The sequence below is a fragment of the Brassica rapa genome, chromosome A03 (assembly GCF_000309985.2).
Source record: "Brassica rapa cultivar Chiifu-401-42 chromosome A03, CAAS_Brap_v3.01, whole genome shotgun sequence".
Classification (NCBI taxonomy): domain Eukaryota; kingdom Viridiplantae; phylum Streptophyta; class Magnoliopsida; order Brassicales; family Brassicaceae; genus Brassica; species Brassica rapa.
Window position 1 is genome coordinate 7,300,297 of NC_024797.2, and position 212,069 is coordinate 7,512,365.

The 212,069-nt window shown below is 33.5% G+C and overlaps 36 protein-coding genes, 1 long non-coding RNA gene, 5 other non-coding genes and 1 pseudogene across 52 annotated transcripts; 20 read left to right on the plus strand and 23 right to left on the minus strand.

Moving 5' to 3' along the window:
- The first annotated feature begins 4,382 nt into the window (after positions 1-4,382).
- Positions 4,383-4,489, plus strand: LOC117133112. The gene has a single exon (XR_004456953.1). It is a non-coding gene; the product is annotated as a small nucleolar RNA R71 (small nucleolar RNA).
- A 7,728-nt stretch (positions 4,490-12,217) lies between these two features.
- Positions 12,218-15,310, minus strand: LOC103857281 (internal alternative NAD(P)H-ubiquinone oxidoreductase A2, mitochondrial). The gene is made up of 8 exons (XM_009134455.3): positions 14,703-15,310; positions 14,074-14,287; positions 13,835-13,995; positions 13,679-13,744; positions 13,112-13,275; positions 12,900-13,014; positions 12,640-12,819; positions 12,218-12,572 (listed from the first exon to the last, which is right to left on the minus strand). Exons 1-8 carry the CDS (start codon positions 15,162-15,164, stop codon positions 12,420-12,422), a joined length of 1,515 nt encoding a protein of 504 aa, XP_009132703.1. The 5' UTR covers positions 15,165-15,310; the 3' UTR covers positions 12,218-12,419.
- Positions 15,311-15,557: 247 nt separating this feature from the next.
- On the plus strand, positions 15,558-19,749 carry LOC117132931. Its single transcript, XR_004456691.1, has 2 exons — positions 15,558-17,911; positions 17,986-19,749. It is a non-coding gene; the product is annotated as an uncharacterized LOC117132931 (long non-coding RNA).
- A 414-nt stretch (positions 19,750-20,163) lies between these two features.
- On the minus strand, positions 20,164-21,328 carry LOC103857282 (PHD finger-like domain-containing protein 5A). 2 transcript variants are annotated; one of them, XM_033288509.1, is made up of 2 exons: positions 20,816-21,073; positions 20,164-20,742 (listed from the first exon to the last, which is right to left on the minus strand). In XM_033288509.1, the coding sequence occupies exon 2, from the start codon at positions 20,721-20,723 to the stop codon at positions 20,391-20,393; it is 333 nt and encodes a 110-aa protein (XP_033144400.1). In that variant the 5' UTR covers positions 20,724-20,742; positions 20,816-21,073; the 3' UTR covers positions 20,164-20,390. The 2 variants fall into 2 exon arrangements, with proteins under 2 accessions (XP_033144400.1, XP_009132705.1); XM_009134457.3 differs by lacking the exon at positions 20,816-21,073 and adding an exon at positions 21,128-21,328 and having other exon boundaries at positions 20,199-20,742.
- A 240-nt stretch (positions 21,329-21,568) lies between these two features.
- Positions 21,569-27,790, plus strand: LOC103857283 (dehydration-responsive element-binding protein 1B). The gene has a single exon (XM_033288507.1). It carries the CDS (start codon positions 26,964-26,966, stop codon positions 27,606-27,608), a length of 645 nt encoding a protein of 214 aa, XP_033144398.1. The 5' UTR covers positions 21,569-26,963; the 3' UTR covers positions 27,609-27,790.
- Positions 27,791-37,647: 9,857 nt separating this feature from the next.
- Positions 37,648-43,167, plus strand: LOC103857284 (MADS-box protein FLOWERING LOCUS C). 2 transcript variants are annotated; one of them, XM_018657003.2, is made up of 7 exons: positions 37,648-38,242; positions 40,681-40,738; positions 41,183-41,244; positions 41,330-41,426; positions 41,508-41,549; positions 41,799-41,840; positions 42,804-43,167. In XM_018657003.2, exons 1-7 carry the CDS (start codon positions 38,058-38,060, stop codon positions 42,906-42,908), a joined length of 591 nt encoding a protein of 196 aa, XP_018512519.1. In that variant the 5' UTR covers positions 37,648-38,057; the 3' UTR covers positions 42,909-43,167. The 2 variants fall into 2 exon arrangements, with proteins under 2 accessions (XP_018512519.1, XP_033144399.1); XM_033288508.1 differs by lacking the exon at positions 42,804-43,167 and adding an exon at positions 42,472-42,688.
- A 3,314-nt stretch (positions 43,168-46,481) lies between these two features.
- Positions 46,482-48,129, plus strand: LOC103857285 (probable protein phosphatase 2C 25). Its single transcript, XM_009134460.3, has 2 exons — positions 46,482-47,531; positions 47,613-48,129. Exons 1-2 carry the CDS (start codon positions 46,746-46,748, stop codon positions 47,952-47,954), a joined length of 1,128 nt encoding a protein of 375 aa, XP_009132708.1. The 5' UTR covers positions 46,482-46,745; the 3' UTR covers positions 47,955-48,129.
- Positions 48,130-55,451: 7,322 nt separating this feature from the next.
- On the plus strand, positions 55,452-58,822 carry LOC103857679 (mitogen-activated protein kinase kinase kinase 18). The gene has a single exon (XM_033286321.1). It carries the CDS (start codon positions 57,326-57,328, stop codon positions 58,820-58,822), a length of 1,497 nt encoding a protein of 498 aa, XP_033142212.1. The 5' UTR covers positions 55,452-57,325.
- Positions 58,823-59,399: 577 nt separating this feature from the next.
- On the plus strand, positions 59,400-62,245 carry LOC103857287 (protein transport protein SEC13 homolog B). Of its 3 annotated transcripts, none has more exons than XM_018658068.2 (2): positions 59,400-60,489; positions 61,096-62,245. In XM_018658068.2, the coding sequence occupies exon 2, from the start codon at positions 61,115-61,117 to the stop codon at positions 62,018-62,020; it is 906 nt and encodes a 301-aa protein (XP_018513584.1). In that variant the 5' UTR covers positions 59,400-60,489; positions 61,096-61,114; the 3' UTR covers positions 62,021-62,245. The 3 variants fall into 3 exon arrangements, with proteins under 3 accessions (XP_018513584.1, XP_018513582.1, XP_018513583.1); XM_018658066.2 differs by having other exon boundaries at positions 59,409-60,489; positions 61,093-62,245; XM_018658067.2 differs by having other exon boundaries at positions 59,412-60,489; positions 61,090-62,245.
- Positions 62,246-62,999: 754 nt separating this feature from the next.
- On the plus strand, positions 63,000-65,084 carry LOC103857289 (ran-binding protein 1 homolog b). The gene is made up of 4 exons (XM_009134461.1): positions 63,000-63,303; positions 63,385-63,536; positions 63,616-63,741; positions 64,544-65,084. The coding sequence occupies exons 1-4, from the start codon at positions 63,143-63,145 to the stop codon at positions 64,768-64,770; spliced, it is 666 nt and encodes a 221-aa protein (XP_009132709.1). The 5' UTR covers positions 63,000-63,142; the 3' UTR covers positions 64,771-65,084.
- Positions 65,085-69,299: 4,215 nt separating this feature from the next.
- LOC103857290 (potassium transporter 1) lies at positions 69,300-77,913 on the plus strand. Its single transcript, XM_009134463.3, has 9 exons — positions 69,300-73,943; positions 74,513-74,756; positions 74,839-75,084; positions 75,161-75,211; positions 75,298-75,558; positions 76,155-76,207; positions 76,282-76,396; positions 76,472-76,726; positions 76,891-77,913. Exons 1-9 carry the CDS (start codon positions 73,677-73,679, stop codon positions 77,754-77,756), a joined length of 2,358 nt encoding a protein of 785 aa, XP_009132711.2. The 5' UTR covers positions 69,300-73,676; the 3' UTR covers positions 77,757-77,913.
- Positions 77,914-83,271: 5,358 nt separating this feature from the next.
- On the plus strand, positions 83,272-84,315 carry LOC103857292 (F-box/kelch-repeat protein At4g38940). The gene has a single exon (XM_009134464.2). It carries the CDS (start codon positions 83,272-83,274, stop codon positions 84,313-84,315), a length of 1,044 nt encoding a protein of 347 aa, XP_009132712.2.
- A 654-nt stretch (positions 84,316-84,969) lies between these two features.
- On the plus strand, positions 84,970-86,019 carry LOC103857293 (F-box/kelch-repeat protein At4g38940). The gene has a single exon (XM_009134465.2). It carries the CDS (start codon positions 84,970-84,972, stop codon positions 86,017-86,019), a length of 1,050 nt encoding a protein of 349 aa, XP_009132713.2.
- A 112-nt stretch (positions 86,020-86,131) lies between these two features.
- On the minus strand, positions 86,132-90,831 carry LOC103857680 (ubiquitin-activating enzyme E1 1). The gene is made up of 7 exons (XM_009134904.3): positions 90,814-90,831; positions 90,410-90,715; positions 90,109-90,326; positions 88,913-89,707; positions 87,669-88,537; positions 87,048-87,480; positions 86,132-86,937 (listed from the first exon to the last, which is right to left on the minus strand). The coding sequence occupies exons 2-7, from the start codon at positions 90,552-90,554 to the stop codon at positions 86,341-86,343; spliced, it is 3,057 nt and encodes a 1,018-aa protein (XP_009133152.2). The 5' UTR covers positions 90,555-90,715; positions 90,814-90,831; the 3' UTR covers positions 86,132-86,340.
- A 202-nt stretch (positions 90,832-91,033) lies between these two features.
- On the plus strand, positions 91,034-103,158 carry LOC103857294 (LOB domain-containing protein 12). Its single transcript, XM_009134466.3, has 2 exons — positions 91,034-95,104; positions 100,356-103,158. Exons 1-2 carry the CDS (start codon positions 94,760-94,762, stop codon positions 100,758-100,760), a joined length of 750 nt encoding a protein of 249 aa, XP_009132714.1. The 5' UTR covers positions 91,034-94,759; the 3' UTR covers positions 100,761-103,158.
- Positions 103,159-103,633: 475 nt separating this feature from the next.
- LOC103857295 (UDP-glycosyltransferase 87A2) lies at positions 103,634-105,919 on the plus strand. The gene is made up of 2 exons (XM_009134467.3): positions 103,634-104,387; positions 104,512-105,919. The coding sequence occupies exons 1-2, from the start codon at positions 103,892-103,894 to the stop codon at positions 105,060-105,062; spliced, it is 1,047 nt and encodes a 348-aa protein (XP_009132715.2). The 5' UTR covers positions 103,634-103,891; the 3' UTR covers positions 105,063-105,919.
- A 159-nt stretch (positions 105,920-106,078) lies between these two features.
- On the minus strand, positions 106,079-106,841 carry LOC103857296 (putative defensin-like protein 271). The gene is made up of 2 exons (XM_018657066.2): positions 106,462-106,841; positions 106,079-106,336 (listed from the first exon to the last, which is right to left on the minus strand). Exons 1-2 carry the CDS (start codon positions 106,532-106,534, stop codon positions 106,182-106,184), a joined length of 228 nt encoding a protein of 75 aa, XP_018512582.1. The 5' UTR covers positions 106,535-106,841; the 3' UTR covers positions 106,079-106,181.
- Positions 106,842-109,391: 2,550 nt separating this feature from the next.
- On the plus strand, positions 109,392-111,734 carry LOC103857297 (mitogen-activated protein kinase kinase kinase ANP1). The gene has a single exon (XM_009134469.3). The coding sequence runs from the start codon at positions 109,953-109,955 to the stop codon at positions 110,943-110,945; it is 993 nt and encodes a 330-aa protein (XP_009132717.2). The 5' UTR covers positions 109,392-109,952; the 3' UTR covers positions 110,946-111,734.
- Positions 111,735-113,411: 1,677 nt separating this feature from the next.
- LOC103857298 (putative defensin-like protein 271) lies at positions 113,412-114,542 on the minus strand. The gene is made up of 2 exons (XM_018657570.2): positions 113,740-114,542; positions 113,412-113,643 (listed from the first exon to the last, which is right to left on the minus strand). Exons 1-2 carry the CDS (start codon positions 113,813-113,815, stop codon positions 113,489-113,491), a joined length of 231 nt encoding a protein of 76 aa, XP_018513086.1. The 5' UTR covers positions 113,816-114,542; the 3' UTR covers positions 113,412-113,488.
- Positions 114,543-114,935: 393 nt separating this feature from the next.
- On the minus strand, positions 114,936-118,163 carry LOC103857681 (malonyl CoA-acyl carrier protein transacylase). The gene is made up of 6 exons (XM_033286679.1): positions 116,797-118,163; positions 116,554-116,691; positions 116,381-116,461; positions 116,122-116,298; positions 115,955-116,041; positions 114,936-115,855 (listed from the first exon to the last, which is right to left on the minus strand). Exons 3-6 carry the CDS (start codon positions 116,384-116,386, stop codon positions 115,793-115,795), a joined length of 333 nt encoding a protein of 110 aa, XP_033142570.1. The 5' UTR covers positions 116,387-116,461; positions 116,554-116,691; positions 116,797-118,163; the 3' UTR covers positions 114,936-115,792.
- A 46-nt stretch (positions 118,164-118,209) lies between these two features.
- LOC103857299 lies at positions 118,210-122,087 on the plus strand. The gene has a single exon (XM_033286678.1). It carries the CDS (start codon positions 120,056-120,058, stop codon positions 120,584-120,586), a length of 531 nt encoding a protein of 176 aa, XP_033142569.1. The 5' UTR covers positions 118,210-120,055; the 3' UTR covers positions 120,587-122,087.
- LOC103857300 (cation/H(+) symporter 13) lies at positions 121,994-125,765 on the minus strand. The gene is made up of 4 exons (XM_009134471.2): positions 125,304-125,765; positions 124,202-125,206; positions 123,469-123,864; positions 121,994-122,978 (listed from the first exon to the last, which is right to left on the minus strand). The coding sequence occupies exons 1-4, from the start codon at positions 125,559-125,561 to the stop codon at positions 122,145-122,147; spliced, it is 2,493 nt and encodes an 830-aa protein (XP_009132719.1). The 5' UTR covers positions 125,562-125,765; the 3' UTR covers positions 121,994-122,144.
- A 241-nt stretch (positions 125,766-126,006) lies between these two features.
- Positions 126,007-129,021, minus strand: LOC103857301 (probable WRKY transcription factor 25). Its single transcript, XM_009134472.3, has 5 exons — positions 127,609-129,021; positions 127,281-127,397; positions 126,694-127,202; positions 126,453-126,614; positions 126,007-126,374 (listed from the first exon to the last, which is right to left on the minus strand). The coding sequence occupies exons 1-5, from the start codon at positions 127,816-127,818 to the stop codon at positions 126,236-126,238; spliced, it is 1,137 nt and encodes a 378-aa protein (XP_009132720.2). The 5' UTR covers positions 127,819-129,021; the 3' UTR covers positions 126,007-126,235.
- A 275-nt stretch (positions 129,022-129,296) lies between these two features.
- Positions 129,297-130,572, minus strand: LOC103857302 (protein LURP-one-related 7). Its single transcript, XM_009134473.3, has 3 exons — positions 130,190-130,572; positions 129,891-130,097; positions 129,297-129,656 (listed from the first exon to the last, which is right to left on the minus strand). Exons 1-3 carry the CDS (start codon positions 130,412-130,414, stop codon positions 129,525-129,527), a joined length of 564 nt encoding a protein of 187 aa, XP_009132721.1. The 5' UTR covers positions 130,415-130,572; the 3' UTR covers positions 129,297-129,524.
- Positions 130,573-130,818: 246 nt separating this feature from the next.
- Positions 130,819-142,212, plus strand: LOC103857303 (protein NUCLEAR FUSION DEFECTIVE 4). Of its 5 annotated transcripts, none has more exons than XM_033286672.1 (6): positions 130,819-136,146; positions 136,433-139,992; positions 140,153-140,511; positions 140,583-140,690; positions 140,780-141,832; positions 141,922-142,212. In XM_033286672.1, exons 1-2 carry the CDS (start codon positions 135,035-135,037, stop codon positions 136,863-136,865), a joined length of 1,545 nt encoding a protein of 514 aa, XP_033142563.1. In that variant the 5' UTR covers positions 130,819-135,034; the 3' UTR covers positions 136,866-139,992; positions 140,153-140,511; positions 140,583-140,690; positions 140,780-141,832; positions 141,922-142,212. The 5 variants fall into 5 exon arrangements, with proteins under 5 accessions (XP_033142563.1, XP_033142564.1, XP_033142565.1 ...); XM_033286673.1 differs by having other exon boundaries at positions 141,928-142,212; XM_033286674.1 differs by having other exon boundaries at positions 140,786-141,832.
- A 2,292-nt stretch (positions 142,213-144,504) lies between these two features.
- LOC103857306 (putative tRNA pseudouridine synthase) lies at positions 144,505-146,571 on the minus strand. The gene is made up of 5 exons (XM_009134475.3): positions 146,257-146,571; positions 146,024-146,136; positions 145,799-145,947; positions 145,584-145,728; positions 144,505-145,503 (listed from the first exon to the last, which is right to left on the minus strand). The coding sequence occupies exons 1-5, from the start codon at positions 146,498-146,500 to the stop codon at positions 144,637-144,639; spliced, it is 1,518 nt and encodes a 505-aa protein (XP_009132723.1). The 5' UTR covers positions 146,501-146,571; the 3' UTR covers positions 144,505-144,636.
- Positions 146,572-147,809: 1,238 nt separating this feature from the next.
- On the minus strand, positions 147,810-148,772 carry LOC103857307 (F-box/kelch-repeat protein At4g38940-like). Its single transcript, XM_018657310.1, has one exon. It carries the CDS (start codon positions 148,770-148,772, stop codon positions 147,810-147,812), a length of 963 nt encoding a protein of 320 aa, XP_018512826.1.
- A 1,716-nt stretch (positions 148,773-150,488) lies between these two features.
- On the minus strand, positions 150,489-152,759 carry LOC103857308 (F-box/kelch-repeat protein At4g38940-like). The gene is made up of 2 exons (XM_009134476.3): positions 152,522-152,759; positions 150,489-152,402 (listed from the first exon to the last, which is right to left on the minus strand). The coding sequence occupies exon 2, from the start codon at positions 151,680-151,682 to the stop codon at positions 150,639-150,641; it is 1,044 nt and encodes a 347-aa protein (XP_009132724.1). The 5' UTR covers positions 151,683-152,402; positions 152,522-152,759; the 3' UTR covers positions 150,489-150,638.
- Positions 152,739-153,600, minus strand: LOC103857309 (biogenesis of lysosome-related organelles complex 1 subunit 1). The gene is made up of 2 exons (XM_009134477.3): positions 153,098-153,600; positions 152,739-153,022 (listed from the first exon to the last, which is right to left on the minus strand). The coding sequence occupies exons 1-2, from the start codon at positions 153,458-153,460 to the stop codon at positions 152,930-152,932; spliced, it is 456 nt and encodes a 151-aa protein (XP_009132725.1). The 5' UTR covers positions 153,461-153,600; the 3' UTR covers positions 152,739-152,929.
- An 82-nt stretch (positions 153,601-153,682) lies between these two features.
- LOC103857310 (structure-specific endonuclease subunit slx1) lies at positions 153,683-155,614 on the minus strand. The gene is made up of 4 exons (XM_009134478.3): positions 155,097-155,614; positions 154,749-154,887; positions 154,518-154,651; positions 153,683-154,424 (listed from the first exon to the last, which is right to left on the minus strand). The coding sequence occupies exons 1-4, from the start codon at positions 155,261-155,263 to the stop codon at positions 153,776-153,778; spliced, it is 1,089 nt and encodes a 362-aa protein (XP_009132726.1). The 5' UTR covers positions 155,264-155,614; the 3' UTR covers positions 153,683-153,775.
- A 2,678-nt stretch (positions 155,615-158,292) lies between these two features.
- Positions 158,293-161,379, minus strand: LOC103857311 (CBL-interacting serine/threonine-protein kinase 11). The gene has a single exon (XM_009134479.3). It carries the CDS (start codon positions 160,039-160,041, stop codon positions 158,584-158,586), a length of 1,458 nt encoding a protein of 485 aa, XP_009132727.2. The 5' UTR covers positions 160,042-161,379; the 3' UTR covers positions 158,293-158,583.
- Positions 161,380-168,011: 6,632 nt separating this feature from the next.
- Positions 168,012-169,515, minus strand: LOC103857313 (EPIDERMAL PATTERNING FACTOR-like protein 6). Its single transcript, XM_009134480.3, has 3 exons — positions 169,368-169,515; positions 169,165-169,211; positions 168,012-168,260 (listed from the first exon to the last, which is right to left on the minus strand). The coding sequence occupies exons 1-3, from the start codon at positions 169,513-169,515 to the stop codon at positions 168,012-168,014; spliced, it is 444 nt and encodes a 147-aa protein (XP_009132728.1).
- Positions 169,516-174,553: 5,038 nt separating this feature from the next.
- LOC108871151 lies at positions 174,554-175,855 on the plus strand (annotated as a pseudogene).
- A 247-nt stretch (positions 175,856-176,102) lies between these two features.
- On the plus strand, positions 176,103-179,650 carry LOC103857314 (transcription repressor OFP2). Its single transcript, XM_033288372.1, has one exon. It carries the CDS (start codon positions 177,982-177,984, stop codon positions 178,906-178,908), a length of 927 nt encoding a protein of 308 aa, XP_033144263.1. The 5' UTR covers positions 176,103-177,981; the 3' UTR covers positions 178,909-179,650.
- Positions 179,651-186,437: 6,787 nt separating this feature from the next.
- LOC103857315 (endochitinase At2g43590) lies at positions 186,438-188,181 on the plus strand. The gene is made up of 2 exons (XM_009134482.2): positions 186,438-187,176; positions 187,541-188,181. Exons 1-2 carry the CDS (start codon positions 186,783-186,785, stop codon positions 187,942-187,944), a joined length of 798 nt encoding a protein of 265 aa, XP_009132730.2. The 5' UTR covers positions 186,438-186,782; the 3' UTR covers positions 187,945-188,181.
- A 4,604-nt stretch (positions 188,182-192,785) lies between these two features.
- LOC103857318 (MYB-like transcription factor ETC2) lies at positions 192,786-198,225 on the minus strand. The gene is made up of 3 exons (XM_009134484.3): positions 195,420-198,225; positions 195,165-195,252; positions 192,786-193,886 (listed from the first exon to the last, which is right to left on the minus strand). Exons 1-3 carry the CDS (start codon positions 195,490-195,492, stop codon positions 193,790-193,792), a joined length of 258 nt encoding a protein of 85 aa, XP_009132732.1. The 5' UTR covers positions 195,493-198,225; the 3' UTR covers positions 192,786-193,789.
- LOC103857319 (thylakoidal processing peptidase 1, chloroplastic-like) lies at positions 197,614-199,361 on the plus strand. The gene is given in 8 exon segments (XM_009134487.3): positions 197,614-197,627; positions 198,007-198,028; positions 198,288-198,356; positions 198,447-198,515; positions 198,719-198,805; positions 198,891-198,958; positions 199,027-199,062; positions 199,064-199,361. Coding segments are annotated over 8 exon segments (456 nt in total). The 3' UTR covers positions 199,155-199,361.
- LOC103857320 (mitogen-activated protein kinase kinase kinase ANP1-like) lies at positions 198,881-203,383 on the minus strand. The gene has a single exon (XM_033286824.1). The coding sequence runs from the start codon at positions 201,245-201,247 to the stop codon at positions 200,252-200,254; it is 996 nt and encodes a 331-aa protein (XP_033142715.1). The 5' UTR covers positions 201,248-203,383; the 3' UTR covers positions 198,881-200,251.
- Positions 199,441-199,525, minus strand: LOC117133250. The gene has a single exon (XR_004457073.1). It is a non-coding gene; the product is annotated as a small nucleolar RNA snoR114 (small nucleolar RNA).
- TRNAG-GCC lies at positions 199,530-199,600 on the minus strand. Its single transcript has one exon. It is a non-coding gene; the product is annotated as a tRNA-Gly (tRNA).
- LOC117133249 lies at positions 202,471-202,558 on the minus strand. Its single transcript, XR_004457072.1, has one exon. It is a non-coding gene; the product is annotated as a small nucleolar RNA snoR114 (small nucleolar RNA).
- A 55-nt stretch (positions 203,384-203,438) lies between the features above and the next one.
- TRNAG-GCC lies at positions 203,439-203,509 on the minus strand. Its single transcript has one exon. It is a non-coding gene; the product is annotated as a tRNA-Gly (tRNA).
- Positions 203,510-203,680: 171 nt separating this feature from the next.
- On the minus strand, positions 203,681-207,941 carry LOC103857321 (B3 domain-containing transcription repressor VAL1). 3 transcript variants are annotated; one of them, XM_033286823.1, is made up of 12 exons: positions 207,431-207,888; positions 207,154-207,235; positions 206,965-207,066; positions 206,353-206,882; positions 206,173-206,269; positions 205,921-206,095; positions 205,749-205,825; positions 205,262-205,391; positions 205,017-205,222; positions 204,884-204,933; positions 204,633-204,811; positions 203,681-204,548 (listed from the first exon to the last, which is right to left on the minus strand). In XM_033286823.1, exons 1-12 carry the CDS (start codon positions 207,556-207,558, stop codon positions 203,992-203,994), a joined length of 2,313 nt encoding a protein of 770 aa, XP_033142714.1. In that variant the 5' UTR covers positions 207,559-207,888; the 3' UTR covers positions 203,681-203,991. The 3 variants fall into 3 exon arrangements, with proteins under 3 accessions (XP_033142714.1, XP_033142713.1, XP_009132737.2); XM_033286822.1 differs by having other exon boundaries at positions 203,685-204,548; positions 205,017-205,391; positions 207,431-207,667; positions 207,745-207,941; XM_009134489.3 differs by having other exon boundaries at positions 203,685-204,548; positions 205,017-205,391; positions 207,431-207,886.
- Between the last annotated feature and the right edge of the window lie 4,128 nt (positions 207,942-212,069).

A 212,069-nucleotide genomic window follows, 5' to 3' on the forward strand; every position in this document is an offset into this window, starting at 1 on the left:
AACAAGTCTATTAGCTATCTTAGCACCTTTAACAACAAATGTCTTTGGCAAAGTATACTAAAAGCCTAGGAGAGTTGTCTCGGGCATTTCATCGAACACCTTTCGGGTGAGAAATGCCTAAGGATCAACAACTGAGTGGCCAACTCAGAAGATGCATTATGATTACTCTACTAGCAAGAAATATGAATGATCTACACTAAAACATCCTAGCTCTAACCTAATCACCCTTAATCTCCCTAACCCATGAATTCCAAAGGTGATTACTCACTAATCTCCATGATTCCTCTTAAACCCATATTGGATTTCAGATTAATCATGTAGAGAAATAGATAAGAAATCAACAATAACACAAGAACATAACAATCAAAATCCAAGAGATGAACTTCTCAAGAGAGTTCTTGTGTATTTCTCAATAGATCAAAAGATCAAAGATAATCTGCCACTTGTGGCTACAAAAGATGTTTAAAACATAGGTTTTTCCAAGTGCAAAACGTCCAAAATAAATTGCAAAAAGGTCCTTAAGAAATCATCATTTTCGGCAGCAAAATAACGCGGAGCGACTTGCAGGTGTCGCTCCGGGAAGTCGCTCCAGGGCCGATTTTTGGTGTCTCCGGGCGAGAGGTCGCGAGCGACTTTGGTGTGTCGCTCCAACGGGTCGCTCTGGATCGGGAGCGACCTTGGTAGGTCGCTCTGAGAGGTCGCTCCAGGCTTCGCTTCGTGTCGTCTCTCCATAAAGACGCGAGCGACCTCGGGGTGTCGCTTTGGGAGGTCGCTCCGAGAGGGGTGTGAGATGCGAGCGACTTCGTGGTGTCGCTCCGGGAGGTCGCTCTGGGCTCGTGGGACACAGCGACTTCGTGATGTCGCTCCGGGAGGTCGCTCCCATGCTCGGTTCGTCCAATGGTCACCTTTTCACCTCTTTTGAGCTCCAAATAACCTCATGTGGTACTCCAGTACCTAATAGAGACTCATGTATGCAAAATGCAACCTAAACATGTCTGAATCCTAATCTATATGATGAAAATGCTCATGGATGAATGGATAAAACAATGCAAATATGCAAGATATCAACTCCCCCAAACTTGTTCTTTTACTTGTCCACAAGTGAACTTTCTAGAACTCATAGGGAGAGAGGTTGAAGGAGGGAGCACATAGCCAAAAGAAACACAACTAGCACACTCTCTTATTACACTCTAGCTTCTCTAGGCCTATCTTAACTCTTTTTGTTCTTACACTCATCATCAAGCATCCACACATTCAAATCAACCAACTCTCACATTCATTAAGCACAAAACATCAGGTGAATTCTTGCAAATGGTCAGTTGGTCCAAGTCATTTGGTTGGGTAAGGGAAGGCTTTTATTCAAGTGATTCAAGAGGTTCAAAACATATGATCTTTAAGGTGGTTTACTCTCAAAACAAGTAGCCTTGACATTGCACATAATATATCTAAGAAAGGGACCAACTCATGCATACAATGCTCAATCTCCATTGTTCTACCCTTTTCTCAAACATACAAATCACACAATCATTTCCCAATGTCAAACCCAACTCACATCTCTCACCAAAAGATCCTAAGAACTTTAACTCCTTCTCTTTGAAATCTACAAGGGATTTTTTCACAACCTCAAAACATTTCTTAGCTCCTAACAACTTTGCTAGCCCCCTTTTCTTTCTTTTTCTCTTTTTTTTTTTTCCTTTTTTTTTTTTCGTTTTTCTTTTTCTCTTTTCTTTTTTTTTTAGGCTGGGGGCCAAGACTTTTCAAAACTTGAGCTAGAGGCTTCTATACTGGTCCCAATAAAACAATTCACTTAAGCACAAAGAGTCTATTCTTTTCCTTTTTCATTTCTCCCAAATCATAATCACAACACTCACCCCCACCTATAGCTAGACAATAGAGTGTCCAATCTAGCAAGAATGAAGATCAAGCATTGTCGTTCCCGATACTCTCAACATTATGCACATGTAAGACTTTCCAAAAAAGGCCTCACTCATCAAACAATGAAAGCTTAAAAGGAAGAAAAGATTTTGGGAGTGGTCTACCACTAGAGTTTGTCAAAAAAGATTGGTATAAAAGATGTGACAACTCAAGTGTGTATAGCCATGACTCAGTACACAAGGGACCATGAGCAAGAAGCATTAAGTTCGTTCAGTTCAAATAAGGTTGTAGTTGGCTTCAAAGACTGAGTTTCAGCAATCAACAAGTTTCAGGAAGAGTTTTCAGGGCTCGAAACATACAAGTCTTTTTGAGAGGTGCAAAAGCTACTCAGGTGCAACGTAGTGTTCTTTACAAGGCATTCAAAATCATTGCTCCCAATGCAAGTGAATGCAACCTATATGCTCTAGACTCTCCCAAAAATGCAAATGATGCAAACTAAATGATTGGTTTTTTTTTTATGCAAATAGGTATGCAATGCATGACTCAATGAAACAACATCAAAGCAAACATGATCAAATACTTGGTACCTTCCCCAAACTTGAGTTACACAGTCTCTGTGTCGTCAAGTAGAGAGAGATACCGAAAAGAAGACTAATATGCAAAAATGAAATGGTATATACAAGGGGGTGTGGTGGGTTACCTTCTATGGGGAATGAGTAGAGGGAGATGCTCCCTCCTCGTCGTCCTCAGGTGGTAACTCTTCAAGGTGCTCATCAGCAGGAGTGTCAATCTCTTCAATGTAGAAGGCTTGCCCGAACACAGTTGGTTTCCTCATTTTCCTCTTGATGTCAAAGTGGAGGATGTTCTCTTTACCCAAATGGAGATCAATCGTGCCCTCCTTCACATTAACAATAGCTCCTGCTGTAGCTAAGAATGGCCTTCCTAGAATCAATGGATCTTGAGCCTCCTCACCCATCTCAAGCACCACAAAATCTGTAGGTATCTCATACCTTCCAATCTTCACAGGGAGGTCCTCTAAGATGCCCACAGGGTACTTCACTGAACGATCAGCTAACACCAGAGAGAGTCTACACTTCTTGTACTGAGTGAATCCAAGCTTCTTTGCAACAGACAAAGGCATCAAGCTGACACTAGCTCCCAAATCGCAGAGACTTTTCTCAAATACCATAGGTCCAAGAGCACAAGGTAGTGTGAAGCTTCCTGGATCCTCTAATTTCTCTGGAACATCAAGCCTCTGGATGATGGCATTGCACTCATGGGTAAGAATCATCATGCCTTCCATCTCCTTCTTCTTTGCAGCTACAACATCTTTCAGGAAATTGTTGTATTGAGGAATCAACATGAAAGCATCGATGATGGGCATTGCAACCTGAGCTTCACTCATTTGCTTCTCAAACAGAGCTTTGTATTTCTCTAGCAGCTGCTTCTTGAATCTACCAGGGAATGGAAGTTTGGGTTCATAGGGAGGAGGAACAAAAGAACTTTCACTTGCTGGAGTAACAACTTCACCATCCTTTACTGTCTTCTTCTCTTCTCCAACCTTTCCTTTACCTTTGGCTTCCACTATCTTCTCCAAGATCTCGTCATTGATCTTCTCATCAACAATCACCACTTCATCATCTATGTTGATGGCAACTCCCTCACCTAATTTCTCAGCATCCTTGGTGAGGGTTCTATGAGGTAACTGCTTACCACTCCTAAGGGTGATAGCTTTGGCCTCCTTGGGATTTTGGTCAGACTTTCCAGGTAGAGATCCTTGCTGGCGATTCTGGTGAGTGTTCATGGAAGCAAATTGATTCTCTAAATTCCTGACTGTAGAAGCAAGGTGTGAGAATTTGTTGTTGAGCTCATTGTAGCTCCCATCAATCTTGGAATGAAGGTTCTTCAACTCATAACCAACTTGCTTCTCACTTCTAGTCTGAGACTCCAAGATTTGTTTCAGTAAGGTATCAGTGCTGCTCTCTTGAGGAGCAGAGGAACCAGATGAGGGGTTTTGCTGAGGCTGATAGCTGCCTTGCTGGTTATTTCTAGGCGGATAACCACTCTGTTGGTTGTTGGGATAGGATTTCTGTTGGTAGTTGTTGTACTGAAAGTTGGGCTCCTTTTTGTACCAGCTACCATTGTTGTTAATGAAACACAACTCCTCTTGACCTTCCAAACCCTCAACCTCATTGACAGCAAGTGGATCTTCTTGCTTGGAGTTACCAACAAACTTCAGCTGCTCTTGGGTGGCTTTTTCAGCAATGAGTAGATCGATCTTGTCTTTCAAAGCTTTGATCTCTTTCCTCGTCTGCTTATCATCTGTTCTACTGCCTCTGTCGTGGTCTCCACTGTAGACTGCATCACTCTTTACCATGTTGTCAACCAACTCTTCTGCATCCTCCTCAGTTCTCCCCAAGAAGAACCCATTGCTAGCTGTATCCAGTCTGGCTCTGTACTTAGGAAGAGCACCACGGTAGAATGTGCTCAGCAAGCTCTCCTTAGAAAAGCCATGGTGTGGGCATTGAGCTTGGTAGCCCTTGAATCTCTCCCAGGCTTCACTGAAGCCTTCCAAGTTCTTCTGTTGAAAGCTGGAAATCTCGTTTCTCAGCTTAGCAGTTCTTGAAGTAGAGAAGAACTTCTCCAAGAATGCTTTCTTGCAGTCATCCCAAGTGGTGATGGAGTCGCTGGGTAGAGACTTCTCCCACTGACGTGCCTTATCCCCCAAAGAGAAAGGGAATAGCTTGAGCTTTAAGGCATCTTCGGACACACCATTGGTTTTTGACAACCCACAGTAGCTGTCGAACCTGTCCAAGTGATCAAATGGATCCTCTAGAGCCAAGCCATGATACTTGTTGTTCTCAATCACGTTGAGAAGTCCTGACTTGATCTCAAAGTTGTTGGCTGCCACAGCGGGTGCTCGGATTCCCAATCTATGACCATGAATGTTTGGACGGTCGTAAGTGCCAATGGGTCGAGCTGCTCGCTGTTGGTTAGGTGGACCATTGTTGTTAGCGCCATTGACGCCAGCATCTTCTTGATGAACGTCTCCCATGTCAGTGTTCAGTCTCTGCGATTGAGCCTGATGTTCTTCTTCTCTTCTATTTCTAGCACACTCTCTCTCTAAAGCTCTGATGTCTGCAGCTATTGGAACTAGGTTTGATGGACCCCTGCTCCTCAAGTTCATACACCTGTAGATTAAAGGGAGGTGAAGAAAGAGAATCAGTAACAAAAGAAAATAAAAATGACTTAGTCTCAAGCAAGTGACTAAATCTCAATGTTCAAATCTACTCAGAATTTGGCAACGGCGCCAATTTGATGTTAGGAGTTTTCAAGGCTCCTAAGACAAATGTTGTAGTATAGAAGATTGTCGAACCAGTTCTGAGGGATATCAAAGCACTGAGAATGCAAGTACTCACTTAATCTAAGTGCAACCAATGATTTAGATGGGTTTTAAACTACTACTAAACTAGAAAGCAATAACAGAATGATACTTTCTTGACTAAGGGAAAAGAGAACTCATGGGCATAGGGATTAGACCTTGGGTGATCAAGTATCGAACTAAGGATGGCAAATGATCAATCAAACTATCAACCTTAAGCCTAGACACAATTCTAAGCAAGCTCTATGTCTAGATGAATGCTCATTTGCTAACATATCTCAAACATCAAATGTCTTTGGTTGAATAATATGAAAGCAATCATTACTAACAAGTCTATTAGCTATCTTAGCACCTTTAACAACAAATGTCTTTGGCAAAGTATACTAAAAGCCTAGGAGAGTTGTCTCGGGCATTTCATCGAACACCTTTCGGGTGAGAAATGCCTAAGGATCAACAACTGAGTGGCCAACTCAGAAGATGCATTATGATTACTCTACTAGCAAGAAATATGAATGATCTACACTAAAACATCCTAGCTCTAACCTAATCACCCTTAATCTCCCTAACCCATGAATTCCAAAGGTGATTACTCACTAATCTCCATGATTCCTCTTAAACCCATATTGGATTTCAGATTAATCATGTAGAGAAATAGATAAGAAATCAACAATAACACAAGAACATAACAATCAAAATCCAAGAGATGAACTTCTCAAGAGAGTTCTTGTGTATTTCTCAATAGATCAAAAGATCAAAGATAATCTGCCACTTGTGGCTACAAAAGATGTTTAAAACATAGGTTTTTCCAAGTGCAAAACGTCCAAAATAAATTGCAAAAAGGTCCTTAAGAAATCATCATTTTCGGCAGCAAAATAACGCGGAGCGACTTGCAGGTGTCGCTCCGGGAAGTCGCTCCAGGGCCGATTTTTGGTGTCTCCGGGCGAGAGGTCGCGAGCGACTTTGGTGTGTCGCTCCAACGGGTCGCTCTGGATCGGGAGCGACCTTGGTAGGTCGCTCTGAGAGGTCGCTCCAGGCTTCGCTTCGTGTCGTCTCTCCATAAAGACGCGAGCGACCTCGGGGTGTCGCTTTGGGAGGTCGCTCCGAGAGGGGTGTGAGATGCGAGCGACTTCGTGGTGTCGCTCCGGGAGGTCGCTCTGGGCTCGTGGGACACAGCGACTTCGTGATGTCGCTCCGGGAGGTCGCTCCCATGCTCGGTTCGTCCAATGGTCACCTTTTCACCTCTTTTGAGCTCCAAATAACCTCATGTGGTACTCCAGTACCTAATAGAGACTCATGTATGCAAAATGCAACCTAAACATGTCTGAATCCTAATCTATATGATGAAAATGCTCATGGATGAATGGATAAAACAATACAAATATGCAAGATATCATTAAGCTATTCGTTACCATTTTTGCCCCGTTAGTTAACTATTTTGGGTTTTGAACTAATCATAAAAATCATTTAAAAGACACAATTGTTGATTCAGACGAACAAACCAATACAAGTGTTGAGGGAATGTAGTTGGTATAGAACACGTCGTAAGAATGATGTCTTTTCGTGTACCACATATACAACAGCTCGCTAAAACAAAGATTTATTGTACTGCATGAACCTTCCAACCACATATAGACTCATCACCACGACAAAAAAAAACCCTGGACTACACTAAAGTTGCGCAAGCCAGTCATGGACCGTAGAGTAGCTTGGTTCAGACCTTGTAGAGGATCATATGAATTCAAAAGAATGTTCGAATTCATAGCACCAGAATGTTCGAATTCATAGCACCAGAGACCATTGTTTCTAGCTAGGCCCATACAAACTGAGTTTTTTTCATTGTTTTGGAGGAGATTCGCGCGGAACCGAAGTTCCGAAACCCTATATTGTCAATTTGTCATAAGTGAATTGCTTCTATACTTCTCATAACAAAATCATTAACATGGATTAGTGGTCCACCAAAGGTGAAAGGCGTACATTAAAGCCCTTAATATTCGTCATAATATGTGTGCGTTGAATAAAAACGTGGCTAATCTATCAATACAAAGCACAGTTAAAGATACAACCATTAAGAAAAAGAACAGTTAAAGATCACGATCACTTCATGAATACATGTCTCTTCAGCATCACAAACCATTTATATGTATGGTTTATATCTAACAGAGTATATATTTTTCAAAGATACTATTATGGAAGAGTCCATATTAATTTTCTAAGGGGAAGTCATGGATTGATTTTCTTTCATATTTTAAATGGGTTGTAAACAATGGTCCATATCCTTATGATTATACAGGTTTAGTGAACCCGGATCTCTCTGTAGTCTACATACCATTAGACCAATCTCATGTGATTAATCAAGCCAATTTTTGAAGATAATTAGATGTAAATTAAACAATTCAAAGAGTTGTTCAGAAAAAAAGAGTGATGGCTTTGGACAAGAAAAAGAAAGATGGGATGTTGTACGTGCACGTGTAAACGACGAAACACGTTGTCTTCTATTCCTAAAGAAGCAATGGCTTTACTTTCTAACAAATCTCTAATTATCCAGTTAATTATTTGGCCCTAAACAATGACATCTCGTTCGAGGCTTTCTCCTTTTTTCGATTCATCAATATTTTCCCTAGGAAAAAGTTTTTGTTTCTGTCAACTTGTAAATGATCACGGTGAATATCTTACAACGACGCATATTCCCATTAGAGAGAACAGGTTTCGGTTTGGATCAACCAAATAAGTTTCAGATTTACTACATTGCTTCAATCAACCAAACGTTTCAGAGTTTATATTCTTTTATTACCTGTTAATTGTTTTCCTACTATGGTTATACAACAAATTGCCCCTTGTTTTATTGGCATTTCTTTCATGAGTTTTTTGTATTAAAAATATCATAAAAGTAAAAAATGAGAATTGTCTTTTTGCTGAGAAACTCTTTAGAGATATTGAGAAACCATAAATTCATTAGGCATTTTGTCACTGATACAAGACTATTTCAAACTTCTCTGTAGAAATCTACTGTTAATGTTCATAAACTCAGCTGTAGAATGATTATAAAAATTCTTTTATTTTAAAATATTAATAAACGAATGTCTAAATACTCAGCTGTAGAAATCCACTGATAATGATGCCTTTAGTAATGAGTTTGCTTCCCCGAATCAATAAGTTCACACTGACTCTTGCGCAAATGTCTACAAAAAAGTAGACAAAGGTTTCTTAGTTGGTTGGGGGAAAGATAAGCAAAGTTTAAATAATAGAGCTGAAAGGTAAAGTCATAGTCCTGTTTTTGCTGGCACATTTGGTCACTTTCATCTTTTTACATATATGCATTAAAAACATGAACTAGATGAATAAGAGGTAATTATTTTCTCAAATAGCATCATGAGTCTGGAGTCTTGAAATCGTTTTTTCTTACTTTCGCTGAGAGAAAACAGTTGATTTAAGGGCCTTGATTGAAATACATAGGCATTTTCATGCCATTTTCGTTCGTAAATAATTGACAAACCCCTTTGGTATCGGATCTAAACGATATATTCTCCCATTTATATATTTAAAGTTTTATAACGATGAGGCAAAAAGATATTTACGAAGACAATTATTTCTTCTGTTCCAAAAAAGTTCGTGTTTTAGAAAAAAATTGTCTAAAAATGTATTTTTTATATTTTCAATGTATTAATTAATGATAAATTATAAACTTTGAAAAATATAATTGTGTTTATTAAAATTCTATTGATTAAAAATTAGGAGAAATAGTTAGTTACAAAAATTAATCTATATTAGTAATCAAAATTTCATATTTTTTTTAATATGTATAAGAATTATAAAACATGCATCTTTTTTTTGAAACAGAGAAAATATTAGTTATGTACGTGATGAATGTGAGTCGTTTAGCAATCGGTAGAGAAGAAGTTTGATTTGGTAGACCTTCTTTCAGAGAAAAAAAATCTGATTTGGACATAAGAGAGACCAAATGAGTTTTAGACATTGTCACCGTAGCCGTCCTGAGATTTTATAGACCAATATTTCAATATTCATTTCTTTGTTTATTATTGTATTTTCTCACTTTATTCCCTATCTTGTCCTTTCGTTAACTGTACATGAGACCTTTTCTTAAAATAATATTACTTTGCATTATGTTTCCGTGTAAAACGATTTGGAAAAAAAACATCTTTTTATATAGTTTTAAGAATAACAAACTACAAAGACTTTTCAGAAATATTAAATACGACGACATTGTTTATTGAATTGCAAGCACACACATAGTAGTACATGAGCATGCGTGGCAACTGACATGAACATGTGAATATATAAGATCCAATATTTAACATTACCTTTTTTTTGGGCAACTAAATATTACCTTTATTTTCTGATGTTTTAGCCTTAGGGAATCTATCTACAAAACAAACCTAATATAAATCGTGTAAATTTACATAGTGTTGATCTAACATCTTTGGATACCCTAAGATTTTTTTGACAAAAGTTTTCAAATTAGATATGTTAATTTTTTTGGTATTAAAATAAAAAAATTTGTGGAAAAAAAAGAAAAAGCAACTAAAATAAATAAATCTACAATCCGGTTCAGAACCAGAAAGATTAAAATTAAAAATCAATTTATCTTTTTTTTTTATCAGCTATTCATATCACTAGACCATATATGGATTAGATGAGACGTTTTTCTAAAAAGTACATGCTCATGCTCTCAAAATCATCATGTAAACTCCGAAACACACCAATATCCAAAGCAAAAAACAGCCAGTCTATCGATCTCGTAGTCATATCCATTAAATCTGAGCAATCCATTTGAAACCAGACCAAAGGAACCCTCTTCTCTCATGCATGATACTATCATAATAGTCCTTTCATTTCAGCGTATAGAGCCGATAAACCTCTATTGGACATACGTAGTCCGAATGATTCAAAGCCCATTTGATCTTTAATACTATACCTTAAGCTACTAACATTGCTATTTTCAATCAATAAAGTATCTATTTGATAAATTGAAATTCAAAATATCTTAAGAGGTACTATCTCAACAAGCATGGTGGGATAGTCATCATGATCCTTATCCATTTTCTTTTTAGGTTAGCCTTTCTGCAAATAATATATACTAGATTTCCACCCGCACAACCGTGCGGGTATATATTTTCACATTTATATATATAGATATTTGTTTTACATAATTATTATATATTTTTAATGTTACTCACATATTTAAATGTCTATATAATTATGCCATGTATAATAATTTTATAGCTTTCATGCTGTAAATTAAAATCATCACATATATATGTTGCTTATTATATATTTGTCCTATTGAATTTGTATTTGATTACTAAACTAATTTTTTAATGCATGAAACAACATATATGAAAACAATTTTGTATTTAATTTATTATAATCATGATCCGTAATTCAAATCGCTAGATTTTTTTAGTAATTTTTAATGTTTATTAATTTTATATAATAAATTACTGTATATTAAAAAGTTTAAGATAAGAGAAATTTTTATACATGTATTATATAGTTTACTAATATTAACCCGTTCTACCAACATATTATATTTCTAACATAAATATTTTATATTTATGAAAATAAAATATGTTAACTTATCAATTTAAAATAATTTTATGATATTTTGTTCAATATAACGTTTTTATTTTAAAATGATAGATATTATTATAAAATTGATAAAATAGGATATAATTTTATTATTTTAGTAAAATTTCATTACTAATTACAAAATTAGTTGAAAATATTTATATTCAATTTATGACAATTAAGATTTTATTATAATCTTTTTCAAGAGATTTGTCAGAATTTTAATTTTTTTAAAAAAAATTAAAAGATATAAAAGGTATTATGATTAAAGTAGTTAAAAATATTATATATATTAGCATTAGTGATATACATTTAATAGAAAATTTAAATGATGGTCTAAATAAAAATATCACTCATCAAAAAATCATGATTTTTATTTTATTAGAAAACAAATTTGAAAAAATTAAAATAGAAATAAATATTTATTCCTAACAAAATTATTAAAAATTATTAGTAAATGTATTTTTAAAATTAATTAATTTCATTTTATTTAAATTTTCGTTTATAAACCAAACCTATATTCAATTTTAATTTCTAATTATATTTTATGATAATTTAAATTAAAACTAACTATTTTTCAAAAGTAGATTTAAAAGGATTCTAAGAAGATTTTAAAAAGATTTTGTTAGAACATTTTAAATATATTCATTTGTATTTCAAATTAAAAGAAAAAGATATTAAAAGATATAATAATAAACTTATGTAATATATGATATTTTCTAAGAATGGTCCAAACTAAAAAAAATCACACATGAAAATAAGTCAAGACTTCTGTTTTAATATATTAGATGTTTATGTTTTATCTAATATCATATCTATATGATATAAATCACATTAAAACTTGATAAACCAATTTGGTCAACTACTAATTGGTAAACATATTTTAAATAAATTAACTGCACATCAATATTAGTTAACATTACCATAAATATTTCACGCAAAATTTTACATTTTAAAATAATCATTATTTATCAATACATTTTTCCAATTTATTTGTTAGTGAGAGTTCTATTAACAAGGGTAAAAATTCTTACAAATATTATTATTATCAAAAATATTATAAATATTTTACATATAAACACTATCGAAGTTCTGAATAAAAATAAATATATAAAAATATGTCTTTTAAAATTATATGTCCTAAGCGGTCGCTTGGATGTCTTCCCTTGCAGACCAACTTGATTTTACATTAAAAATTAAAACAGCAACTATCCTACTTTGATGCAAAAAATTGTTTAAGATATCATATTAAAACTATAAATAATATTTTCTAATTCAATCAAAATAGAAACTTTAAATATAAACTCTTTAGGGCATCTGTCTAATCCATAACTGATAATTATTTTCCAGATACTTATTGTTTAACCCTGAAAAAAATATTTAACCCTGAATTATTCTTTTTTCTTCAAACGTAATCGCAACAACCAAAGATATTATTAGTAACAACAAAAAAAAAAAAAGAGGATAATTTAAAACCTTCTCAGTCTTCAGAAGGTTGTGTTATTGTAATTTTGTACAAAAAACGACGACGTGTAAAGTAAACCGAGGTCAAAACACACTGGTGGATTCGGACACATCAGATACGGCTAATGTCACGGCCAAAGACGAAAGTAGTGAACCAGTTAATAGCAACATAGAAGCGGTTTCTCCAGCTGATGACTCGAGTCAGATAAGCGGATCTCCATATGAACCAGCTCACGAAACCAGTCATTGATATCCCTTTTGCGTCCTGCCCAAGTAATCTCTCTCAACCCCACATTGTTTTACGAGGTGAATCATAGTCAAATATTTGTTACCTTGCTCTCGCGGAGGTCCACTAGGGCTTTGTATCTACCGATTGTTGCCATGCTTCCAAGGTGCTTATACACAAAAGGAACTCCAAGTGCTATCTCCTTTGCACTGTTGGCTCGTCCTCCATTGGCTTTCCCAATCTCATTTAGTAGATTCGCCAAGTATTTGCCTTCTCTCTCAGCTACCTTAATTGAGCAGTAACGTAGTATAACAAGGCATGAGAAGGTATAGACGATTATGAAGCTTATCTATCTAAAAAGTTTACCTGAGCAAGAGCAGGAAGGGTTGGTTTTCCAGTGGTCTCAAGATATCCACTGCAGTCACCAATGGCAAACACGTCTTGTACAGAAGGTACACGCATCCATTGGTCAATACCAATTCTATACAGGGACAAAAAGATAGAAACAGTCTTAGCCGATGTGGAATATTTTTCGCAAAAAAAAAAAGGGTCTAATGTAGTGATGTTGATGAGCTAACCTTCCACCAGGAGCTTTTGGAAGATCAAGAGAACTAACAAAAGGAGAAGGACCTACACCAGTGGACCATACTAAGAGTCCGTAGGGAACTTCTGTGCCATCGTCAAGGATTAGCTTCTGCGGCTTCACATCTTTCACAATCCCACGCACAAACCGCACTCCAGACTAATAATGTATATGAATGCAGCATAATAATGAGAACAGAAACATTTCATGTCTTATAAATTAACCACAAGAAATCGCTAGGCGGTATAATGTAGAAAACTAATGATTAAGTGAATTATTGATTTATTTTATATTTATATAAGATACTTAGTTTTTGGATTTAATTATATAATTATTTCGATGTATTATCAAAATTAGATAATACAAAACAAAAAAAATTAGACAAGTTGTGAATCTGTACTAACATGATTATTTAATTTAACAGATTTAAACTATTTTAAATCAATTTAAACCGATTAAGAATGGTTTATACTGGTTTGAATCGTATAATCGGATTTAAAAAAAAATGTTTTGACTACGATTTGCCGCCTAGATTGATTTTTAAAACCATTAATGAACTCACTTTGTTCAACTGCTTGATAGCATAGCGTCTGAGACGATCATCGAATGAAGAAAGTATATCCTTGGCCTGTAAATAATCACATAAAACAGAGACAATTGTGAAGTGATGAAACACACATAAGGAGGAACCTGAAGAAGCAGCTTCTTGAAAACAAACCTCTATCAAAGTAACATGAACATCGTCCTTCACATGAGCATACCGTTGACGAACATCTTTCATGATGAAGTCACTGAGTTCACCGCTGAACTCCACCCCAGTTGGTCCACCTCCAACCACAACGCAATGGAGCAGCCTCTGTTTCTCCTCTTTCGATATTCCTAATTTAAAACAAAGTGTTCTGTGCTAATAATTTTGATTCTTCATGAGAAATATAACATTATTTGTTTATCACTTACCAGGAGTATCAGAGAGCATGAGGTTTAGAAGAAGCTTCCTGCGAATCTCCTGAGCATGGTGAACCTCACGGAGAAAGATGGCGTTTTCTAGAACTCCCTGGATTCCAAAAGTGGAGGCCTCTGCGCCGCAAGCTACCACAAGCTTGTCGTAAGCTATCTTGAACTTCCATGGCTTCAACGTGTTCAAGCCATCAGTTAAAGTCTCACAGTGAACCTATCACCAGTGACAAACATTTAAGAAAGTGTGCAAAGAGATATCTTCATAAAAAATGCATGAGCTTTCGGGTTCGGGTTCGGTTAATAATATCTCGGATTCTAGTAAATTTTATAACATTGTCTGAGATCCGAACCTTTTCAGGTTTGATTAATAATACTTCGGATTCAGATATCATTACAAAATCAATCAAAATAACTTATAAGATTGAATATTTTTAAAGTATTTATTTATATAGGTGTTCCTAAAAAAAGAGTATTTATATAGGTCCAGTTTTTTTGGGTTTTCCTGTTAGGGATTTTTTTGGATATCCCAAATACAACCCTACAAAATCAATTTCGGTATGAATCGGTTCAATTCAGATTTTCCGGTTCAGTTACAAAAGCTGAGATTCAGATGATTCCCACAGTAATACCTCATGAGAATCAGCATCAAGGCGAGAGCAATTAGCGAGGAAGAAGAACGAGCCGGGCTCTCTCGAGATGGCAGGCTGGATACGAGAGATAGGCTCAGCGACGGACCTGAACTCGAGAGTGCCTACGCAAGTAGAAGCGAGGAGAGGAGTGAAGACCATGTGGTTCCTAGGGGAAACGCAAACGACGTCGTAGATGCTCGTATCGATCCCTTTCATCAAACGACAACCCGCCCAGCCCGACCCGAGAACCACCACTCTCGGTTTCTCTCCTTCTCTCGTCGGTGCCAAACCTTCGTAACGGCTCCGATCCAATCCATTGGGAGCCGGAGACTGGACCTGTTGGTGTTGATGAAGAGTGGTGCAGAAACGGGAGGAGAGAGGGGGTGATCCGGTGTTTCTGAATCCGATCAGGGCCGAGGAGGTTGTCGGCGAGATTCGTCTGAGGTTCTTGATCAAGAACATCTTTCTTCTTCTTAGTATTTGGTCAAAGTGATGGAATCTGATTTAGGAATTTTCCCTGAGCTTTGGAAGCATTTGAATATGTCTCTGTCTAGAAGATCTGTATCAGCTGAAGGAGAAGTTTCATCTTTCTTCTTTTCTTGCTTCCATTTTTAAAATAATAAAATACGATTCTTAACAGGCTTTGGGCCCATCTATCTTATAAAATTATCTGCGTTTAGAAAGAAGAGATAGCCCATTATCTTATTAGTTCATGTGATCTAATATGAAACGATCAATACTATTAAAACAGAAGGCCCTTTTTTGAGGTACCCTCCTATTTCAACAATATTTACAAGATACTGCCACTGGAATATTTTTAAGCTATGATTTTAATTAAATTCTGTATTTTTTGAATTCCTTTTTATTTTAACAGCAAAAATCCTTTTATTTAAAAAACAACACCTACGTTTAATTAATTATGTCTTCATATCAAAACATAATGTATCATCCTATCAAAACATAGTGTATTCATTACGATCAACAACTACGTTTAAAACAAACTTCAATTGCTACAACCAATGTTTTTAAACCCGACCCGGACACTGAACCGGACTGCTTACCGGTTTGCTGGGTCACTGGGTCGACCGCGGGTGAACCGCGGGTTAATAAATTAACTAATTTTATTATATAATAATATCTCAGGTATGTAAATAAAATTATAAAAACTAAAGTTTATTATTTTCTAAATTTTTTAAAACATAAAATAATAGTTTGGATATGTATATATTTTATGTTTAAAATTTAGAAAATACTTAACTTTAGTTTTTATATTTTTATTTTCATTTGACATACAAAATATCAAAAAAATAGTTTAGACTATTTAAAATTTTCTCGAATAAGATAAGAGCTATGACATCTAAAATAAATCAAAACATAAAATTTATAAATATTTAAATGTATAATGTGAATAATAAATTAAACTACAAATACAAAATAAACCAAAAGTAAAAAAATCATTGTAATAAATTATCAATAATAGAAATAAACTAACACCAAATAACATCAACTACTTTTGGTTCTCTCTACCATCGTTCACTTTATTTTCTTCAGGTGACATAGTGAAATCTTCATCAAAATCTAAAAATCACAAATATAAAATTGAAAAAAAAAAACATAACTTTTTTTTTGTCAATACCTAACATCTTAATTGAAAACTTAGAATATAAAACAAAATTAAAAACTATAAAAAGGAAATAAAAGTTATTTATTGGTTCGACCGATGGTTCAACCGGTACCGGATTCCGTGTTTTACCGGGTTTTTTGCGGTTTTTTGCGGGTTTCTAAATATTAGGTTTTTCACAAAATCCAAACCGAATTTTTTTGGGTTACCGGGTTTACCGGTTCAACCGCGGGTCCGGGTCGGGTTTCAAAACACTGGCTACAACACACTTATTTTTATTTCTTAAACAGTCTATGTACCAAATCTATCGACACCGAAGTGAATTCTGCAAGCTGCCAAATAAAAACAATACATTCTGTTAATATCAGTGTATCATCGACCATTTATCACGTCCAATCAATGTTTTGGTTACAAACACTTGCACAAAAAACATAAATGTTGCATTATTCAAAATCTATAAAAAATGGTCGTATTATATATTTTTAACCTAGCATTTTTATATGTATAGTATGAGATACAAACAAACCCATAAACCCCAAATACTTTTTTATATTTTAATTTATTAAAATAAGCAATGTCATGATACCAATCTTTTTTCAAATCAATCACCATAATATCTATACCATTAAATAAAAACGTAAATTTAAGCAAATAAACTAATCAGAACAATAAAATTTTATATAATAAATACACATAATTAGAATCCTAAACCGTAAACCACTCTGCAATATAGTCGACCATACTATTGGATTTATAAAGCTTTTTCAAATCAATAACCAAAAATACAAACCACTAAATCAAAAGCTAAAAATTTAGCAAATAAACTAGATTTTCGAAAGTTCCATACATAACCATATCCACTATACTAGATCATAAATACCAATCTTTTTTCAAATCAATAACCATAAATATCTATACCATTAAATAAAAAAACTAAAATTTAAGCAAATAAACTAAATTTTCGGAAGTTGCTTCATGTTTTCTTACTTGCAAAAAAAAAAAAAACATTATCTAATTATACGCGATTCTTACTTGCAAAAAAAAAAACTCACACGCAAAATATTCCAATTTCAAACTTAAAATATAAAACCACCAATCTGAAATATAGTTAAACTCTAATAAAATATATTCTGTTTCAAAAATATTTTGTTAATCAATAACGAAGTATATGCCAAGTAATATTCTTTATTCATCAAATACCAATTATTAACAATCCCTTAAACCTCCTACCGAAATATCCGCCATATCCTAACAAATTTACTGTCAAATAACGATATTTACTTAGCTTATTAACATAATATACCTTATTATCATTCAACTGAAATAGCATCCCTAAAAATAATCCGAATATTCTTTCAAAACCTATCTATTGTAGGCTATATATAACTACCGTTGTCAAACAATCATCGCCACACACAAATTTTCTTTTTTCTTTTCGAAACCGCAAAGAAACGCAAAGAACAAAGAAAATTCTGTTCCTTTCAAAACTGAAACCTAACAGAACTGATTGGTACATCCAATTGAAAGTAATCCACACCTGGGAGCAAATAAACTAGAAATTTGGTGAAACGTTTTCGTTGACAAGAAGGTAAACTGAAAAATGCATAGTCTACTCAATTATATTGTTTCAGTTACATCTTGATTTTTTTTTTCTGTGTATAGGTATGGATTTGGTTGGACTTGGTTGGACTTAGCCTCATAACTTTCATCATCAATCATACAACGTGTAGACTTTGACTGTAAAATTACGAAAAAACATTAGTTAAATTTGGATTTTACAAATATTAAATATATTATAGTTATTGTTTTTTTTTTGAAACACTATTATAGTTATTGTAAGCGTTGAAATTTTTATGCCATTGTATGAAAACTTATCTTTTCTCAGGTTTGTTGTTTTGTGATATTGGTTAGAGTCACATGAAGAAAGCTTTGCCTATACAAATGTCACTGCACAGCCTGCACATGAGTAAATATATTAAATTTTCAAACCAAAATGAGTAAGATCAAACAAAGATCATATACCACCATTTCAATATGAACGGAAATATATTATAACAATTTGTTTGGAAAGATGTGAGAAAAGTGGATGAAACAAATTCCAAAAATAGTTAAAAAAAACTTTAGATATTTATTTTTTAGTGTTTAACTACACTCGATTAACCAACTATATAACGAATAAGAGAAATATTTGAAAGTCTATTGACCTGAAGTGATTGATGTTTCTTGATCCTTTAACTCCGGTTCTTCGTTTTTTCTTGAGGGATACTTTTTCAGATCTTCTTCAGACATATACGAGACAAACAGAATTAACCGACTAATCAGATCATTCATTGGATTCGACATGCAAACCTTATCTGGAAAAAAATGATTTTTAGATCATAAGTAATGGTTTCGATGAGCCTATGATACATTAATCAAAGAAAAATAAGTTATTGGAGATATACCTTCAACCATCTGTGTTGATGGATCATGTTTCATCATGTTATCAAAGCATTTTGAGAGAGAGACGAACTCATTTTTCTGAGGAAGCTTATTCTGGAAAGGCAAAAAGACAGGTTGTTGTTCTGTCGGTTGGTAGTGATGAACCATGGGCCTGAGTGATATTGAAAAATATCAACATAAGTTATAAACCCAACTTACACTAACATTTTATTATCCTCATTTTGAGTTTCAGTTTGTAAAACCCAGTTGTATTCGATTAATTTTTAAACATAAAAATGGAACTTCTTTGTTTTGTATTAATCAGGCCCAAGGAGTTTTTAAACAATTTTAAAATAATTATCAGAATGGTCAATATATCTAGAATGTTTTTCCCTTATAATAAATTTAATTAAGAGCATTTTCAAATTGCAAAAGTATTGTTTTAAAATAAATACAATCATCTTTTGTGTATTAAAATTATACGTAATAAAGTGTAAGTTTTGTATACTTATCAACAATTATTTTAATTTGCATTTCATTTTCTTCCAACAGAAAAATACAAGTAGCAAAATTTTAACTTAGTTAGATTTTATTATAGACAAATTAATATTTCATTTATACATTTATCCTTAACAATTATTAAAAATCAGTTATTTATCAAATGCAAGACATATTTTAGAAACAAATTTAAACCTCGACATATAAATAGAGAACTTAGGGGTACTCTTTTTTTCCCCATATAGATCCGATCCAGCCGGACAGAACATCTCTTTGAAACGACTCAGATCCGCCTACCACTTGATCTTAGAAGATGGATGTCGCCAAAAAAAAATAGAGAACTGAATCGGTATACAAATATCCAAAACTAACCAAACCGAATTCAAGCCCAAATTCATAAATAATCAAAAAAAAATTATCACTCGAACCGAACAACTATAAACCGAAATCAAACTGAAAACTCAAAAAATAAAAATAGAAGCGAACCTAAAATTAATACAACAAGTATAAATATATAACTCAAAACAAACAAGCGGGTAAATAAATGGAAAAGCAAAAAATAATTTACGAAAATAATCCCGCGCTTTGAAAGCGCGGGTCAAAATCTAGTTTACATTTAAAACAGACCTAAGTTTATATAAGAAAAAATGATCAGTCAACCACTACTGCATCGGCTAATCAAGTAATCACAACAATTCCGCAAACACACTTGTTTGTTACACCGGTCGTTTAAATTATTTAGTAGCACTTACTCCTCTAAATCAGTCAGATTTGAGTTTCAAAATTGTTAAAATAATACTATACCCTTTTATTTATTTAAACTAACACCGTTTGGATAAATTAAAATTTACTATGTTTTAACATGATTGCATTTGAGCGGTACATTTAGTTTAGTGATTCTGTATTCAAAACATGACTAAAAGTCCAAGAACATGCCTACTTCTATTGTGGTGTGATGAAATCAAACACGATACACACTGCAAGAGATTATTTTGACACTAAGATAAGTCCAATAAAGACAACTCAAGTCTAGATTATCAAGAAAAAGAAAGCATAATGTATGGGTTTTTTATACCCAATACATATTAGTTTTATCATGCAACAGACATAGCATAAGAGATCCAGCAATCGGGCAAACCAATACATCTTCATCGTTTCTTGAATCCATACTTCTTACGTTCATAGAAGAGATCCGTCTTGGCACTCCCAAGGTTGACAATCTTGGGACAACCATCTCTGTCTTTCTCCTGCTGCGTACACTCTTTGCAGTAGTAAGCATCCGAGATCCCAACCCCTCCGCAAATAGTACACCGTCCTTGGAACGACCCGTAGTTGCATTCGTCGCAAATACGCACCAGAGTGCAGGGACGCACGTAAGAATCACACACCACGCATTTCCCGTCGCATTTCTCACACAGTCGTCCGATGGCAATGCCGGGTTGTTTCCGGCACATGATCAGATCAGGGTGATGCTTTGCCATGGCTACTGAAACAGTGAACCTGCAAAAATAAAATGGTCACTTCCCTATACATGTGGTGGGTCTCATCCATAAAGAGGTGCGTGTGTGCTTACTGTTCAGTAAAATCAAACTGAAACTTGGGAAACAAAGCATGTCTAGTAGTTAACTTCTCAGAGGAATATCGTCGAACACCTTATGTGCAGCAATTCAAGCCGGAACACTACTATTCCAGAGTTGCAAATTTTCGGAGATCTAATACTTAGTCTATAAAGCTATCAACTTTCTTGAAAAGAATCTAAGAGATATAGAGAGCTATCGCAAAGCACAAGCATCGCAGACCCTAAGAGTTCGTAGCAACGAAATCAACAAACAAAAAGGAAACGAAAACAAATCTAGAGGAATGGTATTCATCTAAAAGATCTTACGATTAACAGGAGGTCAAACTTGAGCCAGTAATGAGAATGTTGCGACGAGAAAGTTCCAGAGCGCCAAGGCTTTGTCACAAAGGTGTGGGATCAAATTCTTATGTGGCCGAAGTGGCTTATTAAAATTCTACAATACTTATATTTCTTATTATTTTTAAATGAGAAAGGTGATTCATTGTTTTTTTTTTTTGTCAACGAAAGGTGATACATTGTTAAATTTATTTTTGCTATCTATCACCAAACCAGTTAATTTCTGGATATTTTTTACATTAAATAAAAAAAAACTATTTTCATCTTCTTCATCTTATAATACTTTCAAAAACATGATTCACCAAAAAAATACAATTCAACGAAAATAAATTAACTCATAATCTTCTTCAATCAATAATTTTTTATTGGTTGTTATGACAAAAAGAATAATATAACTAGTACAACTAAAACGAATATAGCTATTACAATCGGTATAATTAAAACGTATTTAACTAGTATATTTTACAACTAATATGGTTATCTTTGATTTTTGTTTTCACCTTATGAATGATACCAGAAATAATAAAACATGTTGGTATAATCCTTTTCCTTTGAGTGTGTCAAAAAAATTTAATAGTTTGTTTTCTATAATCTTTTTATGTTTTAGTGTATAAGTTTAAAATTAATGTTAGTAAATATGATACATAATTAAAAATATAAATGACATATGATAAAATATTAAAAATATAAACTAGTTTTATGTTTAAATGAATGGTATATTGATTTTTGATAGTTTTAATGATTTTTATCAGTTTAATAACTTTGAGATCGAATCCGGCTACGTAACCGATTCATGGTCAAACCAATTATTAGTTCCAATCCTGCTATGCAACCGGTTCATGGTCAAACCCGGTTCAACCATCAGACCGGTCTGGTTTAAAAAACACTACTATTTTAGAAAAGAAAACGTTTTTATCTTTTTGATTCCGAAACTGAATAAGCTAGATGTAGAGTCAGAAAAAACTTACGGTAAAAAAAGATTCGAAATAATATAATATAAAAGATGGTGTATAAACCATTATAAGTTCGAAAAGAATGCACAAGATTCATGCTTGGTGGTTGGACTATGATAATAATACTCTGATGAGTTCAACTGAATAAACCCACATATAAACAATTTTTGTGAAATTTTATGAACACAATGAGAAGGAAAAACAGTCTAGAGGAGCTGAAAAATGTTTTGATGTTTTGCATTTTATTTCTTTAAAAATATCATAAATTGTAATAATATTTAGCATTATTTTGATTATAAATTTAAAATATAGTAAAATTTTGCTATAGTTAAGGGGCATCAGTTTTTTTATCTGCTTTAAACGCCGGAAGAGTCTGGACCCGACACCGTAAATTATGACAATGTTGCTTCATGTTATATAATTCTCACATGTACCATTCAAATCTTATATAATTATATCACTGCTTAATAAACCATTAATCTTATAATTATACCTATTCTTAAACTTACCATAATAAGATCTCAGTTACTCTCATGATAATGGTTGCATTCCCACCATTTCCCATGTTTTTATCATCCCTTGTTATTAATTTAATTAGAAGAAATTTTAGATACATGTTGATAAAGATATCTATACTAATAAAATCTTTGATATTCTACTTGGTTTTTGATTCAATTCTTCTAAATTTTGGATATTTAAAAAAAATAGATATGTATAAAATTTGACACAGTTTTGTATTTAGTTTACAGAAAGAAAAAAAGATTATTCAGTTTTTTTTTTTGGTTTGGTTAAGTTCTTGTTTCCATTATACTTAGGAATATAAACTACTTTCTGGATTTATAGTAAGAATATAAAATCTTGTAAGTTTGATCGATCGTCCGGCTTTAAATACTCACACCACGTGATTTAGGTTTAGACCACGATTTTTTTCATAGATATTATTTTGATGTGTTCAAAAAAAGAAAAAGAAAAAGATATTATTTTGATTTCAGATATTTTATCGATATATTTTGAGTTTGAGAGTGATGTTTTTTTTTTAGCAAATGAGAGTGATGTTTTTTTTTGCTTTTCTATCGGTCTAATCCTGTGGTCAATTATTATTCGCTCAATTATTCGCTCAATTCATCTTAGATTAACTTATATTATTATATTATACTACCTAGTACTTTAAGAACCATCTGACTGGATAAGAGAAACGCAATCGAATACTATGTTTTTATTTGAACAGAACTAATCATAACTGTATATTTTACAAATTGTTCTTTACCTACTCCAAATTACTATTGGACCAGTATCATGAGAAAAGAAAATAAGTGATTTTGTATTGTATATTGAAAAATAAATGAAAAGATCTAGGGCAAGTTCAAACGAAATATTTCATCTAGCTTTTTTTTTTCCATTGAAACGACATAAAAAGAAAGAGAAAGATAGAAATGTTTTGAAAGAAAACTCTCTTGTTTTCAATATACTATAAAATCATTCGTTTTCTACTCTGTGATGTGTGAATGATTTGATATTATATTACTGTATGTGTATGTTGTAGATACTAAGTTTAAATATAGTTTAATACTATAAACTAATTTTTTATAATTATTTTAATAAATTTCGTCCAAAAAACATTACATAGTTATATTATTTTTATAAAAATAGTTTATTTAAATAGTTTATTATCTTAATATATATATGCTTCTAGTTAAAATAATTTCTAGATCCACGATTGATAAATTTATATATTTGTAATGTATCAAGAAAAAACACATAGACAGGATATTCAATATCAATGAAAAATAAAATCATGGAGATTATTGACAAAAAAAAGGCATAGGGAGAGCATTAAAAATAGAAACAATTACATATAAGGTCACTTTACACTTATTAATAACACTCTAGGTCAGTTTCTACTACTCACACACTTTCTTTAACTCTTATCTCATATTTAGTTAGGTTTGCCAACTAAAAGAAAACCATATTATAATTGATGGGTCCCATTTCTCTTCTCTCTTGGTTTCTCTTTTTCTTTGTCGACTCTCTCCTCTTCTCATTTTATCAGATCCATGGTGGTTCACATTCTCTTCTCATTCTTCTCTTCTTCTTTATCATTAAAAAAACTGAACTGATTTTTTCTCCGTAAATCTATGCTTCGGGTCGTGCTCTCAGCCTTCACCATCGTCGGAATCAAACCTCGACGTCGTTGTCAGTAGGATCCGGCGAGAAGATATATCGGGCAACATCAGTGGAGGAATTTCATATTTTTTTCAACTTTCATCCTCTAGTTTCCTTCTTCTTTCAAAATATGTCTCAAACTTCCAATTTGATCACATTATTTCACAAATTTCCACAAACTTTTAATGTTTCAATCTAGCATTTATTGTATTTTGCAGAAATGGTCCGTCGGCTTTTGATTCTTTTTAGTATTGCACTGAAATATTAGATAGTGCAGATTAGTCCCCAATTTCATTCCCAAACGTTCAATTGTACATTCCCAAACTTTCAATTTTCTATGTACACATTGATGTACACGTGGATACTACGGTATCTAATATCTATGTACACATGAATAGATTTTTATGTATGTATGTTCTACAATTTTTAACCATAAGATAAATATGTAACATATACATATATGTAAATCAAAATATATATTGTTTTTGGACTCGTCATGCTTGTATATATTTTTAACCATCACATGAATAGTTTTTTATGCTATTATAAAGTTAAATGAAATTGAAAATGATCTAAATGAACTCAAACAAGATACTCAAATGAACTGGTGTACATATATAAATGCACTCAAATCAGATATCATACTTGTGCAATGTACAAACGAACCGGTGTACATGTAATTTTTTGTGAAACCGTTGTATACATGGACAACGAAATATATGTTTACATGTGGATTCTTGCACATGTGGATTCTTGCACATGTATTAGAAAACTTACATGGTCTCTATGTATTATTATACAAGTTAATTGATGTACGTATGAATCATTGTACATGTGGATAATAATAAATTGGTGTAAATGGTATATATAATACATATGAATCAAGATGGAGGTAATAGATTTGTCTAAAAAACCATTAAAATGCACTATACACACCTAAATAAAACCTAAAATAATCTAAATTAATTTAAAAAATATTTTAAATGTATCTAAATAAAACCTAAAATGTATTTACCAAATTTATTAAGTGTACAAACTAAGTGGTGTACATTTGCATCATTGTACACATGGACAATGAATATTTTGTGTACACCTAATCATGTACATATAAAAATACACGAAACACATACATATGTATGTACATATAAATATAGACAAAATATCATATGTATTGCACAAGTTATCACAATTTGTACAGTGTACAAATGGATCGGTGGTGTACGTATAATCTTATATGAATCATTGTACATGTGGACAGTAAAATATGTGTGTACACATTAATAATATTTTACCGTCTAAATATTAAAACTTGCAAATATATATCAGATGTACACCTTAAATTGTGTACATATGAATTATTATACATGAGATAAGGCCAATTTATGTACATAGCGTAATGTATACATATAGATATACAAATATATCATAATTCTGAAGTTCATAACAAAATTAAACATATATTTTTACGCAGTTTGTCAGTTCAATTCAAAACTTTCTCATTTTACTCTATTCAGTACAATATTAATATAAATTAATATTTTAAACAATAGTTAATTAAAATCGGACCCATTTAATTTGTGGCCAGAAAAAGGTATGAAAAAATAAAAAATGTATGAGAGGTATATTATAGGGGCTAGATTGCACAATTAGAAGTTTCAAGGCAATTAGAAAAGATGTATGTGCACATTTGGTTGTTTAGGCCCAGCTTGATAATAACCTAAAAATAAAGGATCAAACATGCAAAAACATGAGATTTGGCCATTGTTGCTCAAGCTTCATTAGCGACTGAATCTTCATTGTGCGACAGAATCGGTGGCCACCGTAGCGGAATTCGAGCATCACCGACCACGACAAGCTGTTGTCACCGCCAAAGGGAAGCTGTTCATGTTGATTTTACGGTGGAAGAGAGACGAACAACCACAACTTGGAAATCGAGCTTGCTTGATATTACCAGCGCTCATGGAAGAGGACCAAGAAACACATCGTAGATGAGCATAATTTTCAAAAACATAAAGTTGTGTTGTAAATGGTGATTGTGAAATGAAGGAGAGACAAAACAAAAGAGATAACAAAAAAGATAAAATATATTAAAAATATTATTTAGTTAGGAACCTTTTTTAGTTACATGTCTTTAGTAATTTATCGAATAAAATATTAAATTCTAGTTGGAAAAAGTGTCTGTGTAGTAACATGTGACCTACACTGTAATAAAAAACTCAAAAGTGACCTGGAGTGTTAAAAACTCTTAAAAATATCAAGGAAGAAAACAAAAAGAGAACACTAAAAATATCTTCTTTGCAGATTGTTTATGTCCATTATTTTCAAAATTAATAAATTTATATACTTAATAACGAATGAAGAGTCAAAACTCAAAAGTCATTTCTTGTGGGTCAGTAGAACACGTGTGAGATTCTTAGTGAATAAAAACAGCGCATACACTAACCGTGGGATGGCATAGCCGTGTCAAGTCACACACTCACACTTGTCACTCCAGGAACCAGAAACTCCATGTTTGTTCGCCTCTAGTTCCAGAGGCCAATATAAACACCAACTCTCACTCCCAACTTTTTATCGAACTACAAACTTTAGAATCCACCTGAGAGATAAAATAAACATTTATCAACCCATCAGAACTGAGATCTTTCTAGTTCCTTACTATCCTCAAGTAACTCAACCTTATCCGGTTAACAATGACCTCATTTTCTGCCTTCTCTGAAATGTTGGGCTCCGAGTACGAGTCTCCTACATTAAGCGGGGAGTATTGTCCGACGCTGGCCGCGAGCTGTCCGAAAAAACCTGCGGGTCGGAAGAAGTTTCGGGAGACGCGTCACCCAATTTACAGAGGAGTTCGTCTGAGAAACTCAGGCAAGTGGGTGTGTGAGGTGAGGGAGCCAAACAAGAAATCTAGGATTTGGCTCGGCACTTTCCTAACCGCCGAGATCGCAGCTCGTGCTCACGACGTCGCCGCCATAGCCCTCCGTGGCAAATCCGCCTGCCTCAATTTCGCCGACTCGGCTTGGCGGCTCCGTATCCCGGAGACAACATGCCCCAAGGATATCCAGAAGGCGGCTGCTGAAGCCGCGGTGGCTTTTCAGGCTGAGATAAATGATACGACGACGGATCATGGCTTGGACGTGGAGGAGACGATCGTGGAGGCTATTTTTACGGAGGAAAACAGCGATGGGTTTTATATGGACGAGGAGGAGTCCATGTTCGGGATGCCGACCTTGTTGGCTAGCATGGCCGAAGGGATGCTTTTGCCGCCACCGTCCGTACAATTCGAATATAACTATGACTTTGACGGAGATACCGACGTGTCCCTTTGGAGTTATTAATACAGAGATTTTTTATTTCCGGTTTTTGTATAATACAGTACTTTTTTTGGATTTTTGGATTCTTCCTTTTTATAGGACATCCTTTATTTTTTGTATATTTTGTTGGTGTTGTGACAGCGAGTGTATCTGTAACAATGTTGCGACTCGGTAAATGTGAAAAGTTTATAAATCTTTTGTGAATACCAAGTCATGAGTATTAGTGTATTACTTCTTGTTCGGAAACGCACTAGTCACTCAGCAGTAGATTCGGTGAGTTATCAAAAAATCAGAAATTAATCGGGATTAGTTTTTCAACTTTTTATATTTATATAAGGGTATTTGCGTAGCTAATACAAAAAAACTCTTTGGTCTAAGTGGTAACTGAGTGACTTACGTCCAATTGAACTTAGGCTCAAACTCTGAAAAAATTTCGTACAGCTTTTCGTAATTTTTCACAGTAAAAATGTAACTAAAGTACATTGAGTTTTAACAAAAAATCCAAACAAAAATGAAAATACTCCAGTAATATGGCCAATTATGTTGATTCACCACAGTGGTTGGCCGATTCATGTGTACTCGCCCCCTAGGCAGCCGAGTTAAATGAATTTTAGAGCAGGGGTATTATTGTATATAGAAACTATATGGAATGGAACACTTCAGTTGTTACTTCTTTTAGCAAAAATTACGGGGTATCTAATAAATAGAAAAATTTATGTGCATCATTATGAATAGCACAAATTATAGGGAAACCTCTTGGTAAAATAGTAAATATCAAAAGTTAAGTACAGTTAGAAAACAAAATAAAAATTCCGGGCTTTTTTGTGTGTGTGTGAATAGAACAACAAGTATAGGCGATAAGTTTCAAAACCTTTTGTAAATAGTGAAGGTATTAGGCAGTTCAATAATTGAAAATATTTCAAATTTAGATAGAAAATTAGTGGTGGACAACTAAACTGAATCCGAAAATCTAAATCAAACCCGACTCGATAGAAATAAATTTGAACCGATCCAAACCCAATATAAATACTGAATGGATCATGTTCTCTGGTATTTCAAGTTATGAATTTTACCAGATTCGACTATGAACCCGAATGGATATCCGAAAAAAAAACTTGAAAATTTCAAAATCCGAAAAAAAAATTTATACCAAACTCAATCTCAATCCTTAATATGTATCCAAAGTATACTATGATATTATCATATGCCTAAAATAATTATGTTTTACTTAAATAATTAATTAAAATACTTACTTTAATAACTATTTTTGGTATTTGGTCAATATTGATGTTTTTATGTCTTCACAACTGCACTTGACGCTCAATTATGAATATTTTTTGAAGTTTAAACAATGTTATTTTATATTAAACTTTGAATAATGTTTTTTATGTTTGTAGAGTTGTTAGTTGTTAATTTTAATTTGTTTATGTTTCATTATGTATAATTCTCGTTCTTACAAGGCCATGATTTGTCCTGATATGTATGAAATTTTCATGTATAGTTCAAAGGTGACTATTGTATGGTTAATATACGAGTTTCCCAAAATTATTTTGAAAGACAACAAATTTAGGTACAGAAATTTTTTTGGATGCTTCATAGGCTTCGAATGGTAACATTCGTCCCGCACCGCACTGCAGTCCACAGTAACAAAAATTTCTACATATACCATATATCTATACATTTTTATAATTGTCAGAACTGCACCGCAGTCAAACCGCTTGTCTCGCACCGCTCAATCCGCTGTCACCATTCGGAGCCATAAATAGCCAAAAAATTCTCTGAAGCTCTTTGGTAAATAATAGAAAATTTGGGTGCATTTTCAAATTGCAAAAGTTGCTATGCTTTGATATTTTTTCTCTTTTGGTAGCAAAAGATCCGTTGAACAAAAAAAAAAGAGTAGCAAAAGATCTCTGAGCACTTCCGTGAGTGGTAAACGTCTTGATGACAGCTAAAGACTACAGTCGATGCATGCTGCTGCTTATAAGTTATATCGATGGATTTCAAAAACGTGAACCAGATAAACAAAACGTGGGGTCACATCACATCAAATCCACAGCCCAAACCTTTTCTTTGAGGTAAAATTAAAACTCTAGACATCGTCATTAATCAACTACTTAAAGAGCACACCCAGCAGTGGTGTAAAAAACTTTGAATCTCTTAACCACAATAATTTTATTTTTTAAAGTATGAGAGATGACATAAAAGAAGAGAGACCAACATGTCATGTGTCGTTTCTTAGATAATCTATCTTATTAAAATAGACACATTCATTTGAATCTAATTTTTCGTCATACAATATATTATTTTTAATGTTATTAGTAATTAATAAAAACATTAAAACTTAAAAAAAAAAAACATTAGAACTTCGTTAAAGATAGCTATGGAAAATAACATCATACTAATAAATTTGTTTTCAAATAAGATACTAATTGATTTTGTGACCAAAAAAATTATATCTTACCTTTTTAATAACTTTTTATTAATATTGTTTTTTAATTATTTAGTAAATCAAATAATTGATTAAAACACTCAAATAATTCAAGAAAATTTTGAAAATAAGTACAACTATATTTTTTAAAAATAATAATTCTTTTATACATGAAATAAATTAAATCAATGAATTAATTTATTTATATTTTAATAAATAAAAATACATTCATTTAAATTTAAAAATATTTCATATTAAATTAAAATTTGTATATAAATAAAATATTAAAGTCAATAACTTGACATTAAAAAAGTTGTATAACTTAAAATATGTCAAAATATATATCATATAATTATCTAAATAATTTGGAGAGGTTTTATTAAAAAAATCATAACGAATAAGGTTGAGATAACTGAAAAACAAAATTAAGTAATATATATATATATATATATATATATATATATATAATTTCATATATATAAAATAAATACAAAATAATATTTTCAAATACAATAAAATAAATGTTAAAACATATTAATTTGTAAAATGAATTTTTTTTAAAAAAATATTTTTTAATACCAGGTCATAATCTAGTTTTTGATTAAGATTAAAACATATAAAAGGTTACTGTTAAATATCAATATAATAATAATGGTAGGAAACTTTTCTAGAGATATACTCTACCAATGATACCTTAATTCTATCTCCAATGACTCATTCTATTTTTTTTTCTTTAAGATAATTTTAAAATAGAATTGGACTATATTTCAATTATACTCTATGTAAGCATATAGAGTAATTAACAAAAAAAACTAATTACTATATTACTAGAGAAAACAGATTATTAAATTAAATACAACTAAAGATATATTATCTTACATGTATTATATTATATTTTTATTTAAAAATAATTTAGAATTTATATATAAATTTAGATAACTTTGCATTTGAAAAAAATATAAATATCTTTACAAAAATAATATACTTTTGAAAGTATAGTTCACTAAGAAAGATATTTACTATTTCATATTTTTAATTCAAACAAAATATATATTTCTATTATTATTACCTAAACCAAATCAAACAAACAAAAATAAAATTTATGTGAGTTTCGTGAATGTTCGAACAATTTTGATATTCTTTTAATCAAATATTTATTTTGTACCAAAAAATATATCTAATCACCATTATTCCGTACCGCTTATTTTATGAAAATTTTACTCATTGGGTGTAACGCCTAAATCTTGGTTGGATTACAGTATACTCATATTCCTTATTGTTTATATTACTAAAACTGTTTTATTATCACCATTGAGAACCTAAAGTTTTGGTACTGTTTCCTTTAATACAAACCAGGTAAACAAAACGTGGGTTCACATATCGGATCGAATCAATAACCAAACCTTTTCCTTGGAGTAATTTTACAATAACAAGTTAGCAGGAGAGTAAAACTTAATACATATCAACTGCTAACAGTATCTCCAAAAAGACTATCTATTTTGAAGTTTACAAGATTTTATATCGAAAGTTTAAATGTGTTTTTTTCCAAAATTAAAACTTTAAATTTAACTTTAAATTATTTGTATTTTATAATATGGTTCTTATATTTGTCAAAGTTAATTAAATATAGAAATATTTTATAAATAACTAACACATATATAAAAATATTACATCAATTTTAATTAAAAGATATTACACTAATATATAAAATTATAAATAAAATTACATTATTAAATATTAAAATACGAGCAAAATATCATATTATTTCATAAAATTATTTTCATAAGGCTCTCGTATATGATCAATTTCAAAGTAAGAAATGTTTCTCTTTATTTTAAAATGTAAATAAAAATATGAAACCTCAAATTTGAAATTTTGAGTAGTGAAACTTCAAATATAAAGTTTCATTTCTAAAAACTTCAAATTTCAAAATTTGAAGTTTATTTTTAGAAAGGAAAAACTCTATATAGTAGTTTTTGCTAAACGGTTGTTTCTTTTTGAAGAGCAAATTTGAAGTTTCTTTTTGAAGTTTGTTAAACTAAGTTTGAAACTTTTTTTAGAGCAAATTTGAAGTTATAAAGTTTTTTTGCGGATGTTCTAATCAAGAAAACAAAAGTAAATCAGACTAGTGAGAGAATTCTATTAGTCTGATAAAGCTTTATGTAACTCTTCGGACGAGTGTCAACACTGGCATTGGCATTATAAAAAAAAACTGTCATAAGAAGTTTCCAAAAGTCGAGTATAAAACCGAAACAACCGTTTTTAGCAAACCGCAAACTTAATAGAAACCCAAACGGTTATTCCAAAACAAGAAAGATGGTTGGTCTTAGTTTCAAAAAAAAAAAGATGGGTCTCTCATATAATTGAGCAGAGCTCGTGGCCCCATCAAAATATCGTAACACCGTGGCTTAACAGCGTAATAAAACGCCATCCCTAGCACTGGTCCCCGACGTGGTTCCACTGTCAGTTCCGTACAATATATGACATGTGTCACGTCACGTCACGTCATTTTCAAGTTTTACTTTCTTCTTAAGAAACGCATATTATTTGTGTAATTTTATTTGCATCACCAAACTTTCCCACCTCTATTTGTGCCGCCTTGTTTTTTCTCCGAAGAAAAAAACGTGAGAGAGATGAGAATGACTAGCAACGAGAGAGACGTTTTTTTGTTGTCAGCATATATATGTTAGGAAGATATTATTTTTGGTTTTGGTAGTGCAAATAAATAGTAATCTTGTGGGTTAGATTTCTTTAGATCTTAAAAATTTCCACACTCAACTCTAACTTGAAACATTGGTTCCTACATAACAGAAAGCAAAAGCTGAAATGCATAGAGGAAGTGAGGAAGTTGAGCAAACTGTGCGTAAGCGTTCTACATGGACGATTAAAAAAGGACATATGTATGCATCACGTAAAGCATACGCCCAGATGAGTCAGCGAATCAATAGAAAGTTTGCGAAGCTTTTAAACAAATTTGCTTAGCAAACTTATTCTGTAGTTAGTGTTGCATTCAATGTTTAATGTTACCGTTAGGCCCCAATTTTCTCAATACGCAGTTTATTAAGGAATAAATTTCCTCGCCATCTAACCACGCCGATTATCACCTTGTCGCCACGATGGGCCACCAAACATCAATTTTTGGTTGCTGCTTAAAACCTCATGTAAAAATATTTTCAACCAAAACAATTCATCACAACAAATGAACCAACTAGATAAAGAAACGAACACTCATGAACAACACTTTAAGAGTCATCTAAATAAAGATAATAGATAGACAAACCTAACGACAAGAGTTGGAAAATTGACTCAAAACCCGCAGGTTAAACCTGCCACTGAGCATGTTTGAATCAAACAATTTTAAATATTTGAAATGCGCGTGCATGTTGATTTATTTTATGCGAGGCAAGTGTAGGACGGCCGGATTTAAGTTATGATACTTGCCCATCAGTAAACTAAAAACTTTCAAAAATATATATTGAATTATAAATATTACTAAATTATTTTTATAAATATTGATATAACATGATAATCCCACGATTATTTCCTTTAGTTTAGCAAAAAAAAAAACATGATAATCCCACGAGTCATCCACAGAATTAAATAGTGCGGGTGCATGTAATATTATTTTCTCTGCAGGTGAAATGTCATTTGTTTAATCAAAAAATATTTCAAGCCGTACCGAGGCAAATTATACCCGATTTCCACTACGAAAAGTCCTTTAGTAACATACACACCCATACAAAAAAAAAATATCTTCCTTTCATCTTTACTCCTTCAAGTTGATTAAAACCCCATACGAAGACATTTCCTGTCTGTGTTAAAAGCAAAAAAAAAAAAACATTTCTTTCTTGTCTTCTCAACTTCTTTCAAGGACCTTGTTGTATCCATTGTTCTAGGGATTCTTCACATTTGCCCTTCAGGTAGGTTTATGCCGTGTCTATGCCTCATACCTGAACAAAATCCATAGATATTGGCACCAAAAACTATTAACTAAACTGAAATTAGACAATGTGTTGATCATAATCGCTAATAACAAAATTTGTTTAGCAAACCTAACATATCATAAGCCTTGGCTCTTCTCCAAAGACTTTTGCATGCCTTATTTACAGGATTATGAAAGCAAAATGCGCGCGTGGCGTCCCTTATAGCAACCAAAAGCTGTTGAAGGAAGGGGCTTTGAAAGGGCTTAGCAACCGAAATAATGGTGTGAAATTGGATAACTATATGGGCCTTTTTTTGTTGAGTCTAGAATGGGCGTTTATACAAGGACACTTAGCCCACGTAATACCCACGGGATACAAATACGGACGTACTCGCGTAACGGCGATTCAACTCGTTGATCGAGGAGATGCTGGTTCAGTGGTTTGTAAACATATATTCTCGAATAATCTTGGCGATAATGATTGTAACCGAGTATCTTTTTAAAGTGACTAACTTTAAAATATGAGATTGTTCATATGGCTAAGGAGATGAAGAGGGAGAAAAACAATACAATACTCTATTCTTTCTTTTAAAATAGAATAAAAGTAAAAATAAAGTAAAAATATTTCAACTCTACTCTAAATGAACAAACAAAAAATAAATTATTCTATTTATGAAATAAATTTTATTATAGAATGAGATTTAAAGTTGCGTTAAATTAATTTTTATTCTATTTTAACTTTTACTCCATTTAATAAAAAAACGGAGTGGAATTATACTCTGTCTAAACAAGCCAAGAAATAAAAATATCTCAAGATGAAGTGACGAATGATTATTCCTGTAATAGTACTTAATGCTGCAGGTGGCGAAGCAGTAAATGACAATGAATTGTAATGAGTAATGGACTAGATGCTGCTGTTTTCTTATTGGGCATTTATTTGTTTCCACTTTATCAGTAGCTTTAAAAAAAACAAGTGGAGATGGCAGAATCCGTGAATCGAATTGTTATATCATAAACTACAGGTATTATCTTATCAGACTCATATTATCTTGTCTAGCTGAAAGTTTAAGACTCATTCGTATATGGAAGGATTATTAAAAACTTAATATGTAAATTATAACAAGAGTTTGAGTTTCGAGAGGAGATGGAAGAACAAATGATTGAATTTTAAATCGAGGTTTATATGTGTCGATTATGTAGAAGTAAGAGTAGTGTACAATGAGCTAATTTCATTTGCATTTGTTAATATAAACATTTTCAATAACATTTATTTGATTAAACGTATGGAGAAAAATGGTTTTCTCCACAGCCAGCCAAAAAAGTATACTGAGAAAAAGTTTTAGGGGTACAACAATCACATACAGTCTTTTTACAAGTTTCTCATACTAAAATACAAAAATTAAAAAAAGTGGAGAAAGAGGAATAAAGAGGAATAAATAATTGTCCCTCAAACAAGAGACCCGATTTCGTTTTTGAAAAAAAATCTGTTACTTATCATCTATTTAATTGTTGACTAGTGTTGGTTTTTATCCTTTTTTATAAATTGATATTTATTTTCATGTATAGCGTTATATATTTTACATGTGTCACCGATAATTGTATAATGATTATTTGGATAACTAGTTTTTACAAATTAGAATTAAACTCAAATCCAATCAGATAATATGGTTATTTTTAGTTATTTGGTTATTTTTAAATTATTTTTAGTTTGAATAAAAAAATACTCAAATCGTAATATGATTATTTTTAGTACAAAATACTTGAACCGTAATATGAAATCACTTTTGGTTGTTTGGATATCTTAAAGTTTTTATACATCAGAACCGAATCCATCTGGACATTGGAGAACACGACTTGAAATACACCCAAAAATTTATAATACGTGATCAGGGCCTAATTTTGAACCCAAAAAACTTGATACGCGAAAGAAACGATATGTACCCAAACTGGCATCTGAACACCCATGATTAACTATTTCTTTAAGAAAATAAAAAAATTATTTGTTAACCTTTTTGAATTTTTGTCACAAATGAAATAATTTTATTCAAACATGTCAAATTATTATGGTTGACATGTAAACTAAATGTTATCAAAATATTATGATAAAGACAATTAATGAAATAGTTAAGAAAAGTGGAAATAAATGTAAAATATGTAATAAACACTTTAAATAAGTAAGTTTTGTTTCATAATGTATGATAAAATTTTCAAATTAATTAGAAAAGATAACAAAAGAAGTGTTAAAGTTAGTTTTTTAAAATGAAAACTGTAAAAAACCATTTAAAATAATCAAGTATTATTTTATACTTCGATTTTAATATAATAGATAGAGCATTTGCATTGTATACACAAACAATATTTCCTAATTAGTGATCTACCATTCGACACTATTACGAACTATGTTTAAAATCTAATGACGCTAATACTCCTATCCCCTACATGTATCATCCCACAACCATCATCTTTTTCATCACCTCTACACTCCTTCGAACCCACCGTCTCTCCATTCCTCTCCACTTCTTTTTTCTCCGCACTCGCCTCCGGATGGCACTCGCTTCCGGATCCTCTGCCTCCACCGTCGAGCGTCTCCACCAAGCGATCCGCCTCCTCGATGCCCAGCTCCGTCACGACGTTGTCTCTCGCCACCCCAAGCTCCTCTCCCAGCTTTCTTCCCTCTCCGACGTGGATATTTTTCTTTCCTCCTTCCGTTTAACCGTCTTCTCTCTTTACTCAGAAGTTGTATTTTTTTTAATGTTTTTTGGACGAAGCTTTTTTGAACTAGAATTGAAATTGCTTGCCAAGGATATAATTGTCATTTTAAGTGTTCAGTACCTACATCCAATTGTCTAGTTTTACTGTTTAGGATAGTTGACTAAATTCCTACTTTAAAGTAAATTAACTCTAAAAAATACATAAATTATTATTTTTCGCAGAAATTCAAGAGGGTTATTCTCTAGTTATCTAGATCTAACCATATATCACCTGAGTGTATCTGTTCAAAAGCATAACGTACATATAAGCTAGGGTTTGGTTGTTTAATGTGTTTAGAATAATTTTCTTGGATAGTAAATGTCAATTCCAATGGATAGAATACCAAAATATCAATGGAAAGATACGTAAAAAAATTGAGAAACTAATTTGCTTACTTGTCACAATATCACTGATTAAACTTTTTTTGTGTTTAAAAATTAATTACAAATATCAAATTCTATTGTTGTTATACTAGAAACGATTCTTAGCTAACTGACCAGTAATGATACTCTTAGTTTCTCAAGACAAAAAAATTAATAATATTAAAATAAAATCAGTTATAACATATTTGATAAATGTGAAATGAGCAAGAGTAGTAATGTCTACAATTCTTATATTTTTCTTAATTTTTTATTTATGGAAGGCTTTTCGAGAAATTATCAATATATGCTCTAAAATTGCGCCACATATTTTAGAATTATATGAGTTTTACTTAAAAACTAATATATCACCTATACAAAAAAAACATGAAAATTGATTTTGATTTTTATATATTTAAGTGCTGCAAATTACTATATGAGTGTGATTGGTAAATAAAGGAGGAAATGAAAAAGTAAAACTCAGTGAAAAATGTAAAAGATGAAAATATGAGAAGAAAAATCTATATAGAGTAAAATCATATACCTCTAGCATAATCAAGAGTAATATTTAGTGTCTCTTTTTCTCTTTGTGTACAGTACATAGAGTAAATAACAAAAATTTATGTTCCACTTGATTGGTAACATTTTAGCTCAACCTAGAGTAAATATTGATATAGAATAAACTTTTACTCTATTAATACCTTTCACTCACACCCTGTGTGTATGTATGGTAGAGTCGAGTAGTCAAACGCAACGCGTCCACAGGGAGTTCGTCCTGCGGTGCACGTGGCTGTCTTGTCGTTAAAACGCATCGTTTTAACTTTCATATTTTTATTTTTATTTCTCTCGTTTACCCCCGCCCAAAAAAACCCTACCCGAGGAAAAATAGGTAGAAACTAAAGAAAAAAAAAAGGAAGAAAAAGAAGAAAGAATAAAACGCTTAGTCTCTCCGGCGACTTTAACCGTACCTCAGAATCAAATTAGGGCACAGAGACCTCTCGGAGACAGAAGCTATGGGAAGAAAAAAACTAGAAATCAAGCGAATCGAGAAAAACAGTAGCAGACAAGTCACCTTCTGCAAACGACGCAACGGTCTCATCGAGAAAGCTCGTCAGCTTTCTGTTCTCTGCGAGGCATCTGTTGGGCTTCTCGTTGTCTCCGCCTCCGACAAGCTCTACAGCTTCTCCTCCGGGGATAGGTAGGACTTCTCCTCTCTCTCTTATTTTTTTGCCCTTTAAGCTTTCTTCTCTTTACTTTACTAATAAAATAATTAAAATAAAATAATTAAAAGACACTTAGATTTACCCGGCGAATCTCTTATGGATTTTTCGGTTTTGTTTGTTATTGTTTCCTCTATACATGATATAACCAAAATTGAGGAAGAACAATGTTGTGATGAGCTAAAGCTTCTTACTCGATCTCCCTCTCTCTTATTTTCTTCCTTTTTTTTCTATTTTTCTGCATGGATTTTATTTTATTTGTTAAAAATTTGCATGTCCGTCAAGATCTTCTCGATACGTTGTGATGAATACTTGGTGTTCTTTAGTAATGTTTCAAGCCATCTTTTAGTTCATTGGCTTTAGGGATTTTGCATCAGAAAATTAATTAATCTGTCTGCTTTTATAGTAACTACAATCATTGGTTCTCTCAGATCTGTATGCAATGCACTGCGAAGAGATCCCTAAAACTGATGTGGGGTTAATGCTGGATACTAGATCAAGAGTTTTGATTTGAATGTATGCGACATTGTGCAGCTATTGACTAAAAGATAATTTTAGATCTTCAAATTTTTTATCCTTTTTACCATGAATTATTACTTAAAGATTATCCGAATTTTAAGGTTTCTAACTGATTCTTGATTTTCACACACAGACACACACATATATATATATATAGTATTTTTTTATTTAAGAAAATTTAACCTCACAATTAGTTCTTAATTAACTCACATATGCTATATTATTTATGTGATGCAGTATCGACTTCGATACTTTAATCGGCAATCGTTGTGTGCATATTTGATACTTTGTGCAGCACGTAATGTGCATCAGTTGGTCTAACTTTAGACTAATTTTAATTCATTGTTCTCTTGGATTCCTATACATTGCAATGCACTTCCGGGAGATTTGTTATAAAAATAGTATGGAGTTGATGGTAAAATAGATCATTAACTTTTTTCAAATGTATGATAGATTGTGTATCTATGGACTAAGATTAATGTGGATATATGGTTTCAAGGAATTTCTATCCTACAAGTTTCTACTAGTTTCTACTTTTTAGTTTCCCATCCTCGCAGTGTGATATACATTTATATGCTACATATTAATGTGACTGGATATTCGTTCATCTTTCTTATTTTCATTGTCATTGTCTGCATTATATATCAACACTTTGTTCCTATTCTCTCTGAACTATATTAAATTAACGTTGTCGCTTTGGTATATGAAATCTTGGGTCTTTTGTCTTGGGAAGTGCAGCAACACACGCCATGTTTCTTTGGCTCCTCCTGGAAATCGACAAGCCCACAAAAAACATTCGTCTTCATAAAAAATACCAACCCCTTTAGTATCTCTCTAGATTCAGTATGAATCCTACATTGTCAAATTAATCGATGAAGTTTGTACTAACACCCGCTAGTATAACCAAGTCGTACTAGTGGTTTGGTGAAGATCATTGATCTCACTCGATGCATACTTTGCTAGGATTTGTTCGCCTTAGACTGAATGCTAGGTTCAGCCTTGGAGTAGTCAAACTCCTAGTTTTGCACATGAAAATGTGCAAAAGATTAACTTCACAATGGAACTCTGAACCTATTAATACAAACTGTAAACTGCGTTGGTAAATTTTTTCGAAATGCGTTAGACGTCTCTGTAACCTCATAAATAGAAAATGTAGTATTTGTTTCCCCTTATTTTGTATGTCTTCGTTTTATGGAATACTTTTCTATATGCACCAAGTGAGAATCAAAAGAAAGTTTCTTTCACTTGGGACACTTTATTTTACCTCTATGTAATATATATACACTCTCATTTAAGCCTCAGTCGTCGTTCCTGTTATAGTATCAAATTATTATAAAATGGAAACACAAACCTGAATGCAAAGAAACAGTTGTGGGTGTAGAGGCAAAACAAAGTGTATTTGACTTGAGTATAGGGTTCTTATGTACCTTGGTTAATTTTTATTTAAGTGACTCAAAAGCCAGCGTTGAAGATGAATTAATTGATAGATTAATGGATAACATGTACAGGTATTAATGTTATTATGACTTTTCTTTGTCAAAAGAATGCCATTTTCAGTCTATCAAGTATATAAATAAATACATGTAACCTAACACAACTATTGGAAAATTAAACTTGAAATACTTGGTAATTTTAGAGGGCTTTTTTATTATTATTGAGATTGCTTAGAAAGGATCAGAGCATGTTAAAAATAAGAAATGGAAATCCTTATGTGCTGCTGCTTAAACCTGATTACTACGGTTTTTTCTGAATTGTTAGCAAATTCTAGGGTGCGAAAATTAACCTTTTGTTTCATTTCTCTTTTAATGTTTTGATAGATTCCAGTGGTGTCTTCAAGGGTTAACAAGTAGTTTTGACTTTTGATCTCAGTTAACATTTTTATTTATCTTTTCTCCAGACTGGAGAAGATCCTTGATCGATATGGGAAAAAACATGCTGATGATCTCAATGCCCTGGTAATACAAACATTTTGAATATTTCCTCATGCAGTATTTAAGGATATAAGTAAGGCTTAGAGAGCTCCATATATACTGGTCAGAACCAACTCGCAGCGTCATGTTTCAACTTACTTTTTGTGGGCATGGCTCACGGGCATTTAAACTGCGTGTATCATTCCTATTTGAGAGCTGTAGTTGTCAAATATTGTTTTCAACATGGAAGAGGTTATCTATCGATGCTTCCTTTAGAGTAGTTTTTCGATAAACATATGTAAACACATGTTTTTTTTTTTTTTGAACTATAATGTAAACACATGTTGAGAACAAATTTCTTAAAACTTGAGTTTGTTATGAACTATTATTCGCCAAATGATCCTGTGTGAGGTTATTGGTCCACGTGCATATCAAATTTCTTAAATACACTGGTCTTTTACCGCCTCTTTTATCCTTCTCCGTGAACAGGATCTTCAGTCAAAATCTCTGAACTATAGTTCACACCATGAGCTACTAGAACTTGTGGAAAGATTAGTACTAACTGAGACTATTTTTGCTCTCCTCCTTTCATTACAAATATATTAGGGTTTCCTGTCAATCTGTGCATATATGCAGCAAGCTTGTGGAATCAATTGATGATGTAAGCGTGGATTCCCTCGTTGAGCTAGAAGATCACCTTGAGACTGCCCTCTCTGTAACTAGAGCTCGGAAGGTACATCGACTCTATAATGTGTTCTCTTTGTTTACTTTGTTTGTCGAAAACGATTGTGCACTTATATTTAATTTGTTGCAGGCAGAACTAATGTTAAAGCTTGTTGAAAGTCTCAAAGAAAAGGTTAGATTTGTGATTTTATAGCACTTATAGATATATTCTCGTGTTGAGAGCCTCAAAACACTTGTGTGTTGTATTAGTTTTTTTTTTTTTGGCACAATTGTTGTATTAGTTTCTCTAAGTGTGCTTTATGAGCTCGCAGGTCTACATCAAACTTCTTCACAATGCATCTTGTCTATTAGGGATGTTGCAAATGTTTTGGATACCAAAATCTGAAATTAATTGATGTACATGTTGTCCTTTTAAAAACAGGAGAATCTGCTGAAAGAAGAGAACCAGGTTTTGGCTAGTCAGGTAACGAAAAGCTACATTCTTTATAAATATGCAAAAGCTAATAAGCACTTCTTGCACATATACACACACTTACTTGCAGATATATACATATATAAGCACTTTTAATATAAAAAAACATCTCGAGATTAATAAGAGCATTTTGGTTTTTGATTAGATTTTGTTTATTCTGTTTTCGTGTGCCAATGTTTATTCTCTTTTTCTTTGGTCTGGTATTGGTTGAGGAAAATCTCGATTCGGTTCTAATATTGTGTATATATATATAAAAGAACGTTTATGAAAATAGTCTAAATTTTAAAGTAAAGTAATAATAAAATTATTTTAGATGAGCACAACAGTTTAAAACCTAACCCTGAACCCTAAAAGTAAATTCAAAACTATTTCATAAACCTTGATACTGTTACCCCAAAAATTAAGAAGTGGTATAGTTCTTTAAATATAAATGATTCAGTCTTTTTATACTTTGGGGTTTTGAGGTTTTCCCCAATTATATATCCAATGAAGCCTGGGTTTTGATAGATATATAATTTTGATATAGTAAAATCTCTTCCCTGTTGTTGGACATAATTGGGTTTTGGTAATTTGGTTTGAGATTTATGGAACCGATTGGGGTTTTTGTTGTTATATGGTTTAGGTTGGCTTGGGTAAGATTGGTAGGTTCAAGTATCTAGCCATAGCTTTCCTAGCTAGTTCAGCCAGGTTGATTATAAACTGGAAAAGCTAGATACCTGCTTTGGAGAAAGATGCATGTTCTTTAAACTTGAAAGTCAGAAACAAGACAAACTAAATTTTGAAATCCAGATTGCTATATATTTGATGGTTGGTAGGAAAAGAAAAACTAAATTTTGAAATCCAGATTGCTATATATATGATGGTTGGTAGGAAAAAAATATTCTCTTGTATTAATAAGTCATAGAAGGCAAAAAGAGAAGTGAATATGTTTTTGACCTATAATTATCTTTACAGATTGAGAAGAAAAATCTTGAGGGAGCCGAAGCTGATAATATAGAGATGTCATCTGGACAAATCTCCGACATCAATCTTCCTGTAACTCTCCCGCTGCTTAATTAACCACCTTTACTCGGCGGTTAATCAAAATAAGAAACATATAATCTAAAGATAACCTATGTAGGTTTTACTTTTCGCAGCTTAATTAACCACCTTTACTCGGCGGTTAATCGAAATTAAAAACATATAATTAACAAATAACCTATGTCAGTTTAACCCCCTGATAAAGATGCACGTTGTACATCTTAGTTCTCTCTCTGGCTGAGGGGCTGTGTAATAACTATGCTTAGATTAAATAAAAATATATATCTATTTAAGACAAGATCTTTGTACCTTCGTCGAGAGAGAACATTGAAAAAAAAAAGAAAAAAAAAGAAGATTGTAGCGAGTTAGTTTTTGTGTTCTTCGCTACTGGTAAGACTTTGAATTTGCTTCACGGGGAGGATGTCTACTGCCCAATTTGCAACGGAAACGTGGACCCCTCTGTATTTATTGTCTTCGAAGTTAATATGCATTTATCTAGTGTACGGGTCGTCATGGGTTTTCTATGGGCCTACGTCGGTCTCATTTGGCCCAATAGGTTTACTTCTTAACATTACTGTTCATGTGTCCGACCCACCCCTTGAAATAATCCACATTTACAAAAAGATATTCTTTTGTTGCAGGCTTCGTAAGTTGACATACGACTAGTCGCATGATCTTTTGACAATAATAATTAGTCGTTTTGATTAGGATTAATGATGTATTTATGTTTACCACCAAATTCCTCTGGAAAATATACTGTTATAACAAAAGGTGCTGGTGCTTTCTGCCCGTTCTCAAGTCCATGGATGTATCAACATTACGGAGTAGGCATTGAACTACAACATCTTCACATAATAACAAAGGGTAATGTATATTTAGAGATTGGTAATGTATATTTAGACATGCATGGGTAATGTATAAAGGGGACTGATGCTGGAAACGTTTCAGGAAATCATTTCATGAAACTAGAGTAATCATACCACGGTATTTAAGAATTTATAGAAATACAAAAACAACAATCACACGATGACGTAACGATAACATCCACCTGTAAGAACATCAGAAACAAATGCGACGCTTGCTACTATTGTAGATAGATGAAAGTTTTGTTCTCACAATTTAACAATGGGATGTAAGATTATTTTGTCCAAATAATTGTGGAAAACTAAAAAAAAGTGAATTCAATTTTTTTTTAAATAGCAGAATATGATTGTAATAAACTGACAAAAATCACATAATAGTGGATGATCTTAAAATATCAAACAAATTATAAGTCCTCTAAATAAAATTTATACCATTAAAATTAACAACTATAACATTATGCAATTTACTCAACTACAACGAGTTCGGCTCTCGATAGTCTTATGTCTTTTTTTTAAACACATTCTTATGTCTTCTTATATTTCTTCCGTTTTATAAAGTTACTTATAGAGAAAAATTTTGTATCAAGAAGATCTATTTTTTTACATTTTCAATGTATATTTTATTAACTAATTTTTTATGAAAAAAAGATAATCATAAAAAAATAGAAATTTAATGTGTTTTATTAAAATGTGTGAAAAATCTAAAATATACAACATTTTAAAACATATGGAGTATAAAAAAAGCTCACACAAAAATAATGGTTCACAATTATATAATTAACCCCTTAAACTAAAAATAAATGTCAATAAAAAAATTCATGCGTAAAACACAGATAACCCCTAGTACTATTAAAAAGACGTTCGAAGACAACTTCAAAGTGAACCAAGTGACCACAATAATTATGGAGTGGGAAGCTTCTTTGCTTGATTAATCATTTTATCTGGTCAACTATCTTAATGACCAAGTCTAATCGTAAAAGTAGGGTAAAATATATGACTCATTCTTCATAAACAGTATTTGAACACAACAGAAAATCATACCATTACTTATTAATGTAAATACTCAAACTAATGACGGTACAATTCGCAGCAAATAATGATGTTATACATATGATTGCTATTTATAAAAAACCCACTGAATCCCCATCACAAGTCTGTAATAGTAGTTGGAATTCCTGAACGAAAAAGAGAATATCTAAAAAAAATATTTTGAATAGAATCATAAATTTTATTCATACTTTTGCTTATTGAGATCCTTGATAATACATGATTCAAACTAAATAATGGATTAGTTTCAGTGTTAGAAAAAAACCACAGAAAATATGTATTGGGTACTCAAAATCAGTAGCTTGTTAAAGCATTGTTTTAAAAGTTGCTAGTAGAGAATAAGATAATTTGATCCTTATGGATGCCAATGTTTGATCTTCAGCAGTCAGCACATAAATCCATAAACAAATACCGTTTTATAAGGAAAAAGAAGTAGCCGTTATTATTGATGTCATTAGAAGACTTGTTAGTTTTAATTAGAAGACCTCGAGTGAATTGAGATAGATAATTTTACAAAGGTCATCAAATGAAAACCAAAGAAAGAAAGAAGGCTCTGAATTGAGATAGATAATTTTACAAAGGTCATCGTTGGGTCTCAAAAGTTTCAGATGTGCTCTGGATAGTTTTCGTCCGTTGTTGAACGGACTTCTTTGCTGACTCTTGGACCTGCGTTTCTTTCCATACGGTGATTTGAAGTTATTGTGTTAGATGCTCCTTTCCATCTTGGCTCCTCTCCTTTGCTTTGTCTACTTATCCACTCAACGGAGAGGATGTATTCTCTGAATCCTTGGTTGGCTTATAGATTGCTCGCTCTAGTCTTTTCTACATTGGAATTGGTACGGCGGTGGCGTTTTAGCGAGTCCGTGAGCAGAACAGGTTTAGCATCTTTGTTGTGAAGAAGTTGGTTGGTGTCACCTCTCCATTTCCAGATGGAGTCCTCGCTGCAGCTTATAATAAGAGTTCGTCCTGTCCTGGTTGGTTCGCTGATCTCTTAATTCCTCGGTGGCTTCTTCTTGAATGTTTGAAGTAATATAATGAGGTTGAGGTCTTGGTTCAATCAGAGGAAGTTGCGGTTTCGTAGGAGGTTTGGTCCCAGGTGTTTCGGTTCTTGGACCCATGTTTCGGGGTCGGTGTGTGTGGGGTGCTATTCGGCGTGGTTCTGGCTTTTCATCGTGGACAGGAGGTTCAGGTGTTTTTCGGTTCTGTTAAGTTCTTGCCGCTTGTCCGCTTGGTTGACTGTGGTCTCTTGTTAGACCTCTGGTTGTTTTAGACCTTGACTATGCTATCTATGGTTTTGATAAAGGATTGTAGGAAGATCTAGTTGTAAGAAGTTGTTTTTGTCTTAAGTTATGTTTCAGTGTAGTCTTTGATGCCTTTGTATGGCTTTTAGTATTCCTTCTGTGGACTGTTGTTTCTGGGGATATCAATGTCTTCCGCCGGCTCTGATTGTATTCCACCGAATGTTTAATATAAATCAATTGACGGAAAAAAAAAAAGAAGGCTCCTCTCAGTCCACACAACGGTCACTTGCTAAGAAGCTGCGACTGGGACCACCAAGAAACAAAAGAAAGTAATCCCATCAAAATACAACTCATAAGCTCTAACGGACCGACAACGTTCATAGAATCTGTTTTTATTATTAAAAACAAAAGAATAAATTGAAAAAACGTGAAGAGTCATCAACCAAACACTTCTTTAACACTGATACGTTAAACCACCACATGCCCAAATTCTTTGTTTATTTCCTTAACACTCTCTTCCTCTTTCCTTTTAGACGTGTTTTTGACTTACTTTTAAATGTCCATATTACCCTCACGGACTCCATTATTACCACTTTGAAAGTCTTCAACATTCATTACCTCTCTCTTTATATTAATAGAAACCTCTTTTTCTATCCTAAAACAAATATCTCAAAGGTCGAGAGAGAGAAAAACATCAATCTTCGAACTCAGAATTCTCTTACACGATGTCTTGTTCCGTCTGTAATTCTCCGGTTTTTTCTCCGTCGTCATCACTTTTCTGCAGCAAACCTTCTACCATCCTCTCTTCGCCGCAAGAAACCATCTCTCTCACTCTTTCTCATCTCAAACCTTCCTCTCCTTCCTCCGCCGCGGCTTCCCTCAACTCGCCGTTCCGCCTCCGTCTGCAGAAACCTCCGACCGGTTTCTCTCCGGCGTCGTGTACCGGCCAATCACCTCCCGGAGGGGTTCTGAAACGCAAACGCCCCACGAGGCTTGATATACCGATCGGTACCACCGGGTTCGTTGCTCCGGCGACGCCGAGGGAGGAAGGTAGAGAGGTGGAGAGGGAAGGCGATGGCTATTCTGTTTATTGCAAGAGAGGAAGGAGAGAAGCTATGGAGGATCGCTTCTCTGCCGTAACCAATCTCCAAGGAGATCGCAAACATGCCATCTTCGGAGTTTACGATGGTCACGGAGGAGCCAAAGCGGCTGAGTTTGCGGCCAAGAACTTAGACAAGAACGTTTTAGAAGCGGTTGCTGGTAAAAACGACGAGTCAGAGATCGCAGACGCGGTGAAACGCGGTTACTTGACCACAGACGCTGCGTTTCTCAACGAGAATGACGTTAAAGGCGGTTCCTGCTGCGTCACGGCTATGTTCAGCGACGGGAACCTCGTGGTTGCCAATGCCGGCGATTGTCGCGCCGTCATGAGTGTTGGAGGCGTCGCGGAGGCTCTTTCTTCCGACCACCGCCCGTCTAGGGACGATGAACGGACAAGAATTGAAACCACGGTGAGAATCTCGGTTTTTAATGTTTTATACAAATGGAAAGTATAGTTTCTAAAAGTAGATTCAATTTTTTTTTTTGTGCAGGGTGGATACGTTGATACGTTTCGAGGTGTATGGAGAGTTGAAGGATCTTTGGCTGTGTCAAGAGGGATCGGTGATGCTCATCTCAAGAAATGGGTTATAGCCGAACCAGAGACAAAGACGTTGAGAATCGAGCAGGACCATGAGTTCTTGATCTTGGCATCTGACGGTCTATGGGACAAAGTGAGTAACCAAGAAGCAGTAGACATTGCTCGTCCCTTCTGCCTAGGAACCGAGGAGAAGCCATTGTTGTTGGGCTGTAAGAAGCTTGTCGATCTTTCGGCTTCACGAGGCTCATTGGATGATATTAGTGTGATGCTGATCCCTTTGGACCAGTTCATATAAGAGAGATCCTTAGATATTTTAGATAGAAATCTGAAGGGCTTGCGTCCATTTACCTTTATTAATTTGACTTTGATATAGTTCATTTATTCATTCTTTCTAACTTGAAGAGGTACTTGTATGAAACGAGCATTTGGTCGAATTTAATCTAATTATTATCAGTTCCTTATTATTATTATTATTATCCTCCGAATTTGTCTATCTAACAATCCAAACACGGGGTGGATAGAAAGAATAGTTAGAGAAGAATGATAGCAACATATATGAAAGTTTGAACGAAAAACATGGAGTATGTGTGTTCTGACTTGTGGCTAAGTTTGCTGTGCATCGTATCTGAAAATTAGAACATGATTTATGGTGTAGACGTGTGTATTGGGGATGTCTTTAAGCTTAATTTGCTCTTTAGTTACCTTAGAATTTAGAAAGAATGAAGGGACCCAAGCTATTCGGGTTAACAACTTCTAACAATTTTCACCAGCATTGGGCCAAACAGGAAATCAATTATTTCCACACAGGTAGTTTAATTTTGATTATCAGTTGTATTTGTATCTCAAACTAGTTTCCATGTAAAGGTAATATGTGTTTTGATTTTGTCTAGTTGTTAGAATGTCGTTGAATCTGTTTATTCATTCGTGCTCTCTACTTTCAATCCTTTAGACATTGAAACTAATGAAACCACCTAAGAAATCAAATTCATTGTGATATAAGACTCGGTGGTAAGCCTTTGAAAATAGTGAAATGGAACACATAAGCTGGCTACTATGCTCTTTCTCGTGGTTGTTGGATGGACGAAAGACGGACACAAGATTTTTTGGACAAAACTTGTGGAATGAGATCTAACAAGTTGACTCTCATTTTTTTTTGGTTGGAGCGGTTGACGAGATTAGTGGTGGATCGAATGACACCACAAAAATGATGAAAGGATATTTGATACTGCACAAGATTTAACTCTAGGTGAATCTCACCCGAAGAACAAAGTCCCAAAACTCAAGAACAAGCCGACCTTAGGTTGAACTCTGTTATTTTATTGATGTAGTGTAAAAGTGTGTTGTACAAAGCTACGCAGAGCCTTATTATTACGCTCACAGAGGTATATTCAAGACAAAAAAACTCAAAACAACAAGACTTTTGCAAAGAAAAGAAAACAAAAAATTAACATTTGTGGGTTTAAGACCAAAAGGGGAAAAACAAGAAAAGAGGAAGAAAATTTACATAAACTATCTTGCGGCCTAAAACTATGGTGTGTCAGATGGGATGAATGATCGTTAGGAACTACTAGGATGGTCCATCTTCTTATCTGCATAAATCGTTTAAATTGAAAATACCTAGTTTAGATGTATCTTGATCCAGGTTGGTGCTTGGCTGTTTTGATGCGTTCTGGTTTATTTGGTGAGTAGTCCTTGGTGTAGTATCATCCTCAGAGTCTTCTTGGCTCGAGTCTTTAAGCTCTTCCACGTTCTTGATGATGAAAACATCTTCTTGGTCCATTTACTTCCTATTGGCTTCATGGTCGACCATGTGGTCATCCTGAAGCTTTGGTGTACGGTCTCATGACAAATAAGCACATTTACCTTAGTATGTTACTATGTTCTAGTTTGAGGTTTATGGAGGTTTAGTTGGGTAAAATTTTTGGTTAACTTTCCATTTGGGCCGACCAAGTCTTCATGTGGCCCGTCTTTTGGCATAATGGTCGTTGGTTCTTCTCTCGGCCAGATGGTTGATGCAAGTTCCTAGCCTACTATGCGAATAGCAGTTTGCATGGATAAATTGGAACCTTCCCTCACCCTATGGACTCTGGAACATGTCATGGGAGTCTTTTTGACCTAAGATATGTATCTGAGCAAAGGTTTAGGACGATGACATCACATAGAACACATATGCAAGCAATGTTGTTGAATGTTGACATGGATTTAACCCCTTAACTTTCGATGCATTTCATATCAACAAGAGTTAAAATAGATTAGAAATTATTGTGTGGAACGAACATACAAAAAAGGTTTATGTCAAATTTATCAATATGAAAGGTCTAGAGCCGGCCTAAGTATTTGAAGGCCGCGGAAGCAAACAAAATTAATGAATATTGGAGGTAAAAAAAGAGCTGAGGCCGCGGAAGCAAACAAAATTAATGGATATGGGAGGTAAAAAAAGAGCTGAGTCTCCTCAGCAATTTAAACACATTTACAAACCATCACAACTAGACTATAAAAATAATGCAATATTCAACGGCCTCTAAATATATATTTGAATTGAAAGCACAAGCAGACAAGCTCAAGCTTTCTTTGTTTGAACTTGGGATGGGCTCTGGTATATAGACCTTAATTATATTTTGACCAAGAACTCATTTCCAATATACCACTATTAGAGAATGTTTAGTTTCTCACGCTTCGACATGAGATCATCCACAAACGTTTGTTTTTATTACTTTAGAAGACAAAAAAACTTGTATGACTTGTAACAACCAAAAGCAAGATCCTCCACCGCCAAAACAAGTCTCTGTTTCTTGTAGTCTTTGATTGCTTTGTTAAGCCTCTAAATTAATTCGTCCACCGGTTGAATTAAAACCCTTGAACTGAGAACCGTTACTACTTTTGGTTGTGTCTTTTGTTGGTCCTTTTAGTCTAGTAGTAGTAGTTATCACATCGTCCACATTTTACGTATTCACATTAGACTTTCAACCATATCGATGATGTACACTTACGTTATTTTGAATCAGCACTGTGAGATTGTCATAAACATTTTCATAGATTGAAAACTCAACTTTATTTCAAAGTAAATTTAAAATTTGTGCGGTGTTAATGATTACCGACACGAAGAAGGTCGATAAAAGGATAAGGAGAACAAAATAAGAAGAGAAGGATTGTGTTTGTGAAAAGAGGAAGAAGACAATGGTCAAAGTGAGAACGAAAAAGCAACACGTGAAATATAAACTCATGTTTTTGTGTTGTAGGCGGAGAATACGTTGCTGTTTCTTTGTTTTCTCAATGGATTCCAAAACGACACGTTGTTAAGCTTTTCTCTTTTTATTGTTTGTTATTTTACTTTACCAAACAAAGTCTCCGCCAATTTAGCAGTTCAGTCCCACACACACATCATGTGTTCCACCAATTCAATGTAACTAAACTAAATGTTTGTTGATCATTTTGTTGTTCTCATCTCATTGTTGACAAGACGAATGACATTTGAAAAGAAAAAGTTGCTGAATTATACTTCTCAGCGAAACCATAACTTAATAATAAATAAGCATTTGAAAAACATCAATAATATTATATATATAAATCACATTCGCATGCACGATATCGAAGACAAAGTTCGTCGCCTACGGCTGGCCATTGGTTGGCATTTACTATTCTTTAGACGTTAGAAGCAGTGTCGTTGCCTGTGGTCCCTCAATTTTAGCATTGAATATATACTTTAGTGAATCAAATCATGAAGAAATACATTTTCTTTATAGTAGCCTGTTTTTGAAATTCGAATTATTTGATTCTAAGCATTAGTATAATAATGTCTTAATCTAAAATGCATTTGCCTAAAACTTTGTATCAAGAAAGATTTATTCACTTTTAGAATCACTAGGCTGCTTCCATTATTAATTTGAAGTAATGTGCAGTCTTCACTGATCTTTAACTGGACTTTTGACATTTGAAGTTACAGTAAAAAAACCTTACAACTATGCTTATATTTAAAAAAAAATCATCATATTAAACTTTGCATAAATACATAAAACTTTGCATTCAACTTTATTAAACTGCAATAGCAGATCACATAACATTGTGACGGTCCATACCTCCTCAGCTACGCTTATAATGCTTCCACCGTCCAGATTCCACAATTTTGTTATGAGTAAAATACCCATGATACTGCACCTCTTACTACCGATCGATAGGATCGTTATCCTTGTGATACGAGGATCAGTGTGCATGATCTTGAACCGATCCTATATAAAAAAGTCGAAGATGACGTTTTTAGAGGTTCCCCCGAGTTACAATAACATAAGCATGTTCTATTGTCGGCCACCTTAGTTTAGAGTTATTTCTGCTTCGTTTTTGTCTTCTTCTCCCACGACACTTATCAACATAAACAGCAACTTCTGTCTCTATTGTGTTTTGCTCTTTGCCATGCATCTTATAGTACCCAAAAATACTATTTATTTTATTTTAAGAAATTATTAAAGCAAATCAACATATTGTCTCTAAAACCACGCGACTTAATTTCAAATAGTTCCTGATTATCTTAACTTTATTTTCATACTTTTCTCTTTTCCGAGTAAATACATGACCTTATTACTTTTCTCTTTTCCGAGTATATTATACATATGTCTGAGTCGATTTCGATTAGAGAAGAACATTAAAGTGACATTAAAGTTAGTACCAGCGAATGGCATGTTGCACTTGCATTGTCTAATATGTTTTCCAAGTGGATTGCTCGATCTGTAACTTGGTAATATGGTATGGGTCCATTAAATCTCAAAATGATATCTTATTTTTGAACTCTAATCGAAAGGATAACCTACAAGTGGTGGACCGTTGATAACTTGATATAGTACTTCATGTTCACGGAAGGGCAGATCTCTCCCAGAAGCTAACAAACAAAATAAACTTATTTAACAACATACTCCATATATCTACCCTTATATATATGATAGTTGCGGCGGATTTTCTTTCAGAAAATGACGTTTTCTTAATATATAATAAATAGCATGATAGATGGCTAATCTATAGAAGCAGCAGAAGTATTTGAAGTTCTTATTTATTAACTTGCTTTTTTTTGCCAACTCATGAGTTTGCTAGTAACTGATAAGTATATTGAATAAATCCTTGATTATCTTTTTTCTTGGTCAACATTATTAAAATAGCATTTTTCATTTCATTTCCTCGAGGATCAAGTTGAGTAAATTTCTATGTTTTGTTTCCTAATGAAAGAACAAAAAAAAAGTTATTTAAAGTAGATGTGGTGGTAATTTTTATTTTTTTAAGTAGATGTGGTGGTGCAGGTGGTGGAGGCACGTCAATAGTACAATCTTCGAGCAGAAACATAGGTGAGTTCGGACAACTGGAGTCTTTGGTGCTCTGTTGGAGTACGTGGACCAACAGCTTCTTGACACGTTAGATTCACAAATTAGACCCACCAAAGATATAATTCTTTAGGTGCTTTAAAGTTTTTAAGTGATGAACCTCTCCTTCTCATGTCTCGGATCAAACTTCGTTGGACAACTAACTCTGTCGATACGCGTAATTGCGGTATACTGATACACTCTCGTCTACATTGATTGTTGACAGTGATTAAGCGCTAACCATTCACAAAATTGCGTAACTATTAACATATTTTACTACTCTAGTTAATTGTATATAAAGCGTATTGTGTCTTAACTTAAAATTATGATGACGAGATGTGTATTGGTATTACTTATTAGGCAATAGGGCTTGACAGACTACGGAACCATATCAAGCGAAGTCTATGTTTAGTTAATTCAGTTTGGGTTCGGTTTTAAGCTGGTATCCAGTGGGTAAATTTTTATATAAAATTGGTAATCAATTTGGTCAGGTTCGAAAAAGGGTGGTTTATTGAAAATTTTAAAGTTCTTTGAGTTTTTTTCTTTTCTTTTCTGATTGGTCTAAACTGGAGTTCGATATTGAGCCAAAATTATCAAAAATACTGAACTATATCGAAGTATTTACATGTAAGTTGTTGACACATGACAGTGACACAAAACAATCGTTTATAAATTACTAGGGTCGGTCCGGGCTACGCCCGGGATTTTTTGTTTAAATTTACGCCCGGGATTTTTTGTTTAAATTTAAATGTTAATTGTATATATAGTATGTTTATTTTATTTATAAATATTATAATCTATTATAAAAAATATAAGTAGCCAAACAATTATAAAATCAATTCAAATTATTCTTTGTTCAATTACGCATTTTAATATTTTTAATATTCATTTTTTTGTTATGAGAAATTATATATAACGTGATGAGTAGAATAAACAAAAATTATTATTATTTAGTTATGGTGTTTAATTGATTATGTCGAATAAGGTGATACTGTGTCGTTTAAGAGTGATAGAGATGTAAAGCGTTTGCTGATTTGATGTTATACCTATTAGAGTGTGTGTTGTTTCTGTGTTGACTCTTGTGAATGTGTGTTGTTTTAATGACTTTAACTAAACGTGTTTGTCATCTTACATAGGATCCACATAAAACCTAAATTTCTTTACACAAACATTTCTTTTCACGCCGTAAATTAATTCTCTCAACTAAACTCATCTCTTTCAAACGCCAAAGCAACCCTTTGACTCTCTGCAAATCAGAAACCGTAAACTCATCCCTATCAAATCTTGACTCTGCGTAGATCGAAAGCAAGTATTCTTTTTTTTTCTTTTGGCTTTTTGAACTTTTTTGCTGATAACCCGCTAGACCCGCTTGTTTGATGCGGAGCGGGTGTGGTTATCGAAATCCGGTCATGCGGGTCTTGCGGGTATAATTTTCAAGTGAAAAAATGAGTTTAACCTGCGGCGGGGCGGTTGAGCGGGGCGGATCCGACCCGCTTCCCAGGCATAATCATGGGTCTAGAGGAAGCAGCAGGATTGAACAGTTACCAACGACGTTAGGATGCGTCTCCGTTCTTCACTGCTGTCGTATTAGGGTTAGCAAAACTCAGACTTATCCGGTCAGTTACGCTTTCTTTATCATAGCCCAATAACATGTAAAATAACGAAGCCCAATAAGATGATGTTAATGAAACTCTGCGTTTCTTATCTCTGGACACGTGGCATCACTACAAACCTCGATTTTCTGACCTGGCGCTGACGTGGATGCACAGGAGTGAAGCAAACATATTTTTATATATATAGATAATTGATGTCATTCTGTAATTATAGGCTAAAAGTTCTACGTATATGATTGGCTTATTACGTGATATACTTTAGTATCACGATTCTAAGAATAGTGGTGAGTACTTGATTGGTAGATTCCCACAGAATATTCCATGTCTGATCGTGTATTAACTCGAGTTAACAAAAAAAGAAAGATGTAATGCATATCAACAAAAGTCAACGGAAACAAATGTCCGAAAATCAATCGACACGTTTAGTTAGTTTGCCGTTCCCATGATTCGTCGGAGAGATCTCATCACTTGTCGCCCCTAACCTAATGGCCTCAACAGGAGAAAAATTTCAAGAAAACAAATATATATATATATATATATATATATATACGGAAAATTCTCCTAAATATATTATTTTTAAGTTTTGATCACAAAAATAGACCAAAAGGAAGAAAATGATCAAAACAATTTTTTTTTATAGTTTTAGATTTTAAGGTTTCAAATTCGAACTTTTTTATAAATTAAAAAAAAAAAATTTGAACTTTTTTTTGATCTTTTTTTCAATTTTTCTTTTTGTAATTCAAAATACTTTATAACTATTTTCAAATTTTTAATATTTATTTTTTATTTTATAAAATTTTAAATCTCAATTCCAAATCTCCATCTCTTAACTTTAAACCCTAAGGTTTAGATTAGTTAACTCTAAGAGTATAAATGTATATTTACTTCTTTAATAAAATATTTTGTTCATTTTATTTTTTAGTGTTTATATTTGTGACAAAAACCTTTTTATTATTGTTATCCTAGAGTTTTTTTTTTCAAGTTATGGTTGAAGAAGGAAATGAGACAGCCTAAAAACAAGAGCCGTTGACTTATCCATTTTAATATTTTTGTAAGTTTGACATTTGTAAAGTAAACATGATACTTAGGGCTGAGAAAAAAATCCGAATCCGAAAAAGCGAACCAAATCCTATTCGAAAAAGTAGTATCGAATTCGAACTGAAATTGATTAAATATCTGAATGGGTTTAAAATTTTGGTATTTATATATCCGAACTGAAGTATTTCCGGTACCCGAATGTATCCATAATAGATTTATATATCTAAATATGTCAAAAAAATTCGGATTTAATGTATATTAAAAAACATCCAAAATATACAAGATATTTTGAAATTGTCCAAAATATTTGAAAATATTTACAAATATTCAAAAGTAAATGTCTAAAATAGTTAAAGTGTACTCAAAACACCAAAAATACTTAAAATATCTATTGATTTCTATACAAATTTTCAAATTAAACGAATTTATATGTGAAGTTTAGGTATTTTAACATATATTATTCAAATTTGCATGGAATATATTATTTTGTTCATAGATTTTGAAAAATCTAAAGTATATAATGAATTTAAAATTTTTTAAATAATTTAAATGGGTTATCCGAACTTGAACCGAACTCGTAAAGATCCAAACCGAACCCGAACTGAAATTTAGAAATACTCGAATGGGACTGAAATATTTGATCCTGAAAACCCAAAACCCAAATAGAACTGAACCGAACTCAAACGGATTCCCGAACGCCCATCCCTAATGATAAAACTCAAAATATCAAATTTAAAGGTACAAATTAATACTAGAAAATATTCAGACATAAACAAAATAATTTAAACACTTAACTGTACATCCCATTTATTCTAAAATATATGAAATTTCAATGCACAACAATTGAGGAAATTGCTTTTTATATAAAAATGTTATTAAAATTAAAATTAAAATTATTTAACTAATTATAAATAGATAATAAAATATCACTAATCTTACAGTTATTAATAAAATTAAAGGTTGCATATAAATATGAAAACATCTTACATATTCAACATATAAAATTCTATTAAACTTTATAAAAATGGAGCATTTATTTTGATATAATATTTAAAGTGAACTTAGTAATATTGGAACTCAAAATGAATTCAGATCTAAAATAAATAAAATCTACATAATCCGAAATAATACTAAATCAAAACAATATTTCCTTTGTTCTTAAGAAATAAATTATTTAAAATGAAGTTGTGTTTTACAAAGATATATGTTACCTTTTCTATATATGACACTCAAATAAAATAACAGTGTCCAAGAGGTAACGAATCAACGGACCTGATCAAACCGCAACTTGAATCTTATTATGGATAAGGATAATATGGAAAGTACTCGGTTTTCTTACAGAACATCCCAAGAACATCACCAAGTGTCGTACTGACTTCATCAAACCGTTCTCCCAATTATCCATTTGTCTAATATTATAATCAATAATTCGAGAGTTCACCACTGTTCTGAATTCCTAAGTGGGAAACTTTTTATTTTATTTTAAAATGGCTTAAAATGGCTTCACGATTTCAAATGTCAGAAAGACAAGTAGAAAAGAAACGTCCACGTCGGAAATTAATAAAACTCGCAACTTTATTTGTCCTTCACATTAGACACTTCCACACACGTATATATACCGTCGTGTGTACTTCATAATTTACACACCAAAGTTAGTTAGCAAACAAAAACACATGGAGAAACAGAGCATCACAAACACTTCTTCATCTCCTTGGATTCGAGGTTCTTGTATCGGAAGAGGATGTTTTGGAACGGTGAGCAAAGCCGTGAGCAAGATCGACGGTGGAGTTTTCGCCGTTAAGTCAGTAGATCTCGCCACGTGTCGTCCTTCTCAATCCGAGTCCCTCGAGAACGAAATCACAATCCTCCGCTCTCTGAAGTCTCACCCACACATCGTGAGGTTCCTCGGCGATGACGTGTCTAAAGAAGGAACGACGTCGTTCAGGAATCTCCATTTAGAATATTCACCGGAAGGTGACGTGTCAAACGGTGGAATCGTAGTTGACGAAACTCTCCTCCGCCGTTACGCATGGTGTCTCGTCTCCGCTCTCGGTCACGTTCACTCTAACGGAATCGTTCACTGCGACGTTAAATCGAAGAACGTTCTGGTCGTTAACGGCGGAAGCTCCGTTAAGCTGGCGGACTTCGGATCGGCGATGGAATTTAAAAAACCGACGGCTGGGATTGCGCCACGTGGAAGTCCGCTTTGGATGGCTCCGGAGGCGATCAGGGGAGAGTATCAAGGACCGGAGAGTGACGTGTGGTCTCTCGGTTGCACCGTCATCGAGATGCTCACCGGAAAGCCAGCGTGGGAAGACAACGGATTCGACTCGCTGAGTCGGATCGGGTATTCAAACGAGCTGCCGTTTATTCCGGCGGGAGTTTCGGAGCTCGGTCGCGATTTCTTGGACAAATGCTTGAGAAGAGATCGGAGTCAGAGATGGAGCTGCGGTCAGCTTCTGGAGCATCCGTTTCTGTGTCAAGATCATCACTCGTTTGTCACCGAGTCGTCTCCGCGTTGCGTGTTGGACTGGGTCAACTCGGATTTCGAAGAAGATGAAGAGAGCGATGTATCTAGAGTTGAGTCTACGGTTTCGGCGATGGCAAGGATGAGTAAATTAGCGACGACCGGAGGGGTAAAATGGGAATCAAACGGTTGGATTGAGGTGAGAGCCAATGCTTTCGAAGAGTCAGGGGCACAAGGGGAATATCTAGTTTCAACAAGGGTAGAATCGGAATTAAACACGTCCGTTAGACCGCCGGGAAATGAAGAATCCACGTCGGCGATGACGTGTGAATTATTGCTGTTACTTGTGGTAGAGAATATTCAGATATATGTCAAGTTTTACAGCATTATTATTCGTGTTATATATTTTTGTTATCATCATGAATATAATAATAAGAAGAAGTTGCGAGAAAAAATCTCTTTCATTCTCAGCCTTAACTTTTTATTCGGTAATGCATGTGATTCGGATCGGTCTATCTATTTCTTGAAAGCTCTTTTACGTGGTGTGATGAGCGTCCTAACTCTCAACTGTTGCCTCTTTTTGTTGATAACTCTCGTTTACACAATCCCATCTTGGTTTGGTAGTGGTAGATTCGTGACCAAGTATTATTATTTTTATTATATATTGAAGGTCGTTAGAGACGAACTAAGACCATGCAAGTAGTGTAGTTAGGCCTACTAAAGTCAGTGATTAGGGGCCAACCTGAAATTACCAGCCTCTCTTTAATTTTGGTGTTGGTGTAGATAAACTAGTTAGGTCGCATAGTCTGTGAACTATAAACGTTGATCAATGTTTAAAAACCAGACAATAAACAAAGAAATAAGGAGGAGCAAATGGAATATGACTATGAAGTGGTGGGCAATGTTGGATTGCCACAACTCCACAAGTTTTCAATTTGGAGAAAGGTATCAACATAGATTATACGCTACCTTTTAGAGTATTCCACTCTCTTCATCGCATATCCTTTTTTTCATTTTCTATTTTATTTTTGTGCAACACTTTCTTTGCTTTTTAGTGGATAATTGTACTTCAAAATTCCATTATTATATATTTTTGCATGGATATTAAATATTTGATTTCTTTACGAGTTTATAATATTTATATTGTAGTTTATGGTTAATACATTTACATATTATGTATACTTGGCCAACTTAGCCAATACCTAGGTGGGTAGGGTAGTGCAGTCCAGCAACCCTTTTCCTTTTACGACGCTTTTGTAGGTTATCCATATATAAAAAAGAAACATGTAAACGTGAGAAGGCTTCGTAGTTGAATGAAGGTTTGACCCATAGTAATATTTAATAAGAGAGCCAATGTCCAATGATGATACCATTTGGGAAAAGTCTTCGGGAATGCCAAACAATTAAAACATTGAACTTGCTGGATTTTGTTGAACTCAGGAATGAAATGTTTGACTGCTAGGGAGTAAACAAAATGCACTTTTAGGTTGGCCCCAACGAGATCATTCAGCGAGGAATCACTTATATGGGGACTTTCCGAAAGGCGAATCGAATGGTTTGTGCGTTTCCATGAACAAGAACATGGTAAACAGTGGAAGTTGACGACAACGTATTAACCTATATAATACTATATTGCAAGTGCACATCAACCAAAGTAACGTAGAAGAGATCAAATTCATTGATGCTTAAGAGTTACATTATAGATCCGTGAGAATATAAGATATGATTTTTGTTGTGTTTGAATGCAAAAAAAAAGAGAGAAAAACAATATTAAATGAGACTAACAATTGACTACTTTTAGCACAAAAAAAAAACAATTGACTAAACGCATTATGCTATAGAAATTCCGTAGAAATGAAACTCTATGCTGCCTTGTTTTAGGCTTTTGATTCGGGGGCTTCGTAAGTTCCGTTAGCTCTGTATTTCATCTATAATCAGATGATTAAAAAAAGAAAAGAAAAAAATAGCCAAAAAGGTTCAGAAAAAAAAACATGGTAGTTGACTCTCATCTATTTGAACGTCCGGTTTAATCTGGCTGGCCACGGTTTAGATTACTCTGTAATTAGTTTTGAGATCGGTTTTTACAAACTCTAGAACCAAAAAAGGGTCAAACCAAGGTCGAGAAGAAAATAGTTACTATGGCCCATAATTAGGCTGCGCTGATAACCGCTTTATAATAAAATATCTCTAGTCTACCCACCCGGTTTAGAGTCTGGACTACGGTTTAGATTACTCTGTTAGATCTATTTTTCTTTTTCTTTAGAAACAGAAAAAAACTATCCATCGCTTCCCCCTAGCGTTTTCTTCTCTGTCGATCTTCTTCTCCAACTCACACTCCGGCGTCTCTTAGTCGACCGACCGCTCCTTCAGGTACGCTATCTCTTCCCTGAGCTACTTCTGCGAATTTCGTTTTCTCGATTTTCTGCGCTGTCTCGGTAAATCTAAGCTAGGTTTCTGTTTGAATCTGTGATTGATTTTTAAGCGTGATTAATCTTCGTTTGATCTGTTTTGTATCGTGACTCTGACCTCGTGATCCATCTAATTGAATCTCATTTCTACAGCTATCTTGAATCGATTTGATTCTGCTTTGGATTCGATATCTTAGCTTAGATCTTTGTGTTTGAATCGAGTCGATCTGCGGCTAGATTCTAGATCTTAAGATTTATTACTCGGATTCATTGTTAATCCCCTTTACAGTATTGTGTAATTGCCCCCTGCGACGTTGATCAATCGTGATTTTTTTAGTTGAGGTTGGAATCGATCTCTGAGAAAAATGGTCTCTGACTGAAAAATTCATTATATTCATAATCATACTATATGATCTTTCTTCATTATAGATAATATGATTACATGTGGTGAGCCTTTGAGATCACCTAGTTATACGAACATCATCAACGTGTAAAATGTTATTATACTTCACTGAAATTGAACTGTGTGTTTACGAGCTGTTTCGCTGTGTTTTCTTTTAAGAAGCAGAGAAAGTCAATCCGGAAACATGCCGGGACAGAAGATTGAAACAGGTCATGAGGACATGGTCCATGATGTGCAAATGGACTACTACGGAAAGCGAGTTGCAACTGCCTCATCTGACTGCACCATCAAGATAACCGGAGTCAGCAACAACGGTGGATCCCAGCACCTAGCTACATTAACCGGCCACCGTGGTCCTGTCTGGCAGGTCGCGTGGGCCCACCCTAAGTTTGGATCATTCCTTGCTTCATGCTCCTATGACGGTCAGGTCATACTCTGGAAAGAAGGCAGCCAAAACCAGTGGACCCAAGCTCATGTCTTCACGGACCATAAATCTTCTGTCAACTCCATCGCTTGGGCTCCTCATGACCTCGGACTATCCTTGGCTTGTGGGTCATCCGACGGAAACATTTCGGTATTCACAGGCCGTGCTGATGGTGGCTGGGACACGACGAAGATTGACCAAGCGCATCCTGTTGGAGTCACTTCTGTCTCATGGGCACCTGCCACTTCCCCTGGTGCTCTTGTCAGCTCTGGCTTGCTTGATCCGATTTACAAGCTGGCTTCCGGTGGGTGTGATAATACTGTGAAAGTGTGGAAGCTCTCAAACGGGTCGTGGAAGATGGATTGCTTTCCGGCTCTTCAGAAGCATACTGATTGGGTTCGTGATGTGGCTTGGGCACCGAACTTGGGTCTCCCTAAGTCCACCATAGCCAGTGGCTCACAGGATGGGAAAGTGATCATATGGACTGTGGGAAAAGAAGGTGAGCAATGGGAAGGTAAGGTTCTGAAGGACTTTATGACTCCGGTGTGGCGGGTGTCGTGGTCGTTGACAGGTAACATGTTGGCTGTGTCCGATGGGAACAACAACGTGACGGTGTGGAAAGAGGCTGTTGATGGAGAGTGGGAACAAGTCACCGTTCTGGAATGATATGTTTCGCTGTTTCCTTTACTGAATTAAAGTCTTCTTTCAAAAGAATCGTTTTTCTCAGGCTGGTTTGGTGGTCTATCTGAGGGAATGTGGATGTGGTTTTTTCTCAATTTGGGTTTGGAACATTTTGGACATTTTCATCTTTCCTAGCGACTTTTTCTTTTGTTTTCCCCTTTTGAAACACTATCTTCATGAAATATATTATCTTAGTTTTAAACTGGACTACCTGAATCTTTCGACACATGATGTTCTTGTTGTGTCATATTTGACTTTAGCATACTGGTTTAACTGGATTCGGTTAGGAAAAAAAATGTCAAGTTTAGTCTTGTGTTTGAAATTTTGTGAACAAATATTAATCTAAATTTTTTTGTTTGAAACATTCAGTCCCAAAATCCGTATACTCATGATTATTTTTATTTATGATCTAGTTGTAACAAAATAAATTTAAAGAATTTCCCAAAGTATCCAGAAAAAGGACTAATATGTTTTGAAAAAATATTTACATGTATAAAAAAATTGGAACTGATTTGAAACCTGAGTACAACCAATCGGAAATTCCATGGAATGTATTCAAAACGTTTCTATCTGAAAATCATATATGATAAGAACCAGTTTTCTAAAAATTTATGTTCGCAACAGTTGGGCGTCCGCCTAAGCAGTATTTAAACGAAACATTTTTTCCTAAAAAAATGGTTTAGATATTCAAAAAATCGGTCTAATTTACATAATCAATAATTTCTTATGAAACGCAGAACTATCTCTTACAGATTTCTTGAACTTTCTTTGATAAGAACTAACTCAAATTCCGATTTGAAAAGACAAATGCATATGCCCCCTAATCAAATTAATTCAATTTGAGCACTGCATACTCAGCTTTCCAGAATGGATCCAGTACAGTCCACCATATTCAGCTCTCCGGAATAAACGTGACGTAGGCCCATTTAAATCAATGATCCATTTCCAACAAAGCGCCGTCTCTCTCTCCTATATAAAAAAAAAAATCATTTTCTGTCAACAAAAGCTCTCCCAACATTCTCTCCTCCAATCTAGCTATAGCTCCTACGCCCACTCTGTAATCCAACAACAATAACAACCAGCAAAGCTTCGATCTGATCTGATAAGATGGCGAGCATCAGCAACGAGCCGGAGCGCGAGCACAGAGACGAAGAAGAGTCCGGAGCCAACGAGGACGAAGACACCGGCGCTCAGGTCGCTCCCATCATCAAACTCGAAGAAGTCGCCGTCACTACCGGCGAAGAAAACGAAGACGCAATCCTCGATCTGTAAACTCTACTCCTCCTACTAGATCGGTTCTAGATCTGATCGTGGTTGTTGATTATTGTTTTTTTTTGCGAATCTGTTAGGAAATCGAAGCTGTATAGGTTCGATAAAGATGGGAGTCAGTGGAAGGAGAGAGGCGCTGGTACGGTCAAGTTCTTGAAGCATAAGGAGTCAGGGAAGATCCGTCTCGTTATGAGGCAGTCCAAAACTCTCAAGATCTGTGCTAATCATCTCGGTACCGATCGTGACTATTTTTTAATGATGGATCTGTGTTTGTGTTATTCTCATTGTTTGATTCTTCTCCTTGTGTGCAGTTACGTCGGGGATGAGTGTTCAGGAACACGCTGGGAATGATAAGTCTTGTGTGTGGCACGCTCGTGATTTCTCCGACGGGGAGTTGAAGGATGAGCTTTTCTGTATCCGGTTTGCTTCTGTTGAGAGTGAGTTCGAATCAGTCTCATTGTGTGTGTTTGGATCTCATTGTGTGATTCTTGCTTGTGGTAGCACTGTTCTCATTATTGTAGCATAGTTAAAAGTAGCTTAAATCTTTGGGTCATTTTAGGATCTTGAATTTTAGTATGACCACGTGTTTTTAGGTCATACTAAAATTCAAGATCCTCAAACACATGTGATATTCTTGTGACACTAACATGTTCCCCAAAAGCTTAAACCTTTTTTTAATCCACGTTGCGTCAGTTGAGAGTGAGTCTGGATTTTTCCCTTGTGTATGTGTGGCATACTTATAGTAGCTTAAACCTTATGAGCTATGACTTATCTTTTTCCTGAGTCTAGAGTGTAGATAATGTAAGTTTATGGCTTAGGTCACTGGAGGATCTTGAACTTGGTGATATTTCCATATGGTCACATGTTATGGATGTTCAGGTCTACAAGCTTATAGTATCACCCATTTTAGAGTTTTTACTTGTTTTTGAGTTATTTTCCCTTGCACTAATCAGTAATTGTTGAAGGGTATCATGGTTGTTTGCTTAATGGTAGCCTTTTAAAGGTGGCAATCCAACTAGAGGTATCTGGACGTTTGTGTAGGTTCAAGTGTATGATCTGGATAGACTAAAAGCAGTCTAAAGCTCTAGTGTTTATACTGGCTGTCTCAGTGTAGCTTGGGAATGAGCTGGTGTAGACGTGTAGTATTGGAAACTGTTTCATGTGATTTATTGTTTGTGTTTTTGAAAATCTTTCTACCTTGTATAAATAATCAAGTCTTGTTTACAATACCGTTATCAGACTGCAAAGCATTTATGCAAAAGTTCAAGGAAGTTACCGATTCTGAAGAAGAGAAAGAAGAGAGTAAAGAGGCTTCTGATACTGCTGGTCTTCTTGAGAAGTTGACAGTGGAAGAGAAGGACACCGAGGAGAAGAAGGAAGAGAAACCAGTCGAGAAGGTAGCATCAGCAGAGGCAGAGAAAGCTGTTGAAGAAAAGAAAACCGAGGAGTCTGTGCCCTCTGCGTAAGATGCATGCATAGACACAACAAACACACGAGGCTAGTTAATTTACAGCCTGATATGTTTTAAATCCATCGCATAACTTGGCTTTCTTTTCTTTTTCTTGAAATTGATACATGTTCTGTCAGTGTCATCATGTTCACTTTCTGAGTCGTGTCGAGTTTATATGTTAGTGTCACAAGAGTATCACATGTGACACATATGAGAGGTTCTGGGGTTGTTTTGGGATTCGTTATGTGGAAAGAATATCCCTTTGTTTTGATTTTTCAAAATGTATGCATTGGATTGTGTCTTTTTTATTAAACAAGGCGTGTTACATTAGATTAGTGTATTGCAGTTCTATAAGAACTTCAAAACCGGATCATCCGATCAATATTGGGTAGAGATAGACGGTTGTGATTAGAGCTGAGAATTTGAGTCATTATTGGCGGGTTCTGCCTGTTGGATCCGCCGCGTGGTTGGTGCGGTCGAGTGATTTGAAAAAAGGTTGATTGGCGGATGCGGGTAAGGGTCAAGAGTTTTTTTATGCGGGTCAGCCGAAATTGAACCACAAAAAATTAGGAAGAAAATATTATTAATAAAAAATATTTAATTTTAATTATAAATTGATTTTTGTTATTATTTTAAAAAATATTTAAAATAACAATTTTATTATTATTAAAATTACTCGTGGGTCATCCGCAAGTTTAAGCGGACGGATGTAGATTTTATATTTTCTTGTTGCGGGTTAAACAAGTCAAATTTCTTGAATAAAAAAAAATTACTCAATCTGTGGGTTGTCGGGTTTGATCCACAACCAAGCACTAGTTGTGATATGACCGACACCTAGCTATCTGATCAGATCAGGATGGACCGGGTTGGAATGTTCATAACGTTACAATCGGCCTAATAAATGATCAATTTAAAAAAAAAAATTAGGGGGTAGATAGAACTCTTATAATTAGTCAGTAAAATGGTAAAAATGGAATGAAGCGACAAGACCGGCTTAGATATGGTATGGATAAGCCCTCTAGATTGTGAATTATTACAATGGGACAAATAACGATTCAGGTTCGGTCATGTGTCACATTAGTTGACAGGACCCATGATGGTATTCTTGGGGTGATAGTGGCATTGGCTTTAATCTGACTTTTACTAAACTGGATCGCAAAAATTGGGAACCCATTAATGCATGATGCTGATTTGTCACATGTAGGCCTTTTAACTAATTATAAATTATAATTAGATACGAATGTCTAAAACGAAACTAAACAATAAACCTTATTTGTAATTTAATATTTTGTATTGAACTCTATTTCTTATACTAGTTGTTTTTTTTTGAAAAAAAAATGGTTAAACCCGAGTCTATTAAAAACACAGACCTAACTCCCGGGTGGAGGTACAGCTCACGGATAGACCCTCTCCTGAACATTCAAATGAGCCGAAAGCAATAGCCCATATCCGTGTGGCCAGCGGGGTTCGAACCAAGGTTCGCCGTATTGGGTTTAATCCCTCAAGCGCCACTGGACTACCACCACTGGTTTATACTAGTTGTTAAAGTGTTCAGAGAACCTTCCTATGAGGTCTATCGGATCCGAGTATATTGATTATGGTATCAAATCTAGAAATTTCATAGAAACATCATACAGAACTTTGAACACAATACATCTATCAAAGGGACGCTTTTGTACTTTTTTCTTCTTCTTTTTCTGGCTACTTTACTTTTTACACACGCAATCTCACTTTTTCTTCTTTCTGTTCTTTTATTTTTGCATATATTTTCTAGTAGCCTTTGTTTGTTTTGGGAGTGCAATTATTCCGATCCACTTTTACATGCATGTACTTTGAGTTTTATTTTAAGAGATGGTACGGATGGACCCCACCAAATGACAGGACACTTACAAGATTTGGTTGTTGAGTTACATTTTCTTAAATAATTCCCAACCGTGTGCATGCATATGTCCAGTCCATTTACGTTTCTTTAAATTATTGGAGAGTTTGTACCAGGCTAGCAGCAATGTGAACTCGACAGAATTAAATTGTTCAATCAATCACAAAATTTTACACCAACTTGATACGAACTATTTTTTACTATTCACTTGCTTTCTGATTTCTACCGAAGCAAAAATGTAAAGCCAAACATGAATCAGTCGCACATTTTTGCAACATAGAGTACTGATTTTACCAAAAAAACAAAAAAAGACAAAAAAACATAAGAGTACTGTTTATTTACCTTCTCGGCGATTTGAATACTATACAGCAGGTAAGTGTAAACTCAATAGCGAAATCGATAAGAAAAGTTCTGCAAACTTGATAAAACTAATATTAGATCAGTACGATCACCCACAATCAAAATCTTGTGATATTATAAGAGTATCATAAAAGCTGATCGTTTCAGGCCACAATCAAAATCTTGTTGAGTTCATTTTGTTCGCCATTTTTAAGATCATGAGAATAGTTTTCATGCGTTTGATAATTGGTAGACTGCTGATGCCTTAGCAATGTTTCTCACAAATTTGGTGACACATTTGTAACATTATTTATCATCGTAACTTTGGGACTTAACCCTTTGTCAAAAAAAAAACCTTTGGGACTTGTCTGTTTTTCTATTCCCATAGAAAGACTAATTAGTTTTTGAAAATTTATAATTAAATTTGTAACACTATATATATTCTGATATATTTCCGATGGTATATATGATTCTGGAAAACTAGTTTACATTTTGATCAAATTTTCTCAATATATTTGGAAAAAGAAATAATAAACTAGTTAGTAATTTGCTATAAAAGTTAGTTTTCAAAATATATAGAAAACATGTTGTAAATCAGCCATGAATAAAAGTACAAAATATATAAAAAATGTTCTAGCTATGAAACGAGTTTTTTAATAGTGAAAGTCATTATGTGCAATCTTCCCGAAAGAAAATCTTCCAGAAACTTGATTAATTATTAGCTGAATAACAAAATTTCGTATATTAATTATTAGGAACTAGATTAATAATTCAATTATTTTAAAACATCGCCATCTGGGTATCAAAATCAAATCCAGTACCTTTCAAAGTCAGATGGACCAACCATCTAATATGGGAACACACACAGACCTGATATTTGCTATTTTACTTATATTTGATATTTGACTTGTTTTAAACGAGTCATCAAAATTTTGATTTGTATTTTGTTTGTTAAAAACAATCATTTGTTATTTCAAGCACTTGCTTAATAATGATTTACTTGTACATTATGTCATGTTCTGTTACTTGCTTTGTAAATACTTGTCAGTTATTTAGAAGTATATAGAGTTTTTGAAAATTATTTGTTAAATAATACTATTAAAAAAATATGATTTTTTTTTTTGTTTACTCTACTATAAGAGTACAGGAATCACTCTAAAAGTAATATTTGTGCACATTACAGAAGATAATAATGAGCAAAAACATGGATGTTTCTATATATGAATATTATTTACTTTTCATAGCAATAATAATGTCTTCGAGTAATATATAGCCAGGTAGCAATTTTTTCATATTTGTTACTTGTTTTATATTTACAATTATTTTTAAATTATGCTATATTTAATAACAGATTTCACAACAAAGAGATTTAAAAAATCAAAACGGATAGGAAACAAAATAACTTAGCCGAATTCTTTACGAAGTCTCTTATCCTTAGAGCCTAAAATCAAATAATTGAAATAACTAGAAATACCTCTTTATTAAAATAAAATCAATTTGTAAAATTTTTAATATACACAAAATTTAACACTTATATGCAAAATTTTAATTTCAAAAAATATTTAAGAATCCAAAATATAACTATATAAATATTACTTGAATATGTAACAAAAATTCTAACCAATGGACAATAATGACTTACAATATATATTCACTTATATGTATCATAATTATTTATTCTTATTAACTTTCAATTTACATTATTTAGAATTTTTTATATTCACATGATTTCAATTTATTTCCAATCAAAGTATTTTTTTCTCAAAAATTTATAAAGTAATTATAATTAGATTTATAACTAGACTTCTCAGAAGATTTCATTGTCCAGTGCAAAATTTTCAAGACTATAATTTTAAAAGTCTTTATATATTTTTAGTCATAAAAATAGTTGTAATTGCACTATTATTTTAGATTAATTTTACTTTTGATTGAATTTCATGTATAGATTTTCATTTCTCAAATTTTGGATTATTTTTAATAAATTATCCTAAACTTAAACGGTAACCCGGCCCATTGGTATAAATAAAAATACATAGACTTAAATCCGATCAAAATACCCCGGCCTAAGATAGTTTTTAATTGTCAACAGGAGTCCTATAGATATATGAATATTCATGCTCCAGAAAAAAGAAACGTCATCTTTCAATAAAAAATATCGTAAGATTTTTTCTAATAGTTTGACATTTACGTCACATTTTTAAAATTAGTTGTCTACGAATATTCTTGTTCCCACGCATGTATGATACATATGACCGAACTCCGAATGTGTATGGCTATTCCATAATAAGAAACATGTTAATGATAATTCAAAACTTGACTTATAATGTTCTTCGGTTGAAAAAAACCAAATTTATGCTTGTTCATTTTCCTTTCAACTCTTCTTTAAAAATGTGCCATCTGAGTTTCTTGTATGAAAAAAAAAACAAAAAAAAAGAGTCGTGGAACAAGGAAAATCAAAGGTAAGTGAACCAAGTGAATTGAAGTTCTGTAATTAATATTGACCTAATTATAAAGCGACATGGCTGAGTTAGGTTCACCACTAAATGGGTTGTTAATTTACACGTTAACCACATGTTTTTTTTGGTAATCAACGTTAACCACAAGTTAAAGGATTTAGCTTCAAAATCAAGCTGCATTTGCAAGAATTAAGACAGAGTTAGGTCTGCTTTATTTCCAATTTCACACGAACTTCGCGTGAAATTTTATACTAAACAGTTTACACACTTTATGCGTGCATGTTGAATTTTGGTGAGAAAATGTAAGAAGAAAAGCAAGATTTATTCTAATTCAACCATACTATCAACAGATTCTCGTTATTAACCAAAAAGATGTAATTATTGTGCTTAAATATGTTTATTTGGAAATATTTTGTTGCCGACGTGTGGTATGCAAAAGATGGCATGATGCCGATAATATCTTGACTTGTCTATGCATAGCCGAGGGGCTTTCAGGTCCGTGGGTTCGGAAAATGAAGCTCATTTCATCTCTCCTGTGTGGACTATATATTGAAAGTATTTAGTCATAAGCTTTTGAAGGTTTGGTTTGACTTAGATGGGAAGAACCTTAGTGGGTGCAATTAATAGACCAAGAGCGTGGTCATCCTTTAGCTTCAAAGTGGTGGAGCTTAATCTCCTTTTGGAAAATTTGGATCAATGGAAGGTTGTATGCGAACATCATACTGCTAACAGAGAAGCTCATCTCATCGTTCAACATGTGATTTTTCAAAACCGAATGCGATCTTATGTTGCTCTCAGCCATCCTTCTGGGCACTCTTATCTTTTTGACAATGAGAGATCCTCCTCTGTTTTAGCTAGTTCTTTGTTTTGATGTTATGTTCCATTAGCCTTGATTATTCTTTTGTTGATATGCTAATTTTGCTGATGTATATTTCTTTCTAATCAATGAAATATTTTCAGAGATTTTTTTTTTGAATACTGGCAGCTGGATGAAGAACCCAAAAAAAGAATTATTGATGTCACCATTAAAATATTGACAAAGATATCTTTAATTAATAGTGACAACTTCTGTGTAATTTTTATATACATATATATATATAAATATATATATATATAATGTAATATGCAATTTGCTTGGTTCTTATCTTAATGGTCCCAAGTCTTAGTGCACCAGATGGTTGTATCTCGACTCGAGGCATCGATTCTATTACGGTAGAAAAGCACAGAGTTAATTTTTATTTTTTATTTTTTCAAAAAAACATCAATACCAATTAACATATTCAAATATTCTAGTGTTCAAAAAAATATTCTGTTTGTTTTAACGTCAAAAGTAACATATTCTAATTTATCACTGAATATAAACATAAGCTTTGATCCATCAACAAAAAGAACTGTACTTGGGTATTTCAGAAGTAAGATTCAACTGACTGCTGTTTCAAATAATTTATGCATTTTAAGTTACTGTAGTTATGCAAATATTAAGACTTAGATGATTATACTATTGGTTTGCTTGAAGAATGGCAGATGAGTGATAGGATAAGTTATCTCTCTGAACGTGAACGAATTGGACTAGGATCCAATCTATCCATTTGATTTTCTCAATTGACTATTCAATTAAAAAAATACTTTTCTTGTCGTAAACGTACTGTGACCTGAGTTTTATGTAGATATAAGATAATAGAAGCGTCCAATCCAATTTTTATAATTTAAAATACTTCTATCAAATTAGATATGTTTTGCAATAAAACTGATTCCATCCCATAACGGAAACCAAACTAATCCAAACAATATGAAATTTTATTTTTATATCTTAATAATACAATTTGAACCACCCATTTTTCACTAAAAAACTGTAAATGATAATGCGTAAAAACACTGACAGTTAAATGCAACAACTAGCAAAAAATTAACAATATTTATTTTTAAGTATTAAATCAAGGACTATTCTGAAAAAGAAGAAGAAGATGCATAACTATTTTAAATGATAAAAAATTAGATTTATTTTCTTGGATGAACTTACCTATGTTTCCATATGCTAATTACTCATTCGTAGAAGTATACTGACTTTTCTTTGATGACAGAATCGAGATTTGAAAACCTATATTTGCATCTTCACTTGGATAAAAATTGAAGAATTCATCATTTAAGTTGACTGAACAATACATTGGGGACACTTATGTTTAGGGGCGGATCTAGGATCAAATGTAATTGGGGACACACATACATTTTCTCACTATACATATTTCTTAAATTGGGGGCACTTGTAAAATATTAAGCTAATTGTTAAGAAAATAAAAAAAAAAAGCAAATGGGGGCAGGTGTCCCCATAGGTCCTTTTCCCTGTCCGCCCATGTCTATGTTAGAGATCCGTAATTCAAATATGCTTGATGACTTTTAAAAAATATATAAAATAACCGGTTCTTGTCTCCTGCCCTAGAAAGAATTAGTCGGTCTATAAGGCCTGAATTACCTCTTGGTTCACAAAAGAAAAAAAAATACATTTAGATATTTTACTGATTACTATGTTATCATCTATGTTATAATAGTAGACCTCTATACAATTGTGCGGTAAATAAATTAAGACATTTATTTGTGAATAAATATCACGGTTAAGTAACGAAGATTACAGCCCACAATTAACTAGGCATCTTGTTACACAGCTAGGTGATGTAGTTAGGCTATTGAAGAGAATTGCTGTTCAAAATAGTTGTTTGCAACCTATGCTATATCATTAGAAAAATGATTATTAACTATACAAACAGTACTATCAGATGACTATATATAGATAAAATAATATATTAAAACTACATGAACTATATAAATAAATTACACGACAATATCCAAGAATAATTATGTGTTATGTTGTTAACACCATCAACATAATTCTAAAAGCCATAAAATTATATTGGACTTATAATCCTATTATTTTCATGATGCTTAACATATTTTAACATATTATCTCATTTTTATGTATAAGATTATATTTTGAATATTTGATCTATGTATGTTTATTTTATTTTTGATTATATGGATATATGTTATGATTAGGTTTTCAAAGAAAATTTTATTGGGTGACAAACTTCAAATCCGACATAATTTATTGATATCAAAATTATATTTATGGTTTTAACAATATAACAAGAATTAGTTTATTGTTACTATCATGAAATACATATAGTTTATGTATTGTTTAATATAATATTTTTTCTAGATGTGTAACCATGTGGTTGTATATTGTTTGTGTAATTAGCAATCTTTTTATTTTTGAATCTGATTGGAAATTTCAAGCTTTTATGTATTTTTATTTTTATCACATTATTATTATTATTATTTTTTAATTTGGGGTATTCCATATTTATAAAATGATTTAGACTAATTTCTAAAAGAAAATGTAACCCACGGATGGACCTTCTTTTCAGATATTCAAATGATCCTAAGCAATGAAACTACATCTACGTGGTTATTTGATAAAGTATAATGGGGTCTATTCGAATATAGATTGCTTATCAATCCGAAACTCACATGCCATTAAACCATTATTACATGATTATTTTTACTTTATTTATTTTTTGAAGTGTAAATGTTAAATTTTATACTAAATTGTTTCTACAAAAATATAGAAATAATACGAGGAATACAAAATAAAACAAACTACAATGCTACAAATTAAGAAAAACTACAACAAAAAACCATAACTGAACCAAAAAATAGATACATTGTGGATAGATGAAACAACCATTCTAAAAACATGGCCAAAGGATGAAGTGTTTACGTCACAGCCCGAATCGTCGAACAAGCTGGAGACCTCATCATTATCGCCATCAGCAACCGCTGGCTAGATCATCCCTCAAAACTTCAATCCAGCAATACCTACAGCTTTTCCGACAACAAGCCCAAACAAACTCTTCAAACACAATCAAAATACGAAAACCAATAGAAGAGTTCACATGTCGGCAAGAAAGTAAATTGCTGATAACCTATTCACAGTTATATCAATTTAAAACATGTAAATATTGCCCTCATACATAAAACTAGCTAATAAATTAGCCAAAGAAAAAAAATGTTATAATTAACAGGTGTAAGTTACCAAAAAAACTTATTTATTTTCTGTCTGGCATTCAATAAAATATTTCATAAGACAATATTAGATATTACTATTTAGATAAAGTTTGTTACAAAAAAAAATATTTATTAGATAAAGTTTATCAACACATAATAATTTAAAGTTAAAAAAAAACTAATAAAAATATGTTTTTATTTATTTCGAAAATACTACAAAAAAGGAGAAAGAACAAAGCAGTAAATGAAAACCTGCAAAGTTTCTTCTTTGCACCAAAAACACACCACTCTTCCCCTCTCTTTCCTCACTCGCTTGCTTCTTTCTCTCTCTCTTCACATTATTATATTCTCTCTGTTTCTCCAAATTTCTCCTCAGAAACTAAAACTGAAAATATCAGTTTCCTTACGGCAATGAACCAATCACCCACTGTAATCGAACAGGGAATTTCCCGACAGGTCAATTTTTTTCTTTTGTTGGGTTTCTCTGCTTTTCATGTTCTGTCTTTACTCTGTTTTGATTCCTTCATTCATAAAAACCTGTTCTGTTTCTTTCTTTAAAAAAAAAATTTTCTTCTGGATTTTTCATTTTCTGGACAATGCGAATTTAATGTAACTATTCATCTGCTTGAGATTAGGTTTCGTTTTTGGAAGATGAAACAAGTGAAAGCAAAGGGCTTTAAATGTTTTCTCTGTTTTTTTTTTCTTATGATTTTTGATTGTTTCCCAAGTAGGGCTGGGGTAGGTTCTTCTGGTTAACCTTATCGACTTTGTAATTACCAAAAATAAATAAAATCAAGACGTGAACGCTTAATTAGATAAGCACTTGTTACAAAACTTGTGAAATTAAAAAAATATCTAATTATGAATGTAAATGTAGAATTTATTTTGAAATAAAAGTCGGTATGTTTCAGGAAATATATTGACTTTAGATGAAAAAAAAAACTCGTAATGGAACAGAACTCTTTCATGTGTATATAAAAAAGGAAGGTTCTAACTTTTATGCAATCTTTGTTAAAATGGTTCAGCACTTGAAGACTGTTTCTTGTGCCAATGTTCTCACTTTGGCTTACCAAAGCCTTGGTGTAATCTATGGTGATCTCAGCACATCACCTCTCTATGTTTACAAAACCACTTTCTCTGGTAAACTAAGCCTCCACGAAGACGATGAAGAGATCTTTGGAGTGTTCTCTTTCATCTTCTGGACATTCACACTCATCGCTCTTTTCAAATACGTTTTCATTGTTCTATCAGCTGATGACAATGGAGAAGGTAAAAAAAGAGATAAGCCTTTATTTTTTCCAATATATGAAATGTTTACTTATGTGCTCCGATTTTTTTTTTTTTTTTGAAGGTGGGACATTTGCGTTGTACTCGCTTCTATGCAGGTATGCAAAGCTAAGCGTTTTACCAAATCATCAAGAAATGGATGAGAAACTATCAACTTATGCAACGGGAAGCCCTGGAGAGACTAGCCAGAGCGCAGCGGTTAAATCTTTCTTTGAGACGCACCCAAAATCTCAAAAGTGCTTGTTGATCTTTGTGCTTTTAGGGACATGTATGGCTATTGGTGATAGTGTCCTCACTCCAACAATCTCAGGTGCATTCATGAAACCTTAAGGCAGAGTCTTCTTCTTTAGATTCAATATCAGTTCTAAATTCTCTGTTTCTTGCAGTTCTTTCTGCTGTTTCTGGAGTCAAGCTCAAGATTCCTGAACTTCACGAGAGTATGTCTGAATCTGTTTAGCTTATTTACACAACATATATCAAAAGCTAATGTCTAGTTTTGTTTATTTTTTGTTCTTGTTTCCAGATTATGTTGTCATCATCTCTTGTATCATCTTGGTGGCGATATTCTCAGTGCAGCGTTATGGTACGCATAGGGTGGCCTTCATTTTCGCACCAATCTCCACTGCTTGGCTTCTCTCGATCAGCAGCATTGGAGTTTACAACACAATCAAATGGAACCCTCGTATAGTCTCTGCCCTTTCACCGGTTTACATGTATAAGTTCCTCAGAAGCACTGGCGTAGAAGGGTGGGTTTCACTTGGTGGAGTTGTTCTTTCAATCACTGGTAAAAAAAAATTAGTTATTTATCTTATTAAAACATTTATCTTATATGAAACTAACATTTAATTACCCTAAATAACGATTTGTGCCATTAGAACTATTTTTTAGATATTTATTAAAGATAATTTCGTCATATTAAATTTTGTCAAAAATATTTAAATATTTTTAAAATAAAATAAAAAAAGATATTTTAAAATATTGCTTTTCCATAAAATAAATAAATATCTTTTTTTTTTTTAAATCTAAATGTATATTTCGTTTTTACTATAGTAAAATTGTATCATTTTCTAAATAACTGAATATTTTCGTCATAATTATTACATATTATTATAACTTAATTTTATACAAAAATATAATTGTTAATATATCTTAAAATTAGTAACTATATAATATAGTTATAAAAGAATAAAATTGTTAATATATATTAAACTTTTACATCTACAATTATATAGTATCTAAAATAACTAAATAACTAAACATAAATAAAATTTGTTAAAAATATTCCCGCATTTTTAAAAAGCAGGTTAGAATCTAGTTAAACTGTTATAACATCATCATAGATTATCTTCCTCATTCTTCTATTGTGTTTATTCTTCTTAGGTGTTGAGACCATGTTTGCTGACTTAGGTCACTTCTCTTCCTTGTCCATAAAGGTAAGACCCTTAACTTTATTAGATATGGTTTCAAATGAAAAGCTTCCTCTTTTAGTAACACAAAGGGAGTTCAGGTGGCTTTCTCGTTCTTTGTATACCCATGTTTGATTCTTGCATACATGGGTGAGGCTGCATTTCTCTCTAAACACCATGAAGACATCCAGAGAAGCTTCTACAAGGCGATACCCGGTAAACAACAGAACAAAACGGTTTAGTGTGTGATTATAGTCAATTAGCTGATAACCCACAAGTTATGTTTTGCAGAGCCTGTGTTCTGGCCAGTGTTCATCATAGCTACATTCGCAGCTGTGATTGGAAGCCAAGCTGTCATATCCGCAACGTTTTCAATCATAAGTCAATGTTGTGCGCTTGATTGCTTTCCTAGGGTCAAGATCATTCACACTTCAAGCAAAATCCATGGACAAATCTACATCCCTGAAGTAAATTGGATGTTAATGTGCCTTTGCTTGGCTGTCACGGTAGGGTTAAGAGACACTAACATGATCGGTCACGCATACGGTAAAACATCATCATCATTAACATAAACTTCTTATTTCTTATATATATTATATAAACAACTCAAAAACGAGAATAAAGATGCAATTACAAGCCGACTCGAACAAAATTACTCAATTTAAAAGTTCATATTAAGGTTTTTAAAATAATTTCTATTGTTTCTGCAGGGCTTGCTGTGACATCCGTGATGCTTGTAACCACATGTTTGATGACATTAGTAATGACAATCGTGTGGAAACAGAGAACCATTACAGTTCTTGCTTTCTTGCTCTGTTTCGGTTCCATAGAGCTTCTCTACTTCACGTCATGCGTCTACAAAATACCCGAAGGAGGATGGATCCCTATTCTCCTCTCCTTGACATTCATGGCTGTTATGTACATCTGGAACTACGGAACTACAAAGAAACATGAGTTCGACGTTGACAATAAGGTCTCAATAGACCGGATCATCGCTTTAGGACCGAGTATTGGGATGGTGAGGGTTCCAGGGATAGGATTGGTCTACACTAATCTAGTGACAGGAGTTCCAGCTGTGTTCGGACACTTCGTGACGAACCTGCCTGCGTTTCACCGGATCCTTGTCTTTGTATGCGTGAAGTCGGTTCAGGTTCCGTACGTTGGAGAAGAAGAGAGGTTTGTGATAAGCAGAGTGGGGCCAAAGGAGTATGGGATGTTTAGAAGTGTGGTTAGGTATGGATACAGAGATGTTCCAAGGGAAGTGTATGATTTTGAGAGCCGGTTAGTGTCTGCTATTGTGGAGTTCGTTGAAACCGAACCGGGAGGTGGAGAAGGGTATGAGTTGAGGAGGAGGAGAAAGGAGGAAAGTTTGGAGATAATGGAGGCGAAAGAGGCAGGAGTAGCGTATATATTGGGACAGTCTTACGCAAAGGCGAAGCAGTCTTCTTCCGTGTTGAAGAAGTTAGCGGTGAATGTTGTGTTTGCGTTTATGAGCACGAATTGCAGAGGAACAGATGTTGTTCTTAATGTTCCTCATACTTCTCTGCTTGAAGTTGGGATGGTTTATTATGTTTAGAAGAGAGAAAGATGTTTAGGTTTAACATAAATTAGATCAATACAGTACAGTGTAGCGGAGAGACAGGAGAGTTCTAACAGAGAGGTCAGTGTGTTGCATTTGCTAGTGTTTAATGTGTAAATATACTTACAAGTAATGAATGAAATATGTTTGTCAATTGTGATAGTTAACAAAAGACTGAGGAAAAATTGGAATATATAATAATCATAACATTATAAAGTAAACTGAATTCTAATATGTTTAAAACCATATATTTATATCATAATGCTTCTTATGGTCAAATTGGTGTATAACATCTTCATTACGTCTCTGAGCACATAGTGGAGATGTGTTATATAACAATTTGGCCATAGAAAATATGGTTTTAAACTTATTTGAATTTGGTTTAAAATTTAAATTTATTTTTACATTTTCGTTTCAACTTTCCAATATATTATAAAAGTTCATAAAAATATTACTATTTTACATAAGAGTATTTTATAACCTTCGTATTAATATTTTGGTATAATTTATAGTTTAATATCCAACATACTACTTAATTACCATCTAACATATAGTAGAAACGATAAGAAAATGTGTTATATGTTATTAGATATTTTAGATATTATTATATTAACATTCTAAAAGCGTTGTCAACAAAAAAAACATTCTAAAAACCAAAAACCATTAATTTATATTTTCATATATTAGCCTATATATTATACAATTGTTTTTTTCATTGAGAAACCCACCTACACCTATCCTACTTGCACACCTATAATATCAAAAGAGGATCATACATCTCTACGCTCTCAGCTTGACATAAAACAAAGGCATTATTGAAGGTCACAGTGAATTTGCTACATAAAATATGAGTTTTAAGTGTATATGTATATTTACATAATGCCTTTGTTTTATGTACACAGTTCGCTTCATCAAGCAAAATTGGTGTCAGCATTCTTGCAATGTTTCCTTGTACCTCTTTCATTACAAGTTAATGATATTTACAATTATCTAGACATGTATTTCGACTTTTGTGAAACCAAAATATCTCCTCTCCCTTATATGCTTTATCCCACTCCTTTTTCAAAAATAAAACTCACTCGGTTGTGACATTATTCAAACTCATACCATGATCTAGTTTTGGCCCAACTTTCCTTCAGACCTCGTGTTATGGCAAGTAAACTATGTGAACCTTGAAGGTTTCTCAACCTCTCGCACTTGGGAAACAATCAGATTCCTCAGCCTGTAAACGACGGGACGTATTATGCCTGGTTCAAAGGAGGTGTTCCCAAACATGCATTCACTTTTCGGATTGCATATCATGATACATTGGTGACAACAGCTAGACTTGCAGTATAGGGACTAAATATCTAAACTGACTGTTGCCTGTTGCCTATGCAACTATGTTTTCCTCACAGGCGTGGCAATCAACATCAATCCATACTTGTGCTGCACTTATCGAACGGCTTGCCATCAATGCCTCCTCAACACTTATCTTACGCTTAGCAAAAAGGTTTATTATCGGAACTAGGGTTAAACCCGCCCGTACACAAATATACAAATAATTTAAATATATTTAAAATGTTTAATTCATTTTTAGCTAAACATTAATTTACTTTTTATATATTTATCATGTTAAACTTGTCTATCTATTTTACAAATCATAAATTTAATTATCTCTTAAAATCATAAAATAGATTTTTTGTTTAAGTTTACGATATGTCACCTCAATTATTTTTAACAAAACAACATCTTTTTTTTTCTGAACAATAACAAAAGAACATCTAACAAATAGTTGTAGACTTAATCTAAATCGAATATTAAATTTTCTAAGTTGCTCTCACTTTTATATACAGTCACATACAAAAAGTATTATCGTAAACTAAGTTTGTCATCATCTACTTTTATCGTGAAAAATCATCATCTGTCGACTTAAAAGAACCGTTTCTTATGTGTTTGCCTCTTAAAATTTTCCGACAAACAATAATGTTTTTTTTTTATTTTAATATATATGAAGATGTTTACTTATTATGTATTGTATATTTACTTATTCATATATACAAAATAAGAAACAAAAATGTTTACCTTATTCTCTAAATTAGCACATCTCATTTAATTTTCGATGATCCTAGACTGCTTTTGTTACAATGAAACAATAATGTGATAAAGGCCAAACGAATATTATTAAAATTAATCACATGATTTGACCGAGCTACGATTCATTAAAATAAAAGCAAGTTTACCCACCACAAAGAAATATCAAGTTTAGAGATAAGAGAGTTGATTTTGCCACTGCATCAGCCTCTTTATTACATAATATAGGGATACGATGGAAACATCAAGCTTTAAAGAAGCTGCTGAAATGGTCAATATCAAAGAGAATGCCATTACTCTCCTTGATGAGTCTGTAGCTTGGAGCAAATTAGACAACATGGATGCCTTAAAATCGAAGAAAAAATATGAACAATAGTTTGTCATATACTTGTGAAATAAGTTGATCATGCTAAGCGTTATCCCTATATACCTATAGATATTATATATTAAAATTTGTTTAACTTTATATATAATTTGATAGTAAATGTGACGTAACGTTTTACAATAATACAATGTTTTCTAAATTAAATTATTATCCTAAAAAATGTGTAAATAAGAATTATGATGTTAATATCTGAATGATGAAAATCAACTGATAAAATAAATCTTTATTAGTAAAGAAGAGTAAGCCAAACCGATGGTTATGTTTTTATACATGCAATAAAAACATATATTATAAAAGAAAAGTAAAACATATTTATGGATATTAATTATTAAGTAATCGATTGAAGTTAAACTTGTGATCACTCTAAAGTCTAATGCCATTGTGCTCACTCTAATTATTAATTATTAAATTATAAAAGAAAAATATATTTATGGATATTAATTATTAAGTAGTGCCATTGTGATTACTCTAATTAAATGGATGGTATATATTTTACATTCAGAAATTTCTTACTCACCTTTGTGAATAGTAACATATTTTGTAATTATTAGTGGTTGTGATAATGCTTATTAAGAGTCGGCTGCTATTCCGGATGAGTTTTAGTTTTGATTTACTTGCATGAGAAGTAAGGAAGAATATGTGTTTTAATTTTGTAACCATATATGAGAGTGAATAAAATAACATTAGAGAGGATGAGTTTAACATTTTCACCGAAGCAACATATAAACTATCCCTCCACAGCTTTAAAGTGATTTGTTGTCGTTCACGCATGATGTTATGTGTCATTCTTTTTTTTTGCTTAATGTTATGTGTCATTCTCGCACTCCTAATGTTTTGTTTTCAATATATCTCGTGGAATGTTGTTATTATGTAGATTTAATGAACCATATGTAACTTGTTTGAGATGTTAATGATGGTATCGGAAGTGTGGTGTTGCAGGAATAAATTATTCATTTAGATAATAATGCTTTCGATGTGCAGACGATTTGAAGTGAAGTGTGGTGCTTATTTCTTAACAAATAGAGCTAAAGAAATAGATGTGCTGACGATTTGAAGTCATATGACTTTGTAGTGATTTGAAACTAAATTAAAAACTATAAGTCGTTGGGAGTGTAAGCCGGTAAGGTAAACTGGATAAGGCCAGTCTGTGTGGAAGTGCAAATTTATTAACTTGCAAATGTCTGAGCGGTGGAAATTTAGAAAATATAGAGCAACAAAACATAATCTATGAAAGACTTGAAGTGCTCTGACTTCGTTGAACTTGGAAATAAAATAAAAAAACTAATGCAACGGACAGTCCACATGTCTTGCAACTTCAGCTCCCTTTGTTCTTCTAAATTACTTATTGTGTTGTTTCTTTCCAGAGGACTCAGCTTTCTTCTCTTGTCATCATCGCTTCTGTTCCTATAAAGACAATGCTTTAATTAGATAATAACTTGCTTTTGAAATCGAACATATCAGACGAACAAAAGATCATAGAATGAGAGAACCACACAAAAATCCATTTTTAGAATGAGAGTTCAGAAGCCTGAAGTTTATAAAAAGTGACTCTTGGCTACCAAAAAAGTTTTGCAGAGAAGGTGAAAAAAGAAACATCAATCAATTGAGCAGACTCTTGGAAAGGAAAACACTTCAGAAGAGATTTTTCAGTGAGTAAACGCCTCCCTGTCAACCGAGTAACCGAGTAGTCGGTCGTCTTGAACGGTCGATCAATTATTTCAAGGTGAAGTAAGAGCTATCATCCTCATCTCAACACCATCTCCTCACATAGCCACGTATCTAAACACAGATAAAGAGCAGAAAATATATTTTTGGCATCAAAAACACATATGGATTCAAACACTAAATTTCTCTCAAACAGAGCCACAAAACAATGTTGCGCTTGTGGTTAAACACAAACAATCCAAGACCTAAACTTTCTATGTTAAATAGACAAAACAATAAGCCTTACAGACAATCAAGCAATATTCAGGACATCAAGGATACACTTTCATTTCGAAGACGAACTAAAACTCCATAATCCATAATCCAATATCAAAGTTTAATTTCAAAGCTGATTCAAATCATAAGAAGAAGAAGAAGAAGAGAGTGACCATGATGACCGAGATCTCGAGAGAAGGAATGAGAGGTACAGAATCAGAGATCTCCACGACTCCTTCGTGCTTAGGGCTGATTCGAACCGATGAGGACTCTCCGTTCATTGCAGTTTCTTGTGTTGCAGCGAGAAGCCACTAAAGAAGAAGGATTGATTAGTTAGCCATTCACAGAATAAAATTAACTTAGGCGTTATCACGGATTGAGAGGATATGTTCAAGGAAAGAGAGCTTACCTTTTATAGGTGCAGAGAGACCAACTTGGAGAGCATCAATCTCAGATCATGTTCGACGCGGGTTGATGGTATTAAGAGGTTTGTTAAAGCGACGAATTAATAACCTCTTAACGTTTCGAAGGATTAGAAAGAAAGGCTTAAAGACGCAACCGAAGCTTCTTATAGACAGGCCGAAAACAATATATGATTGGGCCCATAAACAATGTCCAATTCGATGATCCAACATTCGGTGGTGATGTGGAGAGATGAAGCTATATGATTGGTTAGAATTAATAGTCCTATGTGGATAGGCTAAATGGGGTTTATATTTGGCTTTTAGTATTGTTAGATGGTAGGATTTGTGACTAAACGACCTGAACAAAAAAAAAACTATCTGAAATTAATGATTTAAATTAAATATATAAATCTAATTAATATCTATATATATAATTTTAAATTCTATATTTAATATAAAATCATTTTCATCTTAATTTATATATGAATTACATATAACCATATTAATTTAATATAAAATGATCTAGGTAGCATTAAATATATATATTAAAAATAATATTATATATCTATATATATATGGTAGATGCTAAATCTATTACAATAGTGGATAAATCTTATTAAACCGGACTACCCGAGCTACAAGGGAACTACCGAACTAGGGTTTTGGGCTTTTTCTCTCTATTTATGAGGGTATTGTGTTCTTCTTTCTATAGATGTCTTCTTCCACAACTATGGCAAAGGAAGAGCAATCCTCGAAACCATTGTCTCTGATTACGTCACTTCCCCAAGACGTCATCGTTGACATCTTAGCCCGTATATCGAGATTCGACTATCCAACACTCTCCCTAGTTTGCAAGCACTTCCAGTCAATAGTAACGTCGCCAGAGATATTCACAAGACGAGCCTTGTTGGGACGCACGGAGCACTGTCTCTATGTTGTTCTATGTTTGCAGAACCATACGCGTATTTATATTCTCCGCAAGAACAAAACCAACGGCGATACCCCTTTGGTCTTGATCCCGTCGCTTCCTGCTATGCCTTTGTATCTAAACTTCGTAGCAGCTGGGTCGAGGATATACGCGTTTGCTCGGAAGAGCGATTACGAAATGATGACATTAAGCATTGACTGTGGATCTCACAGCGTGCAACCCTTCCCTAGTATACCTACACACCTGAATCTTATAGTGGCTGGCGTCATAGAGGGGAGAATCTACGGAGTTGGATGTCGCTTTTCGGAGGAGTGGGAGAAGGTGATGGTGGTGTTCGATACAAAAACACAAGTGTGGGAGCCTGGGATGATATCAGTAATGAAGGAGGGCTTTATGTGTGGTTGTGTGGTGATGGCTGACAAGATGTACACGAGGGATTATGCTAACAGCTTTGTTTACGATCCAAAAGAGAATAAATGGGAAAAGGACGAGATGCTGAATCTTCACAAGTGGGAAAATGCGTGTGTTGTTGATGACGTGTTGTACTACTTAGATTGTAATGAGAAAGAGTTAAGGGCGTATGATGGAAAGCGGAGGTGTTGGCAAGTGGTGAAAGGTTTGGAAGCATTGTTGCCCGAGACGAGAAGAAGAAAAGAGTGGTCACAGACTGTGAATTACGATGGGAAACTGGCTTTGTTTTATCCTAAAGAAAACTGTGAAATTTGGTGCGCGGAGATTTCGCTAGAAACACGTCAAGGAGGGGAGATTTGGGGTACTGTTGAGTGTTGCCGTCATCTCGTGACTTCGCAATCATGCTTTATGAAAGCTCTAGATGTTGTTGTCTGATACCACACCTCTCCATATAATAAACTTGTGCTTAGTTCTTTTTTATAAAAGTTTCCTTGTCCTGCTTCACCTTAGACCCCGCCTAGGCGGCAACTCGGTCTTATCCGAAACGATTTTCTTAAAATCCGATTTATACAATTCAAATTGGTTTAAACTATCCTAAATTAATTAAAATCGATTTAAATTTGTCTAAATATGTGAAATTAAGAAATAATATTATTACAAATCTACAAATTTGTCTATTTCTTATTTTTTGTATATCTAATTTTCACAATTCTTCATAATAATTTTATAATTGAACACAAAAGCTAAAATATGTCATATAAATGTATAATATAAATAAAATAAATCAATAGTTTTCTAAAGGCCTAGGCTCCGAATAATCCGCCTAGTCGCTAATCCTCTATAAAGCGCCTAGTAACCGCCTAGCGAATTTTAGAACATTGGTCTATAGTGCACTGTATCCCTCTCAATAAAAAAATATATAATGGGTATCTAGGGTTAGATGCTCAGTCCATTATAATATTAGAGAGGCCTTATCAAGCCATTCTATCCGAGCCAAAAGTAAACTAGGGTTTCCTGTATCTATTTGTGTTATATGCTCTTGTCCTCTTAGATTGGTTGTGCTTTCTAGAGATGTCTTCCAAAAAAATAATGGCAAAGGAGGAGCAATCGTCTCTGATTATGTTACTGCCCCTTGACGTCATCGTTGACATATTAGCCCGTGTATCGAGATTCGACTATCCAATACTTTCCCTAGTTTGCAAGCACTTCCAGTCAATAGTAACATCGCCTGAGATATTCACAAGACGATCCTTGTTGGGACGCACGGAGCACTGTCTATATGTTTTCCTCGTTGATGAAGACGAACCTGTTTGGAGGAAGCGTTTATATATTCTCTGCCCGAAAGCTAACGGGGAACACCGCTTGGTACTTATCCGGTCGCTTCCTGATATGCCTACATATATAAGCCAAACAGCAACGGGATCGAGGATATATGTGTTTAGCTGGAGTAACAAACACCATATGATTACATTAAGCATTGATTGTGGATCTCACACTGTTCAACCCCTCCCTGATGTGCCTGTACTCATGTCTCCAAGAATGGCTGACATCATCAAGGGGAGAATCTACGTAATTGGATATGATAATGGCTGGGAGAGGGTGATGGTGGTGTTCAATACAGAAACACAAATGTGGGAGCCTAGGGTGATAAGACTAGACAAGAAGGGAAATAAGTGCACTGATGGTTGTGCGGTGATGGGTGATAAGATGTATATGAGGAATCTTTCTAAGACTCTTGTTTACGATCCGAAGGAGAGTAAATGGGAAAGGGACGAGATGATGAATCTTCACAAGTGGAAAAACGCATGTGTGGTTGATGACGTATTGTACTTTTACAATCCATGTGACTTTTATGATAGGGAAGGAGGGTTAAGAGCATATGATCAAAAACAGAGGCGTTGGCGAGTGGTGAATGGTTTGGAACCATTGTTGCCTGAGACAACAAGTTCAGCGTGGCCACACGTTGTGAATTATGGTGGGAAACTGGCTTTGTTTTATCTCAAAAGAAATGAAATTTGGTGTGACGAGATTTCGCTGGAAACACGCCAAGACGGGGAGATTTGGGGTAAAGTGGAATGGTGCGAGCGTCTCGTGACTGGGAATTTTGACTTTATGAAAGCTCTAGATGTTGTTGTTTGATTTCTCCTTCATATAAACTAACTTGTGCTTTGTTTTCTTCAATGCTAGATTGACAAAAGAATTAACTAAATTGAAAATCCCAGTGTCCGAACGATAACATGTTAGAAGGAAGTTGAATCAGAAGGACGAGAACATATGTTTTGATAAGAAACATGGTTGACGTGTGCTTAAAACCACACCAGAAACTGTAACATTAACATAACAGAAGTAGAACTGAAACGATAAAAAGTAGATTGGGTCTCTCTCTATCCCCAAGTAAACATCAGTCATCAGAAAAGTGACACAAACACACATAAAAAGAGTTTCTTCTTCGATAAATTCTCACCTGAAGTAGATGGAGACGAGAGGAATATCGACGTCATTGTCATCTTCATCCTCACAAGCCACCACTACATCAAGATGGTGGCGGTAAGGAGGCAACTCCACTTTAGCTATATCCCTAGCGAGATCAACTACCTTCTTGTCCATCCTCTCCTTGTGCCTCGGGAACATACTGTTGAATAGAAGACAGCTTCCACAAGATATGCTGTACGCGCTAAGCCCTTTCTCCTCCAGCCACTTCAACACCTCACGCAGTGTCGGGTTTCCTTTTAGCACCCATCTGTCCCAAACGGTCCAAGCCGTGTCGCGGTGCTTCACCACCTTTGGCGGAACCGGCTCGGCCATTGAGAAGAGCGGAAGCGCCAGGTTGGCAAACGTGTTCCTGTAGGCTTCCACTTTGTGTCCTCCGTCGAGAACCTTGTACAGCTCGAGGCAGACCAGACCAGTTGCCATGGCTGTTGAGGTCGCAATGGCTGGGATGATTCTCCCTGCAATGAACTTGGCTTTCAGCTTGTCTACTTCAGGTATGCTGTAGTTCCTCGCCCTCATGTTGGCTAGACCCGCTATCACGTCCATGTGATAGTTTGTATCATCGTCCTACACAACACATCAGATTGGTTAACAAGATCTTTTGGCTAAGAACATTTTGACATGTTACTTTCGATAACAATTAGATCAAAGAGTCAAATCATTGAGAGAATAATTACCTTTTCGAACTGAATTGGTTTCATCCTAAAATCAGGAGACAAGTTCTGCCTACACTGCTCAAGCTTAGCAATGAGGTCGTTGATGACTGCAGCGTCATCCACCGAAGCAGTGGTTAGAGTGGTGGCTTTCTCATCAGTTACAATTTTTGCATCTTTTCTTGGCTCAAAGTCTGGGACTATCACTCTGTCGATAGCTTCAGCTGCTTCCTTTGGGCTTTTGGTCCACTCAGGCACAGGGATCCCAAATGTCTCTGCTCTTAAAATAGCAGTCGCCGTGATGAAGTTAAGGAGGCTTGGGTCGGACGAGGAGTACTGAAGCGGACGTGGGAATCTTTTTGGAGCAGACCAGAATGGAGCTCCGGTACTTGTCGCAGCATCTTCAGGAAATGTGTATATCAATTGCTTCACACGGTTAACAAAGTAATCCTCAAACCTGGTCACATAAAATAAACACACAGTAATGAGACTCCACAAAGGATAATGTTCTTCACACGTCACAAGCACAAAAAATAAACTATGGAAGCACTTAAGTAAGATACCAAACACTCTTTCGTTCCATCATTACCACTTGACTACTCTTAACCTAAGTACGACTTGTACTAATTAAGAGCGTTTCATTACCTGAGTCGAGCCCAGGTTAAGCAGTCTTGGAAGTCCTCACACTTCTCCTTTTCAAGGCACTCAACAATCCTCTCCAATGTGTCCCTTGCCTGAGCATCCCCAGCACTCATCATCGAGTTAGTGTACTCAACCGGGCTAGAGAGATACGCATTCACTTCAGCGGGAGTCTTCTCAAGCAGACCCTCAAACTCAGAGCGAGCCCAAGTTAAACAGTGATCAATGTTATGCGGAAACGAGTGCACTGTACACATGGGGGCCTGTTTCTCTGGTGGGTCCCTAGAGGCACCGTAATTTTCAGTTAGATGTGGAATAACCATCTGCGTGTTGCACTTTGCACCAAGAGTCCCGGACTCAAGGAGAGGCTTCTGGAAATACAAGCACCTAGAGTCAACATAGAGCCTCGCATTGACATTATCCAGTGCATTGACGACAACAGTTAAGTTCTCCCAGAAGGCATCATCAAATACATTCTCAGTCTCAGCACCAACACGGTTTTGCAGGGCCTCAATGTTGAACTTGGGATTTATAGCTGCAGCAGCGGAAGCAGCAACTGTGGATTTAGCCTGTCCAATGTTCCAGTCACGGAATAAGAATTGGCGACTGAGGTTACTCTTCTCGATTATATCATCATCTGTCACTGTTAGTTTCCCTTCGCTTCCACATGAAACTCCCATTAAAGCCATATTTTTCAAGAACTCGCAGCCAAGAGCACCAGACCCTACTGTGAAAACTTTAGCATCTTCGAGTTTCTGTTGGAACTTAGCCCCAAATACAGATATTTGGGCATCGTACCGGCTGTTCCTTGGTGCAACGTCACTGGAATCCAGAGGTTCAGAGGGGAGTGACTCCACTGAATCAAAGTAGAAAAACTGAAAAAGAAAATAAGAAGATCAACATCAGATCCCATTATGAAAGGAGAAACAACACTCATGTGTCAAAAATAGAGTAAGCAGGTGTATCTTCTTACGAAATAAACATTAGAAAAGGGGGAATGATCTTAGTGTTCCTTTAACATTAGGATTTCTAATTATTTTATTCAAACTTCCAAAACTGCTTCTTAGGGTTTTAATATATAGGAACGAAGGCTTGTGAGAGTCTGGAAGCTCACACTCTGGCTTGGAAGATTTTGTTCAATTTTTATTATTTGTTTAGTTTTAGTTTTTATTTCTTGTATTCACAGTTCCTAGCATGGCATAAAAAAAAATAAAAATGTGTTCCCCAAGTATATGGAAAAGAAATATTACCTGAAAGAGGGGATGGAATTTTCCAGAGCAAGCTTTGACAACCTCCTGTCCAACAATACCGCCGAACATTGCAGCCATGGGATTAAGGACAGCCTTGGCTCCAAAGGAGAAGTGTCGCAGAAGCTTATGGTCGACATTCTCCACCTTTAAATCACCCTGCCCAGTATTGATGGATGTGGCAATGGATATAAGCTGCTGAGCGTCCTCTTCTGAGCCAGCAACAGGAAATCTGCCAGCTTCAGATGTAAACCGATCAAGTGCCTGGAATGCTAAGTGAAGGAGTGGAGGCCGGTCAAACTTGGCGAAATCACTAAATAGAAAATCCCCTGGATCTTTAAGAGCTTCCCTCAATGGCTTGAAATTCAGCAACTTCGGCTGTTTGACCTGAGTGACAATCCCACCCTTCACATATGTTCCATACCCTGTCGTGTCCTCTTCAAGGGTGAACGAATATGGCCTCGCACTTTTTATCTTCCTTAGTTTTCCATCGTTCAGTTCCGTCATACCCTCAACTTCAGAGAAAACGACTAGGTCACCATCTTCAAATTCAAGTCTCTCATCGTCAACACAGGAAATAAACGCTTGGTTCTCATTAGAGATGGAGGCAATGATGCCCGTGTGTGGTTCCTCTCCATCAACATCGAGAACTGCAAATTCAGGCCCAAAATCACAGAAGACGGAGCCAAAAAGACCCCTGACATCAGCCTTAACAAAAGCGATAGGAGGCTGATGGCTGTGGCAGTAGTCATTAAACTCGATTGCTTTTTCCAAGCTTATGTCAGAGAAAACAACAACCTGTTTCACACGAAAGTAGATGATTCAGCCAACAAGAACCACCCATAGAAAAAGTTGCACATCAATCTTCTACTTCAATATGTATAAACAATAGAACCACACTAACACCTAAGAACGATTTCCATTCCTATTTAGTTTAATTGATTTTCGTTTCAAAATAAGTGTCATTTTAGAATTTTAATGCAAAACTTATTAGTATTCTCCGGTTTATTTTTCTATTGGTCGAAATATGGTTAGTTATAATTATTGATATTTTTATTTTGGAAATATGCAAAAATAAGTATTTTTTAATCTAAAGTATAAGCCATCATAAAACTCACAAGTTCTCTAACTAACAAGTAACAATCCACTACACAAAAGATATAGAACCAAAGAGACGAAAAACGAGTTCCTCAACCAACCTCAAAACCAGAGAGCTGCTCTTTCGTCAAGCCTGTGGTCAAGCTAGAGACAGCCACAGCATTGTTAAGATCCTGCAACTTGTTTACAGAAGCATCAGCCCTATTCTTGCCAATATCACCCTCAGAGAAAACGAAGTTGCTAGACAAGTCCCATAGCTCCACCACACTCTCATCATGCAGCGTCACAGACTTCACACCAGCAAGAATCAGATTCTTGGCTGCAAACAAACCCCAAAAAAAAGCGTCAGTAACAACATCAACCTAATCTCACGGTTAACAATCAACGAAAGAAAACGCATACCGATCTCAGCGCCGAGGCCGTGCATCCCGGAGATGAGGACGTTGGAAGCGAAGAGACGCCTCATGGTCTCGCGTCCGTAGACGGCGAGCTGCCTGCTGTGGAGATCTTCATCGATCTCGTGACGGTTCGAATTGCCAAACGCCATATGGACGACGGCTCTACCGCCGCTACTGCTGCCGGAAGCTGGAATCGGTGGTATCGGAGCGGAGTTTGTTGATCGGTGCTGAATCGGAAGTGATGGTTTGAATTTGATCGGTGTTTTCGTTAGCAACGAATCGCTTGTGAAGCATAAAGTGGTGGAAGAACCTGTAGAAAAACGTAAGAAATCAAATCTGAGAATAGCTAAACCCCTAATCGAAGAGGTACCTTTGAGGAAGAGAGAGAAGAGATCTGAATGATTTTACCGAAATTGCCAAAGATTTTTATTTTGGAGAGAGGAAGGGTGGGATCTTGAAACGTCTAAGCGACGTCGTTCTCTGGGTTAAGGTTTGTTTTTTTTTTCTTCCTTCTTCATTGACGGTTGACCGGATACGCGGATGTTCACAATTTCGGTTCAGTTAAGTCAACTCTATTTATATAATGTGAACCGGAAACGTGGAAATATTGGACAATTTCTTATTTAAGTTGCAAAACTTTAATAATATGTTTAAGCCTTTTCTTTTTAAAAAAATTGGAGTTTTGGACTAAACTGTAGTTGGAAAATTTCTCCAAAAATCAGTTGTAACTTAAAAATACTAATTTATAGGAGTAGATTATCTAGTTATTTAAAAAGAAAATGATACTCCGGTTCATTATAATGTGAACCGGAAACTCTTTAAATAACTAGATAATCTACTCCTATAAATTAGTATTTTTAAGTTACAACTGATTTTTGGAGAAATTTTCCAACTACAGTTTAGTCCAAAACTCCAATTTTTTTTTAGATAGTCTGTTTGATGGGATGAATAATTCTATAAATTTTGTATTTTGTCTTATAAATTATCGTTTCTTATAACTCTACAAACTATAACTAATAAGTGCAAATGGACCAGAAATAACGCAAATGGTTAAATTAGGCCCATATTTCCAAATGTAAATATAATGTCACTTCTCACATGTGTGTTTTTCACATGAATATGATTTTGGGCCCAAACTTATCAGAGATATATCTTGCAATATGACCCAGTTTCCAAATAAAATTTTGTAGGCGTCGGCTCAATTCTGGTCCTAGTTTCCTCGCGTTCTTATTTCAAAAGTGCTAAGTAATAATCTGCGCTTATGCGGAAATGTAATTATTAGTTTTGTTATTTTAATAAAAAAACATTAAATTTGTTTCATCTAGATATTAGTTCGGTTTTAAGTATTTTTTAGCTTTTAATCTTCTAAAATATAATTATTATTTTAAATTAATATTCATTTTAGTTTATTCGGTTAAAATGTTTGATTTTCTGTTTTTTAGGTAAAAACAATGTTATTTAAGCCTTTTGCCTTTGCGGCAATAAGATCAGCTAAATTTGTTTATAAAAACTTTAGGAACAAAATAAAATATTAAATGAAATTTCCCAAAATAAGTTGTGCCTACCAACATGATTATGATTAGCTATTTTGTTCTTTTAGAAATGAAATGAAATTAAACATCGAAATTGAAATGTAACTCGGAAGTACAGAATATAAATACATTTTTGTCAACGATTTAGTTTAAAAACACAACTCTAATAAAATGGATAAATCCAGTGGTGTTGTGTAAAATAAAAGGTTCATATCATATAAAAATATATTTTAAGTGATTATCAAATGTAATAGTATTGAAATGTTATTTTGGGTATTTTCCAAACTTTTGCCAAAGTTTACCAAATTATAATTTTTTAATATAATATTATGTAAAAATTAAAAAATAATATTATCAAACATCTATATATAAAATAATATATTCTACACTATATGTAAATTACAAAATATAAAAAAATATGCATGAGATTTTTTTATAAAACATGCAGTTCATGAGTTTACGTTGAACACAAGTTAAATTAAACACATGCGCGGAGATACTGGTAAGGTTCTAGTTAAGAATTATGTAAGGAAAATGGAGTCATGTTTCTAACATATTGTTGGTTCTTTTCACTTTTGATCTTCTAACTTGTTTTTATAATATTTCTAAAAACTTGTTTTTACAAAATATAAACATTGAGTATTTCTTTTATTTTTGTTCAGTTGATCTCTAGTCTCTTAACTATTCCAAACCCAACACAATTATGTTTACGGTATTAACAATTTTTTATTTACAAAACATATCAAAATAATACTCTTTATAAAACATAAAATTGTCAAAGCCCTTACTTATATTACAAAACCTAATAAATAATTTACTTATCAAGGAAGGACTGGACATTTTATTCGTTGGATTTGATTTGATTTATTAATCGTTTTGATTCGATCCCAAAAAAATCTAAATTTCCGTAGATTATCGGAGCAAAGAAAATACTTAAAGTCAATATCCTCAAAAACGAATTAAATCACAAATATTATTATTTTAAATGGCAGATTTTTGTTCCGCTCCAACATATATGTAAATGAAATTAAAATATATATTTTAATATAATTTTTACAGTTCTTATTTTAACTTACAATTTAATAAATTTAATTCACAAATTTTTAGTTAAATATTAAATGAAGAAAATAAAATATTTATAAAGTTGTATCATTTTTTATAGATTTACTTGTGTTGAATAAAACTTATGAGATACTCGTTAATATTCATAAATATCTACAAATATTTTAGATATATGTATTTCTTTGAAATAAAACAAAAAAAAATTCTAAAACACGGACAAATCACGAATACCAAAAAATATTACTCCATCTATATCACTTAAAGTGATGTTTAAGAATTTTTATTTTATTTCATAATAAGTGATGTTCTCAATATTTTAGATAAAATTTAATATTATTTAAAATTTGTAACTAATTACAAAATATTGTATTTTTTATTAGTTGAATTATTTTTATTTAATGATATTTTTATGTAATCAAAATACATTACATAAAATTTGTATTTTCTTAAACGCCATTTAAAATGATACAGATTAATATTCGCTCTGTGGCTACTCGTGTATATCTTTCTTTGCACCCAACCATCTCACCTTCCTCTGTTTTATCTATATAATAACTTAGAAAAGAGAGAAGATTGAGACATCGAGAAGCTAATAAATTTTTTTACAAATTTTATACTAAAAACAATGAATAAAGATAATGTTAGGAAATATCAATGAATAAAGAAAGATAAGATGTTAGAGTAGTAATACGACTGTCGTGTGTTTAAGAAAAAGGAGAAGAGTCAAAGAACAACGTGGGGAAACTTCTCAAACTGCTTCGAACGCCAACCTATCACGCGCCTTTGCGGTGTCATCGCAGACGTCGCCATTTATAATTACCGTGTAATGTGCCTGTATACCCCTCTTATAGTTCAAATTGTGGATCTATTTACATGTTAAGAGGAAAAATACAAAGGATTTTACCCAAAGATAAATAATATAAAGAATATTCAGACTCTTCAAGAATCAGCAAAATGTTACGGCTAGATATATAAATACATTTCCAATTAAACAAAGAACGGGATAACCACACAGTTGCCAACGGGAGCAAATGAATGAGCTAGCTGAAACCCAACTTTTATATATTCAAAGTTTTAGTTTGAATTAATATTTAATAATGATGAAATAATATGCAAAATAAATTTTAATCCAAGTAATACTAATTAGTTTTAAATTGCAATTTTATAATAAACTTAAACATTACATGGTATTAAAGTCACCCGATTGTTGGATCACTTGATATTAATTTTACAATTGTTCATAAATAAATATAATGAGATTTAAATAAAATAAATTTTCATAACGATAGTTAAATATAATATTAAAAGTAAGTGTAAATTCTCTCATTATCAAATCATCAATTAGTTTTGAGTTGAACACTTATAATAAACTCAAATTTAACAACCAGTATTTGAGTATTGGGACACAGTTGTGAAATATAATACTAATAAATAAGTGTTATGGAATTAGGTGAACTAATGTTTATAACAACTCAGACAGAATGCTTAATAGTAACAATTTAACAAATTAATGTAATTGTTAAAGGAAACCCCAACAATTTTAATTTAAGAAAAATACAGAAGAATACTGGTGAAATTTTATGGCTAACTGGATTCAAGAAAAGCAATATGACTTTGTCGTAAAAAAAACCAAAAAAGAACTAAGGATGGACGTTGTTTTCATAATAATCAAGTCAAGAATATATCTTCTTAGTTCGAGTTCATAAGCCTTAAAAAACCTATTATAAATACACACCTCTCAAACGTTTAGTCAGGATTAAATGAACACATGTGAACACCAACCTAGCTCGTTCTCCACAAAGCCTTCAAAAACCTATTATAAATACACACCTCTCAAACTCTCTCCCTTCAACTCTAAGCTTTGCTTTCTTCCTTCTATATTCTCAAACTTCCAGAAAACCTCAAACTTCGAGACGTACGGTGAGATCGTGATCAAAGTAGACATGGGAGGTCCAGGATCATCACCATGTGCTTCGTGTAAGCTTCTTCGAAGACGCTGTGCCAAGGAATGTATCTTTGCACCTTATTTCCCTCCTGATGATCCTCATAAATTCGCCATTGTTCATAAGGTCTTCGGGGCAAGCAACGTCAGCAAAATGTTGCAGGTTCTACTTCGTTCCCATTTTGTTTTATTTTGTTCGGTTCTGTAAATCTAGGTCTCAATGATTTAGAGAAGACTTTCTTATTGATAATGAACGTGCTTTACAATGTATATATACAAACTCGACAACAAGAGAATAGGAAATATACTAAACCGACTTGGAATTTATCCTAAATAGATATGGTATATCGTATATTTGCATATATTCCTAATACTCCCCCTCAAGTTGGAGTGTGAAGTCTCTTGACACCCAACTTGGACAGTAGCACTTCAAACTGTGGTTTACCAAGAGCTTTCGTCAAGATGTCAGCGAGCTGATCCTTAGTACGAACATGTTTAGTGGCGATCAAACCAGCAAGGACCGCATCTCGAACACTATGACAGTCTCGTTCTATGTGTTTTGTTCTTTCGTGAAACACTGGATTGGCTGCAATGTATATTGCCGCTTGATTGTCACAAAAGAACGAGACAGGTTTGGGAACTGGAATACCGAGATCCTTAACTAAAGGAACAATCCACTTCATTTCACGAGTAGCTTTAGCCATAGCCCTGTATTCGGCTTCAGCTGACGAGTGAGCAACGGTATCTTGTTTCTTGGTCTTCCACGTAACTGGAGAATCACCGAGAAGGACTACAAATGAGCTCAAAGATCGACGACTAACAGGGCAAGAACTCCAGTCCGCGTCACAGTATATGGAGAGGTCAAGATTTTTATCGGAGCTCATGAGTATTCCTTGATCGAGAGAACCTTTGAGATATCGAACAACGCGCAATGCAGCCTCCAAATGTCCTTCACGAGGAGACTTCATAAACTGAGACAGAAGATGAATAGAGTAACAAAGTTCAGGGCGAGTCATGGAAAGATATACAAGACGGCCCACAAGGCGACGATAGATCTTTGGATCAGAAAGTAGAGGTGACTGATCGGAGGCGATCTTGTGATTCTGCTCGACTGGTGTGCATGCTGGACGAGCATCCTGGAGATCCATATCATCAATGATATCCATGATATATTTGCGCTGAGACAAGAAGATCCCTTCTTCAGTGCGTGCTACTTCTATACCAAGAAAGTATTTGAGCTTACCAAGATCCTTCATGTGAAACTGTTGTCCCAAATACTCTTTAAACTTGGTGAGTTTGTCGAGACTATTACTGGCGATCACTAAATCGTCGACATAGACCAAAACTCGAATCTCAACTGATCCTTTAGTGTATAAGAACAATGAATAGTCGGAGTAAGACTGAACAAAACCGAATTGCAGGAGAGCTTTAGATAACTTGGAGAACCAACACCGTGGAGCCTGTCGAAGGCCATAAATAGATTTCCTGAGGCGACATACTTTTGTTGGATCAGAGTGAGTAAAGCCTGGAGGTAAGCGCATATACACTTCTTCCTCAAGATCACCATGAAGAAATGCGTTATGAACGTCCATTTGGTGAACTTCCCACTTCTTAGCTGCGGCAATACGGAGAAGCATACGAACCGTGCCCATTTTAATAACTGGGGCAAATGTTTCCTCAAAATCTTTGCCTTGGACTTGTTTATTTCCGTTGGCAACCAGACGAGATTTGTGTCGCCGAATTGTACCATCAGGATTGTACTTGATCTTATAAACCCATTGAGAACTCACGGCAGTCTTGCCAGGCGGAAGCGAAGCAATATCCCACGTGCCTTGCTCCTCATGAGCAGTGACTTCTTCTTTCATAGAGTCGCACCAAACCTTATGTTTAATGGCGTCATGATATCGCTTAGGTTCAACTCCTGAGATTACAGCTGCTAAGAAAGCTTGATGCGCACTTGAGAAGGCATCAACAGAGATATATGTAGCTAAAGGAGATTGTGTCATACCTGGAGCGTTTTCCGAGGACGACGATGAAGCGCAGAATGGAACGAGATGGATATCTTCATGACACAGGACGTTGTAGTTGACGTAGTCTTTAAGTTTGACAGAGGGAAGACGCACTCGTTGTCCTCTGCCCAACACACCCGGATCATTCATGGAGATATCTTGTACTGGCTCAGACCTCTGATCAGTACGTGTTTCAGTACTTGTAACGACTTCTGCAGGAGTTGTAGACCTATCAGCTGGTAATGCAGAACGAGATTCCGGAGCCTGTGGGCTCTGTGTCTCAGATGTTATTGGTTCAACTACCACAGTAATATCTGTATTGCCAATGCCATCGCTACTCCCCCTGTCGAGTGAGCTGGGGACAGACTCAAATAACCAATCTGAGTCAGAGTAGTCGGGTGCATTAGTAGGTGGAGCCGGAGACACAATTCCCTGAACCGACGACTGTTCTGAAATAGATGACATAGGAAACGTGTCCTCGTAAAATATGACGTCTCGAGAGATGAAGAACTGTTCCTTGTCGAGATCAAACACCTTCCAACCCTTTTGTCCAAAAGGATAACCCATAAATATACACTTACGACTTCGAGAGCCAAATTTGTCTTTGTCGCGGGCTCTCAAATGTGTGTAACACAGACTTCCAAAGACCCTAAGATGATCATAATTTGGCTTCTCACCATACAGGACTTCATATGGTGACGCACCTCGAAGAACTTGTGTGGGAGTACGGTTTATAAGATGAGTTGCTGTCATGATGGCTTCACCCCAGAACCTCACCGGTAAACTTCCTTGAAATAGTATGGCGCGGGCCACATTAAGTATATGCCGGTGTTTCCTTTCGACACGTCCATTCTGTTGAGGCGTGTCTACACATGACGTCTGATGAATAATCCCACTTTCTCGAAAGAACCTTGCCAAACACATAAACTCTGTTCCATTATCGGACCTCACTGTCTTAACTGTTTTACTGAACTGAGTAGAGGCCATGCTACAAAAATTAGTCAAGATCGTACGAACTTCGGATTTCTCAAGCATGAGATACGTCCACACAGCTCTTGAATGATCGTCCACGATCGTTAAAAAATATACAGCACCAGAAGAAGCACGAGTTCTGTATGGACCCCAAACATCACAATGAATCAACGCAAAACACTCATTTGATTTATTGATACTATCATAAAACACTTCTCTAGTTTGCTTAGCCCTAAAACATGTGTCGCAAGGACTTAGGGCAGCTAGTTTAGTAGACGAAAACATAGGTAAATTAGATAAAACTGAAGATGATGGATGCCCAAGCCTCTGGTGCCAACGAAGTTGATCAGCGGACTTAACAACAGGAGCTGAGACACGGTGAACTCTAGCAGCCATGACATCTGTGAAGTAATACACCCCATCTCGTTCCTTACCGGCTCCAATCAGGGTCCTCGTGAAACGATCCTGTAAGAGACAAATCGTATCTGTTAGTAATGCGAAACAATTAGTTTGCTTTAACAGTTTTGAGACTGATATCAAGGAACAGTTCAAATTTGGCACAAACAAGACATGATCAAGAGTGATTCGATCAGTTAAAGGAAATGTTCCCGTATGTGTGGCATATGCTTTGTTTCCATCTGCAAAGCCAACTGGACATGGCAAAATACTCGTTGTGTTGACAAGAAACGAGATGTCTCCTGTCATGTGATGGGAAGCTCCCGTGTCTAGTATCAAATCACCCAGTTTACTCTTACCATTCAACTTATCGGTGGGAGAGCAGGCTTTCTCGTTGATCATCTGAGTCAACGTTCGCCACTGTTCTGACGTTAGCTCAGGGAAGCTAGACGAGTTGGATGTAGTCGCGTGTGCCTTTGCTCCACTGCCTCTGGATCGATCAGACCCATAATTTCCACGACCACGACCACCTCTGTAAGCTCCTCTGTTTCCTCCTCCACTTCTGTTTGCTGAACGTTCTTCCCACCAGTCAGGAAAACCGACTAACTGCCAGCAGTTTGCCTTCTCATGCCCACTACGACCGCAGTTTGAGCATTGAGGGACGCGATTCCTGCTTCCAGAGTCAGTACGTGAGGTTGCTTGATCAGAACTTGCTGCGCCCGCTTCTTTCTTAACTGTAAACCCAACAGCATTCTGTTGCATCTCTCTCTCTTTGACTGAGTTGAGGCGCTGCTCTTCTCGAATCACCTTAGCATAGATTTCTCCAATATCCAGTGTAGAATCAGAGGATATTATACCTTGACACACTCCTCCAAAACGAGCTTGATCCAATCCCATTACAAACTGGTGGACCTTTTCTTCTTCTCTATCTCTTTCAAACTCTGCCATAGCAGAACACGAACACGAAGGCAGGGGCTTGTACATATCCAGCTCCTCCCAAATCTTGGACAAACGTCCATAGTACTCGATCACAGACGCACCATCTTGTCGACACACTGCGATCTGTTCTTTCAAGTGATGCACACGAACCTTGTTGCCCACAGAAAACCGTTTTCTAAGGTTCTCCCACAGCTTATGTGCATCTTGAACAAAGGTGACGGTAGAACGGACGCGTGGTTCGATTGAGGTCCGAATCCACCCTACTATCATGGAGTTGACGGAGAGCCAGAGTTCCAGATTTGAATCCGTTGCCAAAGGCTTCGGTATGGTACCCTCGACAAATCCTAGCTTCCGTTTCGCTCGCAGTGCGTTGGTCATCTCACTAGACCATTCGTTGTAATTCTCTCCTGTTAACGTCACTGACGTAATCATTGCTCCTGGATTGTCGGAGGCATGAAGAGAATATGGAGTTAGGTTTCCAGCACTTTTTGTTTGAGAATCTCCGCTTTTGGACACAGCCGAGTCTCCAACATCATCATTAACCATGTTTGCGATGTGTTACACAACCGGTCACAACCAAATTTCTTCAACGAGACTACGTACTACGAGTCTCAGACACAAGAGCCACTGACTCAACTTTGGATTTCGAACTTCGAAACTTTAAGAACAAGTAATAAAACTGAGAACTAGGTCACAGAATTTTGTGCTCTGATACCATGTAAATCTAGGTCTCAATGATTTAGAGAAGACTTTCTTATTGATAATGAACGTGCTTTACAATGTATATATACAAACTCGACAACAAGAGAATAGGAAATATACTAAACCGACTTGGAATTTATCCTAAATAGATATGGTATATCGTATATTTGCATATATTCCTAATAGGTTCAAAGCTTTCAAAGATGTACACGATCACTTGATATCTATCTAAAACACTTTACTAATATAAACGTATTTTACTCCCAGAATTCACTTTGATACTCTTTTTAATTATGCTTCCAAAAACTATATGAACATATACAAGAAGTAATAATTAATGGCAACTTCCTTTATATATATAATAAATGGTTACATGGTTGGTATGAATTGTCACAGGAGCTACCGGTTCATCAAAGAGCCGACGCGGTGAATAGTCTGGTTTTTGAAGCAAACGCACGAGTTAGAGATCCGGTATATGGCTGCGTAGGAGCAATCTCCTACTTACAAAATCAAGTCACCCAGCTTCAAATGCAACTAGCAGTGGCTCAAACCGAGATTCTCTGCATCCAAATGCAACACGAGCCAACTTTACAATCTCATCACGAAGTATTTGAACTAGACCAAGACGACAAAGCTCACTTGCTACACAGCAACAATAACAGCATCAATAACTGCAACAACAACTATAACTTGGCCTATGCTATGTCTTCTGGACAATTGAATTCTAATTTTGCTTCTCCAAGCAGTATAATACAGATGCAAATGCAAGACCCTCTTAAGCAAGAATCTCTTTGGACTTGACTTAAGCCATTGTTATAAAATTAATATTTGTTGTTTGGAAAACTCAGTGAAGGCTCGACAAGTTTGCTTCGTGGCTATGTTGAAAAAGAAAATTTCTTTTTTTGAAAACTATGGGAACAAGTTTCGTGTAAGAAAAGTAATATATAAGTCAAAAGCTTAAATGCATGCATGTGATGGTGATGAGATGTAGTTAGAAGCTTTGAGAAGTAGAGATCTGTTTATTTCTCTTTTAATTTTGTTTCTTACTTTTGTTCCTTTTCGCATCGTCTGAACAATGAAACTTTAGATCTAATTCCAAACCTAATTTAATCTTTTTAAGTCTTCTAGTTTTTTTCTTTACCAACTACACTTCTTTCCCAAAGAAACCCACTCAAAATTTTGTCGCTTTCAAACTATGAGAAAATTGCATGGGTTAATATAAATACTTAATAAATTTTAATAAAGTTATCTTAGAAAACAAAAGCAAGTTTGCTTTTGCGGAATATATATTCTTATGTATCCTAAATTGTAGATTTTGTTTCTACTTGCGATAAAGTGAAGTGGAAATCCACTTTTTATACAAAAACAAATCTACATGATTCAACCTTTAAAATTTGTTTGACTTACTATATATATATATATATATATATATATATATATATTAATTCGACCGACCTCATTTGATTAATCATAGGCAACACGTTAGAACGTAAAGTCGCCTGTACTGTTGCCTTTGTACTAGACCTTTTCTTAAAAAGAAAATATAATTTTTAATTGATCAAACTCAATTAGAAAAGAGGAGGAGGAGACGTTGAATTTGATTATGATATCTCCGTGACTCCATCGCTAGTGTTCATGTGATCAGTAGACGAAAAAAATTCAAAAATACTGCCTGTCGACAAGGGAAAGAATCTTATGACTAAAAACAATCGATCATGTTCTTACAAAAATTATTATATTATTTTCTAATGCTCTTAACTTGTTTCTAACGATCATTTCAAGCGAGAGAATTTTATTTCTTTTTTTTTATCAACAGCGAGAGAACTTATAACTGTCTTATTCATATCATAAATTATTGGGATGATATAAATAATATATCTTCAACTTTACGTAACATTTTTTAATAAGGAAAATAATTATATTTGTCTGTTTGTTGAAACTCTCTTAACTTTTAGTATATTATATAGTACATTACACTCATGTATACATCTAGTTAATTATGCATGTCTAGATTTATAAAAAACAAAAACATCAAATTTGGTTAAGAAGAAACAAAATTTATGTAAATATATATTGGCCATGTGTTATCTAGTTTCTTTAATCTGCCAAACTTAAGTTAATTAAAAAGCAGAAGAGAGTATCCAGATAAATGATTTGATTACAATGACAGAATAACACTAAGCTTTTTTGGATTAATAATAACACTAAACTTTACACACATACTTCAAACTTGTTGTCGCTTAATTAATTTATGCAGACCTCAACAAACTTTCTGTTGAGGGCTAACATATTCAGATTATGAAATTTAAAGCGTATAAGTACGTGGAAATCAAATTATATATAGCTTCACATACTCACTCTTCAAATGTACTTATGACAGAAGGATGCTAACAAAATAGAATATTGGACGAATGACATGAGAATGCTAATTAAGTAGTCTAGTGGCATCTTTTTTTATATATAAATAGAGTCTAGTGGCATCTTCAATAATTATACTATATCTTTATTTTTTTCAAAATGAAATATTATAAGTATATTCTGTTATTATTATTATTATTATATTTTAATCATGGGTTATAAAATTTTAATTTTATTATATTTTCTAAAAGATGCAAAAAAAAAATATCTTAATTACAATATCATTATATAAATAAATATAAAATCCAATAAACATATAATTTATCTATGAATGTATATATAGTAGTCTTAGTAAACAATGAAACCTTTTATTTAAGTATTAACAGGAAATATTTAATTTTAGATATAATATTAATTAATTACATAGAATCATTTTATAAATAAAACAGCTTAAAATTCAAAATTTCACCACTGAAAACACATTTCTCACATTTTTTTATATTTTCTCTCAAAATAATGGATCATTTAAAATGGTCTAGATTGTGTACTGAACTTTTGGGTTTATTAAAAAAAACTGAACTTATATGTGTATGTACTTTATAGATGAAATACATAGGAATAATTAATCGGCCATGTGTAAATGTTTCGTCCATGTCCATCACATGCAAATGCTTTTTTTTTAAACCATTTTACATACAAATGCTTTTTTCATGATAAACTACAGTTATCAAACAACGTAGAAACTGAAAGTATATTTAAAGAACATAAACTACATGTTATAAGAAATATTTCTGAAACAATTAGGTGAAACGTCAAATACCTAGCTAGTCCATGTAATAACTAAAAGTTCTAAATTCTCAAACCAAGATGATATATGATATATAAACACGTTTGCTAACAGCATATGATACATCAACAATGTAGAACATATTATAGCTATAAATTTAAAGAAATTTCCTATGATAATTTATCTTAGTTTATTTTTACAAAAATATCCTTCAAAAATAAAAATGACCAAAATTTTTTTTATTAAAGGATAAAAATACATTTATATTCTTTGATTAATTAATCAAAACATAGGTTTAAAATTAAGAGGTGAAATTTTGTAGAAATAGTTTCAATTTTAAAAAAAAAAAGAATTAAATTTTTTAAAAAATATTTTAATTATTTTTCTTATTAAATATTATTTTGTGACAAAAATTTAGAAATAGTAATTTGAGAGATTGTCCACAAATCTATCTGAGCCGAGCCTTTTCAGTACAACGGGGTATAAATGGAGGCCCATTACTCTAATGTTAGGCCTTGAAATAGTTACAACGAATATTGCGGTGCTGGCTTTCGTACTTTTCCAAATCTTTCGAGAAGTGGACCGCCACCTCCATTTAGTTGACATGTAATAATGAAGAAAAGATCATTCTTGTCCCTTACGTGTCCAAATCTCACCCACACCGAAAGAAGAAGACGATTCGAACTTCGCAATGATAAAGGGACTTAACATTTGACCACGTTTCTTTTTGTCCCAAGGTTGCATATAAACTCTCTCACACTGACCACAACCGCTCACTTCTCACCCTATGGATCCAACTGAATCTCACCCACTCAGATTCCGCCACGTGGTGGCCATGCCTTGGCCCGGAAGAGGCCACATCAACCCGATGATGAACCTCTGCAAACGCCTCGTCCTCCGCGACCCCAACCTCACCGTCACCTTCGTCGTCACCGAAGAATGGCTCGGGCTCATCGGATCCGACCCGATACCCGACCGGATCCACTTCGCCACTCTCCCCAATCTCATCCCTTCCGAGCTCGTCCGCGCCAACGACTTCATCGGCTTCGTCAACGCCGTCCACGCCACGCTGGAGGACCCGTTCGAACAGCTTCTTGACCGCCTCGACTCGCCGCCTCCGACGGCGATCATCGCCGACACTTACGTCCTATGGGCGGTGCGTGTCGGAGAACGGAGGAATATTCCGGTGGCTTCTCTCTGGACCATGTCCGCCACGATTCTCTCCCTCTTCCTTCACTCCGACCTGCTCATAAGTCACGGACATGCTCTGTTCCAACCTTCAGGTAGAAGCTTCACTTTCAGACAACAAAAAGTCTATCCTTTATTACAACGGTAACTGATTATATTGAATCTTTTTATTATTATTATATTGCATTTTTTTTTTAATTATTATTATTGAATCTTTAGAATCAAAAGAAGAGGAGATCGTTGACTACATCCCCGGTTTACCTCCGACGAAGCTCCGGGATCTACCGCCGTTATTCAAGGACTACCAAGTCTTCAAGAAATGCGAGTTGTGTTTCGACGAGCTCCGGAGAGCTAACTGTCTTCTCTTCACTACCGCAAATGATCTCGAACCTACAGCCATAGACTTCTTAACCGCCAAGCTCGATATCCCGGTTTACGCTACCGGCCCATTAATACCCTTTGAGAAACTCTCCGACGGCAGCGAACCGGATTACATCCGGTGGCTTGACGAGCAACCGGAAAGCTCTGTTCTATACGTTTCGCAAGGGAGTTTTCTCTCGGTTTCTGAAGCTCAGATGGATGAGATAGTGGCAGGAGTCAAGGAGAGCGGAGTCCGGTTCCTTTGGGTGGCTCGTGGGGGCGAGTCGAAGCTGAATAAGGCCTTTGAAGGAAGCTCGGGTGTAGTGGTGAGCTGGTGCGACCAGCTTCGCGTGCTGTGCCACGTGGCTGTAGGTGGGTTTTGGAGTCATTGCGGGTTTAACACAACTTAGATGAAGAAGAAACATCAAGTTATAACTTAGATTACGAGGCTAGACAAAATATACCTTTCCAGGTCCCAGTTCATAACTGCTCTTAAGTCCTTTGGATAAGAGCGTCTTTAGTCTTTACTGTCGTCTCCCATTGGATTTTCCATTTTGTTTAGTACATAACTCCTTCACAACTTTTAAATAACGAAACTAAGACATTTTATTTTTAGTCAAATTCTAATTTTGTAATAGTTTGTCCAACAGAGTGAAAATTGTTTTCACCGAGCGGATTAAGATTTTTTTTAGAGTGGGTTAGAAAATAAAAAAGTTGTCCAAACGCAAATTCGTAAAATGATTGATCCAGCGATTCTCTAGAATATATTGGATTGTGGGAACAAAGGCGGATTTTGTTATTTTCCTTGGTGACTACGTTATTTTTTTGGTTGTGAAATAGAAAAAGGAAACTGAAACTTGCAAAAAAGGAAATTGGAAGTTGTCGACTTCCTTTGGAAGAAAAACTCTTTATCATGACTTGCTTTTGGCGGAGAACAACAGACGCGACAAGATTGTTAAAGCATATTATATTCGTGCGTGGAGATGGGGGAAACAGCCTTCTCCTGTGACTGTGAGTGATAATATTAACGCTAAAATAGCTCTTCAACTCGAAAACTTTGTTAGAAGGAATGTTTCTAAAACCCAAAGCATTCATGTACCTGCTGCTGCTCAACTCATGCCCAACAAGACCATCATCGCCTAGTTCTGCTCCTGTTTCCACTACCCCATCTTCTTTAATCTGTGAATCAAGTTCTCTTTATTGATTTTGTAGAGAATTATGTATATTGACTTTTTGTTTTAAAACTATTCGAGAACTTATGCTTCTGCATCTTGCATATAAATCTGTTCTCCTTTTACTAGTTGAATTAAATGTGTATGTGTACAGTTTGAATTATGTTAAACTCAGCCTTGGGTTGACGAGTTAGTAAGTCTTATCACTTATGGATTTAACAGTGTAAGTTTTGTAGGTTGTAGCTAACTATATATATATAACACAATTCACTGATCTTTTATAGTGAATAACTTGACATATATTATTTTATTTGAAGTTTTTTGACATGAATTAACTTGAAGAAAATTCTCAAAATCTCACGATAAAATACAACAACATTGACGACTGCGTCCGAAAGGTACACATATAGCATTATTAAAAGGTGGTCTGTCCACTTCACATCTATCATAACAATCTTCTTTCTTCTTACAAGGTCCTCTGAAATCACAATCCGACCAAGCATCCATAATTCCTGAATTAGCCACCACTAGTGAATGTATATTATATATACATGGTAAGTCATTATTTTAAGTTTCTTACTAATATGTAATACAAATGGTTTTAAGAGAATACTAAGAGGAAAAAAATTGAACTTACGAGTGGATTGAACATCAATGAAAACTGAAGCAATGATTAAAAGAGCAACAAAGTAAAGTTTCGATGATGCCATCCTAAAGTTAAAATTTAAGAAATATAAAATTGATAATGATTATTTTACTACTCACAACATGAATTATCTATCTCTGTGGTTATATATAGCCAAAATTTTAAATAATATAAAGTAACTGTAAGACGTTATAAAAGAAGTATCTTTAATTAAAGTTTTGGTGCGTTTTTGGATTGTACTACACCTATGTATAGTAACATACCATTAGAAGTTAATACCAATTAATTACATTCATTGTCAAATTAGTAAAAACGTAAGTATTCATTATTTTATACAAGAATATACATTAAGATCTAACAAAAAAAAGTATCTCATATATATATATATATATATATATATATATATATATATATACTATTAAAGTATATGATCCTATTGTCTTTTTTACCTTAGCATACCCTTTTATTTACTAACATTGCATATTTCATCAAGAGCAATCAAGTAATATTAATAACACATCTATATTTGGTCATTTTTCGGATCCAGCCTACATCACATCTCTTTTGGGCCATTTTGACCGATTAAAAAATCAGATCCAATTCTCACATTTTTTTTTCTTTAGACCACTGAGTCCAAGTTCAAATAATTTTTTTTCAAATATTCTTAATTATTATTTTTTTTTCTTAATATAATTTAAGCATTCATAAAAATATTAATTTTTTTCATTGAAAAGTATAAATCTTTATTAAAAGTATATAATTTTTTTATTAAAATATTAACCACATAATAAAATAAATTTATCAGAATTATACCAACTTAATTCATTAAAGAAATAAAATTTAATTTTTTAAACATAAATAGTCATTTAAAATGAAATACAATAAATAAAAATAAAAAATTTAAGTTTTTTATAAAATAAAACACAAATATATGAAAATATGACATTTACAAGGCTAGACAAAATATACCTTTCCATGTTCCAGTTCATAACTGCTCTTAAGTCCTTTGGATAAGAGCGTCTTTAGTATTTACTGTCGTCTCCCATTGGATTTTCCATTTTGTTTAGTGACAACATAACCCCTTCCCAACTTTTAAATAAGGAAACTAAGACATTTTATTTTTAGTCAAATTCTAATTTTGTAACGACAATAGTCTAATACAAGTCCAACAGAGTGAAAATTGTTTGGGAAAATTGTTTTTTTAGAGCAAAAAAATGGTAATTATGTCCCTTTATACTAATCTACACTACTTTATGTCCCATTAGACTAATTTTTTTCAAAATGGCAGTAATGCCCTTAAAATTGTAATTTTTTATTTTTTTTTCATTTTTTTTTATTTTTTTGTTCCTTTTTCGTTTTTTTATTTTTTTAAAAAAAAATCGATTTTTTTTTTCAAAATATAAAAGTGAATATTCTCAAATATTTTGTTTCCATATTTTTAGGAACTGTTTTTTTATCCGTAGAATACAACTAATATGTAGAAATCGGTTTCTACAGTTTTTTAGAATTATAGTAATGTTTAGAGTTTGATTTCTACATGTTTTAGATTTATAGTAAATCTGTATAAGTCGGTTTCTACGTGTTTTAGATTTATATTAATGTGTAGATTTTGATTTCTAAAGATTTTAGAACGATAGGTTAAGCGCGGAATGTGTATTCTAAATATTTTTAGAATACTCCTATTTACGTAGATCACGTATTCTAAACATTGTAGATTCAATGAAAAAAGTGGATTTCGTTTTCTACTTCGTAGAATGTCATTTCTATTTTATTTAGAACATAATATGAAACTAGATTTTGACCCGCACGCCCGTGCGGGTCTATTTTTTTTAAAAAAAATATGATGATATTTGCTTCTTATGTCACTATTTAGGGTTGAGTAAAAAACTTGAATTCGAAGATTCAAACCGATCTTAATCCGAATAAGTAGTACTAAATCCGAACCAGAATTGATTAAATATCTGAATTATTCAAAATTTTGGTATTTGAATAATTGAAACCTAATCCGATCCGAACCGAATTATTTTGGGTATCCAAAATAGATTTATATACTTATATATATGATACTTTTAAGTTCGCATAAATGCTTGAAAATATATACAAATAATTAAACGTAAATATCTTAAATAGTTAAAAAAATACTCAAAACTCTAAAAATACTTAAATAATTATTAATTCTCTATCCAAATATTTAAACCAAACCTATTTAAATTGGTTATCCAAATCAGAACCAAATCTTCAAAGATCTGAACTGAACACGAAATCCCAAAAAGACCCGAAAACGAATCCGAACGTCCACCCCTAATCACTATTATATATATCCTATATGTGTTATCATAGGTTACAAAATATGTGTTATCATATAACTAATCGTATTTTATACGTACCATCAAATAAGTTTTCTTATAATTAATAATATTTTATACGTACAATCATATAAATAATCACATATTATATTTTAAAACTTAATGTGAAATATAAAACCATAATTTAAGTTGGTGTTTGAAATTGGATTTTGTATTGTATTTTTATTATATATATTTAAAAAATTATAATAGTTATTGGAAAATATGTTAGTAAAAATCAAATTTTGAATATATGTATATTTTTGAATGAATTTTTGATATAAATTAATTTTAAATTATTATTTTGATTTGAATATATATATCAAGTAACATAGATCCATTACTTTTTAATATAATGTAATGGACTTTCAATTTTTTTTAGTAGCATAAGCCCTTTATTGTTTTTTCTAATTTACTGCTATCCATGTTTCCAAACAGTACTATTTTTTAACTACTATTCATATTGCCAAACAATCCCAATGTGTACTTCAACTTTAATAATATAGATTTATAATTTTAACTTTTTTATAATTAGAAAAAATATCACTAAGTTCATATAGGTATTTTATCAAAAGTTACAATTTTTCCAAAATTTTTTTGTTTGTAAAACTATTTATTAAATTTATTTTCAAAAATATTAAAAGGTGTTATAGGAAAATATGACACAAAATATAGATTAGTCTAAAGAGACATAGTTACCATTTTTTTGCTCTAAAAAAAACAGTTTTCCCAAATTGTTTTCACCGTGCGGATTAAGATTTTTTAGAGAGGGTAAGAAAATAAAAAAAAAAATTGTCCAAAAGCAAATTCGTAAAATGATTGATCCAACGATTAGAATATATTGGATTGTGGGAACAAAGGCAGTTTTTTTTTTTTTGAAAAAGACAAAGGCAGATTTTGTTATTTTCCTTTTTGCTTGGTGACTCCATAATTATTTGTTTGTTGTGAAACAGAAAAAGGAAATTGAAACTTGCAAAAAAGGAAATTGAAAGTTGTCGGCGCGTTATCCGTATATGTATGTGTATATATTTGTTGTGACGCTTTCTAAACAAACATTATTCGCTAATTCTCTCAGATTTCACTTCACTTAGGGTTTCTTTCTTCTAAGCTTAGAGAATCCATCTTCAACTGTTTGCAATGGCAGGACCAGATTTGTTCTTTGTTAAGCTTCTCGGCAAAGGTTCGTTTGGTTCGGTCAGTCTCTATCAAGGCGTACGCTACGACGGCGCTATGGTCTCCGTAGCCGTCAAAACCTCGGACAGTCAACATGCGGAGTCTCTATTCAGAGAGGTTCAAATACTGTCTGAATTCAAAGGGTGTCCGAGAATCGTCCAGTGCTACGAGACAAGAGTGGAAGCAAGTCTCAACCGATTTAATGGTAGCGTGGAGTACAAGATTCCCTTGGGGTACGCTCCTGGTGGAAGCCTGATGAGTTTCATCAAAAAATTCAAAGACAATAAGCTGCCTGATCCTCTGATCAGAGACTTTACTCGTATGCTTCTCCAAGGCTTAGCCACGATCCACGCACACGGTTACGTTCACTGCGACCTCAAACCAGAGAACATCCTCGTTTTCCCTAGCTACGCCTACAAGAACGGCGCGTGGAGATCTTCTTTCGAGTTGAAGATTTCTGATTTCGGCTTGTCGAGAAGGGAAGGAGACAGTAGCTGGTGGGAACCTAATCATCCGTTCGCGGGAACATCGATCTACATGTCTCCGGACTCGGTTTCTTACGGAGAGACAGGGAAAGACCTCGACTTATGGTCGTTGGGGTGCTGTGTACTGGAGATGTACACTGGGGAGGGACCATGGTGGCATAAGCACTATGAAGTGGATGATCTCATGAATGGCCAAGAGCCGCTGATTCCGAGTTACCTTCCTTTCGAAGCAAAACTCTTTATCATGACATGCTTTGCGCCGAGAACAAAAGATGCGACAAGGTTGTTGAGGCATATCTTCGTGCGTGGAGACGATGAGAAGAAGATGACACAGCCTTCTCCTATGAATGATAATAGCAAAGCAAAAATAGCTTTGCAACTGGCGAACTTTGTCAGGAACAATGTTTCTAAACCCCAAAACATTCGTGTACCTGCTGCTGAAGTCTTACCTGACAAGACCATAATGGCCTAGCTTTGCTCCCTGTTCCAATACTTTTTCTTTAATCAGTAGTTCATCTCGTTTATTTTAATTGATTTAGTAGAGAATTGTGTATATTGACTTTTTGTCTACAAACCAATCTGATACTGCATCTTTTCTTCTTCTTATTATATATATATATCTTTTCTCCTTTGATTAGTTGAATTGAATGTGTATGTGTATAAGTTCGCTTGGAGATTGTTTATTTCTTTAAATTGTATAACTTCCATGATTATCTGTAATCACACTTAACTTAAGTTTATCCTAGCTTTAACTTGGAGGTAACAGAACTGTTGCAGGAGGAATACTCAATCAACTATTTCTTTAATGGGATGTTGGCAAGTAGACTAAAAGTTGTATAATACAGATTCATATTCAACTGTTGCGAAAAATAACAATTTTTGAGCATTGATATAACAATTTTCCAAATTTGGGGTTTTGTCGTTTACAACAAGTCAACAACATAAGTTACAGAACACCCTGAACAGAGTAATTTTCACAAACTTGTGCGTAACCTTAAGAAGCATCCAACTTTATTTTGTCATGAAACAACGAGATGTACCTTAAGGTGAATGAAACGGGTTGATTTTTGGTATACAGAATGTTCTGTACTCAAAGTAGAACACAGTATCTTCCAACAATGCATGAATTTTTTTGCTGTAGCTAATCCTTCATTGGGCATTAAAACTCTCTATCCCCTTGACATGGTTTAGAGGCATGAACCTTTGCTGCAGCTAATACTCAAATGGGCATAACCGCTTTAAACACATGACCAAGAGATCCTTGTCCGAGAATGGCTGTGAACTTTTGTGTTGCCTTTTGAATATCCCTAAAGAACTTTTGCAAAAATTATTTTGTTTTTTAATAATAAAATTATAATTAATTTTGACAAAATAAATATATTTATATAAAATTTTGTTAACTTTTTTTCTAAGTTAGAATGAAAACTGGGCAATAATTTTAAAATTGGACATTTTCATTGTTTTGGAAATACTTCACTAATCATGGCCGTTCCAAAAAATGATTTGCCGGATTATTAAATCACTTATTTTAAGTTATATTTATTTTATGTTTTTTTTTATTTTAGTTTGGTATTTTTATTAGTTTACGCAAGTTTTATGTAAAATTTCTTATGGAATATCATATTTATTTTTATTATTTTTGATATTATTTAAATATAAAATAAAAAAATTCAATATTTAAAAGATTATTCTATAAATTAAAAAGTTTAACTCCAAAGTAGATTAATTGCTACATATGGAGTAATTTGAATTATTCTATCCATTACTCTATTTTGAAATTAAAAATAGAAAGTGGTTGGAGTAGGGGTGTCAAAATGGGTCATGACCATGGGTTGACCCAACTCAATTTGACCCATTAACCCAAATGAACTGTTTATTTTTGATCCAATGGGTTAATGGGTTAATAGGTTAATGGGTTAACAAGTTAATGAGTTTATTGGGTTGGGTCAACTCTGGCCATTTTGTTTTCAATTAAAAAAAAACATGAGTAAACCGCTCAATTCTAAGGTTTGATAGAATTGGAAAATCATGAGTTTCTCAAAAGTTCAATCATTTATTCGGTGGTAAAATGCGTTTCCCGCCAAAACCGCGAAAATACGTTTTTTCGCCAAAACCGCAAAAACGCGTTTTCCCGTCAAAACCGCAAAAACGCGTTTTTCCGCCAAAACTACAAAAACTCGTTTTCTCGCAAAACCACGTTTTCCGCCAAAACCACCAAACGCAATTTTCTGCCAAAACTGAAAAACCAGTTTTCCCGTAAAAACGCGTTCCGCCAAAACCGCGTTTTCCAGCCAACCGTTGGAGCATATTTTATTCTAAAATGGTGTTTGGAGTAGAAAATAAAGTAATTTTGGAGATATCCTAAGCCATGATGTGGTGATTACATATAAACAATTATTAAAATTTAAATAAGTTTAGATAAATTTAACATTTTGGAATCTTAACCAATAGTCTTTATATGATGATTTATGAATGTAAATATTTTTTAAAAGATTTAATTATACATAAATATGATTTTAATTAAAATTATCTTATTTTGTGGTTATTAAATAAAGTTACAATATTTTTTTGAATAAGCTAAATATTTATAAAAATGTTTAAATTTTCCTAATTTAAGCTAGAAAATTTATTATACTTTTAATTTTATTATTTTTAGTATATTAACATAATTATGTATTTTGATTTAAAATTTTTGGTATGTAACCAAATTTATCTATTATCTTATTTTAAGAATATTAACAAAACCAAAAAAAAAACATTGTTAAAAAAAATTTAGCTATTATTTTATTTTATGAATTTTACCAAAACAATTATCATTAAAAAATTGTACATGTCATAATATAATGGAAACATGTCATTTTCACTAATCCATGTCATTTTGATAATGAATGTGTTGATGGTACATAACTAATAACTAAAATAATAGTCAGAAATAATATTTAGGGGATAACTTAATATATTTTTATTAGAAATTTTATTTTAACATTAATTAAATATAAGAAAATCTTCAAAAACTCACGATAAAATACAACAACATTGGCGACTGCTTCCTTTGTGTACACATGTAGCATTATTAAAAGGTGGTCTGTCCACTTCACATCTAGCATAACAATCTTCTTTCTTCTTACAAGGTCCTCTGAAATCACAATCCGACGAAGCATCCATAATTCCTGAATTAGCCACCAAAACATTAAATGTATATATGTAAGATACAAATGATTTTATATAAAATAAAAAGAGAATACTATGAGGAAAAGAAAACTTACGAATGGATTGAACACTACTAACAAGAGCTGAAAGGATAATTAAAAGAGCAACAAAGTAAAGTTTCGATGATGTCATCCGGAATTAAACGTTTTAGCAATATAAAATTGATAATGATTATTTTTTATTACTCACAACATGAATAGTCTATATATCCGGTTTTTATAGCCAAAAATTTTAAATAATTTATAGTAACTGTATCTTTTAAATTTTAAAATAGTATAAATATATTAAATTTAGAGATTGTTTTTTCCAATTGTACATACACATCGTATAGTAACAAATATTAGAAGTTAATTAATAGAAATTATTAAAGAATCATAGTCAAATTATTGAAAAATATAAGTACTCATTATTTAATACATGTATATACATTAAGATGCATGCACTTATTGCTATAAATAATCTATATTTAAAATATTAGTAATATCATAATATTGTATATCCATGTTTAAAAATAGTTAATAAAACATTGCCATACAATTTCCGTATATTTCCAAATACTTTTAAGTATTTTGATTTATCTATCTATATATTATTTGAGAAATGAATTTACTTAGTTATCATGTTCTTCATGATTTTAGGTTGAGTTATTATTTTTAATAAAAAAAATTAAACTCGATGATATCTTTAGTGAATAATCATATAATTTATTATTTAACTGATTACAAATTAATATTATAAAAAAAGATCTCAAAAAATAAAAAAATCACATGTTGAAAAAAGAAAAGACAATTCCATGTATTTATTCTGTGTTTATCTACATATTTTTTCTTATTATTAATTTATAATTGATACTATATATACACATATAATGATTAGCTTTATAATTATACTAAAATATTTAAAATAGTTTTATAAGAAATAACAAAAAAATATTTATATTTGTTTCTAAATATAATATGTCACGGCTTATTTACTTTTACTAAATTATTAAATTTATTTGAGTATTAAAATCTATATTATTATTTGAAAAGTGAATTTGCTTAGGTGTCATGCTATATATACACATATAATAATTAGATTTATAATTATTCTTAAATATAAAAAAATAGTTTTATAAAAAATAAAATAAAAAGTGATTTATATTTGTTTGTAAACATAATATGTCATGACTTATTTACTTTTTCTAAATTATTAAATTTTTTTGATTATTAAAATCTATACTAGTATTTGGAAAATGATTTTCTTATTTTTCATGTTCTTCATGATTTTAGGTTAGGTTATTATTTTTAATAAAAAAATTATTCAGACTTATTAAAGCCGTTGACATCTTTAATGAATAGTCATATAATTTATTATTTAACTGACTACAAATTAATATTAAAAAAAAAGATCTCAAAAAATAAATAGATCACATGTTAAAAAAGATCTAAGTATTTACAAAATAGAAGGACAACTAAAAAAAAAGCCTTTTATTTTAATAGTATAGATTTACATTCATTAGAAATAAAAACTAAACTAAATTATCATTATAATTATAGAATAATAAATTTAATATAACTATAACTACTATTTTAGGGTGGTTTCCCTTCTTTGTCATGAATCTAAGCATTGTAAATAAATATTTTCCAAGAGTAAATTGAATCTAGGTTATAGTAATTATAGCTGCGACCCCTTTATCACTAGACCAATTCTACGTTGGTAACTATCCATTTTAGTTATATACATGTTACCAATTTTGGCTATTTAGATTTTTTATTCAAAAATGCTTATGGACAATAAATACAATAAGTCAGCTACTTTATCGTCGGGCCACCTGTGGTCTAGTGTAGTCGTAGAATAGTATCCTGCCACAAAACAGATATGGGTTCGATTACGGCTGGTGCATGAACTGTTGTACAGCAGTGATGATACTGGGCTTTAGCGATGGTTGGTCCATCGTTTTAAAAACAAACAATCTTAAGATTTTGTCATCAATGAAGTGTTGCCCTTTCACTTTCAATAACTGAAATTTTAAACAAAGATACTTCAAACATATATCGTCGTGCTAAGTGTTACATAAATATTCGATAACAAAACATTCAAATTCCAAACATAGCAGCAGAGAGAGTCTCAAGCACTGATGTTTTCGACGGTAGCACTTTTATCTACTCTCTTGAATATCCCTGCAATCACCTGTTGTTTGAAATGCATAAAACACACACACACACAACTTGGACGAAGAACAAGAGACTTCAATCTATAACTTAGATTACGAAGCTAAGAAAAGTATACCTTTCCAGGTCCCAATTCATAGCTGCTCTTGATTCCTTTGGATAAGAGTGTCTTTACTGTTGTCTCCCATTGGACTGGAGATGTCACCTGGCAGGTTTCAACACCCTTTTGAGTCTTTGTTTTATAAGCAATACATAGAGCTCTAATGAAGTACTGCTTTTTTTAACCTGGCGTGCAAGTATCTTCTTGATTGTGTCTGGATCTGCATGAGGCTGTGCATCCACATTGGAGATCACTGGGATCCTTGGACTTCTGATCTCCGTCTCCGCCAATGCAGCTTCTAATCTAGACACTGCTGGTTCCATGAAACTTGTGTGGAAAGCCGCTGCAACAGCTAGCCGAACCTACGCACACCCCAACAACCATCATGTTTCTTTTTAGCCTCAATGAAGACGGGCATAACATAAGATAAAGCTGAGAAGATACCGTCATTCAAGCCTTGAATGACTTAGCTTTGGCTTCAACAACTTCGATTCCCTTAAGACCTCCAGATACTGCGTAGTTACCCTGTATTTGAACAAATGATTTTCTACAATTCTAGAATGCAAAATGACTTCATGAAGGATCTATATATATATATATATATATATATATATTACCGGACATAAGTAATTTGCGATCTGAACTTTGTCAGCTTCATCTACTTCCTGATTTGCTGCATCGCATAGCTGTTGAACTTTTTCTGAGTCCAGCCCTATGATACTAACCATGGCACTCTTAGCAGCATCCGCAGCCGCCTAAAAAAAAGGCATTTAATTACAGACTAAGTGAATAAACAGCTGTTCAGCAAAACAAAACACCAACCTATCAATATGCAAAAATAAAGTTTATAAAATCTTTACCTGCATGGCTTCTCCTCTAAGTTTTACAAGCTTTAGCCCATCCTCAAAGCTTAAGAATTAAAAATAGAAAAGTAAGGCAATGGTGCAGACATGACAAAATAACATGTGTTTCATACAATAATATATGGGAATCTCACCACCATCTTTCAATTTAGGAGATATTGATTCAGCTATTAACAAACCATTTTTTATAACCCGATATCCAGCGAGCCTAGGCCCAACCGACTAATCCCATGAGATTTATCCACCGGCGCCAGACACCCATTGTTCGCAATGGAAATTAGATACCAATGTCGTCTCGCCACACAAGCGGGTACATCTGAGATGGTAGGTTTGCAAGCCCACCTTACCACTCGACCACGCTTGTGTGGAGAGACGGCATTGACGCTTTTCATAGGCTACTTAACCTCATAATTAATTATGTGATTTACTTTGGTTGGAAGTATTGTTCACTTGAGGCAAATGACAGACGTGGCTCACGTTCTTCAATTAATTGACCCTTTTAATTAGTTTCATACTTAATTAAGTTTCAATCATAAGTAAAGACCAAAAGAATCTTGTGGCACGCACGAGGCTTATTCATTTATAGTAGAATGTAAATAAAAAAAAAACTAATTTCTTAATTAATCGATTTCGGCGCCGCTCGTACGTAGTCGGTGCCCGAAACCTCCGTGTTATGAAGCTTCCTCATACGTCCTTACTCCATTCTTTTTGGGGCATTAATCATTTGAAGAATGGGTTTTAATCAAAATAATTGTAACAGCGTCATAATTAACATCGAATATAACGTACTACTATACTATACATGGTGTAGTTCACATCTTACATTTTTTTTGGTTAAAACACATCTCACATTTTTGTCTTTTCGAGATGAAAGATGTGATAAAAAGCTTGATAACTTTTTAAAAGACAAATACTTAGGTTCACCCCTATAGTGAATGGTTAAATTCACCTCACTATTTATAACCAACCAAAATGCCATGTAAGATTAATTAAAAAAAGTAATAAAATTAAAAAATAAATAACTCAGAAAAACAACACCGATATTAAAACCGTCCGTAACAACCAAAACTCTAAAAATCAAAAATATAAACCCTAAACTTTAAACCCCAAATCATAAACCCTAAACCCCAAATCCTAAACCCTAAACCCAATACCCTGAATCCTAAACTCTAAACCCAAAATCCTAAACCCTATATTCTAAACTCAAAATCTTAAACCCAAACCCCAAAACTCTAACCCTAAATCCTAAATCCTAAACCCTAAACCCAAAACACAACCCTAAATTAATCCCTAAACTCATTACTTGATCATGGTTCGGGTTTATGGTTTAGAGTTTTGGGTTTAGGGTTTAGAATTTAAGGTTTAGAGTTTAGGGTTGATGGTTTAGGGTGTATGGTTTAGGGTTTTGGGTTTAGAATTTAGAATTTTAGGTTTAGAGTTTAGGGTTTAGGGTTTATGGTTTTGGGTTTTGGGTTTAGAATTTAGAATTTTAGGTTTAGAGTTCAGGATTTAGGGTTTATGGTTTAGAGTTTTGGGTTTTAGGTTTAGAAATTAGGGTTTAGATTTTAAGATTTAGAGTTTAGGATTTGAGGTTTAGGGTTTAGATATTAGATTTTTAGAATTTCGGGTTTTGTAGACGGCGTTAACGTCGGTGTTTTGTTTTCACCAATTTTTTTAAAATTTTATTACCTTTTTAACTAATCCTACATGGTAATTTGATTGGTTATAAAAGGTGAGGTGAATTTAACCATTCACCATAGGGGTGAACCCAAGTATTGTTCTTTTAAAAATTAGAAAATGAGGACAAAGCACTGTTTTCATAGATTCTTCAAATAATTCGACTTGAATGATGTTTATGTAATATTCTACTATCTGTAAACTTTTCTTCTTGTGAATTTAATTAAAAGGTTGAGAGTATCAAACTTGTAAACTTTTCTTCTACTATCTGTAAACATTTATAAAAAGGTTGACATTGTCTAAACAATGATACTTGATACCGCACAAGTCACAACTGATTTTGAGTTATTCGTGTTGGCAAAGAGCGCATTAATTAGGTACACATGTAAACCTTTAAAAAGTATGTTTATATATCAGAATATATTCGTATACTAAACTAGCTCTAAGTAGAATCTATTTGTTCTACAACATATTTCCATAGATGAATTAGTTCACCACAGGTCCACAGTTACAAAAAAAAAAGCTCACCAGAAACTTTATATTTTTCTAACATGAAAAACTTTTTGAAATACATAGGTTTCAATACGTATATGTGTTACATAGGTTCGTATTTAATATTCACAAAATAATCGGATATATTTAGTATGAGTAGATCTGTATTAAATATCTTATAATTTTTAATTGGCTTTGTGTATTATCGATATAAATATTTATATATCTATATAGTATAGAGTAACAGTGTTTTGCGTATAAAAAGTTAAAATTAAACACTCTTAAAAATAAATTATACATTATAATTTCAAACTGTGAAGATGCTGAGGGTCCACAATTATTTGTAACGAATTCATTATTGGATAAAGCATATATATGTTTAGTATAACTTAGACCATCTCCAACCCACCCTTATTTCTATCTCTATATTTTCCCCTAAAATAGAGAAACTCTATTATAGAGGTGAAAATGCTCCAATGTATGCCTCTATAATAGAGTTTCTCTATTTATAGGGGAAAATATAGAGATATGTTATTTTCACCTCTAAATATAGAGGCAAAAAGTAACTTTCCTCTATATTTTCCTTTAAAATAGAGGAACTCTATTATAGAGGCATACATTGGAGCATTTTCACCTCTATAATAGAGATTTCTATTTTAGAGGAAATTATAGAGGTGTACATTGGAGATGCTCTTAGTACGTACGTAGTTAGGTATAGAAAATAGGATGATTCTAAATTGCTAGTATTTCTTTTTGATTAGTTTCGAAAATAATCATATGGCTTAACACCTTCACTTATTCATCAAATGATAAAATTATAATAGTTTTTAGTAGTCAAGAGATTAGAGATGAAAGGTGTGTTATATATTGGATAGGTCGATTAATTGAGTGGAATAAAAGATATACAAATAAACACTAGTAAGGACATTTCAGTCAATAAAACATCCTTATATATATAACGTGGTCTTTCTCGCAAAGACAACAACACATAGAACAACAAAGAACAAATTTAAAAACTTTTTGAAACACTTACCTCTCTTTTTTCGTTCTGTTAAGAAAACTTAAGCGATTTGTTAGCAAAAGAGATATGGGAAACAGTTTACGGTGTTGTTTAGCTTGTGTACTTCCATGTGGAGCTTTAGATTTGATCCGAATCGTACATCTCAACGGCCATGTTGACGAGATTACTCGTCCGATGACCGCAGGCGAGATCCTTCAGGCGAATCCTAACCATGTCTTAAGCAAACCATGTTCGCAAGGAGTTGTTCGTAAGATCTTGATCTTATCTCCTGAATCTGAGCTTAAGCGTGGAAGCATCTATTTTCTTATACCGGATACTTCCTTGCCGGAGAAGAAGAAGACAAAGAAGAAAAAGGAAGTCCAACGTCGGAAAAAGAGTCCTGAAAACGCCAATGACATCAAGATTCATCATATGGTGAGTACTAGTAAGGATCTTGATTTGACGTTGTGTGAGAAATATTTGGAAGATGTTATGTTGTCGTCGTCGAAGAAATGTTTTCCGGCCGGTAAAGAAAATCGTCACCGCCGGAGACATAGTCGGCCGGCGTCGGTGTCCCTGTGGCGGCCTCAGCTTGCTAGCATCTCTGAGGATTTTTAATGTCTTTTTTTTTTATTCTTGGTTAATACTGTCTATTTTTCTTAAAATTTTTTAATCCGGAAATCGGATTTTATTAACAACCCCGATGAGAATATTTTCATTTTTTAAGAAAATAGTTTTGGTAAGAAGTCGAAAAGAAAAACTTTGTAATGTACTAATGTGGATGAGATCTATGTTAAATTGATGATCTAACTTCAGTCGTTCGTGGCAGAGGACAAAATCATATAATCCTTATACAAAACACTAGGGCAGGAATCGGATTGTAGTATACAATTAAGATTTTTTTTTTTTTTTGAAACAGTATACAATTGAGAATAAAATTCGAAAATATATAGAAAACAGAGGCTTTTTTAACGTGAACCAAGTAGTAATAACACGGAATGGTAAAATCGCGTGTGGGTTAAAAAAATTAATAATTTAGTATTTACTGAAGAATTATTTGGGTTGAGACAAACTGATTAATGGTTAATTAATGTCAACTAATAATGAAAGATGTGGGAATTTAAAGAAAACTGAAACTGAATCATAGTACGAGACAAATTATTTCAATTATAAACTTCACGACTTTTTAAACTGCATGTTCAGCTGTTATGCAACGTATTTAGACCAGTTGGTTTTGTTTTAGAGTTTCGGTGGTTAAGTTTACATGTTATTTTGATTAATAATGTGAACTTAAGACGACTAATAAGAGTTTAAAAAAAGAGTGGACCAATCATGCAGGTTGTCACATGTAGATGTAGCCACGTAGGTGGACCAATCGAAAAACCCTTTTAAAGCTGAAAATTTAAAACATATGGTTCAAATAATACAAAATGTTCAATCATATAAAGGGCAAGAAATATTAAGACATTTACTGTACATCGACAAACTAATAAAGGCCTCAATGATATATAAATGAGAAATAATAATAATTGTAACTTGCTTCTGGATTTGTGCACCCTTTCTGTTAGTGTTTTCTTGGAATATTTTTGGCAGATTTAACTATGGAGAGGGTGGTTATTCATGGGCAAAACCCAAGGAAATGTTGACTTCATCTTTAAATTTAATAGAAATAATATATACGTTGTATAGTTCCTAATTTTTTTTTTACAACATTATTATAATTTACCTTAAAATATATAAAGCTTCTTAAATCTCAAGATCTGCCTGCTTAGAAAATGTATATGTTTTTGATGGTGCAACTCCACCAAGGGCAATATGATACTGATAAAAGCATTGACAATAGTTAGGCCTAAAACAATTCATGGCAAGCTATTTTCTAAAGAAATTATATATGCATCAATGCATGTCATTTACCAAAAATAGTTATTTCTTTTTTGGGTAAAAAAGTTACTTATTTTCTCTCTCTCTTATTAACATCAAACTAAAAAGTAAAGGAAAAAAATCATCTAGAAGTACTACATGACATGTCTTGAATCGTTATCCTCAGGCTCAACTTAAGATTCCAAATACATCACCTCTTATATAAGAAAAAAAAAAGAAAAGAAATATATCTCTATAGGTATGAACTTTTGATTTAAAAAATATAACTAAATCAGGATTTAGTCACTTGGTTACTCTAATTTTTGCTGAGATCAATGGTAGTGAAACCTTCTTCAGCAGAGAAGCGTGGCTGTATTCGTGTATCTCCGACCTTTTGATGTTCGACAGGCAATTTATAACTATCGTCAATGGCCAGATCAGCATCTCCTTGCTGCTGATGAACAACGAGTACCGAGAAATGAAAATCCGGCGACGTCAACATATCTCCAATCACACCTAACTCAGGGCACTCGCTCCAGTCAGTAAGTCCGTACAAGACCGAAGACTCTAGGTCATGGTCTCGACCCACTAACACCATGTCATAAGCCTCTCCAAGTGAGCTAATCACTTGCGTTGTCTCCACGCCATCTTTCACTATCTCCTCTACGTAGTGGACTTTCCCTTTGTTCGCTGCATGGCTCTTGAAATCCTTTATTAGATTGTACTCGTCCATAGCGCTGTAGTCCTCGTCCTGAAGGGAGCTCTTGTGACGGAAATGTATCATTGTCACGTTAAGCTCCGGTTTTTCAGCCATCCTCATACATAACGCGAGCGCCTCCGCGTCGTCCCGGCCTCCGATGAAGAGCACCGCCACGTTCTGCCACGTATTGCTCATCAAGACGGAGCGACGTCCCTCGCATTCCCCTCTGTCGATGAATAACGCGACGGAACAAGGTGCTGCTTCAAGGACGTTGAGGTTTATGTTCCTGATGGGCCCGTTGACGCGTCCGACCGTCCCGTCAATCGCGTACTGCTTGTGGAACGGAAGTACGATTAACGTCGCCTTCTTGTCGAGTCCCAATGTACATACGTCGTTGTTTATACTCGAGAAAGGCGCGGCTGCTGTGAAATGTTGGGCCATGAGAGTACTCTGATGCATCATAGATTTAAGTTAAATAAATGTGTTATTTCTAATTCATATTCTATCTATTAAGACCATTTAGATTATGTGTTTTTTTATTTACCTTTACCTTCATATTTACTATGCATATTTTCTAAAACCAAAAAGGTTTAAATTTTTTTGTTTGTTAGTTGTAATTGTAAACACCAAACGCAGATGTACCATCTCGTTTACTTTTGGTGTTTATATTTGCACATTCAATTGTTTGTTTGTGTATACTCTTTTAATATATTTCAATTTAACTTTTAAGTATTTAACGCAATTGTTTTGTGTTAAGTTGTAATTAAACGTAAGCATTTGATGTAAAACGAACACAATGTTTACTTGACTTTTCCGTTTACACTTTCAGTTGTTTGTTTTTGTGTGTATTTGCATCAAGGTCTATGTTTAGTATGTTTATTTTCCAAGTAGAACAAAGTTTTTAATTTGTTTTTCTCTAGTTCATGTGTGTATAGTTTACCTGATACTTTTGCTCAAAACGTTGGAATGCATTGACAATGTGTGTGGATTGAGCGGTGTTGGGATCAAGTTTGTTCATCTGGTGGTGCGGCGTGAGGACAGCATGAGCTCGGCCTTTAAGCTCGACAAGGTGCAACGTGAAGAATGATATTGGGTTAAACCTTGTCGGGTAAGTAGCTTCTAAAAGATTCACCATGGAAGGAACATTTTCAACATTGTAGATGCAAAGAAGAAGACGGAGCTGAAGATTGCGTTCTCTCGTGTTGATGATCGTTCGTTTGCTTTTGCTTTTGTAGCGTTTAGATGGATCGTAGAGGTACACCACGAGAAACCGCGAGATCCCGGTAACGATCAAAATCGTGATAATCATCAGATTAAAGCATTGCGTGTCAACAACCTGTAAACAAATATATTCTTACATTAAGATTAAAGAAAGTTTAATTAGAGCATGAAACACTAATCAATGAATAATACATTTTCATGACACTAAACATCCTATCAATTACCAAAATAGCCAACATATGTGTTATTCCCTCCAGTTTTATTGGGAGACCTTTTAAGATTATGCATATAAATAAAAAATATATTTTACAATTTATAAACAAAACATCATCAATTATCCATTTAAACCACAATCTAATCAATTAAAAATTGAATATGTCATGTTAGTTGGAACAGAATAAACTTTCTAAAACATCAATTATTAAAAATGGAGGGAGTAATTTATTTGGTACCTGAGCGTCTTTCCACACAAGAGTAGTGTAGACTTCGATGATACCTTGGCAACACATCAAGAAACCCAAACAAAGCGCGTCTCCAATCGGCGTTTTGCAGTAAGCAGACGCAGCTGCTGTTCCAAGGAACTTGCAGCCATAGGTGACCAAGAGAATGACTTCAATCATTAACACATGGTTCTCATGGCTCTCAGTGATCTCAAAGAAGTTAGTATTTAACCCACTAATGGCGATGAAACACGGGAGTAGCATACTCGAGGCGATCATATCGAGTTTCGTAGCAAGTTCTGTGCCCAAAGGCGGACCGTCAGGGAGCGAAACGCCTAGCCAAAACGCTCCAAATGCAGCGTGGACGCCAAAGACCTCTGAGGCAATGCTAACTATAGACAAAATCAAGAGTATTGGATAAAACGGGACAACGTCTTTGTTATCCATAGATTTGCTTTTCCTCTGGGTGAGCCATATGATCGAAGGCCTAAAGATGCCAGCAATCGACCCAAGAAGACATGAGATCATGACAATCCCCCAAACGCCATTCATAGTTCGCTCTCGCGTGTAGAGATTAAACGCTAGAGCCACCAAGCAGCCACAAGCTTCGCAGACTATTGAGCAGTTGGTGGCTAACCGTCCTAGCTCTGAGTTGAGAATGTTAAGCTCCTCTAAGACCGTGGTTGTAACCGGGAATGATGTCATGGAGCTCAAGGAGATCACAGTGGCTGCGCAGTGAACCACCTGTTTGGGAAGTCCTATAGTACTGTTAATGAAGAAAACCGTGAGGCTTCCGAGGGAGAAAGGGAAGGCGTAAGAGGCAGCACCGATTAAGATTGCTTTGGAACCGGCTTTTTTGATAATAGTCCAATCGATTTTGAGTCCAAGAATGAAGAGATGGATGATGAAACCAACGTTTGAAATTGTTTGTATAATGACCTTGCCTCCAGGAGGAAGGAACGTATCCAAGTAAGCAATGTTACGTCCTAAGAAAGACGGTCCAAGAACAACACCAGCCTATCCATTACACAATAACGTTTTAATTAATAGGAAAAAAACAAACAAATCAATTAAAGACATTTAAAAATGTAATAATATCAGAAATGGTATATACCAAGACTTGAGCAGAGATCATTCCTTGTTTTAAAGGTTTAAGGACACCGAAGATAATCCTAGAGGTGATAATGATGACTGACATTTGAATCATGAGAAGAGGCACTGCGTATTGGAGAGGGTCACTTTTCATGAAAAGTCCCTTTGAGGTCAACATTTTTTCCCTCTGGCATACAAGCTGCTCCATCATGAATGGACCGTGCACTGGCCCAAATTGCGATGAGTTGATCTCTGCATAACCTAACCTCGACAAATCCATGGTCTTTTCTAATCTGTACAAAAAGAATGCAAGAAGAGAGAAAGAGAGATAGAGAGTAGGCTTGGGTTGGGTTAGACTATGAAGGTTATGTTTTCATTTTTTTGAGGAGAAAATGTAATGGAGAATGCTTTAAGAATGAGAGTGGAATGTGGATGTAAGGAGATGGAGAAGAAAACAGAGGACTCTGTTTTTTACTTGACTTTGTGAGGTCAAAGAAAGAAGATACAGAGAAAGGTATCTGAGAGAAGAGAAGAAAGATGAACCTGTCTTTGTAGTTTCTATTTATTGTTTCTTCCTATTTTTTGTTTGGTTAAAGTTCTTTGCGCATAATCTCCACCGTTCTAAATTTGTGGTCATGGTTTCACTTTTAAATTCCAGTAATATTTTATGGATTTAGAATTTAATTTTTTTAAAAAAAAAATTGGGGTGGAAACAATACACAATCTGAAAATAACATGCACAATGGATTACATACCATTATTATTGCTTTGAATCTTGAATGTGAAATGTACTCAAACACAAGATATTAAAATGGACTCTAAAGTATTTGACACACACATGAATATTGAGGTTCTCTATGCCCAAGAAGATATTAAGAAAAACTACTAATCACCACTCTGTACAACACAAATGATATAAAACTAGTGACTAAGTCCCCAAGAATGTTTTATTTTTCATGAGCGGCGTAGCGTGGTTGGGATATCGTGATTGTGTCTTCCTTCATAGGTAGTGAGAACCGCTCTCTCATCTTCTGCAGATCTTTCTATTTGCTTCCTCACTCCACAACCTTGGAATGTGCACTTGTAGTAGTTCCTATCATAACAAAGAGTATCAGAAACATGAAAACACCTAAAGAAATTTGATGAAATTTAGTTAAACATTTGAAATAACCTTGGATTAGTATTCCCCTTGACAACTTTTTGACCATACTTCCTCCATCTAAAGCCATCTACAAGAACATCAATGTCACTTATTGTTTGGACAACAACTTTTGGTTCTTTCACTCCTCTGCTTACTTCTATAGACATTCCTTCATCTTCACCTTCTCTTTTCCTGTTCCACAAAAACTCGAAAACGTCATTTTTTTCTATTTTAAAAACATTTTGCTTCCACTATTAAAAATAATACTTACAGTCTCTTCATCTCAGGTTGTTCCTCCTCTTCATCTATCTCACCATATTCAGATTTAAAACTTTTCTGCTCCAGATCACTGTAGTCAAACGAGATCGACGAGTTCTCTGACTGATCGTGTGTTTCACTAACAACAGAAGAAGGATTAAACATTCTTCTCGCATTAGCCGATGTTGATCCTGATGGTCTCTTGGTGAACTCAGGCTTAGGATGGTTATGATCTCCTTTGTAGATGATCTCAGTGACCTGTCCATCAGAAGCAGTCTCAACGATCTTCTTGGAAAAACAATTGGGATACGTGCACTTGAAGTAACTCCTAGGGTTTTCGCTCTTCTTCACTTGTTTCTGTCCGTATTTCCTCCAACCATAACCATCATTAGAGTTCCTACTCACCATGTACGATGGTACCTTAACCTGGCGATCTGATCCCAAACTGTGTGCTGCAAACTCACGAGGAACCGGATCCTTCTTCTTGTGGAGATCTTGAACAGCATATGTTTCTTGCAAAGCCTGTGAAAAAAAGGAAACAAGTTTGATTCAGTAACAAGGAAGTGTAGTTGTCTAAGAAACGCTTAGGGAAACATATACAGATGAAGCGTTTGACGGCTGCGTTTGCGGTTGTAGCTGCCAGGGAATATCTGAGTGATTGTTTGTTCCATTGAAGCCTTGATATGGAAACGCTCCTGTCGTTGGAGATATTAAACTCTGTAAGCAAACACAAAGCCAGAGATATTTTTAGATTAGTTAGTTTGAAGACAGAAGTAACAAGTTAAAGCAAAAAAATAAAAAGACAGAAGTAACAAGACAGAACATATCTATAAAAAAAAACATAACTAAGTGAAAAGGGTTTGAATTTGTTTTTTTTTTCAGTTTTGTAATAAAAAGATGAAATGATTAATAAAAATGGAAGCTTTACATGAGAGGAGCTGAGAAGAAGAGGAGAGTCAAGTAAATCGGAGAAGGCGAAAGATTGAGAAATGGGAAGAGGAGGAGGCTGAGCCGTCTTGAACTTGGGTAAACCCGACCCGGTTCTCTCCGGGGAAAACCCACAAAGAAAGTCTTCGTCTTCTTCGTAACAGTCAACGCCGGAAGAAGCAAGGAGATCGGTGAAGGAAGCAGATGACATGGTATTAATAAAAGGAGACAAGTTTTAAGCTCTGAAGAACAAAAGGATTTGCTAAAGAAAAAGGAAAAGACAAAACAAAATCTTTTTTTTTCAGAGAAATGATCTAAGAGAAGAGGATGAAGACGACGACGATGGCGTATAGAGCAAGGATATTCTATCTTTCATATTTTGTCTTTTTCAGCTTGGTTTAAAATATCATTTTTATTTAATATTTATATAAATAGTTGACCAATGCGAATGAGATATTCTTGTTTGGTTGGGTCGTCTCCGATCATCAAATGTGAAACCGCGTGTTAAGGTGTCTTTCAATGATTAAGACCAGTAAACTTAACCAAACCGGACTCCACTGAACCAGATCATTAAACCGTCAGTAATACCCATCAAGTCTAATCACATGTTACAGAAAGTCTTCGTCCTCTTCACTTCTTTTTTATTTTTCTAAACGTAAGTAAAAACGAAAAACCGTAAATAAATTTTAATATTTATTAATTTTATAAAATTTCTTTACATATTCTTTAATGAATATGTTTTTGGTAGCTTACATTGTCAAACTTTTTATTAAAATTTATAAACACTAATATCAAAAATATGATTAGATTGAAAATGTATCACAAATTTAAAAAATCATTTATGGACAAGTTTAATATATTTGATTCAAATAATTGAAAATGTGCATTTTTTAAAAATTATGACATTATATTGATTTATAATTTCTTATATATTATTTATTTTAGAAGGAGTGGAATTCCACCTCATCCTTACCACCACAAAACGTAGTTACAATTTTTATCATGAATTAAACAATTCTATAATTTCTTCTAAATTAACTATAATAACGTTAAAATAATTATTTGGAGTGGAATTCCAGTTCGTAGTTGGTTTCGCTTCTGATATTTTTGTTGGTTTTTGGATTTATGGAAAGTAAAACCAAAGAAATCATTTGTAATTTTATTTAGTTTGATGTAGTCTTCTTAAATTTATGTTTATTTGGTCCAGTTACATTGAAATTGGTTTCATATTTGATTTCTACAAGAACAACAATACTAATCTAATCTATTAAAACTAAAATATAAATTAGAATTAACCCTAATTTCTCCTTAATATTTACCAAATTGTGCCACTCAACTTAACTATAAAAAAATTCGGCAACGCCCATACGAAGATAAAAATTGTTTCGTTGATTTTTATAAATATTACAAATATTATCCACTAAACACTTAGATTAAATTAAACATCCGCAAGGGCGTGCGTTCTAGTTAATGATTTATAAACAGATATTCTTGTTTCGGTCTCGATTTGAACAGTTTCGTTTGGTTCGATTACATCTTTTTTCTTCTTTCCAGTACCCCTAGTTCCTTTCGGTCTCGATTTGAACAGTTTCGTTAGGGTGTAAACCTACGAAAATATTCTTAGATAAATCAAATCTCGTAAATATTTACCCAGGATTAAAAGTTTTCTTAGATCTACCGGCTGTTACCAAAATTTCTACTCATGTATGTTTGAAAGGAAAGAGAAAAAAACAAAGAGACTACAATGTTAAGGCAGATAATAGAAATGAGAACATGTAAAGCTCATCGTATTTACATTTTCACTTCGGAGCCTATTGAATCAAAAGGCATTGAGAATGCAATGTACTAAGATCAATGCCTTTTCTTGTCATATTTTCCCCTTTACAATGAGAAACCAAGTATGAAGATGTATTATTGTCAATTTCTGCCTCGAAGAAACACGGCGACCATGGCGACTACTAGAGAATGATCAATGGATCCAGGAAATATAGTTAGCCGGAACTTGCTCCTCCCTACGTAAATCTGCCTCAGCTTGTACATCAAACTCGTCTGCCAAAAAAAAAAAAAAATCAAAAATGAACATTGATCAGAACTGTGGAAGAGATACTACACACATACCAAATGATGCTGACTTCAAATGAACTAACAAATACTGAATGTGTTTCTATACAATCTTATGGTCCAATGCTTCGCCATAAACTACATCTCACATGATCCAAACAGTATAACATGTTCTTGTCTTAGCTAAAACTATCGAAATCACGACAAAGTTCTTGTTTTTACCTGCGCAACAATGGAGTCTTGACTGTAAATGGTACAAGATTTCTGAAAGGGGCAACCTTTGATGACAAGACGCTGCTGCGACGAAGATTCTCCAGCAAAAGAGACATCTAACTCTGTCTTGCTGAATCTGTTGGATGTCCGCTTCACCGTCAGGACCAGCTCCTTACGCTTCCCGACATCTCCTTTGTGTAGTTCCCACATTCCATTCTAACACAGAGATAAGTTGCTGACCAAACTGAGACTCAATGTTTTTAAGAGGTTAAACAAGTAAGGATAAGATCGTGGGGGGAAGTGCTTACGTGGAGGCGGGAGATGGAGAAAAGGGGAACTCCGGAGGGATCAAGGAGGAATCTGAGGGAGGAAGAAGATTTGCGGAGGGTGAAGAGGAGATGATCGGAGGAATCGGCGAAGCCTAGATCTCCGGGAGAGAGGCCGGGGAGCTTTTTGGAGGCGAAGAGATCGACTGGGATTCGAAGGAGGTCCTCGGGGTCGGGGTGGTAGGGAGTTTCTGGATCCGCCGCCATTCACACATAGTCTGAGGGATTCTAGCAGTTGGAAGATGAAGGTGAGACAGGACCAAGTAAGGCTGCTTATGTTCAACGCTAAATTGTTTTTTTGGTCAACGCGACACATTGTCGTTGAAAAGTATCGACCAAAGTTCTGGTAAATTCTGCTGGTTGCTTAATTTTATTTAACTCTAATAACAGCCTGCTCGCCCGTTTATCCCAGTCCGTTTTGAGCTAAGTTCACGAGAAGTTTTTAATTTTGAAATGGGTCGGGCCCAGATTTTTATTGGACAATTGCATACTTATTTTGAGAAAGACTTAATTGGTGACATTTTGATCTTTTGATCCATTTAACTTTGAACATTTGATCCATCAATAAATATGTATGTTTTTTTTGCATTAAAGTGAGTATCATCATCCCCGAAGAATTCATAAAATTTTATAAGAATTCATAAAATTAGTGGAGTTGTTTTCCCATCTTTTACTTATTCAGAGTTTGTAGGTTCATAAATTCATAACGTAACTAAATTCAAATTTTTAGTGTAACGATATTAAAATTTGTAAATTGTCTCCAAAAAGGGGCTGAACTTGAAGATAAGCCGAACTGGCAACTGGAGTTGTTGTTGATCTGAAATTATTGGAATTTATCTGATGAAGAACGAACAGTTGGATCTATCAACCAACGAGGAACAACTTCTTGCTGTCTTTTAACATTCTTTCTCGTACTTCCTTCATATATACTTTATTCGTTTACTTCCTTGGAATGAGAGAGAGTTTCATTATCTTAATATTGCATAGATTCCACGTAGAAATCATAGGACAAAGTGACAACAGGCAATACAGTAGGTCAATGACGGGCGAGTCGGTTTTGATCCTAAACCTTTGCAATGGTGGGCGTTTCCGAGAAACAAGGGCATTATTTATTAGTTAGCATTTCTTCTTTTTATCATAAAACGTGAATGAGAATGAAAGTAGGCAAGACAGTATAGGCCAATCACGATTTTAATAGTTGTGGACATTATATAACGTATTTATATGCCAATTGTAAATTAGTGAATTTTATTATATACTAAGAAATTGAATAATTGTGCGGCTATACTAATTAATGGGTTAGACTTTCATAAAATAGTAGTTGAATATAACCTACCATTGTGTAAAGTACAGATGAATGATGAAACTTAGGCGTTGAATTATAGCGTCGTATTTATTCCCTACAAATTTATTCACAATACGTGTTTTGTTGTAAGTGTTTCCAATAATGTTGAATTTAGAAAGCATTTTTCGTATTATTTTATTATAATATATATTTTGTATAGTTGGAGTTTTAAATTTTATATGAAAACGAAAAATAAACCAGAAGCAGTTCATATATATAGTATCATCGTTGCATTATCTGTATTTAAATTCGATAGTATGCATAAATCATATATGAAAAAGATACTGTACAGTATATCTGTCAAAAGTTTAAGACATAAATTAAAAAGATACTAGCATGGTATTTTCCCAATTTACTTTATCTTTTATCTATAAAAATATCATTAAAATATAAATTAAAAATTATTTAACCAATCACAAAACAGATTAAAAATATGATTGGTTACACAATTTTTGATAAAATTAAAAAGTACATTAAAATATGAAAACATCATCTATTTTAAAACATCAAAAACTCTTTAAAACATCATTTATTTTGAAACAGAGGGAGAATTTCACAATTTTAGAGATCTATAAGGTATAGAACTTCTTGAGTACCTCAAAATGGAAGATATATATACAAGTAGTTTTTGAGACAGAATAAATATTTATGAGATAAAGAAAGTGATACCTGGTTTGGTGATTGTTTACTGTCCTCAATATTGTCTATTGTCCTCTCCGCGTTATTTGATGAAACAAGTTTACTTGGTTGCGAGTCTTCGCCTATCCTTGTAGAACCCGATCTGAATTTTAGAAAGATGGTGTAGACCATCTCACCGACCCATATCTCACGATTTAATACTCGGATAAACCAATTCTCATCAGTTCCTTGAGTCCACATGATCAAACACCCTTAAAGGTACGTACTATATTATGTGAAAAAGAAATGCTGCAGCGTCTAAAAAATGATGCTTTGTGGACTCCTCAGTAGAACTCAAAGGTTGTACACACGGTGATTATGAGTCTCTTGTTTAGATACTAGAAGGTTTATGCATGTCTACTAAATGTATCTCGGATATTCATTGAATTCTTAGAAATCACTAAAGTTCCATAATGTATCAATATCTTCTGTAGAAGTTGAATACTGCATTTTGTACTTGATGTTTGCGTGATTGTTTGGTCGCGAAGCTCACTGATGTTTATGTTATCTTGAACATAAGCACTTCCGGCTATACGTACTAGCAAATAATAACATAAATATACAAAAAGATTAAAACCTAATGAGATTGGTTTATGATGTGTCACGAAGAAGTTGTTTAACTTTTCTTCATGATTTTTTTTCTTCTTGAAATCAACCTTTCTTCATGTTCGGAACAGAGTTACAGTTGTTGACGTGCAATATACGAGTTTTAATATTTATTTCCATCTTGAGGGCAAATGTAAATTACGTAATGAGGTTTATGTAATTTCAAGTTTTCAACCATCTTCTGGAATCCATTTTTTCATCCTTTTAACTATGTTATCAAACTGTGGTATTGATCGAAGTCTCACACAAAGGTAAATTTCTCTCTTAAGGACATGAATTGTTAGATGCCGGCTTGATATAAGCGTTCTATTTAAACATGTAGTTTAATGAAAATATCAGATTCATATCTAATTATATACTTCCTCTAGTAACACTCACGCCTAAGTTTATATTTCCTCTAGTAACACTCACGCCTAATGTTTTGCCTAGATAGGCTTTCTATCTAATTAGTAATCTCTCTACCTCTCCTATTTTCTGTTCCTTTCGTTTATTCATGACTAAGTTTGTTTTTGTTGTTTGTAATGAAGTGAGAGACTAATTGGCTATTTTTTTTTTCAAAAGATGGCTGAAAATGAACGTGGATAATACCTAGCATGTAGATACAACTCATAGAGACAATACAAACAATGAGGAATTCTCATAGACACAATACAAACAATGAGGAATCTCACAGAATTCTCACCTTATTCAGAATCTAAACTCAATCGCCTCTGAAGTTGCACATCCATAAAGAGATCAATGTGACGCTCTTCCGAAAATGTAGATTCCAACCACTTAAGAAAGGTTTCATATGCCATTAGAAGGAAACAAAAAAGATCGAAGTAAAGAGAAACCGAAACGCTAGGATTTCTTCAAAAAGGCACTATCTCATAAAAATATCTAAGAAGAAAATTCACTATAAACAAAACAAAAGACATAATCGGAGCAAAGAGGAACAAAGTGAAGTTGAGCTGCTAATGAATGACATGGACACACCCACACGCGCAGACCATACGTCAATCCCGCCTGAACCAATAACTTGTTCGTAAGGACAATAGTGTGCTCCAAACCCGTAGAAGTGTATGCCAATAAATGCCAAATCTAGCGGAATAAGTGGAAAAATGAAACGTGATTTTGATTTATAAAAACAAGATGAAAGATAGAAAACGAGGACATGATATTTTCAATTAATGCATACACTCAATATAATTTTCGCTAAAAAAATATTTTTTTTTGAAATTTTTTCACTAAATATTTATTTTACCTTTATTTTGATTCTTGTAAAAGTTGTTTGCTCCTCCTACTTTTATTTCAGTTCTTTCCTCATTTAACTTATTTCTTCACTTGGTTCAAACTCATGAATATTTTCTCAAAAGTCTATTTATTTTTCTTTATATACCGAGACGATTCTAATTACTCTTATGGTTATTTTATTTTTGTTTTCATTGTATAAAAAATTTATTAAACCATATAATTGTTAGAGTATAAGAAGCTCAAACAAATAGTACTTTGAGAAACAGTTTCTTAAGTTTTTAGTTAAAAGTTAAGAAACAGTTTATTATATTACTCTAAGAATCCCGCCCTAAAAACCCCTGGATAATGATGTTCTTGTTTTGTTATGTTCAAATCTTAGAATTTCTTAATTTACATAAATTTGCCTTCCATAATTGTTCAAGTTCCATATAAGTACTTATATTCATTCATTTTTAACTATAAATAATCACTCAAAATTATTTTAAATTTTTTTTAAAAGAAATCTTTATCTTCTAATGAACGGAGATTTTGAAATGATTTGAATAGTTTTTGCAAAAGATGAATACACATCAGTACAGGACTTTAAAGCATTTTACAAGGGAGGATTTGGTAAGAAACCAAAACTCCTACCAAATCATTGAACCAATACCTTAGATCATTCATTATAAATAGAAAATGTACATAGACGCTAGTAGATACTGAAACTGAGCGTTAAAAGGCAACATCAGCATTAGTTAAGCTAGCTCCAATTTTCTCTCTTCTTTCTTTTTCTTGATTACAAAACTAACCACACCTTCCTTCTCACTATTACAACACTAATGCTGATTCCCCATTAAATCCCCATTAAAAATATAAAATCCCTGATTCCCCATCAATTATAAATACAAATCCCCTCAACGAGTGATCTTCTAACCATACACCATCTCTATTTTTCCAGCCGCCTTTTAAGCACTCTCTCAAGGAACATGTCTCCGAACGTTCTCCGGTGGTTTAGCCTCGTCGCTCTTCTCTGGCTTCAATCTATCAACGGCACCAACTTGAGCTTCCCTGCTTACTCTTCACAGCTCAAAGAGTTTCTCTCGATCTCTCAGTTCAAACTCAACTACCTCTCTTTCGCCTCCGACGCCGGAAAAGTCCTGGGATTCATCTCCGGTATCGCCGCCGTTCACCTTCCTCTCCCCCTGGTCCTTCTCGCCGGAGGCTCTTTAGGTTTCGCCGGCTACGGTCTTCAGTATCTCTCCATAGTCAAAAAAATGTTCACGTTATCGTTTTATCAGATATGGGGGCTGAGCTTCTTGGCCGGAAACAGTATCTGCTGGATCAACACGGCTTGTTACATCGTCGCGATAAAAAGCTTTCCGGTGAACCGTCAAGTCGCCGTGGGGATCACGGCAAGTTATCAAGGTTTGAGCGGGAAAATATACACCGACATAGTCCACGCGTTCTTCTACTCGTCTCAACGCGAAGCCGCTTCAGGTTATCTTTTGCTCAACTCTCTAGTTCCTTTGGTCGGTTGTGTCGTGACGGCTCCTATGTTGATGAGAGAAGCGAAAGCTACGTCGTATTCCACTCGGGATGTTAAAGTGGGTTTTATCTTTCTCTTCGCTGTGACTATAGCCACGGGGATTTACGCGGTGGCTACGAGTCTTCTCCCTGCTCCCGCGGTTTTAGTACTCGTAGGCATTGTTTTGTTTCTTCTTGCTCCTTTGGCTATTCCTTTTGGAGTTAGGCTCGAAGAGGTTATGACTTGTAGGAGAAGTCAGCAAAAGGTGTACGACTTTGAATCTCCTTTTGAAGAAGATGAAAAGAAAGAGGAAGAGGAGTTTGATGATGAGAAGGCGATAGTTGGGGTTAAAGAAGAGGTCGAGTGGACAAAACTATGGATGAAACTCGATTTTTGGACATATTTTGGACTTTATTTGTTTGGTCCAACGGTCGGGCTAGTGTTTATGAACAATCTTGGTCAGATCGCTGAGTCTCGTGGCTGCGCCGCGACCAGTTCATTGGTGGCTCTCTCGTCCTCGTTCGGGTTTTTCGGCCGCCTGCTTCCTTCGTTACTCGACTACTTCCTCTCTAGGTCAATATCCACTTACTTTTTACATTTTACTCTTGGGAATATTACCAACCTAAAACATAATCAAAATTTTGATAAAAAAAACATAATCAATTATTCCATAATAATACAACTACGTTGACCTAGCACGTCCAATTATAACATACGTTGCATTCTTTCCTTTCCTTGCATCTACGCGTTTGGTCTAATTCATCGAACAACATTCGACAAATCGACCAGAATTTTATAATTATTTCCCCCAATTTCTGGGAATTTATTCTAATTTTATTATTTTATTTATTTATTACAGGAACAAATACATGCCATCATGCCCGGTTTCTATGGCGGTCTCACTGGTAGCGATGGTTGCTTCGTTTTTACTCCTCCTCGTTGACTCTGACGTCGCTCTTTACATCAGCACGGCGATGATCGGTGTTTTCTCCGGAGCATTGACTTCTCTCTCCGTCACAATGACTGCAGAGCTTTTTGGGACACAACACTTTGGAGTTAACCACAACATTGTTGTCGGAAGCATTCCTATTGGTTCTTTCGCTTTTGGTTTATTTGCCGCTAAAGTTTACCGCGATGGAGCTTCCTTCGACGGACGTTTTGACGGAAAGTGTTACGGGATGTATTGCTTTCAAACCACTTTGATCTTTTGGGCAATGCTCAGTTCTGTGGCCGCCGTTCTTGCTGCCGTTTTATATCTACGGAATCGCAAGTTCTACTCTCAGAAGCCATGAAGAGAAACACAACAAATGCACGCAAGCTCTCACTTCATCTAACGAATCAATTTTTTGGTTCCAAAACGAAATTTTTGTGTGTACAGTTATGCGTTTTGTGTTACACCAACGGTGGGAAAGTAATTTTTTTGTATAGTAACGTGCAGTAAGAAATAGATAGAGATATATTACACAATGATGTAAAGATCAAAGTTTTATTAAAGATCCACTTTTTTTATTTGTATGGTAGTAAATTCAATGTTTTGCTAGATTAGTGTGATCATTTATTAACGCTGAAGAATTTAAAACGACTTTGCTTCAATATAAGTGGTAACTATGACAATAGCAATTTTCGGGTGAGTCCAATTAATATATCCCAACATAATATTCTGTTGGTGCGTAGTTGATGTTCGCTGGTTCGAACGTGTCCAAGAATCTTGATCATGCGGCTGTTATTCAAGTGATTTTAATTCTGATGTGAATTTTTTTTTTGTATGGGACCCCAACACTAATCAATATACTCTCACCTAAATCAGATTATTTGGATTACTCTATGTCCATATATTTTTATTCGTCTGTGATTACTAGACGTCATTTAAAACATTTTGTGAGAGAGAGACGACGGGAACGTATTCAACCACGAGAAGGCCACCTAAACCAATATATGGTCGAGATAAAGACATGCATGATTTACGGCTATGCAGAATTTAAGATTTGAGCTTCATACCTATATTTATTCTATGCATTAAAGCATTTTATTCACTATTACTGATGTATGACAATTTTTACGTGAAAATAATTTTTTATTGTGTTTTTACGATACTCGTTTTGCAGCATTTAGGTTGGTGATTTGTACTACTATTACCATTTTTTTTTGTTAAATATGCGAATTATTCTAACTTATTTGCTGAAGTCATATATAATTTTTTATTAGCAAAATATCTGATTTTTTTTATTAAGAATTATTTCACTTCTATATGTTGGTAGAAATGGTACCATATTTTACATTTATTTAAAACCCCGATGAATGAATTATTGTACGACTACACTTACTTTCAAAATTGATTACTACGCAAATAAACCCTTTCTAGTAATAGTTCAATTTTTTTACAACAAAATAATGGTTCAGTTTGATAACAACTTATCTAGCTATCTAGTATCTATCAACTCATCTCGAGTGAACGTGTTAAAATCTCAAATCTGTAAAATCATAACTTAAAATATATGAACACGAACCAATCAATTTTCTACTAAATAAGTTTTAAAATACCATTAATTTTTTACTATAGTACATAGAAATTATATATATTGGTTTTATATTAAACATAAATGAGAAATTAATTAATCAAAACAGTTGTTCTAATATAATCATCTCCTAGTTAAACTGGACCAACTGGGCGAACCACATTTTATTTTAAAACAAATGGCAATTTTCTAAAATCAAAAGTAAAAGACGGAAACGAAGTACTTCGAAAGAATGTTCTCGAACTTATCGTATGAAAAGTCAATAAATTCCTGAAGATGAAGATTTGCTGCCTCGTCAAAAAGTAGTTTCAAGACAATTTATAATGAAGATTTGCTGCCTCGTCAAAAAGTAGTTTCAAAACGAGTATGATTGAGAGAAACATGGCAAAGCAAATTAAGCTAATAAGAAAGATTCAGTGAATAGGTTACGCGTCTTCATGTGCATGGTCATGTCATCATCATCAACATTTACTCATTGCTTCCTTCCCTACTTAATTGATTGTGACATTGATATTGATATTTATAGTTTAATGATACAAACAAGACTAATCTGACGCATGCGTAACGTCAAGTATGACGCCACGGGAATAGGTCTCTATCTCCCAATTCTAGGACAACTCCAAAAAATCCAAATTAAGCATGGCATACACATCAGATCATCTATTTGTGTTGCGTGGTCCTTACTTTATTTAGATACACAACCTTGATTAATTATACACCAAAGCTACTCAACAGATATGTAGCCACATTTTGTGACAAATGATACGAAATCATTTTTAATATTTGAAACAAGACCCTTTAAGTTTTTTTTTTTTGACATCAAATAGAAACTTTAAAGCAGTCCCTTGACCAGCTTGAACTAGCTAATTCGGTGCAAAGCAGTTGATAAAAGGAGATCCAAATACGCGTGATCTTCCACCTTTAGCGAGGGTGTCGGCCATTCATCGATTTTGGAATATGAGATATAGAAAATTCTGTAAAATCTGATGACCACCCTTTAAGTTTAATGGTGATATTTTCAAGTTAATCAAAGCTTAAAGCCTTAAAATATGGAGGGTGTAACTTGTTACCCATTTTTTCACAAAAACTTGTTACCATTTATAAACCATCATTATTATACTAAAAATATTTTAATATTTAAGATGGTTTTAAAATGCTTACCCAAATCCAAACTTTTATTGCTCGGACTAGGACATGATAGAACAGAAACAATGAAAAACTCTTCTCCTAGAAACCAAAATTTTTTTTTTTAGTTAAAATCAACAAAACGAAAACTTTAACATTATCTTATACAATAAAGTTGGGTTATGCTCTTTCATCCTTCCTCCACGTCAGCAAAGAAGGAAGGGCATTTTGCGCCACGTGTCTAACTCAAAATTCTGTCTACGGATGTATCTTTGTGATGGGCTCTGCGATGGGTTTTCTGTGTTGCTGTTTGTTTTAATTATTTTCAAACTTTATTTGGGTTTTAACAAAACATTTTGTCTAGCCCAGAAGTTTAGATTTCTTCATCTTCTCTTCTGCGAACTTCGTCGATTAGCAGTGAGTATTCCAGAAAACTAAAGCGCCGATCAACTCACCATAACATCTCCACCTTGCATTAATACCTCCTTTAATCCGACCTTTAACGTAACTAAACCCACGAAGCATTCATTCGATCTCATCACCTCCCAAAGTATCAGACTGAAGCTATCATTATAAATATCCCAACTTCGAGCGATAAACAACACAACTTTCAACGAGATCGAGAAGAATAGTATGTGCTAAATACCAATTACACAATGGCGAATTCCTTCATCCTACTTGCCGATTTGAAATCTGTTTGTTGAGGTTCTGGGAAGCTAGGAATGTGAAGAAAGGCGATGAACTGATGATTATTGACATGCTACTCCGTGATGAGAAGGTAAACACATCTGTCTCCGATTAACCCTGTCCACGATTACATTCATTCCGAGTGTCTAATATTTTGATCTGAAGCTTTTGGCTAGAGCTGTGACTCTCTTCGAGATAGTTTTCTGAATTTGTGCGACCTCTCTTGGTTTGATTTTTATTCTTTTTGGCAGGAGTAAGGAGTGAGTCCCTTTGCATCAGATATATGTGCCATAATTGATGAGGCCTTTGAAGAGACCATCCCGAAAACTTATGTCTTGGAGCTTCTTAGTTTACTGCTTGGCGATGATTACACGGGGAAGAGACGAGACGGTTTAAGCATAAATCTTATGCACTGTATTGATTGTTTTATTTATCTTTCGTTGACGTGGTTGTAGACATGTTCCATCAAGAAAAAAATGGTTCCATGTAGCTAAGAAGATAGATAAGGAATGACGAGCAGTCATTACTGACGTTGCAACGGTATATGGCTCTAGCATGTAATTGGAGCCGGGACTCAACAGTTTGTCCACATGACTAACTGGGAGTTAAGGTACAACCAATATTTATGCAATATAACTAATCAACTCTCACTAACCAATGTCGATAAAATTTTGTTTTCAGGTTCATGGATTCATAGAAAAGGTTCCGGCACGTGCTTGATGTGTGTGGTTTGAATGAATCGTTGAAGTATATGGCTTTGAAGAAAGCAATAACGTGATGATAGGAGAGGTGTGTAGAGTTACTCTGAATATTTGTCTTTAAAAGTGGTTTAAATTGGGGGTTGTAAAATTAACAAGCTTTTGCATGTGTGTGAATAGATGGAGTTGGTGTGGCATGACTCAAACAGTGGCTGGAACAAGACTACGACAGGCTCAGTTAGATGGCTTCAATGGAAATGAACTATCTTATAAGTTTTCTTGCGGAGTGTTTCTTATACGGTTATACCGACCCGAAAAGTGAATCAGATGCTTTTTCCAGTCAAATATTAATCATCAAGTTGCAGGTCACTGAATCGCTTTGTATATATGTTTTAGTGTATTTTAGTATTATCTAAAATAAAAAGGATTTATTGAGAGTTTTTTTTTAAGTACTTGAAAGTGTTTCCTATATATTCATTACAGAGAATTAGGGCTGAACAAAATAACCCAACCCAAAAAGTAGTATATGTTCAGAGTTCTCTGAAGTATGTGTGGTTCAGAATTATAAATTTAAATATTTTAATTATTTTCTAAAATAATATTGCACAACTATCTAAAAGATTTTATTATCCGAAAAAATAAAAAAATATCTAAAAACTACACAAAATAGCCAAAATAAAGATTCAACAACAGTTCAAACACACAAATATTCAAATATTCAAAATTAACCAATTTTCATATTAATTTAATTTATTTGAGCATATTTCAGAGTTATATGTTATATATTATTTTTAAAATTGCCAAAAATAAATACTAATATACAGAGAATTTATAGTCCAAAGAAAAACCAGGTCAAACATATATAACCAAATGCAGCTAAAAATGGAACCAAAACATAAATAAAAACATGTGAATTTATATGAACAATTTTACCAAAAAAATATTTTATGACAATCAAATCAATATTATTTTTGACGTTTCATCAGAACCGACCAATGAATATAAACTTTTGGTCCGTTGAGTTTAACTTTTCTTCGGTTCTAAACTTCGTTAGACTACTTACTATGTGTTATGAAACAAAACTTTCTCTCTATTCTTTTGGTATGTGATGTTATAAAACTCTTTTTTCTTAATGTGCTTTGATAAATGGTAATGTTAAAAGCAACTACTTGATTATAAAGTTACCTCATTGTATATGGCTTTGAAGAAAGCAATAACGTGATGATAGGAGAGGTGTGTAGAGTTACTCGGAATATTTGTCTTTAAAAGTGGTTTAAATTGGGGGTTGTAAAATTAACAAGCTTTTGCATGTGTGTGAATAGATGGAGTTGGTGTGGCATGACTCAAACAGTGGCTGGAACAAGACTACGACAGGCTCAGTTAGATGGCTTCAATGGAAATGAACTATCTTATAAGTTTTCTTGCGGAGTGTTTCTTATACGGTTATACCGACCCGAAAAGTGAATCAGATGCTTTTTCCAGTCAAATATTAATCATCAAGTTGCAGGTCACTGAATCGCTTTGTATATATGTTTTTCCTACAGATATGTATGTATGCTTAAATAGAACAGTTTCAGGTAGAAATGAACTAATTAAATTTTATTTTCTTTTTACTAATTTGAGATGTATATGTTCTGCGGTTGATGAGACTTTAGAGAACAAAGCAAGTTGTATTAATACCTTAAATTTTTCCAAATAAAAAACTTCTATGTACATATAGTTACAAATACATTACAACTTACAACTGGATTGTTTTTTTTTTGGCATATCTCTACTGGATCAAACGTAAGAGAATACTGTAACTTAGGATGTCTTTCTATTCTTTATTTGTGGCTTTTCCACCTATTTTCTTAATGAAAAAGCTCGCAGCTAAGAAATTTTTTTGTTCTAACTCTAATATTGAAATTTAATGCAAGAAGAAAATAAGAATTATGTATGGTTAAATCACACATGGAATTGAATAAAATTCACTTATAACTACATTCTTTGATGCAACAAGTGGATATGTTATACTACCTGTTATGATACCTACAATCTTACATGTTTGAGGCTGAAGAATTTGTTCCTAAGTTAAGAAATCATGGTATGTAATTTGAGAACATCTCAAAGCTTATAAAAAACATTATAATATAAAAATATGACTCGAATGCTTTTAAAATCTGCATACAAGATATGAATATAAATATACCGCATAATACTTATATGTGGATATATTATTACAAGGCATGCACATCACATTTTTAGCTAATATAAAATTTGAAATCTATACTTATAAAGTTATATTTTTTTTCCGACTACTTATAAAGTTATATTATCCTTTATTTTCCTCCTGCTACAACACGTTGTCTTTTTTTAGAACGCATGTTAGAAATTCTCGAGTTAAAAAATTATTTTTAGGCTAGATTTATTAAACCATGCCTTACTAAACTTTGGGTTTCAGTTACATAACAAAATATTTTTGTAATTAGAATAGATCCATTACATTTATACATGTTTTTCTTTTAAAAGTTACTTATTCTAATCCTTAATATTATACTAAAGGAAATGACATTGAATTGCCTCCATTTTTCTGTTTTAGTTACTTATGCTCTTCTCTATAAAGGAAATCAAGGGGCTTTAACTAAGAAAATCAATATGTGTCCACCGCCTATTCCTTGCACACCTCCGGTTCGTACTGAACTACCACCAGACGAACAATACTAATATACAATATAACCTCTTTAAATTAATACTCTATAAATTAATATATACTAAAAATCTCTATAAAATAATATAATTTTATAGTCTCAAATCAAATTTTTGGTTCAATTAGTATATATCGATAAATTAATATCTCTATAAATTAATAAAATATTATAGTTTTGGTGTAGTCCCAACATTATTAATTTATAGAAGTTTCAATGTACTAAAAATTGCATACTTTTTTTTAACTCTTTGCTGCCATGTCAAATAAAATCTTACTGATATTGTTTCCCATTAATATATATATTTACGTTAAAACAAATAAATTTTATTGAAAAATTCTCTCCTATAAATTTATTACGAAAACTTCTCCTATAAATTTCTCCATCTCCACTCTATAATTTACTCCAAAAATAGAGTGATAAATGTAGTATGAACCAAAAATAAAAAATCACTCCATAAATTGAGTAATCACTTTTTTGTTTCTTCGTTACTTCATTTTGCAGTAAATTATAGAGTGGGGTTGAAGATATTCTAAGACTAGCAAGCACGCAAGCTTAAGGATATTGTTACTTCTTCCTACAATTGTGATGTAAGTCACTAACTTTTACCTTCATCCAGTTTTCTCATGTCGTAAGATATGTTATGATCTGATTCGGATTTGTTTTTAGCTTTATTTATTTGCGAGAAGTCAAAAAAATCGGAAACTTAAATTCACCATTAATATAAGTATGCTTTATAAATAAAACGTCAACTTATGACTATCAAATTGATTAGTCACAACCATTTATGATATTCTACTTTAGACTAATCAACTTCAAAACAAAGTAATACATTATAGTCGCTAACCACTATCAAATGTATATCATTCTCTTTCAACATATTTTCATGTTCGTATTTCTGAACATATTTTATTTATTAAGACCACAAAATAAATTGTAAATTCATTTAAAATAAAAAATACGAACCCGGCGCGTAGCGCCGGAATATCCCTAGTTAACCTATAAAATAACAAAATACAATACAGAAAATCATAATAAATAAAAATACATAAAATATAATTACTACATAATTTTCTTAGCAATTTCATTATATGTAGCATCAGATCTTACCAAATACAAATGCTAATAAAAACAAAACTTGAACATTATTTGTTCATGGTCTCCTTCTGCCAGAGCTTCAACTACCAGAAAATAGACTCGACTCCCACGCAAAGTTCGAACTAAGGGTGCAGATACAACAACCTCAAGAGAACGAAAAAAACAGTTTAACATTAATTTGTGTTGAAACAGTGGGAGCCAATGTGAATCAAACAATAATCATCAACATAACTTTGGTCTAAAATATAAATGTGACTAATGCATAGCTTGATGAACAGGTACTGAAACAGAACCAAACTCTTTATCACCTTCTGTCATCCTCGTCATAACCCTTGGCTTTGCTTTCCACTCCTCCCAACCTCTTCTCACATCTTCCAACTGCTCATCAATCATACCATCGTTCCTCTCCAAATGCTCAAGCCACTCTTTCCACGGAGCTTCCTCCGAATCCAAGAATCTACTCACCTGTGGAACCATCACCCCTCTGTAAAACTCCTCCACTTCTCTCTCCACTTCTTCTGATTCCCCCATTGCTTTTATCTCCGGCCTCCTCCGGAAATTCGCAGGCGATTTAGGCACTTCGAAGCTGTTTCCTCTGAGGATCAGTACTTCGGATGGAGCAAGAGGCAAAACGATTCTTGTGAACTTGTTGAGAGATAGTCTTATGATGTCTCTTGGAAGCAGCTCTCTCTTCACTGCCACAGCTGTTCCAATCATCTTCCGTATCTGATGTAACATGAATGATTCTCCCCATATGGAGATCTCAACAAAGCCGAATCCTAGTGAACTCTCCAGGTTTCCGCAACTGCATCTGAACACTTTTCTGAAATGAGCTGCACTCAGCTTATCCGTTTCATCTGGCTCATGTAGCCATTTTGCACGAATGTACGCCTGAGAATTAGCTACATCTTCATTAGATTCTTCACCATCTGCTTCCTCTTCTTCTTCACCTTCACCTTCAACTTTTTCTTCTTCATTTTCTCTGTTGTTTTCCTCTGTAAACTCTGATGCTTGGATTGATTTTGGTTTCTTCGGAGGGCGTCCGTTTCTATGTGTTATCTTTTGCTGTGATTTCCTTCTGTACTTTGACCGCTGTGTATAGTTATGGAAAGGATAGTCACCCTACAAGGAAAAAACAGAAGCAAAAAACTGTAAGAAGACAGTCGCTGAAACTAAAAGAAACAATGCAAAGCTCTCTTCACCTCGAACTGTTTCAAAATCTCGTTGAAATCTGAAAGGTGATGGTCAATCTCATCTGAAGAAAAGCTATTCTTGACCCCAATAACATCAACAGGAAGGAGGTAAGAATACATCCGAAGCGTACACTCCCTTCGTGGATCAAATCTCCTACCAAAGATGCAAAAGCTTTTCAATATTATCTTTCTCCAACTCTTTACGATCATACATTGCCACTCACCTTTGCGAGGGCAAAACGCTGAAGACTCTGATGTTGTCAGGAAGATGTTTGCTAATGCATTTAGCAAGAGCAGTGCCGTGAGGATCATCCTTCCACGCAGTCTCAGGTATCTCCATCTTCAATGATATTGTTGTTGCCAGAGAATGAACCTACACACACACACACATAAGTGAATCTATCCGATTAGAAGATAATCATCCAAAACAGAGGGAGAAGAAAGCTTACTCCTTTATCGGTTCGGCTACTTCTAGCCCAACCAATCTTGTGAAGATCGCCATAGTTACTCTCTAGAATTCCACCAGCCTTGTATATAGCAACCTCAAGTTCACCTTCAATAGCTAACATTACAAGGTCTTTTAATCAAACATGTTTGATGTTTTGTCGGAACTAGTACAAGAACTGAGGGTTTAAGCTGAGTTTGAGAGATAAAGGTTGAAACTTTATAATGGGAAACTTACTTTTGAGAGAAGGGTCGTCTCTTTGAATCTGTAGGCCTCTGTAATCGGTGCCCACGTAGCCAATTCGGATGACCACTTTCTTCTTTCGATAAGATTCCCATTTATCGGGGAGGGAGTGGTCGGAGGGAGTAGAGGCGGCGGAGGAAGAGAATCGTGCGAAAGTGGGTGTGGCCCGGATGAGTCGGGTCGGGTACCAGAAGACCCGCGAAGGAACTGAGTATCGTAGAAACGAGACTGCTGCCATTTGAAGGGAAGCTGTGGCGTCTTTCTAGAACTGGAGCGCAGATAACAAGCTCCGGCGATTTTCTTATTTTAACTGCTTGCCGTTTGAGAAGAGTTAAGCAACGCGACGTTTTAAATAAATAGTGTAAAGCGACATGGTGTTCACAGAAACTGCCATGTTTTTTGCTAGCAAGGCTGCTGTGTGACGTTTTAAGTATCATCACACACTTTTGACAGACCACTTACTTTTACTCCCTTGTTTCATAACAGCTTGTTAGAATTGGTATTTACACTCTTTAGTATTTGCAAAATGTTTCGAGATTCTAAAAACCGTATTATATATAGTGTGCCTCTCTAAATTGCTCTAACCACTATTTCTATGGAGATTTCTTAGAATCCAAAACTCTACTCACTTCTTGAAACATTCACCATTCTTTATAACTCCTCCACTTCTGAAATATACATCTCTTTCCTCTGGAATTTTCAAGGCAATCTAGGCACTCTCCAAACACAGTACTTCAAATGGAGCCAAAGGCAAAACGATTTTTGTGAACTTTTCAAACATTAGAATCACATTTTGACCACATTTCTTGTGATTACCACCAAAGCTTGACATGTGTCTAACTGGGATATTTCCATATCATTCTCAACAACAATGAGGGCAAGCCAGAGGGATACTCACGAAATCATCAAACTCAGCAAAGGTCTCCAAATGCTTTCGATATTCAAATCTTTGCTACACGACATGGAGTTGTACGAAAAAACCGGCCACTCTTCGCATGGATCTCTTCAAAGAGAAAGGCTATGATGTAAAAATGCTCATGACCTCTAAACTAACTTATCATCCTTGTTATATAACTTCTACTTTCTTTTTTCTTTCAGTTATCTAATATTCTGTTTTGTCTGATACATACAATAGTTCTAGAGATTGACCTTGAACAAGTTAACAAGCGTCCTTAAGCACTGGACCGTCTTGCTCATTTTGGATACCATCACAAACATTAACACACCTTACCAAAGTAGATGTTTCCTCAGTTAGACTGATCCTACTACTATACAGAAAAACTCAAATTTTCTAAATATCTTTCTCCAGGGTAGCAATAAAATAAGATTTTAGAAACCATAAACAAAAGAATAATAAAAATTCTCCTAAATCAGTTACATAAAACAAATATTCAAAACAAAAACAGAACACAGAGAACCAAATGTAGCATTTTAAACTGATATAATATCCAAACAGAAGAGTTCATGAATCAAACCATAACAGCAATACATTTGCTACCGATAAAATTTCCAGCAACCATAACCTGATCACACCACTCAACTTTACCTCAAATCCCTTCTTCTTGTGAAATCTCCGCACACCATATCTCTTGTTTTTCCAGTGAAATATCCACACCCCATCTCTCTCTTGTCATTTCTTCTTTAGAAAAAAACAAAGCTAGCTTTCGACCGTAACCCACTATCTTAGTCCATGAAGCTGGTGAGCATGATTTCGTCTCAGCCAACAGTTGTTCCACACCTTTCACCGCTCCCCAGAGCCTTTGCTTTGGATCATACGTTCTTAAAGAGTTCACACAAAAATCATAGCAGTAGAACACATCATCAAGGACGCACCCTTTCACCCAGAATTTCAGCTTTTCGTCCGTTTCCCATCTACTTTCCTTTGGGTCATAAACATAGCTTCCACCTATCGTATACATCTTACCAGCCATCATCACAAAACTAGGAGTCCACATGTAATGCACCGTCTCTGGTATTGTCATCACAGGCTCCCACGTTTGTGTTTCTGTATTCAACACCACCATCGGCTTCTCCGAGTTAGTATTATGATATCCAAGTACGTAGATTTTCCCATTGATGGTGTCAGCGACTGTAGTATACACGTTTACGTCAATGCTCGGGAGAGGTTGCACCGTGTGAGATCTACAGTCGAAGCTTAACACATTTGTAGTCATACTGTCATCTTTAGTGCTATCAAAGATGTATATCTTCGAGCCCACTGCAGCATAGCTTTGCGCAACAGGAAGCGAAGGGATAAGGACCAAACGGGAATTGTCTTTGGTTTTCTGGCGGAGAATAGACCAACTTTCATCTCCGCCGGTTTCTCTGTTGTGAAGGAGAACATAGAGACAGAGTTCCGTGCATCCCAACAATGATCGTACAGCGAAGAGCATAGGCGATGCAATAAGTGATCGGAAGTGCTTGCAAACGAGGGAAAGTCTTGGATAGTTACATCTTGGTACACGAGCTAAGATGTCAATGATAACGTCTTCTGGAAGTTGTGTAGTCATGGAATCAAATATCGTCCAACACCAGAGCGTAAATCACAAAAACCCTAGTTTTTTTTGGCTCAAATCTAATTTCCAAAACTCTAATTTCCTAAAGTATATAATCTGTTAAATAGGCTTAAAAAAGAAAATAAAAGAAATGATAATACTGCATGTCTTATTGGTTTGTGTCTTTAAAAATAGTTTTAAGGCTGTTTCAATATATTAATAATTCTTAGATTTATTATATAAAAATATCCAAAAAATATATAATATTTTGAAGTTGTTTCCAATACTTGAAAATATTTACAAATAATCAAAAATAAATGTCTAAAATAGATAAACAATACTATGTAACATAAATATATTTAAAATATCTATTGATCATCTATTCAAATATTCAAATCAAATCAATTTATATGTTAGGTTGTGTTATTTTGGCATATAGCATTCAAATTTATATGTAATATATTATTTTATTTTTAGATTTCAAAAATCTTAAAATATATGTGAATTCAAAATTTTAAAAATAATTTAAACGCCGAATCCAAGCCAAACCCGCAAAAATCTAAATCAAATCCGAACCAAAATTTATAAACATCTGAATTGGACTGAGATCTTTAACACCAAAAAACTGAAACACTAATAAATTCAAACTGAACTCGAATGAATATGCTAATGTCCTTCCCTAACCCATACTAAAATATGATCTAGGATTGTAAATCCGAAAATCAAAAATACCCTATCCGAATCCTAACGGATGCCTCCAGTCCTAATCGCTAGCAAGGCTGTGTGGCGTTTTAAGTATCAACACACTTGACTGACCACTTAGTTTTACTTGTTTCATAACAGTTTACTAGAATTAGTTTATATTTAGAAAAGAAAGAAAGATCACTTTCTCGTATATGCAAAATGTTTAGAGGTTCCAAAACGTGTTATATATAGTGTGCCTCTCTAAATTGCTGTAACCACTCTTTCCATGGAGATTTCTTAGAATCCAAAACTCTACTGATTTCTTGAAAAATCACCATTCTGTATAACTTCTCCACTTCTGAAATATATCTCTTTCCTTTGGAATTTTCAAAGCACTCTCCAGAACAGCACTTTAGATGGAGCCAAAGGCAAAACGATTCTTGTGAACTTTTCAAACATTAAAATCGTATTTTCACCACAATTCTTGTGATTATAACCAAATCTTGACATGTGCTAATTGGGATATCCCCATGTCATTCTCAACAACAAGGAGGGCAAGCTAGTTACTCATACGAGGGATACTCACGAGATCATCAAACTCAGCAAAGGTCTCCAATTAATGCTTTCAATATTCAAGAACTATTCCGTGGTGTGGCATCTTTGTTACACGACATGGACTTGTACGAAGAACGAGTCTAAGCCGACCACTCTTCGCAAGGGTCTCTTCCTAGAAAAAGACTTATGTAAAAATGCTCATGACCTCTAAACTAACTTGTCATCCTTGTTATATTTCTACTTTTTTTTCTTTCAGTTATCTAACACTTGGTTTTGTCTGATCTACTTTATCAGATACAGTAGTCCTAGAGATTGACCTTTAACAAATAACTAGCTTCCTGCTTCCTTTAAGCATTGGACCGTCTTGCTCATTTTGGATACTATCACAAACATTAACACACCTTGCCAAGTAGATGTTTCCTCAGTTAGCCTGATCCTACTACTAAACAGCAAGACTCAAAATTACTAAATACTTTCTCCAGGATAGCAATGAAATAAGATTTCAGAAACCATAAAACAAGAATAATAAAAAAATTCTCCTGAATCAATTACATAAAACGAATATTCAAAACAAAAACTCAAACAAAGAACCAAATGTAGCATTTTTGACTAATAAAATATCCAAGCATGAGAGTTGATGAATCAAACCATAACAGCAACACATTTGTTAACGTCAAAATTTCCAGCAACCATAACCTGATGACACCACTCAACTTTACCCCAAGTCCCTTCTCCTTCTTGTCTTTCCAGTGAAATCTCCGCACACCAGATCTCTCTTGTCACTCCTTTAGGAAAAAACAAAGCTAGCTTTCCACCGTAACCCACTATGCCCGTCCATGAAAATGTTGAGCATGATTTCGTCTCAGCCAAAAATTCTTCCAGACCTCTCACCTTTCCCCAGCGCCTTTGCTTTGGATCATACATTATTAACACGTTCCCATCATAATAATAGCAGTACATAACATCAGCAACGACGCACGGATTGATCCAGAAATCCAGCTTCTCGTCCGTTTCCCATCTATTTTCCTTTGGGTCATAAAGAAAGGTTTTATTAGAACACCTCAAATACATCTTACCATCCATCATCACACAGCTAGAAGGCCACGTGTAATACGCCATCGTCTCTGGCAGTGTCATCACAGGCTCCCACGTTTGTGTTTCTGTATTCAACACCACCATCACCTTCTTCGAGTTAGTATTACGATACTGATACCCAAGTACGTAGATTTTCCCATTGATGATGTCAGCGAGTGTAGTATACACGTGCACATCAATGCTCGGGAGATGTTGAACCGTGTGAGATCTACAGTCGATGCTCAACACATTCGTAGTCACACTGTCATCTTTAGTCTTACTCTTATCAAACACGTATATCTTCGAGCCCATTGCGACATAGCTTGCATCGAGTTGCGCAACGGGAAGCGAAGGGATAAGGACCAAGCGGGGATTGTCTTTGGTTTTTTGTCGGAGAATATACCAACGATGATCTCCGCCAGTTTCTCTGTTGTGGAGGACAACATAGAGGCAGTGTTCCGTGCATCTTAACAATGATCGTACAGCGTAGAGCTTAGGCGATGCAATAAGTGATCCGAAGTGCTTGGAAACGAGGGAGAGTCTTGGATAGTTGCATCTTGGTACACGCGCTAAGATGTCAATGATAACGTCTTCGGGAAGTGGTGTACTCATGGATCAACTATCGGCACCAATATCAGTGCGAAAATGCCAAAAACCCTAGTTTTTGGCTCAGATCTGATTTACAAAACTCTATTTTCCTTATTATTTTACTAAAGAGGACTAGGGTTTTAAAACTTGTTAAATGGATTTTTTTTTTAGAAAAAAAAGGATTCTTATTTGGTTTGTGTTTTTTTCAAATGGGTTCTTATGGCTACTGGATTTGTTTTTTAAAAATGAAATTACAGAAATCATTTGTTTTTTTTAAGATAATTACAAAGTTTTACAGAGCATATATTGCATAATATCATTTTGTTATATTTGTTATTATTTACTACTTATTCTATTGACTTTTATTCTGTATTAATTATTTTTATATTGTATAATATCTATTGACTTTTATTTTCTATTAATTATTGCAAAATGTGAGTATTGGACACAATATTTCCGAGAGCAAAAGCGTAAAAAACGACTTATTGACAAAAGCATTAGATGCTTCAGAGCTGCTATATCCCTTCCCATCAAATGGATTCATCAGGCAGAAACTTATATTAAAATATCTTCACTAGACAGAACATTTTGAAATATACATGGAACCATGTAACTCTGATCACCTGCATAGGACCAAAAGAATTGATTCGGGCAAATATTTCTCAAATGAAGTGTTGAGCTAAAGCAATGACTTATGTGGCTTTTTTTAATCGATCAGTGCGAGATCAAATTTTTCCTGATCTACTGTAACAAACACAACAGGACTAGACTTGTACCAGCTTCCTTTTCATTTTGGATACGACCACAAACATTAGCACACCATAACCGCCCGCAAGAATCTTTGTGGCTATCTGCACATCAACTAGATGTCCTTATAGTTTCTCTTGAATCCGGAGTTACCAGTCGATAAAAACTGCTTGAATATTTGAGAACTTGACCACACCACTCAACTTTACCCCCTTATGGACGTCTTTCCATCGAAATCTCCGCATGCCAAATCTCAAATGCTCTTCTTTAGGAGATGGGCAAGTGACAAATGCTCTTCTCAAACGAGTTTAGGTTTGCCTCAACAGCAAGCAGAGAAAGTGAAAGCAAGAATACATAAAACAAATACAAGGAGACTGACTGAACAAAAAAAGAGCTCAAGGAGGCAAATGACAACATGATCTCTGTACATTTTTGAATTTTGAGACAACTTGTTTTAAGAAACAGCATTCAGACAGGAAAAAACTGTTCACGATCTTGCATTGCCACTACTCTCAGACAGAACCTTAGTGATCTTCGTGAATGTTACGAATCGCAGCAGTTATTTTCTTGCAATCAAACTCCATCGTCTTCATCCAATTCTCAAAATCTCCAATCTCCTACCAAAACACACACAGATCCACCATGAACACACAAACAAACAATCAAAAGACATAAACGGGAGATAAAGAAACCTTGACGGCGCTATTAACGGCGTGAGTTGCAGCAAGCCACTGATCCGTCTGTTTGCCGAACCGCGCCACCGTAACCGCAAGCGATCTTATCTCCGCCTCGATCCGCTTCTCGTTGACGAAACACTCCTCCACTCCTCCGTTCACCGCCTTCACCAGCAGATCCGCCGTTCTCGTCGCGTGCCTGATCGCCTCCTTCCTCGATCTCTCCGTCTTTTCCCGGAGCTGTAGCGACGATCGACGGTTGTCTTCGATCATCTGCAGGAGGCTCGATTCCAGTGTTCCGGTCTCCTCCTCGGTTCTCTCCTTCTCCGAAAAAGGTAGCACGCGCCCACGCGACGTCAGCATCGACATCGGCGTGTTCATTCTTCTTCCACCGGTTAATTGGTTCGGTGATGATTAATCAAAAAAAAAGGAATATTCAATATTATTGCACTACGCGCCGTTTATGGCTCAAGCAAACGGCACACATTCTCTCTTTTGAAATAACACGATTTTGGTAGATTAGCCCGTTTAAACCATTTGAGCCAGTGATTAGACTTTTTCTGTATGTTACGTGACAGTGAGAAATAATGGTACTGTGATACCTTTGTATAATTTTTTTCCTTTAGTCGAAACCTTTTGATGCTACTAGTGTTTAAAAAAAAATCTAATATTACAACTTTGTGTAGTATTATTATTTTACAACTCTATGAAACTAGGAGACCTTGTCAAATCTATAAACTCAGAAACTCTTGGCCTCTTCATAGAGGATCCAACTCTGCAGCTGGGTGAGGGAGTCATCAGATCTATCACTTCAACTTCAGTGGTTGATGTGATAAGGTTGCTTCTTCTCCAACAATCTTTCCCCATATTGATGTATGATACTTCATCATCATCAATCTTTTCAAAGCTAAAACCGTTGAAAGTTGCTACTCTGTGTTCTTTCTCCACAGCTTCAGTGCTACCTGATACTTCATCTTCATCTTCATCACTCTCATCTAATAACCCAAAACCAGTGAAATTTGCTAATCTGTCATCAAGTACAGCTTCGGGTTCTTTCGCTTTCTCAAAATGTCGACCATGAAGATCTTTTTTACCCGGATAAAAGTCATCCAATGAGATTGTAGTTGGATTCCTAGGCTGGATTTGGTTGCTGCTATAATCATCCTCTTCTTCATTACTATCAGTACTCTCTTCATCTTCGGGCTGAGAATTGTTGTCTCCTTTAGTGAAACATGGAAGATCACCCATAGCACAAACTTGGACTTTCATGTGAGGAGGCAAACTTGGAGAACCACCGCCGTGGTGTGCGTACTTTGATGAGAAATAGTTGACTGTCAGGTTCAAGCTGGTCACCAAGACACAGAGAGAAACAGTTATGTCGGTAATTATAACGGATACATCAGCATAAACAACAACAAGAAGCTTTATCTTTCTTTACCTATTCCAAGCTGGAAGAGTTAGCATTGTGTAAGCAAGCTTGATCTTGCGTGCAAGTCCAGAGAAGGATTTAAAAGCAGCAGCAGCTTCTCGCACTGCACGAGATTCTCTGGGATGCTGCCAAGCCCACTCAAACTGCAACAGAGGACAAGAAAGCAAGGAGCTTTAGCCAGGAATTGGTGATTATTATTATAAAGACTGAAGCTTGGCGGTATCGAAGATCAAAGGGAACCTGAAGGGCAGAGACGTTGGTAGGGAAACCAAAGATACAGAGGACCATTTCCCAAGGACGTTTCTTCTTAGTTCTAAATGCACCACTCCTTATCTCTCCATTGTGCTGCCTTATTCTCCGCTTTGGGTTAACCGTGAACCTGTAATACCAAACCGTTACTTAACCAATTTCAGCAGTAAAGCAACATCTTGAAGTCTAAATTCAGATTTGACCAAGAGGGAGTAGCCAATTTGATCAGACAAGCATCAGTTCATTTCAGATCGGTAACTTCATAACAGAACATGATCCTCTGTTTCGAGGATTTGGAAAGAAGGACAGATCATAGGGAAGAGAAAGTAGAAGGAGTACCCGATATAGGTGTGACCCTTGTGACGAGGGCTAAGGGAGGTCAAGATGTAGCAGGCGAAGAACCCTTTTCCATCTTTTCCGGTGACTACACGCGACTCATCATCCTCACCGACGGGATCTAGGGTTTTCTGATTTGGATCTCTTCTTCTGCCCCTTTTCTCTCTCATCTCTCCTCTCAGCGTCAATTCGACCGTTGACGAGACGATACAGTTCTAAAATCCCGTTATCCGGAAGGACGGTAGTGGGCCTATTCAGTCAAGGTCCATTATCTCAGTTTATTTTTTATCAAATTTTTTTTATCAAATTTTTTTTTTTTATCAAATTTTTTTTTTATCTCAGTTTATAAAGTTATAGAATTTGTCTCTCAAATTTGGCAATTAGTGTTACAGTGTGGATTCACCAAATAGGTATCACACTGCGTGAGAATGCCTTCTAATTAATATTAGGACATAATCAAATCGTCCGCTACTAAGCTACTAAGAGCATCTCCAAAAGAAACTCTATAACTCCAAATATAGAGTTTTTTGCTCTCCAAAAAGGAATTTCAAAACTTCAAATTTGAAGTTTCATCTTTTATTTGCATTTTGGTCCTTACAATTATACATCATATTTATAATTCTTAAATATTTTTTTGTTTATTTTTTTAATCCTTAAAACTTTTATATCTCATAAATATTTTAAATTTATTTTAGAAATTTAATTTTTACACATGAAATTAAATAAAAAAATTTAAAACAAGATTTATAATATTTTAAAACTAGAATTAAACAACAAGAATATTACAAAAAACCATAATACAAACTTATTAAAAAGACACATGAAGACATAATTATTACTCAAATTTAAATATTATAACAACACTAATAGTATGCCAAATTTGCTCCGGAACCTCCAAAATCTCCAAAATATTGTCCAAACAAATTTGTGTAACCAAAGATGATTGTTGTTGTTGCTCTTGACGCATTTTTCGTATGATTCTTTCTTGTTCAGATCGAATGTATTCACGAATATTAACATCATTGATAGAAGCTAAGTTTTTTAGCAATATTTTATTTTCCTCTTTTACTTCTTTAAAAGCTAACTTTTTTGCTTCATTTTGCAGTCGTAATTCAATCATCTCATGACCTTTTTCCCTGCTTGTTGTACTTTCGTTTAAAAGATCAAGGATTTTTTCGTTTGATGATATCAAACTATCAGCAGCCATATTATGAGGATATCCGATTTCAACAATTTTGGGCTCGTAATCTACAAATAAAAAATAAAGAGAATCATTTCTTACTTCGAAATGCACTAGTTGATCATATATGAGAGCATTATGGAAATAATTTTATGGAATAATGTAATATTTGCTTGCAGTTTAATATTTAATTATGTACTTTTATTTATAATTTTATATTTTAGTGTAAGATTTTTTTAGTTAACATTTCTGTAATATTTATATATATGTACTAGTTATTTATATAAGTTTTATGAATTTACATCAACTATGACAAATATAAGGACCATAGTGTAAAATATAAATAATTTTGAAGTTAGGTTTGAAGTTTTACTTTTGGAGAAGAACACGTTGAAACTTCAAATATAGAGTTTTGGAAACTTCAAAATAGAGTTCTTTTTTGGAGATGCTCTAAGAGCACCATTAACCAAGGGTACTTAGGGGTTGCTTAAAATTTTTTAAATTAGAAAAAAAAAGAAAAAAAAGAAGAAGAAGAAGAAAGAGGAGTACTTAATTAGGCATCACAAGCACCTGTTGCTTGCACTATTCGCGGGCCCCACTGACACGTGGCGGCCCACGATTAGTTCGTTTTTTTTTTAATCAGAGAAAAAATTAAAATAATAATAATAATAATAAGCATTCCAAATGGAGTGCTAGGGTTAATGGTGCTCTAAGACCATCTCTGATAGTACATAAAAAATTTCTCTATAATTCACATTAAAATAGAATAACTATATGTGAAATACTCTAGGATATCACTAAAAAAGTTTATGTCACAAAAATAGATTCTAAAAATCAAAATGATAAAAATATTTTATTAAAGAGGTAAATATACCCTTACACCACTAAGGTTAACTAATCTAAATCTTAGGATTTAGAGTTAAGGGGTGAGGATTTGGGATTGAGATTTAAAATTTTATAAAATAAAAAATAAATATTAAAAAATTGAAAATAAAAATAAAAATTTTAAAAATAGCTTCAAAAAGTAATTTCGAATTACAAAAAGAAAATTAAAAAAAATTGAAAAAAAAATATAAAAAAGTTAGAATTTGGAAACATGTAAGCTAAAACTATAAAAAAAATATTTTTTATTTTTTATATATCTAGGGTATTAAGATCCTTTTACCTATTAAATGAAACATTTTGGTCATTTTCCTCTTTGTGGTCTATTTTTGTGATCAAAACTTGAAAATAATCTATCTAGGAGAATTGTCCTGACTATATTGTAGAGTGAATTTGCTCTAATAGTTCACTTTATAATAGAGTTACTCTATAATAAAATAAAATATAGAGTAATGTTGTTTTTTACTCTATATTTAGAGTAAAGTAATGTGCTTATTATAAAGTAATGTTGTTTTTTTACTCCAAATATATTGAGTAAAAACAATATATATATATATCTATTTTAGTGTGAAATATATATAATTTTTTTGTCCTATTGGAAATGTCCTAATATATCATATAAACAAATTAGACCGAAACTCAAATTCAAATTAGACAAATTAGTCTCCTAACTTATACCAACAACCTAAGTTCCCACTTTCATCCCCCTCCCCCCCCTCCTTTTGTCTGAAACCAAATGGTTGGCATGAGCTGTTGTTTGAGCTTGGGACATGATCATACGGAAAATCAAATAATATTGTTATTTAAGAAAGAATCAAACCAAAACAATGATGAGATGAATGCATGAGAAAAGACTGGTGCTTATGATGATTTGCTTTAATAATGAAAATGATTCCTTTATCCTTCACTCTTTTTGAGTTTGAAACATGTAATTAAGTGGACAATAATAGCTTCTTATCTCAATAGTAATAAAAAGCTGCATTGTCTTAATTTTTAAGCTTTGTAAGGAACTGTACAATAACCCTTTTATCCTTTTTCATCACTTGATGTGGAACTTCCATTCAATCATTTCATATACTACATAGTAGAAAATATATTATTGAATCAAAGAAGCCCAAAATAGGATAAACCGAATTCTAAAACCGGCAAGTGCAAAGTTGGATAAACCAATCAACCATTTTCCATATTATACAAAGAGTAAAATTATATACAAATGCAATTTAGTACTTAGATAGTGAGTAGTGATACATTTTTTTATTATCAAAAAAGCACAAAATAGATACCTACAATTTGGTACAGTAAATAATAGATATGTAATATGTTTATAATTTTTTTTTCTGGGTGATAATTCTAAAAATGTAGTAAACGCAAATCAATCCAGCCGATTCAACCACAGCGATTAGGCGTTTGATTTGAAGGCACATCATTTCAAATAGTTGCGATTGGCGTTTGATCGCAAACACTAGTTAGCTTAAGCCTGAGCTTGTTATTCCAAATCTCCGTATAGCAATCAGCGTCGCCACCTCTCCGCCTTGCCTCCACCACCGCGAGCAAATCGTTCAGCCGCGAAATATTTATCTCAATCATGAAGTTCCCGTTTTGCCCTTCCATGTCAAACCCATATTCTTCCTTCTTCACCTTCAGCTTCTCCTCCTTCGCGAACTCCTCCACCTCCTCCGCCAACTTCTCCGGCGACTTCTCCGACAAAAACCTCTCAGATTCGCTGCAACCGGCAAACAAACCGGAGAGATCTAATCCCGACGAGAAAGAAATGAGATCAAACGCGTTTAAACTCTTCACCCCCTCCTCCACCTCTCCTCCTCCTCCTTCTTTCAGATCAATCTCATCGTGTAACCTGACCGGTTTAAAACCTCCTTTAACGAACCAAGGATCCTTCACAATCTCATCAACAGTGATCCTCGTCTCAGGATTAATATCGAGAAGACGAGAGATGAACCGTTTCAGATCTTGAGACATCCACTTAGGGCAACGATACTCTCCTTTATAAATCTTCTTGTACATGCTCATCATATTCGGATCGTTAAACGGTAAATAACCCGCGGCTAGAACGAACAAAACGACACCGCATGACCACACGTCGACCTTCGCGCCATCGTACCCCTTCTTGGAGAGAATCTCTGGCGCCACGTAAGCAGGCGTGCCGCACAAGGTGTGTAACAAACCGTCGGGTCGGATCTGATCCGTCAACGCGCTGAGACCGAAGTCGGATACCTTGAGGCTCCCGTTCTCGTCGATCAAGAGATTCTCCGGTTTGAGATCGCGGTGGTAGACTCCCCGCGCGTGGCAGTAACCGACGGCGGAGATCAGCTGCTGGAAGTAACGACGGCTGAGATCTTCGCTGAGGCGTCCGTGTTTGGAGATTCTGTTGAAGAGCTCTCCTCCTTTGACGAACTCCATCGCGAAGAAGATCTTTGTCTTCGTGGCCATGACCTCGTGGAGCCTGACGATGTTGGGGTGAGATAGACGTCGCATGATGGAGATCTCGCGTTTGATGTTGTTGGCTAGGGCTGGGTTTGTGAGTAGGAGTTTCTTCTTGTTGAGGATCTTGATGGCGACGCTTTGGCCCGTGCGGAGGTCACGTGCGTGGAAGACCTTGGCGAATGCGCCGCAGCCGAGAAGCTTCCCCAGCTCGTATTTTCCGAACAAGGCATTGGTGTTGCTGTTGTCGGAGACAATCTGGATCTCCGGCATAGGTTTAGAAGCTAGAAGTCGACTGAGAGATGATTGGTTTGAAATAAGCTTGTGAACACGTATGCGAACTTGTCTTTTTTGTTTTGTTCTTGTTGTTGTTTGTTTGCTTTGTGTGGAACTGGGAATAAGAATTTTAAAAGGGTTTGATAAGGTATTTAAGAGGAGGAAATGCATATGGTGAAGCGCGTGAATATTCGTTATTTGTCTTAAAATAATTAATTAAGAAAAAAAGGATAAGTTCTCAATAGAATAAAGGGTAAAAGCAGATATAGATGATGCCTAAAACAGGAGTTTAACTGAAGCTAAAATCATGTCTTCAAGACAAGTAAAATAGAAATGGTCCGATGTCTCATCCCATTCTCGTAGTCGTAGAATCTGAGACCAGATTATGGAGTATTCCATCCAGCTGCGTAATTTTTATCTCGATGTATGTATTTAATTATTTACATCTTACTATAAAATTTTAAAATTGGTGATTTTCGTTCTTTTTTTTTTTTTATCATCTGATATTTTATCAATAAATTTCCATCAATTACACAAATTATTACGTGGTCTTTGTCATCACTCAATTATTATGTTGTCGATGTTATCTACTTCTTTTTATTTGCATTACGCGTGATTTTTTCACCTAACAACACCTCATAATCTCTGGAACTATTTAGAAGCTTGTATATATGGTAAAAATAGTAGATCAATAAATGAGTGTTTTGTATATGCCTCATCTCATGTGATTTTTATTATTTTGGGTGTGAAGATAGCGACTTGTTGAGTGAATTAATTTTAAGCAAAAACATGTTGCATGGGATGGTGTCAGGTGTTATTACAATAGGAAACGATTGCACGTGGCAATATCTGAACGGTGGAATAAGTTGACGCCGGCTTCCAGCTGGACGGTTCAGGATATGGGCCGGCAGCTTCCTCCACATAACCCGTTTCCGAAAAAAAAAACTACTATATTATTTAATCTCACCTGAGAGGCTGAGACTAATTATTTCTCTATTATATAATCTGATTAGAGACTAAATTATCAATACTATTAAAACAGAAACATGCCCCATTGATAATAGTTGAGTCCAATTAAAAAAAATATACATCATCTACATAAAACTGCTTATATCACTTTATCAATACTATTAAATTTTCACGGCAGTTCTAGCAATTCTAAAATCCTACTTTTCAGGAAAATTTGATTGCCACTTTTTAAATAAAACGTAAACAACAATAACAAAGCAGTTCCATAACCACTAATGTCCTATTTTTAAGGACTACAAACATATAAAACTTCTATTTTTCAATTAAAAAATCTATTCTACTAAACTCAATTAAGAATTTTACGTAACCACCTTACACAACCAATTAAACTTCTATTATAAAGGCAACAAATTTTATAAATGACAACAAATTTCGTGAAATATATATACAACTCCTATATCTAACTCATTATCCTCAAATATATGTACTCCTGTGACCCCAAAATTTAAAATCAACAAACTTCCATATCTAACCAAAATCCAAATTGTCACTATTTATTTAAAAATTTTATTTTTCTAGATAGTTTTTTTATAAGAAAATTAAGTTATTTAATCCGTCTATTCTATTAAATTAGGAACATGATCAGTTGATATTATTATGGAAGTATTATTTATAAAAATATATTCTACGGGTTTTAGTTTAACGGGTTTTAAATAGGTTATTCGATTAAAAATATTTGTTAAATGTTTAGTGAAGACCTTATTAACCTATTTACATATATATATATATTTAACAAAATATATTAAAAATTATCTTTCAAATATTTTTCAAAACTTTTGTTCGGTTTTCTGTGCGTGTTGGATTTGATATTGGTTTTCGGATATCTCTTAAGAACCATTCAAGTATATATGCCAAATCTAATAGATTATGAAACTTTGATTTTTGGGTCGATTCCGAGTCAGATTTTTTGGATACGAATATTTTTCTTGACTAATTATGTTAGGTAACTACTAAGAAAATATAATATGTTGAAAATTTTAAAAATAAAGTTTAAAAATAATTTTTGAAATACATATGACATATAATTATGCAATTTGACATATTTAATATAGTTACCAAAAATTATATTAAATTAAATTAATACTAAAAACAAATATGATTACAAAAATAACACAAATACAAAAATTAAATTTCTCAAAAAAAATAAACAAAAAATAAAAGGGCGGGTCAGAATCCAAATTGTCACTATTTATTTAAATCCAAACGCAGCTTTTGCGGTTGGTAGCGGTTGTCGGCGGTTTGCAACAATCACTCAAATCGCTATAAACCGCTTCAAACCGCTACGAATCTCATAAATTCAAAAGCTGGCTCCAGCTAACGTTTGCGGTTGCGGACGGTTGCGGGAGGGTAAAATTTTTTTTTTTAAAACAATATATATACAAAAGTAAAATTATTTAATAAAAAATTTAAAATTGAGATTATGAAAATATTAAAATATATCTATTATATTTTAATTAATATTATAAAATTTTATAATAAAAAAATTTCAATAAATTTTCAAAAATTAAAATTATAACTTTCTAAATATAAATTTTATATTTATTATAATTTTATGATTTTTGATATTTTTATAATTATATTAAATGTAAATATTGTTAATTTATTATTTGACTGTTACCACATTTGGTAGTTAACCAGTCATAAGTCACCCGCAAACGCACCAATTTTTAACCGCAGTACCAATCGTACAAATCTCTTAAAACCGCTAGAAACCGCAACCATCCGCATCCACAAACTCCCACAACCGCAACCGCAACCGCTGCGTTTGAACCAATTAAGCCAATTAAGACGTTGTCGCGATTTTTAACAATTCACGTGGCCCTGGATCAAAATTTACAAAATTCATATTTAACGTCATGGCAATTTATTATGTATAATTATAACATTATTATAATTATACATGAAATAAAAAAAATGAAAACCATATAATTTTAACGATAGCACATGTAGAGTATCCAACATCACAAATTCAATCAAATTATCAAAACCTCTTACTAATTGTAATTAAAAATTTAACACATATGATTACAGAAAAATACAAATATCATTACAAAGAAAAATATGAGACAGAAAATTAATATTTTACAATAAAATAAAACAAAAAATATACCCGCCCTTTTAAGGGCGGGTCAAAATCTAGTCTTATATATTAAAACAGAAGTCACAACTTTGATTCATGTGTGATTTTTTTAAAAAATGGACCTAATAGACCTATTCATAAAAATTCATATTACATTTTAGTTCAGACTAATAATAAATAGAATTTTTAAAATATTTTAATCATAATATCTTTTGATATCTTTTCATTTTAAATATAAATATATTTATTTTAAAATTTTAACAAATCTGTTTAAAAAGATTTTTACAAGATCTACATTTTCGAAATTATATTTAAATATTTTTGCTAATTTTGAAATTAGTTTAAAATATTATTATACATTAATATATTCAGTTATATAAAATTAAAAATAAAAAATCTATAATATTTTATTTATTATATAATCATAATCAATCATATTAAAATAAAATTATTATATTAAGCTAAATATAATAAAATTGTATTAAATTTATATATTTATATATTTTATTTTCGTAAATATAAAATATTTATGTTCAAAAATAAAATCTAATATGTTGGTAAGATGGGTTAACATTATCAAACTATATAATACATGTATAAAAATTAACATGTATTTCTTTAAAGTTAATAATATAAAATCTTTGTAACTACTTTAATCATAATATATTTTCATTTTAAATATAATATATATTTATATATTATATTTTTAAAATTCTAATAAATCTGTGTAAAAATATTTAAACAATAACTTAATGTATTTTAAGTTATCGTTTAAAAATGAAAATAAATAAATTATATCCTATTTTATCTACTTTATAGTCATGATCATGTTAAAATATAATTATTATACTAAAATAAATATGATAAAATTACATTGATTTGATAAATTTATAAATTTTATTTTCATAAATATAAACTATTTATTTGAAATATAATATGATGATAGAACAGCTTAAAATTAACAAACTATATAATACATATCTAAAAATTAACATATCTTAGACTTTTATTATACAATAATAAATTATCTAAAATGAATAAGCATAAAAATATTGGTAAAAAGAAATCCAGTTTTGAAAGACGGGTCAAAATTTAGCATAAATTAAATACAAAATAATTTTTAAATATATTTTTCATTAATATATTAATTTGCTTAATAACTAAATGCAAATACAATAAGATAAATATATAATAAGAAGTAGTAAATACATACGGTTTAAAAAATTAATTAATTATAATATGTAAATTATAAAATTATTGTATTTGAAATAGTTATATAATTTTTTAAGTATATGATTAACATTAAAAATATATACCACTTATGTTTTAAAATAATAATTTATGTATAGAAAAATGAAAACAAACATCCGTGCGGTTGCACGGGTCAAAATCTAGTTTCTGTATTATTTAAGCAATTAGACTAATTATTTTTATGATTATCGTCTACATGTATATAGTATTATTGTTTTCGACGGACCAAGAAAACATACATTTTTTATTAGAATAAGATAGAACATGCGAAGTATTATTTTCACATTTTATTAAAGTTTTACATTAAAATCTTCCTACATTTAATCAGGAAAAGAAAAAGAATCACTCAGTTATAAAGATAAACTATATCCGTATAAAAGCGAAATAACCACGCTTTGAAATGCTTGAAAAATATTTTATGGCTTTGTTTGAAGATACACTATATCCGTATAAAACATGTTGTCTAAGTAGTTCGTGGGTTTGGATACCTCATACCTTACCTTAGCTGCTTAGAGCACCTTCAATGGTGGAGTTACCACCTCCAATTCTTAATGATAAACTATTAATTTTTTATAATAATTTAATTCTTATTTAATTTTTGTATATTGTACAAAAGGTTATTCAATTAAAAATGACACTGTGATAAAAGTTTCAAAAGCTAAGAGTCTAAGACTATGATTAACCCGGATTTTTAGGATGAAGTTTTTAGTTTCGGTTAAGAACTATTTATTAGTTTTTAACTAAAAAAAGTTAAGACCCATCTCTTAAATAAGAGATATAAGACCATAATTAACCCGGATTCTTAGGATAGAGTTCTTAGCTTCGGTTAAGAACCGTTTCTTAACTTTTAATTAAGAAAAGCTAATAATCGTCTCTTAAATAAGAGATATAAGAACTGGCTTTTAGCCGAAAATTGTAAAAAAAAAGTGTTAAATCATGAGTTAAGAATTTCAAATTAAGAGTTCATATTAATCATATTCTAAGAGTCCGAATTAATTATGCTCCAAGTGTGAAAAAAAAATAAAATAAATGACACTATAAATTAAAAACCTCAAATTAAGAATCCGGATTAATCATGCTCTACAATGTTTATGCAGGAAACTCTTATGACGTACTTTTTTGCTTTTTGCTTTTTTGATTTTCTTAGTTTGTTAGAAACATATCCTAATCTCACTATTGGAGTTGCCTTAAGCATATTCTTTTTTGAATATCATCATATCACTGTCACTATATATGGATAAATTATCCGAGTGATAAGTTGACATGATATTATTTTTTTGAATATCATTACCCGAGTGATAAGCATAACCATATCTTCATCCCGGCAACCTCGGTTTTCAAGTCTCTTGGAACATCATTCTTGGCAGTCGGCACATGAAGGACTTCTCTGTGCTCCTATCTCCGTGGCTGCGGTAAAGCTGATTGGCCATGTCTTTTAAATTACCTTCTTAGATGTGTGTAGTGTTTTTCTTGTTTTATTTTTCTGCCTCGGAAACATTTGGCTAGACCTCTTTGCAAGTACTTTTGTTCATTTTATATGATATTAACATTCAAGCAAAAAATAAAATAATAAGTTGACATGATTACAAAATGTTAAGGACTTATGGGAATAGATTGTTTATACAAGTTTACTAGGATGCATGATATCGGTTTATATATGTGCTAAGGGACACAAGGTTATTGGGCTTTTTGCTTATTATATTAGAGAATATACTATGAGCCTAAACCTATGTTACATTGGGAAGCCCATACATTGAAGAGAACAATAATATAGGTTTTAGTCATCTTACGAACGAGACAATAATTCATAGCAAGTAATACTCATTAATTATTTTTAACACAACTCCACCAGTATACATAGGGGTAGACATTTTATCCGATACTCGAACCTGATCCAAAAAATCCAAACCGAAATAGCAGAATATCTGAACGGGTATTGATTTAAAAGATATTGGATATCCGAACCCGAACGGGTAATATCCGAACCCGAATAAATATAAAAAATAACCGAACATATGTATACTTACCCTTATATTTTTTATTTACATCTTTCACTTTATTTAAAATATTTATATTGATGTTACACATACTTTAAGATCATATAATATATATATATATATATAATTACGGAGAAAATGAAAATGACTAGGATAGCATCAAACCAAGTTTTTGTTCCCAAACTAGCACTCAAGACTCAAAGTCACAAAAATAGGTTTCTTTAAAGAGGGAAATATACACTTATACCCCTTGGGTTAATTAATTCAAACCTTAGGGTTTAGAGTTAAGGGGGGGGGGGGAGGGTGGGGTTTTGGAATTAGGGTTTAAAATTTTATAAAATAAAAAGAAATTCTAAAAAATTAAAAAAACAGTTTCAAAAAGTATTTTTGAATTATAAAAAAAAATTTTGAAAAAAAGAATTTTAAAAAATTTCGAAAAAAAGATTTCAAAAAAAAAAAAATTATAAAAAATTTCGAATCTGAAAAATATAATCTGAAACTACAAAAAAAAATTTTTTTTTTAATTTTTTTTATTTTTATTTTTTTAATTTTTAGTTATTTTTGTTTGTTTATTTAATTTTAAACCAAGGGTATTAGGGATAATTTACCCTTTAATGAATGTCATTTTTGTGATTTTTCCTTCTAGTGCTATTTTTGAGACAAAAACTCAAAAGGTGCTATTATTGACAATTGCCCAAAATGATTTGTAACTCAATTAAAATATATGTCAAGTTTTTTTGTTTCATGTATTAACAAAATTTACATTCAAAATTTCAAAACAATAGCCAAATTAATGTTTATTTATTTTTGAAATGTTATCTCTAAATCTATCAAACATTCAATCTATTAAAAAATTATAAAAAAATTAGTTAAGTGAAATCGTATTTTTAAATAGAATAAAACCAAAATGAAAAATTTAATTTTTTTATTTTAAAATCTCAATATCTGAACCGGACCCGAAATAATCAAAACCGGACTAAAAATACCCGAATCTGAACGGATATCCGCCCACCCCTAAGTATACATGTATGTACTAATTAATGTACATATTATAAATATATACTTCATCCGTTCCTAAACGTAAGATGTTTATCAAAATATTGATGTTCCAATATATAAGAAATTTTCATATTTCTAAATAAATTTTAACTTTACTAAAAATTACGTAGTCAATCATATTTTATAATCTATTTTATAATTGGTTGAATAGTTTTTAATTTATAGATTTAATTATAGTTGCAATGTAAAAGTAACTTTATTAATATGTGTGTTCTACTTATAACATCTTATATTTAGAAACAGATGGAGTACAAGATAATAAGAATACTCCCTCCGTTTCACAAAATTTTTTAATTTTTTTTTTACACATATTAAAAAAATACATTAAATCAATATAATAAATGTATTGTTTTCTGTAATTTTTAATTTTTAATAATTTTTAACCAATAATATTCAATAAAATCAATTAATTTTCTTGAATATCATAATTCTTTATAAAAAATATAAAAATCTATATTTGTGGAACAATTTTTTTTTAAACGTCTAACTTAATGAAACGGAAGGAGTACATGTTACCAAAACAAACATCGTAGATACGGACCTATAAACGAGCATAATCAACATCAATCAATCATTAAAGCTTCATGTTGGGGTTTGTCCTCGAAGCATGTTTAAGATATAATAAATATTTGAGTAGAGACATTACATATGATCATCAACCTGCATATAAAATCATATATATAACGTATATATATATATATGAGTATATATTCGTTTATAAAAGATCATGGCATGTACAACTTGTTGCCGCACTTGCATCTCCAAGCTTCAGGGTAGTATTCAGCGGTGACAGGAGTGCCCGAAGATACCGGGACGTGCACAGGCTTGCACGGCGTGCATCTTCCACACTTGGAGGTGCACCGTGGCGGAGATGACCCCAATCCCTTTAAAATCCTCCGTAGCTCCGCCTCTTGGGTCCAGTCACCGATCCTCCTCATCTTCTTTATCACAAGTGTACTCTTGCCTTCCTCCTCCTGAATGATACAGTTACCATTAAGAATATGTTGTATTGTATTTGTTTTTCCTGTCAACCAAACTATTACGATGAAATATATATTTTAAAAAATAATAAATTTCAGTTGCTATCATTATTACAAGACAGAGAGTGAACTGTGTTACTCAAGTACGCATTTTAGCAAAAATGTACACTATTGAGCTCAAATACGCGTGTGCTTGCTTAAATGCGCACTTTAGCTAAGAAATTTTTTCGAATATAGGGCTGGGGCTGTGAGACAAGAACCGTGATTAGCGCTCCAAAAAAAACGCTACGCACATTACCAAAAAAGGTAGAGAGATTGAGAAGTTCCAAGAGGCTTGTCATACGTTAACGTGCGCCGTGGGGTGAGTGAACTGATAATATTACCAATTTAATACTCGCTCGAGATCGAAACACAGACAAACGCAAGGCAGGGACCCATATGTGGTGAACGGACCAAAGTCGATTACTGTACTTGTCCTCGTGTGCTGAAGCGAATCGAACGGCTGAGATTCTTTTCAGGAGTACATGGCATCTCTGCTGCTCAGTCCATCTCAACATGCCGTCACAATCGCTGACTGTTCATGCGTATTTTAGTCACACGCCCCCCCCCCCCCCCCCCCCATTCTTTTGTTTGTGAAGTCCTTTTAGAGACCCGCACATTATAAGCTTATTTAAAATGTCTTTAATGATGATGAATCAACGTCAGTCTTATCCTTCAAAGATACTTGAATCAAGAGAAGATTTTGCTAAGCTTTTTGGACTTTATGTGGTTGGTTATGCTTAGATATATATAAACACAGTATTTGACCACTTAAGCTAATTTTTGACCTATCATTAAAAAATAATATTTTTAATGTTGGAGGACTGCAAGAAAGTAAAGGGTAAAAAAGCTTACGAACCTGTGCATAGAAGTGCCCTAATTTCCCAGAATTAGAGTTCCTAATATCTGCATTTTAGAACAAACATAACATATATAGATTGCAAGGTACTGATTCAATGCTACGTACGAACCAAATATTAGAAGATATTTATGTTTGATTTATATGATATTCAAGACAAATAAATATATCTTATGTTAACCGGAAAAAGAAAGAGGGCTTACATGGAGAAGAAAGTGAAGAAGGGGGTATGGAAGTGGCCAACACATAGAGGACAACGCAGAGTAGGAATATATAAAAGAGACTGAATTTAGCTCTCGATTTTTCTGATGATGGTATTGATGATGATGATGATGGTGTCTGGGATCCCATGATTAAACACCCAACTTTCGAAGAAGCAGAGATCAGTTACGACTCATCTATCTCATGAAAAAAACTTGGTGGGTTTACAAAATCAGAAATAAAAATGGAAACCAATATAAGATCAATCAAACGGATTATAAGTGTGTTTTGGTTTCCTATGATTTGGGTTCTCTCAAAAAAGGAGACGGAGTAGTGATGTTTGAGAAAGGGAAGTTAAAAACAAAACGACTCTATTGTGAGCGAACAAGGAGGGGTTTACTAAAAAATGTGCAATTAAAATTTGGGGGTGTAGAGATAAAAGGAGAGAAAGAGTGTAAAGAGAAGTAATTAAGGAAGGTACCTAAGCATTGCTAAGTTTGGGAGTTAGATTCTCATGACCCTATTCTCTCTGCCATTGTACCCTTCTTTTTTCTTTTTGGTCAAATGCCATTTCTTTTCTCCAGAATTGCTTTAGCAATCTTCCAAGCTATTTGTTTTATATATATGTAAATATATATATATATTTTTTTCTAAGTTCTTTTTAATATGGCATTTGTTTGTAGACGTTTGTGCTGTGTGTCACATCACATGTTATATAATAATAGATGATTTCACGTGATTAGTAGTAATACTATATAATCTTCAGTTCATTGTTACGAGGGGTCAATAGATGATTAGAGGAACTCTCTGTTGTGATTTTAGATAGTTGGTTATAAAGTTTTGGTAAAATGATTGTTTATTAGTAACGTTGATTATAAGTTCATAATTAAGGCATATAGATGAGAGATGACTGATTTGAAGAGTAGGAAAAAGGCAAGGAGGTGTGGACAAACATCCCAACAAATTTGTAAGAAAGGTTCCATGTATTAACACATTTATATCAAAAGTTTTTATCAATAATTACTTATTCATATCAATTCACGCAAAGGTTATATTATTCTATTAGAATATTAAAACATGAATATGAATATGATCTATTGATATTGGTGTGATCCAACTATTTTAATACAATTATTAAAAAAATTATTAATCATTTAAAAGAAATATTATACAAAAAACATAAATATGACTAAAAACACAAAAATATAAAAATTAAATTTTTTAAAAAATGTAAAACAAAAAATATATCCGTTCTTTTAAGGTCGAGTCAGAATCTAATATATATATATATATACTAAGTATTCTTAACAGTAGGTGCAGTAAACAATATCAGTTAAAAGGTACATTTGCAGTTGGAACGGCATATTGTAGTATAGAACTTTAGCATTGAAGATTATACATGTACTCAAATATAGTTTTATCACTTTATGATAATGTTGTTGCCATCACTATCAAATTTAAAACCAAATTTGAAATTCGTCCAATGCATGTGAAAAAGATGTCTTATAATGGAATAGGGATACCAGCTATATTCCTTAGTTACATAAACGATTCTGTTGACAAAAATAATTAATTATAATTGATGAATCCTGATGAATTGTGACATTGAACATGAGTGAAACAATATATTATTGAGTGACCTTTTCATGGTAGATACATTTGACAGTACTTGCAATCTAGTAGTATTTTACAACAACCATATAATCATTGCAATAACAAAATCCTCCAACTAATAATGGAGAACTTGGAATGGTATGATCTCTACGATGTGTTTCCTGCTAATGAGGATAAATGTTTGTTAAATGCAATAAGTATGATACGATCTCACGGACACTCCTAGTTTCCTACCATGTATTGACAACGTAAATTTGTATTCTTTGTACGTACTCTAGTTCATGAAGTTTCTGTAGTTCAATACTATCTTTTGTGTGTTTAAAAAAAAAGATACTGTCTTTTTTGTAGGTCAATCAATCATAGTATTTGTTAATATCAATTTTAGCGTTTGTAAAATGATTATGAATACAAGTGAATGACGGTTAGATGAATTTTAGTATATAAAAGCACAATCACAAAGAAGTGTTAAATGCTGATTTTTCTTTCTACATTTTTATATTATTACGGGTATCAAATTTAAATATAAAATCTTTCTGTTAGTCCAACAATTTTTTTTAATTGGAAACATAAATCCCCACAAATACAAACACCTCAAAAATATTTGTATAATCAGTCATATTGGTAAAACATGACATCGGGAACAAAATTTTCAGAATCTCATTTTTGTTCGAATACCACTGCATCACAAATTTGGGTTGATATGATGTACCCACTTAAACTACATTTGTGTTAAAAAAAGATTGGACGAAAATGATCATGTTCCTAAAACAACACATGAGCAGAAAAGCTATACGCAGAATGGTAAGAGAATATTTTCTCACCAAAATAGTCGACGAAGAGTGAATACAGAAATATTCGTCCACAGGAAAATATCGAGAGGGTCACATGCCATGGTAAGTATCTCCATCCCTGACACACCACTTCTCAATTATTTTATAATAAGGTTTAATACACACACCTGACACACTGTATCCTTTACTCATTTCACCATGTTATTGTTATTGAAATTTCATTTATTCGTTGACTGAGATAGATGGGACTTGCATTGTTTCCTATCTATTATGTATGTTTCAAAGATATCAAAAATCACTCAGAAAGACAAACACTATTTTCTTAAAGTCTGCATTCACCCCAATCAAATGCAGAACGCGTTACCATTCGTTCAAAAATCATAATTCAATAATATGTCCCCGTATAGAAGAATAATTCATTTTCACATCGGAGGTACCTATTTGACCGAAAACCGGGGGTACTTGCAGTATAGTGAATGAGTTTCAGTGGCCAATATAGGATTATATTTTAGTGTGAGCAAATCCTATATAACTTTATAATAAAGCTAGAAAATGTTAATTACAAATTTGATGACAATGAAACTATATTATTGAACATAATAAAATATGTATTTTAAGATTTGGTGTGATGTATAGTGTTACACCAAATTTGATGTAACACTATTCACATTACACTAAATTTGGTGGAATGATGCCAAATTTGATATCTTGTTAGAGATGAAATTATACTAAATTTAGTATTTTGGTATTTTGTTAGAGATCACCTAACAATTTTTTTCTTTGATAAAATTACATTAGCTCGTTGGGATCTCTCACCACTCAGGCCCAAAGACAGGCTACCAACCCCCTCTTGCCATTTTTCTGACAAAAACCATTTACGAAAAGATCTTTCTTTTGAGACACTTGGGCATTTAACTTCTTTTTAAGACAGCCTACAAGTCCCTCTTGCAGATTTTACTTGTACTATGTTAAATATTCTCTCCATTCTTTAAAAATACATATTCTAAAAAAAAATTTTGTTTCTAAAAAAATCATTTTTTATATTTTCAATGCATGAATTATTAATTAATTGCAAACTTCAAAAATCTTAATTGGACTAATTAGTTTTTTGTTGGCTTAAAATTGTGGAAAGAAAATAAACACAAAAAAATTATGTAAATTTAATGTGTTTTATTAAAATATGTAAAAAAACTAGAGTATGAATCTTTAAAGAACATAGATAGTATTAAATATCATGTATGCATTTTCTCTGTTAGTATGCATGTCATTTTTTCTAGGACTCAAAATCTTGTCTTCATAAAAACATCAATAAACATTCAATCAAACCATTTGAATAAAAATGCTTCCGACATTTCTAATATTTTCTTATGACCAAACAAAAACAAATCTACCACTTATTAAATTAATATAAACAATTTTGCATATTGTAAATAATTCTACCATATAACTTTTAAAAATTCCAAAACATTACCATCATTTTTTGTTGAAATTTGAAGCATCATACCAGTAGTTTCAGTAATTAATTAATTCACAAATTATTAACTTTACCATATCAAATTTTAATTATTATGTAGTCAATCAATATTAAAATCATCCAATTTTTTTTAATTATTCAGTAGTCAACCGTTTCTAAAATTTAGCATAATTATCTAGAGTTTCATCATTAACAAAATTTTAGTATAACTGCTAAAAACCCAAACCCAAGTATCTTAAGTAAGGTTAGATATTTGGGTATCGAATCGGGTTTGAATCTGGTATTTTGGATAACGACTATTTCAGATCTAGAGAAATTAATACATATAGACTAGTATAAAATTTTAGATCATATTCGGTTCAATATCTGTTGGGATCGGATTGGTTTAGTTACCGAAAAAATTCGGATCCATTCTTCCTATACCAAAAGATACATTCAGATATGTCGGATCAAATTTGACTCGGTATCTTAAAATTTGGATCAAATCCAGTTTAGAACTTTGGATCCAGATAATTTGTCCACACTTAATCTTGAAAATATATCTTTTATGTATTTCACCAAACTTTTTAGAAGGGATTTAGATACGCTCTTATATAACACACACCTATATAACACATCATATTTACATAAATGTGAATATAATCGATTGGTACTGATAAAACAGGTCCGAAGAGAGAAAAAGTGAAGATGGAGTGTGTCAGATGGAGGGAAGCCAAAAGTTGAAAAGAGAAAGAGATAAGAGATGCACGAGTGTGTTGAATTCATGCCTTGTGTGCTTTCAGTATTTGGACCACTTCCTATTGTCTTCTTCATCATCAAGATAGAATTCAAACTAATTAATTACTATCAGGATATACATGGAGTCTAGTACGATTTACAAAACTTCCTTTACTTGGATTTATTATGAATATTGTATTTGATCATAGACATATATGTTAGATTTGGGTTTATTATGAGCTTCCAACTTAAAATCGATTGGTGATTAGTGGATTGACCCAAATCTCTTATATATTACTCAAATCCCTTACATATTTCCAATGTGAGATATTCTCTCCAACATATTTATGGACGAATTACTACATGAATGGTATATAAATTTCTATTCTTAATTAACAAAAAACAGCGTTCCACAGATAAGTGTTTGGAAAATCAAACGAATTAGATATTTTTTTCAAAAAAAATGTCAAGACAAAACAGCGTTCCCTCTCGCTCCCTCAGCCATGCACGAATGTCAACACATTTGTTTTTACAAAAATCACAAGCTATTTTTCCGAAATTGGCCCACTAGGTAAATAGAATAAATGTGGCCATGAAACGAAGCTCAGCGAGTATTACAAACGTACAAGGTTTTTGTTGGGACAAGCACTTTGTTTTCCAGTTTCATGAGAGCCGAGACAAATATTATGACAGAAAGATAGAAACTCGTGTGCAAGTCAGCTTTAACCTCTTTTGGTACCCTTAGAAACTATTGTCTGTATCGTTTGAGAGATGAAACCGACGAGGAGCATTTGGGGAAGCTCAATTCGCAAATAAAAGGAAAAGAGAGTGAGATTCACTCTTTAAAGAAGACACTAGACTGTTTGGTTGCAGAGAATAGGAAACTCGAAGAGAGGATTATGAGTATTTCCTCGCTTGAGTTCACGTTCAGAGCTGCTTCTAGGTCGGTTCACGACTTTGCCAAGCCATTAATCACTCTGATGAAAGCAACAGGTTAGAATCTTGAGAAAGCAGTGGAAACTATCTTTGGAAACGTAACATACGCCAAGAACTCAGACAAGAAGGTTGATTTTGAGTCATATATTGTTCGTAGGATGTTTCACGGCATGAAGCTTAACCCGTGTGATGTGACAAAACTCATGAGTTTCGATGATCCATTAGACACGTTAACAGCGTTTCCAGATTCTGCGGTCAGAAGTATCTCTTACTTGTTCATCCGTCGATGGAGGCTTCCTTCTTTGGGAACTTGGATATGAGGGGACTAGTTTTGCTTGGTAAGCATCCAAGAACCTTGTTTTATCGAATCTTTGCGAAAGTGGCCAAGTGATTATGGGTTCTTGGATCGCTAGCAGGTTCCTTGGATCCGAAAGCAAAGATCTTTGGTGGTCAGAAGAGGAACTAGGTACTCAGGTGTATGCATGGAATATTTAGTAAGTAATGAACATGAAGAAGGCGATTTAAGCGTTGAGTTCGTCCACAATGCCAGGGTTTAAGATTGGAGATTCAGTGATTAAATCACAGGTTTATCTTTCTAAAACAGAATGGTGAATGATCATTTGCTTTATATCTATGTTCACATTCAAGAGGAGCTTGTGGAGTTTGGTTGGCTCATCTCATGGTCTTTGTTTGTGCTGCGGAAGAGAGAGACAAATCTGTTGCATGATTTGAAAGCTTTGATTTAAAGTTAATCAAATTTGCTTTCACTCTCATTATCTTGAAGCTTTTCGTTGTTGTTGTTGTTGTGATGTGGTGATCCTCTTTAGGATTTTTGTTTTGTTTTGGTGTGTATAAGCGTTAAGAGGATTGGCTTGTGTTGCGTTGGGTTCACGTCTTTAAGTGCAAAATTCATGATGGTGAAGTTTTAAAAAAGTTTTTCAATGGTAAAGTAAAACTCCTCTAGACTATTTTACAAGTCTTTAATGATCTCTAAGATATAATAACTATTTTCCATCCAAAATATTTAAAATTATAGACGGAAGATAATGTATGCTAGTATGTTAACGGTTTATAAGTTAAAATTTTAAAACGTTAAATATTAGTTAATGGTTTTTTTTCCTTATTCATTTTTTTTAAAACAGAAGAGAATAAATAAGTTTTATTATATATGTGTTTCGTGGAGCTCTTTCTTGTGAACATGGCTCAAGAATAAATGAAATTGGTTTTGTTGTGTTCTTCTTTATTTTTGTATAGATCATTTATTGATTATATGTTGAACATAACCCGATTGCAAATCTAGAGAAAATGCATAAGTTTGTGAATATGAATGTTATATGTAAAACTGAACTTTTCAATAGCCATAAAACTTGGGGATCATTCATATTAGAAGTTTATTCAATTTTCTCTAGATGTGCAATCGGGTTATATATGTTGCAAATGTTGGAGAATTCAAAATTTGAATATTTTCGGTTAAATTCCAATAACTTAGTTTAGTTGAAGTATAGGTAAAAGTCTGTCTAGTTTTGGCTAATTTCTGTGGTATAATTTTTGTATCTTGCATTATTTTTGTACGTAGCTAGAAATATGTTGCACATATTTTTGATGTTGAATCCATTTCATAGATTCTGGCTTGTTAAAAGCAATCACCACCAATATATATGTCTAATTCAGTTCTTGTTTCAGATTCATGCCTCTCTATTCACTTGTGCATATTTATGTAACTATGGAATATATTCTATTTATAAAGGAAATAGAAATAGTTGACAAAAATGTTGATTTGGAAAGGGAATGATGAAAAGAGAAAATGGTGTCCCTCGAAGTGGTCGGCGTTAGTGGCATATTGGACCTATTGTTTCTCAAAATCATCATTACGACTCAAAAGCTTCTCCTATTTTATTCAAACATTCAAAGATATTCAAATGAAAAAAGGGAAAACGTTGATTATCCTAATCTTATCATTTGCACACTTGTAGCACCTAAAATATAATTATAAAAATTCGACATAAGATCAATACTAAACTATTTATACACATAAGATAACCATTTAAATTTTACCAAATTTAAAGAAGCATCGAAATGAAAGTATACAATTTCATGATTACTATGTGTACTAAGTAACCAAGATAGATTCACAATTTCACATTTGTACAAGTTTTAGCTAAATGTTTTTTGTTTGTATTATACTTTTGATTTTTTTTTAATTAGGACTAAAGCTGCAAATGGTGCGAACGTTTTTAGTCGAAAGGCTTCTTTCTTTTGAACAAAGGCGTATCGATATTAAAGCTTATTTAGAAGAGGAAGAAGAAAGCTGCTCTTTCTTTTATGTCATTGCCATCTGGTCATAATAACTCACACACAACTTTTTAATGGATTATCCCTAAAACTGATTTTTGTTCCAAAATATATAAATGGACTTGTTACGTTTTTTGGGCAACACTAACGTTGGTTTCCATAGACATTTTTTCTTTTAATCTTTGTTTTTGTAAAATTAAATTATAAATTTGTATAAACAATAAATATAATATACTAATCACTAAAATCAAAACATATAAATCAAAAGCTAATTTTTAATCGATAATTTTTGTTCATTTGCTACTTTTCTTATAGCTGAATAGTTATCCTTTCAGTTTGTTCAATCAATAAATAAAAAATGCTCTCCGTTAATTCAGATTTACATAGTTCTTCTAACTAATCAACTGATTGATGACTGATGAATAATATTTATTCTATTCTATTCTATAATATAATTTTGCATTAAAAGTTAAATCAATTGTATTTTTGTATCCAATTTTACCCACCCTGAATCAACTATACCGCCATATTCCACATTACTTTATTCAAATAAATCCTAATGAAGTAAAGCGTGTGAAAATGTGATGTCTCAAGTAGTTCATGCTGATGCTGGCGATGATGATTCAAACAAAAGTCATTCTTTAAGCTTTTTCTGAAATAGGGGCCCCATAAATTCCAATCTTAGCATCTTTTTTACCTGTCACATAGAGATTTTGCTTCCTTCTGTTTTTCTTTATATAAGGAAACAAAACAGAGTTTAAGAAAGAAATCTTGTGAAGAGTGGGAGATTCAATGGGAAATTACAAGTTCAAAATTTCAGATATGATCCCAAATGCATGGCTGCACAAGCTCAAAGACATGACTAAGCAGTCTAAACCCAAACACAAACCTTCTTCTTGTTCCTCAAACACTTGTAATAAGAAGAAACCCTCCTCAGATTCTCCTCTTCTTCATCACTCTTCAACCTTTCGTTTTTCCAACAGCTTAGTACCAAACAATCCTCACCGTAACTCACCAAGAAACTCTCTTTACACCAAAAGGAAGAGTAAGAGAAAGACACTTTACAAGTCATCTCTTAAACCAGTCACTCCTTTTGCATCTGAAAGTTCCACTCAGAGCTTGTTTCCAGCTCTTGAAAGCTCCCCTGAGTATTTTTTATTTAGTTTCTACGGAAAAGAGGATGGTGAATCCGTTGATCCTTCCAACTTCAAGATCGACAGAAAGGATAAGGCTTTCACCAAGTACAAGGTCAAAGAGTCTCATTCCACAGAGAAAACTTGTCCCGCAAGTAACCTAATCAAGAAACCAATAAGAGGCCATCTTTCTGTGAAGATTAATAAAGAGAAAGAATATGATGAATGCAGAGCAGAGAAGAGATACCAAAATCAAGTTTCCAGTGGAAGAAAATCGTCTTCAGGGATAAACCTCAGAAGAGTAACTTCACCAAGAATTCAACTCTCAGGTACGCGTACAAGCACGTCGAGATCAAAGAGCAAACAAGTTGTTCTTGAGAGTTTTGCAGTGGTGAAGCGTTCCGTTGATCCAAAGAAAGATTTCAGAGAATCGATGGTGGAGATGATAGATGAGAACAACATAAGAGCTTCAAAAGACTTGGAGGATCTTCTTGCTTGTTACCTTTCCTTGAATCCAAAGGAGTATCATGATCTTATCATCCACGTTTTTGAGCAAATCTGGCGTCAATTTACAAAAACAAAGTAAAAAAAAACCTCTTAATATAATGTTAGTTAACGTCTGGTAACATTAGTCTAAGTACCATTCTGTCTTGTGCAATTCTAGTTGTTGTTGATGTTCATTAAGAGGTTAGATGAAACTGTGGAGATTTTCTTTACTTCTCTCTAATTAATAGAAACAAATAATAAAAGTAGTTATCATATTGTCGTTTTAATTAAAAAATGAACACTTATAAAACTTACCGCAGAATGGATCACTAAGCATATTCTTGTCTGTTTCTGTGATTATGACATTTAATCAGAGTTACTGTACTTACGAAAGTTGTTTCAAGCTTTATTAATCAGAGATTCAGAGTTACTAAGCATATTCTTGTTTTTTTTAATGATTATGACATATTCTTGTCTTAGAATTTAAGGATAGATTGCGCACTATCCTTTGAATATTTTGAAATTACAATTAAAATGGCGATCTTCAACAAAACCAGAAATGCCAGCAGTGAAGAGACATGAACAGTTTGAAACACAACAAGTACGGAATGAATATGAAGCGCATGATCGCTGGAGATAGAGAGGACCACTGACACAGAAACTGAGATTTAACTAAAGAAGAATGAAACAGAGATGAGATTTAATCTTTAAGGTTTACTTTTTTTTTCTATGTGAAGAAGGAAGAAGAAAAAGAGGACCACTGTGCAATTCACATCTACTACTCTGTTTGGCTTATGAAATTGCAGCAAAAGACATGTGAATACGATACGGTTTCTAAGTGATTTTCTTGATTAGTGAGCATAAGTATTCAAAGTAAATCTAATTAATAACTTAAAACAAAGTTAATTTAAAACACATAAAAAAAAAAAAAAAAAAAAAAATTTAAAACACATAATAATAAAATAATCAACATCATAGTGGTCAAAATTGATGTATAATGTAGATTTTAATGAAACTTCGAATGTATTGGCTGCAATATTAATTATTCTCTGCATTTGTCTATCCGTTAATTGCCGATAATATGCATATATCATCGACCTACCAGAATACTTAATTTGTGATTCAGTTTGGGATCGATTCCCAATTATAATAAATAAAACAGCAAACGAATATAAGGATTTAGTATTAAATGGATAGTAGGAGTCATATGCATTGTTAGGCCAATGACGACACGGAACGGTCCGAACGGGTGGCACTTGCTGCCTACCGTAGTCTAATAGAAGCCATATGCTTTGACGTCTCGCTATGCATGTACATGTGTTTGTATCCTATGTTTATCTCTTTCTACAATGGAAGCCAATGAAAAAAATAGTGGAAAGAAATTAAATGCCTGTAAACGTTTCTGACCTTCCCTTTAATTAGGATGATTTTAAGGCTGTATCTTGGATCGTTCCAAGATGATTTGCGTATTATGTATCTCGGTGTTTTATTCTACGTGTCATGTTTTGCCCTTACTTGATTTGAGTTTAAACCCAAATAAATGGAAAAGTCAATTACAATTTAAACTAGATTCTAACCCGCGTTAAAACGCGGGATTATTTTTTATAAAATGGTGTTAGAATTTTTTTACAGTTTCATTAAATTTTAATCTAGAATATGTAGTTTGCAGTTCATATACTTATTTGTTTTGTTAGTAAATCTTTTTTAATGTAATTATTTTGTTTTTATTAGAATATTAGGATGAATTTGTTCCACTAAATCTATGTCAAAAACATAATTTAAACATTTCGTGCTTGAAATATTTAATATTGGTTACCTGCATCTAACCTTATATGCTACCAATAGATTGATTTATACGTATAAAAATAGACAATGGCTTAGTTAAACCAATTCCCTATAGCACCAGTTATTAACTACCATCGCATACATTAAAATCTTGATAAATAAAATGTTCGAATTAGTCTATGTGGCAGTGAGAAATATAAAGAGACATAATGAAATGATTTCAGGTATACTATATTGTATTGTGTATGTCATATTTAGAGATAGATATTTTGTATGTCGAAACTAAATGTCACTTGGTAAAAATATCGGTCATGTTTGTTGATTTTCAAATAATTGGTAAGCAAAATGAATTAGTGTAACAAAATTTTCAGATTTATTTATTTAATATCCAATCTAATCTATCATCAACGAAAAAGTGCATAGATCCAAAATTTAAATGACAACATTTTATCAATAAATATAAGTAGGACCCTAAATAAATAAATTATATTATTTAAATGGATTTTGAACCATAGTTTATCATGTAAAATTATCATTATGTATGTAGTTGGACATCATATTTATTAAACAATATTAAAAAAATACTTTGCAAAAAGTTATTATTACAGTTTAGTCTGAAAATGTTTAGTTGGATACATATGAACTTACTATATGTTCAAAAACATAAATTTATATATTTACATTGGGTGGTTTGCAAATCAGTTACTCTTTTGTCAACAAAATGATAAAATCTTCACGCTTTTATCATTTTGTTGACAAAAAAGTAACTGATTTGCAAATGAAAATAATTAAATCTTCATCTTATTGTTAGAAAATAAGTTCAAAATTATAAATATTAAACATAACAAAGTTAAAATTTGTTATATAACCTATTATGAGATATGGTAGATGTTTAATAAATCTTGACCTCTTGTTATTATCGTTTGTCTAGGTTAGATTTACAAAAGATTCTTTGGTTGATACGTGATAGTAATTCTAACAATATTAAGTTAGTTATCTAAAGTTCATCGTGGTTCTAAAGTAAATTGTTTCTGTTTTTCTTTTGTTAGCATATTTTAGGAAACGATTTGGTTATTTTAGATAATAATGTTAGAGCTTTAAAAACTATAAGAAGATAAAATAAAAATCACTTTTTTTTAATTTTGTTAGCGTAATGTTAGAAAATTTATTTTTTGTTCTAGTTAAGATTGTTAGAATCTAAGTTTGAAAAAAAAAATGATTCATCATTTAAACGCTGTATAAATACCGTATAAATACCTTATAAACCATAACCATATTATTCTGCTGTTACAAAAAAACATTACAGTGTACTACTGAACAGCGTATATACGGGTGTACCAACCGTATTTTAGAACACTGGGTTTTTCTAATATGCATGAATGATAAATGTTTATGCATCTGTTTTCATTTCTCTTTGCATGGAACCAAAATATTTCTTTTTTATTCATGACGAAGAGAAGTCATGGAGAAGAAGAAGCAAATGTCTATATATCAGATTATTTCTAATGAGGACCTACCCAACTTTCATAGATTCAAACATGAGACAATGAGGAGAGGAAAAAACAAATGAAATGTGTGTATACATATTGTGTAAATGTTTGTATTAATTATAATATACCGTAAAGGATTAGACACAGTTGTATTAATGAACTTTGAAAGATTCAAATATAATTTATTCATGCTTGAACTTATAAAGGTGAAGGTTCAAATATAACTACGTTAGTGTATTTTGATGTTAGTGTATTATGGCTAGTCGATAGAATCTTTTTAGTTAGGGGAAAGATATTTTGTAATGTTAATCTAATACTAATGAATGTCAGATATTTTATAGTGAGAATTGAATAGGTTCAAATTTAAATAACAACATTTTTAAGTAGATAAAAAGTAGGACTCTATTTTAATAGATTAGATAATACACATGTAATTTGGGCCGCGTCAAATGTGGCACGCAAAAGATATTAGAAGGCGGCATAACTTAAACGTATATTTTTATTGTACAACTAGATTTTGACCCGCGCTTAAGAAGCGCGGGTTTGAGATTTTTAATCTTAATAAATTTTAAGTTTAGTATAATTTTTTTTTGTTTCACACTATAACTATTGACTTTTAATGTTTTTATTATTCATTATTTTTTATAGTGTGAGATTTGTTTGAAATAGATTTAAAGATGATATGTATGTTTTTAGTATTAAAGATATTCATTATTAAAAATATATATTTTAATTATTGAACTGTATTAACCAATGTTTTGAAAATCTGATCGGACCGTACGATCGAACCAGTCGGATCCTGACTCGCTCTTTTAACTGGTTCTGAGTTGTGCTAAAAATCAAATTTGAGTTAAATCAGACCTAGTTCAATATAAAACCCAGTTTTTGCAAATTCAAGTTAAAAATAAAAGAAATTGCAAATTTTAATAAGATTTCATCAAAATTTAATATTGTTTTCTACTACATATATAAATAAATTAGTTTTAAAATGGGACATTAATTGTGACAACCCGCTCCGTGGGACTACCCGTCCATGGGTCCCAGCCTCACAGCGCTGCAGCGCACTGACCCCAACCCCTCTATTATGAGTTCTCACTAACTCCATAATTAGGTTGTTGGTGGGCCTCGAACCCAGGACCTCACCCTTTAACAGCATTTCCACAGGACAAGCTGTCACCAATATTTAAAAATATGTACATTAATATTAATTCGTTTGTTATGACTATTTCCTTAAGTTATTTTCTGTATTAAGAAAATGATAATAAAATCTTTAGATAAAATATCGTTGTTAGTTACAATATCTCTTTTTGTACATTAAGGAAATTATGAGTTGATGTATGGAATATTACTTTAGCTTAAAAGTAGGCTAAATTATATGATGTTAGTCTAACTAATAGGTCCAAACAATCTTGTATAAGTAGATTTTTTAAGAATGCTTCTGTTTTAATAGTATAGATATTTTTTAATGTTCGCTAAGGGAAGTTTGGGCGATCCACTCCATGCAGACGAATATTTGTGTTTACCAATCATCATCATTAATAACTTCTAAATATATTGAGTTCGTTTGCCATGACGATTTTGATATATACGTTAGATTATTATTAAATTTGAGAATGCATTTGTATGAAAAAAAAAATGAAATACTCAAAAAAGAAAAAACTCCCGTTACGCATTCTATCACTACAAGAAAACAGCGACATACTGAGGGAAAAAATCGTCGGTATGTCGTCGGAATAACGCTATTCCGACGACATACCGACGAAAAAAGTCCTCCGAAATAACTCCTCGGAATTTCATTTTTCTTCGGAAATTCCTCGGAAATTTCCGACGGAATTCCGAGGAAATGAATTTTCGAGGAAATTCCGAGGACCACAAGTTCGTCGGAATTTCCTCGGAATATTCCGAGGAAGATGTCGTCGGAATATCCCGAAGGATACACTTCCTCGGAATATTTCCAAAATTAAAAAAAAAAAAATAAATTTATTTTTTTAAATTGAAATTCGAAAATATAAAATTAAAATTGAAATAGAAAACATATTTAAAATACAAAAAAATAAAATAGTTTTTATAAATAAAAAAAATGTTTTATAAATACAAAATTAATTATAATAAATATAAATATTTTTATAAATATGAAATAATCTTTTTATAAATACAAAATAGTTTTTATAAATACAAAAAATAATAAAATAGTGTTTATAAATCAAAAAATGTTTTATAAATACAAAATTAGTTTTAATAAATATAAATATTTTTATAAATATGAAATCATCTTTTTATAAATACAAAATAGTTTTTATAAATACAAAAAATAATAAAATAGTGTTTATAGATCAAAAAAATGTTTTATAAATACAAAATTAGTTTTAATAAATATAAATATTTTTATAAATATGAAATCATCTTTTATAAATACAAAATAGTTTTCATAAATACAAAAAATAATAAAATAGTGTTTATAAATAAAAAAATGTTTTATAAATACAAAATTAGTTTTAATAAATATAAATATTTTTATAAATATGAAATCATCTTTTTATAAATACAAAATAGTTTTTATAAATACAAAAAATAATAAAATAGTGTTTATAAATCAAAAAAATGTTTTATAAATACAAAATTAGTTTTAATAAATATAAATATTTTTATAAATATGAAATCATCTTTTTATAAATACAAAATAGTTTTTATAAATACAAAAAATAATAAAATAGTGTTTATAAATAAAAAAATGTTTTATAAATACAAAATTAGTTTTAATAAATATAAAATAGTATAAAAATTAAAAAAATAGTTTAAATAAATCCCAAAAACAGTTAATAATTACAAAAAATAGTTTTAAAAATATTTAAAATGTTAAATAATTACAAAAAATAGTTTTCATAATATTAAAAATGTTTAATAAATATAGAAATTTATATTTTATATATAAAATACATAAAACGTTTTATAACCACAAAAAAATGATTTTAAATATTATATATATGATTTTTAATCTTAAAAAAAGTTTTATAGATTTTAAAAATGTTTAATAAATATATAAATGAATTTAAAATGCAAAAAATAGATTTTATATACAAAAAACGTTTTCAATATATATATAATTACAAATTCGATTTTTATAACCACAAAATTAATAAAAACTAAAAAAAAAAAATTCAAATCAAGTGAAATACATAATCAAACTCGATTTTACACAAATCTACCATTCACCCTAGCAAAATCTATAAATCTCATTCCAAAATCATCAAATCTACTTAAAAACCATACAAATCTAACCTAAAAGAGTGGGATAGGGTTCATACATGAGGATTAGGGTGGAAATCGCGAGGGAGAAGAGAGAAAGCGCCGTAAATCGCAAGGGAGAAGAGAGGAGTCGACGAAATCGCAGGGGAAAGAGAGAGTGCGGCGGAGAGAAATGGGGAAGAAGGTCGGGCTCGACCTAATAAAATGAGGGGTCCGACGGAAATTATCCGTCGGAATTTCCTCGGAAATATTTACTATATCCGTCGGAATTTCCTCGGAAATCATTAATTCAATTTTCGCGAAATATTTGGCGGCTTGGTTTACCCGGTTAAATGAAAATATTCCGAGGAACATGGTTTCCTCGGAATACCCTCGGTAATTACCGAGGAAATTCTGAGGAACCAGGGTTTGGGGTTTCAAAACATCGATTATTTTCGCTGTATTTTATTTCTTATACAATTATAATGCATACCATTGAGGATTCTTTGTATAGATGATCATAAACCATGAAATAACAAAATTTCAAAAATAATTGTAAGTATTCCCTTTACCGTTTGTTAAAGTGTATAAGTGTTTCTCTTATGTTGTGTGGTTTTCGTTCATGCAATCGTAAAAGTGTTTGTTATTGGGTAAAACACCAAAGTTTGACTTCATAATCTGGTTAAGACACTTAATGAAGGTTATATACGTGTTATTCAATCCGTAAAACGTTGTTTTCGGTTTAAAACCCCAAGTTCCTCGGAATTTCCTCGGAATTTTCCGAGGAAATTCCGAGGAAAACTCTATCTTCGTCGGAATTTCCTCGGAAAATTCCGAGGAAATTCCGAGGAAAATGAATGTATAGTCAAATCCCTAAATCGACAAGATCTATTCCGAGGAAATTCTGAGGAAAACCTTTCTGCCCTCGAAATTTCCTCGGAATTTTTAAAATCCCCCCCAACGACTCTCTAACGTCTATAATATTTCCTCGGAATTCATCGGTTTTTTTCGAGGAATACTATTTTCCTCGGTATTCCGTCGGAATATTCCGACGAAATGAATTTTCCTCGGAATTCCGTCGGTATATTCCGAGGAAATTCCGAAGAAGCCAAATTTTGTGATTCCTCGGAATTGCCTCAGAAATTCCTCGGTATATTCCGAGGAATTCATTTTCCGTCGGAACGTCCGTCAGAATACCGCTGTTTTTTTGTAGTGATAGCACCGTGCATAATACTACTATTGTAACATATTTACGTCGCTTGAATGAGTAAATCGAATTGTTGGACCGAGTCCACAATATTAATTTTAGGAAAGAGCTAGACTAAAAGTCAAACTCGGTTTAGCTAAATCTGTATTATTAGAGACAGAATCAACTATTTCTGCGCATACCAGAGCAAATGATCAAACTATCCAACATTTTCCCCTATATATAGAATACATCTCACTTCTTCCTTCCCATCCACAAATACAAAATATGGCTCTCACAAAAATCTCTTTAGTCCTTCTCCTTTGCCTCTTAGGTTTCTACTCTGAAACAGTCAACTCTCAGAACTGCGGTTGCGCCCCAAACTTATGCTGTAGTCAGTACGGTTATTGTGGTACCACTGATCCTTATTGCGGTGCTGGGTGTCGATCAGGTCCTTGTATAGGCAGTGGAACCCCTTCTAGTGGTGAACCGGTCGGTACCATTGTGACACAAGGCTTCATTAACAACATTATCAGCCAAGCCAGTAATGGCTGCGCCGGGAAAAGCTTCTACACCCGCGACTCTTTTGTCAACGCTGCTAATTCATTCCCAAACTTTGCTAGTTCCGTTACTAGGCGTGAAATTGCAACCATGTTTGCTCATTTCACTCACGAGACCGGACGTAAGATTCCTTTCTTTCTTTTATATTTTATAATATTTTTTTTTGGTCTGTACATCTACTCTAGTCATTATTACTCATTCTAACTTTTAGTACTGTAGCATAAAAATGAGTGAGTTATTCTCAAAACCCAAGGATTGGAACGATTTTTTTAAATGTTTGCATTACAGTTCATATATGATGATTATAAAATGATACTAACAAGTTAAGTGTTAAAAACAATAATGGACTTATGTGCCAATACATAAAAAATTCAAAATTTCATCTTATAATAATTAAAATGAAGGATTGACTTTATCTCAATTATAGATTAGGCTGATCATTATTGTAAATCACTTTGTTTCATGTACATCTCTATATCGTTTAGACTTCTGCTACATAGAAGAAATAAATGGAGCGTCACGAGACTACTGCGACGAGAACAACAGGCAATACCCATGTGCACCGGGTAAAGGCTACTACGGTCGTGGACCGATCCAACTATCATGGAACTACAATTACGGACCATGCGGCCAGAGTCTCGGCCTTAATCTCCTAGGCCAGCCAGAACTAGTGGGTAGCAACCCAACTGTGACTTTCAGGACAGCTCTCTGGTTTTGGATGAATAGCGTAAGACCGGTACTAAACCAAGGGTTTGGTGCGACCATTAGAGCCATCAATGGAATGGAGTGTAACAGTGGGAATCCGGATGCCGTCAATGCAAGGATTATGTACTACAGAAACTATTGTGGACAGCTTGGTGTAGACCCTGGTCCTAACCTTGGCTGCTAAAGACTCTGTGCACACACATGTAACGTGGCACACGATGTGGGACGTTTGTGTTTAAGGTGAAATAATAAGTGTCTAAGTGAGATGATTAAGTTAAATCTCACGTATGTATTTTGCGTTGGGTTTCAATGTCTTCTGCTTCACAAGCAAAGGTTGTTGTAATAATCTTGGTGAAAATTGATTTTCTTTTGTAACGTCTTGTAGGAGTGAATTTAAGATTAAAAAGTGTGTTGAGTGATATTTATTGTCTTATATAACTAGGTTAAGATCCGCGCTTTGCGCGGGATGAACATTATATATAAATTATTTTATATATTATATGTTTATAACATATTATGAAATAATAAATATGTATTGAATAATTAAAAAGTCATTATCTACTACTTATATAATTAAATTGGTGTTAACATATAAATAAATCTTATAAATCGAAAAAATATTTTTTCTATTTGATATGATATATAATTAAATTTAAATGATAGTAGCATATATATGATATATTTTAATATTAATATTTATTAGATGATGCTTTTTGCTCATATTTGTTTTTTATCATTTGTATCTGTTATACCAAAAGTCTAAATTAGTGATAACAAAATTTTCACTGTGGAATTAATGGTTTAAGTAATTTATAATATTTTAAGAAATTCAGTTGTCAATATTTTTTCAAATTTTTATCAAAAAAATATTCAAAGTAAATTTCAAAATTAAGATATTTATGTATTTTTGTATGGCATATAGTTTAATTTAAAATGATACATATATTTATATATCTTTTATTTTTGATACTTATTAAATGAGACTTTCAACTTATATTATTTTTTAATTATTTGTATCATGTCATAACAAAAGTTTTAAATTATAGATCACAAAATTTGAATGTGAAATTTTTAACAGTTTTAGTAATTTATGCTCGCTTTTAAAAATTCAAAATATAATATATAAATAATTTTTTTAATTTTTATTATATGGTTACTATGATTGTTTAATTTATTTTAATAGCTTAAAATTAAATAAATATAATTATAATACACACTCATTTTTATCAAATCTTTATTATTCAAAATCATTATTTGTCATATATACTTTAGCCACATTAGGCAATTCCGTAATCTTATTTAAGAAAATAATGAAGCACATTAATAATGTATTTATTGGGGTTTAATAAAAAGCTTATTATATATTTAGATGGACCAACTTATTTTCTAAGGATTCTAAGAATCATTCTAGTGATGACACGTGGCTACAAAAAAATGTTGCAATGTTTCTCAAATAATATATAGGGGATATTTTAAGATGCTGACGTAGTGGTTGTTCATTTTTTCTTTGATTCCTCGCTCATCGCCGCCGCGTGCTCCGTCGTCGCCTGGTTCGTTTCTAAAACGCTTCTTCCTCTTCTATGTACGTTATAAATGCTTTTCTTTTTCTCAAATGTTAGATTGAAATCAAGTAAAGAAATCGATAGAAACAACTTGTAATGCACGGCAAATATATCGAGATTGAGTTTAAATGAACTGCAATAGGAATCGTCGTTATACGTACCCTAATTACTTTTGTCTAGGAAGGAAGTGATAATAGAAATGATTAGGAGTTTGAAGATAAAAACATCAACTTTTAAAATGATTGTGAAAGAGCTTCACTCCTATGAGATAAAAACATCAACTTTTATAAGACTGCTGCTATGAAGGACAAGGGAGCTGACCCTTACGACCTTAAACAGCAGGTACAATAGCACTGATGATTAAGAGCTAGTCTTTTGTTCTGTGATGATATTATGTGTTTCTATTGTGTTGTGTTCTAAGTGTATGTAGCTTCCTTCTTTTTTTTTTCTTTTGGAAACTTGTAGCTTCATTCTCGGTTGCATTAAACTTATATGTATCATGAGGCTTACAGTATACAGATATGCAGATACCCTAATAATTTTTTTTTTCCTGATAATCTATATATACGTGGTCGACGCAGGAGAATGTGTTGGGTGAGTCAAGGATGATGATTCCTGATTGCCACAAACGTCTCGAGGCTGCCTTAGCTGACCTTAAATCCACTTTGGTAAATATGACAATCGATGTAGAGAGTGATCTGAACTTTGTTAGAGAAAGTTTAGTAGCAATTTGATCCTCAAACTTGAACTTTATGTATCTATTGTGATCCCATTAATCACATGCATGAGAAAGTCCCCTTGTTGAAGACAAACAATGAATATAATACACACATAAGAGGAACCGTGTAGTTCATGTTCTGTGTTGTCTCTTATAGAAACTGAATTTTGCAGGCGGAATCGGAAGTGAAGGAAGGTCCAGAAGTTGAAGATGCAAAGAAGACAGTCGAAGAAGTGGAGAAGCAGTTTCCCACAGAAGATGCCTGATTTAGCCATCCAGTGAGTAAGTGATTTGGTGTGTATTCTGAGAATGCTAAAATGCAGATTCTGACGATTGTAAGAATCTTCTTCTTTCATTGCTATCTACTGCTCTTAATACATTTTGGTGATTTTTCTTTCTTTATTTCTTTCTTTACTCCTAAGAGAAGCAATTCCATCACAGAAAATTTACACCTGCAGAACACACACTTTTAGAATTTGTGATTTACACAAGAAGACACTTTTGTGTTTTTGACACACTTTCTATGAAGTCAAAAACATTTCTACCCTCTAACTACCTTTGACAATTATCTACAACACTTTCGTGTAAGGATTTGAACATCGGCACACAAAGCATTGAATATCAGACAATCATGTATCTTAGCGGAACTTTATAAACAAAACAAGCCTTCAAAGATAAACCATCTCATTTAACACCAATGTAGTGTAGGTGGGATTTGAAAATTTAGGAGGATTGATGTGAAGCGTTCTTGTGTTGATGTGGTCTAGATGGAAAGGTGTTTGGTGAATGTGTTATGTGGATGCATTTTTGGTGGACACGATCTTGATGGAGAAGCTATCAGTGTACAAGTATTAGTAGATAAGTTTATAATGAAAAAGTTATTTTGGACATATTTCGATGAATAATATGTAATGGATGACCAAATTTTTCTCATATATTTCATTGAACATCATAAATGCTTCTTTTTTTTTCGTTTTTTACAGTTATGAGCTCTTTTCAAAAAATCCAAAGAAGTTACCAATTTGAATCATTGATAACACTAGACCGCACCATCAAATCTTTCACTCTTGTTTGTGAGCACAATATTAATCTCTCCCTTCATGATTTGTTGTTTGTTGACTTCTTCTTTGATTTGATTTTTTGGGTTTTAGTTTAAAGAAAAGAACAAAGATGCGAGTTTTATCTATGATGGAAGAAGGTATGTTATGAAGTGTAACATTGAGAAATAAGAGGTAAATATGAGAGAAGATCGAAGATGCGAAAGTGGTTTGATAAATTAATAAACAAATAAAGATATAATAAAAAAAGTGAGGTAATAGTTTTTGATAAAAAAGAAGTGATATGCATGTCTTTAACCTCATATAAAATGTGTGATAAGTATTCAAAGTGACTTATTATGTAATTGCTATTAGAAAAAGTGTGTATAATTCACTTTGAATACTTATCACACATTTTATGAGGTTAAAGACATGCATAAAACCATTTAGTATCTACAGAGCCGTGTGAGCACTAACACCTGCCCAAAGCGATATAAAATATTTTTCTTATGAATCTACAATAATAAAAGCTATCCTAGCTTAGTGTAACAGAACCATGGAACAAATCATTTTTCATCTAAATGTAAAAGAACCATAGAACAAATAATTTACCCAATTTCTAGAGAAAAATAACTGTTTCCATATTTTGCATTTTTTATTCTAATATCTGTTTTTTAGCTTTCTGCTTACACATAAAACTATTAACGAGGCTATGTTTTATAGTTGTTTTCTATAATATCTAATTAAATGAAATAAATCTTAAGAAGTGCTTTAAAACTTTTTTTAAAATAGATGCCCTTAAGCCAAGTTACAAAAAGAAGAAATATTTGATGCCCTAGGCCAATGTTTATTTTTCCTAAGCACGGCTCTGAGTATCTACTATGGTGATTCACTGTATTCCAATATCATTCCGTGTTTTCCCTTATTTTCTACTTCGTGTGAATTGAACAAAGTCCTAATAGTTTTGCGCTGTCACAGAGTTATGTTGGGTCGTAATCGAAGTTGTAGCGCCTAGCCAGTGGCCACATGCAGTGATCCACCAAGGCACCAACTAAGCTTTTGTTTTCTTGTACCCTTTAAAACAAAAAATCAGTGTTGGTATTCTAGACATATATACACGAGAAGTACAGAAAACTTCTATTGTTTTAGCTAAGTTTTCCTATTTCTTTTACAAGAAAACTGTACCTGACTATGTTTCAGGTCAATTATTTGTCTCAGTGATGATAAATTAAGTTACTGTCGGAAATTGACGCATCAATTTCTTGTCTAGTTAGTTCTCAAAAAAAGATCCTTGTCTAGTCAAGGCTAAACTTGGCTTTTTTTTGTAACAATAGTCAAGGCTAAAGTTGCTACATCTGGTTCAGATCAGATTCTTAGGTGCTCATCAGAGCTTTATCTTCGGGACGACGATCGATTGAACTCTACGAAGTGCTTTCGGATATCGAAACGATCCTCTATGTTTTCTTCCTGTCGTTTTAGCTTCATCAAGAAAGATCTTAACGGATCCGCGGACTTATATGCTAAGGCCTGCTTACTTTCTGGTCCAAATCCTTATTATCTCTTAAACTAAATTATTAATGAAGCTGTGTTGTCCAACAAAAAAAGTCAAGGCTAAAGTTGCATGTACTGAAACCATAAAGAATAATATATATTTCATTCCAAAAAAAAAAAAGATACGTTATGGTAGCTGCTAAATTATATAGCTGTATTAAGGACAGAGAAACTGACCCCTACGTACGACCTGAAACAGCATGTATAAACTGTTCACTCTTTACTACTTTTTTAACATAACTATTTACTGTTTCTTACGATGATCTTCTGAGTGTCAGTATATTCGTCTTTCTTAATTAGAAGAATATTTAATCTAGAAGTGCCATTTTCTGGGAAGATAGAATTTACTTGTACGGTGTTCTAAGTTACATTGAATTCTTTGTCATTATACATTTGTAAGAGTAAGGTTATTCAGAATTTCTAGCGTGGTTGATCGAATATTAATCTCCCGATCTCCGCGCTAATTTTATTATTATTATGGAAAAGAAAAATCGAAATCATTGAATAGAAAATAATTCTTGAACCTTGAACTTCAGCAGAAATCTTGTTATAGATTTGTATTCATCAGAAAATAATATTTTCATCTCAACTGACCACATTTATGGCTAAAATATTATTCCATTCTGTAATATTTAAAATTCATGGTATATATATTTTACTCCAGCACATAATTTATTCCGATGTAATATTCAAAATTCATGTTTAGACCATCTCCAACTCAAATCTTATTTTTTTCTATAATTCTCACAAAATAGAGTAATTTTATTATAGAGGAGAAAATAGAAGGATTTCACTTATAGAGTGAAAAAGTGAAAAAGTGAAATCCTTCTACTTTTTACTTTATAATAGAGTAACTCTATAATAGAGTAAACCATTGGAGCAAAATTTATTTTATAATATACTTAATTCTATTGTTGTGAGAATTATAAAAGAAAAAATAGGTTTGGATTGGAGATGCTCCTACACTCGAGGTTCTCGTGGTTTCCGCTGTAGATTTGTAAATATACGATGATAAGATAAACACAATGAAGCTTTTACTGTCCACAATAACAAAAATTATTGTCCATAACTTCAGTTTTTTATTTTCCAGTAATAACAAAAAGGAAGGAAGAGAAACAGAAGAAAACAAAACATGAAGATTTTTAGAGAATAGAGTTGACTTTATTTGTTTGAGAAATAGTCATTATTTTTCATTATCCAATATCTTTCTATCTCACTTGCACTTCGTCCTGCCACTCTTCCCGCTATTAGATCCCACCTGGTTCAGTTTAGGTCAAATATATTATCAGTTCTACTTTTTTTTTTTGGGTCTAATTATCAGTTCTACTTCATTATAAAATTTTGGACTAATAGTGTTAAACCTGAAGTTCTGTTTACAATTATTTAAAAGTTTTCAAGTCAGCACTATTATAAAGTGGGACATGCTCATTTCAATTATAATTAATATTAAAATTAATGAGCTAACCAAACATTTTGGAAGTGATAAATAGTACTCCTTCCATTTTAATGTAATTGTCGATGTAAAGTAAAATTTTCGTTTCAAAATAAGTGTCGTTTTAGAATTTCAATGCAAGACTAATTAACAATATTCTCCAGTTTATTTTTCTATTGATTAAAATATGGTTATGTGTATAGGTAATGATATTTTATTTTAGAAATATACAAAACTAAATATTTTTTTAATTTGTGCGCATAAACCTAAAACAACAATTAAAATAAAACAGATAGAGCAGTAATGTTCTAGTTAGAGGTATCATAGTCTTTCCTCCAGACTAAAGATTAAATGTAAGCTACTAATTATGTGGTAAAACTTTTCCCTGTTTTAATGAACAAGGAAACTCCTATCAGATTTTTGAAAAAATTGCTACATATAGTGTAATATCATAAAAACGGTAAAATTTAGTATACATTGTCAATATATCTACTGTTTAAACAAAATAATTGGTTTGAAAAATGTACATGATAGAATACAAAGAAAAAAAAATATAGAAAATCATAAATGTGTTGTGTTATTAATAAATGGTTCAACATATTATTTTACTGAGATAAAAATATAGAGACTAGAGAGTTGCCATTTCAAAGAACTAGAAGAAAACACTCTATTAACAAAACAAACAAAAGACTCTCTAAACTTACGACAAAAACTAAGAAAGGATTACATTTGACAAACTAACCACACAGAGTGGCTTATCTGGATTCAAATCAACTTTACAGCACTAAACATGTGTAGCTATGCAGATGTGAGACTATGTTTTAGACTTCATTTGAATATCCAGAGTGAGAATCCATTCATAGGCCTTATCATTCTTTTGGGATTAGTCTGAACCTCTCTATAGATAAGGGAACATTAAACAAAAAAATCATTTGACAAACTAGGTTTATAATTTAATATAAGTTTGTATAAATATAACTTGGTACAGTACATGTATCTTTAAAAATAATATGGTGGACGCCATTGCTTCACGTTACACATATTCATACACACACATATTACCGACAAGGGATAAAATATGTAAACAGAAGAAGAGATTGTTACCTATTACCGACAAGTCTGTACATTCGAGAGATGAGGTCTTCTTCTTGTTCGGTCATATTGATAAACTCCCATTTGATACTAGTCACTTCTGCATTTTACTTAGTTTTATTCAACAAATAATCAAATATATAAAATAATTAAAGGGAGGGAAGTTAATTTAGTAAAAAGAATTTAGGTAAGGAAATAATTCAAAGTAGTGGATGAGTACAGACCTAAACGAAGAACCATTAAATATTAACTAAATCAAAGAGAGACCTTCGGAGTTATATCGAATGAACTTGGTTTGCTTGTGACTTCGAAGGCGATGAAGACGGTTGGTATCATCCATTAGTATTGGAAACTCGAAGAAGACAAAGATTATTTAGAAAACTAAAAATAAGGAGTTTGGAGAGGTAGACAATACTTATAGAGACAAGCCCTGAAGGGGATAACAAAGAGGTAGATAAAAGTATATAGAGAGTAAGAAGAGGAAAGAGGCAGACCCACACCCCCACCCACTGGCCAATGAACATTTTTTTGGTATTGTTAATATTTAATATTTCTATATTTTTTTAAAGATACGAAATGTGTTAATTGTTTCTAGTTTTTAGAATAATTTACGGTTTTTATTTTCCAAAAAATATTTTTCATCCAATCAATAATTTGGAGAAAGAAAGAAAAAAGTTTCAAAAAAAATAATTAGGAGAAATGGATTTTTCTAAAATTTAGAAAAAAAGCTTTTGTTGTAACTACCTAATTTTAGAGAAATTACCTAAATTACCATATTCCTGATATAATTTTTCAGGTTTACTTTAACCACATTTATATTCGAGGTAAATAGACATTTTCAACTCTAGTGTTAGTTAATATATATTTAAAGTTTAGATTTGATGGATTGGGTTTTCGAACGTGGGATACAAGATTTAACAATTATATAAATAAATATTTAAAAGTTAGTTTTCTTTTGTAAAAAATAGTTTCAAGAAGAACTTTTGAATTTTAAAAATAAAATTTGAATAAAATCAAATTTTTTTAATAAAATAGTTTAAATTTGAAAACGTATAATTCGTAAACTATAAAAAATATTATTTTATTTATTTAAATAATTAATTATATTTATGTATCTATAAAGCAATGATAGAAAGATTTTTTATCTTTTTTTAATGAAGAAATTGTGTATGAAAATATCGATTTAATGAATATAAACATTAATTTTGGTACCAAAAGGAATGTAAAAGTAAAATTTTTCCTTCAGACTTAAGGTTTAGAGGTAAGAGACGAGGGTTTTGGAGGTGGAGTTTAAAATTTTTAAAAATAAATAAATTCATATTACAATTTTAAAAATAGTTTCAGAAAATATTTTCGAATTTCAAAAAGAAAATTAAGAAAAAAAATTCGAAATTTTTTAATAAAAAAATTGAAATTTAAAAACATATAATTCAAAACTAGAATTTTTTATTATTATTTATTTATATTTTTATATCTATAAGACAACAAGTAGAATGATCTTTTGACGATTTAATAAAATTTATTTTGGTTATTTTCTTATTTGTGAACTCTTTTGGTGACAAAAATCTTAAAATTGGCTATTTGAGATAATTGTCTATTGCATTATAGAATTAACTCATTAAGGATATTAACATAACTAACTCTTTGAAAATTAACATGAGCACGATATGTAGAAAATTGACTTCTCAAATAGTATTGTAGATATATTTTTAACAATAAAATTAAAATTGGTAAAAAATACAAAGGAATTTAGAGCTTAGAATTTTTTTTTTTTAAAACATGAGACATAGCCACATAGGTCACTTCAACAAACATTAATTCTTAGAGTTTGACGAGACAAAAGGGCATCTTTTATATATGTGACAAAAGGACATCTTATTTCTAACGTATCATTTCTATACGAGTCATGACAAATTTTAAAACCAGATCAATAAATATGAACTGGACAAAAAATGCAAATTTAGCTGAATGGTAGTTGTTTGATTAATTAACTTGGTCCACAATGTATATCTTAAGTGGTCCAACGATTATAAATGATGTAATAACAAATAAATTCACGTACCAAACCCCATTAAAACGATGTATGAGTGAAAATAATGGGTTTGTTCATCTTAGCTAGGCTCACCTAGACAAAAGAAAAAACTCAACATGTGATTGTGAGATTTTACTTAGCCGTCGTCCTTGTTAAGTGTCAACATTAAATTATTTCTCTGGTCAAAAGATGTACTACTTTTGTTTAAAAGAACATCATTACTTTCCACTCCATAATTTACTGCAAAATGGAGTGAAAAATAGAGTAGTGAAGAAACAAAAAAGTGATTACTCCATAAATAGAGAATTTTTTATTTTTTGTTCATATTCCATTTCCCACTCTATTTTTGAAGTAAATTATGGAGTGGAGATGGAGATGACCTTAGCTCTAATATCTCACTTTTTCATTGTAACCTAATTTGATACTTAAATGCTAGCTAAAACGTAAATTAGTTTCTATGACCGAAAGTCATAGCTTTTTAGTATTAGTTTTATGCATTTCACTAGAAAATTCTTTATAAAATATACATAACTAATACTTGAAAACAAAAAATTTCAAAGAATTAAAACTAACACGAACATGATTCACACCTAGATTTACTTACATGAGTAATTTTAGGTTTTGATGGTGTCACTTGGAGATAATAGAATACAAGAAAGCACTACAAACAAGAGTGGTACAAAAGAAACACGATGCTACTTTTTTTTATCGAATCGACGCTACATTTTTTGTTGCAATTAAACTGGACTACACAAAGTGTAACATGATGGTACAAAGTAAAACCATCTAACTGTGAGGGTAAAAAAATATATACATCTTCAGTGATCGCGTAAGGGCCGAGAAGGTACTGTTTCTGAGCAAGCTCTTATGATAAAGGTGGCATCTTTAGGACTGTAATAGTTATCTTTAGGACTCTTTACGTTTATTAGAACGTTATTGTTATAGCTAAGCTTGATTGATGTAGGTTGTTCTGTAGGTAGTAGTTATGCGTTAGTTACTCTTATGCTTTTATTGAATATGTACAGATTCTTATAGTAAACTTGATTACACTGATGTGAATGTTGTTCTACTTCCATGGTCTAAAACTCTGTGTGTGTGCCCAGGTCTCCTACTTATTCAGGAAGCCAGAGGTTTCAGATATAGTAATCTTCAAGGCTCCTCCAATTTTAGTGGTAGGTGACAGTTTCAAAGATTTTGCTTCAACCTTTGTGTGGTATCTTATATTCTTGATTAAGTATTTGATGTTATCTTTTGAATTGCAGGAACATGGTTACAGCTTGAATGATGTTTTCATAAAGAGGATAGTTGCAAGTGAAGGTGACTGGGTTGAAGTAACCCCCTTTAATCCAATCCACTTGTTCATTGATCCTATTTTCATCTCATCCATTAAAGTCTTTGTTCGCCTCGGGTCGGTATTTTACTTTAGAGGCTTTCTTGGAAAGCAAGTTTTCTCAGAAAATAGACTTAACCTTTTTCTCTGATTTTTTTTTTTTTATTAGGTTGTTGTTTTTAACCTATGGATATGGTAATGCAGGTTCGTGATGGGAAGCTCTTTGTGAATGAAAATGTGCAAGAAGAAGAGTTTGTCTTGGAGCCAATGTCATATGGAATGGAACCAATGGTGAGCAAATTGTACTTATTATTACCACATGTTCATCCTTGTTTAAAGTAATAGATTGTTGATAACGTTTTCTCCTCATCTGCAGTCTGTTCCCAAAGGTTATGTCTTTGTACTCGGAGACAATCGCAACAAGAGCTTTGATTCTCGTAACTGGTAAATCTCGAAGCGTATCATGAGCATTCTTGTGATCAGTTTTTAATTGTTGGGGATTGTGTATGCAGGGGTCCTCTCCCAATAGAGAACATTGTTGGAAGATCTGTTCCGGTATTGGCCACCGAGCAAAGTATCAGACACCATATACCATCATGACCAAGCTGTTGTGACAAAGGGACAGGTTACTGTTTCATGATAAAGAATGAAACTTTTGTTTGTATATTTACAGTCTTGTAAACATGTCTTGTTTATTATAAAAAAAACTACAGTATTATATTAAAATCTAATTAGAGGACCCATTATTTGAGACATTGTTATATGTTAAGGACAGAGCGGAAGAAAGTGTTAGAACCAAAAAAAAAAAAAAAATCTCTGGGACATTGTTATATGTTAGAAGAAAATGTTCATAATTAGAATATAAAGATAAACACAATGAGAAGAGAATGTTAGTTAAGAAAAAGTTTGAAAAATAAACAAAAGAAGAGCTCAGTGGTGGCATATCTCATCACATTAAGCAGATGACTGCGAAGGACCCAACCAACGCTATTGCCAATTTCTTCACAGCTGTTTATGCACCAGCCGGGAATCGAACCCGGGTCTGTACCGTGGCAGGGTACTATTCTACCACTAGACCACTGGTGCTTATTGATTACTTGATTACAGAGATCTTATTTATCCTCAATCTTTATACATCCACAAGACGGAAACAGAATGGGAGGGAGGGAGGGAGAGAGGGAGAGAGAGAGTTTGGGGTTTCAGATCTTATTTACAGAATGATTGTTCCTCAGGCAAGCAGAGTTGATCATGATATTGTTTTGATAGTGACCTAGCAAGAATAAATATGTGGCAGAATCACCGAGGTTTGTAAACCTGGTTTGGGTAGTTAACCATAAATGGAGCTCATATACAATGCCTAGATGATTATCTTGATATAATTTGTTTACCTGTTCAGGGTGTTCTGTAATCTTGTGTTGTTTTAAAGACAAACACCCCAATTCTGGGAAATTCTTATATCAATGCTTAAATATTGTAAGCCAGTTATTTTTCTTAGTAATAATCATGGAAGTTATAAAAGTTATAGTAATAAACAATCTCCAAGCGAACTTGTACACATACACATATATACAATTCAACTAGTCAAAGGAGAAAAGATATATGAATAAGAAGAAAAGATGAAGTATCAAATTGTTTTATAGATAAAAAGCCAATATACATAATTCTCTACCAAATCAATTAAAATAAACGAGATGAACTACTGATTAAAGAAGATGAGGTAGTGGAACAGGAGCAAAGCTAGGCCATGATGGTCTTGTTAGGCATGACTTGAGCAGCAGCAAGCACACGAATGGTTTTGGTTGTAGAAACATTCCTTCTAACAAAGTTCGCCAGATGGAGAGCTGATTCTGCCTTTATATTATCACTCACAGGAGAAGGCTGTGTGATCATCTTCCCCTCGTCTCCACGTACGAAGATATGCTTCAACAATCTTGTCGCGTCTTTTGTCCTCGGCGCAAAGCAAGTCATGATAAAGAGTTTTGCTTCGAAAGGAAGGTAACTCGGAATCAGCGGCTCTTGGCCATTCATGAGATCATCCACTTCATAGTTCTTATGACACCAAGGTCCCTCCCCAGTGTACATCTCCAGTACACAGCACCCCAACGACCACAAGTCGAGGTCTTTCCCTGTCTCCCCGTACGAAACCGAGTCAGGAGACATGTAGATCGATGTTCCCGCGAACGGATGATTAGGTTCCCACCAGCTACTGTCTCCTTCCCTTCTCGACAAGCCGAAATCAGAAATCTTCAACTCGAAAGAAGAACTCCAAGCGCCGTTGTTGTTGATGTAGCTAGGGAAAACGAGGATGTTCTCTGGTTTGAGGTCGCAGTGAACGTAACCGTGTGCGTGAATCGTGGCTAAGCCTTGGAGAAGCATACGAGTAAAGTCTCTGATCATAGGATCAGGCAGTTTATTGTCTTTGAATGTTTTGATGAAACTCATCAGGCTTCCACCAGGAGCGTACTCCAAGGGAATCTTGTACTCCACGCTACCATTAAATCGGTTGAGACTTGCTTCCACTCTTGTCTCGTAGCACTGGACGATTCTCGGACACCCTTTGAATTCCGACAGTATTTGTACCTCTCTGAAGAGAGACTCCGCATGTTGACTGTCCGAGGTTTTGACGGCTACGGAGACCATAGCGCCGTCGTAGCGTACGCCTTGATAGAGACTGACCGAACCAAACGAACCTTTGCCGAGAAGCTTAACAAAGAACAAATCTGGTCCCGCCATTGCAAACAGTTGAAGATGGATTCTCTAAGCTTAGAAGAAAGAAACCCTAAGTGAAGTGAAATATGAGAGACTTCGCAAATAACGTTTGATCAGAGAGCGTCACAACAAATAAAATATATATATATACGGATAACGCGTCGACAACTCCCAATTTCCTTTTTCTGCAACTCTCAGTTTCCTTCTTTTTATATTTCACCACAAAAGATAATGTAGTCACCAAACCAAAAAGGAAAATAGCAAAATCTCTCTTTGTTCCCACAATCCAATACAGTATATTCTTAAACGTTGGATCGATTATTTTATTTTTACGTAATTGCTTGTCTAAGGACTATAATCGTTAAAATTTCGATTTTAACTAAAAATAAAATGTCTTGAATTCCTTTTAAATATACACAGCATGTGTTATCAACTTATCACTAAGCAAAAAAAAAAAGGATAGAAAAAATCCAATAATATCTTAAAAGTTGGATCAAGCATTTAATTTAATTTTCACCCAATGTCAAAACACCTTGAGCCGCACGGTTATACAGACGTTATGACAGGACAGATTGTACACTATCGGGGTAGCTGGCTGTCACAAAATCTTCAAATTATAGACGTACATAAATAGCCTTGAAGCGATCTTGTATACATACATTTAATTCAACGACGTATATCATACTCCTTCAGTTCTGGAAACTAAAACTTTTTAGATTTTTTTTGTTTCACAGAGATAAGTTTTCTATATTGTTAAAGTATTTTTTTTATACCATTGAAGAATATTAATTGAAATATTTGAATTGATTAAATTCCATTGGTGAGAAGTTATTGGAAATGTATAATAAAGTAAAAAATAAATTAAATTATAAATATTTATTAAATTTTTAATAAGTGTGCATACTCTAAAAAATCTTACATTCAGAACATTTCGGAAACAGAGGGAGTATATATTTATTAGCCCACTGTATAATTGTTATAATGTTAAACACAGACGTATTCATTTTCTCCATGAGACGATAGGTAACTGTCACAAAATCTTCAACTCTCAACCTTTGTTTTCAAGAATCAACACTACCTCTTAGACTCGATAGCTTATCTTAGTTCAATTCATGAGGAAATTTTCTCACTACCTCACACTCATTGACTAAAAGCACACAAATGCACTACATATACTTTGAGAACAGCTACTTCTTACGTTAGATCAAATTTGATTTGAACACTTAGCGCACACACGCAAAAATAAAGAGCTCAGTCACATGGCAATCACTTCTGAAATTGATCAGAAGAATGCGAAGGACCCAACCATCGCTAAACCAAATATCATCACAGCTCTACTACAATGAATCATGCACCAGCCGGGAATCGAACCCAGGTCTGTTCCGTGGCAGGATACTATTCTACCATTAGACCACTGGTGCTTTGATGAATTAAAAAGACCACATTTACAAGTGAATGGGCTAACATAAGAGTAAAAGATAGAGGAAAGCCTACTATTTTACCGAACCACTGGCAAATACAAAAGACATGGGAATGGGAAAGGGGAAGGGGGCATATGATACAATTTGGTGGACACAAGTTGTGATAACAGCCAGCAACAACAAGACATCAATTAGCTAAACCATTCTATTGTAAAACCAAAATAAACTATTAGCTGACAAACTTATTAGTTAGACGAGGCCGTCGGTAATTATTTTTTGAGCAAAACCATAATACAGAGATCACCAAGGCTATATATACCTAAGAAACGGCAGAAAAGACAAATGCGCTAACCTCCAAGACAACAGTCCAAGGGATGATATCAGTTCCGGGATAGGATTTTTTGAATGGATATTCCATTTAACATAGCTCATGGATCAAAAGATGCCAGCTTTGTTAGAGTGGTTTATGTAAGATAAAACCCATAAAGAGATTATTATATGCCATAAGAATCAGCTTTGTTAGAGTGGTTTCAATAAATCAATTTTGGTAATCCAATATATATTTTACAACTGTGTACTGGAAAATGAAGAAAGAAGAATAATTAAATAGAGAAGTGCTTTCAGTACAGTTATTTATAACCTCAATTCAAAATGGATTCGAATTTATATAATCATGAACAGATTAAAAAAATTGTAAGAGCTCAGTCACCAGGCAATGACATCTGAGAGAATCAGAAGAATATGGACCCAACCATCGCTAAGCCATTATCATCACAGCTCCCCTACGAGAAATCTGCACCAGCCGGGAATCGAACCCGGGTCTGTACCGTGGCAGGGTACTATTCTACCACTAGACCACTGGTGCTTTGATGAATAAACAAGACCATATAAATTAATTGAAGGATCAAAGGTCTAACGTTTAGCTTAACCGCTGGCTAATACAAAGACATGGAAAGGGAAAGACGGCATAAGATACTAACTTGGGGGAACACAAACGTTCTGATAAAACAGCCAGCATATAAGATAAGAAGAAAAATAAAAATTTAAACCTAATGCTTTCCATGTAAGGTTGAAACACAACAACAAATTCAACTGTTTCATCACCAAACACCAAAGCTCCATTTTAACTTATGCAAAACCTAGATCAGTGGAGACAGCCTAAAACCCACCACCACCCCAAAACTCAACAAAGACCATAAAAACCAAAACAAAAATGCAAAAGCTTATTTCTGCCTAAAACTATGAGAAAATCAAACACAAAACTGTACTCATCTCCTCTTGGTGTCCTTCATTACAGAACATATTAAGATAAGGTAGCTATGAGTTTAGTTTTTTGTTTTCTTCATATTAGGTAGCAGCTTTTAACTCTTCACAGCTTGCAGCCTCTCCTCCTAGCTCCGTTAACCCTAAAACCTCATCAGCCACACCCGAACACTCTCTTCCTTTAGTGTCCTCTTTCTCAGCTTCAACGTCTTCTCTGTTATAAGGATCACTGTTCAGATCAATCCTCCCTTCCTTCTCTCCGTTATTCTCATCAGTATCACCCCGTTCCGCCGCTTCCTTGTTGTTGTGCTCCTCATATGCTTCTGCTGCTGCTGTTATTTCATCTCGCTCTAACTGCTTCTTCTTCCTCCTCATCATCAACGTTTTGAACCTTCTCTTCACCGTGCTGCACACCGTACACCCACACGTGGGCTTGTGCCTACCTTTCCCACTCGGCGGCTGAATGCACACTATGCAAGAGCATCCAACCCTGTGTCTTGGATGTCTCGTCGTCGTTGCAACCTCTGAGTCGCCTCCTAAAGCGTCTCCTAAGACTGCCGCACTCGCCGCGCTCGCTAGTGCATCCAGACCAGACGGTTCTTCCTCAGTTTTTGCCGCCTGGATTCTTCTCTTCTTGTACTCTAAACATATAGACAAAAGACAGTTAAGTGTCTTGAGACTTGAAACACCATCCATAAAATGCTTGCAACAAGTTAGATTCATACCTTTTCCGGCTCTAAGAACATTCTCAAGATCTTTAAGACTCTCCTCAGGTGCAGAACACGAACACCTGCTCACGTCCCAAACATTGTCTGAACATGTCCACTTTGCGGGGAGAAGAGCGTCTATAGGTAACCTTCTCCATTTAGTGCAGTCGTCACACGATGCCCATCGTTCTTGTTCACTGGTTCACAAAAGATATTCGTTACTAAAATTGCTTGAAAAGCTGACTTGGGAAGTGAAAGAAAGAACTTACCCTGATGGTTTTGAAGTAAGTATCGTCCTCTTTCCAAAGACGGGAGGTTCCTGTGCATGCCATAAAAACAAGAAACATGACTTAGCTGAGGGCAGTCAAGTAAAAAAACTTACTCACACGATCTACCACTTACGTCAAACTCTTCAAACTCATGATCCTCGACGACGACAACGGTGGGCTTTGCATTAGGAGAAGGACGGAGTAACTCCTGAGATTCTTCCCAAGTGACTCTCAGCTCTTCACTACGCAAAAGCAGTCTCTTATTTTTAGCCCCAATGGTTCGAGTCCTCTTCTTGTCTTTAACACGTGAAGGATCATCGCAAATCCTGCCTCCATTCATCTCACTCTTCTTCAAGCTGCTACCAACACCATAAGGTGAGCTCAAATGCTCAGGCACACCTTTCAGTTCTTCCGGAATTTGTGAGGAAGCGTTAATGGAGGTCGGGTTCTCTGTAACACCAGAGGATGATGTGTCCTCGTTTGAAGTACCGTTCGTGAGCCCACACCCCTGTTTAAAAAATATTGGATAAGAATGGAGCTAAGCAGAAGAAAAAAAACTAGCACATTCTGTTAAATTCAGGTTTATTATGGGCTTCCAGGTTAAAACCACCACAAGTAAATGACCCTAACCATTTATATATTATTTATGTCCCAGATGTTCGAGATGATGGTTCTTTTGACCATTAATCTCGACAATTATTCTAATATAGGATTCGGGTCAGATTAGCTGGACCGATTCGGGATCAGTCGGACCTCTTTTGGGCCTAATAGATTGGGCTCGGTTGGAAAGTGTGTGTTCGGACTCTGATACCATGTTAAATTCAGGCTCACATTCCTTACAAAACTAGTTAGTAGAAACCCAAACCTGCATGTCTACAGTATAAGCTGCCTTCCTGGCACCCATGATTAGTTTGCCACCAGGATCAACCCGGCTGAAAGTTACTGTAACAAGGCGAAGAAGAATCTCCACACAATGAGAGAACGCAGAAAAAAAAAACAAGAATGTACTCAGAATCTCTATATAAAGTTGCTTGTACCTGTATCACCAGCTTGTAGCATCATGGACTGTATGCAGGGAGTGACACCTTCTAAGACATACATTCTACTGTTGTTATTGGGCCAGAATCTGAACTGGAACGTCCACTCTTTACCCCTCACATCTTGAATCTTCAGAGGAATGCCTTCAGATTGACTAATGGGAGGAAAATAAGCCTACACAACACCATCCCCACTCTTGAGTCTTTAGATCTTTAGATAGAGAGATCTCAATGGACAATGTGAAAAGTTACCTCTGCACAGGCTTTTGGAAGAACTAGACGACCAATGCGACCGGCATCACTTGCACTAAGAGTTTTCTCAAAAAGAGGTACAATGTTCAAATTCAAACTAAAAAGAAAACTGTTAAGGAAAAAAAGATGGGAGTTTTGTGTCCAAAGTAAAACGTTGAGCAAAGACTAAAAAAAGGATACTTTCCAGAGATCTGCTGAAGCTCTTTATCAGTATACTTTGGCCAATACCGAGGAAGTAAATGGCCTTTCCCACGCCCTTCCACAGGAGGCCTACCAATCCGGGCCTGAGCAGATTTGCTAGTCCCAGGAGGAGTTCCAGGGACAGATTTTGAAGGCTTTTGAAGTATACTAGAAGCAGAGCATTGGCCAATGTGGGAGTGAGATTGAGAAGCAGCAGCCATTAGTTTATTCCCGCCCACAGGGTTTGCAAAAGATGGGCTATAAGGAAGTGTTGCCAAAGCCACATTCAAAGATGGCTGTGACGGTTCATGCATTTCCCCAGCATTATTATTATTAGTATTATTATCTGGTTTCATAAAATTAGCAAACCCACGGTGAGCCATGAACTCTTCTCTTTTATCATCTCCATTGACTAGTGGCTGAGAAAAGAGATCAGCTTCGCTTCTTATACTAATTCCACTTTCTCCATTTGTATGTGGGCTGTTCATTGCCAATCTGCTAAACACAACTGGATTCTCACCTCTCTTATTCTGCAAAAGAAAAAGAGAATCGTTTAATAAGACAGAACCATTAGAACAACAGCTTGTAATAATAATATTCCAAAACTCTCACCAGATTGAGTTGATGGCAGTTAGTACAGGAAGTACAACCAACACCACCATAGTCCATAAACTCGACCATGAGCTTAGAGGCAATGCATCCACAATGAAGTCTCTGGTCACATTACAGAATCTCAATCAAACCAATATTACAGAGAAAATTAACAAAAAAAGAGAGAGTTATTAAAAAAACAAAACCAACCTTGTTGCATAAATAGCAATCCCTCCAACCAGATTGCTCCAAATGGAATGTTTCACAGAACAGAGAAGTCTCGTAAGCCGATCTATTAAATTAACACACAATCATTGCAAAATCAATCATCACTTATGTCTGTGTATTAATTGTATTCTATTTATAGATCAAAAAGAGTCAAGATTGACAAATAGTCAAAGAGACAAGAACACAAACATACTGTAATAAAAGACAAGAACAGAAGATCGAGACTTTGTGTCCCCAATGAGATTAGAGAGAGAGGTACCCGCAACGAAAGCAGAGATCAGCGAGAGAACCAGATCGAAGAGGCCAGCCTTTCTTCCATTCAACAGTAGAGGTCGAGCCACAAGATGCGTTCATGCACACCTTTGACCCCGTTTTGACTTCAAACATCCTCAAAAGTCACAACCTTTCCCACCAATTGAAATCGGGAAAGTCTTAAATCCCTAACGGCGCCGGAGAGACGAATCGGAGGTGGAATCGACGTGAATTGGAGGAGGGACTAGTCATGAACATGCATATCGACGTGGGTCAATCTAAGTCAGCGTTAGAGATTAGAGGAGGTTGAGTGAAACTCACGGTGGGGAGTAGAAGAAGAAGAAGACGGCGAATTGAGAGAGAAGAGGGGACTGTAACGGCGACGAGGTTTGTGTTTTTGTTTTGTTTTTTCGTTTATTTTTTCGATGTAAAATTAAAATTATGGGTCAGATAGAGAGAGAAGGGGAAGAGATAGAGAGAAAGAGAGAGAGCATGCAAGGAGAAGGGGTTGAGAGGAAAAGAAACGCAAAAAAACGCATGCACGACACTTGAGCACACGCCGCTTAAGACCAAAGTGATAAACAGAGATTAGATGTGAAAGAAAGTGAAAGACTTTTTTTTTTTTTTTTCACACTAAAAGATACTTGTATTAAACAACCAACATTACACATGGAGGAGTACATCATTGATCGGATAAACCAAAGCCGGACTAAATCCGGAAATTATGCCAGCAGAACAACAAGTTCTCCGGAAGCGAAGCCCAAACAAGGGAAGCATATTAACACAAACTTAAAATACAAACATGATGATAATGAAGGTGAAACCAAAAAAAGATTAAGAGCCAATAACATAGGCGAAGAGGAAGAAATGCTCTTAAGTAACATAACGCAAATGCTCCAAGCGGTTCTTTGAAGAAAAGACAACGAACCAGGCACCTCCCATAGTGAATAAGCGCATGCAAATAGAAACTGAGAACCTAAGCTTCAAGACCGGAGAACCAGAACGCATCGTTCTATACCGTTCAAACCGGATACGGCGCAGTCGAGACTACAACGAGAACGACTAGGAAACGCCAACAGAGAAGCAGTGAAGGATGAGGACTCGATCATACCTCTGGAGTGAAGACAGGGAGCGAAACCGCAACACTTTCGCCAAAGTCAAACTTGATAAACAAGCCAGAGCAAGGATCGAGACGAAGCGAAGCCAAAGACACCAACAGTAGAGATAAAGCGCATGCAACTTTGAAAACACATCATCAAGCCGTTGATCTTGAGAATCCGGGGCTCCAATCTTGAAAACAAGCTAAGTCTAAACAGAACTGAAACAGATCTGAAGCTTTAGCTTGACACCTCCAAAATCGAACATGCAAGTAAACCGAAGGAACATTACATAGAAATTAAAACTAAACCCGACCCCAGCCCTGTGGAAGCGGCCGGAGTCGGTGAACGACGAAGAACAGATGAAGAAGTTTTTTTCTTTTTTTTTTAGATAGAAGATGGAGAGTCTAGAGAGAGATGATACCATATTTGGGAAAGACTATTTTGTGTTTTTTTTCTTCTTTTAAATTCACTTTTTTGACTTTTTATTTTTGGTTAAGATTTTTGTTTACATTTTATGGATATGAATTAGGAGGATTTGTATGAATCCAATATTTGGGAAAATAAGATATTTTTGTTTCTCTATTATACTCAAGATTAATGCGTATGATGACGTAATTTTATTATATGTTTTTGTCTCAAATTGGGTTATAAAATCACTTTTTTGCTTAAAAGGGATCTAAAAACTTGTTTATGCTTCTTTTTTTACTTCTGGGAAAATTATGAATGGTAGTAGAGCCATGCATGACAGTTGAATACACACACAAGAAGTCTTTCCCTTTATGGTCTTTTTTTGTTTTGTTGAATACCATAAATTTTTATAAGATCAAGATTTGTATTTTCCGAACGATTATATAGTTTGTTTGGTATCTTGATTGACTCGGATATTTTGAGTGCAATCAAACAAAACTTGGATACTCCCCGAAATAACTATATAAAAGATATTTTATCTATGTGATAAATTTTATTTCATAATCCAGTTTTTCCAGAATATGAAAACAACACATTTCTAAATAGTTGATAACGAATAGTAATAATAATAATAAATAATTAAACCATCAATAGATGATAAATACTGCAAAACTGATCCGTATATTTTGCATGCCATTTTTTTTATCGAATACACGTCTTTCTTTTCGTTATTTCGTATTGCATAATACATGATCCGTATATTTTGCATGCCTTTTATTATATCTTAACCCGATTTAGACTTCAAGTATCATGAAATTTAGAGAAAATATTTATTCGTTAAATTCAGATACCAAATCTAAATTGATGACAAGAAAAAAATACCAAATCTAAATCTGACTAAACTGACAACATGTATTTTATAAATTACGCTATTTTGGGTGGAATAGTCGCTTCTGCTTTCCACAAACTAAGAACTACCTTTTCACCCAGTTTTCTCTCTTTTTACTCCATTTTACCTCGTATGATTTTACCATGCAAAAGAGATCAATCCAGGGCCGGGCTTTAGGATAAGCGGGTGAAGCGGCCGTTTAGAGCAGCAAATTTCAAGGGGCATATTTTAATTTTTTTTATCGATAATTAAATTTGTAAAGTTACTAAAATAATACTTGGGGCATAATTAATAAGAATGATATTTGTCGGATCTTTTAACAATATCAATAAACTGTTTATTAAAAACTATAATAGTTAAATATATTATTAAATTGTTAGTAGTAAATTTCTATTTTAAATTATAATTAAAAGGAAACCTTAGTTAAAATTTAACCACTAAGCAGTTTTCTTTTTTCCTTTCTTTTCGGTTCCATCGTGCTTCCAATTTAGTTTATATTGCTTGAACTTCAGTTCTTCGATCATAGTATTCTTATTGACAAGGCGTACTATATAGGTATGTGACTAATTTATTATTTTTGCTTTCTATGTGTTAACCAATCTTAGCTATAGTCAATTATTCATAAAATATTGCAGCAAAATCTAATGATAGTTTATTGTTAATTGGTCAATGAATTACTCAGATTATACGATCTACTCTATTAAAATAGAGTCCTAAATTTATCTACTATTAAAGTTATCATTAAAGTTTTGGACTCATTTAAATTTGTTAGGAAGCTACTTAATTTATGGACTATTTCAAGTTTGTTACAATATAATTATATTACACGCCACTATCTATTATAATTTAACCAACTGTACCGATTGTTATCTCCAATTACATTAACAATACAATAACTCTTAATGGACCTATTTTCGTATAGATGAAACTTGGTTTACAGAAATCTGTCATTATGAACAAAATATTATCAGTATATAAACTTCAATCGGTCTTACCACAACATAAAATTCACAGACGTACCTTTTGAATGAATTAGAGGTTATATATTACATGCATTTTCTAATTTAAATAATATTCACATCTACTAATTTTGAAAATACAATCCATCTAAAAGAACATTAGAAAAATATAAAATATATCTATCTATAAATTAGTGAGATAATATTGATAATAGATTTGATCAAATCTATACAAACTTGACATACACACTAAATCACCGATAACAACTTAATAAGATTTTTGTTATGTTATTCTATTACTATATATATATTATTTTATTTCTATCTTGCTAAACCCTATCGGCTAATCCAACCAGCCCCGGGAAAATCACACGTAATGTTACAGAGTGGATTGGCTACCACATTGCATAACCCGAGTTTGGAATATTTCCCGACTAATGCCAAGAAGTGAATCAATCATATATTATTCTGTTATATTGGAAAAATTGATATCTAATTTTAAACAAAATTTTCCTCCTTATAATATGGCCTTCCAATTGCTCAACTTCTCATCTCCATTCATAATTTTTCATATCTTAACTTCATCTAAGAACATCAAAAACTATGGAAATCAGAATATGCTATCGATTCTTTTTAAAATGGAAATCAAAATATCTTCGGGACACTCATTATACCTAATCGTTAGAACATCACTATAAATAATCCTCCATCAACTAATCACTATAACATGGTTTAACAAAATAATTTAAATAAAATATAATATTTTATATTAAATAAATATAAATCAAAATTATTTTCCATATATTTTAACATATCTTCTATTAAAAAGAGAAGTATCATTTTTATCTACCATAAAAATTCATAATAGATCTATTTCCTTAATTACATATAATTGATTATTTACATTAATCTATTGAATATATAAGATTTCTAAAAATCTTAATAACTATAAATATATTAAATTACAAATCTGTTGAGACAAATCTAACAAAATCTTACTAAAATTTTTAAATACTTTTTACATTAATAAATTGAATAATTTCGTAAGTAGTAATATAATATTATTACAATTTTTTTAAAATTAATATAAAAATAAATAAAAGTATATTCTTTTTATAAATTTTAGAATTATTTTTATATTATATTACAATAGAAGTAATATATGAATTAAATATTAATACTATATTAATTAATAAATTAACATACTAAAAAAATATTTCATTTAAATAAATAAATAAAATAGTATTCACCAATTAAAAATATCATAATATTATTCACCGTTTAAAAGGA

Excerpts from the sequence above, each read along its gene's own strand:
- LOC103857281 (XM_009134455.3), bottom strand. The coding sequence starts at position 15,164 with ATGTTCTTGATCAAGAACCTCAGACGAATCTCGCCGACAACCTCCTCG. Across the intron at positions 13,745-13,834 it reads TTCATGTTACTTTGATAGAG|GCCAAGGATATACTTTCTTC; the intron begins GTTTGTTTTCAA and ends GATTATTTACAG. Across the intron at positions 12,573-12,639 it reads TGGACCTCCGCGAGAGCAAG|GACGCAAAAGGGATATCAAT; the intron begins GTAACAAATATT and ends TTACTTGGGCAG.
- LOC103857282 (XM_033288509.1), bottom strand. The coding sequence starts at position 20,723 with ATGGCAAAGCATCACCCTGATCTGATCATGTGCCGGAAACAACCCGGC.
- LOC103857283 (XM_033288507.1), top strand. The coding sequence starts at position 26,964 with ATGACCTCATTTTCTGCCTTCTCTGAAATGTTGGGCTCCGAGTACGAG.
- LOC103857284 (XM_018657003.2), top strand. The coding sequence starts at position 38,058 with ATGGGAAGAAAAAAACTAGAAATCAAGCGAATCGAGAAAAACAGTAGC. Across the intron at positions 41,245-41,329 it reads CTACTAGAACTTGTGGAAAG|CAAGCTTGTGGAATCAATTG; the intron begins ATTAGTACTAAC and ends GCATATATGCAG. Across the intron at positions 41,550-41,798 it reads TTGAAAGTCTCAAAGAAAAG|GAGAATCTGCTGAAAGAAGA; the intron begins GTTAGATTTGTG and ends TTTTAAAAACAG.
- LOC103857285 (XM_009134460.3), top strand. The coding sequence starts at position 46,746 with ATGTCTTGTTCCGTCTGTAATTCTCCGGTTTTTTCTCCGTCGTCATCA. Across the intron at positions 47,532-47,612 it reads GGACAAGAATTGAAACCACG|GGTGGATACGTTGATACGTT; the intron begins GTGAGAATCTCG and ends TTTTTTGTGCAG.
- LOC103857679 (XM_033286321.1), top strand. The coding sequence starts at position 57,326 with ATGGAGAAACAGAGCATCACAAACACTTCTTCATCTCCTTGGATTCGA.
- LOC103857287 (XM_018658068.2), top strand. The coding sequence starts at position 61,115 with ATGCCGGGACAGAAGATTGAAACAGGTCATGAGGACATGGTCCATGAT.
- LOC103857289 (XM_009134461.1), top strand. The coding sequence starts at position 63,143 with ATGGCGAGCATCAGCAACGAGCCGGAGCGCGAGCACAGAGACGAAGAA. Across the intron at positions 63,537-63,615 it reads GATCTGTGCTAATCATCTCG|TTACGTCGGGGATGAGTGTT; the intron begins GTACCGATCGTG and ends CCTTGTGTGCAG. Across the intron at positions 63,742-64,543 it reads CCGGTTTGCTTCTGTTGAGA|ACTGCAAAGCATTTATGCAA; the intron begins GTGAGTTCGAAT and ends TACCGTTATCAG.
- LOC103857290 (XM_009134463.3), top strand. The coding sequence starts at position 73,677 with ATGTTTTTATTTATTTCGAAAATACTACAAAAAAGGAGAAAGAACAAA. Across the intron at positions 74,757-74,838 it reads AGCTGATGACAATGGAGAAG|GTGGGACATTTGCGTTGTAC; the intron begins GTAAAAAAAGAG and ends TTTTTTTTGAAG. Across the intron at positions 75,559-76,154 it reads AGTTGTTCTTTCAATCACTG|GTGTTGAGACCATGTTTGCT; the intron begins GTAAAAAAAAAT and ends TATTCTTCTTAG.
- LOC103857292 (XM_009134464.2), top strand. The coding sequence starts at position 83,272 with ATGGCAAAGGAAGAGCAATCCTCGAAACCATTGTCTCTGATTACGTCA.
- LOC103857293 (XM_009134465.2), top strand. The coding sequence starts at position 84,970 with ATGGCAAAGGAGGAGCAATCGTCTCTGATTATGTTACTGCCCCTTGAC.
- LOC103857680 (XM_009134904.3), bottom strand. The coding sequence starts at position 90,554 with ATGGCGTTTGGCAATTCGAACCGTCACGAGATCGATGAAGATCTCCAC. Across the intron at positions 90,327-90,409 it reads CGGCCTCGGCGCTGAGATCG|CCAAGAATCTGATTCTTGCT; the intron begins GTATGCGTTTTC and ends GTTTGTTTGCAG. Across the intron at positions 87,481-87,668 it reads TTAACCTGGGCTCGACTCAG|GTTTGAGGATTACTTTGTTA; the intron begins GTAATGAAACGC and ends TTATGTGACCAG.
- LOC103857294 (XM_009134466.3), top strand. The coding sequence starts at position 94,760 with ATGAACACATGTGAACACCAACCTAGCTCGTTCTCCACAAAGCCTTCA. Across the intron at positions 95,105-100,355 it reads ACGTCAGCAAAATGTTGCAG|GAGCTACCGGTTCATCAAAG; the intron begins GTTCTACTTCGT and ends GAATTGTCACAG.
- LOC103857295 (XM_009134467.3), top strand. The coding sequence starts at position 103,892 with ATGGATCCAACTGAATCTCACCCACTCAGATTCCGCCACGTGGTGGCC. Across the intron at positions 104,388-104,511 it reads TGCTCTGTTCCAACCTTCAG|AATCAAAAGAAGAGGAGATC; the intron begins GTAGAAGCTTCA and ends TTGAATCTTTAG.
- LOC103857296 (XM_018657066.2), bottom strand. The coding sequence starts at position 106,534 with ATGGCATCATCGAAACTTTACTTTGTTGCTCTTTTAATCATTGCTTCA. Across the intron at positions 106,337-106,461 it reads CATTGATGTTCAATCCACTC|GAATTATGGATGCTTGGTCG; the intron begins GTAAGTTCAATT and ends TGGCTAATTCAG.
- LOC103857297 (XM_009134469.3), top strand. The coding sequence starts at position 109,953 with ATGGCAGGACCAGATTTGTTCTTTGTTAAGCTTCTCGGCAAAGGTTCG.
- LOC103857298 (XM_018657570.2), bottom strand. The coding sequence starts at position 113,815 with ATGACATCATCGAAACTTTACTTTGTTGCTCTTTTAATTATCCTTTCA. Across the intron at positions 113,644-113,739 it reads TAGTAGTGTTCAATCCATTC|GAATTATGGATGCTTCGTCG; the intron begins GTAAGTTTTCTT and ends TGGCTAATTCAG.
- LOC103857681 (XM_033286679.1), bottom strand. Across the intron at positions 116,042-116,121 it reads AGAAGATACTTGCACGCCAG|GTGACATCTCCAGTCCAATG; the intron begins GTTAAAAAAAGC and ends GAAACCTGCCAG. Across the intron at positions 115,856-115,954 it reads ATGAATTGGGACCTGGAAAG|GTGATTGCAGGGATATTCAA; the intron begins GTATACTTTTCT and ends TTCAAACAACAG.
- LOC103857299 (XM_033286678.1), top strand. The coding sequence starts at position 120,056 with ATGGGAAACAGTTTACGGTGTTGTTTAGCTTGTGTACTTCCATGTGGA.
- LOC103857300 (XM_009134471.2), bottom strand. The coding sequence starts at position 125,561 with ATGGATTTGTCGAGGTTAGGTTATGCAGAGATCAACTCATCGCAATTT. Across the intron at positions 123,865-124,201 it reads TTGTGTGGAAAGACGCTCAG|GTTGTTGACACGCAATGCTT; the intron begins GTACCAAATAAA and ends ATTTGTTTACAG. Across the intron at positions 122,979-123,468 it reads GTTTTGAGCAAAAGTATCAG|AGTACTCTCATGGCCCAACA; the intron begins GTAAACTATACA and ends ATGATGCATCAG.
- LOC103857301 (XM_009134472.3), bottom strand. The coding sequence starts at position 127,818 with ATGTCATCTGCTTCCTTCACCGATCTCCTTGCTTCTTCCGGCGTTGAC. Across the intron at positions 127,398-127,608 it reads TTCTTCTCAGCTCCTCTCAT|AGTTTAATATCTCCAACGAC; the intron begins GTAAAGCTTCCA and ends GTTTGCTTACAG. Across the intron at positions 126,375-126,452 it reads AAGGGGAATACTAATCCAAG|GAACTACTACAAGTGCACAT; the intron begins GTTATTTCAAAT and ends TTGTTATGATAG.
- LOC103857302 (XM_009134473.3), bottom strand. The coding sequence starts at position 130,414 with ATGGCGGCGGATCCAGAAACTCCCTACCACCCCGACCCCGAGGACCTC. Across the intron at positions 130,098-130,189 it reads TCTCCATCTCCCGCCTCCAC|AATGGAATGTGGGAACTACA; the intron begins GTAAGCACTTCC and ends TCTCTGTGTTAG. Across the intron at positions 129,657-129,890 it reads AAGACTCCATTGTTGCGCAG|ACGAGTTTGATGTACAAGCT; the intron begins GTAAAAACAAGA and ends TTTTTTTGGCAG.
- LOC103857303 (XM_033286672.1), top strand. The coding sequence starts at position 135,035 with ATGTCTCCGAACGTTCTCCGGTGGTTTAGCCTCGTCGCTCTTCTCTGG. Across the intron at positions 136,147-136,432 it reads CTCGACTACTTCCTCTCTAG|GAACAAATACATGCCATCAT; the intron begins GTCAATATCCAC and ends TATTTATTACAG.
- LOC103857306 (XM_009134475.3), bottom strand. The coding sequence starts at position 146,500 with ATGGCAGCAGTCTCGTTTCTACGATACTCAGTTCCTTCGCGGGTCTTC. Across the intron at positions 145,948-146,023 it reads GTAGCCGAACCGATAAAGGA|GTTCATTCTCTGGCAACAAC; the intron begins GTAAGCTTTCTT and ends GTGTGTGTGTAG. Across the intron at positions 145,504-145,583 it reads AGATTTTGAAACAGTTCGAG|GGTGACTATCCTTTCCATAA; the intron begins GTGAAGAGAGCT and ends TTTTCCTTGTAG.
- LOC103857307 (XM_018657310.1), bottom strand. The coding sequence starts at position 148,772 with ATGACTACACAACTTCCAGAAGACGTTATCATTGACATCTTAGCTCGT.
- LOC103857308 (XM_009134476.3), bottom strand. The coding sequence starts at position 151,682 with ATGAGTACACCACTTCCCGAAGACGTTATCATTGACATCTTAGCGCGT.
- LOC103857309 (XM_009134477.3), bottom strand. The coding sequence starts at position 153,460 with ATGAACACGCCGATGTCGATGCTGACGTCGCGTGGGCGCGTGCTACCT. Across the intron at positions 153,023-153,097 it reads CCGTTAATAGCGCCGTCAAG|GAGATTGGAGATTTTGAGAA; the intron begins GTTTCTTTATCT and ends GTGTTTTGGTAG.
- LOC103857310 (XM_009134478.3), bottom strand. The coding sequence starts at position 155,263 with ATGAGAGAGAAAAGGGGCAGAAGAAGAGATCCAAATCAGAAAACCCTA. Across the intron at positions 154,888-155,096 it reads AAGGGTCACACCTATATCGG|GTTCACGGTTAACCCAAAGC; the intron begins GTACTCCTTCTA and ends TTGGTATTACAG. Across the intron at positions 154,652-154,748 it reads CCAACGTCTCTGCCCTTCAG|TTTGAGTGGGCTTGGCAGCA; the intron begins GTTCCCTTTGAT and ends CCTCTGTTGCAG.
- LOC103857311 (XM_009134479.3), bottom strand. The coding sequence starts at position 160,041 with ATGCATTTCCTCCTCTTAAATACCTTATCAAACCCTTTTAAAATTCTT.
- LOC103857313 (XM_009134480.3), bottom strand. The coding sequence starts at position 169,515 with ATGGGATCCCAGACACCATCATCATCATCATCAATACCATCATCAGAA. Across the intron at positions 169,212-169,367 it reads TTCTTCACTTTCTTCTCCAT|ATATTAGGAACTCTAATTCT; the intron begins GTAAGCCCTCTT and ends TCTAAAATGCAG. Across the intron at positions 168,261-169,164 it reads TAGGGCACTTCTATGCACAG|GAGGAGGAAGGCAAGAGTAC; the intron begins GTTCGTAAGCTT and ends TGTATCATTCAG.
- LOC103857314 (XM_033288372.1), top strand. The coding sequence starts at position 177,982 with ATGGGAAATTACAAGTTCAAAATTTCAGATATGATCCCAAATGCATGG.
- LOC103857315 (XM_009134482.2), top strand. The coding sequence starts at position 186,783 with ATGGCTCTCACAAAAATCTCTTTAGTCCTTCTCCTTTGCCTCTTAGGT. Across the intron at positions 187,177-187,540 it reads TTTCACTCACGAGACCGGAC|ACTTCTGCTACATAGAAGAA; the intron begins GTAAGATTCCTT and ends TATATCGTTTAG.
- LOC103857318 (XM_009134484.3), bottom strand. The coding sequence starts at position 195,492 with ATGGATGATACCAACCGTCTTCATCGCCTTCGAAGTCACAAGCAAACC. Across the intron at positions 195,253-195,419 it reads CATTCGATATAACTCCGAAG|AAGTGACTAGTATCAAATGG; the intron begins GTCTCTCTTTGA and ends AGTAAAATGCAG. Across the intron at positions 193,887-195,164 it reads TACAGACTTGTCGGTAATAG|GTGGGATCTAATAGCGGGAA; the intron begins GTAACAATCTCT and ends AAACTGAACCAG.
- LOC103857320 (XM_033286824.1), bottom strand. The coding sequence starts at position 201,247 with ATGGCGGGACCAGATTTGTTCTTTGTTAAGCTTCTCGGCAAAGGTTCG.
- LOC103857321 (XM_033286822.1), bottom strand. The coding sequence starts at position 207,558 with ATGTTTGAAGTCAAAACGGGGTCAAAGGTGTGCATGAACGCATCTTGT. Across the intron at positions 207,236-207,430 it reads GATCTCTGCTTTCGTTGCGG|ATCGGCTTACGAGACTTCTC; the intron begins GTACCTCTCTCT and ends TTAATTTAATAG. Across the intron at positions 206,096-206,172 it reads TTCCAAAAGCCTGTGCAGAG|GCTTATTTTCCTCCCATTAG; the intron begins GTAACTTTTCAC and ends GGTGTTGTGTAG.